This window comes from Lichenostomus cassidix, chromosome 13, assembly GCF_008360975.1.
Source record: "Lichenostomus cassidix isolate B80296 chromosome 13, HeHo_3.0, whole genome shotgun sequence".
Classification (NCBI taxonomy): Eukaryota; Metazoa; Chordata; class Aves; order Passeriformes; family Meliphagidae; genus Lichenostomus; species Lichenostomus cassidix.
Genome location: NC_139494.1, coordinates 17,463,378 through 17,707,215, shown reverse-complemented (window position 1 = coordinate 17,707,215; position 243,838 = coordinate 17,463,378). Strand labels below are relative to the sequence as shown.

General features: G+C 48.2%; 13 protein-coding genes and 2 long non-coding RNA genes across 40 annotated transcripts; 7 read left to right on the top strand and 8 right to left on the bottom strand.

Annotated features, from left to right (window-relative positions):
• Window positions 1–492: 492 nt before the first annotated feature.
• On the top strand, window positions 493–23,022 carry FGF1 (fibroblast growth factor 1). Of its 6 annotated transcripts, none has more exons than XR_014854963.1 (5): window positions 1,997–3,244; window positions 16,038–16,230; window positions 19,389–19,492; window positions 20,187–21,046; window positions 21,127–23,022. XR_014854963.1 is itself a non-coding variant. In XM_085074092.1 (4 exons), the coding sequence occupies exons 2-4, from the start codon at window positions 16,062–16,064 to the stop codon at window positions 20,379–20,381; spliced, it is 468 nt and encodes a 155-aa protein (XP_084930218.1). In that variant the 5' UTR covers window positions 493–798; window positions 16,038–16,061; the 3' UTR covers window positions 20,382–23,022. The 6 variants fall into 6 exon arrangements, 3 of the variants coding, with proteins under 3 accessions (XP_084930218.1, XP_084930217.1, XP_084930216.1); XR_014854962.1 differs by having other exon boundaries at window positions 20,187–21,074; XR_014854964.1 differs by having other exon boundaries at window positions 20,187–21,235; window positions 21,266–23,022.
• On the bottom strand, window positions 9,131–60,838 carry LOC146431442 (uncharacterized). Of its 4 annotated transcripts, none has more exons than XR_014854976.1 (7): window positions 60,717–60,838; window positions 39,372–39,491; window positions 38,752–39,247; window positions 18,163–18,266; window positions 15,690–15,753; window positions 12,105–15,083; window positions 9,131–12,020 (listed from the first exon to the last, which is right to left on the bottom strand). It is a non-coding gene; the product is annotated as an uncharacterized LOC146431442 (long non-coding RNA). The 4 variants fall into 4 exon arrangements; XR_014854977.1 differs by having other exon boundaries at window positions 9,131–12,225; window positions 14,928–15,083; XR_014854975.1 differs by having other exon boundaries at window positions 9,131–15,083; window positions 38,752–38,843; window positions 39,161–39,247.
• A 135-nt stretch (window positions 60,839–60,973) lies between these two features.
• Window positions 60,974–72,921, top strand: SPRY4 (sprouty RTK signaling antagonist 4). Its single transcript, XM_085074085.1, has 2 exons — window positions 60,974–61,141; window positions 70,248–72,921. Exon 2 carries the CDS (start codon window positions 70,294–70,296, stop codon window positions 71,185–71,187), a length of 894 nt encoding a protein of 297 aa, XP_084930211.1. The 5' UTR covers window positions 60,974–61,141; window positions 70,248–70,293; the 3' UTR covers window positions 71,188–72,921.
• A 19,138-nt stretch (window positions 72,922–92,059) lies between these two features.
• Window positions 92,060–109,049, bottom strand: NDFIP1 (Nedd4 family interacting protein 1). 10 transcript variants are annotated; one of them, XR_014854968.1, is made up of 10 exons: window positions 108,887–109,049; window positions 100,084–100,171; window positions 99,240–99,370; window positions 98,300–98,387; window positions 98,008–98,132; window positions 96,557–96,623; window positions 95,865–95,970; window positions 93,236–93,888; window positions 93,110–93,197; window positions 92,060–92,865 (listed from the first exon to the last, which is right to left on the bottom strand). XR_014854968.1 is itself a non-coding variant. In XM_085074095.1 (8 exons), the coding sequence occupies exons 1-7, from the start codon at window positions 108,929–108,931 to the stop codon at window positions 95,867–95,869; spliced, it is 648 nt and encodes a 215-aa protein (XP_084930221.1). In that variant the 5' UTR covers window positions 108,932–109,049; the 3' UTR covers window positions 94,060–94,196; window positions 95,865–95,866. The 10 variants fall into 10 exon arrangements, 1 of the variants encoding a protein (XP_084930221.1); XR_014854970.1 differs by having other exon boundaries at window positions 93,151–93,197; XR_014854967.1 differs by having other exon boundaries at window positions 93,110–93,176.
• Window positions 93,297–94,218, top strand: LOC146431440 (uncharacterized). The gene is made up of 2 exons (XR_014854978.1): window positions 93,297–93,358; window positions 93,421–94,218. It is a non-coding gene; the product is annotated as an uncharacterized LOC146431440 (long non-coding RNA).
• Window positions 109,050–115,213: 6,164 nt separating the features above from the next.
• Window positions 115,214–119,926, top strand: GNPDA1 (glucosamine-6-phosphate deaminase 1). Of its 3 annotated transcripts, none has more exons than XM_085074088.1 (7): window positions 115,214–115,384; window positions 115,436–115,578; window positions 115,655–115,756; window positions 116,824–117,006; window positions 117,555–117,739; window positions 118,258–118,432; window positions 118,698–119,926. In XM_085074088.1, exons 2-7 carry the CDS (start codon window positions 115,455–115,457, stop codon window positions 118,793–118,795), a joined length of 867 nt encoding a protein of 288 aa, XP_084930214.1. In that variant the 5' UTR covers window positions 115,214–115,384; window positions 115,436–115,454; the 3' UTR covers window positions 118,796–119,926. The 3 variants fall into 3 exon arrangements, with proteins under 3 accessions (XP_084930214.1, XP_084930215.1, XP_084930212.1); XM_085074089.1 differs by having other exon boundaries at window positions 115,215–115,364; window positions 115,415–115,578; XM_085074086.1 differs by having other exon boundaries at window positions 115,216–115,578.
• RNF14 (ring finger protein 14) lies at window positions 119,827–127,361 on the bottom strand. 4 transcript variants are annotated; one of them, XM_085074083.1, is made up of 10 exons: window positions 127,235–127,361; window positions 126,784–126,907; window positions 126,086–126,267; window positions 125,429–125,580; window positions 124,596–125,123; window positions 123,690–123,918; window positions 122,910–123,082; window positions 122,283–122,413; window positions 121,583–121,665; window positions 119,827–120,162 (listed from the first exon to the last, which is right to left on the bottom strand). In XM_085074083.1, exons 3-9 carry the CDS (start codon window positions 126,237–126,239, stop codon window positions 121,602–121,604), a joined length of 1,431 nt encoding a protein of 476 aa, XP_084930209.1. In that variant the 5' UTR covers window positions 126,240–126,267; window positions 126,784–126,907; window positions 127,235–127,361; the 3' UTR covers window positions 119,827–120,162; window positions 121,583–121,601. The 4 variants fall into 4 exon arrangements, with proteins under 4 accessions (XP_084930209.1, XP_084930210.1, XP_084930207.1 ...); XM_085074084.1 differs by having other exon boundaries at window positions 119,827–120,860; window positions 125,429–125,576; window positions 126,093–126,267; XM_085074081.1 differs by having other exon boundaries at window positions 119,827–120,860; window positions 127,235–127,360.
• A 477-nt stretch (window positions 127,362–127,838) lies between these two features.
• HSPA4 (heat shock protein family A (Hsp70) member 4) lies at window positions 127,839–145,022 on the bottom strand. Its single transcript, XM_085074068.1, has 19 exons — window positions 144,856–145,022; window positions 140,684–140,741; window positions 138,903–139,043; window positions 138,577–138,699; window positions 138,036–138,135; window positions 137,507–137,640; window positions 135,947–136,191; window positions 135,494–135,570; window positions 135,059–135,210; window positions 134,011–134,123; window positions 133,519–133,652; window positions 132,918–133,099; window positions 132,445–132,531; window positions 131,785–131,937; window positions 131,180–131,305; window positions 130,136–130,243; window positions 129,768–129,887; window positions 129,215–129,376; window positions 127,839–129,015 (listed from the first exon to the last, which is right to left on the bottom strand). Exons 1-19 carry the CDS (start codon window positions 144,960–144,962, stop codon window positions 128,818–128,820), a joined length of 2,520 nt encoding a protein of 839 aa, XP_084930194.1. The 5' UTR covers window positions 144,963–145,022; the 3' UTR covers window positions 127,839–128,817.
• A 2,647-nt stretch (window positions 145,023–147,669) lies between these two features.
• ZCCHC10 (zinc finger CCHC-type containing 10) lies at window positions 147,670–157,862 on the top strand. Its single transcript, XM_085074072.1, has 4 exons — window positions 147,670–147,816; window positions 150,000–150,161; window positions 152,718–152,759; window positions 156,097–157,862. Exons 1-4 carry the CDS (start codon window positions 147,710–147,712, stop codon window positions 156,362–156,364), a joined length of 579 nt encoding a protein of 192 aa, XP_084930198.1. The 5' UTR covers window positions 147,670–147,709; the 3' UTR covers window positions 156,365–157,862.
• A 1,054-nt stretch (window positions 157,863–158,916) lies between these two features.
• On the top strand, window positions 158,917–204,913 carry AFF4 (ALF transcription elongation factor 4). 3 transcript variants are annotated; one of them, XM_085074065.1, is made up of 22 exons: window positions 158,917–158,977; window positions 176,194–176,320; window positions 177,731–178,504; window positions 179,800–179,844; window positions 180,572–180,658; window positions 185,061–185,097; window positions 186,436–186,484; window positions 187,325–187,345; window positions 187,909–187,963; window positions 188,902–188,939; window positions 189,320–189,482; window positions 189,961–190,878; window positions 192,979–193,067; window positions 194,529–194,766; window positions 195,741–195,838; window positions 196,356–196,419; window positions 196,544–196,680; window positions 197,081–197,152; window positions 197,539–197,632; window positions 198,321–198,364; window positions 199,166–199,386; window positions 199,928–204,913. In XM_085074065.1, exons 2-22 carry the CDS (start codon window positions 176,198–176,200, stop codon window positions 200,044–200,046), a joined length of 3,486 nt encoding a protein of 1,161 aa, XP_084930191.1. In that variant the 5' UTR covers window positions 158,917–158,977; window positions 176,194–176,197; the 3' UTR covers window positions 200,047–204,913. The 3 variants fall into 3 exon arrangements, with proteins under 3 accessions (XP_084930191.1, XP_084930190.1, XP_084930192.1); XM_085074064.1 differs by lacking the exon at window positions 158,917–158,977 and adding an exon at window positions 159,672–159,808; XM_085074066.1 differs by lacking the exon at window positions 158,917–158,977 and adding an exon at window positions 175,634–175,704.
• A 544-nt stretch (window positions 204,914–205,457) lies between these two features.
• LEAP2 (liver enriched antimicrobial peptide 2) lies at window positions 205,458–207,560 on the bottom strand. Its single transcript, XM_085074074.1, has 3 exons — window positions 207,400–207,560; window positions 206,795–206,946; window positions 205,458–205,792 (listed from the first exon to the last, which is right to left on the bottom strand). The coding sequence occupies exons 1-3, from the start codon at window positions 207,454–207,456 to the stop codon at window positions 205,756–205,758; spliced, it is 246 nt and encodes an 81-aa protein (XP_084930200.1). The 5' UTR covers window positions 207,457–207,560; the 3' UTR covers window positions 205,458–205,755.
• Window positions 207,561–211,703: 4,143 nt separating this feature from the next.
• Window positions 211,704–212,586, bottom strand: UQCRQ (ubiquinol-cytochrome c reductase complex III subunit VII). Its single transcript, XM_085074075.1, has 2 exons — window positions 212,433–212,586; window positions 211,704–211,949 (listed from the first exon to the last, which is right to left on the bottom strand). The coding sequence occupies exons 1-2, from the start codon at window positions 212,584–212,586 to the stop codon at window positions 211,861–211,863; spliced, it is 243 nt and encodes an 80-aa protein (XP_084930201.1). The 3' UTR covers window positions 211,704–211,860.
• Window positions 212,587–212,599: 13 nt separating this feature from the next.
• On the top strand, window positions 212,600–227,734 carry C1QTNF2 (C1q and TNF related 2). The gene is made up of 4 exons (XM_085074071.1): window positions 212,600–212,713; window positions 214,179–214,526; window positions 218,684–225,616; window positions 226,777–227,734. The coding sequence occupies exons 3-4, from the start codon at window positions 225,376–225,378 to the stop codon at window positions 227,388–227,390; spliced, it is 855 nt and encodes a 284-aa protein (XP_084930197.1). The 5' UTR covers window positions 212,600–212,713; window positions 214,179–214,526; window positions 218,684–225,375; the 3' UTR covers window positions 227,391–227,734.
• On the bottom strand, window positions 215,251–218,125 carry GDF9 (growth differentiation factor 9). Of its 2 annotated transcripts, none has more exons than XM_085074069.1 (2): window positions 217,633–218,125; window positions 215,251–216,535 (listed from the first exon to the last, which is right to left on the bottom strand). In XM_085074069.1, exons 1-2 carry the CDS (start codon window positions 218,051–218,053, stop codon window positions 215,601–215,603), a joined length of 1,356 nt encoding a protein of 451 aa, XP_084930195.1. In that variant the 5' UTR covers window positions 218,054–218,125; the 3' UTR covers window positions 215,251–215,600. The 2 variants fall into 2 exon arrangements, with proteins under 2 accessions (XP_084930195.1, XP_084930196.1); XM_085074070.1 differs by having other exon boundaries at window positions 215,251–216,532.
• Window positions 227,735–228,629: 895 nt separating the features above from the next.
• Window positions 228,630–230,572, bottom strand: FABP6 (fatty acid binding protein 6). Its single transcript, XM_085074073.1, has 4 exons — window positions 230,482–230,572; window positions 229,479–229,654; window positions 228,942–229,031; window positions 228,630–228,743 (listed from the first exon to the last, which is right to left on the bottom strand). Exons 1-4 carry the CDS (start codon window positions 230,546–230,548, stop codon window positions 228,690–228,692), a joined length of 387 nt encoding a protein of 128 aa, XP_084930199.1. The 5' UTR covers window positions 230,549–230,572; the 3' UTR covers window positions 228,630–228,689.
• Window positions 230,573–243,838: the final 13,266 nt, after the last annotated feature.

The window sequence follows — 243,838 nt, the reverse complement described above, 5'->3', positions numbered from 1 at the left end:
GGCAGCTCGCAGGGCCGGGGCTCGCCGCGGTTCATTCCGAGGCTGCTGCACGCTCCCAGCATATTTTTAATGTATTTATCTCCTTCCAGCTTCCTGCCAGGCTGGTCTGGGGGGGAAACGGGCACGAGGAGGCAGATGGTGCTGGGGACGCTCCGACTCTGCAGCCGTGCCGCGGGCAGCGACAGCCTTGGGGACGCCGGGCAGGGGTGGCAGTGGGATGGAGGGGTGACCTGCTCGGCACAGCCTGCTTCCATCAGCCCTCCGCCGCACAGGGGGGAAAAGGGCTCTGTAGCAGGAGAGGGAGAGCGCTGGAAGCTGGCTCGGGTGGCAGCCGGTGGCAGGGTTTGTCCCCATCCCGCGGCTAGGCGCGCAGAGGTGCTGGGAGGGCCTCCGGAAAGGGGGGAGGCTGGATTCAATCCTTGTCTTTCACCTGGGCTGGAGTCCAGCCCCAAAATAGCCGTCCAAAAACAAGATCACATGAGAGGAAAAAAATAGCAAGGCGAAGGATTATCCATCCATACTTCCTTGTCCTATGTGGGTGCAGAGCCGCCGTCGGCACTGCTAGCCACGGGGCGACTCCGCTGCGACCAGGAGCACTGCGGTGCCACTGCCCGGCCGAGCGACCCTCCCGGCTCTGGGGCACCCGGGGCGCTGCGAGGGGCGCGGCTGTGACCCCGGCAGGAGCTGCGGGAGTGGAGCGAGGGGCAGGGTGACCCCAGCACATCCCTGCCCACCGCCGGCCAGCTCTGCCTCCCGCTGCCCCCAGCGCCCAGCCCTGCACACCGTGACCCTGCTCAGGTGAGTGCCTTTTCCAGCATCCTGCACCTACCGCCCTGCGCAGCGTCCCGCAGATCACAGATTGCCGGGGGTGTGCAGTCCCTTCCCGAAGGGTTTGCGGCACGTTCCTGGTTCCTGAACTCCTGGCCCAGCTCACCACGTGTGTGGCGCTGGGGAACAACTGAGGTTTCCTTTCCCTCCCGGTCCTGGGGCAGGGAGCTGGCAGGAGGCAGGAGGGGGATCTCCCCTTTGGTGCTGTTCCCAGCTCGGACTGGGCTGAGCAGTGCTCGCCGAGTCCCTCTGGAAATACCACTTCAGGAGGGATGGACCCAAAGCCCAGCACCGGTGGGTCTCACTTAAAACACACAGGAAGTTTTGTCTAAGTCATCTCTGCTGTGGGACTGTGGTCTGGGGGAATGGGGAGCCGCCGGAGCAGCAGGTCTGGGCATGGCCTGTGTGCGTGGGGCCAGGCAGAGAAGCCCCTGCAGCTTCCTCGGGGCTCCGTGGTGAATTATTCACTGTGCTTCCAAACAACCCCCGGAAATGTCTGTTATTGGTGGGACGCAGAGCCGAGGGGAGTGGTGGGCGTTCGAGGCACTGAGGTGAGGAGGTTCCTTACCACAGGCAGAGGCAGGAGCAGGAGGGGAGCAGGAGCAGCAGTCAGGCAGCAGAATTCATCCCGAGAGCCTCAGAAATGCCACAGACACCTGCTGCAGGTGCAGCTGGGGCTGCCCAGGCAGGGTTGGACTGAGGAGGGCAGAGGGGGCAGAGCTGCTGCCAAGGCAGTGCCTCCATCCTTGTATTGACCCCATCCCTGCAGTGCTCCCCATTTCCACTGTGTCCCCCATCCCTGCAGTGTCCCCATCCCCGCAGTGTCCCCATCCCCGCAGTGTCCCCATCCCTGCAGTGTCCCCATCCCTGCAGTGTCCCCATCCCTGCAGCTCTCGGCCCGTGGTCACTGCAGCACTGTGGGTGTCTGTGTTTTGGCCAAGCCTCCTCTCCCTTGTGCCCAGCGCAGATCCTGCTGGCCAAGTCCATGTTTGCTCTGTGTCTGCATCGCTCTGGCTCTTGGCTCCATCCCGATGCCACCAGCCTTCGGGACAGGCAGAAAGGACAGAAATTTGGCAGGACAGCGTCTGCAAAGCACTGCACCAGGGCTGCTGAGTGCCAGCCACAACCAGGGCAAGGGCAGCCGGGCAAGTGGGGAGGGCTGGGGTCCCTGCAGCTCCGAAACCAGCGGCGTGTTCCCTTGAGTGACAAAATGGAGCAGCATTTCCTAACCGACCTCACATCCTCACAGCCCCGTGCCTTTCATCCAGGGGAGTCCGAGGCAAAGCCAGACCTGCTCTTCTGTTAGATTCAGGAATGTTTGGCTATATCTGTTTTTTATTTCCTGAAAAAGCAATAGGAGATTTCGGGCGGGATTATGAAAAATAAAGGAAAAAGAAAAGGAATATTGATCTGGCAGGAAAGCTCCGGTTCCACCTGCGCTGTGGGGAGCGTTAGGAGCAGTCCCCAGCAGGCGCTGGTAACCACAGACAACTCGGGAATGTTTTCTCCGAACGCCTGCGCTCGGGACATTTCCAGCCCGGAATGCATGTCCAAACACTCAGCCGGGGCTAGCAGCCTATTCCGAGCGAGCCTTAGATAACGCAGCTTAAACACCACATCAAAGGGCTCGTGGAGCTCGGCCAAGCGCTGAAGTCATCGCTCGGGCTTCGCCAGTGCTTCATTAGTGCTTCATTAGTGCTTCATTAGCGCTGCGGCAGCGGCCACGGCCCCGCACCCCACACAGCAGCACCCCAACCCGCACCCCCGAGCCCAGCAGTGCCCCAGTGTCCCTGCACAGCCCTGTGACAGAGCCAGCACCGGCGCCAGGCTCCAGCGGCCATCCTTGGGGACACGGGGCTGCATTTTATCCGCCTGACAGCGCTCCCGGGAGCACTCGGGCTTTTAAGGCCAAGCTCTGCCGGTGCCAGCGGGAACGCGGCTGTGCCCGGCATGGCCCTGTGGCCACCCCAGCCCGGCCCTGCTCGGCACGGAGGGCAGGGACACCATCCCCACTGCGACACTCGGGGATCACTGGGGTGAGGGAGGACATCGCCTTCCCGGAGGGTGGTGACACCCCGCGCTGCAGGAATGTCCTGTGCCGCAGGGAAGGCAAACGCGAGGCACAGGAAGGCCGATGCTCCTCCGCCTTCTGGGGTTTTTTGTCCGCTCCTGCTGCCCGGGGGGCTCAGCGCCATCCCTGCCCGCTGCGCTGCGCGGGGCTCGGCCGGTGCGGGCAGGTGCCACCGCCGTGGGCTGGATGCCATCAGCCTCCCCCTTCCGCCCCCGCATCCTCCCGCCGCCCCCCCGCCCCGAGGCAGCTCCTCCTCATCCTCATCATCCCCGCTCGCTCTGCTCCAGCGCGGCTCTCCCCGCGCCACTCGGGAGCCGCAGAGCCCGGAGCGCCGCGCAGCCGCCGGTAGGTGCGGGCCGGGGGGCGGCGGGACCCGAGCGGGGCCGGGCAGGAGCGGGGCTGAGCCCCACGGGGCCCTGAGAGCCCCACGGGGTCCCTGACACCCCACGGGATCCCTGACACCCCACGGGATGCTCATACAGACCCCTCGGCACGGATCCCCTCGGGATGCTCGTAGATGCTCCACAGATACCCAGGGGATGCTCTGCCACCTCCGCGGGTCCCCGCGGGATGCTCTGGGTTCCCCATGGGATGCTCTGCCAGCCCCAGGGATCCCTGCGGGGTGCTCACACATGCGAGGGGACAGAGGCACGTTCCGAAGTGCAGGATGTGGGGAGGCAGCAGGGACAGCTTTAGGGTGGCAGGGTGCTGCTCCCCCCAGCTGGGACAAACCCCCCTAAACCCTGCGGGTGTCCCCAGACACTAGGAGAGAGGAGTGGCTCAGCGGTGGGAGCATCATTCCAAATTAAAATCTCCAAATTAAAATCTCCAAATTACTGCAAATTCACCTGAAGCTCTGGGCAGATGCACAGATCAGAATTTGAACTGCAATATAAAAAACCCCAAACATTTTAAATGGCAAAACACAATATCTGGACCACTAAAAAAACCCAAACCAAACTAACTAAAAAAGCCACCAAAGAGAAAGGAAAATTGTTGCAATGACACAGCAATATAAATGGTTCATTTTTGATGCAAAAAGAAAAAATAAATCACAGAACCATGGAATGGCTTGGGGAAGCCACAGCTTTTCTGGACAATTAAATATGATTTGGGTTGCCCCATCCCTGGCAGTGTCCAGAGCCGGGCTGGATGGGATTGGAGCAACCTGGGATAGTGGAAGGTGTCCCTGCCCATGGCAGGGGGTGGGGCTGGATGAGCTTTAACCTCCATTCCAGCCCCAGCCTTTCTGTGATGATTCTATGATTTATGACTGAAATAACACCACAGGGATTATCCCGATGCACCTGACAGCCCCAGCTCCTCATCACCACCGAGCTGTGAGCTGTGAGCTGCTCTCCCAGCCAAACCAAAGATGCCAAACAAAGACAAATTGCTGCAGGCTCGAATCTCCCCGGCTGGGGTTGCAGGTGTCAGAGCTGAGCCCCACACGGCCCCAGGGCCACAAGTCCCCACTGTCCCCTTCCCTTGCCAGCACCTGCAGCCTCTTGGTTCCATTTAGCAGAGGGGAAACCCCTGGCAGAGCAGCAGCTCCTTGTCCCCACCCTGCCAGGGGTCCTGGGTGCTGTGGGGCTTCTGGAATAAGGGCAAGTAGCCAGAGCCAGCTGTGTGATGAGCTGCCTCGGCAGGGAGGAAGATCAAGGTCTCAGCAGTGGGAGGAAGGCCAAAGTCATTTAGGGAGTTTGGGAGGAAAAGTTCATCCCCTGGGCTGGGGTGGAGCTGGGAAGGAAAGTTTATCCAGAGGGCTTGCAGAGCTCTGGGTCTGGCTGGAGACCTCGGCAGAGCCGAACTCTGTGCAGCCCAAACCCAAAGTGTGTGTTCCTGCAAATGGCAGGCAGGAGGAAGCTGGGCTGACCCGGTGTGCAGGGAGAACAATTGGACATTGTGCTGCCTTATCACCGCCGAGCCCTGAGGAACCCATTAAACTTTAGACCCCTCTTGGGCAGACCTTCCCGTATGTCTCATGTGCCTCTTCAGCCTCCCACCCCTCTTCACCCTCCACTTTTTTTTGGGCTCTTCCTTTGGCCTCCCACTTTATTTTGGCCTCCTGCCCTTTTTAGCCTCTGCATTTCTCTCACCCTTTCTTGGCCCTCTACCCTTTTGCAGCCTCTGTTTTTTCTGTCCTTGTTTTTATTTCTGACCAACCTTTTTTTTCTCTTGCACTCCTCAGCTTCTACTATTTTTTCTCCCCAACCTTCTTTGTGACTCCTCTTCCAGACTCCTCACCTTTATTCTCCATTTCTCTTTCAGCCCTCCTTGCTTATTCCATCTCTTTTTTTTTTTTTTTTTTGCCCCTTCTTTATTGGCCTCAAAACATGTTAGCACTTGCACTGCATCTTTCAAATCCTTTTAGCAAATATTCCCTGAAAAAAATGTATATTCCAGGGAGGTAAAGGCTGCCCTGACCTCTGGGGCTGCCCCTGGGTACCAGCATGTATCCCTCGTGGGCACAGCAGGCACTGACTCATGGCTGGGGCATTTTTAGCAATCCTGTGCACATTGTCTGGCAGTGCAGAGCTGTCAGGGATTATCCTGGGGGATGGAGGCCTGGCTGGGTCTGTCTTTCAAAGAGAAATCTCACAATAGAAATCTCTTTGCAGAAGAATTTGTTGAAAACCAGTTCAGCGAGAGACACGACGGCTTTGTCTCTGTCTCTGCTGTGCATGCAGAAATCCTCCCTCTCCCCTGCCTTAGAAAGGTGCCTGACTCAGTGATCAGTTCCTATCTCTTCCCTTCTTTCCAGCATCAGTGTCTGTCAGTTTAAAGCTGTCAGAGAACCAAAGCAGAGGCCAAGGCTGTGCAGAGCAGCTGCAGCAGCAATCAGTGACTCGCAGGTTTTATATTCCCCAAATTCTGTCGGTGTTTAACAGGGCAGGTGGCACTGCCCACCAAGGGATGGGGACTTGTGCCTCATGCTGGGATTTGCAGCAGCTCCAGCCCTGGGAGGCAGACACAGCCTGCACCTGCAGGTGACAACACTGCCTGCCACAGCTCCTGCCTTTCTCTCCAAAATCTTGAATAACAAAAGTGCTTCATTTCCATCTTGTGACGGTGGCAGAGAAAGGCTGACAGAGACCTTCACAGTGCCAGGTTAATATTTCAGAATTCCCTTCAACAATAGCCAACACACAGCCAGTGCTATTCTGTTCACCCCAGCACAGCAGCATAGCACACAGCCACAGTCCAGCTTAAAGCCTGACCCCTGTTTTAATTAAAACCCCTGTTTTAATTATTCTGGGTCTTAACTCAGGAGTGAGCTCAGAAGAAACCCCCTTCTCCTTCTGTTTTTGCCATCCCAATCCCCCAAACTCTCCCTTGCCCAGGGAGAGCACAGGACTGAGGAGGCTGCTGGGGAAAGCACCAAGCTGAGATCCCCCAGGCAGCTTCCCAAACCTGTGGCATCAAAGCCTGGCAGCTGTCCCTGAGGAGAGGGCAGAAAGGGCTGCCACAGGCTGTGGGAACCTGGCTGGTGGCTGTGCCCAGGTACCACTGACTCATGGCATGACATCCAAAACCCTTTTTGTCCCTTCAGACTGCTTTTGGGAGTGGTGTTGTCTGCCCTGAGCCATGCTCCCAGGGATTTGCCTGTTGCCCACAGCAGTCTGGACACTCAGTTCATACATGACTCACAACCCACTGGTGCTCACAAAGTCTGTCCTTGCTCCTGGCTCTTAAATTAGATCTGGGTGTCAGCCTTGATCTGGGATTTTCCCTTCCCACGTCTCTGGGGTTGGTGAATCTGCCTGTCCCACCTGCAGCCCAGCCTTGCCAGCTCTCACTTGTGCAGGGACCTTATTTCCACAGAATCCCAGAATCCCAGAATTGTTTAGTTTAGAAAAGCCCTCTAAGATCGAGTCCAACCATTCCCCCAGCACTGCCAAGGCCACCCCTAACCCGTGTCCCCAAATGCCACATCCACAGGTCAGTAGCAGCTCTCCAAGGCAGAGCCAGCCTGGCAGTGACCCTGTGAGGGGCACAGCTGCCCACCCTGATGGGTTTGGTCCCACAGGGCATTCCCAGCCCAGGGGTCAGGCAGGCAGCTCCCCCAGCCTGCACACCCATCCTGGGGCACAGTGACCCCCAGCTGCACTCTGAGCTCTTCAGCCCTGCTCAGGCCACACAACAGGAGCAGGAGCCTGAGGAGTAGTTTTCCTTCTCTGCTCTCATCCTCACTCTTCACTCTGGGGCAGACAGGAGGGGGAGATCTTCACCACGACAAATCGCTCTGTGCATCACAGGATGAGCTCCAGCTCCAAGCTGTTTGCTTATCCCACACTCTCTGCATGCCATAAACCCCCTGGAAATGGTGCTGATCCCGGCAGCTCAGTGCCAGACAGCCCATCTGCTCCCTGCCCCTCTCCCTGGCACAGGGCCTGGGACAGTCACTGTGGGCACAGGGGACCTCCTGCCCCCCTGTGCCATCCACGCAGGGCATGCACCACCCTGTGCCCTCCATGCATTTCCAATCCCCCAGGCCTGGCACAGGACCATTCCTGTATCCACGACTGGCAGACCCCAAGGCTGCCCTGCTTTCCCCCACTCTGGTTAGGTTTTATCCCAGAGAGGTTCCTGGTTTTCCCCAGAGAGATCCATCGTTAATTCTCCAACAGCTGCACAGCCCCACAGGACATGTGGGTGTTGCACACAAAACTACCCAACTCTGTGCTTTTTCCACTGGAATTTCCATCTCCCTTGGCACTTGATTCTCTATTGAAGGTCAAACCTTGGACATAAAATACAAGTATTTAACATCAAGTAAAACACCCTCCCTTCCCCTTCCTTAATGCTCCCATTGCTGCAGGGTGTTCACAAAAGCTTCTGACTGATGGGAAGATTTACTGGCTGCCAGACTCCAAATGGGGATTTTGGAGCTCACAGCTATCCTGGTGTGGATGTGATCCTCCACAAACCGCAGGGGATGCTCCCTGACTCCTGGGGGATCCCAGTGCAGGGATGAACATGCAGCTCACAAGCAATAAAAAGATAAAAACCCATTTTGGGGTCCTGGCTGTGGCACTCCTAGAGAGGCAGGCAGGACTGCAACTGCTGATCCCCAAACTCTGCCTGATTGTCCCAAAATTTTTGGTTAAGTTTAGGAGTTTTTTGATTTAGACAAGCCAGGGCATCTTTCTGTCTTGATCATCACAAGCATCACAGCAGAGAAGCTGTGGCTGCCCCATCCCTGGAAGTGTCCAAGGCCAGGTTGGATGGGATTGGAGCCACCCTGGACTTTCCCCAAAGCAGCTGTGGAAACACCAAGCTCCACAAAGGTGGTGGTGTCTCTAGACTGCCCACTCCAGAGCTGGAAATAGCCAGTGTGGGTGTCACCTCAGGCTGAGGTTCAGCAGGTTGTTAAAATTGCAGCTTTCTGCCCTGCACTGTGCCCTTTGTGGTGCTTTGTTGTTTACGGAGATGAGAAGGGGTAGAAGAACCTTCCAGAAAACATCCCCTTCCCTCTGAGGGTTCTGGAATGGAAAGCAAGGCAGGGCTGTTTTTCTTGGAGCAGAGTGCAAGCCCTGCCTGCCCTGCTGCTGTCCCACAGCCTGTGGTCACACATGGCACAGCAAGGACCAAACAGGTGCCCAGGTGTCACAGTGTGTTCCTGTCTGGGACAGCAGGACCAGAATTAGGGCTGTACCTTCCACAGGGTCTGGCAGGTCCTGCTGAGTGACTCACACTCCTTCCTAGGCCAGAGCTGAGGGTGACAAACAGAGCTCGGTGTCCATGGCCTCCAGAGCCACCCACTGCCAGAGCTGAGAATTCCCAATGTTTGTCTGAAGAACGCAGACCAAAGCAGTGACCTGTCTGGCTCTGCAGACCACAAGAGGTGGAGATGCACAGCTGCTCTCCCTAGTTTACTCCAGTGACTACATAGCCACATTAATTATTCCGGTTTTTTTTGCTGACCCACTCATCTGTACATAACAAGATTGGGCTCTGAGCTTGCCTTGCTCTGATCTTCCACCTCAAACACTCCTTGCACACCCTTACAGCTGCAGCTTTCCACTGCTGTAATGCAGATAAGAAAATTATTATTTATTGAAGGATTTTCCTGGTAATAGCCATTATTACCTCAAGCTTTTATCACACTGTTAAGTTATTGAGCAACAGCTTAAGCTCCTTACTCAGGCAGCTTGGAGGGAAAAAAACAGGATTGAGCATCCAGGGGTACTAGAGACTGAATTTAAAATAAGACATTGGGCAGCAGAATCAAACACAGGATTCTTCCAGCCAGTTTTACTTAGATGTTACCAAGAGCAGCTGTACAGCCCTTACACAAACATTGCAGCATGAACATCATTAACTCCCTGCACATTTTCATGGTAAATCACTGCCGAGCTTATGGTGAACCCAGAAACCAAGTGATTTTCCTTGGAACAGCCCAGACCGAGGCTGTGCTGGAGGAAGTTGGATTTCTGAGCAATGCCATGTCTGCTGCTGGTTAACCACGAGGATGGATGTGGGGTTTCACTTGGCCAGGAGATGAAACCCAGGATTCCAGCATCCTCTGCTTCTTTGGGGAAGGACACAGTATAAAGGCTGAACCCAAACTCAAATCCCAGTTTTGAAGCTGGAGCCAACCCTCGCCTGGGCTTGGCCACCCTTCAGAGGGCCAGCTGCAGGAAGCATTCCTGCCTTTTGCTCCCAATTCCAGCCTCATGAGCCTCAGCAGCAGCAGCAGCAGCCCAGGAGATGTCGGAGCCGTGTGAGCGCCGCGGGGGTGGCGAGGGGGAGCAGGACACACGGTGACAGGCATGTACTGAGCGGGCCTCGGCAGGGCTTGGCTTGGGCTGGGGCTGGAGGGCTCAGACAGGACACGGTGCACCAGGAGAGCCAGATCACCGCTTGGAGTAAGAGCACAGAGGGAATTTTGGGGCTGGAGTTTGTCATTTGGCGTCATCCTTCCGTCCGTCCGTCTGTCCGTCCGTGGGTGTTTGGGGCAGCCACACCTGCAGCGCCAGCCCAGACAGCCACACCGGGGCTCTGTGGTCTGACTCTGTGCCCAGTGTCCTGCACGGACACCGGGGGCGGCTGGCAGGGGGATGGGGACACTGGAGAGCTGGCTGGAGTGTCACCAGCTGAACTGGTCTGCAGGAACTGGGCAGGGAGTGTGTGGGACCCCACTGCAGGATCCCCCCAGGCTGGGGCTGCTGAGCAGGAGCCAAGGGCACACGGAGTGCCCTCTGCCCCCAGGGGTTTCCCACATCGTCACAAAACACTTCACCCAACACCTTATCAGCTGTTTGTTGTGTGGTTTCCACTCCCTCCTGATGCCTCTCGCTGGCAAGCCAAGCACAGGCAGATCCAGAGGAGAGATGCCACAGCCCTGCCCATCACCAAGGTGGCAAACCCAAAACCAGGTACCTGTGCCTGCTGCATCACTCCTGAGCCCTCAGCAGCCTCGGCAGCACAGAGCCACCCTTCACAGGTGACAGGGATGCGACTGGTGTCACTCGTGGCACATGGCAGTGGCTGCTCCCTGCCAGCCCCACGTGCTGGAAGGAGGTGCTGGGAGGCAGCAAAGCCCAGGAGCAGGGATGATGCTTTGCACTGATCTCAGCACAAGCCTGTGAGAGGGAAAAGGCACCTGGAAAGGTCAGAGGAAAGGGGAAGCCTGAGGTGCTGTAAAGCCCAGAGGTGTCCCCTGGGAGCAGCAAATCCTCCAGCCCATTTTTGGCGCTGCACTTTTGGCAATTCTCTGTTCAGGGTGTTCTTCCCATCCAGCAGGTTCCACACACCCAGCTTGCTCTGGGACACAGGGCTCAAATCCGGGACGTGAGGCGGTGGGATTTGTGGGATTTGTTCTGCAGCCAGCGCTGCTCATGTTCGTGGCTGTGCTCTTGGTCCCAACCCAGACAGGACACAGGGACAAGAGCTTCCTGGCAAAGCTCCTGCTCTGGGGCTGGATTGACTCCTGGAGCTGGAACTGCAATTAAGTTAATCACCGGATGGCAAAGGGCCGTGGGTGGGGAGGTGGGAGAGGCGGGAAGGTAATTAGAAAGTGGAGAATGCCTTGCTTTTCCTGTCTCCCCACGGACACCAGCAGTTCGGTGGGATGGTGCACTGGCTGTCCCAGCGGCAAGCAGCGGCCGGGGTGTCCCGGGCTCAGAGCTCTGAAGAAGCCACCCCTGGCTCGGGGACAGGGACAGGGACGGGGACAGGGACATGGCTTCCCCCTGGGCATCCCTGAGGGCTGCGATGGGTTAACCCCGTCCCTTCCGTGACGCTGATGGTGTTTGTCATCAGCCATTAGACACCCACTCAGGAAACTGCTCAAACTTTCAGCTGTACACTCCCTCTGTTTTACCTGCAAAAATCCAGCAGGACTGAAGCAAATGGCTGTTTTCTGGTGGAGAGCAGGAGATGATGACAGCAGGCATTAGTTAAATTGATTTCTATGCTTTTGGTCACACTTCATACAACATATTCCACTTGCAAAGGGTAAAACCTGGCTGATAAATATTTCATTAAGCAGTTAATCACATCCTTGGAGATAAAATCACCTGGCCATAAACAAGACTAGAAACGAGCCAATGCATTCCACTGATACTCACAGAATGATCTGTTACATATTTATCATATGCTTTGCCTAATCATTTATTAAGTCCTTCTAAGAGGATGTACAGTCCAAGGAATTCAGGCTGTGCCTTGCACTGCCAGCCCTCTGGGAAGGCAGCCCTTGTGGGCTGCCCATGCTGCTGATAACCCCAGACCCACCCTGCTGCTCCTGCAGCAGCCAGAGCACACAAAACCTCTGCCTGGTCTGTAATCCTTTCCTGGATGGGGAAATCCACCCCATGCCTTGGTTCTGTAAAACTTAGGATGAATAAAATCCCTGTTTATATGAGAGATGTTGACTCCACATGGCCAGGTAGTTCTCAGATCACCCCAAAGCCCACAGGAACACCCAGGAAAGGCAATTCAGAGCCTGGATGCCTTAAAACTATTCTATCTGTTGTAAATGCTTTCCATTCCCACATGGAGTGTCTGAACTGGCTGGGAAGTGACTGTTCTGCTCAGGTGACTGCAGTCAGCAGTGGGAATGGGAAAGGAGCCCATCAGGAGGTGATGCTGTCTGATCCCAGCTGAGTCACACGTCCTGGAAGAAACAGGATTTCTGCTTTAATGGAGAAAATAACACTTTCCAAAGTGAAACCAACTGGAGTGTTTCCGCTGAACTCACCAGAGCCAGGTTCAGGAGACGCTGATCTCATTAGCTGAAGTCAGACAAAACCTTAGGAGACTCCTGGGTTTAGCAATTTGTCATCTCTCTGGAGTTCTCTGTGTGATCTTTAGCTGATCATCTAAATGACAATCGTGATTAACTGCACTTTTCATCACTGTGGCCACATCCAGAACCTTTCTTTCCAATCCTATATAAGGGATTGTGTACAGAGCTGAGGACAACTTTCATGTATTTGGATCAATCCAATTTGGTTTTAACCCAGTAGATGAGATACTTCTGCTTTCCTCCATGTAGTAGTCAGGTGTTTTATACCTAAGGCTCACCAGAGCTGGCTGCCTCCTGGGTTGAGCCTTTGCTGGTCTCTAAATTTGTGCCACAGGAGCCATTAAAAAAAAAAAAAAAAAAAAAAAAAAGCCCCCAAAGCTCCTAGCAGTTCTGAAACACAAAAAACTTTTGGACCATTAGGAGTCCCCCACATCTCCATCAACACCACCTCTGTCATGCAAACGAGTGCTGTGTGGTGAAGTCTGCATCAGCTTTACAACAGAGAGAAAAGGTCTCCACTGCTCCCGTGGCTCCCAGCGAGTGCTGTTACTGAGGAGCTCACATCCCTGCTATTGGCAGCACCACCAGCCCTCGATGCTCACAGTCAGACGCTCACAGAGCCTGGGATTTCACATCAAAGCCACTGGTTTGGCCAGTGATAAAGTCTGGAAGCAACCCCAAACTTCTCAGAATTTCACAGCTATTCCAGCCCCGCGCTGGGCTCCTCTCCTCAGAGCTGCATGGAGCCAGCTCAGTGCAGCCACCACGGCTCAGCAGGACCTGGATCAAATCAACATCTGGGTTTAACTCGCTTCTTGAATCTTTTTTCCTTCAGAAAGTTGTTTCTGATCCTTTGGGGAGCTGACATCTCCACGCAGCACAAAGACAGGGTGCCCTCAGCTCGCCGTGCCGCAGGTGGAGCTGTGCAGGAGCAGCTGCCCTGCTGCAGCTCCCAGGGATTCACCCTCAGCAGGGCTTTCTCTCAGGCAGCACTGCAAAGCTGTTACACAGGGCTGGAGGAAAGAGGAGCCACAAACACAGCTGCTCTTGGACAAACAATCTCCAAGTCACTGTCCTGGTGTCACCAGCGGGGTCAGTGCTCAGCAGCAGCAGCCATTCCCCTCTTACAGCACTCTCCTCTTGGAATATTTGCCTTTCTCCATGGGGCACCAAATAACCACTGGAGTGTGGTGTCTCTCAGCTTTGCATCTTGGAGAGAGCTTTCTGTTCTGCTTTGAGCTATTTAATAGCATTGTTGGGCTTCTACCCAAAGAAATAAGGCCCTTTATGTTGTCTTTGGTTCAGGCTCTCTCTCTCACTCGTGCTTTTTAATTCCCATAAAAACCTAACGTGTTCCTGCCAAAAGTGTAATAGTAGGGCCATGAGTGGTGGTGTTTGTAGAGGAACAGCTCCATGGCCATAAAGTCTGAGAACAGTGATAGTATTTAGCACAGGGAGACAACAGGAGTGGAAAAATGTTCATTGAGCTTCACTGGGGCAGTCAGGGCAGCACTGGAGTCTTCCTAAAAATAGCAAAAATAACCTAAAAGGAAACAAGTGATGATGAAGTAGCTGTTGCCAGCTGAGGTGCTCTGGTCAAGCTGTCTGGAGATGCCCTCAGACCTTGAGGGGACTGTGGGGAGCATCCAGTCCACTCCTCAACACTGATCAGAGCCCTTGGATCTGGGATATTTGCTTCTCAACACTGTCCATCATCAACCAGGAGACTTCTGAGTGCCTGTTACCCTCAGATAAATGTTCAAGAAAAGCTTGATTCTAGGAAATTACTCAGTGCTGCTGTTCTTGATTAAAGCTCAGTGAAGGACCAGAGCCCTGTGTGCCACCTTGCTTGACTTGGGGACTTTCTTTCAGAAAGGCAGGCAGTTGGCAAGGAAAACCAAACTATTGCATGCTCTTGAGAGAAAAATAGATGTAGGGACTAGACACTCTAAGAAATACTTAATTCCACCTGACCATGGTGTTAAAAAAGGATTTTGAGTGTGCATTTGGCAGGTCCATCACTTGCTTTGGAAACCAGCAGGAGCCATAGAGCTTCTGAGGCTGCATCACCAACCTCATGGCAACAGCTGGGGTGGGCTGTGCTGTCACTCCAGAAAGCACTTCCCAAAATCCCAGTCTGTGTCCAGTGGGGCAGATGAGAGTGAGGGCTGAAGTCTGTGCACGAAGCAGAGTTGCTGCAATGGCTGGAGGTGCTTCCAGCAGCAGCCACACAGTCCTTATCTCCAGGGCTTTGGCTTTTAGCAATCCAGCTTGCAGAGGTTTTTATCCTCTGCAGGCATCTGGGATCCATTTCCAGGAGTAGTTTCCCCTTCTTGCAGCTGCATTTGCAGATTTTTTTCTAACTACTAAAGAGTTTAGAGCCAAATGTTTAGAGATTCTCTGTATACAAGTGTGTGTGTTTTGCAGAGTTGCCACCCTCAGTATCTCCCAGGGCACTGCAAGCACCACAGCAAACCCACACAGTGTGGGACTGGCTCCATCCCAACGTACCAGTAGCACAACTCAGTGCTAAAGAGACATTTTTACAATCTATAAACACATATAAACAGTGCCTATAAAATATTTTCCATAATATAGCTGTGGGAATACATGACATTTAAAGCAATTTCCTGTATCTAGATTTATTCTGTGCCATGTCTTTTTCTGTTCGTAAATCCACTTCTCTCTAAGCACTGCAGAACTCTGTGTATGAAAGACAGAATGAATTGATGAGAAATTTTAAATGTCGTTTCGGGGCTAAAAACATGACTGTACCTGGAGTATCTGTGGGACTTTGGCATCTCTTGATACCACGTCTGTCATGGCATTTCTCAGCCTCCAACATCCACAGAATCTTTCTTTTATTGGTCTGGTGATGTCTCCAGGTTTTGGCACAGCATCTACTAAAACATGGATTGTGACCTCAGTCTCCTGCAAAACGAGGTTTCAATATGATCTGTCATTATCCAGGTTGCTCCAAGCTCTGTCCTGCCTGGCCTTGGACACTTCCAGGGATCCAGGGGCTTCTCTGGGCACTCTGTGCCAGGGCTTCACACCCTCACAGAGAAGGATTTCTCCCCAGTATCCCATCTCTCCCTGCCCTCTGGCAGTGGGAAGCCATTCCCTGTGTCCTGTCCCTCCAGACCCTTGTCCCAAGTCCCTCTCCAGCTCTCCTGGAGTCCCTTCAGGCGCTCCAATGCTGCTGGTTCATTCATGGCATATCCTAGACTCAAAACTGCCATTTTCCATGTTATTGATCAGTGTCTGGGTAAATGTCCTGCTCATTTAAAAACTGTCCTGCTCATTTGACGAGCATTGTCCTGCTCATCAAAAAGCCCAGGCAGTGAAAGTTCTGCCCCTGCTCACTTCCCACCACATCTATCATGTGTCCTGACCTTTTCCTTGTGTGTTCCTGGCCCAGGTGAGCTGCAGAGTGCCAAGAGATGAGCAATATTTACTACCTGACATGCAGTGGGTGTTGCAATTCCTGGTCATAATTGTGTTTGAGACTCATAATAGTGGAGAGAGAGTTACTACCTGGGCTCCCTTCCCGCCTCCTGTGGGTTCCAATCAGACACTGGGTGTTTTTCAAATTGGTTCGCTGTGTGTATAATTTTAGCACGTACGTCAATAGAAATGAGAGCAAAAACAGAGTTCACCGTGATAAAATTAAAAGGACAGAGTCCCTCCCGCCCAGCCCCACCCAGCGAGGACACAGCCCCCTGCCACCTCCCACGCCGGGGGAGCATCACCTTGGGTTTGTCCCAGCGCTGTGAATCACCTGTCCCACAGCCAGGGACCCCCAGGCTCCCTCCCTCCCTGCCTGCCTTTAAAGGCTGGCAGCAGCAGCCCTCGCTGTCACCCCTGCTGTCACCTCTCTTGCAGCCCGGCCCGGGGAGAGGCTGTGGGATGGCCGAGGGGGAAATCACCACCTTCACCGCCCTGACGGAAAAGTTCAACTTGCCGCCGGGCAACTACAAGAAACCCAAACTGCTGTACTGCAGCAACGGGGGTCACTTCCTGCGCATCCTCCCCGATGGCACCGTGGATGGCACCAGGGACCGCAGCGACGAGCACAGTAAGCAAACCTTGGGGCTCCTTGGGGAGCTCCTTGCTGCTGGGATTTCATCGGCTGGGCAGGGGGGAGCTGGGCAAGACAAGGTTTGTGTGACGACATCCCTCCCAGGGGCCAAACTCACCTTCCAGGGGCCAAACTCACCTTCCAGGGGCAAAACTCACCTTCCAGGGGCAAAACTCACCTTCCAGGGGCCAAAAACCCCAGCTGGAGCTTGTACACAGGGCAGGGGAGGTGTGGTATGTGTGCTGTCAAAGTGGAGGTTTGAAGTATAGAAATATGTATCTCAAGGGTTAAATCTGCCACTGGCATCAGCCCAGGTTCAGGCAGATACAGGGGACACAGCAGGGCTGGGTCACACGGGCAGCTGGCCCTGGCAGGAAGGGCTCAGGGCAGCCTGGCATCCCCCAAACACAGCCTCACATGGAATCTGTGCTGTCTGTGCATTTCCATCTGTGTCCCACAATTTACCATGGCCAGGGTCTCCCTCAGCTGTCCCCATCCTGCAGTCAGTGACCCTGGTGGCTCCAGCCCGTGGGACACTGGACCTGCTGCTGGGAGGAACTGCTCCTACAGATGCCACCACTTGTTCTACCGAGGAGTCACTGGGAATTTTATGGTTTTGGGCTCCTGCACTACCAAAGACTCCTCAGAGGATTTTTTAGCCCGGTGCCCAGGAGAGCTGGAGCAGCCAGGCAGCAAAGCTCCTGCAGGGCTCCGTGGGCAGCAGGGCTGAGCTCTTCCCCTCGGCTGTTGGCAGCAACCTCTGGGTGCTCCATATCCTGAACATTTACTGGAATGGGACTGAGACCTGCCAGGCTCCTACCCAGTTAGCAGGAAGGGCTGGGAGGAGCCAAGCTAGCCTTACAAAGTGCTAAGAAAAGCACTTTTATTTTCTTTAAACCACAAATGCACATGTGGCTTCGCCCCCAAAAGTAACCTTTCCTCTCGCTATTGTTGTTTTAATGACAGTTTAGAGCCGAGTTTTAATTACAAACTGTGTCTCCCCAGCACGAGGCAGGGCTGGGGGATGGATGAGGATGAGCTCCCCGAGGCTGGATAAACACAGCATGGGGCTCCAGCCAGGAATAAACCCAGTGCAAAGGCAGGATGATAACCCAAAGGATCTGCAAGAGGCAGGATTTGGCTCACAGACACACAAGGAGAGGTGGTATGAGCTCAGCCAGTGTCCCTGCAGCATTTCCCAGAGGTTTTGCTGGAGTCAGAAGGGGAGGTCAGGAGCAGGATGGCATCTCCTGGGACATGGGGAGCTACCAAGGACAGTCCAGCCCTTGTGCCCAGCCTCAAGCCACCATCTCACAGAATGGCTGCTGCCACACAGCCCAGCCCTTCTCCCTCTGGAAAAGCAAATCCATCACCTTGGGATGCTCCCCGTGGCTGCACTGTGCACGAGGGCAGTGAGAGCAGGCAGCTCCTGCTCCCCTGCACGCTCACACCTCCCTGCCTGCTGGCCTGGGGCCACATGTTTGCAAACCTGTGCCAGAAGGAACCTCCTGTAAATGATCCCATAAACCTGGATATAGGAATGTACTAATATTTACAGAGGAAACTCCTGGAAGGGCTGCGTGCCAGCAGAGCAGCCCTGTGCAAGGTACCTGCTCTGAGCACCAGCAGCTGCCCACAGTCCTGGAAAACGATGGAGCTGCCCAGCATCATTCCCTGGTGTGCCAGAGGAGCAGCCTGGACCATGACTGGCACTGTGGAGTATTGTCACCCAGCTGAGAGAGGCACCTGCCAGCCCCAGGGAGGGACCAGACACAGAAACACAGCCTCAGAATCAGGGAAGATCTCTAAGAAGAGCAGAAGGGTCACTCCCTCTAAGCCCTTGCTGTCCAGCTCCATGTCAGGATCCACTCCCTGCACCTTCTGCATGGGCATTCCAAGCTTGCACCATGGAATGGAAAGAAAACTTACCTGGACACTGCAGATTCTCCAGGATGAAGCTCGTGCTCGTTTCTACAAATCTCATTTTCCCGCTTTCCTCCCATTACTTCATGGAAGGAAATCTCTGTGCAGACCTGTAACAGAACCTGGAAGAATTTAGTGCACAAGCTCCTTCTCCAGACCCATCGTTTTCCCTTCCTCTGAGGCCAAAACACTCAACATCTCCCCTGGCAGCTGGAGGGATCCTCACTCCCCTCTCTCAGGGACAGTTTTTAAGAAGTATCATCATTTTCACCTCATTTCCCTCTTTTCCCCCTGGGCTGCTCCTTGGCCAAGGTCTGCAGCACCTCAGGGAATGCAGGTGTGCTGAGGCTTTCCCAGTGCAGATTCCCAGCCTAATCCAGACAGGCACCAGGACCATGTATTCCTGCAAACTGCACCCACACAATTTCCTAATTAACCATCATTTACTGAGCAGGAAATGCCAAAAATTAGGAATGTGAACCATTACAGCAAAGATTTCACTGGGTTGGGTGTTCCACCAGGCCAAGAGGTAACATTGCCTTTTACCTCATGTAAATAAAGATAAATAAATTAAATATAAACAGGAAGGAAGGAGCTGGAGCCCAGACATCCGTTCATGCTTCATTCAAACCAACCTAAATATTGCTGTTACAAATCCTGGGAAAAAAGCTGCCTACGAGATGGAAAGGATCACTGGGAAGAACTGGAATTTGCAAGTCACTGTGACTGCAGCCACAGCATCTTCAGTTTCTCCATTCTCCATCTACAACCCTCCAGATAAATCCAGCTGCAGCACACAGCTGGATGGGCTGCTTTGGACCAGGGGCTTGCAGTGCAGCATCTGCCGTCTGCCCATCCCTGCCTCAGCTCTCAAAACACTTCTTCATATGTCACTCCTTAAGTGTCTTGTCAAACCACATGAGAAATTTATAAATTAGAGCCAGAATGAAAACCCCAATCTCCTGTGTCCCGTTCCAGCATCGTAACCAAAAGGCTGCCCTTCCTTTGATGTAAAATAAGGGGAAAATTGGTCTTTGGTTCCTGAAGGATGGCTGTGGTGTTTCTTTGAAGAAGGGGGTAGAAGAGACACTTTTATTACACACTGTACTGTTTCCTATAAACTCTTTATAAGCCAGGCTTCAGAACAAAACACCCCACTAACCTTCCTGGCAGCTCTTTTTCCCCCTTTTCCTATTTTCCTCTTACTGTTGCTGTTTTATTTTCCCTCCCAGTCCAGCTCCAGCTGAGTGCAGAGAGCGTGGGGGTGGTGCACATCAAGAGCACCCAGTCTGGGCACTACCTGGCCATGGACACCAACGGGCTGCTCTACGGCTCGGTAAGCAGGAGGATCCCCTGGGATCACACAGGGACAGGGCTGCAGGGCTGCAGAAATCTCGTAGCTCTGAGTAATGCAAACCACAGGCAATAATCAGGCTCTGTTTGTGATTCTGGCAGCTGCACGGCCACTCTGCATCTGGCTTTATTTGGGGGGGAAATAAATAAATTACCAAATAATGCTGTTTATTGCCCTGCCTCTGACAAATATTGTATTTCCTATCTGACACTTGATAAATATTGTGTTTCCTACCTGGAGCAGCAGCTGCTCTGCAGCCCTTTGGCAGCTGCCACCTGGTCTAGGTGTCCCTGCCCATGGCAAGGGCTGGAATTTGATGGTCTTTAAGGTCCCTTCCAAACCAAGCCATCCTGTGGGTCTGTGCTGTGCCACCACGCAGCTCAGAGCAGGAGCCAGGGCCAGGAGCTGCTTCTGGAGCACAGACTGGGCTCAGTCACTGCCCAATAAAATTCCCAGGTCACAGACACCTTTCTACAGGAGTGGCCCAGGGGACTAAATCAAGGCCACTTACCTCCACACTTCAAATATGAACTTTATTGAAGGGTGTGGAAATCTGGGAGGTGGGTCTGGATGGCATTTTAGCAGGGAGAGCTGAGCTGGGATTGTCACCTCAGGAACATCCCCATCCCCACACCACCACCCTGGCTCACTGTCCTTCCCCGGGGCTCTCTTTCAGCAGTTGCTGGGTGAGGAGTGCCTGTTCCTGGAAAGGCTCGAAGAAAACCATTACAACACCTACATCTCCAAAATGCACGCGGACAAGAACTGGTTTGTGGGGCTGAAGAAGAACGGGAACAGCAAGCTGGGCCCTCGGACTCACTACGGCCAGAAGGCAATCCTCTTCCTGCCACTGCCCGTCTCAGCAGACTGAGCCTGGCCCAGGAGCTCAGAGAAACCCCAAATCCCAAATCCCAACCGCTGCTGCCTCCTTAGAGCTCATCAGAGCTCTGAGCTTTAGGTCAAGGCTTTGCCAAACCTAGCCAAAGCAGAGCCTCTTTGCTCTGCACGAAGCTTTGCAGAGATGAGGGGATGAGCCCTGGCAGCTCCCCAGGGTCCACAGGGTGCCATCTCCCCGTGTCCTCAGCCGTGTGCCACTGTGTGCCATGACCCTCAGCTGTGTGCCACTGTGTGCCATGACCCTCAGTCCTGTGCTAGTGTGTGCTGTGACCCTCAGCTGTGTGCCACTGTGTGCCATGACCCTCAGCTGTGTGTCAGTGTGTGCTGTGACCCTCAGTCATGTGCCAGTGTGTGCTGTGACCCTCAGCTGTGTGCCACTGTGTACCATGACCCTCAGCTGTGTGTCACTGTGTGCTGTGACCCTCAGCTGTGTGTCAGTGTGTGCTGTGACCCTCAGCCATGTGCCACTGTGTGCCATGACCCTCAGCTCTGTGCTGGTGTGTGACCCTCAGCCATGTGCCAGTGTGTGCCATGACCCTCAGCTGTGTGCCACTGTGTACCATGACCCTCAGCTCTGTGCTGGTGTGTGACCCTCAGCTGTGTGCTGGTGTGTGCCATGACCTTCAGCCATGTGCCACTGTGTGCCATGACCCTCAGCTGTGTGTCAGTGTGTGCTGTGACCCTCAGCCATGTGCCAGTGTATGTGCCATGACCCTCAGTTGTGTGTCATGACCCTCAGCTGTGTGCTGGTGTGTGACCCTCAGCCATGTGCCACTGTGTGCCATGACCCTCAGCCATGTGCCACTGTGTGCCATGACCCTCAGCCATGTGCCACTGTGTGCCATGACCACGCTGCAGCTGCCAGGACCTGCCCTGGTCAGACACAAAGAAATGTGCCCGAGGTCATCCCAGCTCCCAGAGAAGTGCAGGCTTTGTGTCCCCAGGCATTCTAAGGCAAAACCTCCCTGGATACTGAGTGTTAACATATTTATCCATCCAAGCACGTAGCTTCTGACATGTCCTCGAGCAATTCCAGGCTGCACCATCAGTGCCAGCAGGGCATGTCAGGCTGAACTAGGCAAAGCTCCAGCCTCAGACCTTGGCCTCCCTCACAACATCAGTAGTGCTGTGTTTCATGCTAGTACCTGCCATATGTTATTTGTATTTATTTATTAAGTAAATATGTCTCTTCTACAAGCCGTTCGTAAGTAATTCCAGGCACCTTGAGGCTGTCCCAGTGAGGATGGGGCAGTGGCAGTGACTGCTGTGAGGGTGTGATGTACAGCAGGAAAGGCCTGCAGGAGGGTGGAAGAGCATCTCATCCATTCCCAGAGGGATTCCTGCCACTGCCTCTGTGTCTGGCTAAATGGGACTCTACAAATGGCACTGAGGCCCCTTGGTGGCTCCCAAACCCTCTGTGAAGCTGATTTTCTCCACTCCTGGCACAATGCAGATCTCCCAAGCAGCTTGAGAGCAGCTCCAGAGGCACTCCTGCCAGGTGAGAACATCACCAGAACACCACAGTGCTCCACCCAGAGCATCCCCAGCTTCTCTGGAAAACCTGTGCCAGGGCCCCACCACCCTCACAGGCTTGCTCCCCAATATCTAATCTAAATCCACCCTCCTGCAGTTTAAAGCCATTCCCCCTTGTCCTGTCCTGCCATCAAGGGCAGGGACAAGAGACAAGTGCTCCCAGCAAACCCAGGATCAGCCATCCTGCATGGAGGGAGGAAAAACAGGCACTCTGCCTTGCATATTTTTGCAGTAGCAATTAGCCACTAATTGCTGCACTTTACAATTGCTCTGCTAATTACTGCACTCCTGAACTGCACTTGCTGGCTCCAAAACCTTCTCCCCAGCACTGATAGCATCTCTGTAATCCCAGTGCTCCCAGGCAAACAGGGAGCTGGCATGGGAATGGTGGAGCCACGGCTGGGAAGGAGCTGTGCCAGTTCCTTGCACCTCCCTTTGCCATGGCCCTTCAGTGCTGCTTCCCACCTGTGGGATCCACGTGGAAATTGAGTGGAAATGTGGATTCTGCCAATCCTGCAGGTCCCAGCTGCTCCTCCTGACCAAGAGAGGGACCCAGCCACTGCCGATGGCCCTGGCTCAGCTGCTCTGGTGGGTCCAGCACGATGTTCCCATGGCAAACACAAAGCTGGGCAAGGCAAAGGGATGTGGACAGACAAAACCGTCCACACCCTTCTTAAACACTGTGGTTACTTTTCCTGCGAGAGGCTGGGCTGTCACTCAAGTCAAAAAGTGAATTAATGCATGAGCGGCAGTTCCAGGTTTCTAATTAAACTGGAAAGTTGGAACGTGTAATGCTGGATTTAGCTGCTCTGTCTTGCAACACCTCATTAACCCAGGGCACTCTCTCGTTGGGCTTCTGCCGCTCTGAAACCACCCTGCAGGTACGACCTGACACCCAGCTGGGGAAAAATGTCAACACCTGGGCTGAAAAATAATCCCCAGGGAAGCCACAGTAATTGCTCCAGACAGACGGACAAGCCAGCATCGCCCGGAGAAACCGTGCTCACCTCGGGCTGTTTGTCCTCTGGGCGAGAGGGGGGAAAAGGCGAATTATAAAACTTAATAAAAATCATACACGTGAAGATCTTTCCCAGTGAGTGCTGGGAGCCCCGAGTGCGCTGCGAGAGAGTTCCCGGGCAGGGCCGGGCTGCAGGGGAGGAAGGCACCGCGCAGCAGAGAAAATGAATAAACTCTTCCCCAAGGCTGCCGGTGCCGGAATTCCGCGTCCCCTCCGGGATGCCGGGAGGTGGCGATGCCGAGGCGCCGGGAGAGCAGCACCGGCAGGGACGGGAGGGACCGGGAGGGACCGGGAGGGACCGGGAGGATCGGGAGGGACCAGGCATCCCCCGCGCCGCCGCTGCCAGCGGCGCACACGGCAGCGCCAACATCTGGCTCCGCATCTGGCGCACAACCGGAGCGAGAGGAGCTGCACGGCCGGGAAGCTCAGGGTCCCCTCTGTGCCGGTGCTGCGCCCACCCCGGGGAGCCCCCGCGGGGAATGGGGCTGTTCGGGACCCCCGGGGGCAGCAGGAAGGGGACAGCGGGGTGATGCTCCCGGCAAAACTGCTCATCCCACAAGGAGGCTTCTCCTTCCTCTTCCTCTCACCCCTCGGCTGCCCTGCCCATGATGCAGCACTCGGTCCTGCCCCGAGGAGCCAAACCGAGCCGAGCGAGGGAGCCTGGAATAGTGTGTTATTAAAGTCTGGGAAGTGAAGGGAGTCCAAGCAAAAGGAAAGGTTGGGTTTCTGCTGCTTTCCTGCGGTTGGCATTCTGGAAAGGCTGCTGGAGGACACACACACGTCTCGGGACAGAGCTGTGGGACACAGCGCTGGCCACCACGAGGCTGTGGGACATTGTCCCCTCGGGGGCTCGGCAAGGACCGAGGCAGCCCCGCAGCCCCTGGCCGTGCTCATCCCTGCAGCTCTCCCTGGCACTGGGGTGTCCCCACCTCCACACAGCCACCCCCAGCACTGCTGCACCCCACAGCTCTCTCCCCACGGCCCAAAAGCCTTCCTTGAGCACAGGTTATGCCAAACCACTTCAGGATGTCCTGGCTGAGACAGGGCTGGGGACAGCACATCTATTCCCAGATGGGCCATGACTCTGCTTTTAGAGCCAGTACCTGAAGAATTCCCAAGCTGTGTGGGGAGTTGGGCTAAACCTCTGTCCAGGGTAGTGGAACAGTGTAAATCTGTTCGTTAAAGAGGAGCTCTTTCCGTGAGGAAAGTCCCATTGGGAAGAACGGAGGGATTTTCCAGAGCCAAGCCTGCCAAACCTCTGCCTCAGCATCACCACTGCTCCTGCAGGTTGGGCTCTGCTCAGCACGTGCAGCAATTAGTTCTGGCTCGTGAGGGTGGCTTGTGGCAAGTGCTAATCCCAGCTCCGGGTCGAGCCCCTCAGGAGCAGGAGAGGCCCTCCTTCCCAGCCCTGGCTCCTCCCGAGACACTGAGCATCCGAAAGCAGCAGCTTTGTGTAATCCCCGCACAAAGAGGTGGTCACTGCTAATGGGTTTGCATGCTTAATTCTCCCTGGCCCTTCCTGGCTCTCAGGGTTTTCCCTTCCCCACTGACTCGGTGCTGCAGGAAACTCTGCTTCCCACATTAAGCAGATTGTCTGCAGCAGGACAGGCAAACGCATTGATCCCGCTGAATTCCAGAGCCGTGACACCGCGGCGTTTCCGGGACATGAATCCTCTGTCACTCACATCCTTCCCTGCCCTGCTTCCGGAGCTGAGCCAGGACACGTTGATCAATCCATCACCCGAGGCACGGAGCATCTTCAACCCCCCTGCTCTTCTCCTGGGACCATCTGCTGTCACCTCCAAACCCCCGAGGAACCCTGGTGCTCGTGGTGATCACCGAGACACCTCCCAGCCCTGCCAGGGCCAGCCCTGCCCAGCACAGCCCACATCAGGGGCTCCTGGGGGTGGGCATGCTTGGGACACTCCCCACCACCCCAAATTGACTGCTTTCTGCAGAAATCCTCCCAGCTTGTGTTTCCTCCTTTTGGAGGAGAGAAGGTGGAAATCACATCCACACCCACATGTGCCAAAAGAGCCAACCTCTGCAACATGCCTCAATTAAAAAGGGTTTCTAGGCTCAGATTAGCAAATTCTGGCCCTGTTTGGGAAGGAAGGGCTGTCACAGCACTGCTGGGCAGGACACTGGGCAGGAAAATCATTTCCAGGCAAACCATAAAAGTTACAACTCGGTAACTCAGGCTGCAAGGTTTGTGCTCCTCAGAGAACGAGGCGTCAAGCTCAGGTCCAAACCCTGCTCTCCAAGGACAGTTCCAGCTTTCCAAAGCAAATGCAAGCACAACTCAAAGCCATCTGAATCCAATCGCTGCTCACTCGAGCAGATCCCCCTTGTCACTGAGCACGGAAATTCAATATATGGGAAGAACTTGCAACAAAAAAAATTGAAATTTTGTTTATTTTCCTAGCAGGAGTTTGGCCTAAACCTTTTACTTTTGGAAAGAGAGTCAGTAACTCTGTCACTTCTCTTTTTACCCTCCTTTAATTACTTTTCTAACCTAAATGAGAACCAAGAGGAAGGCTTGGGGCACTATCACAGTGCCAGAGGACATCTGGCCAAAGATGCAATTCCAAAATGAGACACTGCATAATGAATTATAACCAAAACACTGGTTTACTAATGTTCCCCACAATCTGGACAGGTTTTCCCCAATACAATTTTTTTTTTCTAGCCAAACAACCTGCCTAAGAAAGAGCTCGGGAATGGCATCCATAAGGATGTCAGCTGTCAGTGCAGATGCCTTTGTGTCCGAAGGAAAAGGCACACAGACACTGTGCTTTGGCTTCAGCTGCACCAACACCGTGAGGAAACCCTCAGCCCCACTCAACCCAGGCTGCTGTGCTGGGTAACTCAGCCCCTCCACACGCCGGGCTCTAGCTCTCTGTGTGCTCCGTGCAGTTTATATCGTGCTAAGCCCATCTAGAGAGCGAACCATTTCCCCCTGCTCAGCAGCGCTGCTGCTCCTGCCCAGCCCCGCCGCACGCCGCTAAGCCGCAGCGATTAGCGCTGTCCCCACCAAGGGCAGAGAGGTCCTCTCAGCTCCTGAACGCCCTCTGCTCCCCCAGCCTGCTCTGGGCTGGGGCTGTGGAGCAGACCTTCCTCCCCTGCAGACCCCTGATTCATTAATTCATTAATACACTCATCCATTCTGTGCCCATGGGCTGGGTCTCAGTGTGCACAGTGCAGCTCCATGGACCATCCTGCTCCCCCTGCCAGGAGCTGCTCCGTTCTGCTCCTCAAGCCCTTCAAAACCAGCTCTTCTCCTTCCTCACCCAACTGGAGGCTTTACCTCATGTTTTTAGTGAAATCCTATTTCTGCTGTCCCTCATTGCTCACTCAGCTGCTGCCCACATTCCCAGCCCCTGCTGTCCAGCACTGCTGCAGCTCCCACACCCCACAGCTCCACCCCACAGCTCCACCCCACTGCTGCCCACCCCATCTCAGCTCTGCCCCTGTAACCAACCAGCCATCACACCCCACAGCTCCACCCCACTGCTGCCCACCCCATCTCAGCTCTGCCCCTGTAACCAACCAGCCATCACACCCCACACAAGAGTTAAACCAGCCTGGACAGTTTCTTCTGCCCCACTTTGCTGCCTGAACACCATCCAACAGCAATTCCACAGCACAATAACCCCAGGCAGGAGCACTGAGGCTCTGCAGGGACAGACGACGCGACAGCAGCAGCAGCACTGCCACCCCGTTCTCTCCGGGATTTTCCCCCAAAGCCATTTCCACTCACAAACACAAATCAGTTCTGTTTCCCCAAGCTGCCAGCCCTGAACCCCCAGTGTGGCTCTCCCCCCTCGCAGGCTGTGCTGCCTGGCCCTGTCCCAGACTTGTCCCCAAACTTGTCCCCACACTTGTCCCCACACTTGTCCCCACACTTGTCCCCACACTTGTCCCCGCAGGGCACAGAGACCCCAAGCATCCCTGCAGGGCCAACACAAACTGCAGTGTTATGCGTGGGACACCACGCATAACACTGGCAAATCTGCAAATAAGTGTTGAAAATAAGGAGAAAAGGAGAAATAAAAGGAGCCAGAGGAAGGAATCTGCTCGGGGAACAGCTCCATCTGGGCTTGGCACTGGGGTGCACTCACCACATGGCTGCTGAAGGGACCACGGGCTCTGGCCAGCGACAGAGCTGCTGGCCCTGGCCCCGCAGGGATTCGGCCACTTCAAACGCTGGGGCTGCAGGAATTCTCTGCTGAAACCCCACAGCCAGGGATTCCTGAAAAAAGAAAATAGGTGGGTGATTCCCTCACCTCCCTGCCCTGCCAGGCTGGGAGCTGTGAGCAGCATTACCTCAGGTCTCTGTCCCACAAAGTCATTGCTTCCTGCCTGGGCTTTATTTGTCCCACGTGTTTATTTTCTATACAGTTTGTCCTGAAATGTGGCAGTTTGGACTTTCGAGGCTTTCCTGCCCCACTGGGGTAAATCCAGCATGTGGGATGACAGAGATGGAATCAGCCAGAGCTGATTCTGTGCTCTGGCTACTGCCAGTTCCACGGAGGCTCTGTGGGCTTTGGGGATTTTTGTTTCTTGGCTTTTTTTTTTTGGCTTTTTTTTTTTTTTCCAACTGAACTGGTGCTTTTAGCACTTCCTAGCTTAAATATTTTCAAAAGTTAGAAATAAAAAAAAAAAAAAAAGCTCTCCTGAGATTTACCTTTCCAGGTTGTCATGAAAATAAGAGAATCTTGCAGGATGCCCTGGGTGATTGCTGGGATGTGCCAATGGAACAGCGACCACAGGTCCTGTTCTGGGGGTGTAACTGCTCCCCCTCCTCACCAGGACCTTAATTCTGGGCATTTTTGGACAGAACTTCTCTGTGATGATGACAGCAGGATGCTCAGCCCCAGCTGGAGCAGTGCCATGACCCTCCCCCAGCCCAAGGATCAAGAATGAGAATTAAAGGAAAGGAAAGAAAGAAAAAAAAAAACCCTTTGAAATCAGTTTTAAGTAAACAAAAAATTGATCTCACAAGCTTCAGTAACCACAGGCATAAATTTGGGGTTGGCTGAGCTCTGTTTTGCTTGGGTTCTTCTGCATCACATATGAAGTCTATTTCAGGATGATTTGCTTGAGCAGTTCAGCACATCCCCAGGGCCAGCATGCACTGCACAGTCACCCAGGAGCCACTGCTGTCCCCATGGCCACGGGCAGAGCAGAGCTGGTCTGGAGGGCAAACAAAGCCCCTCATCCCCTGGGCTCCACTACCATGGGCAAGCTCTGGCATGAGCTCTACACTGAGCTGCTCACTTCTCCTGCTGCTGGCCACAATTTCAGCTACTCTGAGCCTGCTGCCTGTTTTTATCCACAGCTGAACAGCCTGGGAGGAGACCCTGGATGGCTGTCCTTGCTCCACGACAGGCAGCTGTGGCAGCTGTCACCTCCCCAGGTGAGGGGACAGAGACACAGCTCAACCAGCTCTGGCTGTGCCAGCTCAGCTCTGGAGAGAGGGAAAGCAGAGCCCAGCCTGAGGAGCAGCAGAATTGCAAAGCTGGAGGGAAAGCAGAGCCCAGTGAAAGGAACAGCAGGAGAATTGCAGAGCTGGAGGGAAAGCAGAGCCCAGCCTAGGAGCAGCAGGAGAACTGCAGAGCTGCAGGAAGAACATCCAACCGCAGCCTTCCGGAGAGATAAGAGCCCAGGAGCTCCTGTGCTCCCAGCCAGAGGGAAGGCAGGGAGCTGCTGACAGCCTGGCCCTGGACTGTCCTCTGCTTCCCAGCCTTCCACCAGCTCCAGCAGCAGCTACTGCCTGCCCTGAGTGCCCTCAGTGCTCCCAGGCTCAGAACTCACTGCCATAGCCAAAAGCTACTCCTTCCCTTCCTGGTGGCTAAGCAGGAACAGGGGGGCAGAGCCCTGCATGTATCCTCATGGGAGAGAGGAGGACAGGCTTGGCTGGGAGCAGCACCCAGGTAATGGGGTGAGGGGAGCAGGACCCCCAGGTAACTTGGGGAAGGGAGCAGGAGCCCCAGGTAATGAGAGAAAAGGGGAGCAGGACCAACAGGTAATGGGGTACAAGGGAAAAAGGACCCCCAGGTAAGGGGGATGAGCTCGGAGCTCAGGGATGGATGGAGCCCAATGCAGAAGCACAAGTCCAGCACAGAACAGTGCAGGCTGCTGGGAAATCAAAGTATTAATTGCTGGGGCTGACACATCTCTGCTGAGGCTGGAGGCCACACACAGCTGGAGCTTCACACCTATAAAACACCAGCACTTCATCCCCAATATTCTGCATTCAAAGAATGGCTGCTGTTATCTTCCAAAATTCTCTGATTAAAATCCATGTGTAACTGGCACGACTGCAGGTTGGCTGCATTTATTCCTTCACCGTGAGTGAATTGTTCAGTTTTCCAGAATCCCAACACAGAAACCCTCCCCAGTGAGATGAACAGGATGTGCTTTTAGTGGTTTAGCAACTGTGCATCCTGTGTGTCCTTCGTGACAGCCATGAGTCCCATCACTGCGTTAAGCACATCTGCACTTTTGTAGTAATTCTATATAAATATATATTTATATTGGGTCCAGGAGTTGGACTCAATGATCCCTGTGGGTCTCTTCCAACACAGGATATTCTACTATTCTGTGATATATTTGTCATACATTCAGGAAGGCTGACTTTTCAAAGTCTTGCAGGGCTTAGGACAAGCAACAATTATAATCAGGAAAAGAGCAGAGCGAGACATCTCCCATCTTTTTATGGAATAAAAGTCCCATTTTTATCATTATAGGGATAGATCTGATATTAAACTCAAGCTACCTGAATACAGGAAAAAACCCCAGGGTTCTACAAAGAAAATTCCATACTATTGCTGTCAGATTTTAACATTCCTAGACAGATAGAAAATGTATTTCTCACCTGTCACATGAAATGATCTGGAATTGGCTCAGATGTGGAGCATCACCTTGCACAGAACCTGGATCTCTTCCCCTCACAACAGCAACTCCAACCCCTCTGTGCTCTTTGCGCATCCCTGGATGGAAAGAATAATTCCAATTATCTATTAGCTGCAATTATTTGGCATTAGTGAGTTTCTGCATTTTGCTGCTGGTGCTTAAAACCTGCCATGGTTGGCTGAGGAAGCCTGAGGATAGCCCAGGAAGTTTCTTAAGTTCGGTTTCTATCAAGATGTTTAACTTTTTAATGCATTTTTATGCTTTGGCCAATTTTATTCAGATCTAATAGATCTCATCTCTGTACCAGGAGCATCTGCCCTGCTATGGAGGAGCAGCATCTCCAAAGGCACAAGGGACAAACCCCCTGTCCCCCTGGATGTCCTCCCTGTCCAAACCCCCAGAGCAGCCTGCCATGTCCCACTCCAGAGCACAGGAGCCCAAACCACCTGCTGCAAGGGGGAAATGACAATGGCAGGGAGAAAAGGCAGATTTGATTGTGTCTGGAGAACTGCAGCACCGTGAAGCTGAAGTATTTAAATAGACAAGAATCTTTTGTCCAGGAAACTGAGCACTAATAATAACATTTCCTCCTGCAAAGAAGGCTCCTTCCCAGCTGCTTTGCACGGTCTCTGCCTCCTCCTGTTCTCTGGCACTGTCCCAGACCTTGTCACCCCCCTTTCCCCTCCCAGCCTATGCAACACCCCATGGTTTTCCAGGCTGCCTTCACTCCACTCCCCAGCTTTCCCTCCTCCACCAAACATCCGGATTTTCTATTTGATTCCCTGCTCTGTTTTCTCCTCCAGGCTGTCTTGGCAAACACACACCGAAAGGAGGAAGCCTCTCCTCTGTGGCTGTGGTGCCCAGAGCCATGGCACAGCCCAGCTCCCCATCCTTACTGGTCCTGCTCATACAGACATCCCACTCAGGGAACACAGGACACCAGGACAGAGTCACCATCCTTTCCCAAATGCCCACAGCTTCCCAGAGCTATGGGGGAATTTTAAAAGGGATGAAAGAGGACACAGCCCAACATTCCATCTGCTCGTCAACTTTCCAAACCCTGGCCAGAGTGTGGAGGTGCTCCAGCTCTGCAACCAGCTACAAATTATTGAATTATTCATTCATTTCCTACGGGCAAACTTCCCGAGTCAGTCCTAAAGCAAACCCACCCCAGGACACCAGTCCCATGTGTGGGTGTCAGGATCCACTGCTGAAAAAATATTGTTCCATCGAGACTGAGGTGTCCTGACAGTGTTGCTGCAAAATCTTTGTTGGTTCTACTAAAATAAATTGGATTTAATGCTGGTTTGATCTCTTGAGTTCAACAGGACCAAAATCCTACTCTACACCCTCAAGCCAGCCTTGGAGCAGAGGATGGGTATGGAGTTAGAAGGGCTGCAAGATATTAATGAAAATATCAAAATTAGGGTCCAGGTTTCCATACACAAAACCCTAAAGAAACTGGATCCCAAGCCCCAGTTTTAATTAAATACTAGCTTGGAATATTATAAAAATCCAGGAAGTAACATGTAATTAGGCATCTACAAAGCTGACAACTCAAATTATTCTATTGATTTGAAATACAGTGTGTCCAAATGCATTTTACATATGTATTCAACTTGTTAGTTTAATAAATTTGTGGCGACAACACACAAATGTGTGTCTGATTTTAGAAACAAGTGGCTAAATCCCTGACCCATTCATCTGCAGGAAAAAAGTGAAACAAAAGGCTTCACTCCTTTTATTTTATTTTATTCTTACACAAGTAATGATTTAGAAAATGTACATTATCATCAACACTGTAATCACCATCCCGAGTCTGTAATTCCACCAGGGAAGTCTGCACTGCACATAAACTAAATCTACTGGGGGCTGTTGAAGTTTAAGTTCCTTAAGAATTATTTTTAAGTTCCTCTCCATCAAGGATGTTATAAGTAATGAGAGCAGCTGCAATTGTGGCTTTTTAGAAAGTGTTCTCCCAGCTTGTTCTAGAAAAGCTGCTTTAGAGGTTGTGATGCTGAGCCCGTGGTGCCTGGGCTGGCTGGTATAAAGGAGCTACATTTTACCTGGCATCTGGCTGAGCTTATATTTTCATTTGTAAAAATTGAAAAATTCTTGGAAGAACTCCACAGCCTACCAAAAAAAAAAAAAATCTTCTTGAAAACTAGTTAGGAGTTGATGATAATTCCACTTTGGGCAGGAAGGAAGGGTTTAGGCTGGATGTCCCTGGGTGAGTGGGGAGGATGTAAAACCACAGCCCTGCTCAGGTCCCACTCCCAGCCCAGGCTCTGCTCAATGGGACAAAACCCCCATTTCCAGGAGATTCATTAAACATCTTCCGCAGAACCAAATTACTTTTATAAGCACTAAGTCATTCTGAATATGTGAAAACTTTCTGAATGGAGCTCAAATCCATCTTTTCCTTTGATACATCCCTAGAAGGAACCTCAAATATTAAATCCTGAGAAATGTAAACAAAACCATGTAAAAGCAGAGACATCCTTGATGTACAATATACTTGATAGGTACAATGGGACCCCTTATGCCAGAGATACAGGGAAACATTCACAGATATCACAGCAAAATTCAAATTCTGATTTATCCCTGCAGTTAGCTACAGCCAGGGTACAATTCTGGTTAGAGTGTCTATTTGCCTAATATAGAGATATATATATAGATATAGATAGATATATAGATATAGATTAGATATAGATATAGATATAGATATAGATATATAGATATAGATAGATATATTTAATAGCCTTAATGAGCTTTGGAGTGATCCTGTGTTGGGACAAGAACAGGTCATTATTTGGAAGGAGCTGCTGTAACTTCCACATGAGAAAAAGGCTGCAAAATAACCAAAAGGGAGCTGTACAAGGACAGATAAATGACGTCTCCTCTGCGCAGAGGGAAAAACCTGCCATGCTATTCATTTCTTTCCAACAAATGTCCAGATTGCAGGTGCTTAACATGGATTAGCAAAGGTCTAGAATCCTAGAATTCTACAATCCTAGAATCCTAGAATTCAGCTTTACTTTGTCTATTTCTTTACTGACATAAGTCACAGAATCACTTAGAATCATGGAATGGTTAAGGTTGGAAAAGACCTCTAAGACCAGATCCAACCATCAGTCCTTCACCACCACCACCTTCACCACCAAACCATGTCCTTGAGGGCTAGATCCACATATTTTAGGAGCACTTCCAAAGGATTTCTGCAGCTCCATAGCTTTATATGAAGGTTTATGTACCATATAGAAATAAAGAGCTGATGAGAGGCAAAGCTGGGGAGCAGAGCAGTGCAGCACCTCCCCAGCTCCTGCCCAGCACATCCTGGAGCTGGGATGTGTCCAGCTCTGCTCACCCCCATACCAGGCTACTTGAGGGATCACCACCTTGGAAAAGGGGAATGAAAACAAGATAGATGTGTCCTGCTAATTCCTTTGCCAGCAGCCCACATAACTGGGATGTGCACATCAAAAACCCTGACTGTCCCTTGTCCCCCGCAGAGCTCCGGAGCTGCACCACGTCCCGAACTCATAAATGTTTCATTGCACTTCTGGAAAACAGGCACTGCTTTTGAGCAGTCTATGAAACAATATTGTAAACAGCTCAGCTATTCTCCCCTCTGGCCTTGGCAGAGCCAAGAACAATGTGCATTCAGGGATGGAAACCCTCCGCCTTGGGCATCCTGATCCAGGGATGCTCAGCATTGCCTTCCCACTGCACCAGGGATGGGTGGTGGGGCTGGATGGGTCATGGTACAAAAGGAGCCAGGCAAGGGAGAGGACTTAGGGTGAGCAAACCCACGGCTGACAGGGATTGCAGGATTTAAGCTGGATCCAGTGAACACCCCGGGCTGGATGCGCCTGCCTGAAAAACAAAAAAAATCCAATAAAATGGGCAGATGGTCCTGGAGATGCAGGGGGAAGGGGGGCTGGAAACAAGGAAACCAGATATTAAAAAATGTAAATGAGAGGGAAATTATAAAAAGCATAAAGCTCCTGTCCCTGAGGGAACAGCTGTGTATGCTAATCCCTCCTGGGCTGCTCCTTTTGGATCTCCCTTCCTTCCTTCCTCCGTCCCTCTCTAATAGCTCCCTTGTTCCTGCTGGACAAAACCGGCCCTTTGTGGCTGCTCTCAGAACAACATTAAAAACAGGAATAGGGAAATTGTAAACAGGAGGCTTTTGGCCTACAGGCCAAGGCACACACCGGCCTCTGAGGTCTACTTCATGCTAAGCAAAGAAACAGATCTTTGTTGCTAAAGGGATTAGGGCTGCGGGATTTCGGAGGCTCGGCAGAGGCATTCAGCTGGCCTGAAGTGGGGGCTTTGTAAAGAGATACCTCCATTATGGCCCCGCCAGCGGAAACGGCTCCCGCTCTTTATGCGCCGCGGTAATGCGATATTGTTGGGGGCTGAAGGGCTCTCCTGAACCAGCCCTATCTGCTCAATGGCAAATTCTTTCCCTGCTAAATGGATGGGGGGAATTACCTTTCCTGGGGGGCAGGGATGCTGCCCATCTTTAACCCTTAGGTGCTCTGGTTGGAGCCACCACAGGCAGAGCCCGCGGGCACCGTGGCCTTCCAGATGAGCATTTGCCACCCGCGAGGGTTTGGTGTCAAATTCCTCATCCAGCAAATGAGCACAATATCCATCACCTGCGTTATTCCAAAGCACACCTTTGCTCTCGGGGTGCCAACAGGCCACACCACAAGCCCCAGCACAGCCCTTGAGCAGAACCATCCATGGCACCACATCTTCCCTCTGCCCAGGGTCAGTGCCCTGCGTGGGGTTTTGGCTCTACACACTCTGGCTGTACCTTTTCCTCTTTTTTTATGGCTTTAGAAATAATCAGCCAACTCCTTTCTGATGAACAATAACCTACATTCAGGTTTGCATTAAGATTATCCCTCAGTTCACACAGCCTACACCACCTCTATGTAAGTGTTATGGATTTTTCCGTGGTTGACTTCTAATTAAATTCCCCAGCTGAGCTCAAGAGCCATGGGAAGCCAGGCAAGATCCCAAACACCATGGTACTGCCAGCCCCTGTGCTTCCAGTGGGAATCCCTCCTGGAAAAGACAGCAGGGAGCACTGAGCCTGCCAGAGCTGAACCAACTCCACAGCACAAGCACCCTCTGCCTTCATGTTTGTAGGGAATGGGACATCAGGGATGGCTGGTCACACTTCTCTTTTCCCCCAAAACTGATAGCATTTGCAATTGGAAGGTGGTTCTGCTCTGGAAAAAGAATAGAAATTCACTGCAACATTTAGAGAGGAGAATAAAAATGAAATAATTTGCATCTGGGGCTGTTGGATGTGAGATTCTGCTCAGGTTGTACCAGCGTTGCTGGTGAGCTGCTGCTGGCTGTCACATCTGCCACCACCCCTCTGCCACCCACCCTTCTCCAGTGCCACTGGGGTGTCCCAGGGCTGTGTGGGGAGAGGGAAGGGAAGAGCTGGGTTTGCTGGCACTGTGCTAAGCCATTCTAATTTTTCAACAACACAAACTGCTCCCACTGGAATGAAGCTCCCTAAAGCACATTAATTTGAAGTCTACAGGTTGGCCTGATAATAAAAGCCAATTTGCATGCAATCCATCTTTAATTTTTTTTTCAGGCACTGCCTAAATTTCAGTCTTCTCCTTTCTGGCTCCAGTTTCAGACTCTCTTCCCAGGAAAATGTTTGTAAAAATAATTTGCTATAATTAGAAAAACATTTCATTGGAAATTCATTACTGGAAGCCTGTCCTGCCAGTGGGAGCTCAGCAGGCTCCAGGACACCTCTTTTGGTGACATGTTCCTGCTGAACTGACAAGCCAAGTGACGCCCATGTTTGCTACAAGAGCTGGGCTTTGAGTTCCAGCTCCCAGAATCAAAGGGCTGTGTGTGGTTTGCTACATCCATTAAAAACATCTCTTGCCTCCGGTCCCTGTGCCTGGGGAGAATCCTGACTCCTGACAAGAACGGGAATAACAAGAGCAGGATATCTGTTATTTTGAGGGTATTTCGTGCAATACCTGCCCAGGTGTGGCAGTGCCCTGAGAGCTGGAGCTGGAGCTGTTTCTAGAAATCAGTGTTTGGCCTCAGAAACACAGACACAACCTCTAATCCTGCCCTGGGTAAAAGCTGGGAGCCACCAGCCCTCGGGAGAAGGGAGAACATCATGGCAAGGACCAGGTGAATTTGGATGGTGTCACCAAGCCCAATCACTGCCCGAGGTTTGGGTGTTGCAGCACTCAGGGTGAGGAGCTCTGTCACCCCAAGCCCTCCCTGGGTCAGCACAAAGGCTGCCCACAACTGGACACCAGAATTCCAGCCAGGGATCAGCATTCCCTTCGCCATCCCTCTCTCCACCCCTCTGCAGCCCTTGGGATGCAGCATCCCACCCACAGTGCTGCACAAATCCTCTGCTCTCCCCACCCCAGAGCTTCATTCCCAGCAAGGAAAAGCACAGTTTGCTCAAGTTTGCTGAAAAGGGAAATGGCACAAAAAGGCAATCCCTGATCACATCCCTCTGGTCTGGGATTCTGAGCTTTGAATATTCCTGCAGGTCTGGGACTTTCCAAGCACAGGGAGAGCAGGCTGGGGGCTGAGGGATGGTAACTCTCTGACCAATTACACAGTAATTAAAAGACCCACCAAGAAAGCTTTGCATATGGACTGTAATTAGTACACCACAGTCCTGCCAGAAAAACACAAAAGAGGATCTCGGGCAGCTCGGAGGATGCATATGGCTTGTGTAGGTGGAGAGACCTAAGAGACTGTTCCTTTGGGGAGGAAGTGGATTTTCCCTCTCCTATAATCTTGTTAAATTACCCTGGTTTTAAATCAATGATTTATATCTCCCTCTTCAAATCCAGAGGGGAAAAAAAGCCCCAAACCCTCTCTAAACAGCCAGTGTGTGACAAGCAATACATTTTCACTTTCATTTACCCTCACACTGCAAAGTTCACTCAGCAAACCAGAAGTGTTAAAGGAAAATACTGGGAAGGATTGGTTAAAAAGAAAACCTTGGCTGAAGTGAGATGGAAAACAGATTTCCCGGGTTAGGTAAGTATCAGAAAATAATACATAATGTTAGACATCTGAAAAGGGAAGTAGGAAAATATTTAGGAATTTGCATAACCATTTGCAGCCTAAGAAAAGCACAGAAAAACAGTTTCATTAGGAAAGGACACTGCAAGCAGTGCCAGGAGGTGCCACACTCTGGGATCTTCCTGGGAAACAGCCATATCCTGTGCCCAGCACTGCTTCTCTGGGAGTGCCTGTGAGGAGCTGGCTGAGGATTCCCAAACAGATTCTCGTCTGCCCTTTGGGTTTCAGGGAACCTCCCTCCCTTCTCAACCAAGTTTGCATCTGTGGAGGTCCTGCAGCTTTCAGGGGGAATCATCTCTTAGCAACACTCACAAAAATAAAATAAAGCTAGGCCCAGCACAGACATGGAACTGAGGCCACCTGCACCAGGGAGCACTCCAAGGCTCTCCAATTAACATCTCTTCAACCTTCCCATTTTGAGAAAGCCCCACTGGGCTTTGGGCTGTGGAGCACCAAGCCTTCATTATTTGAAAGCCAGCCTGGGCTGCACTAAAAGAAGGGTGGGCACAGCTCAGGGGAGGTGATTCCTCCCTCTCTTCCACTCCAGTGAGGAGTGGAACACTGGAGCACTGTGTGCAACTCTGGGGTCCCCAGCACAGGAGGGACCTGGGGCTACTGCAGTGAGTCCAGAGGAGGCCATGGAGATGCCCCAAGGCCAAGTGCTCCAAGATCAAACAGCTCTGTCCTGCAGCCCAAATGCCCCACGTCAGACGTCACCAGCAGTGACAGCGGGGAGGAACTGCGTGTCCCAGAGCCAGGAGGAAGCACTGACATCACCCATGGACGTCTTTAGCCCTGCTGACTCACTGCTGTTTCCCCCAGCAGGAAGAACATCCGAGCCCCAGCAGCATTCCCAGTGCAGTGTCACACTGCTGGACGTGGGGCTGAGCGACACACGGGAACCCAAAAAAACCCTTTTCTATTTCTGGGCCCTGGCTGAGGTGGATGGAAATCACCAGGCTCTCCATTCCCACGGGAAGCCATGAATAACCTCCTGAGCACTGCCCCATCCTTTGTGCTATTATGGGATGCAGAGCGGCAGCCATGGGGTTAGGGAGTCCCTGTCCTCCTTCCCCAGCAGGCACTGCCCTGGCAGGGCTCAGGATGGGACTCTGTGCCTGACCCCACTGCCCACAGCCTGATGGAGAGCAAATCCCCCACGTGGCCTGCAGCACCAGGAGGGAATAAAGCCATCTGTTCATCGAGACAGGCCAGCTTCAAACCAATTAATGGAAAGAGCTGGTATTAAAGGGTCTCTCCTCCATGCAAATCCCCTCCTGTAAACAAACCTTGCAGGTCCCAGCCCCAGACTCCAAGGCAAGTTCCAATCTGATTAGTTACTCCACATGCCTTAAATTCCCCCTTACAGTTACCAGTGACTAAAACCATCTTTTTGCTGAGGTATATAAAGCTCTTACTGAATTTCACCTTGAGGCGTCCTTTGCAGTGGTAATTAGTGAAACTGGGACTTCTCTGGGTGAAAAACAAGGAATTTAATTTGTTTCTTGGCAGTAGGTGTCCTCCAGACCACCACCCACACAGCCCAGCACCAGACCTGCACCCCAGCCCAGTTTTGTCTCCCATACTTGCACCACTCTGGACTATTTTTGGATGTCTGCCTAAAGCAGGAGTGCAAGGTGTGTAGTTCAGTTTATTAAAAACAAAAGAATGAATTAATGAGAAGGGAGTTCAGCAGGAGTTTTGTGCCATTCTCTGAGCAGCAGCCCTGCAAAGCACTGGTGGGAAAAGCACAGCATGCAGGTGAGCTCACCTGGGCAGGACAAAGATGAGAGCTCCTGCAGGAACACACACCAGTTGGCTCTGTGGACTCTGGAAAAGCAGTGGGATGAGGAAACAGCTCCCCTAGAGAGGAAATGCATTTGTTAACTGGTGGTTTAAACATGGCAGCACCAAACTGGAGCCTCGGGTTTCTCCTGCACAGCTCAAGGATCCCCAAGGAAACCCCACAGGTCTTTCAAGCAGGAGCTTTCCCTCCCTCCACCAACACCCCCTTTCTTGTCTCAGATAATTAATTTGTCCTCTCAGCCTTTCCATTTAAAGACACAAATCTGAAAGCTTCCCAAATTGCAACAGCCTGGGAAATCCATAATGTACATCCCAGTCCTTTCCAGCTTCACCCCCATTCTGCTCCCCACAGCAGGGATGTGGTTCCAGCTCACCTCAGTCCAACGTTATAAAGGCTTTAATCCTGAGTTGAAACCAGCCTGATTTCTTTCCCTTGCTCTGTACATCACTTTTTTTCTATTCTGTTTAGAAACAGACATGGAGAAGGGGAAAATGTTAAAATTATGAGAGCTAGCTGAATATTAAGCAATTTATACCTCTCTGATTTGCATTTCTTCCTTGTAAAGCAGAGTCTCTAGCTGTTACCTGGGATGTTCACACAGAGGCTTTGCTTCTCTTGTCTTGCTTTGAGAGTCCATTTGGAAGGAGAAGTCCCTTTCCCCCAGCAGTAATGGAAATTTCCCAAACATTGACAAAATAGTGGTCCTGCAGTAGAAGATAGTAAGATAGTAGAGAGAGATGTGTTTGGTGAAGGAAAAAAAAAAAAAAAGCTTTTTATTAAAGGTGAGCTCTGCTGTCAGCCCCAGGAGTTCCAACCAGTGCAGAACAAACATCTCCCCCCTAGCCTGGAGGAGCAGAATGGGAAGTTTTGGTCTTACTAAAAAATGCATGAAAAAGTAAAACTGTGAGTGCTCCATATCTGTGTGTGGGGCTGAAGCTACCGAGAGCTGCTGAGCTGCCCTGAAACCAGTGCAGGTGAATAGGGAATCTGCTGGCCAGGGAAGAGTCAGTGCTGGGAACACTTGTGATTTTGGCATTGAAAGTGTTACAGAAAACTTGCCATAAAGTTCCTCTGAGACTTTAATTTCCCTCCCCCCAATCTTCCTTTGATTTTGATCCCCTCCTTTCCTCGTGTCCTTTGAACTCTTAAAAAGGCACTTTGAAGAGATGTCATAAAGTGGGGGTTTATTCAGGATCTCCTCTTTGATGCTCCTGCTCCCCGTGTGAAGTGCAGCCCTGCAGGATGTGGAGCCAGAGGAGCCGAAAGCCGAGACAGAAAGGGAAGGGCACAGAAGTAAAAGTGTGGCTGTGGTGTTTGGGAGCAGCTCATGGACAGAGGCACAACCCCACGGGGGATTTGGGGACCTGGTGGGGTTATACCCAACCTGCTCCTCCGAGGGGAGGTGGTGGGGATGGAGGAGAGGAGCAGCTGGCTGGGAATCCTTCATCCCAAAGGCCATCCTGATGTCACCACGAGGTGACAGGTGTGTGACAATCCCCCCACCGTGTGTGACATTCCCATGGGAACAGCCCTGGGTCACTGGGAGCATCTCTGGCACTCAGCCCCCAGGGCTCAGTCTGCTGCCATCATCCTGCAGCCCTTCCCACCTCGGGCTGTTCCAGCCAGGAAAGGTCCTGCTGCCAACACAAAAAAGTGTAAAAAATAATCAAAAACGTAAATAATCCTGTGCACACTAACAACATGTTCACCAAGAAGGAGCAGTCAGCTCCCCAGCCCATCCCACTGGGAGCTGATGGCACTGCCCAGGCAGAAGGAAGCAGCACCAGCCCTTCAGACCCAGGGAAAATGCCCTCTCTAAACACCCTTTCCACATTGGAATATCGAGAAAGATCAAAACCAAAGGATCATCACAGCTGGAAAAGCCCTCTAAGATCACCAAGCCCAACCTCACTGCAGCCCAGGCTTAGGCTGGGTGACTTTTTTCCCCTCCTGAGCTTCTTTCAGAATTCCAGAGGGACATTAGCACAGGGAAGCTGTTTGTGCAGCTCAGGCCCCCATGGCACGAGGCCACCGGTCGGAGCCTCTCAACTTTGTTTAACCTTTGCATAGGGAATTGCATTAACTCATCCAAGGGAACCTCTCAGCAAGGGAGAAACAGATGTTCAGGCACTAGATAAGCTGCAAGCAAGTCCACAGCGTTTATCAGCAGGGACGTGGGGTTGAGTTTGGGTTTGTGATTTTTAATGGGTGACCAGTGGTAGGAATTATTCAGAAATAAGTGAAAATTATCCTGAAAACTGCTTGAGGGGCTTTTGAAGGGATTTTTTCCTCAGTTGCTTCTTCTTACCTGCAATATCAATTTCTACTCTTTTTTTTTTTTTTTTTTTAAATTACAGCCAAGTATCTGCTCCCAAGACTGAATGCAGATGCAGCTGGAACAGGAAATTTTAACTTGCTTCCAACCTGGGAATTTTGTACTTTAAACTTGAGATAAGGAGACAACTTCATTTTAAAGACACATGTCCTCTAACAAAAGACAATTGTACTTCCAGAGGGGTCACCCCTCAGCCCTCCTGAGAAACCAGTACTGCAGAAAATGGTCAAATCCAAAGAGCTAAGCAACTCTAGTGTGCATTTATTAAATAATCCCCACTAAATAGACTCCTAGAATCATAGAAACACAGACTGGTTTGGGTTGGAAAGGACCTTAAAATCATCTTTTCTACCCCTTGCCATGGGCAGGGAGTCTTTCCACTATCCCAGGTTACTCCAACCTGACCTTCCATGGCAGCTTGGCTCCTCCTGCAGCTGCTCCCTTCACACAGCCAGCTCTGAGGAGCACAAGCAAAGGGAAAAAAATGGGGCAGTGAATGAAAAATGAGTATTTTGTGACAGGCATTTTGTGTTACTGACCTGTGATGGATTTTTCAAAGGCACATCCAAACATCTAAAGCTGCAAATGTAAAAGCTGGCACTACGGAAAAACCCAGCAGCAGCTACCCAAACATCACCCAAAGCTCAGGGCCTGAGGTTTCCATCCTCTGCCACTGACATGGGGCATCTCCCTGAGAGGAGGGCAGGGAGGGAGAGCTGCCCTGCCACGGCCAAACCCACTCTGCAGCAAAGTAGGTCAAACAGAACTGCTCTGCTCTCAGCTGAAGGTCACCACTGTCTCCCCAGCCTGCTCTGGGCAAGCCAAAGTGTATTTACACTGAGAAGATGTGGAGAAGTTTTGGAGCTGGAAGTGGTTAGAGGAAAAACAGGCTGTTAAAGAGAGCAGGAGCATGAGCCTGCATCCGAAATGGTGAACGCCAAGGGAGGAAAGAATGAAAAATCCCAAATAACAGACATTTCCCTCAAAGGGCAGGAGTGTTAGGACTGCCTTCCCCACTCCTGGGCAAGCACTGGGAGCTGTTCCTGAGCAAACTGCAGCACTGACGAGAGGCCTTGGGTAACATTTGCAGAGGGCTTTGACATGGAAAGTCCAAATTCCCCTTTACGGAGGCAAAGCCTGACAAAAGCATAATGGAAAGAGGTTTCTGACGGACAAAAATTGCCTCCCTGGCACACTCACAAGCCCACGCAAACTTTCCAGCCTGCCCTCCAAGTGTGAGCACTGGTGTTTCCATTAAGTGCCTGAAAGCTCAGAAAGCTTCCGGAGAAAAAGTAAACTCATGATTAGACTGAGCACGACTTTTTCCTTGCATTTCTGCAGAATTCTTACAAGGAGTTTTGCAACAGGAGCAGGGATTACCCTGGTATATTTGTGGGTGTCTCTTCTGGCTGCCCTGCAAGAGGAACACCAAAGGAGCCATTTTAGGGCATTTGTCTGAAATCATTGTTGGGGAGATCTGTCAGATCAGACTTCATACAGAGAATCATAGAAGGAATCACAGAATTGTTCAGGTTGGAAAAGCCCTCTAAGATCATCGAGTCCAACTGCCAAGGCCACCACTAATCCATGTCCCCAAGTGTCACATCTACACAGCTGTTAAATCCCTGCAGGGATGGGGATTCCACTCTTCTTTCAGGGAAGACATTTTCCCCAATATCCATCCTAAACCCACCCAGGCATAACTTCAGGCACTTTCTCTTGTCCTGTCACCTGTTCTCAGCAGAAGAGTCCAAACCCCACCTGGCTACAACCTCCTACACAAACCAGCTTGGAAACAGCCCTAGGTCTGAAGCCACGCTGAACTTTGGGAAAATCCCAAACCTAAAGCAGGCTGCCTCCTCTGCCCTGCTCTCCCCAGCATGATCCCACCACCCATGGGAACTCCTGGAAGCCTCAGGCAGGCGGCACATCCTGACAGAGAGGTTGCATCACTGCCATCACTCCCACACTGTACAGACCATCTCCTCTGCCCCTGCGAAAGCCACAGCACTGCCTGCACAGGGAAGTCATGTTAGAAGACTAATTAATGTATTTTGGCTGTCTCCTAATGAAACCCGGCAGCTGGAAGCAGGCACGGCGCCAGCCCCACGTGACTGCTCCGCTCTCCCTTGGACTCCGTTCAGGAATCTCTTTGCTCAAGTATCCAGTTGTCCTGCACCACTCTTTTTTCCCCCCAAACTGAACTAATCAATGTCTGGCTGCGAGTTATCATGGAGGGAGGGGGAGAAACGTGCCTGGAAAAGCTGTTGTGCATCACCCAGTGTATTCCAGCCCTGCTCCCATGCAGCCATCCACAGGATTCTCTCCTCCGTTTGTCTTCCCGCGAGCAGAACGGCTGGAAGCGGATGAGTGCCTGCCATGGAGAGCAGTTTTGAGTGAGGTTATTGCATTCTTGACTTAAGCCCATTTTTCTGGTTTCCATGCAAACGTCAATGAATTTTAAAAGGGAGCATTCAGCCCGGACGTTCCGATTCAGACAAAATACAGTATCTCTCTATCTGGGGATTATGCTCCTGCTTGGCAGAGGGGGAATCCATCGGATTTCTTCTCCCCTCACCGTTACAACCCTGATTGTCCCACACATCCCAGTTATCTCCATCGGTTGCTGCAGCATTCCCATGGCTCCAGGCAGCAACACTCACTCTGCAAGCCCAGGAGTATAAATGCTTGCACCTCATCCATGAACACACACACATGTACAGGTGTGTGCCGGCAGGACGGCAGGAATGTAAATATGTTTTACTCCTAATTATGGAAAGTACTTTGGCAGGAGGCGGCCAGGGACACAAAGAGCTACTATTGAGGTTCCTCAGGCTGAGGCCTCCATTCAGCACACAATTGACAATATTTAGACAGCATGGGCTGGTTCCTTCCTTCACAAGGTAACTTCCTCGTCTGGCAGCCCCGGGCAGGCTGTAAATGACCTTGTGTTTGAGGACAGTGTCAAATCAAAGAAGTGGTCAAAGGCAAGCAGCAGCTGCTGCTGCTGCTCCACCACTGCTCCCTGCTCCCTTCTGTCCACCCACAGCTCCGTGGGTTGAAGGGAGCTGGAAGCTCTGGCAGGAGATGCTCCTGTGCTGCCCAGCAGGGAGGCAGCAGCCAGGGAGCACCGGGTGATCCCACTGCACAAAGCAGGGACACAAAATCGTGGCGTGCAAATAAAGACTTACTTACTAATCCCAGAGGAATTTCATTTGGGGTTTGGTCTCTCTCATTTCTCCCCTCCCGTTTCCAGCCTTCCCCAGGCAAACTGTGATGCCCAGGGGTGTGCTGGACTTTCACTGGGCAGCTCTGCTCCCAATCCCTTCCTCACTGTCCATGCTCTGTTCCAATCCACCTCCCCTAACACACAGGTCCAGACCACAAGGCTCATTGACCTCTGCAAGTCTGCCTCTGAAACCAAATAAAAAGCTTTTCATTGACACTCAAGTGTAGGTGCAGCAAGTCAAAAGCCTTATTTTCACGTTTTACAGCGCTCCCACCTGAATAAATTCATTTTAAGTGCCACTTTTCCATTTGTGGATTATGAAAGGTTGGGAGGTCTGGATGCCATCAGGGACCAAGAGATAATCTGTTACCCACTGCAGGAGCCTCAGTGCTGCAGTAGCCATGGGCACTGCAGAGCCTTGCCAAGCACTGCCCCTCGTGACTCTGAGCATGGCCAGAGCCCTGCCTTGGACACATGGATGGACACATGGATGGACACATGGATGGACACATGGATGGACACATGGATGGACACACGGACACATGGATGGACACATGGATGGACACACGGACACATGGATGGACACACGGATGGACACAGGGATGGACACAGGGATGGACACATGGATGGACACATGGATGGACACATGGATGGACACACGGATGGACACACGGATGGATACACGGATGGACACACGGATGGACACATGGATGGACACACGGATGGACACATGGATGGACACATGGACAGCAGCAGGTCTGCTGCTCACAGGGTAGGACAGGCATGTGGCCATAAAGCAATGGACTTGAATGTGACATGGCTCAGTGGGGAAAAAAAAAATCCCTACTATGAAATATTTCCTAACCCACCCACCTTCCTGCTCCCGTTTGGAGCAGAACGGCTCCATTGTGCTGTGGGGTTTGCTGAGGGAAAGGAGGGGCTGCACATCCCCCAGCATCAACACACCCCCCAAACCCACCAGGGGCTCCTGCAAACACCCAGCTTGGAGCCAGGTGGGATTCTGCCCATTTCCAGCCATAATGCACAGCATCACCTTCAGCTGCAAATCACGCTGCCTGTGTGTGCAAGTGCAAGTGCCTCAGGCAGATTTGGCACACCAACAGCTGCAGGAGAAATCTGCAGAAATAAAGTGTCATGGGATTGTTGGCTTTGCCTATATTTAATTTTCCGGGCATTTTCAATCATGTGGAAGCACAGCTTAGGGGTGTTGGAGCATCGCTGCTGCCAGCCCAGAGGACAGAGGTGCTCTGTGTGCTCAGCCATGGGATTTGAAGCTCTGTCCACAGTGGGGACATGGACATCCCATCAGACTCACAAAACATCAGCCAGCTCAGCATCCTCCAGGAGGAAGGATCACCAGGTTTAACATCCAGACCACAATGCCTCCAGAAGCAAGAAGCAAGCTCCTTGTTTCCTCCCACTCGGCACACCCAAGGTTTTCCATGGCCTCTGGTGGCTCTGGAGCAGAACAGGGAAGGTTTGAGTTTATTCCACTCGTGCAAGGAAACTCCTGTGACAAACCAAGCAGGGGTTTGGCTGAGGAGCTGCAGCACCATTTGGTTCCTCACTCCTCACACACAGTAATGCAGGGACAGAAGCACTAGGTGGCAAAAAGAGCCAACAGGTCCTTGTTAGTTCCAATCTCGAAATGAGCATTAATATCTCTATAAAATCTCAGGGAGTTTAAGAACAACCGCGACAGGTCTCAGCCCAGAATCAGAGTGTTTTGTTGTTCCCAATGAAGGATGGAAGTGAGAGCTCACAGTTAGGCAAAGAAAAGGGGGAGAAAGGGGTTAAACCCCAAATTGTTACTGAATAAATAGTACCAAAGTAGAAAAAACATCTTACTGGATTTCTGAGCACCATTTCCTTCCTGGCAATGGCCGTGTAATAAAGCATCAAAATAAACAGTAATCAAAAAAATAAATGTCTGGAATTGGTCTGTATTCCAGATGAGAAACATCTGCAGGGGTAGATCAGCAGATCTTTTCTCTTTTTCCTGGGCAATTAGTTGGACAATTCTGCACTCTTAGAGGTAAAATTATTCTCCCAGCCTCTTCTATCACCTCATAAATTAAATCAGTATTTTTGCAAAGGAAGGTAAAATCAATAAATACCTCTAGATAAATAAGAGCAGAAGACTCCCCTAGATGTAGCTGAGCCATTCTCCTTGGGACCATTTCCTGTGCAGCTCTCCTCATTTCCAACTGCGCTTTCTCAAAAGGATGGGGGAAAAAAAATCAACCCTCAAGTGTTTTGAAATTCAAAAATAAGATTATAATTTTTCCTGTGCTAAAGTGAACATGAGATAAGGGCTGGATTAGACCAATGTATTGACTGTCTGACTTGTTACAGACAATAAACAAGGACAGTCTCATTCTTTTTGGAACCACCACTGCCAATTATGGAAGCATTGTGTTTGCCATACACATTGATTAGAAAAGCTGTTTATTTGAACTAATAAAGCAGTAAATGAGATGAAATTGTCTTTTCTTTATATTTAATATGATAAATGGAATAAACTATGAGTACATCTGCTCCAAGCTTCTCTTCCACAACATGTTATGTCTGAAAAGCCTGAAAAATGTTCTTTTCTACTCCAAAATTTCAAAGTAATGTTTTCCTGCAAAGCATCACCTACAAAACATCCATCAGGCTTACACAGTTTAATCCTCATTCTGCATTTAGTTCCCTTTCTGAGCTAAACCACATTACATGGGGAGGAGAAAACAGGCATTAGCTTCCAGATAAATCATGGGCATCTCTGGCTCAGCACCCCAGGGTGCAGCCCACAATCATGCAATCATTTAGGTTGGAAAAGCCCTCCAAGATCGAGTCCAGCCATCAAGCCACCACTAAATGAAGTGTCCAATTGCCACATGCACATATTCAAAGTGCCAAGGTGATTTCTTTCAGACAAATCTGTATTACAACAGAGGGATAGACATGTGCTTTATTTTAACCACAAAACTCTTTTCCCTCTCCCATTATCACTATTTTTGGAAACCTTGCTGCCCTCAGCCTCTGCCAGAAGGATAAACCCCCTGGTCATCTTGAGCAGGAAAACTCTAGGATTTTAGAAACCTTTCCACCAAATAGCAAGGAAAAGTCCCTCCAGCATCTGTGCAGCACTGCAGCAGTCCCTGCTCTCCTGAGACACCACACTGTTATTGAACAGAGAAAATGCTGAAGCTTTTTTTGCCCAGGCACTGTGATGACACAGCACATCAAGGCAAATCCATATTCCAGTTTTGGGATCTCCCAGAATCAGCTGGATCTGGGAATGCAGAACTGCTCCCTGCACTGCCTCAGAATGGGAGCTTAGTAAAACAGCAAATAGAGGAAAAAAGTGTCACCAGATAATGAACACCTTATTTTAGGCAGTGGTTAAGTAATTTGCTTTTTCTGAGAAGGGATTTTTTTTTTTATTGTGTTTAGTGAGGGGTTTAGGGCAGCCATGGTGAAGTTTCTACATAAAGGAAAAGCAAACAGCTGAAGAGTCCTCCCTGGGCTTTGATCCTCCCTGCAGTGAGTAAACCATGAAGTGATTGTTAAATCCTAATCCGATTTAAAACTGCTTTTGAATGCTTTAGGGGAGGAAGTGCTGGCTCTCCCCGTCCTGTCCAGCCCAGGGTTTAAAGCTGTGTCACTGTGACTCTGCAAAGGCAGGATCACCTCCCGGGCAGCTGCTGCTTCAGCCAAAAACACCCACCTGGAGATAAAGCTCCTTGCAACTGGAAGTGAATCAATCCCCCCTGTGGGCACCTGGAGAAAGCTCTGTGCAGCTCCCCAGGAACTCAGCTCAACTGAACAGGGGGACAACTTCAGCTCAGGCAAGAGCCAGAAGCAGGCAGTCACCTCAATAAACTCTCAATAAAACAACTTGGAGAGTTATTGAATGTGAGGTTATTCCCCTGATGCCCATGCCTGTTCCTGCACGGGATCATGGAATAGGTCATGGAATAGGGATCATGGGATAGGGATCAGAGAATAGGGATCATGGGATAGGGATGATGGAATAGGGATCAGAGAATAGGGATCAGGGAATAGGATCATGGAATAGAGATTGTGGAAGAGAGATCATGGAATAGGGATGATGGAATAAGGAACATGGAATAGGGATGATGGAATAGGGATGATGGAATAGGGATCCCCACAGGAACAAGACCCATGGAACAGAACCACCAAGGAGTTCTCATCCTGGGCAAAGACCCTGCTGGCAGCACAACCCACCCAAACACCAACAAGCTGCCCCAGCTCTCCTGAGGAGCACTTCTGGGATGTGGATCCAGAGGAGTATTTTCCTTAATGTCCTTTGAACTTAGCACATAAAACTATTTCTATTTTCTCTTGCAGAAACACCATTCAGAAGGAATCAGTACTGAGCAACCTACACAAATCTAACACAATTGCCAACCAAACTTCAGCTGCAGCATCTTTCTTGTGAGAGTCTCTCATGATAGGTTGGCAGATGAGTTTTATGCCACCTATGGCTTATTCCACTTCCTTATTATTCTCTGGACCCCTCTGGTTTGTTGTCAGCAAGGAGATTATCTGGAAATGCAGCTGGGCAAAGGTTCATCTGTAGCCCAATGACCACATCAGCAGAGTCAGAAAGCTGTAGGACTCTGCCAGAGCAGGAGCTGCACTGACACTGTGACAACCCTGGTTTCAAAGGCTTTATGAAGGAAAAAACCAGGAACACTGAAGATTTAGGATCCTCACATCTGGATTCTGTCACTGTAGCAGGATCAAACAAAGCCATGATCCAACCTTCTTTGGTCAAGTGTGGATCAGAAGATGAGCAAACACATCCCAGCTCAGCAAGTCATTATTTTCTGTGTGTTCAATCCACCCAGAGCCTGGTAGGAGCAGAGATTTCAACATGAAAACCAAGGCCCCAGGACACCAGGATTAGAAATGTGCTGGCAACTGGCAAGATACCAGAACAGTTTCCTTGGCTGGAGCCAAAAAAGCAGCAATTTTGCCTTGGAACTGTTTATAAATCCCAGCTCCAGAAAAGCTGAAGAGGCTGAGAGTGATCATTGACACAGTAAAACCAGGACATGGGTGTTGGTGCTGGGGAGATGGAATAGTGATGGAATAGCATGGATCTTGGGGGAAACACAAGATTCCATGTGCCAATGCACATTCAGCCACAACTGCAGCTCTCCTGCTGCTGGATCCCAGCTTGAGCATGGAAGACTTCATGTCCTCCAGGATGTTTCCAAAGGTAGGAACAAGGCAAGGCAAGAGCAGCACCCTCCCCTCCCTTCCAAAAGCGACTTCTAAAGAAGCAAAATGACCTTTACTTCAGGAGAATGTGCTTATGTAGCAAGACTGCTCCATTTTTCGAAATGATCTCCTTTCAAACAATTACACTCCACGCCCACACCATATGCAAGGCCGCGAGTCAAATCTCTGCTTTACATCACACACGGCACTTTTAAATGACATCTCCCTTTTCCGGGGTGGAAAATCACAGTCAGCATTTGTATATAAATATTATTACACAGCTTGAATGTCGAAGCCAGGAAACAGAGAGTGCTGCATGACAACGTGCTAAAAATTCCTCGCTGCATTTTTTTTTTTGTGTGTGTGTGTGTGGGGAAGGCAGCAGTGTTTGCACAGGGATCCCATTGTCACACACAGCCTTGTGCTCACAGCTCAGCCAGGACCAACACGTCCTCCTGCAACCAGAGCAAGCAGCACGTAGCAAATTGTCTCCTTGGCTTCTGATACTCATTCACTGCTCTCCCAAAAATTACAGATTCATCTAACCTGTGCATACATTACATCCCAGGCTATTGTCATGCTCATCTGCCTAAGAACAGGAACACAATAATTAGGAGTGTGAGCTTGTCCTCCAAAGAGAAGCAGATGAAGAAACTGCTGGCACACATTCTCTTTAAAGTAATAATAGTGTTACTTATCTTAATAATATTGCTTTATTCCAATGAAAATACACTTTATTGGACAGATTTTCAACCTCAACAGTCCCCTTTCATAGCTCACATGTCACTGACAGGGCCAAAGACTAGGACTGGACTTTGGTTTGGGCTAAGATCAAGCTTGGGGTCAGCTTGCCTTGCAACAGCTTGAGCCTGTCTGAGTGGCATCAGATCCTAATTTCTCCTGGGACACTTTAACTTGCTATTCCAGGGCTAGAGAGACAGAAGTTTAATAGCCCAGGGCTCTTCCATCTTCAAGGAACAAATGACAACACGTGAAACTGAAATCTCCAACTTTCAGACCATCAAACCTCAATCCCTCCATATCAAATTGTCAACTCTCTGCTGCTAAAAATACCCCAAACTGGCCGACGCCGGCTCTCCAAGCATCCAGAAATAGTGGTTGGTTTTTTGAAAGCCACACACTTCCATGTGCCCACAATGTGCTGCTTGCCTCTGTAAACAAAAACACTTCCATGCAGATACACACTGTTCCATTAGAGCAGTCGATGCAACCCCTGAGGCACCAAAACCTGGAGCAGGGAGAAGCCATGTAGGGATCACAACTATCCCACAAAACATGGGCACCTCGGGGATCCAGCAGCACTGACAGCTAACTGCTGCTGCTGAAGAGCACCCAGATAATGAAACATGAGCAAGGGAAGACACTGCTAACACAGACACACTGCAGGGTGGGCAGAGAGTGCAGCCCCTCGGTAAGGTTGTGCTTAAATCATCTCACGGCAAAGCAAAACTGGAGCTAAAGTTACCTCAGGCTTAATAAGAGAGGCCAGGACTGAAAAGGGACACATGACACCCCCAAAAGAATGTTTTTAAGAAAAAAATGTGGTTGTAGTGGTAAAGTGCCCAGGATGGGGAATACAAGAAAGGTAGAGCAAGGTGGGGAGTTCCATTCAGCTTGTTGCTTCACTGCTCTACAAATCTCCCTAAAATTCCTAAAGACAGCAAAACTTTTCCCTTCCCTTTGGAGCTTCAAATCTCAGAGACCTTCAGAAGAGCCCACAGAGCTGCACCAGGGCCTCCTCCCTAAAATACCCCCAGGGTCAGATCAATAGGACAAATCCACATAATTTCATTATTCATATCACTGAATTTGTCAAGATAGGACTAAAAATGTTGAGGGTTCCCTGCCCCTTTGGCTGCCAAGCTCCTGTCAGGGATATCAATTCGCAGATCAACTATCAGAATTTAACATTCTTGACAATTCTGGGGGCCAAGATTTGATTTGATTATGAAAATTCGGGGCCATTTCCAAACATTATCCATTCTGTTTCTAATTACTTCGATAACTGAGACAAGTTTTGAGGTGAAATCTCAAGTCTCTTTCAACACATGCTTTAATGAAAAGAAATTCACAAAAGCAAGGGATAAGCAGGTCAAAATTAGTACAAATAACTTCTCTCTTCTGACATCAACCCTTCCAAAGGATACTGGACATAACTCGATGGTCTTGGGAAGTGTTCTCACCATTAAATGGACAGAGGATTTTGCTTTAGGACTAAAAAAGTGGGGATTTAGACTGGACTGAAGTATAAACGTCAAAATTCCCCAAACTCTGCACCTATAAGGCCTCAGATATTTCTACACCAGTTTCTCCTCCCAAATTTTCCGCTTCCCAAGCATTTTGCCTCCCAGATAAGCAAAGCCCCTCACTGATTTGCACCAAACGCCAGAGCAGACCTGCCCAAGGACTTGGGATTGTTTTCCCTCGGAGGAACTCGGCCGTCACATCCCATCCCATGTGGAACTCAGGCTATTTTTGCCCTGTGCATCATCCAGTGCTTGTCCTCGCTGCCTCTCGCCTGCCAGGACGATGACTAACTTTCTCCCTCCACTTGTTCCCTCCACCCCTGAGAACATTCACATCCATCTGGAGTTTCTCACAACAAAATATTTTGCAGTGAACCAAAACACCGTAAAACAGGATCAGCCAACCCCTCTTGCCCAGCCCGGCGTCCTCCTGGCTCCTGGCAGAATGGCAGAGCTGCTGCCCTTCGCCCTGGCTGGGAGATTCCCACAGATCCCAGCATGGCTCTGCAGGGTGCCCAGGGGAGGAACCCTCTTGTTCTTTCCTTCTTCAGCTAGATCCTGGTCATTGTCTAGTGTTTCATTGAATTCCTGCTATAAAAGAAATTAAAGAGAATCGCAGACTGGTTTGGGTTGGGAGGATCTTAGGGATCATCTGATTGCACCCCAGCCATGGCAGGGACACCTTCACTGTCCCAGGTTGCTCCAAGCCCTGTCCAGCCTGGCCTTGGACACTGCCAGGGATCCAGGGGCAGCCACAGCTTCTCTGGCACCCTGTGTCTGCCCACCCTCCCAGGGAAGGATTCCTTCCCAACATCCCATCTAACCCTGCCCTATCAGTGGGAAGCCATTCCCTCATCCTGTCACTCCATTCCCACCTTCCCAACCACACAGCCTCACTTCCCCTCCCCACCCCACCAGGACAAGGAGGCTCTGGAGATGCTTTACTCAAACTCCCTGACTTCTGTTCAAAGAGCAGAAAGCGAAGGAGAGACAATCAAAAGGATGATATCAACTGAACTTGAGTTAGTCACATGAATTTCAAATACTATCTGCTTTTGTTCATCAGCAGCCAGGGCTAGCTAATTCCTGTGCTCAGGAAATGCATCCCCTCAGAGGTGCTGAGTTGGTGTCCTTCGTGCTGCAAGTCCCTGACACTGATAAGTCACCCACTTGTAGGAAGGAAGAAAACTCTGAAGGGAACCAGAAAGAGCAGAGAGGAGGAAGATGCCCAAAAAAAGAACTCATGAGGAACAAAGGCAAAAAAAAAAAAAAAAAAGAAAAAGAAAAAAAGAAAAGCTTTTGAGATCCATTAAAGGCAAATCATTTAACATTTACTTTTCCTTCTGGTGCTGTTCTAAGTTTCCACATTACTGCACCATGAATTAGGCAAAACTACAGGAAATGATGGGTATTTTGACAGAGCATCGACTGCTGGACTCAGCCCAGCAGAGCTGTCATAACATCCTGATATACAGCATGAGGGGGCTGGGGGCTGGTGGGGCTTTTAAATAAAAAACCAAACCACAACAGAACACTAAACCCCAGTAATTCTGTCAAAGGCAACAGGTTAAGGCCACAAAGAAAAGTGGGGTTTAAGTGCGAAAAAAAAAATTCCTTTGAAATCGCATATTTTCCAGTCTGTAACTTTTTAATGGATATAATCTGGGTATTTTCAAAGCACAGACAGGAGGAAATTAGTCAGGAAAATATTTAAGTGTTAGAATATGGTAATTACATACAATTATGTGACTCTGTAATACCCAGTGATACTTCAAAGAGGGAAGGGTCGGGTTGATTTTATTCTGCTGTGGAGGAGTAAACACATGAGGGATGGAAAGCCAGGGGAATCCGAGCTGATCTGGCAGGAAGAGACAGATCACCCTCGCCGTGTGGGGCTGGGGTGAGGTGCAAACCCCCACAAGCTCCACCAGGGCTCCAAAACCACCCTCAACCCCTGGAACATTCACACCAAGCCTTAATTTGGGACAAACCCACACCAATTCCTCAAGGAATGGCACTTTCCCGAAGGAACTTCAGCTTGCAGGGATATTTTCACTTGCAATTTATTTTAGCAGTTATAAATCATGAATGAAATGTTACATTTCAGCCTTTTCCATTGGATGCAGCATTTCTCCAGGCTGCTGGCAATAATTTGTAGCTCTGTCCAGTGTGTGGACTGGAGAAGTGAGAACAATACCAATAGTTGGATTTCTCAGGCTCAGACTGACCTGCTACAGCAATACAGACACCAAAGGACCTGTAAAGCACTGCTGCATGGTCACCATGACTTTTAAGGTCAGGACTTCTCCACAGTGCTGCTTTGTTTGCCAGGGAACACCATTTCCTCCCTGTGGAAATTCATTTCTTAGTCACAGGTGAAGTGATGGGTGTGGGGAGCCCTGAGCCTGGTGGCATCAGTTCTCCCCTGGCACTTAAAAACCAGATAACCACTGATCCTGAGCCCAGAAATCCACAGGGAAGACAATTCCCGGCTGTTCCAGACTGGCAGAGAGAAGCTGTGCCCTGCCAGGGGATCACCTGCCTCCAGCCAGGGCATTGGTCACCCCTGGGGACACGGGAGAGGCAAATTCCACGTGCATTATGGAGCTGCAGGATGGCCCAAGTGCCTCTTTTGGGGTGCCCAGGCACAGGAGGCTCCACAGAGGGAACATCCAGGGGACCTGGGGCCAGAGCTGCCAGGCTCTCAGAGAGAATGTGGATAGCAACACTTCCCCTGCCCTGGAAATATGTTTGCATTTGTTCACTTAGTTGCTAAAAATGCTCGAGTCACATGGGAAGGCCTGGGAATGCAGCCCAGGAATTTCGTTTGTAAGCAGAATTGTGTTTCTGGAGACTATTGACCTGAACTGTAAATAAATATTCGGGGGGAAATGGACATATTCACAATTTATGGTCCTTGAGATGATCGAGTCAATCAGAAACAGTGGAAATATTTCCCTCCCTGATCTACTATCAGGTGGCTGAGTGAGTCCTGCAGGTTGGAAAATCAGCCACAGCCCTTCCAAGGAGATTGAGCAGCAGGTCCAGTTTCAGACCTGGAGCCCATGATGGGAAAATCCATATCTCAGGTTTAGAGTCTCTGCCTGATAACAAGCACTGCTGTTCTGCCAGCTGGGCAGCAGGAAGGATCCCAGCAGCCTCAGAATCCTGCTCATCCATCATAACCAGGCTGGACCTGCCTGCTCTCTGCCTGAGCATTTCCACCTGTGCAAACCACAGCTCTGCAGAGCAGCCAGTCCAAAACCCCAACCCTGGTCAGGTCCCAGCTTCAGAATTGGCATTTCTCTCAATGGAATGTTTTATCCCAATGAATGGCAAATTTCTCTGACATACTGAGTTCAGATTTTGATAAGGAGTTGCAGCCAGCACACAGCAAACATTAATCAGAAAACATTTTCAAAGCAGCAAAACTCCAAAAAGGAAGAGCAAAAGGATGGGGCATTCAGGTGGAATTAAATTTACCAAACATTTCGGATATAACTGCAAAAAACAAACAAGTGTAACATCCAAACCCTCAGAAAAACCCTTATGTATTTTATATGTCCAAGGCCAGGTTGGGCAGGACTTGGAGCAACCTGGGCTAGTGCAAGGTGTCCCTGAAGTAGCAGGGGTGAAATGAGGTGGGCTTTAAGGTCCCTCCCAACCCAACCCATTCCAGGATTCTATGATTTGCTATTTTCTGAGTCCATATTTCCTCACAGACTTTTGTTCAGGTTTGCTTCGGTTTTTTTTACACTGCTCATAAGGAATTGGTACAGAATTCTCCACCCCAGACTGTGGCTGCAGCACCAGGTCAGGACCAAAGAGCATCCCTTCTAGCTGACTAAAATCCTCTCATCTTGCCGAGCTGAGGCTCACAGAGCTGAAGCCAATTTCCATTGCTTCTGTTCAAAACCCAAAATAACCCTGAAGGCTCCACAGCCAGGTAAGGCCACAGAGCAGAACAGCCAGGGAAGGAAGGAAATGGAGCAGTTGGTGTTAATTATGCAAAACAAGATGTGACTCCAAGGATGTGAGTAATGTCTGGATACACCAACAGGTGCCTGATAAGGGAGGAGGAAGCCCAGACCTTTCATCTGAGCCGCAGAAGCTGCACTGTGAGAGCTTCATGGGGAGCAGAGATAATGACTCTCAGTCAGCCCCAGGGCAGTTTGCAGAGTTTATGAGGTGGTTTCATAACAGGAGGGGATGTGCTGCCCGTGGCAGGGCCTGGCTGCCAGGGAGAGGCCCCTGCTGCGTGCCAGGGCACTGCAAGGCAGCAAGATGAAGCTGGGGAGCACTTCCATGGAGGATCCCTGCATGGGTGAGCCACACAGATACAGCCATGAGAATCCATCCATCAACCACCCCTTTTTGGCTTACCACACTGGGCTGCTCTCTCACTCCCCACAGAGGCTGAGATCCAGAAGGAAGATCCTGAGAGGTGATTTCCCAGGGAGCCTTAGCCTCCACCAGCTCCCATCCTCCCAGATTCTGCCAATCCTACAAGCTCAGCTCTGTGAACTGCATGCTTTACCCTTTACTTCCACAGCTCAGCAGTCTGGCACCTCCTGTGGCACCTGATTTCAGTTTGGCATTCCCAGTTCAGGCTGTTCCCGACGATCCCACTGTTTTCCCAACACTGTTGTCATTGCACACCAACCCCCTCTCACTCATCTCCATGACAGACCAGCGCAGTAACTGCTGCTGGCAATGCACAAGGGGAGGAGAATCCCTATAGCAACATCCAAACAATTTCTCTGACTTATGTGTGACAAATATTTGGCACAACCCATCAGTACTTATCAGTAGGACTAATCCTTCCTACTCTGCCTATGGCTGGAGGCATCACAGGCCTCAAGCACATCAGGAATATGGGATGCTGCCCCAGATGGATTTTGCAATGCATTTCCATGCAAGGGGATTGTGTCAGTGCATTGAAAGAGAAACATTCCATTTTCCAGGTTTTATCAATTATTTCCAGGTTTTATCAATTATTTCTAAGAGGTGATAAAAACCATAATTCTCATTTTTCATTTTTAATAGGAAATCTTAATCTAGAGTTTCCATCCTCATGGCATACACAGGAATGGTTGAGTAAACAATGAGAAGGAAAAGGTTCTTCTCCTTCTACCACCAAGAGATGGCAAAACCACCCACGTGGGCATCCTTTGGCTCCGAGAGGCCAGGCTGAGGTTACAAACCACCTCCTCTAGAACAACCTGCACCCACTGCCAGCAAATTAGGAAATTCCACAGGCAGGATCAGCTGAGGCAGGGAATTAGCTCCTTCCTCACTCGAGCGCTGCTTCCACGCCGAGTTACCGTAAGGCTCCAGCGCCAGCCAGAAAGGATTTGGAGGAACACGAAAACCTCAGCAGATAAAGTCTACACATCTGCTCCTGATCCAGCTTAAAGACAGCAAAACGCCAAGTGGCTCAAGATTTAAGACAGAACATGGCTCCACATCCAGAACGCCTCTGAAGCCCGAGTTACGCGTTCCCCAGGGGGTTGCACTTTCACTTTCCTAAATTGCCTGCATATTTGCTTTTTTCTGATGGCAGATTAGGAACCATGCATTTCCTTAAACCGCCAGCTTTGGGCCAAGACACACACGCCCTGCCTGGAGCTCTGCCAGCCCACACTCGCAGAGGCAGAGCTGGAGAACCACGTTCCAGTGAGAGCTGCTCCGAGGGGAGCCCGGGAGCCACTGCCTGCCAGGCGCTCACACAGCCCCAGCTCTCCCAGGCCAGGCAGCCTGTTCCAAGGATGTACAAGAACTGAATGAAAGAACTTTAGAGGCAATGTGAGTGTGGCAGAGCCGCGATTCATCCCAGCCAAAAAATCGCGATCAAAAATCTGCAGCCATTTCAGGGTTTAAACGGGCATGAAATGAGTGAGCAATTAATTTCCTGCACGAGGAAGGAGTGCAGAGTTCAGTATCACCAGCACTGCCAACATGTATAAACTTATTACATGTTCTGGGATAAGTGGTATTTCCCTTCAAGCCTCAGAACCCCCTGGTGATAACACGAAGCTCCTCCCTGGCACTGCTGCAGCCCCAGAGCCCTCACAAGGACAGTCTCCTCCCCACAGGCACAACCTGCTTTTTACAGCAGCGTGGGGAGATTCGGGGAGCAGCCAGAGCACCAGCAGAGGTGGGGAGACACCATCCCTGCCCTGCTCATCCCAGCACAGCAGCACAGGCACCTCCAGCTCCTCCTGTCTGCAGAGGGAATCCAGAGGAGCCAGGGAGCTCCAGTGTGCAGAGCATCCACCACCCTCCCTCTGGGCTTTTGCCTCAGTGACCCCCAGCTCAGCTTCTGGATCCTGACCCAGAGCCAGAGCAGAGCCCGTGGTACAAACAGAAACAGCTTGGAGGAATCCACACACAGTTCCAAATCCACACACAATTCCAAATCCACACTCAATTCCAGATCTGCACACAATTCCAGATCCAAAGCAGCCTTACATGCCTGAGCATAGCAACCAAGCTAAGATCTAGCAAGAAAAATCTTTGTCCATAGGGGAGAATTAGTCAAATTATGTTTTCAATACATCTTAAGGATATCAGGAGAAGGAAGAGGTGGATTAGCCTCAAGATTTACAATCGCAAAATTCTCTGCTTAAAAAGGTTTCATCAATCCACAGCCATACCAGCAATATTCCCAGCTTTCTCTCCCTGGAAACACCCAGCCAGACCCCATTTCCTCCTCACCCTTTCACACATGGATAATAATTTTTGTTTCCTCTTTTCAGCTTTATTGCTGAGGGGTTCAGGAGGAGAGCCGGCAGAGCTGTGCCTGGGGCTGCTGGGGAATGACAGAGCAGCTCTGCCGTGGCCAGGCAGGCAGCCTGGGGCTGGTGGGGAGATGCTCAGTGCACTGCAACAAAGGACTTCCCCAGGGCATTGTGCCCGTGGCCCTGGAACTCAGAACTGGCATTCAGAGATAAAAGCCTCGAACCCCGAGGTGCTTGACTCTCCCACTGCTGCAGCGTTACAGAACGCTGGCAGCACTCAAATCAAGGTGCAGAATTTATCCTGTGCCAGTGTGTTAAAATGATGGGATCAGAGATTGTCTGTGCTCAGGAATTTGAGTCTCTCAGCTTTGGGCTGCTTTCTAACACTAAATACAGCACGATGATAGGTTTTTTCTTTTTTTCTTCTATACAAGCTTTTTTAAAATCACATTTTCTCCCATTATCTCTTTATTTGCCAATTTCCAAAACCGTAGACATCGAATTTCTTTGCCTGCCTGTCCTTCCAGCAGTATTTCACTGCAAAGAACACAACCAGCAACAAAGCAACACTTTTACCAAAAGCACCCATCTGATTTTAAGGCCACTAATATTTTATGCAACCCTTCGGAAAAGCTGTTCTTTAGGGAGTCTCCATCTTCCTTTCCTTGTTAAATTGCATTTGCCCATGACCCAGAACACAGCTCCCACTCGGAAACATCTCTGCCCTCAGAGACAAACACGGGTCAGTAAAAATGATCAGCCGCAGAGCACAGCTCTTGGAGGGAGAGATCTTTCCTGGAGAAAGAAGCACTTTTTTTTCCAAAAGCACCCATCTGATTTTAAGGCCACTAATATTTTATGCAACCCTTCGGAAAAGCTGTTCTTTAGGGAGTCTCCATCTTCCTTTCCTTGTTAAATTGCATTTGCCCATGACCCAGAACACAGCTCCCACTCGGAAACATCTCTGCCCTCAGAGACAAACACGGGTCAGTAAAAATGATCAGCCGCAGAGCACAGCTCTTGGAGGGAGAGATCTTTCCTGGAGAAAGAAATCTCCCTTGTTTTGTAACTGCGGTGACATACATTGTTTATATTAGCACTAAATAAATAAATAAATAACGGGTTTTTTTCACTGTTGTGCAAGCTTTTAAATATCCACGCCATGAACACGGCAGGAAACGAGCAGGGCCTTGGTTTGTACGCTGCAGATGACTCTTCGCAGGTATTAAAAATACATCATTAATGCATTTTCAGGAAAGCAACCTGTCTGGGAGGCTCCTTGGGGACCGCACGCCCCGAGGCCCCACCTGCAGCCGCTTCCGCGCCAGCTGGGAGCGGCGATTCTGCCTGTGCCGAGCGGAACTGGAGCACGGAAGGACATTTCCGAGCTCTGTGCACACGCTGCGGGCAGAGAAGGGCTTTCAGGGAAGCCCAGCATGGAGCAGGAGAGCAGCAGGGCTTTGCTAGGGATGGTTGGAAAGCCCAGCCCCGAGGAGCTGCCTGCGGAGCGCTGGGAGAGATTCCCCAGGACACCCAAAAAGCTGAATTGCAGAGCTGAGAGCAGCGCATCAATGGCCTCACGTCCATGAAACCAGCAGCTGCTGGCACCTGACGGGTTTGTGCGACCTGCGCAGCTCTATCCCACCTCGTCTCCTTCCCGAGAGATCAGAGCCATGAAATTAACCCACAGGTTGCACATAAACACGCCGTGGGGTTTGCGCTCGCGTTTGCACCTAGGTACTGCCACAGGCTGTCAGGCACAGGGACAAACGCGGGTGTGTGACGATGCTGCGGTGAAAGGAGCGAGCCGCAGCTCTCAGCACCGGGAAACGAAGCCGAGCGCTAAAGAACCATTCGCATCCCTTCATTCACGGTCACACTCCCCAAAACCGGGGATCGCCACATCCTGCGGTGCCCCTGTCTCCCCCCTGCCCCCGGCGAGAAGCGCTCCCCCCTCCCCGCTCCCGGGGGGAAGGCTGGGGATGCCCGAGGGGTCGGGGGGATCCTCCCGGCTGCCCCCCGGGATCGCACCCGCGGGGAAGGGGGCTCTCCGGTGCCCCCCCGGCGGTCGGGAGCGCGGTGCCCCCCACCCCCGCCGTTACCTCCAGCCCCGGGAGGGGGGCGCGGTGCATGCGCAGCTGCCGCTGCCCTTCATTCATAAAAAAAAAAGGGGGAAAAAAAAAAAAACCCCGCGAGCCGCATCCGCGCTCCCCTCCAGCCCCCATTCATAAAAGGCAGCGGAGCATGCGCAGTGCCGCCGCGGTGCCCACCCATTCATAGAGTCGGGCGGCCGCGCATGCGCAGGAGCGGCGGCTGCCCTCCCATTCATAAAATAGCCATTTTCCCAGGCAGGCAGGCAGGCAGGCGGGTGCAGCGCCGCGGCCGCCGCTGACAGCGCCGCGCTCGCAGGTCCTGCCCGCAGCTCCAGCCGCTCCTGCCAGCATTCTCCCAGGTCCGGCCCCCTCGTCCGCCTCGCATTTGGGATTAACTCGCCTATGGAGAGATGGTCTTAGCTGAATTATTGAAAGTAAGTACGAGATCGGTGCTTGCGAGCAATTGTTAAATGTTTTAAGTGGAAAAAGGCAAAGCCTGCTCCCCGAGGGAAAATCCTGCGCTCGTTCTAGATGTGTTCGGCTGCTCCTTACAGATCACTGATCATGAGCATATTTCTGGCTATGACTTTTCTAACAGTGATTAGCTATAATTATATACAGTGGAGAGCTGCCTGGTGCTTCCCAGCCTAAAGGAGACTTGGCGTTCTGGAGAAATATCCTGTTTCTTGCAGAATTTCCATTTGTGTCCCTGCGTCTCTGATTTATACCTCTTTTCTGCGTTCTCCCATCAACATCTGCATTTGCTGTACATATATGGCAGGCAGGTTTCAGCACACTTGGGTCGGGTTGGTTTGCAGGCTTTTACAGCAGAATAAAGGGCTTTTTTTCTGCTGATGGGATGTCTTCTCCTTCATCCCTTCTTCCTTCCCCAGAAAGGAGCCCAAATCCATGGTCACCTGGGCTGACAAGTCAGAATTGGGTATTTCTTGCTTTGGAATATGGGAATGGATTATCCGCATTTCCTCCCTTTTCCAAAGCCCTGTCTTGCGAGTGTCAAGTAGTTTTTAGCTGTCTCCATAATAGGACACTTCAGAAATCAGCCACTCGTGTGTCAGACCTTTCCTGCATGACCTTTGCTCTTCAACATTTTATTTCATACAAGTCTTTTTTCATTTTTTTTGGCCTCAGTGTCTTATTCCATCACTGTTCTCTTCCCTGTCTTGCTGTACACTTGTTTGAAATCTGGATGGATGCTGTATTTTAAAGGCTGGATGAGTAATAAAAATGTGTACCTGGAATAACTTCATCTAATATATGAAATATTTTATGTATGGAGGAAAAACCTGTGCTGAGTGCTCCTTTCTACCAACTGCGTAGCAAAGATAAGCCAGGATTTTATTTTCTGGTACCAGTCCTGGCGTCACAGGAGAAAGACAAGCCTAGAGACGACATGTTCTGAAAATTCATTATCAGGAGGGGAATGGAAAAAGCAGAAAGGGGCATATAAAAGGCACAAAGGTCTTGGAGGAAAGCAGGTCTGGGAATGCAGACCTTGGAAATGGCAGTGCAAAGGAATATCACGGGGGGGAAAAGGCTTCCCTCTTTTACCTCCAGTTACCAAGGCTCTGATTTCTTCATTTAAATCTTTTATAGCCCCAAGTTTTTCTTTAAAGGGTGAAGGAGAGAACGAAAGAGAAAAGGAAAAGCATCCCTGCTTTACCCAGAGTGGAAAAGGCACGTTCTAGATTCTTTGAAACTTCTCCAGCTGCTGCCTTTCCTCCATACCATGCCAAGGGGACAGTATGGCAAGGAATTGCTGTTTAATTGGGTGAAGAGAAACGCAGCTTTCCCAATATTAAAGCTTCCCCTCTCTGCCTTGATTTTGGGTTAAAGAATAAAGCTCCAATTTGTGCACGGAATCACAATGATCCCGATGACTGGCTTCCCCCTTCTCCATATAAAAATGAATGATAGCCGGAGGAGGGGTTGTTCTCAGTTATTGGAACCCCACTGGGGATGTCTCGTTGATAAATGTGCCCTTTTCCATGGGCTGCTGTGTTTTCCCTGGCTGGAAAGGACTCTATATCGGGATTTTAAAATTAAAAGGACCATTTCTGAGTACTGCAGTCCTTTTGAAATTCTCCATGAGGTATGTGCAGGGGAGAAATTATTTGTTCTCCTCCTGAAACGGCAAAACAAAAGCTGTTTTCCTGGAATCATGACTAATTCCCAAATCATACTGGGAAATGCAACATCGCAAAAAAGCAATTCCTACCACCCCCCCCCAAAAAAAAATCTCCTTTGAGACTTCGGTGAAATAAAATTCACATCCCTTACAACACTACAGCAATAATTAATAACCACTTCTGACAGTTTTCAAAAAATCACCCGTGAAAGAAAAAAAATTCATTCATCATGTTGCTATAAAACTTTCCAGATTCAGCCCAGTAGTAAAAACTGTGTTTTTATAGGCAAACAGTTGCACAAGTGGGTTTTTTTTATCCTTTTTAAATGCAATACAATGTATTTCCTCAAGGAAATCGAAAATCCTTCTAATATGGCCATCATTTCGTACCATTAGCTTAACAGATCATATCTGAGCTTAGTTTTCTGACCTTAAAATAAATGTTTTTGTCCAGTAAAAGGCTTTGACTGAGAAATTCAAGTCCCCAGAGATCTGAATGTTAGTGGGCCAAAATGTGCTTTATTCAGTCGCACCATAGGAACAGACTTTAGCTGGACAGAGACAGCTTCTTGGAAGTCTACAGGTCTCATTTCCCAGCTCCTGAATTTCCACGCTCTGGCAAGGATTTGGTGTCTCCTTTTAAAAATGGCAGGTTTCCCTAATAAGCTTTCTAATTTTTTTCCTCCCTTATTGCTTGTAGAGAAGATTCTAGCTGGCCTTGGCTAGACAAAGCTGCTAAGGAAGGGAACAAAAAGAATGAATGTCAATATTTTGTCAATATTAATACACATTTGAGGCGAAAAGAGCATTTTTTCCCTTTTTTGAAGTATTTACAGCTCGACTCGAAATCCAGACAACCTAACTCAGTCTTAATGAACTCCAACCTTATGAATTATACTTAATCCCACATTAAAAACATGTGCTTGCTGCGAGGTCTCCTTTAACTACCTCCGAGTGTTGTCTTCCTCATTAAAAGCTTTAATTGAACCCTTTAGCCTGCACAGGAGCAGCATGTCCCTTGTCACTGCTGGCAGGCCTGGACAGGAGGATGTCCTTAATCCCAAACAAAGGCGGTGGCAGAATTTGTTGCCTTATCTCCTCTGCTGAGCCTCGGGGAGCAAATCCTTTATTGATCACTTGGGTGATCAATAGGCAAGCCCTGTTCCCTCAGCATCCCTGTCCCCTCAGCATCTCTGATCCTCTCCTGTCCCCTCAGCATGCTGCCCTGCCCCAGGCTCAGGTGCAGCTCTGCCCAACGCTTTCAGAGGAGCTTTTTAACCAAGCCACCAGAGGAGCCAGACTGGTCGTGACAGATCTGATTTTGCACCAGTTCCCATCGATTCTGAGCTGTGTTGACTTGCACAGGCCCTGAAATGTGTCTGCCCACCCTTGGCATGACACTGCTGCGAAGTGTATTGCTTTCAATTATGATAATTTCTTGTATTAAGACTAAATATTCTATTGCTTTTCTTGTTTTCTTCCTCTTGCACTGTATTTTTGGAAATCCATGTGTCCCATGCAGCAAAGAAAATAAACCAATTTCTGCAGTGCATTTACTGCAACTCTTGCTGCTTCTCTGTCAGTGTTAATGAGTGACTTTCACAACTCTTCCAGACACTAATTCAGCTTTTGCATTGATAATGGAGTCAGAGGAGGCTTTATTCTGTTTAGGGTGTGTTGGACTGCATGATCCTAAAGGTCTTTTCCAGCCTCAGCAATTCTATGATAAGAAGGTGGCTTGTTGCTCACCAGTACTGTCCATGTGCCCAAGAGCACTATAACCATTTTGATTTGATTGATTGATTGATTGATTGATAGATATAGATAGATAGATAGATGATATAGATATAGATGTGTATATATATATATATAGTATGTATAGATACAGATAGATAGAGAGGAAGGAAGGAAGGAAGGAAGGAAGGAAGGAAGGAAGGAAGGAAGGAAGGAAGGAAGGAAGGAAGGAAGGAAGGAAGGAAGGAAGGAAGGAAGGAAGGAAGGAAGGAAGGAAGGGAGAGAAGATAGATAGATATAGATAGATAGATAGACAGACAGATATAGATAGATGGTAGATAGATAGATGATAGATAGATAGATAGATAGATAGATAGATAGATAGATATAGATAATAGATATGATGTTCCTGGAGGTGGCCCAGCAGCTCCCTGATGTCACAGGGCACAGTCCAGGCTCCAGAAAGGAGCCACCAGTGGTGTCACAGGACATGGAGAGGACAATCCAGTGCCACCAACCCCAAGGAAATCTGGGTTTGCTGAGGCAAACAGCTCTTCCTGCCACTGGTGCTGTCAGACACAACAGAAGGGACAGGCTGCTCATGAGGTGTAATTAAGGTGTAATTAATTAGAAGGAGATAAAGTGGCGCCTGATCTGATGCATACAGCTGACGAAGGACAGAACTGGAAGATTTGTTGTCCAACTCTACTCTGGAAATGAAGATATTAGAACCTTATTATTCCAAAAATTGTTCTGAAGACTTTATTGAGAACAAGCTTTCCTGGGGCTTTAAATGAATTTCTCATGGAATTGCCTACAAGGATGTAGCTTTCTCTAAAATCATATAGGCAAATCCAAAATCCTATTAAAACATAAAATGCCTTTTGTTTTAATTTCATCTGATTTCAAAATCCTACAAAACTTTTGTGTCTGAAATGATACCAAAACACTTTACAATAACAGTTGGTTTCCTACAACTTTAGGACTCGTAATTACCCAGTACAACAGTAATTTTAAATTGGCCATATCTTGATGAAGAGATGGAGCAAACACTGCAACACGTGTATGAACTTGACTTTTGAGTCCAATTTTACTCCCTTGAAAGGAAGTATATTTTGACTTGAAAATTGTATGTGGTGAGTGACTGTACAGTCATGGGGGAAGAGAATTTTTTCTCTACATGGGAGTTTGTTGACATGACTGCCTTGAAAAGAACTTCATTGTTTTCCTCTAAAGAATGAAAAATTCCCATTGTAAGAAGGGAGTGAATTTTTCTTCCTGTTGTCTGCTTTAAGAAAATTATCTGTACAGTTGCAGCCAGTGAATTTGTGCCTGTGTTAATGCTATAATATATCTGTAATTACCAATGATCAAAAATTAATTAATTTTTTGTGCTGTATGGCTTTTTTTCCTCAATTGAAATGCAATTTACAGTCAGGATTAGTGCACTGGACAACAAAGGCACTGCCTCCAGTTTTGTAGCTTTTGCAAAGTTATGGTGCTTGAGTATCTTAAATCTCCTATTCTACTTTATTATCCCTTCTTCTATTTTTTAATCAACAGTTTACTTCAGATGACACATCTTGTTGCATTCAATCTGTTCTATTTGAGAGATTAATTCAATATCTTCAAGCAACACCCAACTGCCTTTGCCATCCTGAGCTGCAGTCCTTCCTCAGAGCCCCAGGAGCAGAAATGTGGGGTCACTGACCCCCTGAACCCCTCCTTGCTCCCCAGGAGCAGAAATGTGGGGCCACTGACCCCCTGAACCCCTCCTTGCTCCCCTGCACAGCCCTTCAGAGCCACTGGGAGAGCCCCAAGCTTACACCCCTCAGCTCTTGGCCCCTTTCAAGGTCTGAAGTTCTGCCAGGTCACCCCAAACATTCATTTTGGTTTGGGATCTGGCTGGGATAAGCTTTATAAATTCAGTTTATAAGATACCTTATTAACTGCTGCTCAAGGCAATGTTCTCCTTGCCAGCAAACACTCCACATCTGTGGTGGTTGCTGGTGGGGAGGTGAAGCAAATGCTGTGCTGCTCCTGGGTACACATCAGCCAGAAAAGCTCAAGTTATGATGTCTTGGAGGATCCTCCAGGGATGTCACAAGGACCCATCAGGTATCCAGACAGGCACATCTCAGCCTGTGACACTCACAGGAGCACTCTGGCATCTTGGTTTCCTTCTGCTCCACCACAAATCCTTCACCTGAGAACATGACTGGATTCCTCTTTGCTAGGACAGGTGGAACCTCCACAGCTGCCCAGGGCTTTTTCTGAAACCTCCCCTGGCATGGCTCACAGCCCTGGAGCACAGAGAGCTGAGGGAAAGGTGCTCCCAGACAAAAAGTGGAGCAACCACACCATGAAATATTGCCACTGCTGTCATTTGGGCAGATCCAGGGGAGAAGAGCCTCCTGGCAGGATGAGCAGCCCCCAGCTCACTCTGAGTTCAGCACTCGAGGTGTTTGACCTGGATCTGTCACCAGTGATCTCACTGCACTGCTGGAACCTCTGGTGACAAGGCCAGCAGCAGCAATGTAGTCGTGGTCCTTGGAAAATTCCATAAATGTCAGAAATATTTGTCTGTTAAGAGTAGCTTGGAAGGAGAGAGCAGTTAGCTGTGGAAACCCTCTGCTCAGGGGAGAGAGGGCAGGGTGGAAGCTGAAGGACCATGTGTCCAGCACCAAAACCTGCCAGGGTGCAGATTTGTGGTGGTTTAATGGTGATCTTGAGCCAGAGAGACATTTGGGTCTTTGGGTCTTGAGAGCTGGGTCTTGTTTGGCTGTTTTCCCTCCAGAGGTTTTATCCAAATAGATCCTGTGCCCAGATAGCTGCAGGGTGTTTGAGTTCACTGTGTCAAGCTTCCCCTTCCCCTCTTCCTCAGAAATAGTTTGTGTATTAAAAAGAGAATTTAAAATATTATTACAGCCAAAAAAGAGGAAGAAAAACTTCTACCATTAACTCTCCTGAAGTGGGGTGTTTAGTCCAGGGTCCATCTCCTTTCTGTGGTAATTAACTCGGAAATCTTGATTAGCATTATCTCAGATAAGCCATCTTTAACATGCATATGGCCACGTCTGTGCACAGGGGTGCTTTAGGAGTGGCTTGGCTCTAATCCTCCCCCAAATTAATCTGGTGGCACCACTTCCATGTGGTGGCATCGCTGGCCTCGGACCATGGCAGGCTGGGTCACTAGAGAGTTAATGTGAAGCCTAAATGCCACCTCCAGAGTGCCACCAGAACACCCTGGATGTGCCACGCTGGGGACAGGCAGCACCAGCTCACTGCCCAAGCGACTGACAAATATTTCTGCTCCACACGGTGCTGGCATCATGGGGCACCTTAAAATAGATGGTGCTCCGTGGATCCAGTGGGAATCTGGTGAATGGAGCAGATTCCTGAGAGCTGGCAGTGTGTGGGAGTGAGCAGAGAGCCCTGGAGAGGCCACGACAGCAGTGCTGAGGAGGAGCAGCCAGGCTGCAGCGCTGCCACCATTTCCTCCTGCCACCTTCCATCTAAGATCAGCTCTGCTGCACTTACTCTTGGCAACCAAAACAGCTGCATCTCTCTCCTTAAAAAAAAAAAAAAAAAAAACAACCAAACCCAAAAAAACCCAGTGGAATCAAAGTCTCCCTGCAAATGTAACACGTAGCCGATACAGAACTGATGATTTTGCTAAACTCTGACTTGCAGCAAATACTTTTTATATCATGACACTGGATGCTGATGCACAAAAGGAAATCAAGTTCTTTTCCCTCTGCACGCCCCATAGTTGTCAGAATCATTGCTTCTCTTTGTTTTTTACATACAGCAACTAGGAATAGATGCTTTATAAACTCCCTTGTTCCTCCAGTCAGGATGTCAACGAACTATGAATAATGAAATAAAAAAAAAAAAAAATCCAAATGAACGGCTAAAACCCAGCAGAGAATTTTAACTGGGGAAGAGAGGCAGCATCAGGGCTGCATGACAATAATCATCCTTACTGCTAATAAAGCATTTCTTCCTGCTGGTGTGGTGCAGGGGACAAAGGGAGCCCAGCAGGCTGGCCGCAGTGCCGGACCCGGCATGTGCCGTGCTGCCCACGCGCTGCTGCCCAGCCTCAGCCCTCCTCCCTCCCACTGACCCCGGCACAACTGGCACCTCTCCAGCCCCAAATGCCAAGTGATCCATCAAAGCAGCCATGTACAAATAGAAGAGTGGGCTCTGGTGGCATTTTTCTGGGGGTATAAATGGGCTTCCCTTTCTCCTTCCAAAAAAGTGGAATTAGTTCCTGCTCCGATTTTTGAGGTGTTGTGTTAATTTTAGGGGGACTAGCTCTTGCAGAAGTGCACACACATCTGCACACATACACATTTCTCATGCATTACTTGGTTGTAGTTGGATGTGGTTTTTTCCTGACTTTTTCCCACTGCTGTGGTACTAAAAACCATAGATTCACAGCATCATTTAGGTTGGGAAAGACCTTTAGGATCATCGAGTCCAGCTGTTAAACCAGCGCTGCCAAGTCCAAATCTTTCACGCTGTTGGAGAAGGTTAATTTGTTTGTTGAACACAAACAACTGGCAGTGCCTTAAGCTGTTCACTGCTTCCTTTTTCTTGATACCAGCAGCTTTTCCCCTCCTGCCACTGAAGCTTTACTTACCCCTTCTTTCAACTGATCTCCAGCATTATATTATTTATGAATAAAGGTCACCCCGTGAGGAAATGGCACATCTACTAGAAAACAATGTGCACTTTCTAAATTTGAACCGAGTCGTTTCCGTTCTTTGATTTAAGTTTAGTTACTTCCTGTGGTTTCTTGTCCTACGCCACTGCTGAATCTTTGGATTGACTCCAGGATAAATTGCACTCTTTCAATGAAATTAGAAACTGCGGCAGTGACGGCTCAGCCAGAGCGGCTGGTAAACAGCACTTCAGCTAAATATTAGTGCACTTAGTGAGCTGCACAAGTGTCTCATTACCTGGGGGAGGTGATGGATGAGCCGTGTGGGTGCTCTCCTGGAGCTGCACCCTTGCCTCCCACCCTGCTCTGCCCCCAGACAAGGTGCTGAGCCAGCACTGCCACCTCCCACGGAGGGATAAAGGAAACTTTGGGAGCAGTGGCTCCCGATGGACAGGGGACACTTCCTCACCAAAACCAAGCCATCCTCCCCCAGGCAGACCCTCGGTTAGCAAGGACAGGTGCTCAGCCCCGAGCACCTTTGCACCAGGCCAATGCTTCCTCAAGCCACAGTACTGATTCAGGTTTTTTAGGGATCAGGGTCAACTGGGGAAAACCTCCAAAGTTTAAAGAAGTCATTTAGGCAGTTTGCTGACAAAACCACATGTGACTATGCAATAGCAACCCCAAAATGTGCTTTCCCTCAGTGAAAGCCATGAGTGGGCTCTGCAGGAGCCTGCAGTGACCACAGCCCTCCCAGGGCTGGGGGAGCTGTAGATGGCCAAGGTCAGGGAGAGGAACAGGGCAGCAGAGGAAGAGTGAGGCACTTTATACCGAGTGCTCTGCCTCCCCTGGACACAACTTTACCTTGCAAGACCTTCAGCAAAATAACCAACCTCAGTAAAGAGCCCTGTTGGGCTGGGCTTGCAGGATACCCCAATAACCATGAACTCTTTCTCTCCCCCCACCCCTCTTCTTTCTCCTTGCCTTCCCCCAGGACACTTAAGCACAGATTCTGCCCCAGTAGTCAGACTGCTTTCTCCATGGAGCCCCGGATTGCCCACAACATCACCGTTGTCCCCAACTCTGTGATGGTGCAGCCCTTGCTGGACAGTCGGATCCCCTACGGGCGGCTGCAGCACCCGCTCACCATCCTGCCCATCGACCAGATGAAGACCACCCACATCGAGAACGACTACACCGACAACCCCAGCGCCTCGCAGCCGCCGGCCCAGAAGCGTCCCCGCGCCCCCCATGAGCCGGGCTTGGCCGGCCAGCAGCCCCAGCGCTGCGACCAGGATGTCACCCACCCCTGGATCTCCTTCAGCGGGCGCCCCAGCTCCATCAGCAGCAGCAGCAGCACCTCCTCAGACCAAAGGCTCCTGGACCACATGGCCCCGGTGCCCGTGGCGGAGCAATCCTCCCCCCGCGCCGTCCGCATCCAGCCCAAGGTGATCAACTGCAAACCCCTGGAGCTGAAGGGCGCCGTGTCCCAGGAGCTGGACAAGCACTTCCTGCTGTGCGAGGCCTGCGGGAAATGCAAGTGCAAGGAGTGCTCCCTGCCCAGGACTCTGCCGTCGTGCTGGGTGTGCAACCAGGAGTGTCTGTGCTCGGCGCAGAACCTGGTCAACTACTCCACCTGCATGTGCCTCGTCAAGGGCGTCTTCTACCACTGCACCAACGAGGACGACGAGGGCACTTGTGCCGACCACCCCTGCTCCTGCTCCCACTCCAACTGCTGCGCCCGCTGGTCCTTCATGAGCGCCCTGTCCCTGGTGCTGCCCTGCCTGCTCTGCTACCTGCCCGCCACCGGCTGCGTCAAGCTGTCCCAGAGATGCTACGACCGCGTGAGCCGGCCCGGCTGCAGGTGCAAAAACACAAACAGTGTCATTTGCAAGGCATTGCCCGAGAGCAAAGGGCCAGAGAAGCCCTTTTAGTGGTTTGGGAGGATGGAGTGGGAGGATGCTCTGCGGAGCAGGGTGGTGTTGGCTCTTTTTAATAACCTGTGTTCTGAGGAGAGCGTTAGCCTCTCGCCTTCAGAGAAAGCAGAAGCAACTGTTTCCACAAACTGAAGCACTTTGGGTTATTCAGGGTTTTTGGAACTGGTCGCAATTTAAATAGATGGGGCCAAAGGAGGAATGTTAATAATGCAGAGTGAAGGCTGCAAACTGATGTACATCATGAAGTACAGCTGCTGGAAAACTCCCGGCTTGGACAGACAGACAGCTGCTCACCAGGCCTGCACACCACAGGAACCATTAACTGCTCGCTTGGCAGGCACAGCCTCACAACCAATCCCCATTCCCAGCTGCAAAAATCTGCTTTGAATTCAGATTCGGGGCAGGCTGCTTGTTTCCTCTCTCCTTCCAAACCCCGACTCGCTCCCAGCAGCCTGTTGAAGGCGAGGGGGGAACTCCCTGCACCCTCCTTCCCTCCTGCACACCACTGCAAGGGCTGGTTGCACACAAAGAACGTGTTTCTCGAAAGCTTTCTGTGTCCCTCAAAGAGTTTTGAACCAGAAGCGAAGCTACATTTCATTTGTGGAAGGCTCTTTTGCCCTCGGGGCACATCCCACCCATCCCCACCGGTTTGGACCTTCTTTCTGAAGCAAGATGGCAGCAGGGCTGCTCCTCCCAGGAGGAATTGCAGCAGGATGTGTTCAGGCAGTTGTATCAACACCGGGTCCTCCTGCCTGTAAGCTGATCCACAGCATCAGGTTTCACTCAATGGAATATGAATTTTCCATCAACAGAGCAGCCCTGCTCCAGGAGGATGTTGGCTGATCCTGCTTCCCCCAGGCCGCTCTCGCTTCCCTGGCGGAGCAGAGGGGATTTAACTCACGCCACAAAGCGGGGATGGGAGGGGTTTGTTCCTCTAAACCTCTGAAGCTCTGCTGAGAAGTCTCACAAACCTAAGTGTACGATGCACATAGGTGTGTTTTTCTAGGGATCTCAATCCAGTACCTCCTCTCCTGGAACAAGCTCTTCTCTGCTCATTAAATATTAAGATTTGTTTTTGTCTCGGGGGTGAATGGCATTTGCTTGAAGTACAGCCCATTCCCCCCGACCCTATTGCTGCTGTTGGACTTTTGCCTCTTCTGTACAAAAGTGTCTTTTTAAATGTAAAGAATGCTTTTAATGTTTATTTTAGTGTTAACACACACTAGGGAAAGCCAGGGGAAGGAAGAGAGCGCAGTTAACGAAGGTGCCCATGGTTTTCAGCACGCAAATATTGGCTCTGTCTGTGAACTCATCCTAGGGCTGGTTCTGCCTTCCCTAAGGATGCTGTGACCCCTCTCTCTTGACAACTACAAGGTGCTAAACAAGAATCTTGGTCCAAACATGCAACACTCTAATGAGTAGGTAGGTACTTGTTGCATGCAGAAAACTGACCTGGTCTCTCTTTGTGTTTTTAATTAGAGGAGATTTCCTCAGTAAATGCACAGCAGTGACAGTGAAATGTCATCTCTAATTAGATAAGCAATAGGCAGAGCTCATGTAGCATTTCCAGGAATCCCACTGGCCTGGCTGTGACACAGCTGCTGGGTAGGGGTTGGCAGGAGCATCCTGAAGGGACTCTGGTGTCTTTGGGTTTCAGAATTCAGCTCACCTGGATGACTTGGGGTTTAGCTCAGTTGAATCGTAGATATTTATTGAATGGGGGAGTTAAAAGCTACATTTCCTAGCTTGTACATGCTGAATCAGAGAAAAAAAAGGATATAATGTCTGTTACCAGACACCAGTTCCTGTAGGGTAGCCTCGTGTTAACTGTATGTGGACACCAGGAAGCAGGTGGGGATCCAGAGCTGTATTTATTATCTTGCACAAATTGGAGAGGAAAAGATAAAAGGAAAACCAACCCCAGACTAGCTGAACTGTTGCTTGAATGTATAAGATATTGTATTTAATAAGAGAAATCATTTTCCTAAGACACAAGCAAGCTAGAAAAGGCAGCAGGAGGGGAATTTACCTGCTGCTCTCCTCTGTTGGGACCACACGTGTCCAAATGTTCTCCACCCACGGCTGTTTTGCCTTTTTGACCCTCTGTCCCTGGATATTCCTGGGGAATCTGTGCTGAAAGTGCACCCTGGCAGAGCCCATGTTGGCTGCATGGTGAGCAAAGGCAGTGCTGGAGTGGTCGCCACTGTGCCAATCTACACTCATGTACATAATCCCAGCAACCCCAGGTGGATTTCCTCCCACTGTACATAGCTGTAAACTATTTCTCCGTTGGTTTGGTTGAATCTCGAAGCCCCTGAGGCGCTGCTGGAGCCTGTCAAGCGTTGTGGATGTGTTTGAGCAGTGGTCAGTGTAGCAGTGACCCTCCCTCCCTGGGCAGGAATGGCTGAGCCCTGGGCAAGGGCTGGGTTTGTCCCCAGCCAGGGCTCTGCTGGTGGCTCCTGTCAGTAATGTCGTTATTCCCTTTCCTCCCCACCCAACAATCCCATGCCCCATTCCCTTTGAAGGTACTTGGCTCTCCTGCCACCCCGGAGGTGTGCCACGGGCACAGTGCTGTGTCACCACATCCCAGCCACAGCTCTGCCCTCCTGCCACCCTCACACCCCCTGCTAACGAGGGGACAGCTGCTAACGAGCACAGAGCTCCCCACGGGGATGGCCATGGGGGCAGCAGGGCAGGGCAGCTCCTCCTGGCACAGGTGCCATGCTCTGGAGGAGGAGGAGGAGGATGCTAATTGCTGCAGCTCTGCTAATTGCTGCAGCAGGTTCGTGTGCCCTCTGCCCCACACAACAGCCCAGAAAGCAAGCAGGGGGGAGCTGAGGGTGCTGGCAATGCCACACCACATCCCCAGGGTGACCCCAAACAGACAAACACACCCCCTGTGCCAGTGCCCGCCGGGTGCCAGGAGCAGATCCCAAACTGGTGCTCCCTGGGCACCAGCTTTGCCACCCCAAGAGCCCTCACCCTTCCCCAGCACTGGGTGTTCCCTTCCCCTCCCACCCTCGGACACGCTGAGGAATATTTGCCCCTTCTCCCCTTCCCACCCCCTCACATGTACACCCTGAAAAGTTACCACAGAAGGTTTTTTTCTTTGTATAGAATATTTATTTTGAAGCTCTATTTTAATAGTATTTATTTTAGAAAGTCTACTATTGTAAGAGTTCTTCTGTTTGTGAAGAAAAACAAGTACTGATGAATGTACTGATCTAGAAATTATATATATATATATAAATATATATTGTTAAATATATAAACGGCTGTTGTGGTTCTTTAAAAAAAAGAGAGGAAAGTTTATAGCAATTATTCTAAAAATACGAGCAGAGAGTAGCCCAGAGTTGGTTATTTGATGCTCTCCAGCCCTGCCAAGGAGCTCAGGGTGATGCTGGGGTTGCTCTGCACGTCAGGAGCTCATCAATTAATTATCCCTCAAATCACCTGCAGTGGGAAGGAGCAGCTCCCCAGTGAGAACAGCCTGCTCTGTCCACTTGTAGGAGCAAACCTCTCCTTCCTCCACCTCTCAGATATGCCAGCCTGGAAGTCAGGCTGCTCCTTCCGTGGGGCTCAGCGCTCAGTGTGACAATGGGATCGACGTTAAATTGCCAACCCCAAAGTCAGCAGCTCAGCACACAGGGGTTGTTCTGACCCCACAGAGCCTCCCTCGACCTTCCAGACCCAATTCCTGCTCTCCTGCTTCCCCTTTCCAGGAGCAGAGCTGTGCTGGAGCCCTGGGGGGGTGCAGAGCATCCTCCAGCCCAGCCAGCTCACCCCAAGGCTCCCCCAGACATGGGGCAGCCAGAACTCTCCCACCTCCTCAGAAAAGGACAAAAAGCTGTCCAGGACCATCTCCCCGAGTCCCTGCTCCCCCTGCCCAGCCCCTCAGCCACATCCTGGGGCTCCCACCCAGCAGCACCCACCCCCCTTCCTGCCCCCAGCTCCTCGTGTGTCACCAGCATCACCCCGGGCTGCTAAAAATACAGGATCCGGGTTATTTTTCACCATTCCTGTTATTTATTTGCACACACTGTGGAGCTGTGACTCACTGGAAGCCGTGCCATGTTTTGTGTCATCACAGAGGTAACCCGAGTGTGTTACCTGGCCTGAAATAATATTATTGAAACAATAATGTTGAATTAGTCACTGGATCAGATAAAGGGACAATAACTACACTGTGCAGATCACAACATCTGATGCCAAAAAATTTGCAATAAGGAAAAGATACTGAATTTGTTATGCTGGTGGTGGTTTTTCTTTTTTTTTTTTTTAAACAAACAGGCTGAGCCAGGATGTATAAATTTAAATCAGAGTTTGGCAACACCAGCTGATGTCTTGCACATAAAGCTTTAAAAATACCAACACGACATTCATGTCTCTCTGCTGGAAGCAAACCAGAGCACTCTGTTAGATTTGAGTAGTAGATGTTAAAGTAATATTTTTTTTAATCTATCAGAATTATCAGCTTTTTTTAAACCAGTTTTTACACCATTTTCAGTAATTGACCCTCAAAGGAAACCAACTCCAACTCCACAAGCAACGATTATAGAATGGCAAAGAGATGCACAGAGTGAAGAGTACAACAGACTTCCCAGGTCCCAGAGCAAGCCCAGCTCTTGGATATCAGACCTGAAAGGGAATTTCTGGTCAATCAAAGCATCAAAAATACCCGAAATCAATGTATTAATTCTGAGAGAATGGGCTGAAATTTACAGAAATTATGACCTTACAGAAGTGAATGACCTGACCAAGCAGGTTGCATCCCTTGCTCCCTTCCAACCCAAACCATTCTGGGATTCTATGTAATGAGATTAAAACCTGATTTTTAATTCCCTTTAAAACTATTTTTCTAAAATACATACTTGATAAAATGATGAGATTCTCCCAAAGGTTTAAGAAACACCCTGGATGAGATGTGAGGTTTGTCAGCACTGCCAGCAATGGGAGGAGGGGATGGGGAGAGCAAACACTGTTGGGCAGCAGTTGCACCCACCCTTGAAGGCAAACACTGTGATAATACAGCTTCACATGAAAAACAAATTTTAAAGCAATTCAAATAAAATAAACCCTAACTTCTCCTCCCCTGGCAGCTCTGAGGTGGGTGTTTTGGCCAGGGAGCAGCACACATTCCTCCCTGCCGAGAGCAGAGCCAGGGGAACAATGGGTTTGGAGTGATGCAGGAGAGCAGCAGTGCTCACTGCAGAGCAGGGCTGGCTGCAGCACCTTGCCCTGGGGCCCAGCAGGATGAGACCCCCAGGCACATGCTGCACAGGTGCACAAATGGGATTATTTGGTGTCAGAGTGGGATCTTTTGGTGTCCTTCAGCGAGAACCTCTGCTGTGTTTACATGGAAACTGGATAAGGGATTCAAGGACTGGTCTGTCTTTAACAACAACAACCAAAAAAAAAAGGTTATTAAAAGTTATCAAATCATGCTGGTGATTGAGAAGCTTTGCTTTTCTCCCTTGGGTTTGCAGGGTGCTGCTGGGTGAGCATGGCAAGGAGAGGCTGCAGCACAAGAGAGCTGCTCTGCTCCCCCACAGGCATCTCCAGTAATGAACAATGGGAATAATGGTTCTCACTGGGATTGGGGCTGTGGGAATGGGGTGATTGTGGCTGAAGCAGCAGGGAGAGCCCCATTGCCCAGCCAGACCCAGAGCTGGCTCCTCACAGGGCTCCAGAGCAGCTCACAGCACCAGGGAGCAGGTTTGGCCTCTTTGTGAGCAGCAGACAAATGGCCAGGACAGAGATAAATTGCCTTTGCACTTTGTGTCACTTCCTACCCATAACAGCCTCCCGTGGGAGCACTGAACCCCTGGGCTCCTGCTGAGGGCTGTAAAACTTCAGGGATGTCCTCAAGGAGCTGGGAATGACCACAGCCCCTCACAGGGGTTTCCCACACAGGACAAATTTCCTTCCCAGGCTGCAGAGGTCAAGGCAAAGCCTTTCTGCAGAGTCTCAGCCCTCCTCTTGCAGCCTCACAGCCTCACCAGAACTGGGACAGAGCCACCCCAAAAACACCCCAGAGCTGGGTCAGACAGCAGGTTTTGAGGCACAAGAGGGGTGAAGGAGCTCCACAGAGGTTTCTGGCCATGCCCAGGCCAGCAGAACCCACCACAGCCCTGGATAACCAACTGGGACACTGCTGCAGAAAGTGAGAAAATGGCAAATAAAAAACAACCAGCAAGCTGCAGCCAAAGGTGTGACTGCGGGAGATATTCTTCAAAAGATGGCTTTAAAAATTAATAAATTAAAATAACAAACCACAGACCTCTGGGTTTCCCTGGTGTAAGTAGCTGCATTTATTTCATGTGGGTTCAGCAGCCCCCCAGCAGCAGCCTGGGCTGGATGAGGGCTCAGGACCCAGAGTTCAACCCCAGCACAGCCTGTTAAACCCACAAAAGAGCCAAGAACCAGCCAGGATCTCAGGTTTCTAAGGTTTCTGTTCCTTGCCATGCTAATCTCAGCCAGCAGTGGGACTGGGCAGGGCAAGCATCCCCCAGCACCTCCTGCTCCCTTCCCAGGCCAGCTGGGCTCTGCAAACCCAAGCAAGCTTTGTGCTCTAGAGCATGAAAGCACAGGAATTTCTCCATAAAAAGCCTAAAAAATTTACTCTTCAGTATTCCTGAACAGAGGGCAGACAGAGCCATGTACTCCCCATTAGCACCACACCACTGCAGCTTCCATTGACGTTTTCCTGCCCTTACAACAGGGAATAAATAGAAGTTTCTGCATGAAGAAACTCTTATGAATAAATCATCCAGCCCCGTTCTGCTCAGAGGCAGGTATGTTTGTGATTATGATGCCATTATGTAACTGGGTGTTCCTAATCAGAAACACGATATTCTCGGAGCACAAAACTGGGACGTTCTGCACCACATCCCTTGGCTCCAGGTACGGCTCTGGAGCCTCCAGCCACGTGTGGAGCAGCAAAATCCTCCACCCAGAAATGCCCTGCTCGGAGCTGGCAAGGAAATGCTTCGTGTTGTCCCTTCAGGGAAGTTGCCTCGCCCAAAGAAATGCTAAAGAATGAACAAATTAATGAAAACTCCATCCTTGTTGGTATTTACCAGGACTGGTGCACGGCCAGTGGGATTGGGTTGGTGTGAGATCTGGACAGGACAAATCCCAGCTCCCTGAGGAGCCTCTGTGCCTGCAGCTCCCTCTCCACAGAGCCAAGGGAACATTGGGAAGCAGCTCCCACCTGCTTTTAGCCAGGAGAGAGGGTTGAGGAGTGAAGGGAAGCTGGGGGTGTAAAATAAGAACAGAGTGGGCTCAATGAAGTGTGGAGTTTAAAAAAAAAAGCCTGGGAAGGACCCCATGCTGCTGGGAAGCAATGGGATTTCCTGCTGGTCCCAAAGAGAGGAGCAGAAAATGGGGTTTAGGGCTGCAGGGAGGCAGCAATATATCCTAACGATCCCTCCTTTACAGGGTGAGCCAGGCTGAGCGCTGTAAACTGCAAAGGAAACCCAGAATGACAAACAATTGTAGGAACCTGAAAACCCCAGTTCCTCTGGGTTTCATGGGAAGTGCGATTTTCAATCCCCTGACCTGTCTGTCTGAGGGGAAGTGGGCAATAAATAGCAGCCGGGTTGTTATCAAGAGGATGTGAGCTATTTATAAAAAATTCTTGGGCTTTTTGAACTCTGTTTAAAGAGGCAATATCCTTGGCTTGGGTAATTGGGGGACTAAAATGCTAAAGCAAACACGATTACTCAGCCACCTTGGGAAAGTTTAGTGCTTACTTGTGTTTCTGAATTTCTGAGCATATTGAAACAGCTGCGCTGGTATTGTCCCCAGATCCAGAGGGAAGCAGGAAGAGGGCTTGGAGATCCCTGGGCACAGCCCAGGGCTGCTCCTGGCACACAGGGATCTGACCATCAGCAATGCCAACAGCTGATGGTTTCATGGCTTAACTCAACCAAAAGTCCAGGTTGGACAGGGCTTGGAGAGACCTGGTCTAGGGGAAGGTGTCCTGTCCATGGCAGGAGGGTGGGAAATGGATGATCTTGGAGGTCCTTCCAACCCAGACCATTCCATGGTTAATTAAAAATACCTTTCATGAGTGAACTGCCTTGTCTGCAGAGGTTTTTATTGCCTTGTACCATGTTGGATCCCAGCAGGGTTTAACCAGCTCTGAGGCAGGGATGGAGCCAACCAGTGGTGCCAACTCATGCCCTGCAGCAGCAGAAGAGGGGAGGTTGGGCTGGGGAGGCGAGGAGAAAACAGGCAGGGTGAAGCCATGGTGCACATCAAGCACCACAGACCTCCTTGCTCAAGGAAACTCATCCCAGCCCTCTGACAAGTGATTGTTCTGAACTACATCAGGAAAAGCTGCTGGGGCAAGCAGAGATGCACCCAACTTTCAGAGTGGCTGGGAGCCCAGGGTGCAGCACTGAGAGCCAGGATGGGGCACAGCTCACTGCCCAGCTCACTGCCACGGTGGCCTGACCCTCCCAGAGCCACATGAGTGACCATGAGTGACAGATTTAGGGTGGCTGGGCTGCAGAGCTCGGAGCTCAACCCTCAGAGCTGCTCCTGTGCAGGATGTCCTGACCTGTTCCGTGCAGAGCAGCGACTGACACACGCCAGGAAAGGTCCCTCCAGCCCAGCCCTGCTGTCCCAGCATCCACATGTCAGGATGTGGCACCAAACGGAGCCCTCAAGGCTTTCCACTGGCTGCTGCCTTATTTTTGTGAGCCCAGCCATCAGGCAGACAACATTGCTCCTGTGTGGGAACCACACACAAAGTGTCCTGACAAAATGATGGCATCGTCTAAAATACACAAACACGCTCAAAAGAAGGAAAACCATGAAATTAAGGATAACAAACAACAAAGAGAAGCTCATACACAGAATCTGTTAGTGTTTATGAGTCACTGAGGCCTTCCTGTCTCCTCTTATAAATTGTGGGAATGCACTGTGGTCCATCCTCTCCTTGAAAACCACCGAGGTGCTATTTTCCTCGGGGGGGAGACGCTGCACAAATGAAAGATTATTTTTTTTTTTCCCCTCTCCTTTTTCCTCCTTATTTTTTTTCTTCAAAGTAGGAAACCAAATCTGAGGAGCAAATGCAGTGGGGTGGGTAAACAGAGGCGAGTGCAGAAGCCTTGGGGATGAGATCATCGAGCGCCTTGGCCTGGCGCTGTTTTCCGACGGCGAAGGGCTTAACAATGGAATGGATGGGAAATGCCAGGAAAAGTTAAAGAGCTCTGGACATGAGGTCTTCACAAAAGCTCTTTCTTTTTTATTAGCAAACAACTTCTCCCCATCTTCCTTCATTTTATCCTTCGGCAAGTGAGGATTTTCTCTCTTAAATCTAATTTTTTTCCATCTTGGCATTTTAAAGCTCTCCCAGCATGTCTGTACTGCTCCCCCAGGCAGGACACCAAGCACTGCATCACACCCTCAAGACCATCACCATCATCCAGTGGAAGGTGCCCCTGTCCTGCAGAGGGTAGAACTGCATGAGCTTTCAGGTCCCTCCCAACCCAAACCAATCTCATTCTGTGCTGCTGTGATCTCCCAGAGCCCAGGTTTCCCTTCAGGCTGCTTCAGGCACAGTCCCACCCTCGGCAGGGCAGGACTCAAGCACCCAGGTGCTCCCAGGAGGAAAGGGCTTCACTCCCTCCTCTGTGAGACTCAGCCTGTGCCAACAGCCTCTGTGTCCCGAGGGAAGGATGCTCAGCCCATGCATCCCAGCTGAAACTGGAATGCACAGACTGGAACCAGCAACAGCGAGCTTTGAGGGATTTTATGTGAAAACCTCACACAACAGGATCTCAGATGGCTTCAAGAGAAGCCACCCAGGCTCACTCAAACAGGGCCAGCCCTGAACAGCTCATCCAAGCTGCAAGGAGAGCTCTGGCTACACACGAGCGCATTTAGGGACCCTCAGTACCAACCTCTCATGTAGAGATAGAAACACAAACAGGGTTGTAGGATAATGAGTAAAAATCCTTCCCTGTGAGGGTGGTGAGGCCCTGGCACAGGGTGCCCAGAGAAGCTGTGCTGCCCCTGGATCCCTGGCAGTGTCCAAGGGCAGGATGGATGGAGCTTGGAGCAACCTGGGACAGTGGAAGGTGTCCCTGCCCATGGCAGGGGTGAAATAAAAAAACCTTTAAGGTCTGTTCAGCACAAACCAGTCTGGGATTCTATGCTCTAAAATGGTGTTTGACACAAAATCCCAGCACACAGCCCTTGGGAGGACAGCTCAGCACCCTGCCAGCACCTCAGCATGACAACCACTGCCCAAAGCTCAGGGGAGACTCAGTCTCGTCCTTTGCTGTCACAGCTCCTTCCCTGCCCTTTTCCTGAGGGAACTCCACCAGCCACCAACTGGTTGTGTAGCTTCTGAAGCTTTAATGGAAGGACAGAGCAGAGCAGGAGCTTCCTCAGCCTGCAGCAATTCCAGAGTGGGAAGTGCTCAGCGACACCTCCAGTGCCATTTCTGCTCTGCACAGCTAATCCCATCTGTCAGCTCAGACAGCACTGCTCCTGCTCCTCTGGGCTCCTCGGCTGCTGCACCACAAGCACTGGATATAAAATTATTATAGTAATGATTATGCTACAACAAAAAGGCTACCCCCAAAATTACATCCTTTGGAAGGAATGAGGGAGTTAAAAACCCTGAAATGCCAACAGTGAGTGTTATAATTTGGTGTTTGCACCGACTAAAGGACATGTCTCAGCAGCCTCTTTCAGCACCAATAACATCTCCCTGCTGGAGCAGCCCTGGGCTGGGGGACAGGCAGGGACCCTGCTGCCAACAAGGGTGAAAACACCACCAAAAAAAGGATTCTGAATTGAAAAACAGAGAGAGACTGGAACCAAAGCAGGATTTTACAGCTGTTTTGTACCACTGCAAGCACTGCAGAAGGAGCAGAGCACCTTGTGGACACCAAGGTGCACCCAAAGAGAGGACAGTGCCTCTGTGAGATGCTGGCCTGGAGCTGAATTTTCTGTTCAGATGGAATCAATCATTATTGACATAAAGTGAACAACTTTCTGAAGGTCTCTTTCACTCCCATCTGCACTGCCAAGCTCCTCAGTGGGTCCCTCTGGGTGCAGAGGCAGCTCAGCACCCAGCCTGGGCAGTGCTGCAGGACACTCAGCCAGCCAGGAGCCACCAGCCCCTAAATCCCAGCTTTAAATAAAACCCAGTGGAAAAACCCTGCTGTGGGCTGTGCTGGTGTCCCAAATCTCCTCTCACTCAGCATCTGCTCATCCCCACAGAACCTCCAGCCCATGTGGCTGCGACTGGGAAAGCAGCGCTGACAGAGACCATGAATAAAACAATAGGTACCACTCATCGCCCCAGGGCTTCCTCATACCGGGACACAGTTTCCCGGGAAAACAAAGAACAATTCCCTGCATCGTGCACTGATGGGTCTTGGGTTTGGTCCCCGGTACAAACACACACATATATATAATTTCTTCTTTTACATTTTTGCCTGATGACTTGCATGACAAGCCTAATAAAAGCCGAGACAAATAACCCAAAACACAAAAAAATGTGATACTGTTTCCTATTAACATCCAAAGCACTTCAGCGACTGTAGAAAGAAACTGCATTAAAACATCAGGGAAAAAAAAATCAATCACAGATGGAAAAAAAATATGTATGTAAAAGAGGAATATATGTATTTATATGGGGAGGAGAGTGGGGCACTGGCCAGGGCTGCTCCATGTGGGAATCTCCACGGGCAGATGGCTCAGCACAGCCAGGATCTATCCCTGCCTTTGAAACCACCATGGCAGGACCCTGGAAAGCCACTGTGTCCCCATGATGGGGCTCAGGGCTGTCCCTCCCCATCCTGAGTGTCCACACAGCCCTGGGCAGTGAGGGCAGCAGTGGTGAGATGGACCTTTGCATCACATCCCATCCCATCCCATCCCATCAATCCCATCCCATCAATCCCATCCCATCCCATCCCATCCCATCCCATTATCCCTTCCCATTATCCCATCCCATTATCCCATCCTCATCCCATCCCATTATCCCATCCCATTCCTATCCCCAGCCCTCACTGAAAAGCCCCCAGAGCTGTGAGGGAGAGCAGAGTGAAGCTCATCCAGGCTCAGCACTGAGAGGACATTCTGGAGAGGTTTTTCTTGGCAGGAGCCGAAGGAGCTCTCGCTTCCTGCCCGGCAGGAGGACATCCCCCCAGGGACCCCGGGCTGCAGGACAGCACATCCCATCCATGTCCTCCCTCCCGGCTGCACAACAGGCTCTCCCCTCCAGCTGCACGCCTTTGCTGGCCAAGAAAACAAGGAAAACTCAAAAACTACCAAAAACCAACAAAACCTCTCTGCTGTAACAGGAACACGGACAGCTCAGGAGTACTCTTCTCTCAATACACTGATGATCTGCCTGTGGCTTGAAAGCTTTTTTGTCACCAAATGACCCCGGTGGCTGTGGGAAACAGGCAGCAAAACTTAAAATTATAACCTACACATGAACAGCGTTGTATAGAAACGGGAACAGCTCCTCCAGAAGCTGATAGTGCACTGAAAACAACCTTTTCTGACTCCAATTGTGCCAAGCAGCTGCGAGAAAGAAATACCAGCAGGAATGGAAAAATGTTTCCATGTATTTTCCTAGGCTGCCTGCCATGGCAGAGCCCGGGGTGGGGCACAGAGCCCCCCAGGTGCCCCCAGTGCTCAGGGTGATTGTTTAAGGATCATTTTGCTGCAAGGAGCAGCTGCTGGTGAGGCCAACTGGAGCTGGGAGAGTGGAAAGCAGCTCTGCGAGGCACAGTCCAGGAGCTCCACTCAAAACCACTTCCTCTACCTCCCAACAATGCACAGAGGAATTTCCACAAATCCCAAGGCTGCCCTGACTTCCATTTCTAAACTTGGAAAAAGAAATACCAGGACATTCCTTTGTTGTTCCAGCTCACTCACTGTTTGATCTGGGGTTTTTGCTCCAGCTGAGCCAATTAAAGAATCCCAATTTCCCCTGGAAAAAAAAAAAAGGCACAAACCAGTAACAAACAATGCATTTGCTTCTTTGATTTTTAACTAATTGTTTTCGAGTTGAACCAAAATCTGCCACCTCATTTGGGTCCGTGTGGTTTGATGCTTAAATAGAATTTTGGCCAGAGAGAGGAGGGAGATAGAGGCATTTCCAACAGCATTCCTGCCCTCTGGAAGGAAACACTCCAGTGCTGCATTTATTGAATGTGGCTATTTGGGATCACAGAAGCAGTTTGAAATACAAACCTCCCCAACCCAAACCCACAGCCTGTCCCCACCAGAGCCAGCACAGCCTGACTGTGCCCTGCCAGGGCAGAAACTCCTTGGCACTCACACATCCTTGGAAACATTTCTGTTCATGTTTTCTGTGCATTCCATCTACTTTTCTACATGTATAGGAATTTCTATTTCTTTTCCATTTTATTCACTTTTATTTGCAGTGGATTTTCCCTTTCTGTGTGCTGATTTTCCCTTTCTATCACCCTACCCTGATCCCTGCTGTCTCAGTCCTTCCTTTCTCCCCCCTGAGAACATCAGGGAGTTTCAGCAGCACCAAGGGTCAGATCCAGGTGCTGAAGCTGAGCAGGGAGGAACACCTAAAGTGTTCAAAAACCATGGATGTGACACCTGAGAACATGGTCAGTGGTGGCCTTGGCAGTGCTGGGAGAATGGTTGGACTCGATGATCTCAGAGGTTTCCAACATGAGTGACTCCATGGTTCCACCTTGATTTACAGAGAGTGCAATTGCTAATCCCAAACCCTTCCACCAAAATCCACCCCACAGCCACCAAACCAGGGAGCAGCTGCCAAGCTGATGGTGACTCTGGCCCCAAGAGCAAGGAAGCATCTCTTCTTCTGCCAGGAAGAACGAGAGACACAAACCTTGAACTCGAGGAGGAAGGAGCCAGTAGTTCCTGTTGTTCAGCTGGAGCAATTAATCACATGTGTGAGGAGAGAGGCCAAGCTGGGAAACACACACTGCTGGTCATGGAAAACCAGCACAGGGACAGTGCCACCGGCTGGGACTGGGGGGACAGATGGGACAGGCAGTGCCTGCATCCCCTCCCAGAGCTGGTGGCTGCAGACCATGGTCACAGCCCAGCCCCATGTGTGAGCCCAGCACAGGGGAATGAGCCCCCAGGGTGGATCCAGAGTGCACTCAGACCCTCGTGTCCCCAGCAGCCCCAGCAGAGCACACAGGAGATGCTGCAGTGCCACATCAAAGTCATGCTGGGCATCATTAGGGAAATTTTCTTTTCATGCTACAACAGAAGCAAAGCTCAGACCTCTTTTGCTTTTTTTTTTTTTTTTTTGGTAGTATCTTATCATCCAAGAGCTCATTAGCCAGGAATTCCTCATGCTGTTTATTTTCCATTTGTCCATATGTTCCCCACAAGCTCAGCCTCGTCTCTGTTTTAAGTTTATACTTAGCAGCAGTAATTGGAAGGGATGAACAAAGGCACGAAGGAAGGCAACACACACACACACAAACAAACTGCCCAGATGTTTTGGATTCCTGCATTTCCCCAAGAAGCAGGATCCTCAATGTTTTGATCATGTCATCACAGCACAGAGCTGCAGCCCAGAGCACAACTGGCTCCTCTCTCCCGACTCTTGGCCACAGAGACAGGAATTCAAGTGACCCAAATCTGCTCATCCCACAAGCGAAAGTGAAAACCTGGGATGAGCCTGAGAGGCACCAATGCCTGCAGTGGGCTTGTCCAGGGCTGGATTCGACTTCAGACTGTAAACAGGACCCAGCCAAACTCCTCAATTCACACCTCTTGCTCCTAACATGGACCAAGAGCTCACCTGCCTCCCAAAGCCTTCTTTGAACCATTTGTTATTTCAGTTGTGCTTTTTTTCCTTTAAGTTTTATGCCAGTTTGAAATCAATTTAAGCTTAACCAAAAGAATAATAATGACAGGACAATGGGGAATGGCCTCAAGCTGAGAGAAAAGAGGGCAGATTTTGGCTAGGTGTTAGGAAGGAATCCTTCCCCCTGAGGGTGGTGATGCCCTGGCACAGGGTACCAGAGAAGCTGCGCTGCCCCTGGATCCCTGGCAGTGTCCAAGGCCAGGCTGGACAGGGCTTGGAGCAGCCTGGGACAGTGGGAGGTGTCCCTGCCATGGCAGGGGTGGGATGGGATGAGTTTTAAGGTCCTTCCAACCCAAACCAGTTTGGGATTCTACATAATGTAAAATGTGGCTTTGCACTGGTAAAGTTAAAGTAATCTGGGCTTGCTTGCAAACAAGGCCTTGGTTTTCAACACAGCTGTTGCAAAACTCTTGGGACAACACCGAGATACTCCACAGAATGGAAAGAATTAAAATAAGAAATCCCAGCAGTTGCGCAGAGCCCAAGGAGCCACAGACAGCCCTGACTTAGCCATTCTCCATCTTCCCTCCCATGCAGAACACGGAGTGAGAACAGGACAGAAGATTAATGAGAGGAAAAACTGTGACCACAGCAAACAGAGTGACTCACGCCCACTTCATGGTCTTCATTTCTAATCTGGAATAGCAATTTACTGCAGGACCAGATTAAATATATTTCTCCTCCTGCTGAGCCTGTGGCCACGGGGATGCAGCAGCCCACACTGGGAGCACTGACCACTGCCTGGATGGAGCCAGCCTCAAAATTACCCAAGCTCTGCCTCAGCCATGCACCAGCAACACAGGCTGGGGGTGAGGAAAAGCAACACACAGCAAAGAAATCCCTCCTGTTCCCTTTGGTTCTGAAAGGCAGCAGAGTCCTCCAAATGCCACCTCTGCAGGCTGGCAGGAATCAGCTGGATCCAGGGAACTAATTAAAGGGAGAGCACTAAAAGCAGACTGAAGAGTGGAAATCATGTTCTGAACTCACATTAGGATCGGAAGGGGAACTTCCCAATTTGATGGCAGAAAGCAATTTACTTCAATTAGCAGAGACATAACCGGAGCAGTTGCTTAATAGGAGCATTGCATCTCCGAAAAAAGCAGCTCCCTTAATTGCATCCCTTGGCACTTGGGAGCTTCCACAGCCTGTTTTAGGTGAGATGGGGTGAAAGAAACCCTTGGCTCTTTCTTCTCAAATCTCCTGCTGGGATCTGAGCCCTGTCCCACTGTGGAGGGCAACCACTGGACAAAGAGGAGATGGCCGAGGGCAGGAGCAGCAGGAAGAGCTTCTTTCCCTGCCTCCTCCCCCGGCAGAGCCCTGCCTGCTCTCTCCTGCTGGCAGCTGGCTCTGCCAACGTATGGATGAGTCATTCCCAGCAGCTTCAGGAAGTTCAGGCCTGTAAAGTGCTTCTTCCTCTGCGTTTCCAGCTGGGAGCTGTGGGGTGACAGATCCGGGTCTGATCAAAGCCTCTCACAAAGCACAGCAGTGCCAGGAGCAAGGGGCTCTGCCACCCCTCACACCTGTCCCCACGTCCCAGCCCCAGCTTAATCCCAAGTGTTTGGGGTCACTTGACGTCCTTTGAGCTGCAGATTGAGAGGGCTGTAAAATTCCTCCAAGAATTTCGGAGCTTTTGCTCCAAACAGACTAAAACCACCAAAAGACACTGAGATAAACATCCACACAGTGCAGGAATTGAGCACAGGGAGCTCATCCAGAAGCCCCAGCGCAGAGTTCTGCATCCCATGGCACAGGAAACCATTCCTGAGGAGACATTTCCACCTGAAATGCCTTGCCAGGCTGAGCAGCTGTCCCTGTGGGGACAGTGGCAGGAGTCCCACGTGCCATGGCAGCACTGCCCAAGAGCTCCCTGCACACCCCAGGCTGCTTTTGGCCCCTCAGCCTCCCTAAAGAGGCAGCAGGAGGGCAGCCTCAGCCCCTGCACCCTGTGACACCTGCAGCAGGATGGCTGTCTGGGGACAGCCAGGTGCCACCAGCTCACTGCCAGCCCAGGAGCTGTGTCTCTGTCCCATTAGCTGTGACAACCTCGGAGCAGCCACGACTTCCATCCAGCCATGGCACAGAGGCTGCTTTGGCACGGGAATAAACCCTCCAAATGAAACCCAGGGCACAGTAACCCACCCAGATCCCTTTGGTGGAGCTGCTACAATGGTGTGCAGGGCTGGCAGAGAGGAGCAGGAACAAAGGTCCCAAAAATGTTGCAATGACACAATCTGTAGGCAAAAGTCCTGCAGGCATCACGGAGAGGATGGGCAGGGAGGGAAAGCCTCTCACTGCTGCTGCATCCTGGCCCCACCACGCCTGGCCATTGCACATCTGCAACCCCTTTGCTCTCCTTTTTTCTTTTTTTTTCCTCCTCCCAGATCACTTTAAAGGTCCAGCTTAAGGCATAATTAGCAAAGCAGTTAAAGTGGCGACCTGGCGAGGGCAGTGACCTTGGGCAGGAAGCAGCAGCCGTGGGTGGCCTGGGGGGGCACAACACCCGCCGGGCGCCCAGGAACCAAGGCTGGGCTGTAAAACTCCTCCTCCACCCCCAGCACAGCCTCGGTGCTTCCATCTGCCCAGAGGAAAGGGCATTTGGGTGAAATGGTGACGCTGAGCTCCCCTCCCGTGCTGCACCAGCTCTGCTCGCTCACACACGAGATGCCACAGCCTTGCTCTGCCCCTTGCTCTGCTCCAGCCCAACATCCATGGCCAAGGACTTCCCCAGCCTCCCTCGTCCCCCGGCAGCCCCCCGTGGCCATGGCACTGTCCCCGTTGTCCCTCAGCGCTGTTTCCACGCAGAGCCAGCCGATGTCCCTTATCGCCACCAGGACCTTTGCTGGTCCCAGAGCAGGGGCTGGAGCCACTTGGATTTGTTTGATTTCTGCTGATGGTTATTAGGCAGAGGAAGTGCCAGAAGGGATTTTGACCTCGAGTTTAAACCTACTCCAATTAGAGCCACTGAGCCTTTAATTACCGAGCTCTGGCCACTTTGGTTAAAGCAACAACAAAAACAAACACAGAGTCTGCTCGAGGATGGGCTTTTCTTCTCATGGCTCCTCTGAGCTGCCACCTACTTTGTCCCTGTGCTGGGTGGCTGTGCTGGGGGGTGGCCTGGCTCACCAAGCCCCTCCTGCTGCCTGCAGACCCAGAGGTGACACCGCTCTGAGGGGACACTCTGCCCTCACCCAGTGCCCCCCATGTCACCCACCAGTGCCCCAGGGATGCTCCAGGGATGATCCCCTGGTGGCTCCAGTGGAAAACACCCGAGGTTACAGTTCAGGGGCCCGTTAGAGCTCACTGAGGAGTGATGGATATTTTGGAATATCCACACCGATTTCTTACTTGGCACAGCTTCTATTAAGTCGGATTTTTTTTAAAAGCAACTCCAGAGTGCTCTTGTTCTTCGCTCCACTTGGCCCTGGGATATGGACAACGTTTCATTCCCTGGCACCACAGCACCCTTTGGCTCTCAGCACAGACCCTCCTGATGCTCCAGAGCCTGGCACAGATCCCTGCCTTTGGCTTTATTGTTTTATTCATTGATATGAGGCTTTATTAACATATTTTAAGCTTAGCAAAACAGGGCTTGTGTCCATGTAAGTCCTACAATTTAAAATTACTTTCTAGGGTACATCTTGCGATTGATTTTTTCCTTCAAACAGTGACTAAATCCTCGTGCCCTGATAATTTCCTTCCCTGACTGGCTTTTGTCCATTTTACCCAAAAATTTCAGATCAAAAATAGCCAAAGGGAAATCCTCATCCTGAGCAGCACCCAGCACTGAGCTGAAGCAGGATGGGGTGACAGCCCAGGGTGATTGCCATGACCTGGGGGAGGACAACAACCCTGCCAGTACCACACTGTGGAGTGTTTTATGTGATGGGGAACAGGTATCAGCACTAAAACAGCCCTTGTAAATGTTCTGTGCTCAAGAAGGTTTTAAATGAGTTCCTTAATGCAGCTGCTACGGGGTTTGGAGTATTGTGTGTATTTCAAACACTTTGGTTTCTCTTTCCCTCCCATGGAAGCTGTGCCATCTTTTAAACACGAGGCAATGAAAACAAGAGTAGGTACTGTGAAAACTTCATGTAGAAAGGGATTTCCTCAGCTCCCTGGGCACGGGTTGGGCACATGGAGCCCTGGGATGAGCTCTGCCTGGGTTACGTTTTCTGGCTCTTCCAGGTGTTCCCTGCCAGCCTCTGCTCCAGGATCACAGCTCAATCCCTGGGTGATCACACAGACCTGAGAGCAGAGCAGAGCACCAGCCCTGGGGAGAGGTCAGGGCAATCCAGCCCAGGAATCACTTACACTAACAAAGGCACCAGAAATGAGTCAATCCTTGGCTTTGTATGGCCAAGGCACACAGGGATTCATTCACTGGAGAGTTTCTCTGGTGAGAAAGGACTTCTGCAGTAATGCCAACAGGTTTCAAGAAACCATTCCTAAATCCAGCAATATTTCTGGACTTCTGGTAAATGTAACTGTATTATCCAGAAGAAAGGGAAAGGGGAAACATCCAGTTTAAGAAAGTGGGAGGTCTCCAGCTGAGTGGTTTTATTCCTCAGTGTAATCCTCTATTTCCCATTATGCCATGGACAACTAGCACCAACCTTTTCCCTGGGGCTCCCACCAAGCAGGCAGAAGAGCACAGACAACAGGCAAACCCCATTCCTTTCCTCCATGGTGCTCCTACCTTCTCCACAGGTTGATCTGATTTCCTCCAGCACGCACAGTTCTTCCTTCAGCTGAGCCTTCTCCCCTCAGGCTGCTTTTCCTTCTTTCAAGGAAACTGGAAATCAGATCTCAAGATGCACTTCCTGCTGGTTTGGGTTGGAAGGGACCTTAAAGCCCATCCCACCCCATCCCATCCCATCCCATCCCATCCCATCCCATCCCATCCCACCCCACCCCATCCCATCCCATCCCATCCCACCCCATCCCTGCCATGGCAGGGACACCTTCCACTGTCCCAGGTTGCTCCAAGCCCTGTCCAGCCTGGCCCTGGACACTGCCAGGGATCCAGGGGCATCACAGCTTCTCTGGGCACTCTGTGCCAGGGCCTGCCCACCCTCTCAGGGAACAGTTCCTTCCCAATATCCCATCTCTCCCTGCCATTCCCCCATCCCATCCCATCCCTGCCTGCCCTAGCAGTCAGAGCTCTCTTCCCACCGCAGCTCAGCAGCTCCACAGCAGTGTCTGCCCTCCTCAGCACCCAGAGCCTCCATCCAGCCTGGCTGGCAGGGAAGGCCAGAGGTATTTACTTGGTCACTGCAGGTGACCACAGCCCTGCCACTGAGGTGCTGTGAAGTGGCTGAGCTGTCACAGACCCAAAACAAGTATCTGAGCCTGCAGTCGGTGTGAACCCACAGCAAACACAGCGTGGGCTCTCCAGACCCTGTCACCCTCCCTGCTCTCCCAGAGCCTCTGTCTGTGCAGGAACATGGAGCTGGAGGTGTCTGCAGCTTCAGGCCACCGGAGGAGGAGGAACAAGAATGCCAAATATTCCAGTTCTCTGAATATCTAAGCCCAAATAAGGCCCAGATGCCAGGAGAGCAAACACGAGGATCGACCAAGTTTGGGCAAATGTGATTCAGAGTTCCCCAATGCTGCAGATTTTGCCTTGTAGGACAAAATTCCTAATTCTGTGTTCACTAATTGCTGTTTAAAGAGGAATCTGTGGAACCTCCATCTGTCTCTGTCAGCCTCAACTGCTTGTTTGTGGCGACTGTACATTTGAGAAGTTCAGCTGTGAACCAAAACCACAATTTCATGGGGCAGGTAAGTCATCAAACTACCAAAAAATCCAACAAACCCCACGAAATGGAATCACCATTTCCTGACAGGTTGGCATTGCTTGGTTGGAAAAAGGATGGACACCTTGGAGATTTGTGTTACTCCTTCCATGGAAAGTGATGGAATTCTCCCAGATAATCTGTGTTTGTCAATACCCAGGTGCAATAACACATCAAAACTCAATTAAACATTGTCCTACAGCAACAATTGCTACAGAAGTGACATTTATTGATGTTCTGCTGTATTTACATGTTGAACATAGTAAAACTCCAAAGTGAATGACCACTTGGCAGAAAGCACAGGAGTGCACATTAAATCTACATTTCCAATGCATCAGAGTCTCTGCTAACACAAATTGAAAAAGCAAGAATTACAGGTATGTTAGGAATTGTCTCAAAAGTCCCAAGCCAAAGAAAAAAAGGCCTTTGTTTTGCAAGATGATTTTTATACAAAGTTGCAACATGATCTTTCAGTTTTACACTACGGACTTGTTCCGCGAAAACCCCTAAGAGCCCAAAAAGTTGGTGGTGCGAAAGGAAAAGATACTACAACACAGAATACACTGTTAAAAATTAATACTTGTGCCATCTCAAATTCCCAATGACACCTCGGAGTCTGGACTGCAGCGACCCCTTTTCCTCCACAGGTGCCCAGGTGCTGTGGGATTGCAGGAGTGCAGCCAGCCAGGGCTGGCAGCTCAGCTCCTGACAGGGGATGGACAGTGGGGACAGGGGATGGACAGTGGGGACAGGGGATGGACAGGACAGGGGGGACAGTGATGGACTGGACAGGGAGTACATGGAATACCTGGGATGGACAGAATGTGACGCACACAGGCTGCACAGGATGTGGCACACACACTGCAGAGGGCACAGTGTGACATGTCCTGTACAACTCACGTTACACAGGCTGGACAGGACATGGGGCAGAGAGACTGTACAGAATACTGGTGTCACACACTGCACAGGACAGGGTGTCTGTCACACACACAGTACAGCACAGGGTGTCACATACTGCACAGGACAGAGTGTCATACATACACTGTACAGGAGAGGGTGTCACACTGCACAGCACAGGATGTCACACACTGCACAGGACAGAGTGTCATACATACACTGTACAGGAGAGGGTGTCACACTGCACAGCACAGGGTCTCACACAGTACACAGGGTGTCAGTACAGCACAGAGTGTCACACACTGCACAGGGTGTCACACAGTACAGCACAGGGTGTCACACACTGCACAGCATGTCACACACACTGCACAGGGTGTCACACTGCACAGCACAGGGTGTCACACACACTGCACAGGGTGTCACACACACTGCACAGGGTGTCACACACACTGCACAGGGTGTCACACAGTACAGCACAGAGTGTCACACACACTGCACAGGGTGTCACACTGCACAGCACAGGGTGTCACACACACTGCACAGGGTGTCACACTGCACAGCACAGGGTGTCACACACACTGCACAGGGTGTCACACACACTGCACAGGGTGTCACACAGTACAGCACAGAGTGTCACACACACTGCACAGGGTGTCACACTGCACAGCACAGAGTGTCACACACACTGCACAGCACAGGGTGTCACACAGTACAGCACAGAGTGTCACACTGCACAGCACAGCAGAGCCCCAGCAGCTCCCAGGCTGCAGGAGGAACTAAAGCAAGCCTGGCCCCTGCTGGCCCCAGCACAGCTCCTGCTGCCCAAAGCACCACAAACTGCAGCTGGAAAGCTCCATCAGCACGTCACAGACTCCCTGCAAGAGCTGCTTCAAACATTAGCCACTAATGAGTCAACAATTACGGAATTCTGCGTTAATTATTAAAATTTTACACCTAAAAACAAATAGAAAGAAATGCTTCTCCTTTTTTTTCTTTTTCCAACAGTACTTTTATTTATTTATTTTAAAGCAGGTGATTATTTTTTCTTCTGCTCCAGAGCCTTGATTCACTTCCTGCAGGTGTCCTGCTGCTTCTTGGGGGGGATTTCACTAATGCAGGAAGACATTTGCCAGAAAACATCTGTTGGAGAAGGATATTGAACACCGAAACTGCAGTCAGAGGGTTATTTTGGATAACAGGAGGATGTCGTTCACACAGCACAGGATGTCTAAGGGCTTATGAAGTGTCTCAGCACACAATGATGTGACTCCAGCAAAATGCTCAGGAATTTGTGCTTATTTTACAGGATAAAGCCAGGATTGTGTCCATTGCTGCACACGCAGCTGGAATAGTAAGCTCCACCTTTCCATTGGATTCATTTCATGAGGCTGTGTTTTCTGGTTTGCACTCATTACTCCCTTCCTAATTTTCTAAAAATGATCCCTGCTCTAAAATAAAAATAAATAGAAATAACAATAAAAATAACAATAAAAAAATAAAAATAAAAATAAAAACCCTCACCATGCCCTTTCCATCAGGCCAATATCTCATCTTAAGGACAATAACACACCAAAAATCCAAGTCTTTTGTGATTTCCTCACTCAGAATTCAGGATTAAAGGTTTGTTTTCAGGGGAAGTGCCCAGGTTTAATACTTATGAATTATTCTGGACATTCATCTCAGAATAACTAAAAGAAAAAATGCTTTTTGAAAACGCTCTAAAATGACACATAAATAAGAATTTAAACACTCTACACCTCCACGAGCAAGGAGTGAAGCCAGGTCTCTAAAACCGTAATTTCACATTCCAAACATAAGAAAAGTCTGTGCAAAAAGAAACCACAGGGTTCCTTTAAGAAATGAAAAATAAAGTTTTGGTAAAGCAGCAAAATTTTTTAAAAAGTTGGTCAGTCAGACAAAATAGAGAGATAAAGCTAATTTTAAATGCTCACATTACGTGACCATAAACTGGGGGAAATCAACCCTCTGGTGACTCAGCAGGAATCTGGGAGGATATTACAGATCCTGGAGGAGGTCACAAACCAGAACTTTGTTAAACAGAACTGAAACACGTCAAGAAATCGGCTGAACTATTTTTACACACCATCACCACAGGAAAACACTGCACAAAGGCTGTTCTGTGCTGCAGGTTCTCCTCACAGACTGGAAATGAAGCAGAATCGTGGGCAATTTGCAGTTTCTAATAAAAGGGAAGTGCATTTGGAAACCCAAGGCTCGGTTTTCAAATCTCAACAATTTAATGACCCCCAATTTAAAGCTGGGCTCGGTTTGGTTTCTTTGACTGTCCCAGCTGCAATTGCTTCTGTCTGGGGAAATGGAGTGTTATTATGATATTTCTAAAGGGAGCATCATGTTGCATTCCCCAGCTGGGAAGCAACCTATTCCAGGATTTCCTTCCCCTCGGGGAGGGACAGTTAATGCCAGGCCATTATCTGCTGTGAGCAGGAAATTATGCTACAAGGCTTCAGCTACTTAAGCCTCCTCCTTTAAAGCCCCATTAAGGCAGCCAGGCTGAGGCTCAGAATTAAAGCAAAAGACTCCCAGGCATTCAGGTTTTTGCAAGACGCTCAGGCAGGACAGCTGAGGTGTGTGGGAGAGGTCTGAGGAGAGCAAAGGTGTGCAAGGGTGTCATTTCTTCAGGAAGCTGGCAGCGATTTCCAACAGCAGAATTCAGACAAATTGTTCATTCTGGGACAGAAGCCAAAGGCGCTGGCACGTCCCTCTAACAACATTTTGTGACCTCTCCTCGGGTTTGGGACACACCACGTGTTTCAGGCATGTGATTCACTCTGAAAGACACACTGCAGAACCAGGGGGCAGAGGTTTTGTTCTCACAGTATCTAATCGTGGAATCAAAAGAATGTACAATTCCTCCCAGCAAAAACTCAGGGGGAAATGTCCAGTGTTCCTCTGCCTGCCACCAGCTCAGGCTGGGCTCTGCAGACTCAGGAGCTGTGCTTGGGATACCAAGAAACAACTGTTCCCTGCTGCCTTGAGCTCTAAAAATACTAAAGCAATAAAAATCTAGCCTAAAAAAATTCATTAAATAGAGTTAAAACCAAAGCAGAACAAATTTATGAAAGCAGAAAATTTACCTTTAGTAAATAAAGAGAACTCTGGTTCTGGGGAGAGTGGAAAACGTATCTGGCATCTTCCTAACCTTTGCATAATTAATAAATCCTCTGAGAAACAGCAGAAAACCTGGAGGGAAGAGACACATTAGTCCAGTTAACACAGGTGTTGCTTCTCCCTGTTCACCACTAGAGAGGGACCTCATCACTGGGATGCACAGCAGTTGATCACAATAATTATTAAATAAGTATTAGATATTATAAACAGGAATTGGTTTTGGTAGTGATGACACCTCATCTTTCCATTTCAGGCAACTTCAAAACCAAACTTTCCTTGGGCAATCACAAAACTTTTAACTTCAAATGAGATTCAGTCACTTCCAAAGCAGGAAATAGAAATTAAAATGAGGAAGGCAACAATCCACTCTTCCATTAAGATGCAAGAGCAGATACAACATCAGTTGCAAGCATTATTCTCTTCCCAACCTCTGGATGATATCAGGATGCTGCCACCAAGTAATGGCAACAGAAGGACAGTGTTTACATGTAAAAACTGTAAAACAAATTAAAACCTGAATGTGTTCAGTCAGAGGAGCATGAGGGTCACATTTCACCTGTACATCTACACACACATACTGAACAGCCAGGAAAGCTCACAAAACCCTAACTGCATTTCACAGAGTTTTTAAGCATCTTTCCCCTACCCAAACACTCACCTAGTACAAGGAAGACCCACCAAAGCCAGTACTGACCATCGAAGTAACCAGGAAAATAGGTGGAGAACTGAAAAACAGCCAAAAAAGGACACAGCTTAGAGCACATGGAAGTTTGTGAACCCAAGGCTATTCCCACCAACTGCAGCAGTAAGCAGATCAAGGCTGCACACAAGCCACCTCCTGGAATGCTGCAATTCCCCACAGGCTGCAGAACAAGTTACCTCCACACACTGTTATTTAGGGTTTTCTGCACACATCAGCCCAGCTCTAACAAGGGGAATGGGACAGATTCAACACCCAGCTATGAACTCTGGCAATCAGTGGGGAACAAGGACACTACTGGGCAAATATTCCTGTTTTAAATCATGTCCTGGATGCTTATAAAGCACGGCTGCAGTTTCTGAAAGGGCAGAGCACACTTGCAGCAGTGCAGCACATTCATTACACTGTAAGGCTGGATGGTCTAACAGCTGGAAAAGAAATCCCAGACCTGTGGAACCCACTGACAAGATTCCCAAGTGGGAAAATTGAGGAGATGCTGTATTTACAAATCAGAATTCCCAGCCCCAAAAGAGGAGGTAGGAAGTGACAGCTCTAACATTACTGCTCTCCACTTCTACTTACAGCCAATGAGCTGCTTTCCTTGAAATTCAACTTTCAGCCTGGAATGTCTGTGTGACATTATTTCACAGACTCCAAAAAAAATATCCCGATGGAAATATTTTCTCCTAACCCTCCAAAAAAAAAAAAAAAAAAAAAAGGAGCCAAAAAAGCCAGAGCAGGATGGCAGCTTGCTCCTGGTCCCTGCTCCTGCAGGGAGGCTGCACCAGAGGGCACTCACAGCCTTCTTCCACTGGTGCTGCAAACCTCACTGCTCCCCACAGACCAATATTTCCCTCTCCTCATCAGCTATCCTGCGTTTTAGAGAATTTCCTTATTTCCAGGGAAATAAGGCACAGCAGACTGCAGAGGCTGAAGGCAGGGCTGGCTTTGCCTGGGTTAATGTTTTCCCAGGATCAGATCATTGCTGCTGCTCAGCACAAAAGCACATTCTGATCCAGGACAGTGGCTCTGGCAGACAGACATGCTCAGAATGAATCCCAGAATGGGCTGGAAAGGATCCTGCAGCTCCTCTCTTTCACACAGACAGGGACACCTCACACTATCCCAGGCTGCTCCTGTCCAACCTGGCCTTGGACATTTCCAGAACTGGAGCATCCACAACACATATCTGGGTGTGCAACCTTTCTTTTCTTTAATTACAATTCTAAGTTCAGCATATAAACAGATATAATTATTAAAAAGCTCTGTTCTTAGTGAATAAATGGCTCAAATATTATTTGATTATAAAAAAAACCCTCAATTTATCACTAACTTCAGTATGAGATAAAAACCTGCTGGGGAAAAAGAACATCAGTGTCTGTGTACATTGTTTTTACCACACAACTCACCCTGACAATAAGGATCCACTTAATAAGAGACAGACCAAAGCCAGAAATGGCCCCATATCGTCCTGCAGCTGAAGTAGTCAGACAGAAAGACAGGAAAAATCCAATCCAGTTGAAGAGGAATGCCACTGAGAAAGCAGGAGAAAAGCAGCAGGTCAAGACACATTTATATTCCAAGGGGAAAAACCACAAACCCCTTGCACACAGGTTGTCCCTGGTGCTACACAAACACAAATGTGACCCAAACTATTTTGGGTCACTGCTTGAAAAAAAGTTCATTCCATGATGTACTTACTGAAGAAAGTCAGCATGAAAATGCCATCATTTCCTATCCTCAGCTGGTCAGTGTCATCAAAGTCATCCCGTGTCACAAAGTCATCATCCTGCAAAGCAGAGGGAGGCAGCACAGGGATTTAGGTCATTCCAGCCCATAGAACAACCCCACTTCTGGTTGTGACTCTTCACAAAAGGGCAGGAATCCTAAATCTCAAAAGGCTACAAATGTAAGCAGAAAAAAATTCCTGCTTCTCATCCTGAAATGGTGCAGGGCACAAAATGTTATCTATATAATATGAAATGTAACTTTATTTTTAACATAGTCAAGATCCAGCATGTTCTTGCTCTCACTGGGAAGAATTCTTCTACTCATCAAAAAATTATCATCTCAGCAAGGAATTTGGCTTCTGTGAAGAAGTGTAATGAGCAGTGGACTTCTAATGCTAGCAGGGGTGGAGGGAGTGGCTGAACAAGAGATAATGTTGAAAAAAACAAAAAGAAGTAATTCTGACAGAATGGTTTTATCGTCCTTGTATCAGCTACACTGACCTCCAGAAAAGTCAACTAAGCAAGCAGCAGGAGTATCAAGGGTAGATATGCCAGACAGCTGAAGAATTAATCCTAAATCTTTTTTAAAAATGAAAAAAAAAAAAACCCAACCAACAAAAACCCCAGTGTCAGTGCACAGGGATACAGCACAGTCCCTCTGTCAGCTTGCCAAGCTAATCTGGCTAGCACATGCTGGCATTACTGAGATGTCTGACATCATCACAGTGCTCAGAGGAAAATTAAAAAGAAAAAAAAGAAAAAAAAAAAAAAAAAAAAAAAACAGCCACAGGACTCTCAGGAGTGTGCAATATCACCACCCCAGAAAGCTTCAAAAACACAAAAAAACCCGACATGAATTCAAACAGCCATGGCACAGGATGGGCAGGAGTTAGAGATGCAGGGACACTCACCCTGCCAGGAACCAAGGGAATGGTGGCCTCAGCCTTGCTCCTCTCAGCCTCGTCGTAGCTGGGCAGAGTGGTGGCCACGTTGTAGGACGGCGGCTTCGGGAACCCTGACTCATCCTTGTAGTCAAAATAAGCTGCACAGAGACAGTGACACACCAGGGAACTCAGCACTTCCTTAGGAACACCATGTTGGGAACGAGCAGAGCTCCAGGTGACTTCCAGTGAGCCCCATTCATTCCCCAGGCTGCTCAACCCTCCCCTCCCCTCCCTTCCAGCCATCCCAAACAGAAAGTGAAAAGCACAGGAGCAACTTCTCTGGTACCCAGCAATCCACAGAACACTCACTGAACATGCCTGATTGTACTTCTGTTTAAAACACCACATGCTGTGTCTCCCCTGATTTGGATACTCAGAGAAAGTCACGTTTCCAGATCCAAGTGGTTATTAAAGTTGTTAGTGACAGGACAGGAGGATGATTTAAAGTCCCATCCCTATGACCAAGTGCTTAGTTATTGAGAAGTGCAGGGAAAGTGAATTCTTGAAACCTTTTCAAGTGGCAAATCCTTTTGGGAAGGGGCATGGCATCATCCAAATGCCAGATAATGAGAGGGGAACCACAAACCCTCCCAGCACTTTGATTTTTAACTGCCTTCAATTTACTGAGAACACTGTGAACTGTAACTTGAACACCCCTCGATGCGATGACATCAGAGGAACGCAGCCAAAATGCATCTCCAAAACCACAAGTACCAACAGGCTGTGTGGATCAATGCTGATGGCTGCAGCTCAGGAAGGTGTTGCAGTGGATGAGGAGGGCAGTGGCAGCCCTTTCCCCCCGGTGCAGTACCTGTGCTCTCGGCAGAAATGCTGCTGTAGGGCGGAGGGGCATCGTTCACCACCGGCACTGCCTCGCCCGGCTCCTCTTCATTCTGCAGCTGAACAGACACACCACGGGTTAGGGGACTTCTCAGTGCTCTGACATCACCCTGCAGCTTTGATTGCACACAACACACTCTGCTGGAAGGAGACTGTTCTGCAGCACCACGGGACATGCAGCAGCTGCTCAGCCTCCCTCCCAAACGCTCCCACTTGGAATGATCAATCTTGCACCTCAGCTTTAATGTTGTTTTTAAATTCTCTCCTCACACACCTGGACTCCAGCAAAGCACAGCACACGGCTTTCCAGTACCTTTCCATTTCCCTGGCACTTCCTCAGCTCACACTGCTTTGGAGCTGCAGTTGCATCTGTTTTAGTCAAAGCACTACAGTGAGATACCCAACAAAAGACTCCCTTGCTGCCTGTGGCTTTGCTAAGGAAGGGTTTTTTCCATGGATACATTACATAACGATGCACAGAAGTATGAATGTTGCCATTTCCCTTCAACCTTTCACACTGCATGACTGAGAAGGAGCCGGTTTATTTTGTGCACTGTGCTTCCCACAGGCTCTGTATAAATAACCAGGAGCTCTCACAGATCCAGCACCACTCACACAGGGCAGGTGTGCCATGGCAGCTTTGATCAGGGAAGCAGCAGTACCAGGCCAAAAAGGAGGCTACAGCTGCCATCTCGTTTCTCCCTTCCTTCCATTTCTCATCATCTCAGCAGCAAAGGCACTGAGGTTTTCTGCAGAACAACTCAGCTCACACAAGCACTTCAGGACTGAAGCACTGGGCTGACCAGGAGGCACTGCCCTCGTCTGAAATCACCACTGAACATCTCCAGCTTTCCCTCCTGCAATCCCACACATTTGCTCCTGAAACCATCCAGGATATTTTGCTTTTTCTTTGGAGAGATATGTTGCCATTCTCCTTGAGCATTTAACACAGGAGGTGGGGGCGTAGGGGGATGTTCTTATCTTACTTGTCTTATCAGGGGAAAATAAAACAAATCAGTTCACACTTCTAAATGCAGATCTTGCATATCCAACTGTTCTCTGGTTTGGAGTTTTATTTCTTTTGCTGGGTAAGATCAAAGATCACAGAACAGTTTGAGTTGGAAGGGCTTTTAAATCTCATCCCATTCCACCCCAGCCATGGCAGGGACACCTTCCACTGCCCCAGGCTGCTCCAAGCCCTGTCCAGCCTGGCCTTGGACACTTCCAGGGTTCCAGGGGCAGCACAGCTTCTGTGTGCCAGTGAAAGCCAATAATCTATAGTGTGTTCCAGATCACACCATATCCACATCCTCGAGCACAACAGTCCTGCACTGCAATTTGCCGCCAGCTGAAGCTCATTCTGCTCCCCAGGAACACTTTCCAAACAGAATAGATAGGAGAATAATAAAAAAAAAAAGGTGCTGGTCAGCCCCAAGCTTTGTGGATAAGAGCTCCTCACATGACAACGCTGAGCCACCTCCTTGAAGAAGGAGAAATCAGTGATCCGGATGAACATTTAATCTGTTCTGCCAGGAGCAGCTCCCAGCCCAGCTGTCAGCAGGACACATCCCCAACGCTGGGCTCTGGCCAGATGTGAAGCAGAGCCAACAATCGCAGGCACTGAGGCCCTGGGGGTGAAGGAGGCAGGACTGCCTCACCTGCAGCTTTCCTGAGCCCCAGGGCACTGAGCAGGGACAGCAGGAGCTGCAGCAATTCCCACCACAGCGAGGACCTTTGTCTTCTCCAACCCTTTCCAAGAAACAAAAATGCCTTGTTTTATAAACCCCATGGAGCTCGGCATTAGAAGTAAATGCAAACTAACTTGAGAAGTAATGGCCTATTACAATATGCTTTAACTATAAAATAAAAAAAATTTAAAAAAAAAAAGAGACAGCATTACTCCAGAGATCCAAAAGGACATGAAGGGCAATGGAAGGGACAGGAAAACACAGAGCCAAACTGTTTGATTCAGTCCCTGCCCAGAGAGGCTGTGGCTGCCCCTGGATCCCTGGAAGTGTCCAAGGCCAGGCTGAACGGGGCTTGGAGCAACCTGGAACAGTGGAAGCTGTCCCTTCTCATGGCAGGAGTAGAACAAGATGATCTTCAAGGTCATCCCAACCAAACCATTCTGTGATTCTATGATTCTCCCAGTTCCGTAGTTTTTAAACTCTCAGAAAATGCTCCACCATGCTTATGGTCAGTCTATCCATGGCAATTCCATACTTCTTTTCTCCTTCTGCCTATGCAGGACGTGGTCTGTGAACAGACAAGGGAAGGCTGTGGCACACCTGGGACACTCTGGATTCCTCATCCCCTTTGTCACCTGCCCTCCAGGTGAGGGGGTGGCAGGAATTGAACCCCTCATGCCTGCAAGAAAGGAGACAGGTACAGCCTGGGAGCACAGCCACCAGGGAGGGGAGAGGGAAGCACCACATTGACAACACTTGAGGAGATGAAACAAAAGAGGACACAGATGTTGAGTGGAATAATAACTCCTACCAGTGGTTCAATAGTAAAAAGAAATACATGTTCTTCCACCAAAGTCACGTGGGAGAGAGCAGCTGAATTCACTGCTGCCTTCAAACATCACAATTCAGGAAATGGAAAATGACACAAAAAATGCAGCTACTTTCTAAAGTTGAGCTCAAAGCTGTAGGAGGCTACAGCTATAGAAAACGTATTTTTCTTCTAATGGACAAGGTACACAAATGCCTTCCAGCCTTTTTAATGATTCCAGGCATCTAAAATTCAACTAAGTGCCTATTAGCAGAGCAGGGAGGGTTCATGTGACAGGAAGAATGACTCATCAGGCCTCCCAGGAGCAGCACTGCTGCCCTGGCCTGGCCTCAGCTCCCACCTGCCCTGCACAGCTCCAGGTATGCACTCAGCTCCCTGACAATTCCCCCCAGGCTTCAGAACCCAGAGAGCCTGGTTAAAGCAGGGTCTGACTTCACTCTGTTCTAATGAGGCTGAGGGGTAATTCATTCCTAGATCCACTGATGGATTTTAGCTTTTCAGGCAAGATTCTGGTATTTGTGGCATTAAAAAATAAAACAGTCTTTACAGCCATGCATACAAATATTAAAACAACAGCTTGGCTGGGATCTTTTCACCAGACTGCTAAACCAGCAGAAAGTTGACTGACAGAACACCCAAATTAATTTATTTTTTAAAAAAATGCAGCATGAGAAGCCTGGAACAGAGCAGGACATCACCTCTGGCTGCCACTTGCCCTGACCAAGACTTATCCCATGTAAATACACAGCATAAAAGTTGAAATCTTCCAAGCTGTTTGGAAATATTTCCATGTAAACTTTGGAGAAAGCACTTCCAATAAATATGTTGCTTAATTCTTCCAAATTTCCTAAACTCAGCATATGGGCTGCTGACATAGTTTTGAATTTTCAACTCCCCTTTGCCAAGCTCTGAGGCTGCATGTAAATATTCTTTACACTAAATCAGCATCACTACACTAAATCAGCATTACTACAAGCTTGGCCTTAGCAATAGATCACATATCATTCCATATCTTCAGCCTTGGGGAAGTAAATTAAAGTCACTACCAACTCTGAAAAGGAGAGTTATTTTTACTGACTCACACTTTGCTTAATTAAACACACCCAGATTTAAAATCCTGACTTTTGCCTGATGTTGTTGCAAATTCCCATAACTTAGTATCAGCAGGAATAATGATAAGCTACCAGAGAAGCCAACCCACACCCTTCAGCCCTCTCCCTGACGAGCAAATAACTGTTTTCTCCCACAGGCACTTCCAGCCCATTTCTCCAGAGCAGTGCCAGCCCTGCCCAGCTCCTGCACCTGGCACAGGTCTGCTGAGCACCTCTCAGGTGACACAAGTGGCAGTAGTGCCAAGCCAACCCTCCCTGGGGGATGCTGCTGCTCCTGCCCGAGCCTGGTGCTGGGGAAGCAGCCCTGAGCAGAGTGACCTCCCTGCATGTGCAACCTGAGAATTTCCCCATGGAAAGGGTGCTCAGGCCTTGGCAGGGGCTGCCCAGGGACGTTTGCAGTCCCCATCCCTGCAGGTGTCCAGGGAAGGGCTGGAGGTGGCACTGAGTGCTCTGGGCTGGGGACAAGGTGGGCACTGGGCACAGCCTGGACTCTGATCCTGGTGGGCTTTTCCAAACTGAATGACTCTGAGATTCTCCTCCCTTTTACCGAAGGACTGCAAACTGTTCCTCCACTCCTCCTCCCCAAACCCACCTGTCTTTTCCCCAGCTGGAGCAGCTCCTGGCACCCAGTGAGCACAAACAGAACAGGAGCATCCAGCTGAGGGGACAATGGCAACGAGCCCATGAGCCACCAGGGCAAAAACACAAATCAAAACCAATTTTACATACATAAAATACAACCTGTGCTCATGAGGGTGTTCTCTGACTCACTGCAGCCAAGGGCCTGACAACACAAAATACTCCTCAGTCCTGGGAAACAAACTGGTCTAATTCCCTCATTTCTGTTCAAACAGGGAATTAACTGGTCTGGACAGACTGGAAACAAGCACTTGGGCCAACACACTGCCCTTAGACTTGAGAGATCAAGGCCTTAATATGGAAAAAGTAGGTTTTAATCTTGGATAGCTGTAATTAATTTTCCCACACTTAAAGCATAAGGCATTCTCATAATATTTAGAATTAGATTCATATACTTCTGCACATCAGAGCATCACAGAAAGAATTCTAAACATTTTAAAATATCACATTTTTTGAATTGTCCTATGAAGAAGGTTAGGTGTCTTCAATGGAAATAATCCCACTGTGCCACCACATATCAAATTTGGATATTTCACCACAGGCAGGAACAGAATGATTGGATATCCCTTATTACTGAATTTTTCTCACTAGTCCCAGTGACTAAGGGTCGGAATTCACACACACACAGAACTTTTGCTCCTTGCTTTCTGTCTGGTTACTTCTAAGCCATGATGCCAAACCCACAGAAAAAGGTTCCTCATCTCCTGGCAGAACTAACAACCCAAAGCCTTCAGGGATTGTTCCTCCAGCTGCTTCCCAACGGGATTACTGAGCCCCACTGAATGTTAGTGATGAGAGAAAAGTCACCAAAGAAGTGCAGCTCAGAGTCCAACACTATCCTGATGCCTGAGATAATTTACAAGTTTGTATGCAAAGCTATTTCCTCCTGTTGCACAAGCTGTGAGATGACATTGGGCTGCTGCTGTTTCCCTGCCTTTCCCACATCCTTTGAGTTTTAGAGACAGAATGTATTTAAATTCTGTAATTACTTTTTCACACAGAATCACTAATCCCTTGCAAACTCACCTGACAGGTGCTGTTGCCTACAGAGGTGGGTATTTCAGAGGAAAATAACCAGATTTTAGTCACCTGAGCACAGCCCAGGCTGGACATGGGGCAGCCTCAGCACAACCTCAGAGCAGCACTGCACAAACAATTCTACTCTGCAGTTTTACTGCGTTCATATCAATGGCATCTCCTATTCTACTTATAAATAAAAAAAAAATATATATAAATAAATATGCAAACAACCTACACTGCAATTTTTCTTACCATTCTTATCTTTAGCCAGAACATCTTGCACACTGCAAAGACCTCGTGGAGGAAACAATCACTGACATTTCTGCTTCTAACTGCTGACATGAAAAGATTTGGGATGTTCTCATTTTTTAGTTTCAAGCTGTGTGCCTATTTCAGCTGAAAAATTAAATACAAGCTGAAGGCACACACAGGGCTGCAACTGATATCTGCCTCCCTGTTCCTCTCCAGCCTCCCCAGATATTAAGGAGGCATTCTGGTCCTTCATGGATTTAAATTCCATTCCCATTCTACCTCCAGCAATGTAATTCTTCAACACTTTTCACAGAATGAAAAACAAACAAATGGAAAAACCTTTCTTCCTTATTTTTCTCATTGACACCTCCCTTTATGGAATGATTCATGATCCATGTAAACGTTCAACAAGTGGAACAGGAAGAAATAGCACTTAAAAAGCAATGTGTCTTCATTATTTAACACTCCCACCATTTCCTAGGTGGGTTTACATTACTCATACACCTCCCATATATTTTCGAATGCTCCAAGTGCAAACCATGCCTGGAAAACAGAGTGTAAATAAACCTGTTAAAGCTGGGCTATTTTTTCCAGAATGGAGGGTAATTTCTATTCCAAGGATGAAATACAGTTCTGCCAACTGAACCCTCAATCCAGGGTTATGCTGGAAAGGCTTTAAGCCCCCTAATCCCAACCACATCCCTGCATAACTTCCCCAAAGGCAGAAATGACAACAGCCTCCCTTTTGGGGACACAGCACTGCCTGCAAGAACAGCATCAGGGCGGCTGCAGCTCTCCTTCTCCCCAAACCTCTCCATTCCCACCTCCACAAGCACCTGGCCTGCAGAGGAGGATCCAAACCCAGCAGTCTGACCCCCTCCCAGCTCTGCTCCCCGTGGAAGGGGTCAGGGAAGCTGCAATCCCTTCCCCGGAGTCTCAGTTTTATTTTCCATGGAGCTGCATTTCCTCAGTACACGAGCTCAGAGTCACATCACCCAAAGCCATCACTGCAGGCTATTTTTTATCAGATTATCTAATGCCTGAACAAAGCCATGGGCTAGGAAGCTGGCTTTGGAAAATAAATCAGTGCACAGCCCTTGAACACTGCCTGCACTGATGAAGGGACACGGGCTGGGAGTTTGCAGGGAAGAGGCTGCTGAGGGAGCACAGCCCACATCCCACATCCCCACATCCCACCCACAGGGCTGAGGAGGGGATGGGAAACACACACATGTCAAACTCAGGTATCCATCCTGTTCTGCTGTGCTCAGATCATGCTCATGAACTATCACCTTTTTTTCCTGAAAACACCGGCACTCGAGGAATCCTACAAATATTGTACAGGTTCCAGAGTGTCCATACCTCACCAGTGCTGCTCCCACACAGGATACACCAGGAACCCTTCCCAGAGAGAGGGTTACACATCCCTGGCATGTTTGGACAGTCAGTCACATTCACCTGTACAGGAACCACCTACACACATAACCAACCCCACTACTGCATTACCCCATCACCCCAAAAAAACAAGTTTTAAAAATTCCTCCGCTGCTTCATAATTTAATAATGTAAAGGATTAAATTAGCTTGTTGAAAATTTCTCCAGGCTACCTCCACTGGCTTGGGTCCTGTATTCACCTCTAGCCCTTGCAGTTATCACTTCACGATCAGTCTCTCTTCTTTGGCACATGGTAGATTCATTATTCACACACATGGTAAGTTTCAAAATATGAGAAAAAAAATTGACACATTCAATGCTACAGAGACTCTCTCATTCCCTCATCCTCTCTGTATCTAAATCCCAACTGCATCTCCACAGCTTGCAGGGCTTTAGAAGCAACACAAGCACTAGGAGCCAGTTTAGTGATAACACACTTCACAACAGGAATACCTGGGCTCTGGCAGAGGGCAAGGAAAGGGATGCACTTTCTAAACAGCTACACAAAGTAAACACATTTAAATGTGAGAATCTGCCTCTCACTCCATCTACACCCGTGGCTTCCCAGGCCTCCATTATGTGCTCATCTTCAGCAGTGCAAATCCTCTGGCACAGCCTGGCTCCCTAATCTCCGCGGGGCTCCGCAGATGAGTCTGCCGGCTCTGCCCGAGGTGTGAGCAGAGCCGGGCAAACCACACCTCACACACCCCTTTGGAGCAAACCACGACTGTGTGCATCAGCCACATAACACCAGGACAACGGGGTCCTTCAGCAATCCTGCCACCCATCCCACGGGCTCCGGGAGATGGGACACGCTGCAGATCCCTCGGGAAAAGGCATTTGTGAAGACACTTGTTGGGGACAACACCAGCAGCAGGACTCTGCCAGGAAAGGCGATTAGTGCAGAGACCTGGTTATCTGTCCCTAGGAGTTCCCAGAACACAAAAGAGATTTGTCATTGTAAGTGAGCACATCTGTTTTGCACCGAACCACAAAAAAAAAAAAAAAAAAAAAAAAAGGCTAAATTTTACTGAACTTCCATATTTCCAGTATGCAAAACCACAGAGACCTGCAGCTGTCAGACAGACAAGTATTCCATCCCAAGGGAGGTGTATCTCGAACTGCCGAGCGCCAGCCTGCCCACGCCGGGAATGCTCCCCAGGAAAAGTCACAACACAGCGATTTCTCGGGAGAACCTCGGCTCGGCAGGAGCGAGCTGTCTGCTGTTTTGAGGGATTCCTCCCTTACTTTAAGCAAGGAATTCTCCATGTCGGTGTGAGCAAGGCTGCTGCCCGAAGTGGGTCACAGCCGGCCCGGTCCGTGGGCACTGCAGACCAACGGGAGGCAGCAAGGGAACCGCGACCCCAATTCCCCAGGGAGCTCTTTCAGGCCAGCCAGCCCTGGCCTAGAGGGGTTTCGGAGCAGTGCACACGTAAAAGGTGGAATGAAGCTAACGGTGAGCTCGGGGCGATGCGGAACCAGGCCGTTCGCTGGGGGTTCGCCGGGCCGGGGGGACAATGCCCAGCGGGGTCAGCGCCCTGCGCCAAGGTCGCCCCGAGCCTGGGCAAGCAGCCCGGACACACCCGGCCCGGCAGCGGGCAAACCGCGGCCCCGGGACACAGCAAACCCCGCTGGGGCACACCCGGCCCGGCCCGGCCCGGCGGGGAGCGGCTCCACGGCCCGGCCCGGTCCGTCCCCCGACCCGCGGCCTCCGCCCCGGGCGCTGCCGCCAGCACAGGCCGCGGGCCCTGCCCGCTCCCGGCCCGCTCCCGCTCCGCCCGGCCCGGCCCGCCGCCCTACCTGCTGGTAGCGGCCCGTGCTGGGCTCGGCGGCCGCGGCCGCCATGGCGCTGCGGGTCGGTCGGGCGCTGCGCAGGCGGAGGCGGCGGCGGCCCGGTCGCTGCTCGCTGCTCGCTGCGGGCTCCGCTCGCTCCCGCCCTCCCCGTCACGCTCGGCCGCGCCGCCTCCCGCCCCGCCCGCCGGAGCCGCCCCGGGCCGCGATCGGGAGGGACGGAGAGACAGAGCCGCTGGGGCACCGAGAGACCTCCGGCACCATCGGGTCCAGCCTGTGCCCCGTTTCCACCTTGTCCCCTCCTTGTCCCCAGCCCAGAGCACTCAGTGCCACCTCCAGGGATGAGCACTCCAAACCTCCCTGGGCAGCTCCTGCCAAGGCCTGAGCACCCTTTCCATGGAGAAATTCCTGCTGCTGGCCAAGCTGAGCCTCCCCTGGCCCAGCCTGAGGCTGTTCCCTCTCCTGCTGTCCCTGTTCCCTGGAGCACAGCCTGACCCCCTGGCTGTCCCCTCCTGTCAGCAGCTGTGCAGAGCCACAAGGTCCCCCTGAGCCTCCTTTGCTCCAGGCTGAGCTCCTTTCCCAGCTCCCTCAGCCTCTCCACGTGCTCCAGCCCCTTCCCAGCTCTGTTCCGTTCCCTGGACACTCTCCAGCCCCTCCATGTCCATCTGGCACTGAGAGTCCCAGAACTGGAAAAGGCACTTGAGATGCTTCACCAGTGCCAGCACAGGGGACAGTCACTGCCCTGCTCCTGTTGACAGTGACACACTGCTGCTGTGCCAGGTGCCATTGGCTTCTTGCCCTCCCAGGTTCACACTGGCTCATGTTCATCTCCCATCAATGAACACCCCCAGGTCCTTCTCCACCAGGTTGGTTTCCAGCCAGAGCTGCAGCAGTGACCCCACAAGCTCCATGCACTACATATAACGTACATTGTGGAATTCAAGTCTAATTTTCAGAGTGAAAGCTGCCATAGGATGTGTTAGTGAAACCCAGGGAGTCAGAAAATTGATGTAATGCCATGCTGACAAACAATGCCACCTCAGCAGGGACACACCAGGGCCAGCACTGAGAAACCAGCCCTGTCTGAGCCACACTGACCAAGCCTTGGTCACACACTGCCCCACCCGTGCCTGTCCCACCACTCGGGCAGGGAACAGGCCAGTGACTGCTGCACCAAACACGAGCTGTTGGCCAACTCCTCCGACAGCGCCGTCAACTCTTCCTTATCCACCGGGAGCAGATGGCATTGAGCTCCTTCCTTCCAAAAGGAGCACGTGTAGGAAACCACGCAGTGAGAAAAGCTGGTTTATTCTGAGAGCTTTTCAGTGTTACATTGGCCAAAAGACTCTTCAGCTTGTGTAACATTTGTTTTCTACATGCGCGGTTCAGGTCTAGTCAGGCTTGCACAAAATTACCCACATCAATCCCTAAGGTGGATGGGATTTAAATATATCAGCTTTAGGATGAGGAAGGCTGAATCAGCCCTGCTGGGATTCTAAACTGCAAATTCAGAGAGTTGCAAGCCTTGAAGCCCGAGGACATGGTTTTGAACTGCACACTCAGTCACAAATACAGGCCTCAATGCTCATTATTCTGTACCATAATCAGCCTGGATTCTTTTCTCCCTGTATTTTGCCTTTGAGGTGCAGGGAGTTCATCAGTGTCTTAGTGAGATGAATGAACATCCCAGTTCTCATGCTGAAGGAGAGGCAGGAACTGTGAAGGATTTTAGCCATGAATAACCTCCAAGAGTGACTCCTGAGAAGTGCTGGAGACACAAGGACAAGGCAGGGTTCTTGCAACACAGGTGCCTCTGAAGGAGCTGCAACAAGAGCTGCAGGCACTGACAGACTCTGGTTTCACCTTTCCACAAGATTCACAGTTTGCACTGAGAGTTTCCCTGCAGTGAGGAGCTGTCCTGATGACATGCATGGATTTGCTTGCTGCTGAGGTGGGATTACACCCCTAAGTAAGGCTGTAGCAGCAGTGGTAATTAGCTGCACAGTGATTGACTTGGACAACACAGAGACCAAAATAAGGTGCAACCTGTGCACGTTGTCAGAGAAGATGCTGGAATGTATCCTGGAGAAATGGTGAAACCGTTTGTGTCAAAGCCATTTTGGGGCCAGTGGAGGCAATTCTCAGCCTAATTAGTCCATCTAGTCTGAGCACGACTGATTCCGGAGGGGGAATGGCAATTTCTTCCAGCTGCTCTCCCTGTACTTATTTTATTTTCTTAGGTGGGGAAGCTCAGTAGAAAGATGATGCTGTGGTTACAGCACGTGACTGGTTCTGCTTTTATTTCCCAAGTGGTTTGAGGCAAATCACTTCATGTCTCTGTTTTTTTACTTTTTCTCCAGTACAAAATGTCTTTTCTCCCAAGAGACACTTGAAGCTTGAAGTCATTGATTTTAGTGACTTCCATACGGGATGTGCTCTGAAAGTATTTGAAAGCAATTGAAAGTATGACAGAATTGTAGTGGAGTGAGTCCCCTGAAATAGTGGAGCTGTACATGTGTTCCTTTAATTATTGTGTACAATTGAGCAATAAAGAGAACACTTTTAATCTGCATTTTGTAATAAATATCGAACTCTAAAAGCTAAATAATAAGCCTCAAAAGCAGGGTGTGTTAAAGTGAAACCAGTAAGAACTGAGCAGGACATTAAAACTAGACCTTTCTTCTAACCTTTTAGTGCTAAAATACCCAATTAAGAAGAAAAACAAAATCAAAATGTTCACAGGACAAAAACTTTTTTCTCATCAACTCTAAAGTATTTTCCTGTGTCCCTGGAAGCAGAAACACACCATGTGCAAGAATTGGATTCACAGGTTTGAATATATATAGATGTCATGTGGTTTTTTTCCCACTGTGGAATAACATCCTGAATTAGAGTTGTATAATTAAACTGGAGAGATTTGTTAAGGATTAATAAATGCTGTCTAACACATGTTCCTCCCCAAAACATCACTTGGCCATGAAGACTTTTCGTGCTCGGGACCATCTTGTGTTTAAATCATCTTTGAGCTTTTTCCCAACAAAGCCAAGCTGTGGTTGTCCCCTGGCAGTGTCCAAGGCCAAGCTGGACAGGGCTTGGAGGAACCTGGGACAGTGGAAAGTGTCTCTGCCGTGGCAGGGGTGGCACTGGATTATCTTAAGGTGCCTTCCAACCCAAACCATTGTGTGACTCTGACAGCCCCTGCCCCAGGCAGCTGCCCCACACCTCATCCAGCCTCAGGAGCAGCAGGTTCTGCAGGTGTGAGCTCCACACACAGCTTTGGACAGGCAGGCAGCTGCAATTCCTGGGTGTTTGTTGCAACAACAAAAGGCACTCGGTCACATCAGGTCTGCTGGAACGAGGAGAGCCCCAGCGAGCACAGCCACACGTCCCACAGCCTGCGCAGAGCGGGGTGAGGCAGTGCCTTCTGCACTGGGGCGGAAAATTACTCCCCAATGAGCCATGAGCATTGTAAGGAGGAGGAATGAAAACAACAGCAGCAGTGAGGTGGAAGACTTTCCCAATGGGACTTCTGAAGCCCAGCAGCAGAACCCGGGGCAGATATGGAGTGATGCAGTGAGTTGTGCTGGATGGCACCGGGGCAAGGCAGAGCTGAGCTCCAAATTGGCTCCACAGAGCACAGCCAACTCGGTCCAGCCTGACTTTTGGGGCCCCAAATCACTGATTTCACCAGCGCCATTTGTTGCTCCATTATTTCTTCAGCCTACTGGAGAAATCACAATTAACCAATGGTTAATTTAATCTTGCTATCCAGAGTAAATCCCTTACTGCTTAGGCTGGCAGTTTTGAACCTGGTGAGGAGTGAAGTCCTGACAGCTTTGCCATGAGAAGCTCACCTGAAAAACAGCAAAGGACTGGCATGGGTTCTCTCCAGAGCTGCCTGCTCATGCACTGCCCTACACAGTGTCTTGCTGTGACCCAAAACAAATTCTAACTGGGATTCGGGTGCTGCTGGAAGAGCTAAACTGTGAGTGGGGCTTGCAGGAAAGAGCAGTTCCCCTCCAGATCTATTATTTCTCCTTTTCTTATAAATTGGGGTCAGAAGGTAAGTGGAACACGCTGGAGCAGGAAGAGGTGACTGGTGGTGGATATGAAAAAGAATTTTAATTACAGGATTTGGAGAGGGGGTTCTTCATGGAGATAATTTTTTAATTGTTGCTTTTTTAGGAAAAGAATCCCAGTGCTCCCAAGCAGTTCCCCGTAGCAAAAGCTCTGGTCTCTGAGCACTGCTGACTTTGATCCCTTCAAATGGGGCAAAAGAAAATGCCGTGTTTGTTAGAGCTCCCCCAAAAAACTTCAGCTTCTGCAGAGAATTGTTTGTTTCCTTCCATCTGCTGCTTTTGCAAGGAAGGAATAGCAGCCTGTTCAGACACCAGGAAGTTCTTCAGCATGGGAACAGCTCGCTGTAAATGCAGGAACAATAACGGGCAGAAATTATCATACCTAAAAATACCCTGCATGCGAGTCACACGCCCAGCGCAGCTCGGGGAAGGCGGTGGAGCTCGGCGGGGTGTGCTGGCTGCGGGCAGCACGGGGCTCCTGCCTGCCTCTGCCGCAGCTTTTGCTCTCCCCAAAACGTGGTTTGCTTTCCCAGGGAGCTGCCGGCTCCTCCCGCATCTCTGTGCGCTGCAGCTGCCCAAGGCACTCGCAGGGGAGGGGAAAGGCAGACCCTCTGCAGCCAGAGCCCCCCGGCAGTGGATTTCACCCACAGCGGGCTGTGCGGGCAGCTCGCCGCACCTCGCAGGGGAGCCCGGGCAGGTGAGGCGGGCGGTGGCGATGGATGGGGTGACACTGTGCTCAGGCCGCTCTGAGGGCAGACAAACCCACAACCCGCAAGTCACCGCGGCTGTTGCCCCCGAGCTCACCGCCCAGGAAAATCCATGGTGTTTCCTGCAGCCAATTCCTGCGCGGGCTGTGCCTCCAGTGTTTGCTTTTGGGAAATCTCGGAGCCCTGGCCGCGTTTCCACGGAAACGCCGAGCGAGCCGAAGCGGGCTCCTGGCAGATGCGAGGTGCCGGTGCTCCCTCCTGCCCAGCCCTGCAGCAGTTTCGGCTTTGCAGCCCAGAAGCTGCAGTTGTGCCGCGATGGGGGCGATGTGGGAGCTCCCGGGTGTGTGTGCAGCTCAGGGGTTCGCTCACCAGGTGCCCTTCGTGCCCGCAGCACCTGGAGAAAGGACTGAAGCAGCCCCAGGATGGGAAGGGTCCAGAGCTCATCCCCTCCATCCCAGCGGGGCACAGTCCCCGCTTATCCCAGCGCCTCGGTCCTGTGCCTCTGAACCCTCCGATGGCCTGATTCCTGCCACCGTCCGTGGAACCGATGGGTCTGTGACACCGAAATGGCCCCGATGGGGCAAGAGAAGAGCTGTTTCCCACAGAGCCAGAGCCCAGCCTGCCCTGCCCTGCGGGAAAGCCGGGAATGCCGCTGCTGTCAGCTCCTCAAGCAACACCAAGCACCGAGAGACCTGCCCGTGGGCTGACACTGCTCGTGGAAACACATGGCCATGGAATTTATTCAGTCTCTGTGGCCTAAAACCCTTCCCGTGTCTGCCCACAGCCATCCGGCTACAGCCCGCCACTCCCATCATTCCCCATCCCGCAACCAAGCTCTCCAGGATGAGACAATACCAGGAGCACCGGTTCTAGCCGGGTCATTTAAATTATTAAAATGAGTAGGAACTGCATGGGCTGGATCCCAGCAAAGCAATTTGTAGCTCATTCTTCCTTCTGATTAAATTGAAAATCGGACTAACTTTGAAGTAAGAGCTTTGCATCCCAACCATGAGCCAAGCCTGTGCAAGGAGAGGTCGGGCGCATCTCCATGAGAACTTTAAAGCAGCTGGAGCAACAGCAGGAAGGTGTTTTGGGGAAACCACTGTGCCAGGAGCAGCAAGGACAGACAGAGATCATGGTCTCTCCATCCTCCAGAACCCAATGTGATGCAAAGTGTGTCCCTGCAGAACAGTTCAAGTGTGACAGCAGCTCGTTCTGGTGGGACAGGGCTGGGAGCTTCGCTGTAGGGCTGAAAAGCTGAAGGACGGAGATGCCTGCAGAGATGGTGACACTCCAGCAGAACCACATCGAGGTATTCGTGGCCTTTTAAATGTAGCTGGGGGAAATACTGCTTTCTAAAGCTTCGCCTGGACAACACGCGCACTTGCAGCGTGGGTGAGCCATTCACCCGAGCAGCCCTGGGCAGCCGCAGCGCATCCTTGCCGGGTGGATTCAGCCGTTCTGCCCAATTCTAACCCCAACCCGCCGCTCTGCAGGGCTCTGCCGTGCTCCCTGCCGCGGGGCCGAGCCCGGCGCTCTCCGCCCACCACGGCGGGCACCGGGCGGCGCTTCCCGGCCCGCGGAAGTGATCCGGGCAGGGGCGAGCCGGGAGGAAGCGGCGGCAGCGCAGGGAGCGGAGCTTTCGGACAGAAGGGATCCAGGGGAGGGCGGTCCGGGCGGAGGCGGCGATCCCAGGCACAGGCGATCCAGGGGGAAGCGGCGATCCCGGACACAGGCGATCCCGGACACAGGCGATCCCGGGAGGAAGCGGCCATCCCGGACGGCCCCAGCATGAAGCTCATCATCCTGGAGAATTACTCCCAGGCCAGCGAGTGGGCGGCCAAGTACATCCGCAACCGCATCGTGCAGTTCGGGCCCGGCCCCGGGCGCTTCTTCACGCTGGGGCTGCCCACAGGTGGGTGCCGGGGGGCGGCGGCGGGGCTGGGGCCGAGCTCGGGTCCTGCCCCGGCTCAGGCGGCCGCTCCCCGCAGGCAGCACCCCGCTGGGCTGCTACCGCAAGCTGGTGGAGTATTACCGCAACGGGGACCTCTCCTTCAAGTACGTGAAGACCTTCAACATGGACGAGTACGTGGGTGAGTGACACAGCTAGCCGGGCTGCCGCTTTGTCCCTGCCCCGGAGCTGCCAGCAAACCTGGCGGTGCCCGAAACCCACTTGTCCAGGTAAGATGGACAACATTGCACAGAGTCATCTCTGTGACAAACACCTCTGAGACCATCGAGTCCAACCTAAGAGCCAACACCACCATGGCACTGAGTGCCACGTCCAGTCTTTCCTTAAACACCTCCAGGGAATTAGTGAGGGGAATGACAGGGACAGTTTTAAAACCTATGGAATAAATTGGAAAATTTCTATAGGTTTGCAAATGTATGGAAAAAACTCGGTGCTGGGTGTTGCCCAGTATTGCACACACTGTTACAGACCCTGCTGTGCTTTACCTGCACTCAGGCACTGACCAGGTAAGGAGCAGCTTATCATTGCAGGCTCAGTGTGCAGCATTAACTTCCACCTTTGCTCTGGGATTATAAAGGTTCCTTACAAGGACCAGTGTGTTCCCTGAGTGCTCTCTGGTATTTCCTGCTGAGACAGCACGGGACTGGTTCATTTCTGAAGCTATGGTGAAACAATCCCCTCAGAAGAAAAAGATCCAAAGGTGAAAAACCTACAGGCTAAATATTTGCTAAAGCTAATTTTACCCTGGTAAATTTACCCTGGTCAGGAGGGTTTTTTTCTGTGAGCAATCCTAATCAAGCAGCATTAGGGAATAAGCAGTCCAGTGTGGATTCATAGCATTCAAGGGGGTAAATTCCTAATAATTATACAATAATTATTATTTCCCAGTCTTCTGCACAGATTTTTAATCACTTTTGCTAATCTGAAATGGGAATAAGTCTGAAAAGGTACTGACTGACAGATGAGGCACAGCACACACCTGCTTTTTGAACATCTGTTTCATGTTAATATGGGCACGTGTCTTATGGAAGCTGATTTTAATTCTGCTATTTAGGGAAATAAAAACAACTCTGAAAGCTGAGGGAGTGACAAAGGACAGAGAGCAGTGCTCTGTCACCAAAGCCACTGCAAGGGTATGGAAGTGCTTTATGTTACACTTGGCTTCAGTCCTGTGTGTTCTGTTTCCAGGGCTCCCGAGGGATCACCCGGAAAGTTACCATTCCTTCATGTGGAACAACCTCTTCAAGCACATTGACATCTCACCAGAAAATGTCCACATCTTGGATGGAAACGCCCCTGATCTCCAGGCAGAGTGTGACGCCTTCGAGGAGAAGATCAAAGCAGCTGGAGGCATTGAGCTCTTTGTTGGAGGTGAGAACCTGAGAGCAGCAGCCTCTAAACCCTGTTCTAGAGCTCTGCCTGTCCTCCCCAGCTCTCATTTATTGTCAGGGTTGTCCATTTTCAGTGTATTTGCAGTGAAGTTCTGGGCACTGCAGTTCCTGGCAGCCTTGTCTCCCAGCATACCACTCCCAGCTTTAGGTGTTTCAGTGCAGCCAGTGAATTGTTCAGGAAATGCTAGCAGGAGAAACGGGAAGGGCTGGAATTCTACAGATATGAAGTGTATCAATTCAGTGCTGACAGGAAACTGCTGGGAGTAGCTTTTCCCACACAAGCTCTTCCCATCAGTTTGCCATAAGGTTCTGCCTCCTGCTTTGCTTTATTGTTGTCCCAGTGCAACCAGGGAATTGTCTGGTGGCTTCTGAGGGGGCTCTTGCTGTCATTCCTACCAGACACAAATCTGAGCTTGAGCAGAGGTTTTTGCAGTGCTCTGTGTTCCCAGGAGCACTGACTGTTCTCCTGGGAGAGCTGCTGGCTCTGCTCCCACTGCTGACCCTCTTCTCACACTGTCCCTGTCCCAGGTATCGGCCCTGATGGTCACATCGCCTTCAACGAGCCAGGATCCAGTCTGGTGTCCAGGACACGAGTGAAGACCTTGGCCATGGACACCATACTGGCCAATGCCAGGTTCTTTGATGGTGACCTCTCCAAAGTGCCCACCATGGCTTTGACAGTCGGAGTAGGCACTGTCATGGACGCCAGAGAGGTGAGGAAAAAAGCAGTGCCTTCCTGCAGCTGCTCTGGAGCAGCCAAAGGTCATCCCATTTTGGAGCAGCCATGTGTCCTGCTGGTGTAGCTATTCCTGCCATGGAATGCCTGATCCTCCTGTCCTCTTGCATCCTGCAGCACCATGGGAAGGCTCTTGCTCAGTCTCTGCTGGCACTTGTGTTGTGTAACCCTGCAGCAGTTGTTTCCCACAGGGAGCCAGGAAGGTCTGGGAGAGTGTCTTTGGTTAGGAATCTCACCTGGAGAGTAACTGCAGGAATCACAGCTTGATCAATCACACCAGCAGGTCATGAAAACTGTATGGGACCACTTTGAGTGGAGTCTGTTCCTTTACCTACATCTGTTGAGTCTCAGCATAGAGGTGCCCAAAGGATCCAAACCCTTCCAGTGACCCACAGAGAAGTGGCTGTGGGGAGGGTGGCAGGGCTGTCCCCATTCTCAGCTCAGCAGGGTGCATTTGGGCTCTCCCTGACCTCCCCTCTCTGTCTGGGGGTGCAGGTGATGATCCTGATCACAGGAGCCCACAAAGCCTTTGCTCTGTACAAAGCCATCGAGGATGGTGTCAACCACATGTGGACAGTGTCAGCCTTCCAGCAGCACCCCAACACTGTGTTCGTGTGTGACGAGGATGCCACGCTGGAGCTCAAAGTCAAAACAGTGAAATACTTCAAAGGTGAGTGTTTGACCAGGACAGGCAGCTGTTTTGTTACATTTCTAAGAGACACGAGTCATGCTTTGCAGAGATGTTGCTGTAAAATCAACTCCCAAAGGAGTGTATTCCTTAAATATACCACAGTAGTACAAGTGTGAAGGTAAATGCTTAATGCTTGGTGTGGGAGCAAAGACACACCAGTAATGTCTAATTCCATTAGCATTCAATGAATGGGAGTTTTCCTTTATTATGTCTATTTAAATTGTCTTTTGACTTTCTCCACCAGGTTTAATGCTGGTTCACAACAAGCTTGTGGAGCCCTTGTACAGCATGAAGGAGATGGGAGCAGAGAGGAGCCAGTCCAAGAAGCCATACAGTGATTAAAGTGCTGGGGCAGTGCTGAACCAGCTGCTGAAAACAGCTGGCAGAAAAGGGAATTTCTGCAGAAGCTGATCTCATAGTTGTTCTTAAATTAGCAGAATGATCGTATGGTTGCTTCTCTCCATTAAAGAGAGAGATGCCAAACACCTGCCTTAATTAACCAAATTAGGATGGGATCCAGTGTTCTGTGTTCCATTAACTTCTGCCACAAACTTCCACCAACTCATTCTCTGAAGGAAACCAAGAATGAGGTTTTTGATCTGTGAACTGACTGTAATCACGGACTGAAGGCTGCAGAACTGCAACGTGAGGATAAATGAAAGTACAATGTTGCAGAAACAAGTGGGTGATCACTTTGGGGTGTATTCCTTGCAATTAGGATAAGTACCTGGTGTTATTCCTCCTCCATGAAACACTCCTATTAGAATCCTGGAAAATTGGATTATCCAGCTGGAGAAGGGAAAGCTCAGAGCAGCAGCCAGAGCTGTGAGGGGTCAGCAAGATGAACCCAGGGGGAAGATGAGAAGGGACAGTGGGACCTGAATGGAAACATGATGTCACACTGAAGAGGATAAACCCCACCCTGGGACAGCCAAGCAGTGGGACAGATCCCAGGGCTGTGCAGGCTCTGTCCTTAGGTTGCCAGGACCTGAGTGGATAAAGCCCTGGCTGAGCCCTGCTGTGAGCCAGATGTGGGGTTTGAGACCTCTCAGCAGAAGAGGCTGCAGCAGCATCCCTCACACAGGGTCCATGGTGCAGCTCAGGCACTGAGGATGTCACTGTTGTCACACACAAAGCCCTTCCCTCCATGCTCAGGCCCAGGTATGATCTTCTTATGCCTGGTGCTCTCCCCACTCCAGACTTTTCCATTTCTCTGAGGAAATGCCAAACCAGCCCCAAAGGAAACACTCTGTTCCTAGTAGCTTCAGCCTGTGTTTAATTTCAGACACCCCATACAGGTGGACAACAGCCAAAACCCCACCAATTCTGAAATGTGAGTCCTGGGATTTCTATCCAGTGCTGTCACACGAGGGGCAAGAAAACTGGGCAACATTTATTTTCTTTATACAGAAATTTTTAAGTTGTTGATCTGTAGTGTAACTTTCTACATTAAACGTCTTTAATTTTTTTAAATGGTGATATTTGACTGTATCTGGTGCTCGGTCTCACTGTGCTCATGGAGGCAGTTTGGTGGGAAGAGCTCCTGCTGCTCCCCACTTCCTTGCCCAGTGTTTGCTGGCAGGTTTTTCTCTGAGGGAAAAGCAGGATGGCACTTTGCATCCATGGAAATCCCATGAAGACATCCCGTGCCAGCTCCAGCTGGGAGCTCTGGGCTGTCCCACTGCCAGGAGCACCTGGACACACCAAATCTGTGCCAGAAGGAAGACAAACAGGGACACAACTGTGTTTACCATCTTAAAGTGAATTTAGTGCATGTGGAAGGAAATACAACTCAAACCATACACAACGTAAACTTTTCCTACACACTGACCTAGAATTTAAATTGAGGTGAGATTCACTCTGACCATTTCATCTTTCTAATCTCTGCCAATTCCAACAGTGCAGACTCCTCCTCTGCAGAAGGAACTGAAGCACCACTTGTTTTGGCCACATATCCAAATTTATTAACTGTCAGTCAGAACTGAGCGAGATGTGATCACCCTGAGCTTTCCATCCAGGCCCTACTGCTTTTGAACACAGCACATGCAGCTTTAGTTTCCAAATAAACTTTTAGATTGTTCTGCAAGTGGAAGAACTTGTAAAAAGTCAGTAGTTCCCTCCAGTAATCATCTTCATACTCACAAAACCACTTGGAGCGATTTTAGGGGAAATAATTTGGTTTCTGAAATAATTTGAAGTGCAAAACCAGTGGAAATAAAGGATCTAGTCCAGAAGCAAAAGTATCAACAATCAAATTTCTTATACGAAGAGTTAGTAAAAAATAAATTACTTCATCATCTCAGAATACAAGTAATTGTCAGTATCTTGAAGAATTCAAGTTCATCTCTTCCTGATACCTCTCACCCTCTCACTGGTCACATGCTCAGCTCACTCTTGGCACTCATCCCTGCCAAAACAAGGACAGGCAACGTGAGGGAATCCAACAGCAACACTGGGAGTCACCAACCTCACAGACATCCCTGGAAATGGCTGTTTTTCTGCCCAAGCTCTCAGGGATGTAAAGGCTCAGGCACAGCAGCCAGCGAGAAAGGTTGGGGATAATCAGCTTTAATGTCATTAGAAAGTACCAGTGACAGAGCCAGGAGCTGCTTTTCAGAGAAGCACATCAGGAAATTCATAAAAGCAACAAACTTTGTTGCTGAATACAGAAGAAATTTTCTGCATTGTATCAGAAAATTCCCCCCAGTCCAAGCAGCATCACAAACCAGCTCCAGAGAAAGCACTACAGCTCTACCAAACCACCCCAAACCCCATAACATCCATGATCCAAGAGCCTCCAAGGGTTAGTCTCCCTAAAGGAAACCCCCAAATACTTGCAGGATTTGAGGCTTCAGTTTTATCTGCTGGCTTTAAAAAAAGGGGAACCTCTTGAAATATATTTTTCCAATGGTTTTCCAATTTTTGACTTCTTTAATAATGGACAGGATTGTTTGGGCATCCCATGGTGATCCTGATCCCAGGATGGGGAAAACAGTCTCCTTTGGTTTTGGCAACAGGCTCTGGGGTGTGAGTGTCCTGCAGTGCAGGGCAGTTACCACTCTTCTGTCACACAATGGAAGTGAAAAGCAAACAAAGGACACAAAAAGCATCAATCTCTGGTTTGTTCACATTTTGGTGCTGGAGGAAGCTATTGATCATTGTCTTCCACTTCCCAGTACTCCCCATCATCAATGTGCATGGCTTGAAACAATCTGCAAGACAGAAAATCAGGTATATTAGGGCATAAAAAAGTCAAATATGTTAAAAAAGTATCACTTTAATACAACAAATACAATGCAGAAGTACAAAAGCAGCAAGCTCCTGTTGTTTTCAGTATCACAAACCACCATCCATTCCCTATGGAACACAAGAAGCTGAGAGGCTGCCACTGCCACCTCCTGTGACCTGCCTGTCACCTGTCCCACAGCAGCACCTCTGTCCCTTGGCTCTTCCCCAGGGGAATGTGAGGCAAATCTGCAGCTCTTTGGAAGCAGCTCTTCCCCAAACCCTTCAGCTGCTCCTGAGCATTGGCAGGGAAACACTTCCCTGCAGGCAGTGGCAGCACACAAAGGATGGGGTCATGACCTGACCAAAAAAATCAGGAATAGGCTCAGAAAACTCCTCCAGAATTTTAAAACCTTTTAAAGTTCTTAAAAAGGAGAACCATATCCTGGGTCACTCCTGATTTTTACTGTTAGCACAAATATTTGAGAAGAGAAACTGTGTCTTAAACTGCAGCTACACATTTCAGGTAAGAATCTGGGAGAGACTCTGAGGAAAAGTAAAAAACAGGTGTGGCAGCAGTGGAGGAAATGCCTGAAACACCAACCTGTTGAAGCAGGGCGAGGAGGGGTCGTTGAAGTGCCGGTAGGGGTTGGCCCGGGACAGGGAGCCCATGCAGAGCCAGCAGAAGTACTGCATGCACCCTGTGCAGGTCATTTTGTTACAGCCATCCAGTTTCTGGGGGAAAAACCAAGGAGTGGTGAGAACAGAACCCTGCTGTGGCACTCTGCAGCCCCTCTCTGCCAACAGCCCTCAGAACCACAGCAGGCAATGAACACATCCCACCCTGGCTCCACCACACACTGATGCTTTCACTGGGAGCTGGAATCCCAGCACTGGAAATTGGTTATAATAATAAAAATACTGGAGCTGGATTTATCTCCTGGCTTAGCACTAGCCTAAAACACCTGGAAAACAGAAGGATTCACAGACATCCATAGCCAGCCTGGCTCTGTTCAGTGTGGGAGCCTGACCAGCACCAGTCACTGTCTGTACTCCACTTCCTGGGATCCACAAACATCACCTCACCTCCTTTTCCACATCACAGACAGACAGGGAAAGTTCTCACAGTGTTTCCTAGAGATTCCTCCTCCCTGGTGAGCCTGGAGGCTCCAGCACACCCAGAACTGCCTCCTGGTGGGTTATTTTCTGTTCCATGACTCCCCATACTCACCTCGATGTGAGTCCCACAGCAAGGACAAGACTTGGAGTTCTTTTCCAGCCATTCCTTACTCTCCATCTCCTCCAGGGCTTTCTGAATCACTCTCTTGCCATAGCGTTGTTCCAAAAATTTTTTAGTTGCCTCATCTGCTGCTAAATAGCTGTTTCTCAAATCCATTAATTTCTCTGGGGAGCAAAACCAAACCAAGCCAGAGAGCTTTTGTAAGATTTTAGGTATAGAGGTCCAGCTAATTGCAGCATAAAGATTCTCAAAGAAAACTAACATTATTAATTAAAAAGCAAGCAAACTATTAGAATATATAAGATGATAATATTAAAATCACTCTGCCCCAAATTTCAGCAGTTTTACTGTTTTATTATAAAAGAGATCTGTTGATGGAGTTAGAACAACGTAAAATGAACTAAAAATGGAAATATTTTTGGATTATATATTTAATTAAATTCTGTCACAGGATTTTAAGGCCAGACAGAGAGAGAAGCCTCCACCTGACTCTAGTATCAACTCTGACAACACGAAGTAGTGAAAAAAAAATATAAAGTAATTCTTCCCCTGTTAAGGCCTCTCAGCATTTAAAAACGAGCAGTTCAGGCAGCTCCTGTGAAGTGCCACCAAAGGAATATTTAACTGCCAGCAGCAGCCCTACTCCAAATGAATGTGCCTTTTGGAAAGCTCAGGTTGAGGAGTGAGGATGTCCCTTGCTCAACTTTGGACTTTCCCACCCAAGATGCAGCAGTGTGTGGGTGTTTGTGGAGCACAGCGAGGGTGACTCACCTGCAGTGACCTTGCAGGGGGACACCCCGTGGTAAGTCATCTTGCAGAGGGTGCAGAAGGCGTAGTTGCAGCAGGAGCAGATGCCCATGGTGCAGCCAGGCTCCTGCATCACGGGGGTCTGGCAGCCAGGCCGGGGGCAATAAACCACGTCAGCCATCAGGTCCAGGCTGGACTGCAGCAGCAGGCGGTCATAGCGGGCAAACAGCTCCTCACCCACCAGCTCCTTCACCTGCACACACGGAATGGAGGGAGGGAAATCCTTACTCTGCTGGGCTGAGTGCACAGGGTGCCCACAGGAGCTGTGGCTGCCCCAGCCCTAAAAGTGTCCCACATCAGAAACCTGGGATAGTGGGAGGTATCCCTGCCCGAGGCAGGGTGGGATTGGATGAGATTTAAAGATCCTTCCATCCCAAACCAGTCTGGGATTCTATAATTCTTTGCATCTGTAATTCTGAGCTTGCTGCAGCAAAAACCAGCAAGTCAGGGAGAAGGTACCTACAGCTGGGATGAATCCACTTTAGATTCTCCTGCAGGGTCACAGGGGGACAGGCTCTGCTCCCAGGGAACAGGGACAGGAGGAGAGGAAATGGCCTCAAGCTGTGCCAGGGCAGGGTCAGGTTGGACATCAGGAGGAATTTCTCCATGGAAAGGGTGGTCAGGCCTTGGCAGGAGCTGCCCAGGGAGGTTTGCAGTCCCCATCCCTGCAGGTGCCAAGAATGTGGCACTTCGTGACATGGTTTAGTGGCACTGTGGGATTGGGTCAAAAGTTCAACCTGATGATCTTGGAGGTGTTTTCCAGCCTAAATGACTCTCTGATTGCCAGGGCCCACCATGCAGAGCCATAGCCTGTCCCTGGAACTCAGGGCAGCCTACAGAGCTCCCCAGCCCCCTGTGCAGGTGAATTACCTGGCCTGGAGTGGCGACAGAAGCACACTTGGGCTCGGGGCAGTTGAGGCAGCGCACCTGCCCATCCCTGATCTGGATTTCAAAGTAGTCCTTCAGGCAGGCTTTGCAGTACACGTGGCTGCACTCAGGGAAGTGCATGCACTCACTGCCCAGCTTCTCTGAGAAGCAGATACTGCACGAGTACATCTTACTGTTAAAGCACTTCCTCCTCTGGGCCTGGTCAAAGTCCAAGATTTCCCTGATCAGACTGGACAAGGACTCCACATCCTGCACAGCCCTGGCATCCATGGTTTCCTCCTCAGCTGTGGCAGAGCCTGTGGCACCCCCACTGTCCTTCCCAGCCTCCAGAGGCCCCCCTGGTGTCCGGCTCTGCCCCTTCCCCTGAGGGCACAGTTTCAGCTCATATGGAGAGGAAATATTCAGGTAATTCAGCGTTTCTTCCTTCAGAAACTGCATCCAGGCAAACAGGACCACACAGCCTCGGTTCTCTTCCCACACGTTGTCCAAGTGTTTGCAAAGAGCGCTGAGCTGGGAAAGAACAAAGAATTCCTGATCTCAGTAAGTCTGGACAACTCCTTACTGGGTTCCTCCCCTCCCACAGTCCTTTGTGCAAACTTTGATTTCAGACTCAGCAGTTTTTACTCCATCCATAAAATACACATAAAATAGTTCTCAAGGAAGCAAACTTTCCTTCCTCAGAATACTGACCAAATGAAAACCAGCAAGAGACAAAAAAGCGCCAACTGAGGAGCAACGTCATTGTTTTTTTACTTTCCTTAACTGTAATTATTAACTTACTCAGCTGTCAAAATGTAAAAAATTCTTCTGCAAACCTGGGCCTGGGAAAGCCATTTTCCACTGAGGGTGAACACAGGTGGGGAGGTTGATGGGTAGTCAGGTGGGAGCTCGAAATTCAGCACGAGGGGAGGCAGGAAGCACACGGAATACTCGAAGCCACTGCTCTGGAGGTTCTCTGTGGAGCTGCCTGAGCCAGGGCCCACCGAGGCAGTTGGAGAAATAACAGGAAAATGAAAACTAACAAATTGTTGCTGTTTCTGACAGCACCCAACGTGTGTTAATTTGATACATTTCTGGGGTTAAAATGATTTGTTCAACCCTAAATAACAAAACTCTCAGTGCAGTAAAATGTCACAGGGTTGGAGCTCTGTGATTAAAGCAGTTAGACAGCAGCACTGTGAAATGGCAGATCCTGCACAGACCAGAAGCCTGGAAACACATTTCCCCAGGGGAATAAAAACCCAATAAATGAACTTAATTATTCTGAAGAAGTGCTGTTACTCATCTGTGATGTTAAAGTTTACTACAGAAGTTGTGTGAATGAGGATTAAAGTGCTCAAACACAATCCCCAACAAGCACAGCACAGGTGAGCCACAGCTCTGTCCAGTCACTGTCCCCTCAGGTCACTCCACAACAACCACCTGAGCTTGGCAAAGCCTCCCTCGGGATAACACAAAACATCTCAACTCACCACTCACAAAAATTTTGAAGTCTTGAGGCAACTCCAGACAAATCCTTGTTTCTCCTCCTTGGGCAGACTCTGCTCTCTTGAACTCATCCTCATCGTAGATGCTGGCCAGAGCCAGCAGCTCGTCCTCCTGAGCTTCCTTGTCCTCTGCAGACATTTAACTTCTCTGTGGAGTCACCACCACTCTGCAACATCAACCAGGTTAATGCATCCCATTCAAATTGGCAACCTGGGGCATCTATTTTATAGTACAGTAAGATTTAGAAACCCAAATAACCAATCTAAAACAATGTGAAATATAATTAAGGTATTTTACCTTAATTAAGTTTGAAAAAAATACTGGTAGCTTTATAAAATACAATCCCACAACAGAATATTGAAAAGTCAGAAAGCAAACGGTGTGTTAGTAGGTAAAGACAGCTGTAAAGGGGGCAAAGAATGAAATATGGAGAGGGCACAAGTGATACAGGGACATTTCAATGATGTTTGAAAGAAAACAGACACCCAAAAACCCATGGACAATTAATCAGCAACAGTAGCTCTTGTCCAGTGCTCTAAGCAAACAGGGAAACAGTCCCGTTTGTGATTCAAGTCATTGAAAATATCAGGAAAAGGTTCAAATCCTGCACAGGCACCTTGCAGATGCACTCGAAGAGCATCTCAGCTGTACGTTTGGGGCAATGAAGCGTTTGCTGCATTACCTTAGGAGTCAGAGCAGCGCAGAGCCGAGCAGCCTCCCGGTGAGCATCGCCTCAGCCGCCTCAGGCTGCTCTCCTCCCTCACGGCTCCGTGTGTGAGAAACCCCGGGCTGGGCACGCTGGGCTGCTGCGGACAAACAACAACAACAACAGGCTCAGGGCTAAAGTCCCCTGGGCGCTGCCTGCCCCTCACGGCGCTCAGGGCTCGGCCAGCACTGCCGAGCTGCGGCCGGGCTGACCGGGCAGCCGGGAGGGTCGGGTCGGGCCCAGCCCAGCCCAGCCCAGCTCAGCGCAGCCCGCGGCTCCGGAACGACCAGGGCTGCAGGCCGAGCCCGCCCTGCTCTTGGCAGTCCCGGCCCGGGAGCGCAGCGCGGCCCGGCCCGGCCCGGCCCGCCTCACCCGCTGCTCACCCGCTGCTCACCCGCTGCTCACCCGCTGCTCACCCGCTGCTCACCCGCTGCTCTCCGGGACAGCCGCGGCCGGGCCGAGCGGGCCGACACAGCGAGAGCAGCCCTGGCCCGGCCCTGTCCCTGGCGGAGCGGCGGCAGGAGGGACGAGCAGAGAAGGGACGGGAAGGGAAGGGACGGGAAGGGAAGCGCTGGCGGGCGGAGGCGGTGCCGGGCCGCCCCGCAGCTCCCCCGGCGGCCGGGAGGGCCGGGCGGCCAGCCCGCGCTGCTCGCTGCTCTGTGCCGCTGAGCGCCCCGCCTGCCGCCCCTCGGGCACCGAACGGGCTGCACAGCGAAGGGGCGCGGCGGGAGTGCCGGGGGCTGCGCAGGGCAGGAGCTGGGCTGCAGATCACCCTGGGTCTCTCCTCATTGAGCATTCCGTGGTTGTGATCCGTTACATCCCTGTGATGTGCTTGAGCGCACAGCACACGCACCCGCAGCCCGTGCGCCCCGGTGCAGCCCGGCAGAGCTCCCCGCACACTCCGCGAACCAACAGCCCTTCCTTCCCTCCCCTCCACCCGACACCGCTCCCATCATTAGAACCAACAGCCCTTCCTTCCCTCCCCTCCACGCGACACCGCTCCCATCATTAGAACCAACAGCCGCAAGTGATCCAGTAGAATCCAGTGCATTTATTTCTTGCAATATCTGAATGGGTGTTTTTCAGCTTTGGATTTTAACACATACAAATTAATTTTTGCAAGTTTAATGACAATCAGTACTAGAAGCAAATCATTGTATAAAGCTCATAGAAAATAAAAAACCAAAACAAACCAACATATCCGTCAGTTCTTGGTTTTCCTGGAAAAAAAGAAACCAAAACAAAAAACCAAGCATTCCAAATGAAGGCCTCGTGGAAGCAAGCATACCCCTGCCAGAAAAAGTTAGGAACAAGTCAGAATCAACTATCAGCATAGGCAGCTGAAATACAAGTATTCACTCTTTCTACAAGCAGCTAATTTAACTAGAGACAAAGTTTACAGGGCCTAATTAGCTGGGGAGTTTGTGAGAAACCCATTCCCATGTCCAGGAGCACATTCTGAGTCTGATCTGCAGTGTGGGCTAAGGAATAAAGGTGCTGATGAACCACCCAAGCCCTGCTCTGCAAACCTCCTGTAACCATCAACTGTTCCAGTGCAAATCAGAGTGAGTCCAGAGCAGGCATTAACACTAACCGGCAATGGAAGACTGTGCCTCGGCTCTCCCCTGCCCTCCCTGCAGTGCCAGTGCTGCAATCTGCAGGGAAAGGGAAGAGCAGCGTGCACATCAGACTTCAGATGGTGCTGTCTCCCTCCTTCAAGGGAGGATTGACTCAGCCTGGACATCAAAAATGGAGAAGCAGCTTATGGCTGTTCCTAGAGGTCTAGTTAGACTACCAAAACTTCTAAATACAATCAATAAAGGCAAACACTGCTGAGCTGAGCGAGTCCTTCGCCACCTCCATGTTCTGACCTGCTGCCCTGCCCAAACCTCTCCAACAGTTACCAAGAGCGCTGTGGGATTCACTTGCTTCAGTTTGTATCCAGAACATACAAAGTTGACAACTTAAAGCTTTATTGTAGTTTGCAATAATATAAACAAGTGCTGAAATTCAGTCAATGTCCATTTCTGGAAGCTTCTTGTCGGTGGCTGTGGGGGCAGAGCCCTGCTCGGGGGGCTGAGTTCCGCTCCCGGCGTCTCCCTGCCCGTCCAGTGGTCCGTTGGGTTCCGTCGGCTTCTGCTCCTCCTTCGGCAGCTCCACCTTGGGTTTGGGTTTGTTCACTATGGGATTACAGATATTTGCCAATTCCTAGAAAATACAGAAATAAAACATGCTTAGAAACGGTTTTATCTCCCACAGTTGTACTTAACCTTTGAAACCATTGTTGGGAATACTCAAGGGTTGATATTTCCTGGTACTTTTGAGATTTCTCACCTCACAGTTTTCTGATAGAGCAATAAACACAAAAAATTCGTGGAAATATAGCAAACTATATAGAAAAACTTACTTTAGCTTTAGCCTGTATGTCTTTAGCTTTTATAACGGGGTCTAAAGAAAGACTCCTCTTGTTCTGAAGGTTGAGGTTGTTGTTCATCCACTCCATGGCTTCATTGGTGCTCTTCTCCACCTTCGCCACGTCTGCTTCATCGAGATGCTCATAGAGTTCATCCTGCAACACCCACACAGGAGCAGCTGTGTCAGTGATTGAGCACAAACTTCATCCTGATTTCTTCACAATTTAGCTCCAAAATACTGAAGACCATTTAGCCAAGAGGTGTTGTGGTTAACAAATAACTGAGCTGATCACCCACAGCTCAGTAACCAGAGACTGAAGTTCTCCTGCTGCTGGCATTTTGCCTCCATAAGGAAATCAACATTTGATTAAAGAGAGGCTGAGATGTGCAAGGCCCAAAATCCACTTCTGAAAAATCTATTAAACATCAAGAACTCATAAGCTCACTGAAGGTTGCACCAGATTTTTGTCTGAAGCAGATTACCTAAAATTCAGAAAATATTTGTACCATTTCCTTGCATTTTCCAGAAATTAAGTATGGAAATACCTTTGCTTTGAATGCATGAACAGCTTTCATGTACTGCTGGATTTGCTTCCCTAAGTCCTCAAATGCTTTTGGTCTTTCCTCTGATTCTTGGAATCTTGCCTGAATAGGCTGACCCAGAGCCTGAAACAAAGCACAACAGATACCAAAACTCATGGAGCATCACTGAAAGATCCTCAAGGTCTGACAGGATGTATCAACCTTCCTGAATTCCTCAAAACTCTGATTCTTTCCTCCACGTACAGGAAAGACTGAGCCTCCCTCAGCCCTGTTGTTACAGGTCTGTTGGAGATCTGCTCCTCACACACTTAAAATCCAAACAAAGTCCTCCAGCTTCAGTAAATTCCCATGGGAATGGAAGAACCAATTACCTTCAATTCTGTCAATTTATCAATGTATATTTGTTTGGGCTGGTCTTCACCATCTTCATAAAGCCAAATTTCTGTGTCTTCCAGCTTCAGTGTGAAGCTATTCCGATCCTGCAGCAAAGCACACAAAACAGGCAGGTGACATCACTTATTAGGTGACAGATGGCATTAAATGGTACTTGGAACCTTTTCAGAAGGGCTATATTTTTAGAACATAAAGAACCCTGTCTGAAATTCTTTATCCTATTTTAGTGGAAAATAAGAAATAAAATACTCTTCTGTACAGCTTTGTGATGGATTCCAGGCCCAAGGAAGAACCATCTGTGATAGCCACAGTTCAGATCAAATACTGTCACATAAAAGGCTTTTTTGTCCCCTGCACGTTTTCATCATCAATACATAAGTAAGCCTGAGAACAGAGGGAAACTTTCCTTTAGCAAAGGAGCCATAGATGTCACCTGGCATGTCCCAGTTTAGGCTCTGCAGACACCTGGCTGGCAAAGCTCCATTACAATCAATGGAGATGTAGTCAGGAGTTCAGAGATTCATCCCCAAAAGCAGAGCTAAATTCATCACACACCAAACTCAGTACAGCAGGGAAAGCTGATTAATAATGCCAGGAGATTTTTAGGCAATCAGTTCAGGTACAGGTTCCCACTTTTAGTCAGACTGATCCTACCTATTATGTGCTTGTGTAGGGCTGCTTTTGATTAATTTTTTTAATGTAAAAATTATTCCTAAATATTGACAAAGAGCCAAAATAGAACAGGTTGCCTTAAAATGATTGTGCAAATGTTCTTAGGCTGAAAACATGCTCTGATACAAACTAAGTGGCTGTAAATGTTTTGGAAGAGAACTAGTGCTTCTGCCTGGGCCACGTTTAGTAGATTATCATCAGAGCCAGGAAGGCTACAATTATTTCTTCAAATTTCAAGTCTGAATATGTTATTTATGTAAACATAGTATGTGATACAAGTCAAGAGTTATTAAACCCAACTGTGGATTGTACCACAACGTATCAGAGAGCAATCAAGAAGCAATACTCACATCTTCACTGACGAATTTCTCATAAACACCACACAGTTTGTCTCTCATTTCATACACATACTCCTCCACTGCATTCTTGGCATCATTCCTCTCCTTCTCCAGCTTATCCTGCATTATCATCTTACCCTGTGAACAAGGTGTCAAATTAGTTGGCTAAAAAGCTCATTATTTAACATTTGTTTCCAGGATACTTTGTTAGCCAAGGCTCAAACCACATCAAGATTTTGCAAAACTGTGATTTACAGAACTACTCCAACACAGCACATGACTAAAAACTCATTTCAGTTTTGGTGTAATGTCCAACACAGAACAGAACAGTCTTGCTCCAGATGAGGAATCTCCATGCTGAAGGGTAACCTGCACCTTGTACCTGCAGGTGATTCTGGAGTTTTCCTGCAGAACAGCCCTGTGAGACTTACAGCTCCACTGACCAGGAGGAATGAATGCATTCTGCCTCCATGGAGCACTGCCATTCACCTCAGACTTTTAAGTGCTTGTTTTATCCTTTTTCATCTTTCCTTGATCATCCTTTACCATGTTTAATGAACAACATTATTTCTGGAGACAAACCAGGACATTTTTAGCTTGGGCAAGGAAGAGTTTACCTCGTTCTCAATGAATAAGTTGAGCATGTCCTTCCCTATCTGCCACACCAACTGGTTCTCGATGGGAAGATCCACTGTGGTCGTCTTCACTTTGGCCTTCTTGGCCTGAGGTGGCTGATCCACTTTCTTGTCCTTTGAGTCAGCCTGACAAGTCTGCATTAAAGACATACATAAATATATTCACAGTAAAACAGCATCACCAATCAGTTCAAGGGGAGCAGTCAAGGTTTACAACAGAAAAGCTATTACTGAGTTAGTGCCTCAGCAAGAGAACTAAGCACTCCCTGCCATTCTGACACCCCAGCTGCTGAAGCCTGAGATAATTAATACAACCACTGACCTTTCCTGGGCTCTCTGTCTACATTCATGGGGGAGGGTGCTCATGGTAGAACACTGTTCCAGTATTCAAGTTATTGAGAACTAAATGATTATTTCTTCCCTGAACAGGAGAGTTCCCCCATTTTATCAGTACCAGGTCACCTGACAGGTCTGCAGTTATTAGTGCCATTTGTGTCATTTCTAAAGCTCCAATCACAATAGACCACCAGTGCACTGAAATAAAAGTTCAGCTTCCAGAACTATGACAAAGGCAGCAGATGTGCTCACACTCTTCATATTCTCAGGAATCTCATGAAAATAAGTCTCAAATGCTCCTGTTACCTCCATTTCTTCAGATTCCGCCTTATTTTCAGGCTGGGTTTGCTGCTGCTCTTCAGCCTTTTGTTGCTCCTCGTCTACTTGCATCTTCTGAAATTCAGAAGAGAATTCAGAGGGATCCAATTTCACACATTAAACAAATGCAGATCACTGCTTCAGCTCCTAGGCTGATCTCTTAACATCTCTAATGCTCTTTAGGCAAAAGAAACATAACGGAAACTGAAGGAATAAATTATAAACTCCCAGTCTTTGCCCCAGGCAAGCCACAGCTCTATCATTAAGAATTTGATCTATACCTCAAGTCCTAGTTTCAAGAGTTCTGTCACTGGTGTGACATACTACAATTAGTACTCAATCTCGTATTTTAGTGGTGGGCATGTCTAGTAAATCCTCACACAAGCCTTAGACCCTTCCCAGACCTTGGCCAGCTGTGCTTCATGACGATTCTCAGCAGCTGAAAGCAGTGAGTATCTTACCTCTTCCTCCTTCGCCTGCTGATCTGTCTCCATTGGCTCTTCGTTCTCATCAGATTTATGAACCTCCACCAAAGATGCACTGGAAACACTAAAGATGCCATGGATATTTACTCTGACTTTGACTTTCACTTTGGAACTGGATCCATCTGTTTGAGGAGTGACCTTCTGAACCAGGAAGTGAGCTAAACAATCCCAGAGAGAAAAAACACCAAACACATTTGATTAACCTAAGTGCTGAAGGCAAAGCAAACCCAACTGCTGCTGACACAGTTCATTGCAATGTGCTCAGGGAATGTTAAAACCTACTGAAGTTGGACAATCCAGTTTTTCTTACTATTGGGAATTCTCTTTGTAAAACCTGGTGTTACTTCTATCAGAGCAAAAGACTGCACTCAGTGTGCCCCTACCAGGTTTGCTCCAGCATTAGGATGCTCTTTTTGCCCATAAACTTCATGTTACTCCACCTATTTTACTGAAAATCTATTTGAAATGCTGTCCTGAGAGCATTTGCAGTAGGCTGTATGTCCAGACTATATAACTGGACAGAAAAGGCTTGAAACACAGAAAAGACTCTTAGTTAAAGGTACAGAATGGTGCTAACCTATAGCAGGGTCTGGGTAAGGCAGCTCCTTGGGGGAACTGTAGTAGGCCTCCAGAGTAAAGGGCTCCTTCCTGTAGAAAGTGAGGACCTTGGAAAAGGGAGCAGCATGGTTCTTGGGAAACACCTCACAGTCACTGCAAGAGAAAACAGCATGTGCTCAGTATGTGGGACAACAGCACTGGTAAGATAACAACACATTTCTAGATACTTTTATACCTCTAAGGAAAAGCTTCCTTAAGAAGTGACAGGACTGTCCTGATTTTTCAGTTTAAGTAACACCAATAGCCGTGCAGGAAGTGCCAAACTGCCACTCGACCTTGGTTTTGTTTTCTACTGCCATTAACTTCAGAAGTATCAAAATCTAAAGTGTTAAATGGGAATTTCACCCTGAAAATACCCTGCTCTACAGGCATTTACTCACATTTGTTATTTACTCTGATCATCACCAGTAATTTTAAGCTGTAACATGCAAGAAGACTGAACTCTTTTTACCTTAGGCCTTCCTCTGCTGGCGATGGCGAATTCCATCGCAAAGAGATGGGATACGGTATCAAATCTGTGATAGAAAACTCTCTCACTTTGAAAGCCGGGGACAAAATTGCACACTGCAAGAGCACAAAAGCCACATTACAAACATTCAGACTTTCAGGGAACAGGCATTTCATTCAGCAAGTAGCTACTGATGCTGCTCAACATGTAGATTTACTCTGGGTTAGGGCAGACTGATACTGATGGCTTGGGACCTGCATAACAATCACTGGAATCTCTAAGTATCCTTCCCTTCAGGCAGCTCTTACAATCTGCTCATTCTGAAAATGAAAATACACAAGTTTTACTTGAGAGTCATTATATTTGGTTTGCTATCATTGGGCTACTGAATTTTCAGTGTCAATATAAGAAATTAGAGACTAAATTTATTTAGAGTTCCTTTTTTTGGAGTGACATAGTACCAGGACTTTCATGTACCAAAACACAAACTTCTTCTTTTAAGCAGATTCCAACAGCCTGGATGGAACAGAGCCATGAGCACATATCAGAGGTGAGCAGAGCAAAATCCAGGTGCATTCAAGAGATGGCAGCAGTAGTAACTACAGAGAATTTACTACACTAGTAACAGAGTATTTACTGCTGCTCGAGCCATGCCACAGTGACTGAGTCCTGTAAGATCCTAAGTTTTCATTTTCATTTTGTCCAATTGCCCTATCACAAGTTTATCAATAGTGCTGTAAAACAAATTTCTCATGTTTAACCCAGGTCAACAAAAGACTCTGGAAGACAAAACCTTGGATGAGTTTTATCAGACTTCAAGTTCCCAGCCAGAGCAGGAGCAAAGGACTCATTCCAACAAGTTTCACTGACTTGGCTCAGACAAACAGCACAAAGGAATCACTTAAAGCTGCTGTTCTCATCCTCCCAGCTGCTCTCCTGAAGCTCAGTTGCATCTATTCCACAACTCACATGATGTCTCTTTTGTGTCTCCTGGGAACTCTGGCTCAAATATTTCTACTAAAATACTCACAGCTAAAACAGCTCTTTTTACCTGCAGTGCACAGCCTCGTGCCACAGCCTCATCTGCATTTAGGGTTGTACTGACTTCTTTGCCAAAAAATTTACTGATCTTCTCTTTTACAGCAGGGATTCTTGTGGTACCACCAACTATCTCTACTGCATAAATATCTTCTTTCTTTAACTCTAGAAAGGAGTCAGACAATAGATGAAATGTTTCTTTTTCATATGAATACACTGACATCATAAACCAGAAGTTTTAACATACCAACTTTAAGCTTGTTCTCTAAGCAGTAAAAGTTTCAGCTCTTAGCCCTTGTGAGAAAATTTTTTGATCTTGTAACTACTAAGGACAAAATTGTTGCTTGTGATAAATCCTTGTGTCCAACATGCAAAGGAAGCCTGCACCCTGACTGTGTCCTTTCTGCATGCAGAACACACTCATCCCCACACACACACCCCCACTTACTGGCTTGCTCCAGCACACTGCGAAGGGGAGGCTCCACTCTTGCCAGGAGTCCTTCACACATCTCTAAAAACTTGCTCCTGTTGGAAGAAGCATAAACAAAGCTCTAGCATGCCATAACCAACATTGCAAACACAACAGGATGCCCGAATTTAAGGAATGCCACTTTCACTGTGTGCTGCAGGGTTTTCTCTCCCCCAGTCCTAGCTTTATACTTCAGCATATTCTCCCAGGCAAAACTTGGTTCCAGTAATTCTGGCACCCTTGCAACATTCACAGCCCTCCCTCTTAACTCAAGGCCAGGCTCTAAACACTTTCATTTCCAGCAGCATTCCTGCACGCATTGTTCTTTGATTTCTCGGCTCCCTGCAGTCCTAAGAGCTGATACTTAATACCAACTTTTCAACTGCCTGAAGAGCACTGTGAAGTTTCCCCTTGCAGAGGAGCCAAGGTTACCTGTTCATGGTTCCAGACACATCTATATCGTTCATGAAGCACTCTATGTTCATGGGCAGGTCAGAGGCATTGGCACTCATCAGCTTCTTCAGCCTCTCACACTCCTGGTACAGCCTCAGCAGTGCACGGATCTTGGACTTGATGTCAAGTTTGTATTTCTTTCCAAACTCCTCACAGAAGTATTCCACCAACACCTCATCAAACTTCCTGCCTCCAAGGGCTGTATCAAACGCTGTAGCAAGAACCTTAAAGGAATGGAACCCCTCAGTAACATTACATTGTGCCATTACTCAATGAAAGCAATTAGCAGTTAACAGCAAAACAGTGCTTTGTTTCAAACAGAGTTCAACTCTAAGTCAAAGAAATCAGCCTTCCTGGAATGAGGTGACAACTGCTTTAAATGGAATTTAGGGAGAAAGGGCAAGACTTGGCAACACAATCTGTTCCACAGCTTGTCCTGGGAGCAGACCTCTGTTTCCAAATTCTGCTTAGCCACTGTCAGTTTGAGTCATATCCCAGTTTAATATTTGATGCCTCCTAAGGGTGGAACATGCTTACACCCAGCTAAAAATAAAACAGGAAGAGAATAAATGATACTAACTCTTGAAACAGGTGCTCATTTTTGATGAAGGAATTATTTGCAAAGAACACCTATATCCACCCACCTCAGCTCGTTCTGCTCTGTGAACACAGCCGGAACTTAATTTTTAGGAAGGGACATCAGTGAAGGATCACATTACCCTCAATATCCATTCACACTGGCTGTGGTCTCTACACTGCCTAACAGCCCTCCACTCTAGACCCCAAAGCATCCCTTCCACACTGCCATGGCTTCCAAGTTTAAAACACAAATACGAGAGAATCACAAAGGTTACACTTCCTCACTAGACAGAGCTATGAGAAAATGAATGTTTTCGGAATATTTCTCTGCATTTCACTACCTCATGCTTTAAATCTTGCATCTGTTTCTCCAGCCAATCATGAGAAAATCAAACAAAGTCCAGAGTGTAATCATAAATTGTAATAATAAGAAAGCCACTAAGAAATGTTAGTATTCCCTGGAAAAGAGCAAAGCTTTGGCAATGTACACTCAGAAGCAAACTGCCATTTGCTGAGCTTCCACTGGCAGCTTAAAGCAGCCAGGAATGCTTCTACTCCTGTGTATGAGCACCACAGTGGAGGTTCAGAAACAATGCCTGTCACTTACACCATTGTAGGAATTCCTGGTTTAACACCAGATCTCATGACTGAACTGGAGTATTTTTTTGAAAGCAGCACACAGTCAGATATGATAATTTCTGAATAAACCATTTAATCCAGGTTTTTATTCTTTGCCAGAGTCTGCTGATTAAAGCATGTTTGCTTCCTCCACACACTGCTCAAAAGCTGTCTAGCTCCCTGCCCTACTTTTTGCTCCAGACAAAGTGCAATTTTAAGAACATGGATTGAGCTGTGGGGATGCCTTTCTGTGAAGCCAGGCAGGCTTGCCTGCCACAGTCCATGCATATGCTGAAGAATGTTCTACAGATAATGAAAAAGGATGTGTAACAGATTGTTTACTTTCAGTTTGCCTTTGTTGAATGCACAAACAGAAACTTGATACGCAGAATGCCCCATGTCCACAAAAACAACGTTCCGTGGCTTTTCTTCAAAGGCAGGCAGGTCTTGCTTATAGATCCCATATGCAAGGGCAACTATGGAAATAAAGGTATAGTTAGGACATTCAGGTTTGTAATTATCAAGAAATAAGTGGTAATCAGGAATCAGCATTAATATTTTATTGTACTTCTTAAGGTACAGACACTGATCTCTCATTAAACAAAATTCCCAATGCTAAAGAAACATGGAAGAACATTAAACAGTACCAGTCCCTCCCTCAGCGGCATTAAAACAGGTATTTGTGACATATCTTTATGTTTTTGTAAAGCAATGACTAAACAGACCAGAATACAAGAAACTTTCCGATCAACTCACCTATTTCAAGTGTATAAAACCAGCTGTAATTCCAGAAAGCAAGGCTCGCTGGCAAAATAAAAGCCCTTTGATGTAGTAAAACTACAATACTGAGTGAGGGAGAGGAAGGAATTACCTGCAGTTGTTTCATTGATCAGCCTCAGGCAGTTGAGACCAGCAATCTGGGTAGCATCCATCACTGACCTCCTTTCTGCATCTGTGTAGAAAGAAGGAACCTGCAAGGAGGTCAGAGAGCCAATATTAACATTTACAGGAGCCACCTTTAGTGAACAGTTCCAAGTGGTGGACAGTGAGCTCACAGAGCATGGCTGAGGCCTCCTTCAAATGCAGTGCTCATTTCAGTTGCCACAGAGAAAAAGCAAAAAAAAAAAAATTACATAAAGTTACTTTTTCCATTCCATACCACAAGCCACTCATTTTTGGAGCACATAATCAGAAACAGGTATCAAGTATTACTTATGCTGCTAATGACCAGCAGTTTAAGACCATTAATGAAATAAGTCTAGTTTTCAAGAGATGTAAGATCCAGTTTAAACAGAAAAGAAATATACCTGGATATTCAAGTTTACTGGGCAATTTAATCAGATTTAATGCTGCAGCCATTTCAGTTCAGACAGTAACTAAATTTTGTGTATTGAGCTGTATTCCATACTTACAGAAACAACACAGTCAACCACAGGCTTCTTAAGTGCATTCTCAGCGGTCTCCTTTAATTTGGTAAGAAGCATTCCTGTCACCTGCTCAATTGTAAAGTTTCTTTCTTCTTCCATATACATGACCTTCAAATAAAAATTGTGCACACTCATTATACTGCGATGGAACCCATGCACCATCCCCATTATCAGCCTTTTATTCCCTTCCCTATTAAGGCCTTCCATTCAAAAAAGAACACAAACTACAGCAAACAGATTCAAAACAGAGAAATAAAAGGAAACTTTATCAGTCTCCTCCTCTGGCTCTTTCTCAAACATGCCAGCCTTACCTTGATGCCAGTTGAACCTGTTGGCAGCTGGACAAGTTCATAGGCAAGGCTTGCTTTTTCAGCTTGAACAAAGGGATCTGAGAATGCACGACCATGAAATCTTTTAAAACTTTGAACTGTATTCTTTGCATTTGAAATAACCTAGAGGAAAAGAAAACTTTAATACAACGTGGCAGGGAAACGTGAATTTCAAACAGAAGACAGTTTTGTTCTTATGCTTCTCTTGCCAGAATATTTTTGTCATTTGTATCTTAACAGTATCTGGGCAGGTGCTGGGAGGCAACTTCCCTCTGGTTGCTCAGGTAACCTACAGGAATTTGAGATGGAAAATAAAATGCATGCTAAAAACTGAGCCAAGTCTATAAAATATTGATTGCAACAGTACTCAAATTTCATAGTGTACATGTAGGACATTCTTTAGAACTGTTGGCAAAACCTCTTCCCCACTTACCTGTTTTCTACCTCCCACCTTTCTACAATCTGTGATTTCCCACACATAGCAAGCACACAGATGTAAACTCCAGCTCAGGTTCATCACATGCACATGACACTCAACACAGATACTCTCACAAAACAGCTCAAGGACCTGCTCATGAAGCTTTACAAAGTCAGAAGGTCCCCACAGATGATACTGTCACCTTGACTTAACTGACAAAAGGTAGACTGACTTTCATTAACAGCAGAGATCAGCACAGAGAAGTGAAAAATCACCCCAGCTCATTTCACGTAGCACAAATAAAGGGAATTCTGTCACTGACACCAGAGTGAGGCACACACTGAGAACCACAGGAACTGAGAGAGCAGACAGGCACTGTGCCACAGAGCATTTACCTGGGATTTGGGCTCAGGCAGGTGTCTACTTCCTAAGTAACTTGTGTTGGATGTTCTCTAAGTTTAGTCTGTGCAGGATATACCTCATCTCTACAGGGCTCTGCACCAATGGATTTCATTAAGCTAAGCAGACACTCAATTCCAGAAAAAACAGCTGTGTTTGGTTCTAGTACAGTTGTGCTGTTCTTGAATAATATGGCTGTGTCCAGGGATTTTTCTATCTTAGATTATGAATCTTCACACATCTCTAGGCTTTTTAGGCTAAGAAAAACTAAGTGTTTGACTAGACACTTCCTGTAGAAGACTTGAAAAATATAAATCATCTTTTATAGGGGTTACTTACACAGCAACATAAAATCTGATACAGCAGGACCCAAATACCATGAGTAGGACAAATCAGCTTAACTTCTTCTCAGTCTTTAAATCACATTTACCTGCCTATAGCAACAGAAACTCAGACTATGGGCAAGAACGCCCATGAGAGATATTTAGGTTGTAATTCAGCCACAAAGGGTCCAGAAAGCTCTATCTATTTACACTCAAATACGTCCCCTTTCTGCCAAAATCATACACTTAATGACATTCTATAGAATGGTCACATAATTAAAAGCCATCATAAAGCACAGGAACTGGAACAAGCTAAACCAGGGTGAAACACCACTGCTCAGCTTTAGAATTTGCATTTGCAACCTGAAAAAAAAATTAGTATTTATCAGAATATCTTAAGAGGCACAGCTTTATTCGGTACAATTCATTATGTGCAAGGATCAACCTTGAGATTTTTCTGCCAGATGACAAAGCAGCAATCCATGGCGAACAGCTGAGGGAGGCTCAGCTGTTCATCAGTTATGGAGACACCAGGGCAGCAGCTCAGAGACATCTGCTATCTGCAGTGATAAACCCCAAACTCTGCTGCTCTGAAGTTGTTTTTACCCAAACCACAGGCTCACCTGGCTTTTAGCTGCAGCACCAATCGAGCGGTTCTTGGGCCCAAAGGAAATACAGGCTCTGCAAGGGAAAAGAGTGAGTTCAGTCAGGGATTGCACAGCTGCACTGCACATCTTTTGGGTAAGAAGTATTGCTACTGCTTAGAGGAGCACTAGCCTGATTAATATGATTTGGTGCACTAAGAAAGTTGGTCACTCGCTGCAATCTATGCATGGAGCATTCTGTGGATTCCAGGAAAAACAGGCACTATGATGGCATTTAAAACAGCAACAGTCCTCCCTGCAGAACAGCCCTAAACCCAAACTTATCCATGCTCCTTCAAGTTTCCCATCTAAGCACTGGCTGGGCAGACAGCCTTTATCTCAGTAATTGCCTGTGTATCTGATACACTCAAAGATAAGTTGGTTGCTAATAACAGGAGAAACATTCGACTGTTCAGCAGACAAACAGGAGGTAAATCAGATATTAAGGAAATCATTCCTACACGTCTGTAGCAGATGCTAACTAAGCTTTCCAGTTTTAAGGCAAACCCTGCAAGGGCAGGAAGAAACTACCTGCAGAGAAACATTGGTCTTTCAGAGTTTCATCTGTACCCACTGAAATAACATGGAGCACAGAAAGAGAAATTATGTTTTACTCCCCCCTGCTTTGTGACAGCCTGCAGCTCTGAATAAAGAAATCCTCCTTTTTGGAGAAATTCCTAGGCCGATTAGGCCTCTTGATTTACATATTTAACAAACTGTAGGAGCCCTAACAAAATGAAATCCAGCCCTCTAATCCAAGTTCCTCATACCGCTGAGGTAAACTTAGTCAGGGGAACCCTGCCATTAGGCAAGCAGATCTTTACTGCTCACACAACATCCCAACAGTCTAATTAAGCTGCTCTCCATGCAGCATGTCAAGAATCTGCTTTACAGCAGGGTGATGCCATAGGGCTGCACAGGAAACATTCCAGCTCAGCCTGAGGTTTGGAATTGGATGTTCCAAGCAGAAACTGTCAAAACCAGACCTGAAGGCTGGGGTGATTTAATCGCATTGGGTTTTTATCTCATTCCAATTTATTAATAACAAATGCAACCAGGCCTACCCTAAAGCATGTGCTGCAACAGAATTAACATTTCTGAATAAATCTGTAGTTGTTTGAAACACGTATTCAGGAGATTAGTTTAAAAAATGGTAAGTTTGTGCTCTGCAGACCCTCAGGCCCACAGCAATGGAACAGGAGGTAAAAATCTAACAAGCCCAGAGCAGGGAGCTGGTTATTAATTTACTCTGGTCTCCTGAAAGGAATCAAGACATGAATTGTTGCCTTTCTCTTGGAATAAAAATATATCCAGCCACTTCACTGCTGAATTCACAAACCAAGATCCCCTCACCAACACAAATGCACTAATTTAGCTGAGGGCCTTGGGGAGCCACCCAGGGACCCAGCACAGAGGTGAATGCAACTGGGAAGAGAGAGGGAGAAAAGAAAGAATTTTCAACCAGTCTCATCCCCCATTACACTCACGAAATACAAATTACACTATTACACAATTTCTGGAAGCTGAATACTAACAAGTGCATTTTAAGTAGAAACATTCAGAGTGAAGGTCATCAGAGGTCTAATGAAACAACTTTGGAAAGTTAAAATATCTTCTTCACATACCTGGAGGCATCACCTCACCCTCCCACCCACTGCCATGTCCTGTAAGAGCCCCTGTCCCCTGACAGCTCACATCCTCTGCACTGATGATCAGCACCAGCTTCAAAAGGTCAATCACAGGGATTTCACTTAACTGAAGTCCCTTCATCCTTACAAAAATTATTATCTTATTTTTTCCTCTCAGTTTCCACTAATTTTCTCTCTACCACTTTCCTCTGCTCAAATCCAAACACGGTTTGCACAGCTTTGGAATGTATAAGTTCAAATGTTACAGGATTCCAGAAGAATCCAAGGAGCAGAGCTGCAAGCAGATTCTGTGGGAGTGTCATCTGTGCCACTGAACTCAGTACAATGCACTCAGTGGGGTTTATTCTAATAATACAAATTATTACAATAACACACAGAAAACAGTGTTTAACCCTGACCACGAGCCAGTTCCTGAGGAAACCTGTCACAACACCTTGCATGACTGCCCCACTGTAAGAACTGCTCAGCACTGACTTTTTGAAGCAGGCTTCTGTTTCCAAGATGCTTAAAAACCATTCAGAATTTCTTTTAATAGAAGGGTCTGCTTGCAGAATGGTTCTCTGCATTCCCTCAGAACAGTATCTGGAGATTAAGTCCTGTTAAAACCCTCTCATTTTCATTACACTCATTTCTTCCAATTTCACTTCAGGCTCCCATAACTGAATTATTTCCCAAGAGATGCACTGTGTCGGATATTTTATTTAGCTCATCTCCTTCAACAAGGGAGATTTGTGCTCACATCTCAAATATATAGATATATTTATCAGCAGACTTCAACTCCCTGAGGCCCAAATACCTACAGCTATTAGAGCACAGCTCTGATATTCCCTACATTCAATATTTTCCCAGCACATCTAACCTTTAAACTTCTACATTATTGAGAAGACTTAAGAGATCTCCAGATACTCGAGCACAAGTGCTGAATTCAAAATTTCCTTCTCAATTTATTCATTGCTTAGAGACAGGGGCAAGCAAACAGTGATGTATTGTCTAACAAGAAGCAAGGTCACTCTGAACTTTCTGAAGTGATGAAAGGGATCTAAAAAACCCAAACATTGAAGATTATGCAAATGACTCACCAACACAGCTATTTCAATATCTGCTTAAATAAAGGTATAAAGGTATTAAATAGTACTGCAACATAGGGTAAGATGCAGAAACACTTTTAGGACAGCTTTCCCCACAGTTCCCCTTCAGGTTTGATGCCCAATTCTTGATGCAAATTCTTTTTTCACTTTCATTTTGCAATTCATTCATTAGAGTTTTATCCCAGTTCCCTCTCTCCTTCTTAGGAAGTTCCTTATTAAAGAGAGGCAAATGCACACTCCTGTTGAGAATGTGTTGAGAGGGATCATTATAGGAGCAGGGCTAGAATATACTGATCACATTGTATCATGGAATCATGGAATGGTTTGGGTTGGGAGGGACCTTAAAGCTCACCCAGTGCCACCCCTGCCATGAGCAGGGACACCTTCCACTGTCCCAGGCTGCTCCAAGCCCTGTCCAGCCTGGTCTTGGGATCCAGGGGCAGCCACAGCTTCTCTGGCACTCTGTGTCAGGGTCTCAGCATCCTCACAGGGAACAATTTTTTCTCAATACCCAATCCAAACCTCCTCTCTGTCAGTCTGAAACCATCCCACTTGTCCTGGCACTCCAGGCTGCTGAGCAGCTTTTCCAAACTCTGATTCCAGGACACGCCATGGGGCTCACACATGGTACCAGCTCAGCCCTCCCCTCCCTGGTCCTGCTGTGCCGGGGGCAGGAGAATGACAGCTGTGCTACCAGAACACACACGGAACTAATTTGGCACTTCCAGCAGCCAGAGATGCTTTTCCCTACACTCACAGCCCCCGTCCTTCCAATCCCAAGAGCACAGCCCCGCCTCGGGGGGGACAAACCGGCCGTGCTGCACCGAAAGGCTGAGAACGATGGGGCTGCTCAGCCTGCAAATGAGAAGGTTGTGCGGACACCTCCGAGCATCTTCCTGCCTCTGAAGGGGCTGCAAGGAAGCTGCAAAGGGACTCTGCGTCAGGAACTGGACTGACAGCAAAAGGGAGAATGGCTTCAGACTGAAAGAGGGGAAATTCAGGTTAGATATACAGCAGAAATTCTTCCCTGTGAGGGTAATGAGACGCCGGCTCAGGCTGCCCACAGAACCTGTGGCTGCCCCATCCCTGGAAGTGCTCGAGGCCAGGCTGGATGAGGTTTGGAGCAACCTGGAGCAGTGGAAGGTGTCCCTGCCCACGGCAGAGGGGTAGAACTGCATGAGCTTTAAGGTCCCTTCCAACCCCTTAACACTCTACGATTCTGTGATTCTATGAAAGACACCTGAGCAGGTCTCCCGGGGCCCCCTCCGTGTGTGTCGCGCTTTATCGCTTCTCTCCAAGCACTTTACACCTCCGCTCCTCCCGGCCCCGCCGTTTCCCTCCCTCCCCGGCCCCGCCACACCGTGCCCCGCGGGGGCCTTGCCGCCGCCTCAGCGCGGCTCCCCGGCTCACTCACGGCGTGCTGCGGTCGCTGTACTCGTTGGCAACGGTCTCGATCCCGCCGGCGCGGGCCACAGCCACGTAGCAGCTCTGGAAGCCCAGATCGATGCCCACCACGGACATGGCGGCGGCGCTGAGGGGGAGCGCGGCACCGGCAATTCTCGAAAGATCCCGTCGGGCCGCGGCCGCGCCGGCGCTAAGGGCGGCCGAGATCTCGCGAGAGCGCGCGGCGCGCTGAGGGCGGGGGGCGCTGAGGGGAGTGCGCGCCCTTTCTGAGGGGAGAGGTTGCTGCCTTGCGTAATCCTCGAGGAATGGGCGGAAAAGGCCATAAAGTCACAACTTGGCAGTACTGCGAAGGTCGCCGAGTCATTTCGCTCAGTCCGAGGCTGTCGGTGCCGCAGAAAAGCGGTTTAGAGAAACTTTTTTCTCCCCATGATGTAATGAGGGTGACAGGTGGGGTGGATGGAAACAGCAGTTTCCAGAAATTGCGGTTTCTGGAAACACAGTTTTCGCAGAAAAGTACTTAAATGCCTCCTTATAATTTTTCTTTTGCAGTTCAGAATCCTTGGAAGTGTCCAAGGCCAGGCTGGATGGGACTTGGAGCAATCTGCAATAATGGAAGGTGTCCCTGCCATGGCAGGGGTGAAATGAGATGATCTTTAAGGTCCTTTCAACCCAAACCATTCTGGAATTGGATGTTCTGATTTTTTCTGAATTACAGCAGAAAGCCGAAGGTTGGTTTTGAGATCCCAGATTGAAAATCCCCAGTGTCATAATTTGGGAGCGTGCTTAAAAGATAAATTGGCACCAGCCATACTCCCAAAAAAAATCAGCATATGATTGCTTTATATCCAGTAGGATTTACAGTACACTTGGTCTATAATCATCACATCATATTTTAATATTAATTACATCTCACTGAGCCCCTCTTGCTGCAGTTTGGATGATTATAGATACATCATGTTGTCCACAGGAGTGTTTGGCCACCAAGTGATCTGTGGACATGTGGGAGAAAAGTCCTTTTAGGGATCAGGAATCCCTAAAAAGATAAATAAATTTAAAAAAAAAAAAAATCCCTAGAAGTTCCAGCACATTCCATGGTCTCAGCAGTGGAGGGGGCAGTGGGCACTGGAGCTCTGTAAAAGGTTCTGCCAAGGGAAGTTTTGGGGATGAAAGCATGAGGGATGAGTGGATTCATCCTACCACAAACCTGATACTTCCATCTATGAGTTTTGTGAAACTGAATGTTTGGGAATGCTTTTAATTCCGTGATAAAACACGCCAAAAATGCGGCAGTGCAGTGTGTTACAAAGAGCGCGTTACCAAGTCCCCAGCGCTGTATTTACATCGCTGCTCCCTGTTTTAGTGACACACTAAACACACGGCAGGGAAACTCAATCTTGCCGGCAGGAAGGACTCCTGCCCCAGAGCTCAGCCATTCCGGTGTGCCGCTCTGGCAGCTGCCGGTGGGCTGGGAATTGCACTGGGAATTGCACTGGGAATTGCATCACGGTGCTAATGACAGCATGTTAATGAAGGGTTTGACCTCGGAAGTCCTTGGCATAGGACAAGGTACGGCCCCGGCTGCTGCTCCACGTGGGGAATATTGTACAACCCACAGCTCTGTGAACCCCATTTCCTTTTCTGTTTTTCACTTTGCTTTTCCAAAGAGAGGCAGGGAACAGAGCCTGGCATGGGAGGGGATTGGAGTGCCCCGGAGTGACCCTGGGCTGGGACTTTGGTGCTGGGACTTTGCCAGGGCTGCTGTCCTGAGCACGGCAGGGCGGTGGGGGAGAGGGGCTGTGCCAGCCCAGCAGACAGCTCTGGTCACACACTGCTCCTCAGAGTGTCACACTGTGCTTCCCTCAGTGCTTCACTCACTCTGTGCCCTGCTCACTCCTCATCCCTGCCTGCAGCCCCCAGACTTGCCCAAAACTTACTCCCCCGGGGAGCTTCACATATATATCCGTGTCTGGCACACTTCATACCCTCCTTTTCCTGTGATCTGCACAAGAATACATGATTTCAATGGAAATCCAGCGCCACGGTGCATCCCAGTGTTCTCCCAGAAGCTCCAGTTTTCAGTTCAGTGCAATTCCAATTCATTCTCAGAATTCATTAACACTCTCCAAACACGACCATGAATGTGGGCTTAAAATAATCCCTGGCTGGTGTCTGGCCCAGGCTCTTCCTTGGGCTGCTGTAAATAACCCTCACACGTCACCTGACGTAGGGTTCATTGGGCTATTCTGGGCTATTCTGGGCTATTCTGGGATATTCAAACAGGAAAGGCTTTGCGATCCCCTCAGCTGAGGGCTCTGGGAATCAGGTTGCCTCAAGCTCTGATATGAATCACACCAGAGATGGGATTCCACCCCAAAATCCACCTCCCTGTGCTACCAAAGTTACCCACGAGCCATTTCCACAAGTTCTGTTATCTCAAGAATTTACAGGGAAATAAATATTAAAATAATACATTTACTTTTCTTCTGGTTGCCATGGTTTTCCATCAAACCTGAAAGATAATTCCATGTCACATATTTACAAATTAAGCCATCGGAGCTGGATGACTGCACACCAAACAAACCGCGGAGTAACCAAGACAGGAACAGGGCCCGGGACAGGACAAGAACAGGGCCCGGGACAGGACAGGAACAGGCCAGGAACAGGGCCCGGGACAGGACAAGAACAGACCGGGACAGGGCCCGGACCGGCCGCTGCACTGACAAGGCGGGAGCGGCAGGGAGCGCTACAGAAAGCAGCCCCGCGGCCGCGGCCGCTCTGGCCGCCGGAGGGCTCCGTCTCTATGACCCCGGAGGACTCGCTCTGTATGGCAGCCGCACGCTGCCCACCGGGAGGCATGTCCCGGCATGCCCCGCGCCGGCCACCCATCCCGGCGTGCCCCGCGGCACCTCACTTCCGGCGCGGGAGCTAAGATGGCGACGCCCATGCACCGGCTGATCGCCCGCAGACAGGCGTGAGTGGGGCCGGGCGGGCCGTGCCGGGCGGGCACGGGCTGGGGAGCGGCGGGCGCGGGCAGGGCTGCGGGGCCCGGCGCTTTCTGGGCGCTCAGAGCCCTCCCCGCCGCTGCGGTGCGGCCCGGGGGGAGCCCTGCTCGGCGGAGGGGAAATCGCCCCAAAACACGGCTGGGGTGAACGCTGGCGGCCTTGGGGCGTCCCGTGCTCGGCCGGGGCTTGGACTCGAGGGGCTCGGGGGGTTCTTTCCCGCTCGGGGTGTTCCGTGAGTGCTCGGGGCGGTGGGAACGAGAGCGTTTGTGGAAAGGCAGAGGAAGTTGTTGGCGTCTGGCGCTCGGAGGTGCCGCTGGGGAGCTTTGGGCACGGGCAGCGCGGGGCTCGGGCTGCGGGGAGGAGCTCCGGGGGCAGGGGTCACTGCTCCCCGTCGCAGACTCGACAGTTCAAACGTGAACAAACAACATTCGGGTTCGTGTTACTATGATACATTTCCAGAACTCTCAGAAAGGCAAAGAAAAGCAAAGCGAGCGACTTTAGCTCAGATGAGGATGTTGCAATCACCGAAACGATCTGATAGCAGAGCTCTGAAAGGAGGAAAGCTCGTTTTTGCTGGTTTATGAAGTGCAGCAGATGTGGGTCTCTCTGCCGTGTAGTGCTGCTGGTGGTTTCTCAGCTCTTTGGTGGTTTGGCTATTGTTTCTTTCCTTAAATTAATTTATGCCTCTCGTTCCAATTTTTGGACTGCGTTTGGGGGTTTTGCCCCATCACAGTGTGCAGGATGTGGACAACTTGTTCATGATTTCATTGTAATTTCTTTCCTATTTTCCAGAGGAAAGTAACTCGGGATTTCAAAGTATGCATGGAATACTTGTTCTTTTAACTCATCATTTGATTTGAGTCAAGGACTCATTTCTTGGTTTGGTGCTTTTGTGCTTGGTGGGGCAGTGCTGAGCTGTCCCTCTGCCAGCCTTTGCTCCAGGCTTGGGGATTTATTAGGAGTTTGTTGTGCTGTGCAGTCTGTTAGCTTATCAGGGTTTTGTGCTGGCTTAGCTGAGTATTTCTGAGGCTGGAGGATGAAGCTGAATGCTCTTTGCACTGAAGAACTGAGGGCTGTCCAGAACAGGATTCCCTCCAGGAATTGCACAGAAAGTGGAGGCTGAAGCTGACAGAGCAGCAGTTTACAGCTTGGCTGGAGAAGGAGAAATGCTCACTGCTGGTCTGTCACTTCATCCTCATGGAGGACTCTGGGAGCTTCCTGTGTCAGCCAGGCTGCAATTTCAGACAGTTTACATGGGCTGGCCTTGAAAAATTCGTATTTTGGTGCTTGGAAAGGAAGCTGCAGGTGTCAGGAAATGGCAGCAGTGACAGGGAACTGAAGTGACACAGACCTTGGGCTCAGCCCTGGCTCAGAACTCATTTTGGTTGTGACCTTGAGCAGCCCCTGGGCTGGGTGACTTCCCTTGTTTGTGAAGGAAGAGAGCAGCTGGGAGAGGAGGCAAAACAGCTTTGCAGAGCTGCACAACAGCAGCTTAAGAGCTCCAGCATGAAAATAGGAGTGTTTTCCCTTCGCTGATTGCTAAAAATGCCCACGGGATTTTACCAGTGTGAGAAGTGAAATGAGTGTGAAATCTGCCTGCTGCTGCAGGAGGTTTGGGACAGGGCAGTCAGGGAGGTGCATTCACTCTGCACAAAGTGAGCAGGAATCTGGTTGTTCCAAAGATCAACCTTCTGCCAGGCTTTAGCAGCTCCTGGATGGAGCTTATTTGGATTTACCCAGAGCCTCTCCGAGAGTCCTGGGCTGTGTGTGAGAGTTGGGCAGTTTGGGACTTGAGTGTTTAAATCTAGAAATTGGCAACAAAGTAGCTGCTCTTTGCTAACTGTGTTCTAAAACATCATTTCAATGATTTCTCTGAAGGCAGAACCACCTGCAGCTGTTGGAGAGCAGCAACTTGTGCAGTGTAGTCGTTCCCATGTGAAAGTGTTTTAATAAATGAAGATCTGTTTGCCTGAATTCTGTGTGTGCTTGATGGTTCTGTTCATGTCCTGATTCAAGGGACAAGTGGAGGAACCTCTGAACAACTGGTTTAATCATAACTTGATTAAAGCTGCATGATAAAGAAATAAATATTTTTTTCACAGGGTAGAACAGACTTGGAATGAGTCACTTAAGCAATTCTGCATTTTTCTAGGGAGGCAAACAAGCAGCATGTGAGGTGTCAGAAGTGTTTGGAGTTTGGCCACTGGACATATGAATGTACAGGGAAGAGAAAATACCTGCACAGGCCTTCAAGGACAGCTCAGCTGGCCAAAATCCTGAAAGAGAAAGAAAAGCAGCTCCTGCTGCAACAGAGGTAAGACTGGCAGGATGAAATGTCTGCTTTATTAATGAAATTAAAGAAAAAGTGGTGTCCCAGCCCATTTTCTGTGATCTTTTCCTCCAGATTGTGTGATGTGTGTTAATGTTAGTGTGCTTGATGTTAGAGCTGATTGTGTGTTAGGTGAAATATGTACACTCAGGTCCCAGAGGATTAAAATTAACATTTTAATTTGATTTAAGTCTTTCACTAACACATGCTTTTCTGAAATACACTTAAAACTGTTCTGGTGTGTCTGAAACAAAAAACATGCACTGAGCCAAAGTTAAAATAGTTGGAGCCTTTTGGGTAGTGGAGTAGTTTCCTGAATTCCTTGGTTATTTGATTTCATGTTTATTTGCTATCCACCAGCTGGGTGTGAAAGCTGTAAATGTATTTATAGCAAAGCAGAGGCTCTTGCCCTGTGTCCAGGTTTGCTGTTCAGAGGTGCAGTCTAGCCTGGCCCAGCCCAGCTCCCTTGGGAGCTGCAGGGGTCAAACAAGTGGAGGACAGTTGGGTTATCAGGTTTAACTCAATGAAGTAAAAACATCTCCCTAAATTGCACAATTATTTCCTGTTGTGACATCTGAGAAAGTGGAAGAAACAGAGAAACCTAAACAAAACTCTCGTGTAGCACTTGATTTCCTTTCCACTTTGCTCTGGGAATACATTTTAATGCTTTAATGAGGTTAATAATTATTGTAACAAACAGTTCCAGAGAGACAAGAAGGTAGCACATCAGTTTTCCATGAAATTCCCTTGTGTGAGGATAATTTCTGCCACTCAGCTCCAGTTTGGTTCTGGGAGCTGAAGAGGGCCAGTGTCACTCCCAGAGCCACTCCTTGCACCTGGAATTCCTGAGGGTTTGGCCCTGTGCCTCAGTCACTGCCCCTTCCAGCTCATCCCACTGCCAGGATGTGAGCTATGGAGAGAGCATTCCCAGCTTTTGCTGCTCTGCTGATGGCACAGAAGAGGGTGGAACCTCTGGCACACAGGGCTCTTTGGCCTGGCAGCTGCTCCAGCTCAGCAACTGTGAGTCACAGGGCTGAAACACTGCCTGAAGTGGAGGCTCATTAGCTTGTGAGAAGAGTGCTGTACAGTGATTGATTTTGAAATTAATTTTGATCCAGTGAGTAATTGTGAAGTAATTAGAATCACCCAGTATTGTAGATTGGCATCAGGAGCACTTGGACTCTGAAACTTGGTTGCATTTGGAGACAGAGTCTCTTCACAGGCTCAAGATTTTTAGGCTAAGTTTAAGTCTCAGCTTATTTCCCAGTTGCTTTTCTGCCCCTTTTCTGGTGGATTCTGTAGGTTAACCCTGGAGGATGGTGAACTGAGGGTGAAATTCCTTCTCTGTCCTTGGGTTTAAGTCTGAGATCCTTTCATGTGGGAGTTACAGGACTGTGCAGTGTGCTTTGGGGCTGCTCCAGCCCTTGGTGTGAGGGGCATGTGCTGGGAAAAGTCATCTTGTAGAAGGAAGCCTTGAGTAATGCCTAGGAGGGAGCAGTGTTTAATCCTGGTTAAACTGGGCTGCATTCACAGGGGTTATATAACCATAAGCTCCTTAGCTGTGCCAGGAGGGACCTGTTCCTTAGCTGCCAGTGCTACACTCCCAAGGATGAAGCTTTTTCTTCATGCAAAAACAACTTCCTGGGTCACACTTGTGCTTTTTATACCACTTGTTTTGGAAGGTTCTTCCTTGCCTGTGAGAGGTTTGGTCTCCCACAGGTCTGCTTTGGAGAACTTGTGTCACCACCTTTAAAGACCCACACAGCAATCATTAACCAGAAGGCAAACCCAGCTTAATAAGTTCAATGTTTACTTCTGATGACCACATCCAGGCTTTCTCAGCATTAATTCCTTTCCCAGTTGTTCCAGGATCCTGGTGTTTGCCTGGTGTTGACCCCACAGTTCTGGTGGACACCCTGGAGGTGTCAGTGAGCTACTCAGAGCAGGGGCTGGACAGGCAGGAGGATGAGGGAATCCTGGTGATGTTATCATCACACTCTGCTGTGTGATGATGATGTTTTCATACCTTATGTGTGCAACTAAAAAATTGCAGAAATCTCGTTGTTCTGGCACACAAAGAACTTTTTTCTGTGTCACCAGAAAACTGTGTAAGTGGATGAGCACTTGGGAATCTGAAAGACATATGGCTGGAAAGCATCAATTTAAGTGGATTTTTCTGTTTCTCTTTGCACTTGAAAGAAATGTGAAAGTTACAGGCTAACTCAAACTTTTACCCTTCATTTCAATCAATTCACTTATTGCCAAATATAGTTACACACAACTTCATTGTATCCTTTTCTCTTTTTCTTCCTTTCACATCCCAGCTGCTGTTGTCCCTACAAAAAGAGCATAAATAACACAGAAAATTAGAGATGAATTACTGGGTTTTCCTCCCCTGCCTTGTAGGTGGATTTTGCTCTGCTTTGCAAAAAACTGAGCTGCCAAGTGCCCTTTGAATATTAAGCTCAGCCTCACTATTCTGCTATTTATTTAATTTTCCTACTGCATTAATCAAAGTCATTCTTTTCCCCCCTTAATTAGTGCTGGAGAAAGTGCTGCAGAAAAGAAGACCAAGAAAAAAAGGTATGTGGGATTGGTGGGAGTGGTGCTGCTGTTCCACAGGGGGTTGGTCCTGCACTGGCTGTTCCTGCAGCACTTTGGGAGAGGGGTGCCAGAAGTCAGCTTTGCAAACAAGTTTTGATTTTACTGCTTTGAGCTCATTACAGGCTTTTCTCTGACAGATATCTGGAGAATTTCTACTCTTTGCTGTCTAAAAACTCTCAATTTCTTTTGCTGTTTTTATCTCTGCTGATTTTCTTCTGATGTTCCTGCTGTAGTAATAAATGTCTTCCTATTTCTGCCTCAAAGTCCATCAGGTGTCTCTGAAACTGTGCAAGGGTGGCATGGGGTTTTCTGGTCTTTGTTCCACCTGCCCATCCTGCTCTGCTTTTTGTTGTTTTCATTCCCTTCTTCTGCCAGTTCTCTCTGAATCTTTGTCTAGAGGATGAAATAAACCATCTGAAAAAACCCAACCCCAAAACCAAATAAAATCCCCTCGATCCCAAACTAAACCAAAATCCAGGAAACAACCCTCTCCAAGTCCTAGTTGGAGCCAAAAACTCTTTTGACATTGTTTGTACTTTACTTTGCATTAATGTTTGCTGGGGAGTTTGTTCTCTTAGCAGAGCTGCTGGAGGAACAGCCAGAACTGCTGTGGCTGTAACACTCCTGGAATCATGTAGGGAGCTTTACTCCAGGGGAATGTCTGTGCAATAACAGCCTCAGCATCTCTTCCCATTTACTGCCAGTTCTGTCTCAGTCTGACCTAACCCAGTTTTCAGGAGGTGTTTAAAGGCCAGGCCTTTTGCTGTGTGTGGCAGGCAGTAAATAAGGCAGAGCAGATCTTTAAAATGTTCTTTATTCCAGGCTGTCCTGTGGAATGTGGTTTATTGGAATGCTGGGCTGTCACAGTGTGTTTTAGCAAAGGCTGCTGTCCCAGAAGTGCCCATTTATTGCTGGAGTTACTCAGGACTGGTGAGATCATGAATTAACTGGTTTGGAGCTGGGCAGCTCAGGCCTCTTCCAGCTTCTGCCTCCTCAGATGCTGCAGCCTTTACTGGCATAATTATTTACAGTATTTGAGCTCCAAATCAGTGCAAAAATGAGCAGAAGAGTTCATGGAGAAGGGAGTGGTTTGGGCTATTTTTCCTTGAAATTTTAAAACTCTTGTAAATTTGAATTATTCTCCTGCTTCTATGGAAGCACAGAATCCATCAATGTAAATTCCTTTCAAGATAGTTTGCTATTTAGACTTTTATTATAACAATCAAATGTGAGGAATCCAGCAAATATCTAAGTTCCAGATTTAAAATAAAACTCTGTAAAAGTTTGGGTTCTGTCAGGAAGAGCATGAAGCTTTTACCCAGAGTGTGTTTGTTTTGATATAAACACTAATAAGGGAGCTCAGGCTTAACCAGAAAAACAGGCTGAGGCAGAGCAGCTGCTGCAGAGCCCTGTGACCTCAGGTGACACAGAGTTCCCTTCCAGCTGCTCCTTGGCTTCAGTTTCCCACCTGGAATTCTTGAGTTATCCATTGAGAGCCTATTGATACTGCAGCACAGGTAAATCTGCCTCTCTGAAGGGTAGGATTGTGTCCTAATTCACTCCTAATTCCCTCCTTTCTTCAGGCCCCAGCTGTGGCTGTGCCCACAATTGTGGGTTGGGTGTCAGTGGCACGTGGAAAACCCCTGGGGGTGTTGGAGCAGAGCAGGGTGACAGCCTGGGGGTGACAGCCTGGGGGTGACAGCCTGGGGGTGACAGCCTGGGCTCCACCAGCACTTGGCCCTCACTGGGGCACCGAATCAGAGATGAGCTCTTGGAAACTTGTCTTGAGGAGGATGAATGGTACCTGCTGGGGAAATTCTGTGCTTTCACAGAGGGGAAATCTTAATTACCAACCTTCAGTTTGCTCTGCCACATTCCCTAGCTGCATTTGGTATTGGAATTTTACCTGCTGCCATCTCCATCCTCCTGCTGTCAGTACCAACAGCCCACGAGTTGCCTCTCCTGAGAACAAGTAGCTGCCTGTTTCCCCTCCCAGCCATTGCTCCCCTCTGGGAGAGGCAGCTTTAGGTGCAATATCCTGATGTTTCTGTGAGAGGGTTTTGGAGCCAACCTAAACACTGGATGGCCATGGATTGCTGCTGTGGATTCTGTGAAAGGTGATCAGGCAAAGTTCAGAGATAGGCAGGGGATCCTCTGATTCCTGCCCATCTTATGGGACTGGCCAGATTGAAACATCTACTCCCATTTTTTAAAATTTTCCTCATCTTAGTGCTGGTTTTTCCTCAGATAAGTCAGTACTTAAGCAGCCCTGATGGATTTATCTGTAATGGGCAGCAGTTGTGTCTGCACACACTGATAGCAGATTACAGATGTGTTATAAAAACTTCTGTGCTTTGTGGTTTAATCCACACCCACATTTGTCAGCTGACAGGGCTGATATGATAAAAAAACCTCACACTCTTCAATAACCTTAACACAGGCACTTCCTGAGTTGTTATATTTAAACAAACACTGATAAAAAATACTACTTCAATTTCCTAATGAAAACAAGAGACTGCATTATCATAATTTACATTCTTGCATGTTCTTTGATTGACTTTGCTGGGAAGGGAGGTGAATCAGTATCTTGTATTTTGGGGAAAGATATATGGGAAAATTGAATTGTACTTTCTTGGAATTCATATCACCTCCCTTAACCAGAGATGTTGATCTTGAGAACAACGGCCCCAGGGAGGGCTGAATGTGGAAAAAAGAGTGCAGAGCATACAGAAATCCTCTTTGCTGTGTTCATAATTCTGTCTTAATCTTGGATTGTTTCCACCCTTCTCCTCCACCTGGAAAACACAAGCATCCTGTAGTGGCAGGTACTCTGGGTTCTTTTGCCAGGAGTAATCTAAGAACAGTTTTTGTTGGGAGCAGCTCTGACCTTGGTGAAATCACTGATGAAACCTGCCCTGACTCTTGCAGTGCCAGAATTTCACTCTGTTGCAGTGGTGAGGCAGGAACTGAGCTTGGTTCATTTTCCCCAGGGCTTGGGCAGCACAGCACAGACAGGCCAGTAAAGCCCCTGCTCATGGCTAGCACTGAGATCATGGCCAGCTTTCCCACTCTCCCTCTCTCTGCAGTCCTGCTGGGCTTTGTCATGTCCCTGGGGCCACTCTGCCATTCCTCAAATGGCCAAAATCCATTCATCCAGGAGTGGAAAAGGGAGGGGAGGGCACAGGGATTCATCGGAGATGGTGAGGCCTGGAAATTTTCAAGGCAAATAGTTGATCTTTGGATTATTACAACAGAGCAGAGAACACGGTGTGATGGGCTCTGGCAGGACTGTGCTCAGCTCTTTGTCCTCTCTCAGGTCCAAAAGTGTGACCAGTTCCAGCAGCAGCAGCAGTGACAGCTCAGCCAGTGACTCCTCCTCTGACAGCGAGGACTCCTCTACCTCCTCCTCCTCCTCGGACAGTGACAGTGAGGACAGCTCCTCCTCCTCCTCCTCCTCCCCCTCCTCCAGCAGCTCTTCCTCCTCCTCCGACTTCGACTCGGATTCCAGCTCCTCCAGCAGCAGCAGCAGCAGCACAGACAGCAGCTCGGAGGATGAACCCCCAAAGAAGAAGAAGAAGAAATAGCTGGGGAGGTGCAGGACTGGTGTGGAGTGAGTGACAATGCCCTCCCCAGGGCCTGGAGCACATGGCTGCCAAACAGCTCAATGGTCAACATTTCTACTGCTCAGACTTTCTAAGTGTTTTGCATAGTTGTTCTTAGGACATGGAAGGTATTAAATGGCACGTGAGACTTACTGAGAGAGTATTTTTGTGGTTTATCCTTTTATGGAAGATTTTACTTTTTTAGTTCCAAAGGAAAAAAATGATCTATCATCAGATTTGTTTATATGAGCTAAGGTCCAGTAACCTGGATGTTTACATGCTGGAAAGCAAAAGCTTTTTATGGCAGATTATGCTGTGCATCACGTGCTGTTCCTCTGTTAATGACAGCTTCACTTCCATTGAGAAAATCCTCTAAACTGTTAAAAGCAGAAGTTTTTCAGTGCTGCTGTGGAGCTGTGGCATTGTTGAGCCTGAATGCACAGCGTGTCACACACAGAGCCTCCCATGTCTCTGGTGACAAATGGGTTCTGTGCTGCTGAGCTTGTGTTCCAATGGCTTTTCCTGATGCTTCCAGGTCGAGTCTTAACTGCACCATCCAACTGAGCTAGTGTTGATTTGTTACTGATCAATGTAGTGCTTGTCCTGCCCAGAGCCTCTGGGCTTTTCACTCCCCTGTGTCCTTGGCTGTGTGTTGGAAGTGTTTCCTGAGACACAGGGTGTTGGTGTTGGGAAGCAGCAGCTCCCTGCACTGGGGCTGATGCTGCTTTAGGAGTTTCATCTTTGTGCCTTTTTTTTGTAAATTCAGTGTACCCCAGTGAGACAAGGGCTGGAGTGGGTGTTTTGCTGAACTCCATCTGAATGTTCCCATCCAGAATCTGGTCAGCAAAACCAGAGGATTAGCACCAAATAAAACTGGGCACTGTTTTCACTGGATGCTCGGTAGGAAAAAGAGACTCCTTGAAGTAAAGGTCTCAAAGGAGAGTGTTTCCCAAGGAATGTGTGAAATGCAGGATTGCCAGGCTGGGTTGGTGAGCACGTGCTGAGTGACAATCTGCAGAAATTCAGTCCTTTTTGTGACACTGAGAACATGTTTGTGGGAATTGCCCTGGGAGAAAAGAGTGCAAAAACCCCACAAAACCAACAAAAGCAGATGAAAACACACTGCAGAACAGGGATTGCTGGGTGCAGAGTGGGAATTATTTTTGTGGTGGATTGAAGCAGTTGGCTTTAGTGTTTTATTTGGTGATGCAATCTCCTGAGTTTCTTATTGTTGGAGTGCCCTTTTTGGGGAGGGAGCATCACTTGTGGAAGAATTCTGAAGTATCTTGGTTTAGGTAAAATACAGTAACTAAACTATTTTTTATATTTTTATGGAAAAAGTAGTGTGTAGACTTACTTTGGAATAAACTGTACTTATTTAAATGTTTGAAAATCCTGTGTTGTGTGTCTGTCTGTGATCACTCTGTGTTTTACAGAACACGCTGCAGACTGTAAATAAAACTACCAGAAAGGTGTTTAAGTCTCGTGGAGTGAATGTACCATTTAATGGGAAAGTGAATAAATTATTAAACAGTAGTTGCTAAGCTGCTGCTTACTGCAAATATCTAAAATATTTGTGGTGTTTGTGTGCAGGTTTCATCTGGAGTTGCCCTGGCAATCCTGGGGCAGTATTGCTCCCCAGGAAGTTCTCCAGCCAGAAGTCCCTCTGTGTCCAGATTATTTGTTTAAAAAGTTCAGGTTTTAATACAATGTTTGTATTGGCTTTTTTTTTTTTAATTGCCCTTTCTGGTTACTTTGTCTCTACATGTTCTTATTTTACAGATTAAACCCCCAGCCTGGCCAGAGCCCTACCCTGCTTCATCTGCCCCTGCCTCACTCCCTGCTCTCCCACTGGATTAGGAATTTTATAAAACCCCTGCTAACCAGGAATTGTTGCAGGGACTGCACTGTTTAATCCCTCCCACTCCAAGCAAAGCTGCCACTGCTCACTGAGGGGAGCAATTGATGCAGCCTGGCAGGAAAAGAGCCTCAGGAAAAACCATCACCTTTCAAGGAGAAGCTCTGGGAACAGAGGGGAGAGCAGGAACAGGGAATGACATCCCAATCAATGGGGCTTTATCAACCCAAACAGCTGCCAGTCAGAAACAGGTTTTGGGTGCCTTGGATGCAAGTGCATTGTAGTCTCTGTGGATTAGGGGATTGATTTATTTCCTTAGGGAGGAGTCCTTAATAAACAGGAGGTTCTCCAGCAAATGGATTTGCCTTGTGAAATTCTGTTTGTCCAAGCTGTGCCTGTATCAGCCCTGGGACAATGGCTCAGGTGGATCTTCACAGCCTGCTTTGTTCACCCAGGCTTGACACCAGAATGGCAGCATGGTTTGGGTTAGAAGGACCTTAAAGGTCACCCAGTGCCACCCCTGCCATGGCAGGGACACCTTCACTGTCCCAGGCTGCTCCAAGCCCTGTCCAGCCTGGCCTTGGGCACTGCCAGGGATCCAGGGGCAGCACAGCTTCTGTGGGCAAGCAATGCCAGAGACTCGCCACCCTGCCAGGGAGCAATTCCTTCCAGCCTCCCATCTAGCGTGCCCGGTGGCAGCGGGAAGCCATTCCCCGTGTCCCGGCACTCCATCCCCTGTAAGTGTCTCCATCTTTTCCTGCCGCTCCTTCAGCCACAGCGGTGTCCCCTCAGCCTGTCCCCTCCCGGTGAGCCGTGGGAGCTCAGCTCACCCCTCAGCCTGTCCCCTCCCGGTGAGCCCCGGGAGCTCAGCTCACCCCGCAGCCTGTCCCCTCCCGGTGAGCCCCGGGAGCTCAGCTCACCCCTCAGCCTGTCCCCTCCCGGTGAGCCCCGGGAGCTCAGCTCACCCCTCAGCCTGTCCCCTCCCGGTGAGCCGCGGGAGCTCAGCTCACCCCTCAGCCTGTCCCCTCCGGTCCCCCCGCGCCTCTCCCGGTGTATCCGGATGCTCCAGGCTGTTCCGCCCGCCGCCGCCAGGGGGCGCCGCACCCCGGGACCGCTCCCCGCGCGCTGCCCACGTGACTGCCGGGCCGCTCGGGGGGCGGGGCCAGGGATTAGCCACGCCCCTTACGCGCGATTCCCGGGGTCACGTGGTTCCCGCGCGTCACGTGATCGGGGCGGCGGCGGCGCGCGGGGGCCGCCGGGAAGCGCCAGGCGGGACCGGACCGGGCCGGGATCGGCATCGGCATCGGCACCGGCACAGGGCCCAGCGCAGCCCCGGCCCCGCCGCGGCCCTGCCCGAGCCCTGCGAGCCGCCGGCCCGGCACCGGCCCGCCATGGACCGCCGGCACCCCTGCGGAGCGGCCGCCCGCCTGTGAGGCGCCCCCCCGCCCGGGCCGGCCCGCCCCGCGCCCCCCGGCGCTCCGCGACTCGCCGGCGCCTCCTCGGGCCTCAGCGTTCGCCGGTGGCGGCAGCCAGGAGATGGTCCGGGCCTAGCGGAGCGGCCAGCGCAGGTGAGCGCGGCGGGCCGGGCCTCCCGCGGCCCCGGGATCGCCGCCCCGCCCCGGCACTGCCGAGCGCCCTCCCGCCCAACCTGCCCGGGGGGATCTGCCGCTCGGAGCGCATCTCCCGCCGGGAGCCGGGGCTCTGCCCGCTGCCCGCGGTGACACCCGCGCAGGGCCGGCTCCTTCCGGGCAGCGCACCGGGCATTCCGCACCGGGATCCGGCGGGCTCGGTGCTGCGGGGCGCCGCGCTGCCCTGCTCGGCCCTGCCCTACCGGGGGTGGCTTTAATCTGTTCGGTACTTGACGTCAGGGCTTTGTTCCTTCCCCTCGCTCTCGGCTTGCAGGGCCGTACCGCTCCGGGATGGAGCGGGCAGCACCGGCCCGGCCCGCGGGGCTCCGGGGCTCACCGGCGGCGCTCCGGGGCTCACCGGGTGCCAGGCTCCGGGAATGGGCTCGGGCAGGCGCTGCCGAAGGTCAGGGAGGGAGCACTCGGGGTTCGGCCCCAATCCCGTCCCGAGTGAGTGGGTGGCTGTTATGTAAAGCTCAGCCCTGGGGGGTTGTGTTGGACTTCGTGAAAAGCAGTCGCTTAACATTCCTGCAGTCTGGGCTGAGTTTTTACCTTTTTTCCCCTTTTCCAATGAACGAAACAAAGCGAGGAAGTGTTGAGGTGTGTAACCCAGGTATCTGTGCCTTCAGTGCTGTGTCTGGGATTGTCTCTGGAAATGAGCAAAGGGTCTACTGAATTTTGGGGGAGAACCAAGTGCTTGTGCCCAAACCTCACTCCCAGCCTGGGCAGATGCTGTTCCATGGAAAAGGAGCCTGAAAACGGCAGGTGTGGCACTCAGGGTCCCCCCAGCTGATCTCTTGCCTTATCACAACCTTGTTTGTTCATTTTCTTAGGAACAGTGATGGTTTTAATCATTGCCATGTTTCCAGTGCTGGCAGCCAGGCCCCCCACCTGTCCCTAGGGCACTGAGCAGGTCCTTCCTCAGTGACATTCTGTGAGATGAACTGCTCCTGCTCAGCTCTGGGTGTTTGTTTGTCACCTGGGCTCCCTCCCAGCTGCTGAGCTTCTCTCAGGTGTATTTCCAGTTCCTGACATTCCTTTAAAACTACGGAATTCTTCTCTGGGGATTTGCAGCCTGGGGGGTTATTGCGAAACAGTGTTTGGTGAAGTGCTTTGCAGGAGTGCTTGTGCACCTGAGTGGTCACTTCATTGTCTCCTCTAATGAGGGGAACGTGATTAAACTGGTGCTGTTGTGGTGTCCCTGGAGGTGTGAGACAGTCCCAGTGTCACCCTGGAGTCACTCAGTGATTGTACTGGCACTGGGGCAGGTCTTGTTGGTGAGGAACAAAAGGGAAAATTTACCTTTTGGCATTGTTAATATCATGGTTTTATTGTTGTATCAATGTCAAATGGTATCATTTGCTGCCTTCTGTACAGTGTATTTGCAGCTCTCTGTGTTCAGCAGTTAGACTCAGACAGACATGGAAATGCCCTCAGCACTCCAGTACAATTTAACAGCAACGAAAGTAAACAGTTCATTTCCACTCAAGCCTCAAAAGCTGTCTCAGGTCCCTGATATTTCCTCTAAACATCTTTGCAGTTCTTGTTTTGTCACTTTTCTCCTTGTCTCAGACATCAGGAGTGTGAGGCTGAGCCCCTGGGGTCAGTTTGTGTGTGTGAATCCACACAGCAACCCGAGAAAGTAATTCATATTTATAGGTTTAACATTCTTCCCAGTTCTAGTGATCTGAACTTGATAAAACATGATAAAACAACAGTGAATTATGACGTGGATTTCTAGGATGTCCTTTTAGGAAGCTGGAATGTGCAAATGCCTTTGCATGGTTACGACCCAGGTCTTTAATGAGAAGATGCCACATTTCTACCTGCACAAGCCATAGACTTGGAGTTTTGGGGCTTTGTAGGTAAAGAGCTGCAGCAGAAATGTGTCCTGAGGTTGCAGCTGGCCCATGATAGGTTGCCATGTGCACCCCAGTCGTTCTGTGGCTGCTGGCAGTGTTCTGTGTTCTGCCCCACTGTGTTTTCCACCGTGGGTGCTCCAGTCGGATGTGACTAAGGGCAGACGTGACCTGTGCCTTGCTGCCTGAGAGCAGCCTTGGCATCTGCTGAAGCACAGCACAGCCCTGTGACCAGGTGATGCTGGAATTGCTGTCATTGTGTCCCCCGCTGGATTTTCAGTGATTGGGAGAGGTGCCAAAGCTGCTGCTGACTGTTTGTGATGCCTCCCTCCCGTCCCTTCCTGCTCATCCTCTGGGTTTGTGAGTTTTGTAATCATGGCTGCTCTCGCTCTTTGCTCCAGATCGTCAGATATTTGCAGTGCTGAGGGCGGAAATACTGAGAGTTGAATCTTGAGAGCTGAGCCAGGAAAGCAGCACCTCTGCCATGGGCAGATTTGGGCACGTGGAGAGAGCATGAACAGCTTCCAAGAGGCAGCAGGAAGTGTGTGTAGAGCTGGGAGAGGAACATGACTTACAGAGTCCTGTTTGGAGTCCCCCTGCGTGAGGGTGTAGGAATAGTCTGGAGTTTTTGGTGACTCTGAGGTTTCTTTTCTGGGGCAATAATTGTTCTTGGCCACATAATTTCAGTTTGTTACTCACATGTGGTTTGTTCTTCAGACCTATTTCCTTTCTCTCGCTACTATGGTGTCACAGTTATCTTCAGCAGAGGCTAAGAAATAACTAAACTCGAGATTAGATACATAAACTGCAGTTAAGATTAGATACATGGCAGAAATCCTTCCCTGGGAGGGTGGGGAGGCACAGGGTGCCCAGAGAAGCTGTGGATCCCTGAAGTGCCCAAGGCCAGGTGGGTTGGGGCTTGGAGCACATTGGGACAGTGGAAGGTGTCCCTGCCCAGGACAGGGTGTGGGACTGGATGAGCTTTGAGGTTCTTCCCACCAAGACCCTTTGTCTTCCTTTGAATTCTGTGTCTGCCTCAGAGTTTGTCCCAAGAACACAGTTGGTGTCACCTTCTCTAAACTGGGAGAACAGAACACCCCAAGCTGTGGGGAGATGGAGAGGCTGTAGGATGAAGAGAGAGTGTCTGGAAACAAGTCAAGAAACTTTAACAGGATATATTTAGCTAGAGCAGGGTTAGATGTATGTAAAATATATTGCTAACTGTGTTAAACTAAGAAAATAAGCAATCAAGTTCATAGAATTGCAAAACTCAAGATGAAAGAACTTGTGTGGCAGTTATTCTTCTCTTGCAGGATGGTTCCCTCTCCGCAGTCACTAATGACTAACGAGCTCCTCTGCAGCTTGTGAAATGACAGGGCTGCTGTCAGTGCTGAGGAAATCCAAGTGCACAGCTCTGCTGCTTCTCAGCGAGCTGCTCTCGTGAGCTCAGGCAGCCCCGAGTGCTGAACTGGTGCTCTTCTCTGCCTGTGGCTCTCCTGCAGGAATCCAGGTTTATTCTCCTTTTAGCACGAGGTGCCCTATTGCAGCTGGATGAGCAGTGCCCAGTGTGGAGCAGTGCTGAGCACCCCGAGGTGCCTGTGCTGAGCACCCCGAGGTGGCCGTGCTGAGCACCCCGAGGTGCCTGTGCTGAGCACCCTGAGGTGCCTGTGCTGAGCACCCCGAGGTGGCCGTGCTGAGCACCCCGAGGTGGCTGTGCTGAGCACCCCGAGGTGGCTGTGCTGAGCACCCCGAGGTGGCCGTGCTGAGCACCCCGAGGTGGCAGAGCTGAGCACCCCTGGGTGGCCGTGCTGAGCACCCCGAGGTGGCTGTGCTGAGCACCCCGAGGTGGCTGTGCTGAGCACCCTGAGGTGGCAGAGCTGAGCACCCCGAGGTGGCCGTGCTGAGCACCCCGAGGTGGCAGAGCTGAGCACCCCGAGGTGGCCGAGCTGAGCACCCCGAGGTGCCTGTGCCGTGCTCTCAGCTCGGTGTTGCACAGCTCCCTGGGGCTGGGCCAGCCTCGGACCTGCAGCCAAAATTCCGTGTTCCCTGGAGCTGCAGCTTGTTTGCCTCATGCACTCGTGTCTCCTTTGGTGTCTGCCATCTCCCCAGGCTCTCAGACTTTTACTACTTTCCAAGTTTCTTTCTTCAGCTCTGTGTTTCAAACCCCTCTTTTCCCTAACTCTGTCTTTTCTCCCCAGTGCTTGGAGTTGCTCAGGTTGTCTTGTCTCCTGTTCTTCCTTGGCTCATTAATTCTTGCTGATGAATGTAAAACCTGGGTTATTGGCTGCCAGTAGCACCAGGTACCAGCAGGAAAAAGAACCTCCTTGTACTCCATACTGTACAAACATGGAATAAGGGAAGTTCTTGCCCTGAAGTCTTGAACTAATTTTCTTCTGTTAACAGCTCATTAAGAGAAATCTCCCTGCACATCTTTTTATGGAAAATAACACCTCATGAGGCAGCTCAGAGCCCTCTTTTACTGTTTTTAGTTTTTTTTTACAGTTCATCTTAGTTTTTATTCACGTCATAACATTTATTGATAAATTACTCGAACGTGCCGCTTTCATGTTTTATAATTAAACAAATAGAGTGTACTTTTGCTAATGTGTAATCCTGTAGTGATCATGTTTTCCAGGAGAGGCTGTTTTATCACTCCAAATCTCTCCCTGTGGGTAGGTGTGCTGCTCTGCAGCCCCACAGCAGTTTCTCACTATTTATTCCCAGTGCTACACTGGGAACATGAAGAGGTAGGAGACAAGAGGCAGGATAATGGTTGTGCTTCTCTTCAGCTGTTTGTTTCTGAAGGATTGATGTTCCCACATTATTTGCAGTTTCCAAGAGCAGCTTCAAGCTGTTTGTCCTTTGGGCTGGAAACTTTTCTGAGCTGCTCAGCTCAGTGGGTTCCTTGTGGAGGAGTTCTTGTGCTCCTCCTGCAGCTCCTGGGGGTGGCTGAAGTGTCAGAAAAGGTCTCAGAGGAGATCCTGAAGCGTGGAGCTTTCCAGCTCTGTAGCCTTTGCTGTGTATGGTGTTCAAATGAGAGGGCAGCCAGGTCTTGGTGTCACTTTGTCATCTCCTGGAGTGGGTGGGGGCGAGTGCTTGGTGCCTCACTCTAGTTGGGTCACACATCACTGCATTGACAGACATTTTCCAGTTGGAGAAAAGAATAATAGGATGTTGGATTTGCAGAACCAGACATTGGGAAAACAGTGTTTGTGACCAGTTAAAACCTTGAGACAAGTTAAACTCTGAGACACAGGAAACTGTTTCCACTTGTCCTTAGCTGGGATTCTAAGATTTCACCGAGGTAAATTGTTCCAGAGTAGATATTTCCCTCAACAGTTGGTTCCTGTGGAAATTTCACACCATTGAACAGTCATTCAGTTTTTCACTTCATTTTCCTTTGAAATTCATGTTCACTTTCCTTGGTGTGATCCTGTTGGAGGTGTCTGGTTTTAAATGAGTATTTGATACTTATATTGGTAGTCTGCTATATTTTTATATAAATTATCCTTCAAAATACTGTGTACTCCCAAGTATTTCCCCATCCATGCTGACATTACTATAAAACCCCAAATCTGATCATAATTGTCCAGCTTTGTGCATTCACGTGGAGGTTTTTTTTTGTTGCTGCATTTAATTTAATTTCCAAAAGACGCTAAAGAGATTTCAGTGATGGAAGGGCTTAAATGGTTTTAATCAGGCTTTGATGTGCACAAATCATTAAAGCGAGGAGGATGAAGAGATAAGAGTCCACAATTCCCTTTGTATGGTTTGGCTGCAGAGGAACTCAGGGAGGAGGAAGTGTTCAGGAAATCCCAAAGCCACAGGAGCAGCGACAGGACAAGGGAAAATGGCCTGAAGCTGTGCCAGGGGAGGTTCAGGCTGGATTTTGGGAAAATTCCTCCATGGGAAGGGCTGTCCAGCCTTCCATGGTGGGTTTAAAGTGTGCATGTGGCACTTGGGGACGTGGGGCAGTGGTGACCCTGGCAGTGGGAATGGTTGGACTCAAGGAACTTGTAGAGCTTGTCCACCCTAACAATTCTGTAATTCTGTTCTTCCTCTAGGGAAAGGGAACAGCAAACCAAAAAAAGCTACATCAAAATGGGAATTTAGTTTGTGTGGTGTTGTGCATGTCGTGGGCAGAGGAGTAACTGGAGTTTCTGTGGAAAAAAATAATTTGAGAGAGCTGCCAACGTAATTCCCAGTGTTGCATCACAATTAACATAAGCATTTCCTTATTTAAAGATAATTTTAACATTGTTTGGTCAAAATCCAGATTTGCAAACATGAGCCATTAAGATGGAAATTTCAGAAAAACTGAATATGGGAAACAAGTTGAAGAACTTAAAAGAAGGAACATGTTGTAACTTTAGCAAGTTGCCCTGTGCTTTGGCATAAATAAAATTACCCTGATGGAAATTGCTGCGAGTGAAAAATGCTTGATTTTACCAAGATGTCCTAATATTACTAATATTTTTGTAAATTCGAGAGGCCTTCAAGAAGCACAGAGGTTGTCCCAGAGGAGATAAAATGGATTGATGTACTGATATTTTCCCTTTTTTTCCTGAGTCAGTCACACCTCTGACTCTTACTGGTATGGAGCTACTGGAATCCATCCTGGCTGGGGGTGAAAAGCACTGTGGCCTCTTGGAATCTTGGTTTAAATTGCCTGCTGAAGTTTGGGATTTCTCTTTAATTAATTGACTTTAAAATGGATTAATTTAGATTTAATTTCAGCCTTCTGATGCCGATAGGATAAATTAGCATCATATTATAGGATTGATTTGCCACGGTGGAAAGTGGTGTTTGGTGTAAACCAGCCTTTAAAAGATAAAGGGTGAAAAGGTTTTTCCTGGAGCAATTGCTCGTGCTGAAAGAGCTCCACTAATTATATTTAATGAGCAAAAAACACAAGTAAGGACTTTGCACTGTGACACATGCTTAGCCAATAATTACCAGAAATATGTTTTAACAGGAGAGAGTTTTAACAAGTAGTCTTCAGCTTAAAGTTGTTAATCACAAATAACCTCCTAAAACACGACTTTCTTCAGGTTTTTTTCTTTGGTTTTTCTTCAACTTTCTCTCTCCTTTTTTTTTTTTTTTTTTTTTTTTTTTAAGTGGAAAAAGTTGCATTATTTCCTGGCCTGGTGAAGCAAGGTTCTTGTTGAATTGACCTTCAAAGATGGTTTTGTTTGTTTTTTCTCATTTATTCAGCGGGATGTTCAAATCCATCCAGTCATGATTTTCATGATTTACTGACAGACTTGAAGCTCAGGATGGTCAGCAGTGGGTGTGGTTTAATCCTCACTGCTATTTTAGAGTATGAAATTTGGATCTCATTAGCTGCTCTAATGAACTGATTCCTTGCTATACCATTTATTTCAATGCATTATTCAATTAAAAAAAAAATATTATGTGTGACTTGGATTCTAAACAGTGAGTCATACCTCAAAAATATTAATTTGAACTTGTGCTTAGTAGAATTCCATGAATTGAACTCCTGCTAAGGGGTGTCCATCAGTTCCCTGCAGGTTTGCCCAGCACAGCCTGGGAGTTTAGCAGTGGGAAACACTTCTCACCATGGGATTTCTGTGCCACTTTGGGCTCTCCAGAGGCATTTCCAGGCTCCAGCTCTGACCCAGCTCGGTGTGAAGTGGCCTCTTGCATGAAGGGTTTTGAAACCCAACTGCATTTGGACACTGCTTTTGCAATGGTTCTTGTGTTTGCCTTTAACTTCGTGTGCCACAGAAAGCTGAACTTCTTTCTCTGGTGGCAAAACTCACTGAGTCTCACTGTTTGGAAGTGAAATGTGGTGTTAGAATTCTGTGTTTGGCAGTTTGGTGTCTTTTGGTTTAAGGCCACATCCAGAAAAGTGCAAAAATCTGTAAGAATTTGGGAAAAAAACCTGTAAACGTCATCACTATGGGAAAATATGATGTAATTTATATTAAAAGACTTTGCACAGCTAAATTAACATTAATCAACTGTTTTCCTGAAGTGAAAGCTACTCCACTAAATGCTCTGATACTCAGTGGGGACAGAAATATGAATGTTTTTCTCAATGTGCTCGGGGGGATCATAAAGTACAGGTGGCATTTAGCAGGATTAGATGAAAGGTGAAAACTTTCCAACTTTTTCAGCAGTGTTTGTTTGGAAGCACAGCACATCAAAGCTGTGGCTTTCCTGCTGCATTTCAGCTTCCCTCTGTAGATAGTTCTGGGCCCTTCCTCTCGCTTCCAAATTTTTTTGCTTCGTCTGCAAATCTTAAATGCTTCTCTTCCCCAGGTTTTTCCAGAGTTTTAACTACTCTGGGCTCTCATCTTCAGCGTGTTTAAATTCAAAAAGAAAGTTTGAAGGTACCAGAAAACATCCCAGGTCTTGGAGCTGTCACATTCTAACAGCAGGTTTTAGACAGGTGGGAAATGATGCTGAGTTTGGTAAATCCTTTGCATACAAGTTAGAGCTAAAAACTGGGAGGGAAAATGAATATTCTCACTTTTCTGGTACTCAGAATTGTGGGTTTTGTGAAATCTTCAAGCTGTAAAACAATCCTGGCACTCCTGCAGCTGCCAGTGGGGAGCACTGGCACTGTGAGAGTTCAAGCCACCACTTAGGAAAAGATATTGATAATAATACCTTGATAATAATTTAGGAAATGTATTGATGCTGACATGCATCCACTCAGGTGGTTTTGGTGCTTCCCCTGCACTTGTTCTGGGAACAGCCTGGACACATATTTCCCTTCAGGACTCTCAGTTGTTCTGTGGCTCACCCCGAGGGTTTTCCCTGGTGCTGAGGAGAGTTAAATCTCTGAATTATGAAGTTTTTAATTCTGGTTGCTCTGCTGAGCTGCTCCCCTGCATCCTTCTGCTCTTCCTCCATCACTCATAACCACACTGCAGAATTGACTTTCTCAAACCCTGATGTGCTGTCAGTGAGTGATGCAGCACAATGGGTGAACCTTGGTCACGATGGGAAGTCCAAGATAAATGTCTTGTGAGATGCTGCAGACAGATGATCTTCCACTGAGGCTGCAGGAAGTGACAGTTAAAGCAGAGTAAAGTATCTGATAAACTTTTTCTCTCCTTTTTTTTTTCTGTAGTTGAGATGGGAGAAGGATGTGAACCCCAAATGTGATTTTCCCTTTTGCCTTTTCACTCCTGGTTTGGATGGGACCTCATTAAAACCTTGTCTGCTGTTTCAAATCTTACACAGAGCAGATTTATCAGAGAATTTCTGTCAAGTGAATCCTTTCTTAATCCTAATGCCACAAAGTTCATAGCACTCAAATGTAATGATGTCTTTTATGAACGTAAATTAATGTGAGGAAGTCAGAATGATAATAGCCAGATTAATGTTAGATGTCTGAATAACTATTGCTTAATAAAATCTAAATGCCAGTTGTCTTGGCTTCAAAGTTTAAGCAGATGAACATGTAGGCACAGGAATTGGGTTATTAAGTTTCTGCCCAATTAAAGGGCAGAAATTTGTTGGGAAACTGTATTGGAATATGCTTTGGTTAGCCTGTGTGGACATGAAAGGATTGCATGTGAAAATGCTGAGTTTGTGATGGTCCATCCTTGCAGGGGGGAAATTAAAGACTCCCAGCAATGGGAAAGGATGGGGAGGATGTCCTTGGTTGTGTGGGAGATGGAATTGGGCTGAAGTTGGCTGAGAAGAGATTTAAGTGAGAAAGAAAAGTGTTCTGGTGGATGGCTGAGCTGGAGGTCAGTGTGCACTGCTGGTTTGGGGATCTGAGCTGTGGGATGTCAGGCTCGAGCTGCAGATGCTGTTAAACAGAATATCCCTGATGTTAAACAGAAAGTCCCCTGTTCCTCAGAGTAGTTTTGGTATTGCAGGATGAAGCAAATAGAAATGCAAAGGCCTGGGAAGGCAAAGCTGAAATTCAGCTTTGCTGAGCAGCAGCAGCAGCTTCACTTCCCTCTCGTGGCTCAGGCTGGTTCTCGTGGCAGTTTGTTGAGACTCCTGTGTCTTTTCCAGCCTGGGATCCTGACCTGCTTTGGGGTAGGTGCAGAAAATATCCATTTCAGTAGGTTATGGCTTTGCTGTCTCATGGTGTCAATCCCTGAGATCCTTCTGTGGGTCACTGTGGGCTCTGGGGTGTCTCCTGGGATGGAGCTGGGCTCAGAGGACAGTGGCTGGAGGAATGACCCTCCCTCTGCTGCCTGCCCATGGAGCTGTGCTGTCACTGCCTAGGCTTTCCTAAGAAAGGAGGAATTATGTCCTTTGGGCAGCTCTGCTCTCTGCAAAGGGAAAGAATTGGGAATTAATTTCTGTGTGAGGTTCAGCAGGGAGGGAGGACCAGACGTTTTCCCTCCCATGTGGTACTTCTGCAGAAAAATGAGGCATAAAAAAAACGTGTGCTTGTGCATTTTCTGAGGTCCCTTGAGTGAATTACATCAAACCAGTCTTGCAGATTCTTGGATATAAACAATTTTAAGCTTAACTTAAGCTTAACCCAATTTTAACTTAAAAATGGTCTTTAAAATGGTTCTAAGTGAGCTGTATTGTAAGGGCTGAAGTTGGAAATGTCCTCCTTAACTTGGCTTCTAAAATCCAGTTGCTAGATGTTCACTTTTATCTTAGTTCTTTTACCTTTCCTTGGCAGGAATGGAACTGGGTGCTTTATAAGGTCCCTTCCAACCCAAACTCCATTTCTCCCTTGTTTCTGTGTGCTGAATCTCATGTATGATGAATGATGCACCCAGTTCTCATCTGAACTTGGCAAATGAAATGTTACACTTGCAGAGCCTCTTTCTACCAGATCCCCAAGTCCTTTCCCAGTGGTTAGTGTTGAGTTACAAATGATCACTGTCATTCTTTTATCCACCATCGCCTGTGTTCCTTCTCAGGTGGAAGATGCTGACTGATCCTCGGGTAACCTGATATTTGAGGATGAAGGGGATTCTGGCAGCCAAAACCCATGAGCAGGATGTAATTACTTGCACCATCACTTGACTGAGACACTGGAATTAAGGCTGTGGAATTTCTCCCAGCTAACGGTGGTGAAGGATTTGTGCTGGTTTGTCTGGGGAGCTGCACAAGTCCAGGCACATCGTGCTTGCTGGGGATTTCTGGGTGCTGCAGAGCTGAGTGGGAAGGAGAAGTGCCTGCAGCAAACTGCTGGCTCTGCCCTCCCTGGGAGTTCTTGTCAAACATTAACCAGACCTAGGCCGACTCACTTTTTTATTATTTTTATTTAAAGCTCTCCCACCCTCAGTACATATAAAGGTGTTCCCAGACAGCTCTTGGGGCATTTTATGTTCCCCCTGTTGAATGTGCAGCAGGAATTCCTGATGTGAAGGATGGGATAGAAACATTTGTGTTTGTATTGAAGGAATGAGAAACATTTATGCTTCATTTAGTGGTGAATCACTGATTTATATTGGTATCATATTGCCAATATGACTGTATTTGGTTTGTATTCCCAAGAGCTCAAATGAAACCTTGGAAAGAGCGAGATAGAGCTGTGGAAAAGTTCATTCTCTTCCAAATACCTGAATGAGATGATGGCTCAAGCTTTGCTGTGTTCACCTGGGCAGCCTCACCCTGGGGTACTGAGGTGTTGGGTTAGAATTTTGGAATCCTGCTGGTATCACCAACCTTTCCTTTGCTGGAGCAGATCCCAGTGCAGCAGGATCCACCCCAACCCCAATCCCCCTCCCTTGGCACACAGCCTTGGTGTCAGAAGGTGAGGGACAGAAACAGAGAACTTCATGCTTTTGAGAAGTTTTTTTCTTCTGTGTCTTGACACATACAAATGCTGTTTGAATTCTGTGGAAACTCTTGCACTTAGTTTTGTTCCTTATTTCAGTTACAAAACTTTGAGGCTGACTCTGCTGCTTTGGTATTTGCACCATCATGGTTATCCTTTAAACTTGTCCTGGAGAATTGCCCGTGCTTCTCTGGGCAAAGCTGTATTGTTTGAGTAGGAAATGTTATATTTTTTTTCTGCAGTTTTCTTCCTCACTGTCACATAGAAAGTGGAAGTTAAGACTTTGCATACACTTTTACAAGTAACTCCTGGTGACACCAGGTCGTGTTCCTCTTTGTGTGTTGGTGGGTTTGTGTTGGTTTTGTTGTTGCAGGACAGTTATTTTTCAACATCTCCCTTTTTAAACTGCTCTTCTGGGAGTGTATTTGTATTATAAGCTGACAGAGTAGCATTTTAGGCTTGTGCACATGATTTTAGGGCAGGATTTGTGACGATACCCTACTTGATGCACAAGGTGGGAGAAGTGTCCTGTGCTGGCTCCTGGGATGCTCCTTGTTCATGGTACAAAAAATATTTGAAATAATTAATAGGTGTTTTCACATGCAGCATTAAGGCAGCTTTGGGTATTTTTAACTGCCTCCTGAAAACATTATTCCTTATTATAAGCAGGCTTTCCAGCTTTTTTCCCCTTCTTCTTAAGAAAAAAGGATGAACTTCCTAAGAAAAAAGGATTCTTAAGAAAAGGATGAACTGAGCATGCCCCTGCAGCAGGGTGTGCCCTGCACGGAGCTGGGATCCTGCCTGTTCCCTCTGACTGTGTTTATCCTTCGTGGCCAAATGTTGTCAAACAAAATTGGTGTTTCATCGCAGCCAATTAACCAATTAACTGTTTGATTCCTCCTGCCTATGAAACCAATTGAGATTGAAGAAGCCCTCGAGTTACACGAGGATGTCTTGAAGGAAGTGGAGGTGTTGTAAAGAGGCTTTGAAGATGCACTGAGGCTGCTTGAGGAGTGGTGAGGTGGGATTGCTCTGCATGGGGAGAGTTCTTGGGCTAACATTCCCCTTTGATGGTTTTGCCTTATGGTGTCTGGGAAGATGAAGAGATGATGCTGGTGGTGAACTGGAGAGAGGATTGCATGCCTGATGTGGCTCAGGGGGTGAGAAGGGTTTGGCCAAGATCCTCTTTCTTTTAACAGCTTTGCCAGGAGAACTCAGGCAGTGTGGGTGTGCTGGTTGGGTTTTTATTTTTAGTCTGGAGTTGTGGTCCAAAAGTCCCAGAGCTGGGGGAGTGGGAGGTGGGAAGCAGGAGAAGGAGAAGGTGACACCAATGCTGCCATTTCATACCATCAGTTACACAGCCCAAGGTGACAATGGCTTGAGAGAGCTCAAGCCAAAGCCATGCCCTTGTTGGATTAGGGATGAACAGAAATACCTGCTGGGATTTAGGAAGGTGTTAGAAGGAGAAATGAGAGCTCTGGGTGAGTTGATTTTCTCTGTCTGTCTGGAGCAGCAGCAAATGGTGGTTCAGGAATACACAGGGGATGTTGAGTCTGGAACACCAGGGAGGTTGGGTCAGAATTCTGTGAATTCCCTACTGGATTTCCTGCTTGCTTTCAACTCTTCCTGTTGAGCTGGAGCAGAGGTGTGAGATGTGAAGGGTTGGTTGTGCTGGGAAGTCACAGACACAGGGACTGTGCAGAATCCACTGGGACACACTGCACGAGGAGCAACCCTAACCATGGAGAGTCCAACTTCCTAAAAATGGAAATACTCTGCTGTGCTTTAGGCCTGTTTTCTAATTTTTTTAATTTTTGAACTTCTATTTTCCCAGGTGTAGAAACTAAGATGGCTTTGGTCCTTGCTGCAGGGACATTGTTCTGCTCCCTTAGCCTGGCTCTGCTCCTCCCTTACACTTTAGCTCAGGGAATTTTAGCAGCATCATCTTGGCAGCAGCAGGTACAAGGCTGCTAGGGAGGGAGCAGAGGTGCTGTCTGTTCCCAGAGGATGGGGCAGGGCTGGTGGGAGCAGTACACTCCAGTGGATATTAAAGGTTTGGTACACCTACAAGTGGTCTGAGAACTTGTGCAGTTTCCTACCTGCTGCAGTTAATTAGCAGTGATGGTGATCAGCAGACAGGTCTCGATCATCTGCCTTTCAAAGTACCTCTCCTTGCTTTCCCTGAGCATGGGAACATTTCCCTTCTGCTAGTCTCGTGGCTGTGGAAGATGTGGGTTTGAGTGGGAAGTTGTCTGAAGAGCAGAGCTAAGGAAGCCCCATGAACTTCCTCTATTTACACATTTAATGCTGGTTTAATTTTAATGGCCTCGTACATGTTATAGACACTTAAAATAGCTCTGTGTGGAGATTGGATGATTAGATACAAACAAGTTTAACTTGAATCACAGTCAGACTATTTGCTCTAATAAAAAATGTAAAAGAGTTAAAAAAACCTAAACTAAATCCCCATACAGTCAGGGTGACTCCCTGTGAGGGTGTTTATCATTTACCATGTTACAAAAGGCTGGGGAGGAGTGATTAAAAGTGTCATTAACTGATGTCTTTCTGATGACTAATTTTACATTGTCCTGGGTAGGCACAGCAAGATCAGCTCTGGGTTTGCACCAGCTCAGAGATCTCAAGTGAATCTTTGCTGTAATGTTCCTTCTGTGTGGCAGTGTTGGTGCAAATCCTAGTTTTCCTTCAGTCCTAGAGTTACAGGAAATGTTGATACAATTGTAAAGATGATGCTTGTCTCTGTGAAAAATAGTGAAGGTCTATGTTAATATTTACCCTCTATTTGGAAAATATCAAAGTAAAATTCTTTGTTAAGGTGATAATATTCTGGATATATAATTCCTGATTTTAGTGTATTGGTGGGAATGAACCAACCAAAACCAGAGCATTCCTATTGCCTGCCTCCAAATTTGCCTTTAATAGTAAATGCCATGGACTCAGACTGTTCCAGTTGGCTTTGACTGATCAGTGTCTGTAATTAAATCTGATATTTATCTGTGTTGAAATCCTACATATGTAACAAATTGGGCTGCAGTCTGAAGAATGAGCTTTTTAAGCCTCAAACTTAGAAAACAAGTTTGTCATCATTGCCAGAATGATCCTAGGAGTTTGCTGGCCACATTCCAGAGCACAGGTCCCTCTCTCAGCCTTGATGGTCACCTGTGGTTGCAAGAGTTCAGCAGATTACAGGAGAACTGGATAAAAAAAGACTTTTCGCAGAAAACTTTAGTAGTTGTGTTCATGGGGTTGATTTCAGCACAGAGTTGGGTTGTGCCAGTGCTTGTACTTTGTTTGCAGGGCAGGGAAATACAACAAACCTGGGGCCTTAAAAAGCATCAGTGATCTAAACTTCCACCCTGGGTTTAGTCTGGTTTGGGCAGCCTCTGAGATTTCACTGCTTTCAGAGGAATAGTCAAAACGAAGCCAAATGAGTAAGAAATGCAAGAGGCTCAAATGGTATTGAGGTGAAAAGACTCATTTTTTAAAAACTGAGTGATGGGTTGAAGTTTTCTTGTTGAGAAAGCAATAGCTGGGTTTGCACAGCTTTCAGAGTCATGCTCTAGCAAGTCATTTATTATTTTTAATTATCAGACAGCTGTCTAAAGACATGAAATAATGATTTGCTAAGCAGCCAACATTTTCATTTTCGACTGTAAATTATGTGGAAGAACATCACTTTCTTTCCTGGAAGCACCTACTGTGCTTTTTGCAGATCAGTAAAGAAATTTCTGAATCTCTTAATGCAGAGTTTAGCACATGTTGTGTCTTCCCCATCCCTGGAAGTGTCCAAGGCCAGGCTGGACAGGGCTTGGAGCAGCCTGGGATGGTGGAATGGGATGAGCTTTGAGGCTCCCAACCCAAACCATCCTGGGATTCCATGGTAAAGGAGTTGGTGGCACCTTATTTATCATCTCATTTTGTTTAGTCCTTTATGTCCCAATGCTGTGTCAAGCTCAGGGGGAATCTTTTCCGAGTTTTGTGTGTGTGTGTTTTGTAAGAATTTGATGTATTTTTGTTAACACAAGCAGCAAGACCAAACTGCAAAGTAGAATTTGTTGGGAAAGGGGATTGGCAGGTTTTTAATCTGCATTTTTGCAGTAGGAGGATATGGTCCAAGGCAAAAGGTGCAATATTGCCAGAACTTCCCTGAAATTACTGCTTTGAGTAGAAATGCCTTTTGGGAGTCAGGGAGGGAGAGAGAACTGGAAACCACATCAAAGCTTGAGGTTAGAAAATGTTGGAGAAAGGGTGCCAAAAAAAGGTATGTCAGCACCAAAAATAACCCTAATCTGCAGGAGAAGTCAAGCACTGAATGGGTGGGGGGATGGCAGAACATCTGGGGGATGTGGGGGAGAAAAGGTATTTTAGAAATGAATGGGAGATGTGCAGCGTGGGCTGCAACAGAGATGATTCGAGCTGCTGAAATGGTTTGAAATAGTTACTTGCCTGAGGACTTGGTGGATATTTTAATTTTTTTTTTTTTTTTATTGCTGCATAAAGTTTCCCTGTTAGAAGCCAGCTGTGGATGGGGGGTTACAGCCCTCTGGAGGGAAATTGGACAGTTTTGAGGAGTTTGGCCCTCAGAGGGTTCTTAGCAGAGATCATTCCGTGGCCAGAGAGGGTCAGGGGCTGCCTGGGGTTACTCTCATCCCTCCCCTGCTCCCTCACCTCCCTCCTGTCCCCCCTGTGATCAGAGCTGCTCTTTTTGCTCGTAGCAACATGAACCGTGAAGACCGGAATGTGCTGCGTATGAAAGAAAGGGAAAGGCGAAATCAAGAAATTCAGCAGGGTGACGAAGCCTTCCCACCCAACTCTCCTCTCTTTGCTGAACCATACAAAGTGGTGAGTTCCTGCACCTCGGGGAAATGCAGGTTTTGTAACAGAAATCGTGTGCAAATTCACATTTTAGATTTCTTTTTATCTGCGTTCTTGTTAGATGGAGAGCTATTATGGCAACCAAGTGTTGAAATTAGGCAGGGCTTGAAAATAAAGCTGGACAGTCAGAGCTCCACTGGCAGATTTAGAGTGCTTGGGAAGGAGGAGAAGCTTTGCAGGGAGTGACAAAAGGGAAATAAAACCATCAAATTTTTTTTCCTCCTTTCACCTTCTGTACAGTGACTCAACACAATTAAACTGTCCGTGGTGTGATGCCAGATTTTCTTTTTTGGGGTGCTTTAGCCTGTTGCTAAACTTGCAAACCTTAAATCAATGTAATCCACACCTGGATAAGCTCAGGAAGACAATGTTTAAATAGGAATGTTTAATTTGAAATTCTGGAATGCTTGATAAGACAGAATAATCAGCTCTAAATAGTACTCCAGTAGTTTGTATTTGATTTTTTAGTTAGTTTTGAAGGAGTTGATTCTGTTTATGATCTTGCACAGCTTTAAGCCTGTGCTGGGTTTCCTTCCAGGTTGCTTTGCTGAACAGAACTGGAAAAAATAACCTAATTCTGGAACAACTAATAAAAAATTATTTAAGATGTTAATTACGTAGTTCAAAACTCACTTTGAAAGCAAACCCCCCCCTTAGTGCAATTTCAGCTGGTTTGCAAGAAGTAAAACATGACTGAAAACTCTCTCCCTGCAAGAGGAAAGTGGAGAAATACTTGGGTTTTTTTAAATTCCTGTCCTCCCATCACTTTTTTGTGCTTGATAACCAAATTCCACATGTATGAAGTGAACTGGAGCTGGTTGGAGGGAATGATCCAGGATCCCAGATTTGGAAACAAAATGGTTACAGAAGAAAGAACCCTTTTAACTATGTGCAACAAACACTGTGCCAATATAAATACCAATTAAAAATGACTTATGGGGCTGAGGTTAAGTTGATTTTATTTTACTGCTAATTAAAACCTTTTAGGACTGATGCATTCTGTATTAGAGAAATAATAGTCTGTAAGGTGGCAGGAGGCATCTGCAACTTTGAAACTTGCATCCAACTCAGCAGTGCATTTTTGATTTATTGCTGGTTCAGCTGTTCCTGCTGCTGAATTTTTATTGTATTTTAGGGTGTTAAATATGCATTATTACATATTTTTATTACATTTTAGGGAGTTAAATTGCCGTTTTAAGAACTAAAATTCAGAATTGGAAACGATGGCAAAGAAAAAGTTGCATTACAGCTTAACCCTGAAATCCAGATGAACTGCCGTAGTTATCAGATTTCAGTTATCAGATATCACTTATCATTTAACTGCAAGCGGAGTTGGGATTGATCCTAAAAGCTGCTTTTTCTGGGTTGTTTTCCCAGACCAGCAAAGAGGACAAGCTGTCGAGCCGCATCCAGAGCATGCTGGGCAACTATGATGAGATGACGGATCTCATCGGGGACCGGCCGCTGCAGAAGATCGTCGCCATCCCCAAGCCCTCCGTTCCCGCCGCGCCCGATGACAAACCCAGCCCCGGCTTCTTCGAGCAGCGGCACGGCTCGGGCTCTCACCAGAGCAGCAAATGGACCCCGGTGGGCCCTGCTCCCAGCACCTCGGCCCAGTCCCAGAAGCGCTCGGCGGGGCTGGGGGGCCACGGGCAGCGCTCGGGGGGCGGCGGGGCGGCGGGCGCGGGGCAGCGGCACGAGCGTGACTCCTACGGCGGCCGCAAGAAGGGCCAGCACGGCTCGGAGCACTCCAAGGGCCGCTCCTCCAGCCCCGCCAAGCCTCCCGCCGTGTCCTCGCTGAGCTCCGGCCACTCCCGAGCCCACGGCGGCGAGCACCACGGCAAGGAGCACCAGCGCTCCAAGTCGCCGCGCGACGCCGAGCCCAGCTGGGACTCTCCCTCCCGGCCGCCCTCGTTCGCCGGCGGGCAGCACTCGACCCAGTCCTTCCCACCCTCGCTGATGTCCAAGTCCAGCTCCATGCTACAGAAACCCACTGCCTACGTCAGGCCGATGGACGGGCAGGAGTCCATGGAACCAAAGCTATCCTCGGAACACTACAGCGGCCAGAGCCACGGCGGCGGCGTCAACGAGCTGAAGCCCAGCAGCAAAGCGCACCTGACCAAGCTGAAAATTCCTTCTCAGCCGCTGGATGTAAGTTGCCGCCTCTGTCCTGCCTTCTTCCATGTAAATCCACCTGGGCTGGGATTTTCCAGCGTCTCCAAAATCCCAATTTGCCTAACCCAAATGGAGTTTTTAGTAAACAATGTGTTTTTGTTACTCAAAGCACCTTTGCCTAGGCTGTGTTTTCAATGCGGAGCATGCAGAAGAAATTATTTTTGTCTTCTGCTTCTTCCATGTGGATACTGGGATTTTCATTAAATAAAGGCTGAGACGTTCAGAAAGGCTTGCTTAACCCCAAGAGGCCAATTTTCGTGGAGTATTTCTGTAGTCAGGACTTAGGGAAATAGTAGGATATCCACAAATATTTTCACAAGCTGGGTAAATACATTGTTGTTCCTGGGAGCCAAGTTGATTTAGACTTGTTGATACAATCTGCCTGCATCAGATTGTCTTTTGAAGTGAGTAGCAATTACTAGATGTGATTATTATACCTTCACACCAAATGGAACAGGGTGCAGAGCTTTTATCAGCTGTGCTGGATATAAAATACTATTGGGTTAACAACTTCGAGGAGTTTGGTAATTCCTGAATCATTGAGGCACAGACTGACTGCAGCTCACTTACAAGGAGAGTGCCTTTCCTAGTCATAAAATCTCATTTCATCTCCTGCTTGAATGATGGTAGCCAGAGAAAAGCCCTTGTCCCTGGGATTTCAACAGGTAGCAAAGTAAGATCCAGGACACAGGTAAGGAAATCAGAAATTGCTTTATTTGTGAAGACTTGTCACATCAGTGCTGATGCAGTGAACCCTGGAGTAGCTTTGCTTCTTTCTGCTTGTGGCAGCCAGGGATGCAGAAGATTCATAGTTTGGTAATTATTGCTGTTTCTGGGCTCACTCTGTAATGAATGTTTTACTTGGGAATGCAGTTTGTCATTCCTGTGCATTCACGGTCCTGCACTTGAATTCAGATATTATCCTGGGGCTGCTTCCAGGAAATGACTGAAAGCTGTGATTCTCTTTTCCCTCTCAACAAGTTTGTAATGTCACTGACTGCCTGTGATCACTTTAACTGTCAAGTGAAAAGCAAGAGATTATTATCACCACAGTTTTATAGATCTCGTGTATTTGCTTTTCATAACCGAATGTGACTCATGCCGTAAAAACATGGATCTGTCTGATATTAAAATTGATGAAAGGAGTTAGCAAGGGCTGTTTGTGTCTATGTAGAGTCCATATGAGTCACAATAAGGATTGATGTTTGGTTTTAACTGTTTGTAGTCTCTGGAAAGTCTGGGAGATGTTAATTTTGAGTTTTGATTTGTAGGCATCAGCCTCTGGTGAGGTGAGCTGCGTGGATGAAATCCTCAAAGTAAGTTCTCAGTGCTCTTGTTCCTCACTTCTTTGTTGAAGTTCCTCCTCCCTGGGAACCAGAACTACCAATTTCTGCCACCAAAATAAAGTTTTTAATTCTGGTATTTTAGGTTATAGTGTATGTTTTGCTGCCCCACAGCAGAACTTTCCCTCTCTCCTACCTGGGTTATTTCCCTGAGTTGTTTCACCCCTGCTGTGATCCCCAGTCCTGTGTCTGCTCTCACAAAAGGATCATCAGGTCCCTCTGGAGCATTTCCATGGCTTCTTATTTCCTGTGACCTTCAGTACTCCCCAGCCCTTGGCAGTGCCCTGAGAGAATACGATGGGATGCTCTCAGGGATGCACTTTGCAGCTGCAGACATTTGATTTTCCCCCTTTTCCTCAAACTCTACAGCCTTCCCTTTCCTAGGATTCTCCTTCCCACACATGCTCTTCCCACTCTGAGAGGATCAGACTCTGACTTGTACTGCAGTTTATCTTCAGGCCAAGCCAGCTGATTGATTTATGCCTTTCTGGTCATTATTGTGTCATAACTCTCTTCTCATGGGTAGCAATTTAACATTGGGGTTTGCATGCAAAATCTTTGTGGCACATTTGGGAAATTAAGATTCGAATGTAAAACTTAGGGAAGGGTGAACAATGAACTGAAAATGGAGAGAATCCAGATTGTAAGCTGAAATCTTTGCTTTATTTTGTTAATGACTTTCCTTTTTGTTGTGTTGTAGGAGATGACCCACTCCTGGCCTCCTCCACTGACTGCCATCCACACACCCTGCAAAACTGAACCCTCCAAATTCCCCTTTCCAACCAAGGTCAGTGCTGCAGTCAAGTACTGAATGCTGTTCAAAAGTAACTGCTGTTAAAGATCATGATTTTGCAACTCTTATATTCAATTCTGTATATCTGAGTTTGTTTCAGTGCTTTGCACTTTTATTTTATTTCATATCATCTCTCAGCAGTGGCCTTAATGAAAAATCTCCTTGGTTTTCCTTTGGTTTGCACAGACAGTCTCCAAAGTCATCAATAATACAGCTCACATTTTAATTTTTTTAATGAGAAATTCAAACCTTCAAACTTTTGAAGCTTGAAAATCCTTTTGAGTCCTTTCCCTAACAGGGAAATGTTTTGCACCATTTTTTATAGAGCCAAGTGAGTTCCCCTCCATGTAGCAAAGGAACAGAGGCTGAATGGTAAATGCTGAGAAATTAAATTGGGCTTTTCTGCATAAACTAAATATTCCTCTTAGTTTTGAAGTCCATTAATTGTTGTATGACTTTTTATACATTTTCAATTACAAAACTATTAAGACAGTTTAAGAATCACATGTTTTTCTAAAGAAATCACTCCTTCCAAAAGATCCTCTTCCCAACCTTCTGTGTTCTTAAGAACTGCTGAAGGGTTAAAGCAATTAATTCCAGCGAGAAATCCACCTCTGCTGCTGTTGACAGCACAGGGCACGTGTCCAGGGGAGCTGCTGGAGCTGACACCTCTGAGGAAGGAATTCTCCTGCTCCCTCCCCTCAGGCTGGGCCTGGCAGCCCCAGGCTTCCAGGGCACTCTGACTCTGGGAATTGTTTGCCTTGAAGAGCAGCTCTGCAGCCTGCAGGATCCTGGAGAGCCATGGACAGGCAGCTGTGGGTAAAAGCCAGCGTGGGGAGCTGACTCACCCAGGAATTCATGCTCTGGTTCCTGGAGCTGCTATTACCAGTGAAAGATTCGACTCAACAACGTGATTTCTCTCCAGACTCAACATCTCTCTGGGAGGAATTGGGGTGCTCCACCTCTAACTTGGCAGAGCTTCAGAGTGAAGAAATTGCACTGTTTGTCTGTTCAAAGTTACCTTTGTAATAATTCAGACCACGCTCTCTCTGACCAGCTGCTGCTCTAGACACCACTTGCTGCTCTTCATTTCCTGTTTGATCCAAATTGCTCCTCAAAACAGAACATTTCAGGGAATAATTTTAAGAAGACTTTCTCACCAAGGTTTCTACTGTGATGTCTCCAATCCCATCGTTTTATGTGGATGCTTTGACATGACCTCCTTGCAGCCAAAGGTTCCAGACCCTGTTGGAAGGTTCACATCCACAAACCTCCCCAGACTGGTCCAAGTTCAGGTTCTGATCCTGTCTGGATCCCCCAGAGCCATGGGCAGTCCTGCTGTCACCACCTCTGTGTGACCTGTCCCTGTCCCACTGCATTGTGCTTCTCTCCAGTATCAAAAAATGCAGAATTTGCCCTTCAGTTCTCAGCTTTACTTTGGAAGGCATACCTAGAAATAAATCCTGCTGTCTGTTTTCCTAACATTACATCAATGTTAATCTTGCAAATATTACTTTTAGTCAGGGTTTATTTGTGTGTTATATAAAACTGTCAGCCTGGAAATAATTCATACCTCTTCTTATAAAGAAAGAAATTCCACACCTTTCCTCATCAACAAAGGTCCTTATTCCACTGCTTTGAGCACTCATTCCTGAGCCTTTATGGAGAAATTTTCCCTTTGCATTTGGAGCACACTTGGCTGTGGGGCTGCTGGGACTGCTTGGTTTTAGTTTCCCTGGCATTTGACTGAGTTTGGGAAGAGGAAGGTGTGCAGAAATCCGTGTGCCTGTGACACACAGACACCACATAACACTGCACAGCTCTGGTAATGTTTGGACAGAAAAGGGGGCTTGGGGGGCTTTCTGAACCTCTCAACCTGGATTGTGTCTTTTCACCCAGTTTGAAAAAAATTCCATTTATGGCTGCTCCGAGTCTTTTGACTTTTTGCCAGCTTTTTTATTTTGTGGCTGCACATCTTAGCCGTGGAACTCTGTCAAATTCTCTCCCTGCATCCAAAGCCTATAATTTCCTCTGCCTTCTCCCCTCTGTCATTCTTGGCAGCAGCAGCTCTGCAGAATTCCAGGGAGTTAGTGAGCCATAGGCTTGAGCAGTCTGGGCCCAGAGCAGAATCCACCAAACAAAACACAACAGTGGTTTACTTTAATCAAGCAGTTCTGTTGGAGGAAAGCTCCTTCTCTTTAATACTGTGCTCTATTTATTGCCAGCATCTGCTGAAGTGTTTCACAGCCTCCCCCTTGTGTGCAGAGCTCGGTGGGTTTTTCCTGCTCACAGAAAATGAAGCTGCCCTTGGTGGACCACTTGATTTTATTTGTCAGACTCTTGGGATGGAGTCACTTCCCCTGTGTGTTGGGAGTGAGTAAGTTGAAGAAACCCAAACTCCTGACTGGGGCCTCTCTGATTACTATAAATATATCTAATAGTTCCCAGGAAGTCTTTGGAGCAGAAGAGAAAACTCCATGAAAATAGGTCAGGGAAAGTTTTATGGATGCTATGGAAAAATGCAGATTCCTGTGTCTTGATAAAAAATGTTATCCCGTGACCTAACACTCCATAATTTTCTCCATGGCTCCCAGTCAGACACTCCAGAAATCCTGGCAGGATTTATGAAATCAGGCAGCCCAGCTGTTGGCTGGGGAGGTCTGGCTGCCTTTGTACCTGGGCAGCTCAGCAGAGGTTTTTGTCAGAGTTTTTGTTTCCTGCTCCAGTGTCTTCCCTGTGTAACCTCAGTCCATTATCCTTTGCTTAAAAGGGTTTCCTTCCTTCCAGTTGTTTGGAATTTCTTTCTGAAGCAGACCTTTAGAAGCTGCTGCTCTAAAGAACCTGGGAGTTGAAACTAGAGCTTTTTTTTTTTTTTTTTAAATCTCTGAGTTTCTTAAAGAAATATGTATCCAGTAGATGGCAAGGGAGTTGGAAAAAGTTGCACACTGGACCATAACACCTCATTAAAGTGCACTTAGCTGAGCCTGTGCTTTGCCTCTGAAATAGGAAGTTGACTCAAGTGAGGAATTCAGCAGGTGTGTTGTGCAGAATTCCCAATCCCTGTGCTGCTGGAAGGGCTGCCAGTTCCCCAGCCCCTGCTCCCCCAGTGCTGTGCCTCTGGCAGTGTGGGGCTTGGGGGCTTTATTTCTTTTTTCACTCACTTTGTTGGCTTGGCTGAGCTGCTAGTGGCAAAAGGCAACCAGGGATTCACCCCTGCCTCCTCCTACCTGTGCAAATGATAAAAAATGGATTTATTTGGAAGGAAGTGTGGCTGCTGCTTTCTGCTGAAGCCATAAGACTTCTCTCCATCTTTTCTTTGCTCTTTAATTTTTAAAAAATTATTTTTATTGTCCCTTCCTTTCAGGTAGCTAAGATCAGAGGTATTTAAAACACCTCCCAAGGAAAGCTCCCTATGAACTTCCCATCCACAAAACTCTTGTTCAATGCATTGCTCCATTTTTGAAATACAAAGCTGAGGGAAATTGAAAACATCTCAAGGGTGCTTTGCTGTGTAAAGCTTTTGTGTGTTTAAAAACTTCCATTCTGTAAATTGCCTCTGTAACCACTGCCTGGCACTGGCTTGGTGTGAGGGAAAACCAGGTCACAGGTGTACCAGGAAAAAATGCAATTCATTGTTGAATTGTAGTTCTGGTTTGCCATTGCCACAGCATGGAAGTGAAATGTGTGTATAGAACTAGAAATTGAAAATATTGGACTCGATTTATTTTTCTGGGGCCATCAGTTGTCCTCATTTTGAAATGAGGTCAGGAAGGTCCTATTTTAAAAAGCACTGGAGCCTGGAAGGGAGATTTCAGCAGCTCAGTAGCCTCACTGTTAGTTTGTTAAAACAATGGTTTGGAGTCTCAAAGAAGTTCATGATCTGCTGTGTCTGGGGAGTCAGAATTGGGGTCTCTGGAATGGGAATACTGAGGATGATCAGGAGGATTTCCCTGTTCCCATTGCTCTGTGTGCCTGGAGAAGGAAAATGAGGAGGAAAGAACAGGAAAAAAAATACTTCAAACAGCAGCAGAGTTTGTGTGTGTATAAGGAGCATAAACAAACATCCTGAACAGTTCCTCTCCATCCTAAACACAGAGGAGGAGGAGGAGATTTCTGGGAATCACCCAGGGGTTTGGGATATCCAGCCCTGATGTGCACAAAGCCCTTGGGAACAGCAGCAAAGGGGTGAGGAAAAGGAGTGTGAAGGTCTCCTCACCTGGGCTGCCCCAGATCCCAGGGAAAAAATCCCATTTTTTGCTTGTTGTTATGTTTTTCCTCTATTCCAGAGGTTTAATGTCATCCATTAGGTAGAAGGAATACTTTCCTTGCAGCCTGGTTTTTAGTGTGCTAAAATTCCCACTGAAAAAAACCCACTTGTGATCTTTTATTCCCCCAGGAGTCTCAGCAGTCCAGTTTTGGCACTGGAGAGCAGAGTGAGTACATGAAACTTGCTGGAATGTGTTGACTGTTTTCCTTGCTATTCAGTGTTCTCAGCATCTCCTAACATGTCATGGGTTTTTGGGCAATGAGGTTTTCCAGACTGCTCATAGGATGGAGTCTGGGTTCAAACTTTCTCTGCTTGCTCAAGGTTTTAAGCTGTTTAACAGTTGCTTGATTTTCTTGTGCATTTCTTGTTCAGAGCTTGAAAGTTATCACTGAGTTGGAAGTGTTGGTGTGTTCTAGGAAAATATATATATATTTAATTATCTAATTCTTTACAAAATGTCTCTGTGGTTGATGGAATTGAAAATAACTGAGTTCCAAACCAGGACATTTTTAAAAACCCAACCCTCTGCTTAGGGACATATTAGAAACCAAAACAGTGCTTTTGCTTTTATTTTAGCAGAAAAAGCACAGAGCAGTTTCACTCTTTATTTTCACTTTGACATTTTAAAATCAAGAGAGAGAATTGGTCAAGAACTTATATCATGTGCTGAGTAATATTCTTGAACTTGTCCCAGAATGCAGTTCTGGATTCTAGACAAAAACTTTTATTTCTTTTAACTGTGTCATTATTTAGAATATGATCAAAATTAACACGAAACTCAGGTAAATACCAGGTGAAATTGAATTAAATTTGTGCTGTTACCTTCCAAAAGTCCTTCCACTCCCTCTTGAAGTGATTAAACAGCTTAAATAGTAAAAGAAGAATGGTTTATTCTTAGATATTCACAAGCAGCTTAATGTGAACACCTGATACAGTGGGGAATTAAGGAAACAAATTCAAGCTTAATTCCATGATGCTAAACCACAGGCTCACGTTAGAGGAGCAACTGATCTTTAGGTGTGGAAAAGAAGAGCCAAGGTTAATTAAACCCAGAGCCAGTTTCCTGGGCCTGTTTGGATTTTCTGGAGAGCTTTTAACAGCCTCAATCCTTGTTTGTGTTGAGCTACACTGAGTTATTCACCAGAATGAAAGAAAAGGGAAGAAGCCCCAGACTGACAAGCAGATTTTACCAGTGTGTATTCCTGCTGTCAGGATTGGTGTGTGAGTTGGATTTTGGGATGTGGAGCTCCTCAGCCCTCAGGAGCTGTGTGGGGATGCTGGAGCAGCCAGAGCTCAGCAGGTGGATCTGTATTTCATATCCTGCATGTCAAAGGCAATAGTTTCATCTTGGGAGGAGCAGAATAATTTTTCACACCATTAATAACGAATTAAATGTGCATTGGTTTAGACAGCAGTGATTTAAGTGTTTTTGTGGCAGCTTTGGGGTGACTTCTTTTGCTGTGCCTGAGTTCTCAGCTGTGCTTTTCCTCTTTTCTTCTCCTAGAACGATACAATCCCTCCTCCAAACCATCCAATGGTCATCAATCCAAATCGTAAGTGGCTGCTGAGAAAACATTTCACAAACAATAGTGGCATTTTAAGAGATTTGGAAAATCTAGAAAATTTGCTAGAATGTGGCAGTTCTTGCACAGACACTCCAGCATCTCTCTTCTTGGCTGGCAGGAAAAGGGGATCGTGTTCCAGCAGATTTTTTGGGACAAAAGATCAAATATTGCCCACTGGAGTGAGTAAAAAATACCCTGAGCTGCCTTTCTGCTCCCATGTTTTCCTGTCAGCTGCCAAGAGAATGCCCATAAAAATAAATATTTTCCCAGCTGATTATATGTTAATGAAAGTTGTAGACTCTGACAACTTCCTCTGGGTTAGTGACATTGCTCAGGTAACACCTTTGGCTGCACTCACAGGGTACAGCCTGGTGCTTCTGCCACAGAGCTGGCAAGATGAAAAAACTCATCACCTATGGGAGAGAAATAAACCTAAAGAAACCTCCTTCAGTTCATCAAAACTTACAGTCAGTGGCCCAAAACCAGGCAGTTTAGGGAGGAGCTGAGAGAGAACTGTGCTGTTCCCAAAGCTGGGGATGGGAGAAGCTCTGAGCACAAAAGGCTGAGCTGAGGTGCAGGAGAAGGAAGGTTAAGTGATGCTCACTGTGACAATACAACTTCAGATATTTTTGTAAAAGTGATTACGATCTGGTAAAGAAAAGCCTTGAAAAGGAGATAAATGCATCTTTTGTGAAATGATAGCAGTGAGCAGTAGTTGAGGAATGAGCTCCTAGGGGTTGATGTTCCTGTTCACATCATCAGTAGAGCAGCTCACTGTGAAACTCAGGAAAATCAGACTTCTAATCCTTTCTCATTTTCTCTCTGCAGATGTGAATCGAACCAGACAGAGTAAGATGTTTTATTTCTATCATCAAATGTTTCCCAATAATCACAAAAGTCCCTATACCCTGCTGTGTGTTTTCATTGTGCTCACTTATTGTCAGTCTTGTGAAACTCTGTGTGTGAGACTGCCAGCAGTAATTATGGCTTTGAATAATAATAATAATAATAATAATAATAATAATAATAATTAATGATGGCTTAGGACAGTTGCACTGCTGCCATGAGACAGGAAGCAGCCACTGGGCTTGGCTTTCTTTATTCCATTTCAAACACAATTCTTGGCCATTGTGTGTGAGAAGTTAAACATATACAACTTACCTCCTCCCTCACTGGTAAATTGTATCAAATTTCCTTTCTAAATTTAACAGAATGGACTCAAGAGCCAAACTACCTGAATCCTCATTCTTCTCTGAAGAATGACTCAACTCACCATTCTTAACCATGAGATGTGTGAGTGGTACCTGGTGGCTCTGCAGGATAAACAGTGCTGTGTTGAAACCTAGCAGAATGCTTTGGAAGTGATTAAAGTACCTGGAAAAACTTGTCTCACTTTCTCCCTTTTCCCTTAGCATGTTGAAAGATGACTTAAAACTTAGCAGTAGTGAAGACAGCGATGGAGAGCAGGTATGTTCCTGAAATCACTTCCAAAAATCACTGCACTCAGCCAGGGGCCAGCAGCAAACTGGGCAGCTGAGCAGCAGATTTGGGAAGCTAAAATCTAATGGAATGTCTTTAGACAAACCTCAGGTATTCCTGAATGTATTTCTTCATGGGAAAAAATTGAAATGTGGTTTGTGGAAACAATTTGCTTTTACCTAGAAATCCTTATTAACTGATTTCCCATTTGCTTTCTCTGAACATCAAATAACACTAGTGCACTTTAAAACATATATAATGGCTCCTTAATTAAAGACAAATCCCTTTGTGTTCAGCCATTCCAGCTACAGAGCTCATGGTGTGAAAATCTGTGTGCATTGGTGCCCTGGGACTGTTTGTGGTGACAAGGGGCTGTATTTGTCCCTGGGAGTGCAGCTGCACCTTTATTTTTATCAGAAAGTCTCTTTTTTACTCTTTTTAGGATTCACTTTGTGCAGCTTCTGCCAGACTGGCACTTAACACTCTAAATAAAAATAAAATGTGTGGCTGCTGCCCAGTAATCCACACTGCTCTGGGGTTTCTTCTATTCCTGCTCCAGTTCTGGTCCTTGATTTTCTTTGGGTGGAAATCTTGGAGTTGGTTAACTCCAGTTACCCTGAGCATCTCAGGAAAATCGTTGTGAAATGCTGAATCACCTGATTCAAGAAGGTGGAAACATTATATTAATTAGTGGTAGAAATGGGGTCTCTCAAAACTGTAGTCAGAATATAAAGATTTGTGCTGAAAACTCAGCGAAAATAACTGTTTTCTTCTTTCTGTATAAGGAAAATGCAGATGAATTTAAACTACTGCAAATAATGAATTTGAAAAGAATTAGAGGCTCTAAATGGATGTTTTGCAATTTAATTGTATATACAAGCCTAAAATAGCTTCTAGAAGCTTCATGCTGTTTCTTTTAATTGCAGGACTGCGATAAGACAGTGCCAAGGAGCACACCTGGAAGGTAGGAATTCCTGGGGGATTGCAGCATAGGTGCAGAGTGGGGATGTTCAGCCCAGTCAGCACTCCTGCTTTGGTCTCATTTCCAAAATTCAGCTTTGTCCTTTGCCTTGTGCTAAAGCAAAAAGTGATGAGAATTTAATCAGTGATTAAATAGTAATAAATATAGTATTAAATATATCCTGTAAATCAGATTGACCACTTTGGGAAGGGGCAACTCCCAAAATTTCTTTGTTTCCAGGCTGAACTGTGTGAAAATTAACTTAAGCTGAATTTTCTCATGAGCATCAATTACAATGTCACATTTTGTTATTTCGAATGGAATTATTTTAAGGATGTACTCGTGCCTTGGCTAATGCTGGCTTTCCCTCCTTTTTGTTGCAGTAATTCTGAGCCTTCCCAGCACAACAGTGAAGGAGCAGATAACTCCAGGGACGACTCGAGCAGCCACAGTGGCTCTGAGAGCAGCTCTGGCTCTGACTCAGAAAGTGAGAGCAGCTCCAGTGACAGCGAGGCCAACGAGCCATCCCAGAGTGCATCCCCCGAGGTAGGGCTGCCAGGGGCTGCCCTGCTCCAGCTGGGCACTGATCTTGAGTTTGGACAGCACAAAAGTTTGATAAATTTTCACACTGTTAAAAAAAAATAGACCAACCAGCATGAGCTCACTTTCAGGCTGAGCCGTTCTGCTGCAGTCTCCATGGTGGATATGACAATTCTCCCAATAAACCCACACTGGGTGTTTGAGTTCAGGTGGTTTTTACCACCAGTTTTCTGTTGGAGAGCAGAGTTAGATATGGTATCAGAACCCTAAAGAGCTATGGCATCAAATATTGCCTGTTGATAGCAGCTTCTCCAGGCAAAGAGAAAATTTGTGTTATTTGTGTCTGTATTTCATTTCTTTATCTCAGGTGTTGCTTTTGGTGTACTTCTTGCTTTGGTGTGCAGCATTGTACAGCTGCCACGTGGAAAAGATGGAAGAAATGGGAAATATTTCACCTAACTCTGCCTTTTTCCTTTGTTTTTAGCCAGAGCCACCACCCACAAACAAGTGGCAACTGGATAACTGGTTGAACAAAGTTAATTCCCATAAAGTGTCACCAGCTTCTTCCGTGGACAGCAATATCCCTTCTTCCCAAGGCTACAAGAAAGAGGGACGGGATCAGGGTGCAGGGAGTGGATACACTGAGCAAGGTGGATCCAAGGATTCCATTTCTTCTACACCAGGGAGAGATTCCAAACCCACCCAGAAGGGCTCGGAGAGCAGTCGTGGGAGGCAGAAATCACCTGCCCAGAGCGACAGCTCGACTCAGAGGAGGACTGTAGGGAAAAAACAGCCCAAGAAAGCAGAAAAGACATCTGTGGAAGAGCCCAGAGGAGGTCTTAAAATAGAAAGTGAAACCCCAGTAGACATGGCAACAAATATCCCTTCAAACAGGCACAAGGCAGCCACGAAAGGCTCCAGGAAACCCAATATAAAGAAGGAGCCCAAGTCTTCCCCTCGGCCTACAACGGAGAAAAAGAAATACAAGGCTTCAGGCAAACCTGCCCAGAAATCCAGGGAATTCATCGAAACAGATACCTCATCCTCTGATTCAGATGAAAATGAGAGTCTGCCTCCTTCCTCACAAACACCCAAATACTCTGAGAGCAATAGGACTCCTGTTAAATCTTCCATGGAGGAGGATGACAGCTTTTTTCGGCAAAGAATGTTCTCTCCTATGGAAGAGAAAGAGCTTCTGTCCCCACTGAGTGATCCTGATGAAAGGTACCCACTCATTGTGAAGATTGACCTGAGCCTCTTATCCAGGATACCAGGGAAGCCTTACAAGGATGCTGATGCTGCCAAGGTGGAGAAGAAGAGTGCTCCGGAGAAACACGGCCGGGAGTCGCAGAAACAGCCCTCGGACAAGAGCTCCACCAAAGGCAAGAGGAAACACAAGCAGGTGAGCACTCTGGGGAGAGATTTTCCTGTTCTCTCAGCCCTCAGTGAATCCCAGAATCCAGGTCACACCGCAGGGCAGGGACTGAGCAGTGCTGGAGTGGCTTTGCTGCCTTGTGTAGAACGTGTGGATCTTCCCTGTGCTTTTACAGGAGAGACTGTTGGGATTTGATTTTGGAAACACCTGTAGGATTGGCACAGCTCAGGGAGGTAACAGATCCCATGCCTCTGAGCTCTGCACCAGCCCTCTCCTCCCTCCCCTTGACCTGGAGCCAGGCCAGCTCAGGCAGCTGATCCAATGGGAAATCGACCTGGGAAAAAACCCACAAAGTCCATTTCCAGCTGGATCAGCTCTCTGAGCAGTGGAATTGCCCATTGCCAGGGTAAGGAATGGGGCTGGACTGGGCCTGGGGCATGGCAGCAGCAGAAAACATCTCAGGTGCCTCTTTACTGGGGCATCTCTCCATAATCATCTTCTCCCAAAAAGCATTTCATCTTTCCAGCTACAAGTGAAAAGCAGGAACGGCTGGGTAGCAGCAATAAAATGGGCAGGAGTCAGTGGGGGAACTGAATAGAAGGGATACCCTTGGAGGGGGAATGTGAGAAGTCGATGCTGGTGTAATTTTAAACTGCTTTTGGAAAGCTCAGCACAGGGACACTCTGTATAAAGGGCAAACCTGGCACTGTCAGAGGGACTCAGAGATCCAGGGAGTCTGATTTCCATGAATTTAGGGCTGGGAGGCCCTGGGGCAGGGATTCAGAAATCCCCCTGCTGCCCTGGATTTCACTCTGAAAATGTCATTTCACCATGTCAGAGGGATCTGACCAGGGTTGAGAGGTTTTGTTGATGTCTGCAGTCCCAGGATTCTGTGAGATCACTCCCTGAGTCATTTGAGGAGATGGATCATTTCAGTTCCAGCAGCTTCCTTCTGAGCAACAAAGTAAACTTGATCACTTGCTGAAATCAGTGTCATCCAGGAGCTCTGACATGTAAAACAGATTTATCCTGTGCTGTTCCAAACCAAGATTCCTGTTTTCTCTGGATAAGGAAATGAAGTGAGAAAATGAGCTCCTTCTGTGAAAAGGGAGTAACTCTGCCCAGCACAGTGAATAATTACTTTTTGATGGTGTTACTCTGTAATTCCTAATGTACCTGGGAATACACTCACATGTTCCAATGGCTCTGAATTCCCTGACTTCTCTCTCTTTGGCCAGTTTTGCCTTTCACTGCACATTTGGAATTAAAGATCTGTGCTCTCACATCCAGAAAGCTTTGGTGAGAGCAGTTAAATGGAGGTTTTGTCCCAGGAAATCGTGGTGGTTAAATGTTGTGAAGCCTCAGCTCACTGTGATATTTCCTGAGAGGATGGGAAGCTGGGTGAGGCAAGGACAGGACCTCCTTTCCCCCAGCCCTGCAGTTTGGTTTGTGCTCCAAGCACAAGTGGTACCACTTGATTATCTGCATTTCCCAGGTTTCCTTGCTCACAGTTCTCAGGTTGCAGCATCAGTAACAAAACCAGAACTTTGGGGTTTGACTCAGGGGTTTGTTACCAGGTGATTTATTCTGTGAGGCCCCAGTTTGCCTCTTACTCAATGAATTGATCCCTCCAGTGCTTGATGAAGACAGCTTAGAAATTTACCTTCAAGACCCTGTGACTTGAGGATTAAATTGATAAAAATATCTTCTCTTCAACATCTCTGAGCTGACTTTAATAGACTGACTAGATTTTTACCCTTTCCTGGCATTCATCAGACACCTCTTTAGACCCCACAACATCAAATCTGTCTCCTGATCCTGCCAAAGCCTTTGGCAGATTTTCCTGGGATTTCACAGTGATAATTTATCTGTGCTAAAATGAACAACTTGGCTGGTGCTGCTTTTGTCAGGTTGTAATTTAGTGGTCAGACTGGGATTTTCATTCGGTTCCAATATCAGGGTCTGGTGAGGATTTAGTAAGGATGAGATGCTGCAGGCCATGTTTTTGGGGTCTGTGTTTAACTGAAACACCTGCTGAATGAAGTCTGTCAATGTGAAATATTGTCACTCTCGGTGATGTGTGAATGTGGATTTTTGCTGGATGTTTTTCTCATTTGCTTTGCTCAGAACGAGGATGAAAACAGAGCCAGTGAAAGCAAGAAAACGAAACTGGAAGAAAAAGCTCCCTCAGGACACAAGAATTCCAGCAGTAGGGAGTGAGTATCTGCTGCTCCCAGCACTGAGGGTGGCCATGGAGAGGATGGTGCTCATCTTCCCCCTCCTCTCCTCTCCCCCACCCCAAGTTTTCCTCAATTAATTGGTAAAATTTCATTATTTCTTACCCTTCAAACGAATTCACTTCAGAGCTTCTGCAAGTAATTGGTGGAAATGAATTTCCATAGCCAAAACACTGGCCAAGGACAATTGTGCTCCTTAACAAAGTGAGGTGACCCCTCCTGTGAAGGGCTGGGGGAGGAGGGAATATTTCCTTCCTGGTTTTCTCTAATCCACAGTGCTCTTGGGTTTGCTTTAGAAATCCAAATCTGTACTTTAAATTAACCCAGTCTGGTAATTCTCCATTTAGCAAGTTTTAAACTGGAAATAAATCCCTGAACTGGCTTTCTTTGGGAAGCTGATGGCATTGAGCTTTGCATCCATGGATTTAGCTTCCCATCTTTTTGGTCTATTAGTGCAAGAAAAGTGTGAGTGATACCAAAGCAAAGTAACACAGAATTAGTAAATCAATACCATTGTTTAATGTGTTATTTCTGGATTCCCCTTGCTTTTGGCAACACCTATTTCTTGGTCAGTGTTAATCCACAGGAAGGATGGAGGTTTTTTCCACTGCTTTTTGAAACTTCTGTTTCAGTTCAAGCAACTGAAAACTGATATTATTGTGTCATGGAAAACATTCCTGTCCAGTGAGTAATTGCCAAATTACAAAGATGAGAGAAGCTGCAGCACATTGGGTGCTACAACTCTCGTTTGCCCACTCTGAATTAAACAGTGTCTTACTGTTTGTTAGGAAACAGCTGTAGAATAAACATTTCTAGCTTGATTTTGCTTTTTTACCTGTTATTTCTGATGTTTGCTTGGTTGCCAGTGTAGTTCTCTGAAGGATGTTTAATTAAATGAAACTAAGATTTTCTAGAAATGATGTGCAGAAATAACAATGATGGGAAGGCAGGAACAGCCAACAGCATCCCTCAGCAGCTGGGTGAGAGTGTCCTGAAAGGCTGTGCCGGGGAAGTTTCCCATTCCCTGAGTTCCAGAGGTTTATCTGGAGCATCTTTCCCTGGAGCTGTTGGTGTGCACAGACAGCCTGGCGCTGGCATTGGCTGCCACTGCTGAAATTGGGAGGGTTTGGGGTGGTTTTTGTGCAGAGCTGGTGCAGGGGTGTGGTTTTATGGTTAGAACTTGTCTGGTTTTGCCTGTGTTTTCAGGTCAGAACAAATAAAATGGTGAAAACAAGTTCAATCTGGCTTTGGAGAAACCTACTCACTGAGAGGATTATTCTGCTTTTCTCCAAAGCTGGGTCTGACAGTAAAAATCCTGGGGGGGAAAAAGATGTTTAGTTTAAAAGTTAAAAATCAAAGTTTGATGTGTTGTTTTTGTTGGTTTTGATTTTGTTTGTTAAAGAAAGAAACCCAAGCCCTGAATTTGTTCCACTTTTCCAGGTCTTCAAAGCCAAGTGCTGTTAAAGAGAAGGATTTGCTGCCCTCCCCTGCTGCCCCAGCCCTGCAGAAGGATTCCAAGCAGGAACACAGCTCCAGGAAGAGGACAGTCAGTCAATCCTCATCCCTGAAATCCAGCAGCAACCCAGGCAAGGAGAGCAGCAGTGGCAGCAAGAGCAGCTCCTCTTCCAAGCAGAAGAAGACTGAGGGAAAAGGGTCCAGCAGTGCCAAGGAAGCCAAGGTAAGGCTCTGATTCTGCCCCTGCCTCTTGTGTTGTTTTTAGTTTGATCTAAACAACCATTTCCAGTTCAATTTAAAATACCTTTAGTTTGAGATGTGCATTGTTTCCTGTCACAGTGCTCCAGTGCCTTGCAAGGCCATAAATGAGAAGACAACTTGGAGAGAGTGTGGAATACTAATGCTTACCCTGCCAAATTCCTGTGTTAATTAGAGGAATGGGTTTAGTCATCCCCTGGCTGCTGGTGCTGCCTGTTTATGGTTTGAGTGGTTAATAAGAGCATCACTGGAAAGCTGTCTGCACACTGGAAGTGCCACTGGGAGATTTCTCTTCTCTCCTTGGAGCAGATACAGGACTTGTCCTGCTTTTTAAGGGCAGCAGGAGCTCAGTCCATGCTCAGTGCTGGGATGGGAAGCTCTGGCTCTCATTTTATGACATTGTAGAAAGATTATTTTAACTCCAGCTCAGCAGTTTTACAGAGCTCTCCATGACTGGAGAGAAGAAAACATGGAAATGTTATGGAGATGGTGCAGAAAATGGTTTGGAAGAGGTTTAGGTTGGGAAGTTCAATGTGATGGAATTTAAAAATGTAAATGTTCCTCAGCCAGTTGTTGATTTGTGATACATCTGTTGTTTTATACTTCAGGTGTGCTTACTCATACCTTTCTCAGAGGAGTAACTACTCCTAGGTGGGTTTACAAGGCAAAGGCATTCATGTTGTTGATGGAAATGAGAAATCCTCAAAATCCACATCTGTTAGAGTAGAAAAACAGGATTTAGCAGCAGTGACAGGGGAGATGGAGGGAGGCATTTCCTGGCCCTGGGTGTGTCTGGAAAGCTGCAGTGAGGAGCTCTGGCACCACCTGCACATTGTCCTTCCTGCATGGAATGGGGGAAGCTATGGGGAATTTATGCAGCAAAAGCTCCTCTTGGAACTGTTCTTTAAATGTTTTATTTGGCATGGATTTCCCTTCCAGGAAAAGGTCCTGAACAATTCCTCCAGCTGCCCTCCTGCCTCTGCTCAGGCCACAGAAAGTGTGAAGTCGAGGAGAGCAAAGCTCATTTTTGATGATAGGTAAGGACAGAAAATTTCCATTTCCTCTAGATTTCAAGCACAGGCAGCTCCCCATGGAGGAGAGTTGTCATTTTGCTCCACAAAACGTTACACACAAGCACTTTGTCAAAGAATACACCTTGAAAAGAAAACAAATATTTCACCATCTTGTGCAGACTTGAGGTTTCAGTTGGACCAGCTCAGATCTCAGCATGATGCTTGCTCTGAAAGCACTTTGTTAAATTCACTGTACAGATGAAATTATGTTTGCATCAAATGTAAAATAACTTCTGCTTAAGAACTTGCTTGAAATACTGTTTGAATGACCTGAAACTAAAGAACTAACTTGAAACTGCTTCTGACAATTTTATCATAGAAGTTAACTATTCTAACAGATGTATTTGAACAGTTTTATCATGGTGTAGCTCAAGTTAGGAACAGAAAAAGCCCTGACAAGTGACAGTATTAAGAAGCTCCAGTCATAAAAGGCCATGTAAGTGGGTGATTTTAATCCCTAAATCTGTGTTCTCTCTTGCAGGACTTACTCAGCTGATCATTATTTGCAGGAAGCAAAGAAGCTGAAACACAATGCAGATGCTTTGGTGAGTGGATCTTCAGTGCCCACCCAATGTTTTCCCCTCATCCTGGGGTTGTTTGCTGCCCTTCTGTGCTGGGATTTTCCTGCACTCCTGTGCCTGTGCTCTGACTTTTTCTCCCTCCCTGCAGTCGGACAGGTTCGAGAAGGCTGTGTACTACCTGGATGCTGTCGTGTCCTTCATTGAGTGTGGGAATGCATTGGAGAAAAATGCTCAGGAATCCAAGTCCCCGTTCCCTATGTATTCAGAAACTGTGGAATTAATCAAGTAAGCTTTGCAAAGCTTGGGTAGGGGCTCAGGGTGGGGGAGCTCTGGGAATCAGAGCTTTGGGAATTAAGGAAATATTTCCCCCATGTTTTGAGATCTGCTGTCATTGCCCAGTGACACTGGAGCAGTGAGCAGTTGGTTCCAGTTGCTGGGGTTTAGAGCATTTCCAGGAAGGGGGAGGTGGTTTCTGCTGAGGCTCTTGAAGTCCCTCTGCAATGAGTAACCCATGAGGAGCAAAATGACTCTGGTTACTGCTGAGTCAATGTTTTATTCAGGGCTGAGAGATGTTCCTGAAACAGGGGAAACAGCTGAAACTGGAAATTCATGAGAACATCAGTGTTTTGTGAATGATAAATGAGAGTAGTTTTTATTTGGGGCTGATTTGCTGCCTTCCCTGCAGATACACTATGAAACTGAAGAATTACTTGGCCCCAGATGCCACAGCTGCAGACAAAAGGCTGGCAGTGCTTTGGTGAGTGTGCTGGGGCTTCCCACAGTGCATTTCACAGCTTTTATCCACAGGAAATGCACTTTGACACTGACTCTTGGGTGTTCCTGAAGCAAACACAGGAGATTCTCACTTGGCTGTACAAAGATTAGTGCTGTGCTGAGTGCAGTAAATGAGGATGTTCAGCAAGGGCTGAGGCTTTGAGCCATTGAAGAATGACAGCAGAAGGTCCATGCTGAGCACTCAGCCAGGGATAAATCCCACTGGGACTGGCTGTGGGGACTGGGAGGCTGAGGGAGGAGCTGCAGGAGGTGTAGAGGCCCCTTTGGTTCAGGGGAGAGCAAAGGGAAATCCACTGAGTTAAGATAAACCTGACTTTGACTGTGGTTGTTTTTCCTGTCTTCATGCAGCCTTCGGTGCCAAGCTCTGCTCTACCTGAGGCTTTTCAAACTGAAAAAGGAAAGTGCATTGAAATACTCAAAAACTCTGACTGAACATCTGAAGGTAATTGCATCTGTATTTTCTTAGAATATTAAAACCTAATGGTATGAAAGCTCTACATCCCTTAAAGTTCCCAAATTCAGTTTTCAGCCTGCTGCATGGGAACACCTGTTTAGAACTGGAGCTGAAGGTGTATTAAAGCTGGGCAGAGCTCTAATAACCATAACCCTGCTGGTCCTGGCATTAACTCTCTATTCATTTGATCTTCTTTAATAAATTTACTAGGCTTCAGTGAGAAGGTTGTTTGCAGTGGGATGTTGGCTGGGTTTAGGTAAATTCCCCATGAATTTATCTACATTTCTGTGCAGTTGATTCTGCAGCTTCCAGCTCTCAATGCTGAGAGGAAACAGTCTCATCACATACCCAGTCTCTCAGATTTGGGATCTCTCTAATTGTTCAATGCCAGTGATAACAGATTCTATTAAAGGGCTGAAAAAACAAAAATGTTCTCCCAAGGGACATTTAAACCAGAGGGATACCTTGTTTCGCTAAAATAATCCCTTAATTTGTCTTTTACTCATCATAAATTTTTCCGAAATTTCAGTTTACTGTGATACTGTTGAGAATGTTACTTGAAAGTGCAACTGTAAAACGTTATTTGGTCAAAAAGAACCAATTAAGCAATGAGATAAAATGTAACTACTGAAAGTATAAACACAAATCAGGTGAAATGTGTCTTTTCCCCCCACAGAATTGCTACAATAATTCTCAAGCACCGTCACCTGGTATGGGAAGGTGAGTGGTAGAAGCTGTTACCTTTAACTCTCAACTTACAGCAAGTTTTCTCCATTTCCTGTGTGCCTGGGGTGCTCAGGGAGCAGCTTTTGGGGTGACTCTTTGAAGGGTGTGGATTTTGATCCCTTTTTTGGTGTCATTATCATGGTGGAGGGAAGTGCTGCTGCTCTGCAGGGTTTGTCAGGCAGAAAAAGGGTCAGTGTGTCACTAACCCACAAATCACTTCTCCCAGGGAGTTCTGGTGTTTAGTTTAAAGCTTTTCCCCCCAAACAGGAGCTTTAGGAGTGCTGTGAGGTCAGAGGTTACAAGCACTTTCAGTGTTCTCTGTTCCATAGTTTAGCAATTACTTCTGCTCTTTTAAACCCAAGAATGGACCTTTGATAAATTATTCAAAGTTTAAGGAGGGCACTTCAGATTTCCCTTGTGTTATCTCCAGTCATGTTATATAATGCAATATTCTGACAGTGGAGTTACCAGGCAGCTGGAATTTTTTTATTCTTACTTTTTAAGGTTCCATTTATTTAAACAACAAACTTAAAATTTTATTGAATTAAGTGATGCTGAGGTTTGGTAATTAGGTTTTGTAAGCTATAGATAATTGCTGGAGGATCCTCAGCAGTTCCCAGCTCAAGAATTTCATTTGCTGTAGGGCAAATCCTGATTTTTGATGTGTAAATTTGGAGTAACCCTGAGTGTGGGCAGAGCCATCTTCGGGGTGATCTTAGGGACATCAGAGTGTGATGTGCCTACAGCTGATGCATTTCTGCCTTTCCAATTCCATCTTCCCCTGTGGCTGAGCAGCAAACCTGTCGGGATGCCATCTCCAGTCTCTCCAAAGCTGTCTCCAGGGAATTCAGGAAATTACTCTTCCGGGGCAGCCAACCCTTCAGGGAGCGGATCCTCGGTGACGATCCCACAGCGCATCCACCAGATGGCTGCCAGCTACGTCCAGGTCACCTCCAACTTCCTCTATGCCACTGAAATCTGGGAACAAGCAGAACAGCTCTCGAGAGAACAGAAAGGTAAGGGCTGCATCGGGGATGGAAGCATCCAGAGGGGGTTGGAACACTCGCTGGATTTGAGTTTGTTTGTGGTGCTCTGGATGCTGAACCTCTGCAAAATCAGGGGCAAAGTGACACCTTGGGCTGCAGGGATAGCCCAGGCTGGGTGTTGTGGTTGTCAAGGTGGTGTTGGAGTTGTGACATGAAATTCTTCGTTGTGTTTCCTGTGAAATGTTCAGTGTAGGAAGAGGAACTTGGTGCATTTCCCATTCTGAAACTCTTTAGTGAAGACTTTAGGAAGTTTGTTAGTAGTTTAATTATTTCTGACCAGTGAAATACAAGTTTTAGAGGAAAACCAAGAAGTCTGGCAGTAGTTTAATTGTTTCCAAGCAGTCTTGTGCAAAAGAGTAGAGAAATGGCTTAGGAAGGACCTTTCTCCTTGTCTCCCCCATTCAGCCACCTCTCCTCACTCCCCTCTCTCCCCATCCCAGCGATCCCACAGGAACTGAGGCTTGGCTGTGGTTACCAACCTGCTCTTTCACTTGTGTTTGTGCTGTTGTAGAGTTCTTTGCTGAACTGGACAAGGTGATGGGGCCGCTGGTGTTCAACACGAGCATCATGACGGAGCTGGTGCGTTACACCCGCCAGGGCCTGCACTGGCTGCGCCTGGACGCCAAGTGAGGAACCCAAACCACCCATTCTTCAGCTGCCTCTGACTCCTCTCCACAACACTGTGTCATGTCAATAAGGAAGACTGCCATAACACATTGCTTAGTTGACACTAAGAGCAAGGAATGCTTTCCCATGTCTCCCATCCTCATTCGTGTTTTGTGTTTAACCCCCAAATCAGCTGGTTCATGGACTTCTTCAGTGCTCCCGGTTTAAGTTATTTAAATATTTGAAAATTCGCTACAGGAAAGTTGTAGTTTTGCTGATCTGTCGTGGATAGATCATTGGAATTCCAGTCACAATACATGAATAGTCAGTTTAAATCCTATTTATTTTAATTTTTTTAATTTTAATTTTGAAAAGCCCCCTACGGGGCTGGTTTTAGCTATTTCTTCTTCCCTAAAATTTCCCTTTTGAGTACTTAGAAATTAAACCTAGACACTTTATTTAAGTACTTTGTGAGCTTTGTTACTCTGTAATGTCTTGTGGTGGTAGAGCCTGTAAAAGGAACTAGGGTTGATAGGTTCTAACGAGTAGGGACACCATACTTCTCATGCCTAATGCCTATGAGTCGACTAATAAATGACAACTACAGATTTATTATTGCAGAATTTGTACTAAATAGAAAAGTTCCAGATATTCTTCTACGTATTGAGATACTTCATTTAAATGAATTATAAAGAAATTTATATGGAAAAATATTTAGCTGGATCTGCCTTGGATTGTTTCCAGGGCAGCTTCAAGCCATCGATTAACACTATAACAATCACAAAACATTACAGTAATTTGCATTTAATGTAACATCCAGGTAATGGTGTAGGAATGACCTTCAGTCCGATGGGTGCGATGCAAACAGGAAAGGCTTTGGAAAAGGACAATCTCGTGCTTTTTTTGCATCTCTTCATTTCAAATACCTTTTGTTTCTGTGCTTGTCACTTTTGGACAGTTATGAAATCGGGGAACTCTGCAGTTCCAAACCCAAGAGTAGTTAAATTCCTACCAGAACCGTCATTTGCATCTTTTCCATTGACTGAGAAACCAGGAATCTTTAGTAGAACTCGAGGTCCATTTTGTCCTCTTAGGGTCTGCTGGGTGATGGACACTACAGGCTGGCAGTGCAGCAGCCACCGTGGGGTGGGAGCACAGCTGCTCCTGCAGGAAGCACTGTTCTGGTGCAGGATGGATGGAAAACTTGGCTTTACCCCGTGCTAACGAAGGTCCCGTTCATGTCACATAATGTCCACTCCTGAGGGGCCACTGGGTGCCACCCAGGCTTTGTGGAGCTGCAGGTGGCCTCTCTCCGAGTGCAAACCAAAGTACCTTTCCACGTGAGGTGCTTGTCTGAGTTAAAGGTTTCAAATGCTACTGCTTTCAGTATTGCTTAGTGCCCCCAACATGTCTGGTGTGCCTTATGCCTTACTTTTAGATGAAGATTTTATGAACTGTTTACAAGATGTTTTACAGCAGGACCAGGTATACTGTATGCAGTGGTCTTCTGCAGTACTTGGGTAAAATTCCATTTCCTTTTTTCAAAGTCCCAGTGTCTGTCACACAAACCGACTCATCGCGGTGGTCTCCTTCCCAAGAGTCCAACTCTGAATCCTTTGGAGTGAGATTGTGGAATGCTGCTTTGTTTTCTCTCCCATTGAACCCTTTATTCTGTACCAGATATGAACGTGCATGTTCAGGAAAATTATTGCACTAAATTTTTTGTGTAGGTGTAGTTAAAGTGCCAAAATCACGGCAACCTCGAGAGAAGGAATAGAATTCTATGCTCCTTAGTACTGCAGTATGTCCTATGGGCTTTAAGAGTTTAGAAGTTTTGCAAATTAGTAACCTACTACAAGGTAGCTGCATCTTCGTAGAGCTTCCTTTGCGTCCCAGCGTGTTTTGTACTTCCAGAAAAGCTTTGCTACGTCCGGATTGATAAACGGGGAACAGACCTGGGGCTCTCCCCGACTCGCCTCTTCAGGTCTGTCGGAGCATCCTTTTTATGGAATCACTGTGCAAGGTCACCTTTCTGTTAGTCTTTGCTGTTGGAGACAGAACTCTGTACCCTCAAACTCCCCGCCGTGGGCATGGGACACTGTCAGCTGTGTTTCCTTTCCTCCTCTGAAGTGCCTCGCACACCTCTGACGCTGAGAAATCCCTTTGTAGAAGTTGCATTCATGGGTGGGTTTGTGTGTAGTGCTGCACTAGCCAGCGTGGCTGTTCTTGGCTTGCTCCTTTGTGCACAGTCACCATTGCTGTCAGCAGGAATGGTCTCATCTCGGGGAATTTTTTTTCCTTACCTAGAGTCCCACAAATACCTTTTGGTGTCACGCGAAATTGGCCTCTCAAAAAACGCATCGCTTATCCCTAGAGCAGTGGATCCTAGAAATTGGCTTCAAACAACCACAGGGCTTTTTGGCATCGTGTCAAAAATGTGGACCTGAGCTGGTTGGAAGTGTCCCAGCTGAAGGGTGAGCTCCATGGTGGAATACCCTCTGGAGTGCTGTCCCAGGTGGTGTGTCCGTGCTGGGGATAGGAAATGCCTTGTGCAGCTGGGGCTGGTGCAAACAGATCAGTTCAAACCTCACAATTCCAAAATCATGTCTTAATTTGGGATTGACCCTTGTTTCCAAGAGGAAAGTTCTGTACTTGATCAGATTTTATAGCAAAAAAAAAAAAAAAAAGCAAATACATCCTAGGCTTCCATCCCTCTGCCAAAGTAGGAGGGCTCTGTCCCTGTCCTTGGCAGCTCCCAGCACCACAGGGGGAGTGCAGGTCACAGGAGTGGCTGAGGAGGGACTCCCCAGTCCTGGCTTCCCAAATGATTCCCTGGGCAGGGAATATGTATTAATACATATCAACACTGTAATTTTAATTCCCTTGCTGATCATGGCCCCAGTTGGTGAATCTTAAAAATGGCTCAATCAGACTAGGCTTGCTCAGCTATCTGTGCTGTTTGACTTTGCTCTCAGACTTGCAGGTTCCAGGTGATAAAGGTGCAAACCATTTCTAATTCTGAATAAATCTTCAGGACACCAGAGTAAACCAGCCCAAGAGTTTTGTTTTGATTTGAATCTCAGCCATAAAGCAGAGCAGATGGACGGCTCTCCTTGGCTTCGATGGCAGTATGCAATTTGTATTGTATGTGTCTTTTAATATATATGTATATATATATGACTCAGTCTGTCCAAAGTATATGTTATACTTGTTTTTAGATTATGGTGCAACTGACTATATTGATATATTATTTATTGAGTGCTGAGTCACCATCTTATTGGTGATAAATATTGCATATTATCCAGGAGTGCAATGTATATTCCTTTAGATTGCTGAGGCTTGATTGCTGTGGTAACAAAAAATGCCCTGAAATGTATTTATGAATGGCCCCAACACACAGAGTCAGAATTTATGGGAATCATGTAGCACTTGCCTGGGGCAAGTAAAATAAAGCCGTAGGCAGAGAATTATGGAGTTTGCCCAAAAGGCAAGCTGCTGGAAAGAGAGAGAAACTACCTTTGCTGTATTTAATGTCATTTTCTGAACAGATCTTTGCTGTCACTGCAGTGTTTCTGTTGAGGCAGATCCACAAGGGCCTGAGCAAGTCAAGTTTGAATTACCCATTGGGGAGTAAACAACTTCCAAATTCTTACCTTCCCGACAAATCCTTGGGTCAGGGTTGAAATTTCTCCATGTGATGTGTCAGTGTTCTGGAAAATGCCTGTTCCTGAGCAGTGAGGTCAGTGCTGGGCATCCTGAAGGACAGAGAGGAGCCAGAGCTTTGCTCACCAACTCACCCAGATCCACAGCTGTTGCAGGAGGGTTTCCCAGGCAGGAAGGGTCAGTGGGAATCGTGGTGTGTCCGAGTGGTTGAGGGCTGTGGTGCCCTTGGGGAGGGAAGGGGCAGCTGAGCTCCTCTGGATCCATGGTGGAGCAATTCCAGCTGCTCTGGCAGCTCGCAGGGAGCTGGGCTGCTGGTGTGGCTGTGCTTCCCCTGCTCTAATTCCACTCTGGGGCAGCTTCCCTGTCTCCAGTCTCCATCCCTGTCCTGGGACACGACTGCCGCGGTGGCTCCTGGGGCTGCCTTGGCATTCCACATCCCAAACTCTACTCTAAGGACCAGACGTGACTTTCCAAGCACAGTTTCTGACATTTGTATCTGGTCCCCCTTTTAAATTGTTTTAAAAAAAAATTTTGTATATGGAGGATAAAGTGCTTATATATTTATTAAAAATCCTTTATCTTATTTGAAATTATTATTTGGTGAAGAAGGGGTTTTTCTTTTGGGGGAGGGCTGGGGGGGAGGTAACTTTTAACCTGTCACTTATAAATGAAGCCCTGATTAATCGTACAGAAAGGTACTGTTAGTAACTAATGGGATGTCTCTGTTTTATGCTTTGTACATGACAAGTCCATGTGTTACATTTTGTTTTCTATCGAAAGATTTGGGCATCTGTCTTCAACCAAAACCTGAAAAAAAAAATAAACAAACTGTGATTTTATTTGTTGCAATACATTTGAAATTTCAAAGGGTACTTTGGGGCTCAAAATTAGGATTTCTAAGTCAGTATGTGCATTTCACGTAATAAAGCTGTTAATGGTGAGCAAAGTATTATATACTAACTAGATTTTTTCCACATCTGTATAGTATATTCTATGTATTTTGTGGTATTGAGATTATAGAAAGTTTAGTGTCTGAAACATGCGTTTAATGTGTATTTTTAAACAAATTTATGGCAATTAAAATATTTGGAGAAAAGGGTATCACATTTCAATTTGTAAAGATCTTTTTAACTACTGTGTCATTAAAATGCTTTGTACAATGCAAAACTGTAACTGGAGAAACTAAGTTTAATAAATATCAAATAGATTTTCTGTATTAAACTTCCAACCCCCTGTGCCTGTATCTGTTTTGTGGAGCCTTCTCCTCCCTGAAGTGCATTTTTAGGCAGAATTTTCTTTCCTTGATCCTATTGCTCTGTGTAACAAAAGAAAAGTAGCATCCAATTTTTGTGTCCAGACTTGCTGATAGTTCTTTTTTGTCTTTCAGCCTCCGAGTTGACATCCAGCAGATCAAAGCAGCAATTTGATCAATTCACTTTAAGACAGGAGATAAGGTCAGTGGCAAAAGTCAGTCTAGGACATGTATTCAAGTAAATTTGATTAGAAGTAATTATTAGTAAATAGTTTTCCTTCCACTTATCGCTGGGTATATTTGGGATATTTGAATTGCTATCGGTATTATCAGTTTGGCTCCCTCTTTCTAACAGGCTTTTATCTGAGGGCTGATAAGAGCTGGATGGGGAGGAGATGGAGCCTGATCTACTTTGTGCTCTTGCCAGGTGGAAGGATAAATGTCCAGAGTGTGGCTGGAGCTGAGCCCCAGTCTGTGCTCACCATGCATTGTGCTCGAGACACAAGGAAAACCAAGCTGCTTTGCTGAATATACACTTTAATTCACACCTTCAAATAAATAATAGGAAGCATTACAAAAAAACCAAACTAGCAGGAGAGGCAGAGCCCTTTTATTGAGCTTGGCCAGAGGCCTCCAGAGGCGTGGCTGTGGGAGGAGATGCTCTCGAGCTCTTTGAAGTCCTTTTATCAGCACATGTGACAGAAATATTAAATACTCTGATTGCCCGAGGCCCTTGCAGCTCCTGAGCAGTCAATAAATACATCCCAAGTGTGTGGAGCATGGTCAGCAGTAACAGTGCAGGCTGTGCTTGGTGCAGCTCAGGCCGAGGCCGTGGAGAGGAGACAGCGGTTTTTCCTGGAGAGAAAAAAGCATGGTGAGGCACTGGGAGCTGGGGCTGCCACTGCCAGCCTCAGCCAGGGCTCCCAGCTACATCCCTGTGCCAGCAGGGCTGGGCTCAGGCACAGTGTCCCCCTCAGCTGTTCAGTTGGTTTTGATTCCTTTCTGGTTCTTTGCTCTCCATCAGAGCTCCAAAGAGCTGCAGCCAGGGCTGGAGGCTCAGTGCAGGGATGTGGAGCAGCTGCAGTGCTGTCCACAGGCTCCTCTTGTGGCTGAACCTTCCTGGAGCTGCTCTTCAGCTCAGCTCTGGGAGTCAGCAGAGCCCAGGGATGCATTTCAAACAGCATAGCAGCCCAACCACCCTGGGTCAGTATTTACTGACTTGTCCTACTTGTTTATAATAGAAAATAATCTTACTTAGAATAACATTCATTAATAATAGGAATTATTATTATAACTTATCTATTACTGCTATTTGCATATAGTAGAAAATGACTGTTTTACCCTGTCTTTGACTGCTGGTGTATGTGTGCAGTGGGTGCCACATGAAATCACCTTTCAGTCACAAAGTAGTAATTTTAACTAATCAATTTAACTATCTGTAGTTGGACAATTTGCTCATGTCTAGTAAGAACAAAATAGCTTTTGATACTGTTATTTTTTTAAACTATGAGCTTCAATAATCATCCTGAAGTGATTAATTTAGGGTAAGATATTAATACAGGCTTTTTCACTTTTCATTAGTACATGCATTAAAAGGAAGGATTAATGGTGAGGTCTGTCTGGAGCCTCTGTCCCCTTTGCCCAGCCAGGTTATTTGGGGTTGCAGTGAAAGGCAGTCGGGAGCCCTGGACTCTGCTCTGTTTGCTCTGCTTACTAAACAGTCTGAGTCCTTTGCCCCATGCCTATTCCTGGTATCTTTTTTTATGCACAGAGGTCCCTCTGGATGCCATTTGGATGAGCCCAGGTGGGAAGTTCCTTTGGTAACTTCCAGGTGGGAAGCGTGTGGAGCGTGCTTACCGGCAGAGCATGGTGAGGCACTCGCTGTTGTCCCTGCACGAGGCTCCGATGGGTCTCAGGGACACTCCTCTCCAGAAGGGTGTCATCCGCCGCTGCCGGGGACTGCGGGGCTGGCCGCGGGGCTGGCTCTGGGGCAGGGACATGCCGTGGGTCTGGAACAGAGCAGGGTGACCGTCAGGACACGTGGCAGCTGCAGCACTTCCTTGTTCTGCTGCTGCTGCTGCTGCTGCTGCTGAGGTCAATAGTCTTCATTTTAGGTGAAGCACTTGAAATCTTTCTGGTTTTCAGATCGCAGCACCCTTTGGTAAAGCACTGCTTGCAGCCCAACCCCAAGTAAATATGTACCCAAATTGAAGATGGTTTTAATCTCCTTGGGAGGGAAGGCAGGATCACTGCCTGAGCTATGGCTCAGAGCAGCCCAGCATTCATGAGGCAGTAATTGCATTTTTATGATGCTGAATCCTCTAAAAAGCCCTGCTGTCACCTCTTAACTCCTGCCAGTTGTCCATCCAAATCATAACAGCTTTTATGCAGGGCCTGTCCTTTGAATTACCCCTTGCAATAGTTTATTTCTAACAGTTTGTTTCAATATGATCTCAGTTTACCTGGCTGAGCAGCAGTGAGCAGAGCAGAAGGGCTGCCATCACTTTCCCCCAGTGCATCTTCCCAGCAGGAGCTGTCACTCGGAGCAGCCGTGGGCGGAGGAGGCAGGAAGAGCTCCAGTCAGGACTTCCCAGGCTTTCAGCTACATTTTTATAGACTTCATTCTCTTATCATTGCATCAGCTGCCAGTTATTACAGGACCAAAGTTCGCTTTGGAGCGAGGGAATTGCTAAGTCTACATCTGCTGCAGTGATCTGGTTCAAGGCCTGTCTCTCGAGCTAATGATTTACTCCCCTCGCAGCTGTACTTTGTCTGGTCACTTGTGCTGACCCCTTGTGCCAAGTGTTCCTTTTTTTAAAGCCCACCTAAGAGGTTACCAGAACTCCGTGGTCTATTTGTAGGCAAAAGGGGGAGGTGGCCCAAATTATTTTGGTCATGATCAAAAGCCTTATTAAACTCCTGTAGCTCTGAGTTAGCCAACTAGGGATAAGGGTTGTCTTGCCAAGCTGATTTGGAGCAAAGAATTGTGCTTTTGATTTGTTTCTCCCTCTTGGTACATCAAAGAACCATAAGGAAGTTGCTTAACCTTTATTTCCAGGCACAGAGTGCTCAAAAAGCATGTGTAACACTTTCCAGCTGGGTTTGGGAATGTAAAATGTGTGGTAACTCACAGAGCTCTTCCCCCTGGAATCCAAAGGTGTCGAAGATAATCATCGCCATGTAGATAATGGACCAGGCTGCTCAAGGCTTGTCTGGAGCTGAGGAGCTCCATGTGCAGGCTGTGGTTTCCCTGGTTGAGCCATCTCTGCCCCCAAGCTGTGCCACTCACCCTCAGGCTTCCAAAGGCTGCCAGCAGCCCCTGTGGGGGTGGAGGGACCCTTTGGCAGTGAGAGGATGCTTCAGTTTTTCCATTGTGGAGTGAGATTGCAGCAGCAGAGAGAAGTGTGTGAGCAGAGCTGGCACTTCTCATCTCCTCTGTCCTCTGCTTGCACACTTACTTGTCCTAGTGTTTGTGTCTCGTGGCTCCTCACCTGTGGGATCTTGGATGGGGCTTGGGGCAACCTGGGCTAGCAAAGGTGGGCAAACTGGAAGAGCTTTAAGGACCTTTCCAGCCCAGCCCAGGCTGTGGTTCTGTCTGGCTCCCACACCTGTCCCATGTGCCCTAAATCTGTCAGGTCTCACATCTGAGATTGCACAGTGACAAAAAGAGAATTCCAACTTACTGGTGTCATTGCGTGCAGGTTTTGGAACATACTGTTTTAATTAAAGTAAATATTTTATAGATAAAGCAAAAAGTGTATAATGAACTGTGTTTTAGCTAAATTGTAAATACAGATCTGGATGTCACAGGCTCCATTTCTGTGATTGCTTAATATGAAGGCTCAAGTGCCAGCGTGGAGGGCAAGTGACTTAGATTAAGATAATGCCATGATATCAGATGATTACCCCTTAGCCCAAATTTCACTGGGATTAAAAGAAAAACCTTCCCAGCACAGTCTACAACCGCTGATGAATTATTCCCGTCCTAGGATGGTTTTTACACACCTTCCTCTGTCCTATTTTGCTTTTCTGAGAGGAGGAAGCAAAATTTTCATTATTTCACCTTCCTGGATCTTAAGAAGGGAAAGAAATTGGACAGTAAATCATGACATGTCAAGGAGCTGAACTTAAAATTTCTTTTGCATTTGGCTGGGAATTTCTCAATTGTTTTTCCCCTGGAGTCCTTTCTTTTCATGCATGTGAGTTCTGATTTCTGCTGTTTCCACCAGGCACTAGTGTAGAACAGAAAGGAGGACAAGGCAGCAGCAGGAGCCCTGACTTCATCCATGGAGCACAAGATTTGGAACAGCAGCAGAGCCCTCTGTAAGTCATCAGCTGGGGAAGGCTGGTACTTTGTGACGATTCCTGAGAGTTGTTGTGTGTCCTTCTGGGTCACTAATAGCATCAGCATGTCCCTGTCAGGCAACAACATGCTCTGTGCAAGAAACTGGGGGAAAAAGAGTAAAACTGAGCCAGTCCTTTCCATGTCCACAATTCTGGAGGCAGTGAGAGGCCTCTGCAGAGATGTGAGAAAAGAGACACAAAATGTTGCTCTGTTGCCACTTCTAATAATCACCCAAAGGAGAACAGAAATAAATTAGGTGAGTGAAAACTTTTTAAGCACCTTGTTCAGATTCTGAAATGCCCATGGGCCAAACTCCCAATGCCACGGGTCCAGCAGGGAATGCCAGCTGGGAATGGGGCTGCATCCGAGGAGGAGTTGGGATGGGTGGGCACTGCCACAGGATGGTGGGGCAGGAGCAGGATGGCAGGGATGGCTCAGGGCAGGGGCAGGAGCTGGCTGGGCAGGGTAGCAACAGGCTGGTGGTGGAGCAGGTCAGGGCTGACCCTGCCCCTCGCTGCTGACCCTGTCCCTCCACGCTGACCCCGCCGTGGTGCTGACCCTGCCCCCTGGCCGGCGCGTGGCCGCAGTGCCACTGCCTCACTGTTTGCTTTGGTCTGGCCCCTGGGCCAGGCACAGTTCACTGTCTGACCACAAGCAGGGACCTCGTGAGAGCCTGGGTGAGCTGCTGCCCTCCAGCAGAGCTGCTGGGACAACACGCAGTGAAAAGCTGAGCTGGCAAGGCTGAGCTTCACAGGGGTTGGCGCTGAGGCCACCCAGCCCTGCGGCTCTCAGGCTCAGTGAGCAGCACACCAAGTTCTGAATGAAATGTCTCAGGGAGAGGCACTTTTATACAGGCAGACAGATAAGCAGGAATGGCTTCTCACTGCCAAAGAGCAGATTTAGGTGTTAGAAAGCAATTAATCCCTGTGAGAGTGGGAAGACACAAGTTGCAATAGAAGCTGTGGCTGCCCCTGGATCCCTGGAGTGTCCAAGGCCAGGCTGGACAGGGCTTGGAGCAACCTGGGGCAGTGCAAGGTGGGGCTGGATGAGCTCTAAAGTCTCTTCTGGGATAAATCTGGATAAATCTGCCTCTATACATCTCTGCCACCTCACAACGACAGTAGCCAGTTTGTTGTTCCCCACTTTGCTTAAGCTGCCTAGAAAATACCAGTGACCCAAAATGCAGTTAAGTATGGAATATTTTTGTCACAACTTGGGAGCACTGGCTGGTTTTATTGCTATTTATTCCAACCTCAGGGTGTGCTTGGAGGAAACACAAGAGGCTGAGCTCAGTCTCATGTGCTCTGAGCACCAAAATACTCCAGCATTGAGCTATAAAAATTGCTTCGGCTCAGCTTCCTGAAGTGAGAGCCTGAGCATCATTGTCTTCCTGACAGCCCAGCCCTGAGCACTTGGGGAAACTCACAGAGAAACGTCATTCCTGCCCTGCAGATAAGATAAATTCCCAGGACAGTCACAGGAACAGCACAGCAGGAACACCAACGTGTTGTGCTGCATGGGGTGGGAGCTGGAGGCAGTCAGTGGAACACTCAGAGGAAAAAATTAGGATAGAGGAACCAGCCAGGTGTTCTGAGCTTCCGACAGCAAAGGTGTTTCTGTACTTAGAGCCACAGGGTGAATTTGTCACATAGTTAAGTGACTTTACTACCAGCAGCTGATTTTTAATCATCTTCAGGCTTTAACAGTCTTGTTTCTCACGGCAGTTCTCAAGAGGGTTCTAATGCAGCCTGTTACCACTGATCAGATATCAGAATGTAGTTAATCACCCAATTTACATTACCTGGGTAATTAGAATCACAGGATCAGAGAACAGCCCAGGTTGGCAGGGACCTTGACAGATCAGCTGGTGCAGCCGTTTGTGGGAATGGAGCCCAGAGGTTACCTGGCATCCCATGCAGTCACCTCCTGAAACCCCCAGGCTGTTCCAGGGACTGATTGTTCTCAGTGGAAAAAATTCCTTTGTTACACAGAGATGAAACCTCTCCTGGTGATGAAACCTCCCCTGTACCTGTTCCCCCTCATCTTCTGCCCAGGGCTCCCGTGAAGAGCGAGCCTCCTGCCAGAGGTCAGGGTCCATCCCAAATCCCAAGCCACCGGCCAGCCCGGCCAGCTTTAATCAATACCAAACCAGGGAGTATTTATTTTTCACAGATCTCAAGGCTGGAGGAAAAGCAGCAGCCAGTGATGGGAAAAATAAAGGGGACAAGGAACAATTTCAAAAGAGCCCTTGCTGCACTTTATACTGAAGAATATTTCAAATAAACAGGAATTATGAAGGCTGGAAGTGCTCTAAGACAAAAACATCCGAGCACATGGAACTTCAGCCTGTACAGAGAGAACCAGACAAGGGATTTGTTACTTCTCACCTCAAAGAGCTCAAGACACGGATTTCACACACAGTCATGGGGCAAAGTTACAGTTTATTAGCCACGACTTATCTCCCTGTTAATCCCTCCGGCCATGGGAACAAGCACAGCAGGTCCCAAGGAGCTCCGCAGCCACGTGGTCACTGCTGGTGGTCACTCGTCGTGCTCCTGGTCACTGCTCCTGGTCACTGCTAGTGCTCGTAGTCAGCCGGGTTCTTCCTCTTGAGCCGCTCGAACTCCTGATCCCCCCAGCTGTAAATGAGGTAACCGAGGGCCAGGGCTGCAGGGACACAGGACAGGCATGGTCAGGGGACACAGCAATGAGGGGACACTGCCAGAGAGGGACATTCTCCGTAAAAGGACAGGGAAAGGAGGGGACATTGCTCTAAGGGGATAATGCAGCGAGGGGACACTGCAGTAAGGGGACATTTACAATAACAGAGCATTCAATGCAATGAGAGGACACTTCTATAAAGGGACACTGCAATAAGGGGAGTTCACAGTATGGGGACATTGCGATAAAGGGATATTCACAATATGGGGACACTGCAATAAGGGGGATATGCACAATATGGGGACACTGCAATAAGGGGATTTCACAATATGGGGACACGGCAGTGAGGGGACACTGCACCGCGCACAGCACCGACCTCCTGCGACAAAACAACGTCCCACAACCCCCCCTCAGCCCCGGCCAGCTCCCCCTGCCCCAATTTACACCACGAAGGAGGCATAAAAAGGGAGGAATCCCCCCTGTACTCACGGGGCACCACCTTCAGCACCTGGGAGGCGAAGCGGCGGCCCGCGTTGGGCACCCCGTGGGACACGACATTGGGGAAGGCGCGCTGCTCGAAGGGCGACAGGCTGTAGGTGATGACATGGCGCACCCGCGCCAGGTTCCCGAAGTGCTTCCCCATGGCCGCGCTGTCCCCTCGGTCACCGCGCTACGGCAATGGCCGCCCGCCCCGGAACCGCCTGGCGACACCTTCCGGGGCAAAGCCAGCGGCGCTTTCTGTGTGAAACGCGGCAGAGGGGATGAAATAGGTGTGTGGTAAATTACAGCGATACAAAGTGTGTTTTAAAGCGGTTTGTACTGAACGCTGTGCGCCATACACCGGCCCTGCCCTGAGGGGTTTGGGGTCCCTGAGGCACCTTGCCGTGAGGGGAGGGGGGGCTCATAGTGATTCCGAATGTGTTTTTAAAAGCGATTTTTACTAAATGCTGTGCGCCATACACCGGCTCTGCCCTGAGGGGTTTGGGGTCCCTGAGGCACCTTGCCGTGAGGGGAGCGGCGGCGGCTCAGCGCGGGAAAAAAAACGCCAAAAATAAATAACGGAGAAAAAAACACTTCTGTGTGGCGATTGTGAAGTCGCGATGAAAAATTCTGTGTGTCCTTCTGGGTCACTAATAGCATCAGCACGTCCCTGTCAGGCAACAACATGCTCTGTGCAAGAAACTGGGGGAAAAAAGAGTAAAACTGAGCCAGTCCTTTCCATGTCCACAATTCCTGGAGACAGTGAGAGGCCTCTGCAGAGATGTGAGAAAAGAGACACAAAATGTTGCTCTGTACCACTTCTAATAATCACCCAAAGGAGAACAGAAATAAATTAGGTGAGTGAAAGCTTCTTAAGCACCTTGTTCAGATTCTGAAATGCCCATGGGCCAAACTCCCAATGCCACGGGGCCGGCTGGGAATCTGGTCAGAGAAAAAACACTTTGTGTGGAGATTGTGGAGCTGCAGAGAAAAATAAATGCCGATTGGAGAAAAAACCCCACTTTGTGTGGTGCCTGTGCAGTTCTGATGGGCAGCAGAGCGGCTGAGGTGAAAATCGTGGGATTGTGGAATGGTTTGTGCTGGAAAAGGCAAAGGTTAAATATCCCTCCACACCCCTCAATCAGCATCGAAACAATATTGGATTAGTAGGATATAGGAGACATCTTCCTCTGAATTGAAATTATTAGACATCTTCAATATTACTGGAATCATTAATAGACTATACTATAATTATTAGACTATATTAGACATAATCCATATTGCTTGAATTATCGAACACATTCGACATCAAACTTATTAAAATTGTTATTGGAATGAATTAGAGATCTTCAGCATTATTACAGTTGTTAGAATTATAGTAATATATTCACTTCCACATTATGGACAATTATTAGAATTACTACATGTGGAAAATTAATAATTGAAATTATTAGAAGATATTAGAATTATTAGGCATATTTATTGGAATTATTAGAATAGAATGGTTAGAATATTAGACTGTTCAACATTGTTGGAATTATTACTAGACTATATTAGGTTTAACATTATTGAAATTACTACAATATATTACACATATCTAGTATATTATTATTGGAATTATTATAATATATCAAACATGACCTCCATGAATGGAATACTAGAATATATTAGGATTATTGCACTACATTAGACATTTCACCATAATTAGAAGGGTTTGTGTCAGGAAACAATTCCATTTGTTTTCTTCTCTGGCAGGTCAGCAGAGCCAAATCCCCAGAGGCTGAAGGGATGAGAAGGAATGACAACCAGAATTCACCCAACCATCCATGGTGCTGAGACCAGGCTGCTTCATGTGACACCAAGATATTGTTTTGAGCTTTTGGTGCCCACCCACACTTTGATTTCAGCAGTTGGAAGCTGAAACTTGAACCAAGATCATTTTAGGGCAGATTTGTGCCTGTTGCAGCTCCACAGAGCTCTCCAGACTCACCCTGCCATCAGTGGGCTCAGTGCCCAAGTGACCCATCAAAGTGACACCACACAGCACAGTCCCTGCCCTGCCTGACTGGATTCCCAGCCCTCTGGAGTTGCTCAGGATCTAAGGTAGGGGCAGTTTGGGTGGCCAGGCATAGAAAGTTACAGCATTTATTTATTAATCCATTAATCCCATAGCAAGTTAATGTTAGAGGCTGTTCTGAACAAGTTTTACAAGACCAGGCTGCTCCACAGCCTTTAATTAACAAACAAATAAGAAAAATCCCCACCAAAGCTGAGAGGTTTTATGTGCGAACCCCAAAGTCTAGGAAGAGAAAATAAATCATAGTAAATCACAGTAAATATTTGGTGTGAAAGCATCTAGAATTGAGGCACTTGTTGCCTACAGTTTCACTGTAGGAAGAGAGAGGAAACAAGGCTGTGGCCCCACTTTTCAGAATATTAAATGTATAGAACAGCATTCACATCAACTAATTTAAGGCTTTTAAAGCCTCACCTGGTGCCACTTCTTACCAAAACAGTGCCTTAATTTAAGAGTTTTTACAAGTTACCCACAGCTGCCCTTAAATTCTTACCCTCCTTTTAGCTGAGAAAGCCCAAAGCATGCAACAGAAGAAAAGCAAGAAACAACCTGGTAACTCTTTACAGAACTGTGAGGAAGGGTTGTGTCATCCTACTGGGAAGAGCTGGGATGTGGTAGGGAAAGAGAATGAAAAACTGAGGAAGTAATTTGAACATTGAACACTTTCTTCTCTTCCTGGTCACTGCTGGAGATACCACACACAAGGTTTCTGTAGAGGCAGAGTAAGCAGGCACTGCATGTTAGGGTATATGTGATAGCCATTCATTTATTATTTTTTTAATCTGTAATAAAGCAATTTAAAATATACATTTACTAGTTGAGACCTTTCCCCATTTTAAATACAAAATTCTCCCAACACAACAAAAATACACCATTTACATTTAATTGCACATTCTAGAAAGGCTGAGTGAGTACAAAACCCAGTGCTCTGATGCAAACCCCTTCTGCTAACTCCGTGCTAAATCCCCGCTCGTGGCGTTACAGCAACGCTGCTCAGTCGATGGTAGCCGCAGATGCTGAGAATTCAAAAATAAAGCTTGTATTTGAGCACAGCGATTTGAGAAGGCAAACCCACCCCACACGCAGTGCAGCAGTCCCCACTAGCGGCAGGTGCACTTGGTGGCGATCATGTCCTCGTACTCCTTGTAGGCGATGGAGCCGTCGGGCTCGACGGTCAGCACGCTGAGCGGGCTGTACTCGGCCGGCACGCACGACGGTCTGGGCACGGAGGAGTCCAGGCGCTCGTAGAGGAGGATCTGCACCATGGTGTGCACCGGCGAGCCGTAGCGGTGGCCCAGGGCGCGGGGACAGTCCCCCCGGCAGAACTGCGGGCTGTACCCGGGCGGCGCGATGATCCAGCGGTCCCAGCCCAGCTGGCTGAAGCTCAGCCGGAAGTTGTGCAGCTCGCACTCGTGCTGAGGGAACACTACCTGCTTCAAATCCTCGCTCAAACTGTGGGCTGAAGTGGCTGGTGCTGCTTTGGGATCCTCACTCCTTCTCCGGCGAGAGGCCCTTTTTCCCTGGGAATTACCTTGTGCTTTGTCACCCTTTGTAGGATCCAGGAACAGGCTGCTGCTTTGCCCCCTGCTCCCAAGTGAGTCCCCCCGGTGATAAGCTCGCTCACTGGTGTCATTCAGATACAGCAGAAGGGAAGGGGAAGCCAGTGTCACATTAACAGGGTTTTCCAGTTTCGTGCTCCGTTGTGGGTCACCCAGCAGGCAAGTGAAGCTCAGAGCCATATGGACATTCCTTCTGTTCATAGCAATTAGAGGCTGGAGGAAAGAAGTCACGTCCATCTCCACCCATTTGCGTTTCCTAACATCAAAGTGCAGGCTAAAAGCTAGAGAGTGAGAAATGTTGGGGCAAACTTGGCTGGAAAAGTCATGCTCCTTGAGGGATAAATGGGATATGCAGGTAATTGAAGAGGAAATGGGAACAGATGTGTCAAAGGAATAGAGCAGGACCGACTTCAGTAAGTGCTCCCGAGCAGTAACATGATCCAAGTTGAAGAGTAAATCCACCGAGTGAACATCTCCTGGGAAGGGAAACAGATTCCTGTAGTGTTAGTGCATCTTATTTTTACACCTAGACATAAATACTGTTGTAGTGAATAAGTAAAAAAAAATGTTCAGCAGCAGAAGAAAACAATTTAAATGCCCTCCCTTACATTTATTACATGAAATTTCTACTTTGGTCAGGGACATAAGAATTAAAAATTAAGAAATTAAAACAAACCCAAGAAAGCCCCATATTTTAAGAGCTATTGGGATTAATTTCATTGAAAGAATCTGCACAGGAGCAAGTCAGCTGTTGTCTCTTTAGTGCTGGTGTTGGGAAACAGGAACTAAACACTCCAGATGATACAAGCCATGAACTCCACCTCAAAGTGCTGTTCCTGTGCAGCAGTATGACGCTTGTGTATATCTTTCTGTGTTTATCTGTCTTTCTAGTGACAAATTCCAGTCAGGAGAACTCAGATCACCTCTCAGCAGTCACTTGAGTAGGATTAACAGCCAAGCATTTCTAGGTGCTGCTGGCATGACCAGCCCACGTTAAAGAACACCATGAAGGCACCATAAGTTACAGGGTGCCCAGCCATCCCAGTTTCACTCCTGAGCCCTATTTGCAAGTACTTCTACTCTTCCCTTCAGGTTTTGGTCATTATTCTTCTCTAGCAAATATACCAGGCAATGAGAGGAGTCTCTGGCAGTGGGTTCTGGCAATTTGGTACAATTATCATACCAGTGCTGTGGTTTTTTTGAAAAAAGCAAAACCAAGATGGGGTGTAGAAGGAAATGTGCTGCCTGTTATGCCTCAACATTTCTTTCCAGTTTTCTTGCTTTACTCAGATCTGCTTGTGGCTTTTTCTGACTCATGAGGAGATGAGTCAGCCTGAAACATCAGCATGTCTTATACATACCACTTGTGTGGTGTTCCCCAGCCTGTGAAGTCTGTGCCTAGTGCCTTTCAAGGAGAAGTAGGTTATGAAAAACTCCTACGGTTTAGGAGAAGAGCCTCCAGGACTAAAATAGCAGCAGCTCTAAAGAAAGGAGGTATTTTTATCTCCTGCTGCGAGCTCAGAACACACAGAAACCCCGCATTACCTCTGCGCCCCAGGCAGCGCACACCTACCTTTCCCCAGCCCCCGGGGGCAGTGCTCGCATTCCCAGCACGGAGCGAGGAGCCGCACCGTGTTGTAGGGGCGGCCTCGGTGCGCCTTGGGGATGCCGTCCCTGGTGGCAGACATCCTGTACAGCCTCTTCATGTAGCGGAGGGCCCTGGAGTCCGGCTGCAGCCGCGGCACATCGCCCCGGCGGCCGCGGTCGGACAGCACCTTGAGCAGGGGGGGCAGGAAGGCAGGGGCTGCTCCCCTAACCTGGGGCAGCGGCAGCACCGCACCGAGCTCCCTGGCAGCATCCTCGGGAGCTGCCAAAATCCGGGTTGCCTTCTCAGAGCCCCCCCGGGCCCTGGAGCAGGGGGAGCACTGTATGCTAGCAGACAGCCAGGTCAGGCAGCAGTACAAACACACACCAATTCTCCAAAGGCTCTCCATGCTCTTGAGGGCTGCAGGAGAAAAAGAAACCCACCTCCCCTCAGATATTCCAGGAAAAGCAAAAGGGCCTCAGCCCGATCCCTTATATACGTTGCAGCTGTGGCATGTGAGGAAGGTTTATTTCTGATTAGAAAACAGGGCGAAAGATCTGCAGCTGGCCCCCAAAATCACAGGTTCATTGTGGTTCAGCTGAGCCTTAGCCCTGAAAGGTTATTATAAATGAGATCCTAATTCTGAATTAACCTTTTTCACATGGGAAATTACAGCCTGGGAGTGAGTGCCAGCCCGCAGAGGGAGCTGGGGAGACGTTAATGTTGCCTGGTCCAATTAATTCTGGTTTATTTGCAGGGATGTATAAAGCTAAATATTACTGCTCTTAGCCTTTGGCTCTGTCTGTGTGCTGGTGGAACAGTTCTCAGCAGCTCTGAGCTGAACAAGCCATCCCCTAGCTGCTCACTGGATATAAACCTGTGGGTTTTTTTAAGGGAGAAGGTTGGAGGCAGTGACCTGCTGCTTTGAGAGCATCTTACAGGTAGCTTAAATTAGGGTTTATATTGGATGTTCTCCCTCTTGCCTTGATGTGCTGCAGTGGAAAGCTGAGTTTGCCAAGCTTGTTACTATCTCTTTCAGCTTCCCTGGTGTATTTTCCTGCCTGACAAGCTCTTGTTTACAAGCTGGAGAGCAAAGAAAGCCCTGAAGAATCAAAATTGTGAAAAATGGAGAGCCTGCTGCTGTTACCTGTCCTGTTTGCTGCCTGAGGTGAGGTTTGAAGTAACCTGCTGTACACCAGCTGTGAGTTATTTCTCAGAAATATTTTTATTGCTCCTAAATAAAATAACAGTTCTGGTCCTTCTTACAGCATCTTCACCATGGGGTTCAGATGTGGCTTTAATGTAGGAGTAGGGAAAATATTTCTCATTTTGTTGGTGTCTTGTTTATTTTTCATTAATCTTGCACACGGTTACGGTGCAAATTTGGTGCTACAGACTCCAGAGCAGGGGGGCTGGAATTTTCTTGTAATTTGGGAAATGCAAGGCATTTTCAGAAATCCTTTATTGTCTAACTATATTACTTGATGCTGAGGCAGAAGTTAATACTGGTGAGTCAAAAGGTTGTTGAATTTCCTTTGACTTAGAAGGTATATGAAACAAAACGAAAAAATCCAACCTTTACACAGCATCTGCTCAGTGCTGGCAGTGGCTCACTGGTGATTGGGTTGGTTCCCACTTCCGTCTTCCTAAAATAAGCTCTATTTATTTTCATCTTAATGGGTCAGGGCTGCAGCTCCTAAGCAGAGCTAATGGTCTCGAGGGCATCCTTCAAGTTTAAACAGGGTTTTGACTCATTTTTATGGGGACTTTTGGAGAGGGACAATCACTCTCTATAGACTGCTTACAGGCTTTCAAACTGCTTTTAGGCAGGGCAATAAAAATTACTCAAATCACCATCCCACACTAAGACTGGAGGCCTGTTGGGTGGAAAAATGCTTCTTGCCTCCTGTTATTATCTCCCCAAAACCCCAGAGCACTGACACTCATCTTTGGTGAGAGGCACACTCTCATTGTTATCGCTGGATTTCAGGCTGCCTCCAACCTCTGGGTGAATTTCAGCTCTGCTGATTCAGCATTTGCTGAATCATTTTATTTGGTTACAAAGTCGTGGCTGCAAGGTCAGTGCCTAACAATGAAAGCAGTTGGTGCTCAGAAGGTAAACAAGGGGAAATCCTTCTAGGCTGGGACACAGCTCTGTCCGGGGCTGGGAACTGATGGTCACCCATAGTTAGGCACTCCCAGTTCTCCCCCACAGCACGTGCACAGCAACAGCAAAGGGTGATTGAACCTTTAGGTGACTTTGTCCTGCAGGTTTAAGGATGGCAAACCAGATATATTTAGATAAAAATAAATGATTTATCATGCTAATGATAAGACTAAAAAGACCTTAAACAGAATTATTTGCTACCCAGTATGGGTAGCTAGAACTACTAGTGCACTATTTTTGAAGCAGAATTAAAGCAGTTATATAAAAGCAGTGATATTGAAGCAATTATACTAAAGACAGCAAAAAATATTAAATAGAGAATGGTGTTATTCACCCAGACCAACTCCTGTGAGCAAATCTCTTTGGCTCAGCCTCAGGAGTGACCTTGAGGGTCACCCCAACTCTAGGGAGGAATCCTCTACATGCACTCCAAGAGGGGTTGGTTGGAAGACCCTCTGTTAAAAAGTGGGCCTGGACTGTCAGCCAGATGTGTCTGGGCCAGCTGTGCCAGCTCAGCAGCTTTGGGTAAAGTGTCAGTAGCATCACTTGTCTGTGCCTTTATCAGGCCCTTTATCATCTGCCACATCTTCAGCTCTCTCTCAGGGTGTTTAACTTTGGGATGGAGACTGGTTTCAGCATTATTCACCCCAAAAGCAGTGTGACCCCCTTTATCCATCCACTGACAGCTTTTCAAGCAGGGCATTGTTTGAGCTGTTCCACCCCACTCCAGGCAGAGCATCCTGCTCTGCACGCCCAGTCCACGCCTATCCCTGAGCCACCCCCTTCCCTGGGAACAGCACAGAGGCTTCTGCTAAAAAGCAGCACAGAGGGGACAAGATCTGCTGTAATGTTCCCTGCAATATCTCACTGACACAAAAAGCACTGAGCACGAGTCTCTGATTCTCTGTGCACGGGCAGTCTGTTTATTTAACAAATTGTGCTGCCAAGTGTTCTCAGCAGAGCTGTCTGGGACCCTGGTGGAGCCTGGCCTGGCCATGCAGCACAGACAGATTTTCCATCTGCCTGGCAGGAGCTTCCCAGCAGTTTCTCCCCACACTGCTGAACTAGGTCAGGCTCTGCCTTCACCATGCTGCAAATCTGGGCACAAAATCACCCTGAACTGTGAATTCCCTGCTCATGCCTGGCAGGATTGCTGTGTCCAGGCATCCTCTCATCCCTGGGCTGTGTCACACCCATCCCAAAGCACAGCTGCCGTGGTGTAGGAGCAGGAGAAGCAGAAGAGTTTTTCCTTTTTCACACCATTGGTGTGTGAAGAAACCACTGTGGCTTCCCAGGCCATTCTCACTGGCACCACGGGAAGTTTTCACCTGGTTTCCTATTTCACATGCAATACCTCGAGCCTTTTGGCCCCCACCCAGGCAGAGGAGTCCAGCACGAGAACTGAGTTCCCAAAAACTTTAGGGAAACATGCAAAAAGTGAGAATTCCTATCTGCCCAATGTCCAGAGGTGCCCCAGGGAAGAGCAGTGTCTGGTTCTGTCCCAACTGCTCACCCCAGTGCCAGAGGGGAGTGGGGCTGGGGCAGCCAGAGCTCTGCAGCCATCTGGCAGCTTTGCCAAAGCAGCCCTTTTCCCAGGGAAATGTAAAGCTGATGATTGCACGGGCTTGGGAAGGGGACTTGTTTTCCTGGAAGTTGTTCAGTGTCAGGGAGCTGGCTCTGCAGGAGCTCTGTGGGACTGTCAGCACAGCATGAAAACAGCCCTGTGCTTCCTCAGCCAAATGTTCCCAGTCCTCCCAGGAGCATCTAAAGTGGCCCCAGCTCCCAAAGCCAGCTGTGTACAGACTTCGTTTATGTTATATCCGTTCCCACCAAGTGCCAAAAGCAAGCACAGGGGAAAGCTTAAAAATAAACCACAGCAGCTCTGAGAAGGATGGATTTGGGCAGAGTCAGGAATGACAATTCCAGTGTTCTCCCAATCAGCTGATGTTCTGCACTGAGCAGAAAGGATCTGCTGGCTGCAGGGCAGGATTTGGAGCTCTGCCACCAGGCACACGCCTGTCCCACGCCCTGTGCAGGATCCTGGTGGGGCCAGAGCAGGAACACAACCAAAGATGGGTCTGGGTGATACCAACCCTGGCATCCAGAGCATCCTGCTCCAGCTTCAGCTGCTGCTCCTGCCTTACCTGAAGCAATGGCTGGGGGATTGTGATTACTTTGCAAGCTTAAAACAAAATCCCAACCCTTTCCCAAGACAGAACCATTCCCACCCTCCATCCCTGTGACAAAGTTGTATTTTGTCATGCACATCAACCAGAAGCAGTGCTGAGGTACAAATTTGCATTTGCAGAGCTGCTGCTGCATGGCTTTGTCCTTTAATTCAAGCTTGGATTGATTAGCAGTGAGTTTCCACCCCTAGGACAAGATTTTCTTCCCTTTAATGCTCCAGGATAAAGTGTCAGCGTTGTTCCCCAGCTGGATCAGAGTTACCCATTCCCTGCTTGCATGGGCAGCAACCACAGCAGAGAGGGGCAGCATCAATCAGAACTGGCCCAGGCAGCCCCTGAGCCTTTCCTCCAGGACTGCAAGGGAGAGGAGAAAGGGAAAAGCTCCCAGAGCATCAAGAGCTTTCCAGCCACATGTGCGTAAAAATCTCTTCCCGTGCCACGTGACCGAGGAAGAGGCGCAGATCCATTACACAATAATAAAAATATGCCTTTGGCAACGTGGAGCCAAAGTGGAGCTGCTGCAGAGAGCTCAAACTACGCACAAAACGGAGTAAAACAGGAACAGAAGGACCAAAGTCAATCCTGCACAGCCCTCACAGGACCTGTGGCAGAACAGGGCGGGGGATCTGCAGCAAAACATCTGCCTGAAGCCCTGGGGGCTGCCAGCTCCTGTTAGGATCTCACTGAGATTAGGCTGGTGAGTAGATCCACTTTTCCTTTTTCTGCCTCTCCCTCCTCTGAACCTTAGCTTTGAAAACTTCCCAAATAAGGTCTAAGTCACTGAGCACTCAGGTTTCCAAAGCCTGCACAGGAATTCATAAAGGCAACAGTTGCCAGTTAAAGAAATAACACCACGAGGTTATTTTTTTCCCCCCTCAGCACCCACCTCCTTCAGCCTGTCCCTGCACTGGTTCCGTGGGCAGCTGCTGTGGGCAGTTTTAGCTCGGGGCTAGGAAAGGTTTGGCACAGAAATTCCTGGTGGTTTTGTTCCAGGCTAGGAAAGGTCTGGCACAGGAATTCCCAGTGCCTAAAGCCAAGAGAGAGCTGCAGGTTCAGGACAGAAAGTTCATCCTCTCCTTTCCGTCCTTTTTTTGTTGCTTTGTGCAGCAGCAGGCAACAGATCAACCCGCTGTTGGTGTAAGTGCTTCCCTGTGTCAATCAGTTAATTTCACCCATTTCAGCTGCTGTCTGTCACTGCTGTCACACCTGATTTTGCCTAAATCAGCCTTGCACACCCAAGGGATCCTTTTGTTTCCACCCCGGGGACACTGCAGGGCAACCTCCAGAGCTGAAAATGAGGCTCGTGGGGATAATGATTATTTTGAAGATTAATTGAGACATCTTGAGGTACTCGGGGAAATTGTGAGGCAGAAAGATGGTTGTTTTGTTTGAGAAAGCCTCAAATATTGCAAGGAAATAGAGAAGAAAGTCATGGTGTTGGTTTGCTGCTGGGTCCCCTCATCCTGCTGCTGCCTGCCTCCAAGCAGCAATTTCCCCAGAGTCTCCTATTCCCACCACCACATGGCACAGGGTGGCTTCACTGGCCAAAAAATCACCATCCAACCACTGCACGAGCAACCAAACCCTGCATCTGGCAACCCTCAGGGATTTTCCTCTGGGATTTCAGCCCAGCCGCCCTGGAAGCAGCAGAAAGTACAGCTGATCCTGACTCTTACAGACAGGATCTTTTCTTACAGAAACACCTCTTTAATGCACAACAGGCATCAGTCGTGGCCCAAAGGTCTCTAATCCTGGTGACAAAGCTGTTGGTTAAAATGTCACTGGAAAATCAGCCCTGCTGCTGCACAGCCTCCTGTGCCAGGCTGGCTGCCCACACCACGGAGAGGGGAGATCCTGATCTGCTTCCAATTTGCTTTTTGGAGCTCATCGGATCTTCTACATTGAGGAACAATTTTCCTTTTAAGGTGGAACAGCATGAGGTTTGTTCTCTTTCAAAAAGATTCCTTGAAGAGGTTATTTATAGATCCTCTTGTGGATGTGGTGGTGCTTTGCATCCCACACACGTTGCTGGGATATGGGATGAAGCATTCTTGTGGAGCTGTTAATTAACACCACCTTGGGAGCTGTGCCAGAGCACAGCTCCAGGTACTTGGATATTCCCCACTTATCCCAGGGCTGCTCCCACTGGCCTCCAAGCCTCGGGGGATTTTATTTGCCATTTTTTATCCCATCAGGTCAACAATCTGGGTTGTCTCAAGGTAACAGAATTGATTATGGTAAGAAACTTTCAGAGGAGGAGCTCCCCTCCCACCCTCTGCTCCCTCTCACACATTTCTTCTCCACATGAGGCATTCCCAGCTTTTTTCCAGGTTATGCTCCACAGTGACATTTTTCCCTGCCACAGCTTATGTCATCCACCTCCAGACGCCTCTGACTTTTCTCTGCCCTGCTGGAGGGAAGCAGGGATGCAGCTTTCCTTGTGATCTCCCCACTCCACAGGCATTTTAACATTTTCTTTCCCTTTCCATGAACTCAGAAGCCTTCATTCAACTTTCCACATGAACACTGGGTGGTGTTTTCCATCTCACAAGTCCATTAAACCAATGCCTTTCAGCAGCAGCAAACCAGAGCTGAAGAACCAAAGGGTTGAGCAGCCAAATCCAGCCCTGGATCTGGTTTGCATTTCCCTCTCCTCTGCATGTTCTTAATTACAATATCACAGAACTGGGGGCTCCCACTGATCATAAATATGTAGGATCAGCTGGCTGGATTTGGAGCATCTAAATATGCATTTCCACCCCTCAGGAGCTGAGAGCAGGATGAGAGCTAAAGCCAACATGGAATTTAGCCAGTGCTTTAAGCGTCTTATTTCCAGTGCAAGAGTTGCACATCACAGTACTGGGGGGTTGCTAAAGCTGAGCTGCAGAGGGAAGGGCAGGTTGCTGTGAGGCTCAGCTCGTACTGACAGGCAAAAGGCCTGGCCAAAGCTGGCCCTGCCCCACATGATGGGCTTTGTGCTTTGAAGAAACCCCAGTGACCCAACCAGGGGCAGGTCCTACTGGGGACACTCACACCAAACCTCCTCCTTCAGTCCCCTGGTCCCAGGCAGCTGCTTTCTGCACCCCTCTGCATTGCTCCTGGTGTTTTGGGGGAAGAGAGGCCCAGGAGCAAAACAAAATGAGGGATGGCCACAGACACAGACTGAGAGAGGAGTAAGTTTGAAAAAAATATTGGTGTGACCTAGAAAACTTCACGAGCCAAGTCCTTGGATTTACCTCACACCAAAGCAGAGAGCTCCCCCACCCTGCCAAGAAAAGCCAGATTATCTCCCATTTTCGTGCAAGTTTCTACACCAGCCTGTGCCAGTGGTGTCTGCGTTCTGCTCCCACACCCCATCTCCTCCCCACAGGCTGTGCCATGATCTCTGCCGTGCTGCTCCTCTGGACTGTGCCCTGTGTGGCAAACCACATCCTGGGGGGCTTTGCCAAGCCGGAGCTGCAGGAGGGTACCCAGCTGGCCTGCAGCCTGCCAGGGCCCCCCGGGCCCCCCGGGCCCCCCGGCGTGCCAGGCTCCCCGGGCACCGTGGGCAGGATGGGCTTCCCCGGCAAGGACGGCAAGGACGGCCCGGATGGGGATAAAGGCGAGCAGGGCGATGCAGGTAAGAGAGAAGCGCTCAACAGAACAATGGGAAGGTGAAGCTGTGGTGCCACAGCCCCTTCACAGCAACCTGGCAGCACCTCACGGGCAGCTCCGCCAGAAATTCCCACTGTCCCCCCTCCGAATGACCCCACTTGTCATGTCCTGACAGCTGTGTGCAATTCCTGTTGGCTTCATTTTGTGACACACTGAGGTTTGCCCTGTGCTGGTCAAGGCTCTCTAGAGGAGAAAGGAGCTCATCTCTGGTTCCTGATCTGAGGAAAAACAGAGCCGCGTGAGAAAGTAAAGGACTGACTTTCCAGAGCACTGTAACGGGACAGGCACTGGCCATGCTGGACCTAACCCAAGGTAAACAGCCCATCTCTCATGCTGAGGTGTGGCTCTGCTCTGGAGGCACCGAGAGCAGTGATTTCCCTCTGCCACACTAGAGAGCACTCCTGCCTCAGCAACGCCAGCGAGCCCAGCCTGCGGCTGCCTCTCCTCTCCCACCCCAGACCGGCAATCTGGAGAGCAGATCTCCAACCGCAGCTGCATTTCAATCTGCTCTTGCTACGGCAGGTCAAGAGACACTGCATAAATCCTCACGATTTTGCTTATATCAGATATCATCGAGGCAGAATCACTGCCAGCACAACTCCCTTCCCATCCTAAGGCAGCCCCTGCCCCTGGTGTTTGCTGGTTCATCCCCCAGCTGGGCTGGGCTGGGCTTTTTACCACATCTACATTTATTTTTATTTTTTTAAAGCAGTTTCATGTTACATGTGAAAAAAAAAAGCAATGAAAAAAGACACATGAGATTAAAAGCACTCACCTGCTCAAAGCGAGGCACAAAAAGCTTCACAAACCTGCCCCACTCCTGTAAAACCCAAACATTTAAAGCTTGTTCTTTAATTCCTCCTTTCTCTCAAGTCAGCCAGCTAATGGAATGAGCCCTGAAAGGGACAGAGTTCCACTGCTGTCACACCAACTCCCAGCCTACCCTGGGCGGTCAGTCTGGGCACATGTCCAGCTCCAGGTGGGATTTCATTGGCATTCTTACACCAGCAATGTTTTCCTCCTAAATTAAATCCCTGCTGCAATGCTCTAGCTCCTTTCCACTTGCTCTCTCAGCTCTTTCAATCAAAATTAATAAGGACGTTGATAAAGTCATTTGTCTTCCAGGTCCCCAGGGGAAAACAGGAAACCCTGGCAAGCCAGGCCCAAAAGGCAAAACAGGAGCCATTGGCAAGGCTGGACCCCGAGGCCCCAAGGGTTTGAAGGGCAATCCTGGGAAAATGGGGGCCCCAGGGAAGAAAGGGCCCAAAGGGAACAAGGGTGACCCCGGGATGCCAGGACCCTGCAGCTGCAGTGCCAGCAAGGCCAAGTCTGCCTTCTCGGTGGCAGTGTCCAAGAGCTACCCCAGGGAGAGGCTGCCCATCAAGTTTGACAGGATCCTGATGAACGAGGGAGGACATTACAATGCTTCCAGTGGCAAGTTCATCTGCAGCATCCCAGGGATTTACTACTTCACCTACGACATCACTTTGGCCAACAAACACTTGGCCATTGGCCTGGTGCACAATGGCCAGTACAGGATCAAGACTTTTGATGCCAACACAGGGAACCACGACGTGGCCTCTGGATCAACCATCCTGGCTCTGAAGCAGGAGGATGAGGTGTGGCTGCAGATCTTTTACTCAGAGCAAAATGGGCTCTTTTATGATCCCTACTGGACAGACAGCTTATTTACTGGATTCCTAATTTATCCTGATCAAGATTATCTCAATGAAGTATAGGATGAGGAACTACAGGAAAAAATAGCAAATGGGTGTCAATCCAACCAAGTGTGGTTTGTACATGGGACGTGTCTGGGATTCTCAGATGAGTCCACATTTGCCTATGGGATTATCAGGTGATATCCCTGTGTTGGCTCTTCAGACATTTACTTGACATCATCAATTCCACAGGGTGCCAGCCTTTCAGCAGCCTCATGAATGTCTCCATCCCAAAGCCAACATTATATATTCTATGATTATTCCAACATGCCATGGACATGTAACTCAAATACTGGTGCAGAATGCTTTGGTTATTATTTTGTTATAATAAAGCACGGAAACCAACAGTAATTTCCTAAAACTGAGCTGGGAAGTCCCACTGATGCTGGAGATTGTGTCACTGGGCCTCTTCCCCTCCACCCAGCATGATCCTTGTTAGTGGAAGTACACTTTGCCAGCCAGTTCAGAGTCAGGAATTTGTCAACTGGAGTTGTGAAAGTGCCTCCCAACCCCGTCAAGGCAGTTCTGATAGCACAGGCATCTGGTCTGCACAGGAAGTGATTAAAAGGTCTGATTTTTAAGGTTCAGAGCACAAACTGGTGTCCCCTCAGAGCAGCAATCAGAGTCACAGAAGGGTTTGGATTGGGAGGGACCTTAAAGCTCCTCTTGTTCCACCCCTGCTGTGGGCAGGGACACCTTCCCTGGTTTTCAGCCTCATCTCTCAGTGCTGGAGTCCTTCCCAGGTAAAATTCCAGTGTCAAAGCCTGAACCTTCCCTGCAGAAACAGCAGGATTGCATTGAGGAAATAGGACTGTATTTACAGCTGCAAAACCTTAAATGTCTTCTGAAGTTAAGAGCAGATCCTGCAGAATGAGAAAGCCCTGCTGGCATTGTGAGACATCTAATGAGTGATGAACTGAATTTCCCTTGCTTTCAAGCCCCTTCTTTCCTGCCCTCCAACCAGCAATGGGGTAAAAGGCTTTCCCCAGGTTTTGCATTTTTCTGTTGGTGTTGGGCAGAGAATTGTCCTTCCCCAGACAGAAGCTGAAGGGAGCTTCTGTTCAGCAGGTGGGAGGTAGGAAACACTGGAATATGCCAAGTGTGCATCATCCCCTGAAATACCTGCACAACACCATTTAGTGCTTTGCTGCATCTTCTCACTTCTGCATTCTGATTTTGAGTATCTGTCAGATATTTAGGAATGGGGTAAGCATTAACAAGAGGGTGATTGTAATACCAAGAAAGAGACAAAGTCAGAACTTTATTTTATTTATTTTATTGTTGGTTTTCAGTGCACTGGAAGAGACTGGCTTTGCTGCCTTAGGCAATCTTTTTGCTGGTCCTTTTGTAGACTACACCAGAAGAGGTAGAAATCTGGAACAAAGAACAAACCCAAACTTCAGCTGAGCAGTGTAATCAGAGCTCCAGAGTCCCAAGTGAGCAGCCCTGGGGATGGCTCAGAGCCTGACCTTCCCTTCAGATTTTTTCTAAACTTCCAATTTTAAGCCTGCTGCTCTTGAGGATTTTCTCTGTTTGTTTTTAATGAACTACCCTGGGTCTTTGAGCACTCACCTCTACCAGCTTCCCCCCAGAGATCTCTGCAGTGTGGCGGTAGTTGGGGAAATCAGCTACAAGTTTGCCATCTTCGATTTTAACAGTTGCCTGTAAGAGAGAAAAGGGTTCACATTCCTGGGATTGCTGGAATTTCTGTTATCAGATATTCTGTAAACATCTGCATACCTGATGCTGGAAGTTTATGAGACAGAGGTTTTGTGTTGCACATGTGGCCTCGTGAACAGAGCTAAAATCCTTGGGCTTTAGCTCTCGAATATTCACGATTTAAATCGGAAAATGTTCATGTGCAGGTTCCTGATCTCCACATCACTCACTAACAGCTCAGAAAATGGTCCTGGCAGGCAGCCCAGGAATCAGTGATGATGGAATCAGGGAATCCCGTGATGGTTTGGGTTGGAAGGGACCTTAGAGCCCCTGTTGTTCCACCCTCTGCCATGGGCAGGGACACTTTCACCTGGCCTGACACAGGTTTGCTTCTCACCCTAACTCCAAATCCACCTGAGGCTGTGCAACTGAGGAGCTCCATGAATTTACCTTGAACTTCTTCCCCCCCATGGTCTCCATGTCAGCCTCCTTGCCCACGGTGAAGGTGTTGGTGGTGGTTCTTCCTCCCGGGAAGTGCTGTGTCCAGGTGAAGTCATTCCCGTTCTGCACCACCTCTGTCACGATTTTGCAGTTCCTTCCCATTTCAGCCTTGTCACTGGGGAGACCTTAATCAACAAAAACACAGAGTTTATAAAATCTAAGCTAAATTTGAACTGAAGGATGGTAGCGGTGTTTGTTCTCAGTGCATCTGATTTGTTGTTAATTTTTTATTTTTATTTTTTTTTACAACATCAAAGCTCTGAGTTGAAATTACTAGTGCAAAGAAAGATATTGGTACATTAGTGCATTTGCTAAAATAAATCTTGCATTCTTTTCTCTGAGAAAAAATACACAGGAAAAATTTATAGATAGAAAGTACATAAAATACTCCCTTCTCCTTAACCTACACTTGCAATGCTTGGAATTTCGTGTGTGGGACCTTGGGCCTTTGCTCTTCAGCTGCACATACCTATATTTATATTTGCTCTTGCTCTTTAGATAGATGCACATGGAATCATGGAATCATGGAACAGTTTTGATTTGAAAGGACCTTGAAGATCATCCAATCCCCTGCCATGGCAGGGACACCTTCCACTATCCCAGATTGCTCCAAGTTCCATCCAACCTGGTCTTGGACACTGCCAGGGATCCAGGGACAGCCACAGCTTCTCTGGGCACCCTGTGCCAGAGCCTCAGCACCCTCCCTGCCAGGAATTCCTTCCCAATATTCCATCTGTCCCTGCCCTCTGGCAGTTTTCAGCCATTCCCTGTGTCCTGTCCCTCCATCCCTTGTAAAATCTCTCTCCATCTCGCAGCTCCATCAGGCTCTGAAGGCCACAATAGGGTCACCCCAAAGCTTCTCCTCTCCAGGCTGAAAAATCCCAACTCTCCCAGCCTTTCCCCCCAGTATTTCCACCAATCCATGCCCATGCCTGACCCCAGCCAGACTCACCAATCTTCTGCACAAAGGCATCGTAGTTCTCATCGCCCTCAAACTCGTATTTGCCTGTGAATGCCATTTTCCCTTGGGCTCTGCCTGGAGCAGCACAACAGCAGCTGGATCAGAGCAGAATGGATCCGATGGGCTCAGCCCTGCCTTTATAAAGCAACCCAAGCTCCCAGCCCACCTGGCCCACACCCCGTAGAAATAGAGTTTTATGGCCCCCCTGAGTCACTCATCGATGCCATCGACCTGTGTGACAATCAAGGTTATCAGGCAATTGTACATCCTTGCCAATAATCTGAAGATCAGCACAAATCAAGGCCAAAAGCTCAGATTTCATTTTAGTGCAGATTTAAACAAAATGATGTGTTTTTACTTGTAAGATTTCACTGGTTTTGCATTCAGGATGGAATAAAGATAAAACACAAATGGACCATGTTGTCATGGTCAGAGTTGTCAGCTCTGCAGAGAAGGATCTGGGGAATCTTGTGTCACCACCAGGGTTTCCTTTGCAATTGTGATTTAAAAGTGGCTGTAACATTACTCTGATTGTCCTGAAACCGTATTTGACAGTTTGTTCATTAAAACCCCTTCAGCTTAATCCCAAGATTGCTGAACTCAACGAAAGAAAACTTCCTTTAGCAACTGGACCCTGATGCTGAGGCCCCACCTGCAAAAACCAAAGCAGCATTAGCCCAGGAAGCAGTGCAGTGATGCAACATCCATGGAAATCTCAGCTCTCACTGCTGTGCTCCAGACAGACCTGCACAGCCTTGGGAAGGAGGGCCATGAACTCAAGCCATAAACTCTCCTGCTCACGTAAAATTTCCAGGGGACAATTCCACAGGGACCTTGGGAGATCACGCCAGATAAGGAAAGCAGCCCAGTCCTGCGTGAAAGGAGAGAGAGAATCAGATTATATGAACAGTACTTGAGCTTTTATGTCCCCTGTCCATAAAGATCACATTATATTGATAACTCTGCCATGATGAGATATAAAAATGCTGACAGCTCCACAAGTCTCCAGTGCTTGGAGTGGTGGGCACAGAGCCAGGGTGAGTTTGTTTGACTGGGTGGGTCACTCTTGCCTCACACTGAGCAGTTTATTCACCTCTGAGGAGATGGACACTGCCCTGTGCTTGGGAGAGCAGGTGACAGCCAGCCATGCACACACTAAAGTGTTAATAAATACTAAAAGTGCTGCTCTGCCTGGGTCAGCATCACTCCGGAACAGGGTCTGAGCAGACATCAGGCCTGGGCCTGTCTGTGCAGAGTTTTTAACAGGCACTGAGGATTTGCACCCCTGGTTCTGCTCACTTGCCCTGAAATAGATCCATGTTTCCATTCCTGTCCTCTTTGTGATAAAATGCAATGAAATTCAATGGTGTCTTGGCGAATGCAGAATGTCAGTAACCAATCCTCCAAACACTGAGTCAGGACAGTGTTTGTTCCAAGAGTAAAGGAATTGAGTCCCTCTGGCTTCACTAAAGTGACATCACTTGCACAATCCATCAGGTCACTCATCCAAACTCCCATCTCTTCAGTTCCAGCTGAAACCACCTGGAGCTGTGCCAGGGGAGGTTAGGGTGGGTATTAGGGAAAGGTTCTTCCCCCAGAGGGTGCTGGCACTGCCCAGGCTCCCCAGGGAATGGCACAGCCTGAGGCTGCCAGAGCTCCAGGGATGCTCTGGCATGGATGGATGATCCTTCCAGCTCAGGGGGATCCATGATTCCATGAGAGAATTCCCCTGGTTACAAGGAGAAGTTTTGCAGAAAAGCTCAGTGCTGTATTTGAATGTACCTGGATGATGTCAATTCCAAATGTGCAGCGTTTGGAGACAGCGAACAGGAATAAGTTGTCAGAGAAGTAAAACTCTTTTGGAAGTTCATCCCCAAAGGAAAAGGTCGTCCAAAGTGAGCAGTGAATTCCCTCTGCCTCCCAAGTCAGCTACTTCTGATATGCAAAACAGCTGAGTCTTCAAATGCTGCTGGGAACAGAGGGAGCTTTAAGGAGCCAAATCAAAGCCTTGGATATCTTTACTTTGAGAATTTACTTGCATGAAGTCATAAATACAACGTTTTTGCACTCCTTTTGTCTGTGGAGTCCCCCTGCCCTTGGGTGGCTCCCAGCAGCCTCCCAGGTTTATTAACCTTTCAGAAGAGTTGCACAAAACCAGGGAGATTCACTCGGAGACAAAATGGGGATAAGGGAAGCAATTCCAGCAGAGACTGAAGCAGGCAGTGCCTGTCTTTGAAGTGCTTTTAGAGCTGGATTGCAACTGAACTGGGAGTGGGGATTTGAATTATCGCTGGGAACTCTCCAGTGACCACCAAGTTCCATTTAATGACTCCCTCAGAATGAAACTTGCTGGGGAAAGCCTGTGAAGCCCCAAACCCGCTGTATGTGGCAGTTCTTCAGCAGCCCTGCTTAGGAAATGCTAATGATTATTAATTCCTCTGGTACTCCGAGTCATCACTGCTAATGAATTCAGGATGAGCTCATTCGGTGTTAATGTGTTGGGTAATTCCAGGGGAGTCCTGCTACCCTCGGCCTTGTTAGATGGGCAGAGGTGCTGCTGCTCTCCAGCCCTGAACAGCAGAGATTTCATGGCCAGGATGGGGCTGAATTATTGAACAGCTTGGACAGAGCTCAAGTATTGCACAGAAATGCACCTGCCACAGGTGGCACAGCACAGAGTCTGTCCTGCTCCACACGGGACATGGATCTGCCTGAGAGAACCAGGAAAACCAGGAGCTCACCAGACGTTCAGAGACAGAAACACCAGCAGGGGAGGAAGGCACAGATCTTCCAAAAACACAGGTTTTTTGGGGACTCCCTGAAAGAAAGTTTGATTATTTAATGTGACAACACTCTATCAGGAGAACCTTCAGTCTGTTTAGATCTCCAGAAAGGAAATTCCCAGAAGAAGAGACAACCAAAGGATTCATTCAGGCTGCATGGGCTGGCAGAGGTTCTGTAGGAAGGGCTTGGATCCCACTGGTGTCCCTGATCTCTGACTGGAACCTCAGGGGTTCTGCTGAGCTCTGGGCTAGGAATTACAGAGACAGGAAACTAAACCTGGGGAAAATGTACCTGAGACCACAACTTCTTGGGAAGTTAATTCCCTCCTTTCTCCAGGACTCTTCCCTTTAGTAAGTTATCCTGTAGGAAATGTTATCAGTGGTATCCAATTCAATGGGATGGAGAGCAAAAATGAGAAGCTATCTTGATATTTAAGTTTAATAACAACTACAACAGAAGACTTGAATTTTGTTGAGCCAGTTTGGATTTGTGTATCCTGAAAAGGCACAGGAAAACTAATTTTGGCTGCTCTCAATTTGGCTCCCACAAAACTGCTCAGATTGCTTTGAAGTATCATCTTTGGATTAAGAGTCACTGTGGAATATTTTGAACTCCTATGGTTTTACTCTAATACAGGCAATATTTAAAAGGTTGCTAAAAAGGAAGATATAATTCAACTTTATCTGCAGAGTCTTCTGGTCTGCTGGTCAAAAAAAAAAGAAAAAAAGAGTTGAAGATCCTCCTTCTCTGGATTTCTTTTATATATATACATATATATATATATATATATATAAAGTTCTAATAAGATTAATAACTGCCCTAAAGACAGGAATCATTGCAACTCTTCCAGACTTTTCTGACCAAACCCCAAAGCCACCCCTTTATCTCCACAGTTCATGGGCTGTGCTGTAAAGATTTTATTACTTGATAATATCTGTGCAATTGTCCTTGCTGACACATCAGATAACACAGCTCCAAATGGAGCTTATCCTCCAGGGAATCTAACTGGGACTCTTTCCTCCCATGGCTGTGGCTTCCCACCCCTTCCAGAGCAATCCTGCTGGTCCAGAGCATTCCCCCAGCAGTGGTTCCTGCAGCTCTCTCAGAGGGAACATCCAATTTAAACACTGCTCTTTTCTTTCTCTGAAGGCACATCTGGTTTGCAGTTGACCTTTTGGTATTTCCAAGTCCCCTCCTCTCTGTGTCACCTTCCTGTCCTCCCTCCCCCTGCAGCTCACCTGGGAGAAGAGGCTCAGGTGGAGCTGGGGAGAAACCACCCCAGGAACCAACCAAAGAAGGATTTGATCTGAAATAATCTCAAAGGCAGACAGGAGAAACCAATATTTGAGTGAATTTTTCTTATGCCAGTGCAGTGTTTAGCAAGTGCCCCACTGAAAATACTGATCCAAGTCAAGTGTGCAGGGACAGAGCTTGAAAACATGAGGAGCAGAGAAAGATCCATTTCTTTCCTTGAAATACAAGAAAAGCCAGTTTTCTTTGCACAGAAAAACACTTCTGGGCCTCAGCTCTGCTTTGATGTGTGTGATTCACAGCAACATCTCACTGCATACTTTCAGCTCTTTGAAATTGTTTATATTGCCTTAGATACATTTATCAGGAGAAGAAAATATACTTCTGTGGCAAAGAAAATACACACATTTCACGTGCCATTCCCTCCCCACCTCCAAGCCAAGCAGATCTTAGCATCTCCTTGTTCCAGGAACTGCTTTTATTACATCTGGTGTCCCTCTTCTACAGTTTTATTTATTCCTGAGTTGCTCAGCCCTAAGTTGGCTCTTATTAATCAAACAACATTGATGGAAAAGTGGGAAAATGAGGCTGGGTTGGTAACAGCTGTGATTTTCTCAAACCCTGGAATAAGCCACATTTTTCTTAAAGATTCCTTCCAGAATCAGAAGAAAAATCTGGAAAACACTTCAAAATCTGAACAACTTCTGAAGAGTTTCTTTACTCCAGAGTACCAAACAACAGCTGTTTCCCCCCTAAATAGTGGGAAATCATCAGGGGCCAAAAAAACCCCTAAAAAGTGACAGATGAGCTCAGTTGGCCGGAGCAGGGTGCTGAGGACACCAAGTCTGTGGCTTCAATCCCTATATGGGCTGAAGAGTTGGACTTGATGATCCTTGTGGGTCCTTTAAATCTCAGAACATTCTGTGAGCTGGAAATCTGTTTATTTCTTAAACCTTGATTTTTAACCTAAACTTGCCTTTTGCAATGGTTCAGATTGGTAACACACCCAGCTCACTCTCAGGGTGCTGCAAAGCCTGGATGCTCAGTGACTGGGCAGGAGCCAACTTCCCAAAATCCTGCTTCCTCAGGCAGAAAATGCTCTTGCAAAACCTCCAGTTTGAAAAGGATTTGGGTTCAGCATGAATGCAGGACTGTGGTTGTCCCTGTGGCTCCCCTGGTGGCTCCAGCAGCAGCAGGATTTGTCTGAGAGCCAGGTGAGCTCACCTGTGAGCCACAGCACCATCCAGTGTCAGCTCTGCGCTGCTCAATCCTCACCTGGGATTCCTCCACGGGCAAAGCTGCACCTCGTGCTCTAAAAGGCAGGGGAGGTAAAGGAGCCAAAATAGCTCAGCTGTCCCTGCATCAGAACTGGGCTGTGTGTCATATTTACAAAACTCAAGGTGAGAGAATCACAGGATCACAGACTGATTTGGGCTGGAAGGACCCTAAAGATGCTCTATTTCCAACCCCCTGGTGCAAAGTCTGGGTGCACAATATGGATTTTGAAGCCAAAGGGGTATCTGATGGTTTTTTGTTGATCTCAAACCCATCAATCTGCATTTCTACAGAGCTTTTCTACCAGTGATTTGTACTCAGGGCCTATTCACTGGGTTTTGGGGATTTTTATCTGCACTGTTGCCACCCAGCACTTTTTGCAAGCCAGGTTGCACTAGGATTCTTTGGCCAGAGCATTGGGCTCCTGAGTGGGGGCTTCTGAGCTCCCACTATTGGCTGCCTCCCTGTCCTCTCCCAAAATAAACCCCTGTAGGTTATTGGTGCTCCCTGAAGTTCTCTGAGCCAGGGCCAAACCCAGGATCTGCTCTCCCTCCCCTCCTCAAAGCTGGAAAGCTCAGGGAAGGTGTATGGGCTGTGTGTCCCTGCAGGAAGGAGCAATTCCCCCAGGGAATCAGGGAACCCCTGCAGTGCCTGTTGGCCATGGAATGATGCCCACAGGGCTGGCAGCAGCAGGAGAGGTTTGTCCAGCTTCTGTGGTTAAGGACTGGGAAAAGCAGGAAGACACAGGATGGGAGCTGCAGGGAGAGGCTTCCCATCCCTCCTCTGCTCCTGAGGAAGGAGGATCCAGCCAGGATTGATTCCATGGGGTCAGGAAGCCGCTCCGTGGCTCCTCCTGCACTGCCAAGCAGGAATCAGCCCAGCAGAACAGAGGCTGCAGCTCTGCCCAGCCTGGGAATGGGAATCCCAACAGAGTGAGACACAGGGGATGCTGAAATCCTTCAGTGCTAATTTAGGGTCTTGTTTGAGAAAAAGTCCTCCTCCTGCAACAATGGCTTTGTTCTGAGAGGTTTGGTTTTGTCTGGTCAGTGCCTGCTCTTTTAAGTCATTGTGACCTACATACAGCCAGGATCCAAATAAAAAATTAAAGAGAAAGAGCTCTCTGTGACACTGCCTGGCTGAGCCAGCCCTGCAGTTCTGTGCCCTCTGGATTCTTTCCTCACACAGGGCCAGATATGAGTTTATATAAATTTTGTATGGTTGGGTTTTTTTCTTCATTATCATATGAATGTTTAAATATCCCTGTTCAAGGAATAAGGTCGAGTTTGCCCACTGAGGATGAAGGGATGGACACACCCTTGCTAGTGCTGTTATCCTGATAATATAGAGAAAACCCAAGCCTGGAGCTGTGCCTGGGAATAAAACCCAGGAGAGCCCAGGCTGATGTTTTGGGAGCTGACAGCTCAGTTAGCCTGAGCCCCAGGTTCCTGTGCCAACACACAGCACAGCACAATGCTTCAAATCATTTTCCCCAGGACACTTAGATGAGGTCTGGATGGCACAGGGAATCACTCTGGAGATGTGGAATCCAAGCCCTGCTCTAAGCCACATTTCAATCAGGATTAGTGGGACCATGACTGCTGCTGGCTGCTCACGGAGCTGGGTGAGATCAGTGTGGGATCAGCTTAGCTCCCAGGGGCTGCAGACTTGCTGCAAACTGCTTTCCTAGCACAAAGGGCTGTTCCACCTGGAATAACCCAGGCTTTGGACAGGAAACAGAGCTGTGCTGCTGCTCCATTCCACACACCCCACTGGCCCAGCTGGGTGAAACAGGAAACAGAGCAAATGCCCAGGAGCTGAGGTGCCCTGCAGGATGCCCTGCAGGATGCTCTGCTTGGTGCTCTGTCCCTGCAGTCAGGGCTGTGCCAGGGCTGATGCTCCTGCAGCAGGGCTGCACAAAGGGCAGCTCCCCCAGCCTGGCACCTTTCCCTGCTCCCAGAGAACAACAGGCATTCCAGCCCAGCCCAGGGAAGCAGCTGGCTGGGGTGAGGGAAGAAGCAATTAGAGTATTATGGGGATCAAACAAGCCTCCATCACTCCTTGTGCTTGGGGCTGCAAGGCCAGCTCGCATCCACCTCTGCTGCTGATTGTTTTTTTGACAGAAATTGCTCCCCAAACAGTCATGTTCAGCGATTATTTGTCTCCTTCCCTCTTCCCCTGATTACAGCCAGACTGGGACATCCCTGATCCGCATAGAAATGAATATTTGAAAAGCCAGGGCTGTCCTCCAAGGGGCTGTGCACCATTAGGCCTCCAGATTTACTGCCCCACCAAAGGCCAGGGGGGTAATGAGGCAGCAGCAATGGGCTACGAGTCAGGAGCAGGGAGCTCAAAGAAAGGGCTTTGCCTTGGTACTTTCCCGACAGGAAATTCAAATTATCATTGAGGTCCTGCCTTTATATGAGGAATTTTCACCTGATTTTGTCACCCCACTCCCAGAGCCTGCTCTGCACTGTAACAGCTCCTCTTGACTCAGCAATGCCCCTTGTTTTCCTGTGCTGATGAACAGGAAGCACCACTTTTACAAAGCAAAGCACATTTTAACAGGACTTTTGCTGTGTCACTGTGGTGGGTCAGGTTCTGCTGTTCCCTGGCTCTGCAGGAGAGGTTTTCCCCTGGTGCTGAGCAGTGGCTCTTCCTGTGGGTCCTGCCAGGAGCACAGATTTGCCCAGGACTGGGGGAGGCACAGGCATTAATTGCAATCTGTGCACCCAGGCTGATCCAGCTGCAGCAGGAATGCTAATGAATGCCAGGAATTGTGTCCTCCCTGTGGAAAACATGTCACAGCCCCAGCACCTCCACAGCTCTCAGTCCTGCTGACTCCAGAGCCCTGAAACCCAATATCTCCAGCCTGGGCTCACTGGGGCACCTTCTCTGCCACTGAACCATGGAAAAATCTGTGGTGCTTTATGTCTCCATGTGCTTAACTCTCGGAATTGACTCATGTTTTCCCTCCTCTGGGAATGATTCAAGAACTTCCGTTGGCCTGACCACGTCTGACTCACCCTGGGTGACTTGAGAAATTCGAATCAAATTGAGCTTGGCTGGGGAAAAAGCAAAACTAAAGTCAAATTGTAACTACTGATGTGACAAAGTATTCCTGCCTCCAGTTTGCAGGCAGAAGAGGATTTAGCTGCTCTGTCACTGGTCCAAGCTGCATCCACCAGCCAATTTGATTTGATTCTGAGGGGAAAGTAGCACGAGTATCATGAATCCCTTTTATATTAAATATATACCCTAGAGGAAAACCCTTCGCAATGACAAAAAATTCCCTGTACCAGAGAGATCAAGATTTCCAAACCCCACTGACACAGGGATATGAACCACAGTGAAAACCCAGAGAAACTGTTTCACATTTCCCCAGATACAAAGTCCTAGAGAACAGTGTTTTGAACTGCAAAGTGCTATTTTGTTTGAAGAGCTTACACAAGCGTTTAAACCTTTCCCATTTCATGCAAGAGACAGTTGCCAAGTCTGTTCTGTGCCTGCAAGGACAGATGAGTACAGAGGATGCTTTGTGATGACTGATTCTATTCCATTTACCAAATTTTAAACAGCACCGATTTTTACATCTTTCATCCCTCATCTCAGAGAGGACAAGAGATTTTCTCCTTCCTCCTCTGCTCCCCCCTGCACTGGGAAGGTGTTTGGCTGCTTTTATGCAGCATCCTGACTGAGACTTCTCCATTCTCATTAAGGGATAACTTGATTCCATCCTGGTAACTCTTTTGGGATCCACTCCCTCACCTTGCATTGTGTGATTCACCAGGGCAGTTTGCTACAGAAATGTATCCCTTGACAGGTGCAGCACGAAATTCCAGATTTCAGCACATTTTGGTCATTCCAAGGGACGCCAAAGCAGAACTGAGCACCCCCAGCTACGTGCCAGACTGAAGTGCAAGAGCTGGAGCTGGGACACTCAGTAAACATCCAACTGCCACTGTCACCAAAGCAATTCCACGTGCCAGTGGGGCTCTGATATGAATTATCCAGAGTGCAGACCTCCGAAACACAAGGGATCACCCCTCTGGGAAGGGCAGATTGCTTGCAAACTGTAGTTGTAATTCTCAGTCTTTTCCCCAGAATAAATACAATAACATGGTACAGTTCATTTGTTTCCCTAACAGTTTTCCATCTCTTTTTATTCCAGAAGTTAGGCTGAGCTTAAATAGAGGAAGCCTATAATCTTGCAACACAGCAGTCATTACTGGGTGCTTCCTTTTCAGCATCAAGTACCTCTGTTGTGGTTTCATTTCTGTATTTTCTGAACTAGTATGAACTGTGCCTGGAAAATGCTTTTTTTTTTTTAGAGCATTTCTCAATGTTTCAGAAGCCTAACCTTGCCTACTACCAAGAGAAACAACCACACACCTCTAACCAATTGTTCCAGTGAACAGAAATAAATTTGGACTGGCAGAAGTATCTTTTCCCAGCAGAGTTTGTGCTGCTCAGCACGGTAGTTTCAGCTGCAGTGGGGAAAGAACTGTTAAAAAGAGAATTATCCATCTCCAGCAGCACATCCTGGGCGCTGCAGCTTGGGCCCTGCTCTGAGATAAGCCCCACATGGGGAATGAGATTAGGGCAGCACAGAGCAATGCAACGTGGCTACACCAACACATTTCCTCCCAAGGGTGGTGAAACAGTCATCAGAGGCTTGCATTTTGCTTCGTATTGTTTGCTGAGGGCTGAGTGGGGAGAGTTTCACTCAGCCAGCTCTAGGAAGAAGGTCAAAGGCAAGATCCAGTCCCTGATCCCAGGGAATGCAGTGAAAAGCACAAACAGTGCTTTGCAAATCATCAGGATTGGTTCTAATTACATTCATCTTCTGCCTTTAGAGCTGCTAACAGACAGCTGTGCAGAAGTCACAGCTGAATGACACCTGACAGAGATGTTCTCATACCTGGCATTTGTCACTTTATGAACTTGTCTCTGACAGGACCACAGAAAAGGATTTTTTAGAATTCCCATCCTGACTGCATCACCCCAACTCTACATCCCCCAAAACTCTTGGACAAACAACATTTGCTGTCTTTTTGCTCAGATCACCACATGTCCTTATCAAATCTCTCATGTCAATCATCTCTGCCATGGGTTTGTGGAGCAGCTGCCAATCACTTACCCTGCCATCACAAATCCCAGTGGCTTATTGATTCCACTAGCAGAGCCACAGCCTGTTTTGTTCTGGAGATGATGGAATGTTTTTTCCATGGCTTCAGTTTAAGAGAGTCTCTGAATGAGGACAACACAATTTCCCAACCATTGACAATTCTGAAAAGGTGACAGAGAGAGCTCTTAGTGTGAAGGATTCTTTCTCTTGATGTGCAAGGCTCTTGAGAAGGTGTTTGCTCAGAGGCAGAAGTTACAGGATTACCTGGGATGAGAAGTTAAAAACTGACCTGACTTTACCAAAGGAAGTGAATTGCAAAGAATCATGCTGGGTTTTGCTGATGAGCTCTGACAGGAATTCAGGCTGAGCCTGGTGACTCCATGAACTGATCCTACTTGGAATTAGATTAGGAAAGGGTAAGAGAAGATGCCTATCAGATATGCATAAAATACAGGGATACAGTTCTTGTTTGAAATACACTTGGCACTGCAGGTTCCACAAATGAGAGTCCACAAGAAACCAGAGCATGAGACAATGACAAGAATAAAGGTCTGTAAGAGAACACAAGGTAATATGGACTGAGAGCAATCTGGGGGTTTATTTCCTTACATATTCCCCCTCAGTCCCTGTGATACTTTAAAATAATAACAAACTTGTCATTTTTGTTCATCACTAGGGTCCCTTCATTATTTTTATCAAGAATTCAAAACTACACAAAGCAGACAGGGACACACACAGTCCAAGGTCTACTTTCAAAATCAGAAGAGCTGAAAATACTTTCCTGTGATGACAGCACTTCTTGACTTGGTAAACTGAGCACGTCAGATGAGGCCTGGGGAAGTAACAAGGTGGATAAAAGGCAACTCTGGGGAAAGATGGAGAGAAAAATGAAACAGATAGACAAAGAAGAGATGAGAACCAATCATCCAGCAAAATGTTACCTCCAAAAAGTCAGGGGGAAAAAAGCTGGCATTGAAAATTGCTAACTGCAAGTTTTTAATTCTAATTTTAGGCAGAGAACAGAGCATCTGATAAAGAGATGAAATGTGCAGGTCAGGCACAGGGACATTTGCATACACAAATGGGCCATGACCTCTGCAACTGCTCTGGGTGCTTTTGTGTGTTTGCAGCAGCACAGTGACAGACTCATCCTCGGTGGGATTGGATTAAACCATCAGTGGGATTACCGCAGAAAGGAATATTACCCTGAATATCCTTGCAGTGATGTGATCACACGGGATGGGAAGCTCCCAGCTCGGAGTGGCTTTGCTCCCACCCCTGCCACGAGAGCTGCACACTCAGGACAAGCTGGGGTTTAGTTTTTGGATTGGCTTGTTGGGTTTTGACTGAAAGCCAAACTGCACGGCAAGGCTGAGCTTTCAACACTTTTTCTTGGCCTTTTAAAGCACGACTTAAAACACTTGACTGCACTGTCATTTATGCCCCAGCCCTGCCTTTGGAACAGCTTCCAAATCATCACATGAGAGCAGAGGGACCCAAGGGAGTGTGGCTCTGCAGTGTCTCCATCACAGACTGCAAACTCCAAGGAAAATCCAGGTACCAAACCTACCAGCTCTGAGTGACGTGGAAAAGCAGCCAAGGATGTGAGACAAGAATTCCTTGGTTTTACTCAGGTAAACCATGAAGGCAAGTTGGTTTCAGCAGGGACAGTCTGTTAGAGGCACTTTTGAAATCTCCCTAGATATCCCCCTGCAAATTTGTTCTCTTTTGGTGACCACCTGCAGGGCTTGGCTCTGATCTGCAGCCAATCCATATCTAATTGTTGCATGTCAGACAATGTCTAGCTGGAAAACACATTTTTCCACCAGACAATTCACTGAAATCCATCCAATTGGTTAAGTCAAACAATTAGCAAGAAAGCTGAATGTCTCAGTAACTCTTCATTTAAGGAGAGAAATTAATTTGTAATTTATGGAATAACGAGATGCATCTGAAAGACCAATTTTCTGCTCCCTGTGTCATTGTCAAGGATAACACTTAGCACTTACACAACACTTCATCCTCAAGTTGTTTTTAAACCTTCACTATAATTAAACCACATCACACTTGTGTGAATGAAATGTTATTGTCCATTTTTCACAGCCAGCAAAGCTGAGCCTTCCCATAAGTGCCAAAGAGAAGGACACAGTGTCACAGGCAGTTGGCAGCTGCTCCTTCAGCTTGGGAAGCACAAAGGATCCAGATGATTACCAGTCAATTCCATTTCCTCTATTGTCCTGTCTCCTTGAGCTCTGTCAGCACCAAACCTCGATGAGAACAGACTGTGGAGGATTCACACTTCTCCAGTTAAGGTGTTTTACCATTTAATCTGAATGGAAAAGTCCGTGGAGATACAGCATGGATGCCACGAGCACCTGCAGCTGCCCAGGCTTCAGAAGGCAGCAGAAAGCAGTCAGATGACAAGATAAGACAGGAAGTACCTTCAGACTCCATTTCTTTACAATTACAAAGTGTGAGATGGCAGCAGTGAGACAGTGCCAGTCCTTTGCCCCAAGGGCTCAGAATTACCATTTTTTTTAAAGCAACCCCAACTATGGAAATCCATTTCAATCAATCCTCCATATAGACACTAGGTAAAGCCCCAGTCATTGACTTCATCTCTTGTTCACAGGAAATTTAGCACAGAATTGACTTTTCAGATTGCAGAGTAGACTTCTGGGGCACGTGTGCCTGAAGTGAGGTTTCCCAAATCCTTTAATGCTCCTTTCTAAACCCAACAAAATGAGCTCCGTGTTCATGAGGCTACAGGAATCAGTTACCAACCTAACAGGAAGAACTGATGATGTTCTCACCTCAAATCAATTTTCTGTAACAATTCACTAACAAATTCCAATCCAGCTCAAATAAAATTAATTGTTGCAAGAGCATTACTTTCCTAACCTGTTATAGGAG

Bases quoted from the DNA above. Each gene is read 5' to 3' on its own strand.
- FGF1 (XM_085074090.1), top strand. From the start codon at position 2,963: ATGCTCCTCCGCCTTCTGGGGTTTTTTGTCCGCTCCTGCTGCCCGGGG. The intron at 3,245-16,037 runs GTAGGTGCGGGC...CCTCTCTTGCAG, and splicing joins GGAGCGCCGCGCAGCCGCCG to CCCGGCCCGGGGAGAGGCTG. The intron at 19,493-20,186 runs GTAAGCAGGAGG...GCTCTCTTTCAG, and splicing joins ACGGGCTGCTCTACGGCTCG to CAGTTGCTGGGTGAGGAGTG.
- SPRY4 (XM_085074085.1), top strand. From the start codon at position 70,294: ATGGAGCCCCGGATTGCCCACAACATCACCGTTGTCCCCAACTCTGTG.
- NDFIP1 (XM_085074095.1), bottom strand. From the start codon at position 108,931: ATGGCGGCCGCGGCCGCCGAGCCCAGCACGGGCCGCTACCAGCAG. The intron at 99,371-100,083 runs GTACTGCACCGG...GTCTCTGTGCAG, and splicing joins CATTTCTGCCGAGAGCACAG to CTTATTTTGACTACAAGGAT. The intron at 98,133-98,299 runs GTAAGTACATCA...CTGCTTTCTCAG, and splicing joins TTTCATGCTGACTTTCTTCA to TGGCATTCCTCTTCAACTGG.
- GNPDA1 (XM_085074088.1), top strand. From the start codon at position 115,455: ATGAAGCTCATCATCCTGGAGAATTACTCCCAGGCCAGCGAGTGGGCG. The intron at 117,740-118,257 runs GTGAGGAAAAAA...CTGGGGGTGCAG, and splicing joins CTGTCATGGACGCCAGAGAG to GTGATGATCCTGATCACAGG. The intron at 118,433-118,697 runs GTGAGTGTTTGA...TTTCTCCACCAG, and splicing joins AACAGTGAAATACTTCAAAG to GTTTAATGCTGGTTCACAAC.
- RNF14 (XM_085074083.1), bottom strand. From the start codon at position 126,239: ATGTCTGCAGAGGACAAGGAAGCTCAGGAGGACGAGCTGCTGGCTCTG. The intron at 123,919-124,595 runs GTAATTCACCTG...CCGTGTGTGCAG, and splicing joins CTGTCGCCACTCCAGGCCAG to GTGAAGGAGCTGGTGGGTGA. The intron at 121,666-122,282 runs GTTGGTGTTTCA...TCTGTCTTGCAG, and splicing joins TCCTCGCCCTGCTTCAACAG to ATTGTTTCAAGCCATGCACA.
- HSPA4 (XM_085074068.1), bottom strand. From the start codon at position 144,962: ATGTCCGTGGTGGGCATCGATCTGGGCTTCCAGAGCTGCTACGTGGCT. The intron at 135,571-135,946 runs GTAACCTTGGCT...TTCTTCCAACAG, and splicing joins GTGTCTGGAACCATGAACAG to GAGCAAGTTTTTAGAGATGT. The intron at 129,016-129,214 runs GTAAGTTTTTCT...TGTATTTTCTAG, and splicing joins ACATACAGGCTAAAGCTAAA to GAATTGGCAAATATCTGTAA.
- ZCCHC10 (XM_085074072.1), top strand. From the start codon at position 147,710: ATGCCCCGCGCCGGCCACCCATCCCGGCGTGCCCCGCGGCACCTCACT. The intron at 147,817-149,999 runs GTGAGTGGGGCC...GCATTTTTCTAG, and splicing joins CTGATCGCCCGCAGACAGGC to GGAGGCAAACAAGCAGCATG. The intron at 152,760-156,096 runs GTATGTGGGATT...GTCCTCTCTCAG, and splicing joins AAGAAGACCAAGAAAAAAAG to GTCCAAAAGTGTGACCAGTT.
- AFF4 (XM_085074066.1), top strand. From the start codon at position 175,649: ATGCCTTTTGGGAGTCAGGGAGGGAGAGAGAACTGGAAACCACATCAA. The intron at 190,879-192,978 runs GTGAGCACTCTG...TGCTTTGCTCAG, and splicing joins GCAAGAGGAAACACAAGCAG to AACGAGGATGAAAACAGAGC. The intron at 197,633-198,320 runs GTAATTGCATCT...TTCCCCCCACAG, and splicing joins CTCTGACTGAACATCTGAAG to AATTGCTACAATAATTCTCA.
- LEAP2 (XM_085074074.1), bottom strand. From the start codon at position 207,456: ATGCACTGGGGGAAAGTGATGGCAGCCCTTCTGCTCTGCTCACTGCTG. The intron at 206,947-207,399 runs GTAAACTGAGAT...GCTCTGTTCCAG, and splicing joins GCTCACTGCTGCTCAGCCAG to ACCCACGGCATGTCCCTGCC. The intron at 205,793-206,794 runs GTAAGCACGCTC...TTTTCTCTCCAG, and splicing joins TGCCTCACCATGCTCTGCCG to GAAAAACCGCTGTCTCCTCT.
- UQCRQ (XM_085074075.1), bottom strand. From the start codon at position 212,586: ATGGGGAAGCACTTCGGGAACCTGGCGCGGGTGCGCCATGTCATCACC. The intron at 211,950-212,432 runs GTGAGTACAGGG...GTGTCCCTGCAG, and splicing joins GGTGCTGAAGGTGGTGCCCC to CCCTGGCCCTCGGTTACCTC.
- GDF9 (XM_085074069.1), bottom strand. From the start codon at position 218,053: ATGGAGAGCCTTTGGAGAATTGGTGTGTGTTTGTACTGCTGCCTGACC. The intron at 216,536-217,632 runs GTAGGTGTGCGC...TTCCCTTCCCAG, and splicing joins CCCCCGGGGGCTGGGGAAAG to GAGATGTTCACTCGGTGGAT.
- C1QTNF2 (XM_085074071.1), top strand. From the start codon at position 225,376: ATGATCTCTGCCGTGCTGCTCCTCTGGACTGTGCCCTGTGTGGCAAAC. The intron at 225,617-226,776 runs GTAAGAGAGAAG...TTTGTCTTCCAG, and splicing joins AGGCGAGCAGGGCGATGCAG to GTCCCCAGGGGAAAACAGGA.
- FABP6 (XM_085074073.1), bottom strand. From the start codon at position 230,548: ATGGCATTCACAGGCAAATACGAGTTTGAGGGCGATGAGAACTACGAT. The intron at 229,655-230,481 runs GTGAGTCTGGCT...TTGTTGATTAAG, and splicing joins TGCCTTTGTGCAGAAGATTG to GTCTCCCCAGTGACAAGGCT. The intron at 228,744-228,941 runs GTGAGTGCTCAA...TCTTTGTTCCAG, and splicing joins CTGGGGGGAAGCTGGTAGAG to ATTTCTACCTCTTCTGGTGT.